This window comes from Salvelinus fontinalis, chromosome 5, assembly GCF_029448725.1.
Source record: "Salvelinus fontinalis isolate EN_2023a chromosome 5, ASM2944872v1, whole genome shotgun sequence".
In the NCBI taxonomy this organism is placed as follows: domain Eukaryota; kingdom Metazoa; phylum Chordata; class Actinopteri; order Salmoniformes; family Salmonidae; genus Salvelinus; species Salvelinus fontinalis.
Window position 1 is genome coordinate 30,722,623 of NC_074669.1, and position 288,358 is coordinate 31,010,980.

The 288,358-nt window shown below is 42.7% G+C and overlaps 3 protein-coding genes across 25 annotated transcripts in view; all 3 read left to right on the forward strand.

Moving 5' to 3' along the window:
- The window catches only part of ptprfa (protein tyrosine phosphatase receptor type Fa), a gene marked incomplete in the record, with an annotated part of 430,527 nt that extends 353,872 nt beyond the window's left edge, over positions 1-76,655 (forward strand). For 7 of the 12 annotated variants that reach the window (XM_055923142.1, XM_055923138.1, XM_055923143.1 and 4 more), the window contains 23 exon segments: positions 14,877-14,994; positions 17,003-17,444; positions 17,613-17,752; positions 18,995-19,092; positions 22,926-23,182; positions 30,115-30,196; positions 31,882-32,088; positions 38,224-38,387; positions 43,472-43,483; positions 48,921-49,033; positions 53,934-53,966; positions 55,883-55,980; positions 63,865-63,988; positions 64,693-64,868; positions 67,005-67,124; positions 67,344-67,498; positions 68,250-68,535; positions 70,338-70,516; positions 73,902-74,028; positions 74,163-74,288; positions 74,668-74,822; positions 74,976-75,111; positions 75,705-76,655. In XM_055923142.1, coding sequence (XP_055779117.1) covers positions 14,877-14,994; positions 17,003-17,444; positions 17,613-17,752; positions 18,995-19,092; positions 22,926-23,182; positions 30,115-30,196; positions 31,882-32,088; positions 38,224-38,387; positions 43,472-43,483; positions 48,921-49,033; positions 53,934-53,966; positions 55,883-55,980; positions 63,865-63,988; positions 64,693-64,868; positions 67,005-67,124; positions 67,344-67,498; positions 68,250-68,535; positions 70,338-70,516; positions 73,902-74,028; positions 74,163-74,288; positions 74,668-74,822; positions 74,976-75,111; positions 75,705-75,773 — 3,417 coding nt within the window. 12 annotated transcript variants of the gene reach the window in all.
- Positions 76,656-80,249: 3,594 nt separating this feature from the next.
- Positions 80,250-140,059, forward strand: LOC129855463 (lysine-specific demethylase 4A-like). Of its 6 annotated transcripts, none has more exons than XM_055923151.1 (23): positions 80,250-80,383; positions 84,080-84,183; positions 87,048-87,206; positions 87,322-87,497; positions 91,634-91,748; positions 92,356-92,549; positions 92,874-92,923; positions 93,021-93,124; positions 95,998-96,135; positions 96,383-96,633; positions 106,631-106,782; positions 109,782-110,191; positions 110,374-110,470; positions 110,817-110,998; positions 119,424-119,649; positions 131,824-131,900; positions 132,167-132,222; positions 132,457-132,565; positions 134,656-134,844; positions 135,639-135,809; positions 136,610-136,729; positions 136,941-137,033; positions 137,235-140,059. In XM_055923151.1, exons 3-23 carry the CDS (start codon positions 87,066-87,068, stop codon positions 137,373-137,375), a joined length of 3,192 nt encoding a protein of 1,063 aa, XP_055779126.1. In that variant the 5' UTR covers positions 80,250-80,383; positions 84,080-84,183; positions 87,048-87,065; the 3' UTR covers positions 137,376-140,059. The 6 variants fall into 6 exon arrangements, with proteins under 6 accessions (XP_055779126.1, XP_055779132.1, XP_055779127.1 ...); XM_055923152.1 differs by lacking the exon at positions 80,250-80,383 and adding an exon at positions 80,827-80,972; XM_055923153.1 differs by lacking the exon at positions 80,250-80,383 and adding an exon at positions 81,556-81,574.
- A 1,937-nt stretch (positions 140,060-141,996) lies between these two features.
- LOC129855464 (CMP-N-acetylneuraminate-beta-1,4-galactoside alpha-2,3-sialyltransferase-like) lies at positions 141,997-226,601 on the forward strand. Of its 7 annotated transcripts, XM_055923164.1 has the most exons (12): positions 142,001-142,280; positions 145,506-145,632; positions 155,157-155,204; positions 157,111-157,153; positions 173,096-173,188; positions 190,867-190,961; positions 197,260-197,323; positions 197,891-197,986; positions 198,247-198,433; positions 205,548-205,694; positions 208,409-208,555; positions 220,944-226,601. In XM_055923164.1, the coding sequence occupies exons 2-12, from the start codon at positions 145,515-145,517 to the stop codon at positions 221,046-221,048; spliced, it is 1,143 nt and encodes a 380-aa protein (XP_055779139.1). In that variant the 5' UTR covers positions 142,001-142,280; positions 145,506-145,514; the 3' UTR covers positions 221,049-226,601. The 7 variants fall into 7 exon arrangements, 6 of the variants coding, with proteins under 6 accessions (XP_055779135.1, XP_055779139.1, XP_055779134.1 ...); XR_008759514.1 differs by lacking the exons at positions 155,157-155,204; positions 220,944-226,601 and adding an exon at positions 207,722-207,876 and having other exon boundaries at positions 141,997-142,280; positions 208,409-208,499; XM_055923160.1 differs by lacking the exons at positions 155,157-155,204; positions 220,944-226,601 and adding an exon at positions 213,941-214,783 and having other exon boundaries at positions 141,999-142,280.
- The last annotated feature ends 61,757 nt before the right edge of the window (positions 226,602-288,358 follow it).

Here is a 288,358-nt window from a genome sequence, read left to right on the forward strand (position 1 = left end):
ACTGGTGCACTTCACAAAATAGATGGCATCATGAGGGAGAAAAATCATGTGGATATATTGAAGCAACATCTCAAGACATCAGTCAGGAAGTTAAAGCTTGGTCGCAAATGGATAACAACCCCAAGCATACTTCCAAAGTTGTGGCAAAATGGCTTAAGGATAACAAAGTCAAGGTATTGGAGTGGCCATCACAAAGCCCTGACCTCAGTCCTATAGAAAATTTGTGGGCAGAACTGAAAACGTGTGTGCGAGCAAGGAGGCCAACAAACCTGACTCAGTTACACCAGCTCTGTCAGGAGGAATGGACCAAACTTCACCCAACTTTTTGTGGGAAGCTTGTGGAAGGCTACCCGAAATGTTTGTCCCAAGTTAAGCAATTTAAAGGCAATGCTCCTAATCACGAATTGAGTGTATGTAAACTTCTGACCCACTGGGAATGTGATGAAAGAAATAAAAGCTGAAATAAATCATTCTCTCTACCATTATTCTGACATTTCACATTCTTAAAATAAAGTGGTGATCCTAACTGACCTAAGACAGGGAATTTTTAATAAGATTAAATGTCAGGAATTGTCAAACTGAGTTTAAATGTATTTGGCGAATATGTATGTAAACTTTCGACTTCAACTGAATATACAGTACCAGTCGAAAGTTTGGACACACCTAATAATTCAAGGGTTTTTCTTTAATTTGACTATTTTCTAAATTGTAGAATAATAGTGAAGACATCAAAACTATGAAATAACACATATGGAATCATGTAGTAACCAAAAAATTGATTCTTAAACGTGTCCACCCTTTGCATTGATTAGAGCTTTGGACTACCAGCTTCACTTCGAAAACTTTTCCAACAGTCTTGAAGGAGTTCCCACATATGCTGAGTACTTGTTGGCTGCTTTCCTTCACTTTGTGGGTCAACTTATCTGAAACCATCTCAATTGGGTTAAGGTCAGGTGATTGTGAGGCCAGGTCATCTGATGCAGCCCTCCGTCACTCTCCTTCTTGGTCAAATAGCCCTTACACAGCCTGGAGGTGTGTTGAGTCATTGTTCTGTTGAAAAACGCAAACAAAATGGGATGGCATATCACCACAGAATGCTGTGGTAGCCATGCTGGTTAAGTGTGCCTTGAATTCTTAATAAGTCACAGACAGTGTCACCAGCAAAGCACCGCACAACATCACGGCTCCTCCTCCATGCTTCACGGTGGGAACTACACATCTGGAGATTATCTGTTCACTTACTCTGTGGTTGGAATCCAAAATCTCTCATTTGCACTCATCATACCAAAGGACAGTTTTTCTAATGTCCATTGGTCATGTTTCTTGGCCCAAGCAAGTCTCTTCTTCTCATTGGTGTCCTTTAGTAGTGGTTTCTTTTCAGCAATTTGACTATGAAGGCCGGATTCATGCAGTCTTCTCTAAACATTTGATGTTGACATGTGTCTGTTTCTTGTACTCTGTGAAGCATTTATTTGGGCTGCAATCTGAGGTGCAGTTAAGTCTAATGAACTTATCCTCTGGAGCAGAGGTAACTCTGGGTCTTCCATTCCTGTGGCGGTCCTCATGAGAGCCAGTTTCATCATAGCACTTGATGGTTTTTGCTATCGCACTTGAAGAAACTTTCAAAGTTCTTGAAATTTTCTGGATTGACTGACCTTCATATCTTAAAGTAATGATGGACTGTTGTTTCTCTTTGCTTATTTGAGCTGTTCTTGCCATAATATGGACTTGGTCTTTTACCAAATAGGGCTATCTCTTTATACCACCCCTACCTTGTCACAACACAACTGATTGGCTCAAACACATTAAGAAGGAAGGAAATTCCACAAATTAACAAGTCACACCTGTTATTTGAAATGCATTCCAGTTGACTACCTCATGAAGCTGGTTGAGAGAATGCCAAGAGTGTGCAAAGCTGTCATCAAGGCAAAGGGCGGCTACTTTGAAGAATGCCAAATATAACATTTGTTTTATTTAACACTTTTTGGTTACTACATGACTCCTTTGATGTCTTCACCATTATTCTACAATGTAGAAAAATAGTAAAAATAAAGAAAAACCCTTAGGTGTGTCCAAACTTTTGACTGGTAGGGTTGCCTTTTTTTGCATGTTATTTTGGGATATAACATATCAGTTTACAAACAATGTATAATTATAATCATTGAGTTAAAGCTGCATACAAACATGTTTTTTTTTTTCTTAAGGCAGCTCCAAAATGTAGGTCTTTCAGCCTAGCTTGGTGCTTTCTGTGGTAGTGTGGGGGCAGCCGGTGGAAAATACAGAGCACAGGGGTTGGTAATGTTCTCTTGTTGCGCCGTGATTGGCTTAGTGTTCTGTCACTCATGGCGACACTATGTTACTGCCAAAATCTATGTGTAGAGCTTGAAAATTCAAACCCCTTGGGTGCTAACATAGGGTTACATTAGAAGTGCCCATCTAAGAAGGCTCAAGGTTATTGATAAAATGACGTCAAATCACGATATATCTATAGTAGCTTTGATTAAACTGATCATGTGAACATCATACTTTCAAAATCTTAGTTAGCAGTTATCATCATGAATCAAGTCGACAATATACTGGCAAATCCTTTTTAATCCGTGTCCTATGAACAGAAATAATGAAGAGAAATTATAGATAAAATGTATCGGTGCTCTTCGGCCATTGGACATAAACATAAGACAACAAGTTGGAAATCGCAAATTCAACATTGAGTGGTTTGGAAGGAATCAGTGGCTAACTGCAAGCATTGCAAAGCAATCACTACCCTGCTATTCAATGGAGTGGGTGTGTGGTCCCATTTATGGCATTAAGGGTGGTCTCTTTTCCAAGCTTAACCTGTCTAGGATCAGCGTGGCGCTAGCGGCACACCCCCCCCCCCCCCCACTGAAAAACCAGTGCCGCGAAATTCAAAAAAAATATTTTTTTAAAATATTTAACTTTCACACATTAAAGTCCAATACAGCTAATGAAAGACACAGATCTTATGAATCCAGTCAACATTTCCGATTTTTAAAATGTTTTACAGGGAAGACACAATATGTAAAGATGTACATCTATTACCTAAAAACACATTAGCATAATCCACCATCTTTTATTTGTCCACCAACACCAGTAGCCATCACCAATTCGGCTAAACTAAGATATTTATAGCCCCTAACCAACAAAAAAACTCATTAGATGACAGTCTGATAACATATTTATGGTATGGGATAGGTTTTGTTAGAAAAAAGTGCATATTTCAGGTATATGGCATAGTTTACAATTGCACCCACCATCACAAATGGACTAGAATAATTACAATGAGCAACGTGTTTACCTAACTACTAATCATCAAACATTTCGTAAAAATACACAGCATACACGAATCGAAAGACACAGATCCTGTGAATACAGACAATATTTCAGATTTTCTAAGTGTCTTACAGCGAAAACACAATAAATCGTTATATTAGCTTAGCACATAGCAATTAGCAGCCCAGCATTGATTCTAGCCAAAGTGAGCGATAAAAGTCAACATCGCCAAAAGATATTAATTTTTTCACTAACCTTCTCAGAATTCTTCCGATGACACTCCTGTAACATCACATTACAACATGCATATACAGTTTGATCGAAAATGTTTATATTTAGCCACCAAAATCATGGTTAGACAATGTGAAATGTAACTCAGCTGGTCAGAATTTGTCCTTGCGCCACTTAGACAGTGATCTACTCTTATACATAAATACTCATAAACGTGACAAAAAAATATAGGGTGGACAGGGATTGATAGACAATTTAATTCTTAATACAATTGCGTTATTACATTTTTTAATTTATCCTTACTTTTCAATACAGTTTGCGCCAAGCGAAGCTACGTCAAAAAACATGGCGTCCTAAGCCACTAAAATGTTTCGACAGAAACACGATTTATCATAATAAAAATGTCCTACCTTGAGCTGTTCTTCCATCAGTATCTTGGGCAAAGGATCCTTTCTTGGGAGAAATCGTCTTTTGGTGGAAAGCTGTCCTCTTGCCATGTGGAAATGTCAACTGCGTTCGGGATGAACTGAAAAGCGTGCCCAACTTTTCACATCGTTGCAAAAATAAATGTCCCAAAATCGCACTAAACGGATATAAATTGCTATAAAACGCTTTAAATTAACTACTTTATGATGTTTGTAACTCCTATAACGAGTGAAAAGATGACCGGAGAAATATAACAGGCTAAACTAACGCTTGGAACAGGAGAGGGTCGGTGTCTTCCACGCGCGTTACGCAGCTCCCAAAGAATGACTAGCTTCAGAGTTTTTTCATTTGTAGGGCCTGTGAACGCGCAATCGAGCCCGTTGGAATCGTCATCACGTAAAGGCATCCAGGGGAAGACGTAAGAAGTGTCCGTATAGTCATAGCAACGACAGTGCCCTTTTAACTGACTTCAGAAAAGTGGCCAACATTTCTCAAATCTGACTCCATGTCAGGGAAATTGCTGTAGAATGGGCTCTGTTCCACTTAGAGACAAAATTTCAACTCCTATAGAAACTATAGACTGTTTTCTATCCAATAATAATAATAATATGCATATTGTACGATCAAGGATTTTGTGGGAAGCCGTTTAAAAAATTAGCCACATTAGCATAAATAGTCTAAACAGCGCCCCCATCCCCAACAGGTTAAATGACAAATATTCAACATTGGCCATGTTGTCAATCTAGCATAATATCTGCCGTTCTCAAAACAACTGTTTAACTTGGAACTGGGAAATCTGACTTCAGTGAGTTCAAGACAACTGGGATTTTGGGAATGAACGAGCTCCGACTGGGAAAATACATTTTGAAGGTCATCCAACTCGGAACTCCAAGCCGGGAACTCTGGCCTCTTACTAGAGCTGTGACCTGGAGGCCACTGACGTCATCATGATTCAACCTTGTTTTTTCCGAGTTCCCAGTTGTCTTGAAAGCACCATAAATCCAGAAAATGCTAGACTTTGATGACAAAGTTTGATGACAAAATTTGCCCACGAAGAACTCCCGCGCCACCTTCCTGTTCAAATGAGCACAGCACAACAAGGTGAGTCCAAAAATGTATTGTACACAACTACATAAATGATGTAATATTCCAGTGAGATACCTATACTGTAGCTAAGAAGTAATACGAAGTGTATGTTGTGTATTAAACTGTTAGTAGCCTATGTGCCTCACCCTAATCATTTGCTCCCTTTTCCCCTCATAACTTAGACTACTGTTCTGACTTGGTGGTGCACATGTAACCTATAACCTGTTTAGATAAATGTCATCTTTGAATATTGTAAGAGCTTTCATTGTCTGCTTTTATGCCCACTTTATTTTTCCTGTGGTTCTGACTTGGTGTACAGGGAGATCACTGTAAGAATGGCCCATGTTCTGAATTCTGTCGCTGTACATTTAAAAAGTGCTTAACAAATATTTACATTGACTACGGCCGTCCTAGCTCACTCATTAATGTCTTAATCGAAATTATGGATTGCCTTTTATCTGCTTGTCGTCCTCTTAGGCCATAGTTTGTTCATCTCAATTGTCAGTAAAAACCACATTTGTTTAACTTTTACCGCCTCAGAAACCCGGATCCGGGATCACCCCCCACCCCCCCACACTGATTAGCATCACTAGCATAGCGTCACATTTAAATAGTAGCATCTAAATATCATTAAATCACAAGTCCAAGACACCAAATGAAAGATACAGATCTTGTGAATAAAGTCACCATTTCAGATTTTTTAAATGTTTTACAGGGAAGACAAAATATGTAAATCTATTAGCTAACCATGTTAGCAAAAGACACCCTTTTTCTTTGTCCACCATTTTTTCTCAACACCAGTAGCTATCACTAATTCGGCTAAACTAAGATATTGATAGCCACTAACCAAGAAAAAACCTCATCAGATGACAGTCTGATAACATATTTATGGTATAGGATAGGTTTTGTTAGAAAAATGTGCATATTTCAGGTATAAATCATAGTTTGCCATTGCAGCCAGCATCACAAATCTCACCAAAGCTCCTAGAATTACTACAGACAGCAACGTGTATTACCAATTTACTCATCATAAAACATTTCTTAAAAATACACAGCACATAGCAATGGAAAGACACAGATCTTGTGAATTCAGACAACATTTCAGATTTTCTAAGTGTTTTACGGCGAAAACACAATGAATCGTTATATTAGCATACCACATATGCAAACGTTACCAGAGCATTGATTCTAGCCAAAGAGAGCGATAACTCAACATCGCCAAAATATATAAATTATTTCACTAACCTTCTCAGAATTCTTCAGATGACACTCCTGTAACATCATATTACACAATCCATATAGACTTTGATCGAAAATGTGCATATTTAGCGGCACAAATCGTGCTTACAAAATGGAAATAGTGTTCAACTACTCAAGCAATCTGGCCGGCGCCATTTTGAAAATACAAATATTTTTATCAAAAACTATTCATAAACTTGACAAAAAAAATACAGGTTGGACATGAAATGAAAGATGTATTAGTTATTAATGCAACCGCAGAGTTAGATTTTTAAAATTAACGTTACTAGACATACAGTGTGCGTTACAGCCAGACTAGTGACGCAATAACGGCGTCACTATTCACCATTATTGAGTTTACATTTTTCCACATAAAAACGGAATAACATCATAAATAGCTCTTACTTTTCGACGAGCTTCCATCAGAATCTTGCCATGGTGGTTCTTTGTCCAAAATAATCGTTGCTTGGTTGTAAAACGTTGCATTCAACTTCTGATATAGCAGCTAACACTAGCTAGCCATAGCTATTTTGCACCAACGTGTCCAAATCCTCAAGGCGCAATACTGTTGAAATTCCGAAAAATAGCAATATACTCGCATAATCTGATATAACTCGGTTTAAAATAGCTTCGTTATGATGCTTCTAACACCTATGTCTAATTAAATTACAGATGGATACATCTAACGTTTAAAATTGAGCGTTTGAAAATGGCATCCTGAGGTCCACTTCGCGCAATGTTCAGCGTCGAAAGGAAGGCTCCTCTCGCTCCTTGGCCTTTTATAACCTCTGAGAGCTACGCAGCAAGCCCATTCCACTTCTCATTGGTTACTGACATCCAGGGGAAGGCGGGTGCAGTTCATGTCGTTCCATAGGATATTCACAGACTTTCAAAACTGATCTGAAATCAGAGCTTCGCTCTCAGACCGTCGCAGTACCTGTCATGGATTTCGCTGTAGAAAGAGTTCTGGGTCACCCACAGACAAAATTCCAACGGCTATAGAAACTAGAAAGTGTTTTCTATCCAATAGAATTAATAATATGCATATTGTCCGATCAAGAATTGAGCACGAGGCAGTTTAATTTGGTGACACCCAGAAATAAAAAATGCTAATTGCGCCACCTATTGGCAAAAGGTTTAAGCAAGTCAGCCATTTTAGCTATGCTTTTTTTTAAAGCAGTAAATGAGCTTGAATTAGCTGTTTTGTTGCCAGACGAGGCTCTGCTGATATCCAGGTGTAGCAGTGGTAAGGTTTTGGGACAGCTTTATGTAGGCCCTGACATTTTGTGGGCACAGTTTGTCACTGTTATAGTGCAATTAATGAATTGCTTAGTGTTGTGTTGTGTAGTGGCTTTGCTGGCATGCGTTTTTGCCACCAAGATTTACGTGCTAAAATCGCCACTGGCAACGAATAAACATGTTTTGATGTTTACAATCCAAACACTGTGACGTGTTTTTATTGAAATGATAAATGCCTTGACGTGTTTAAAAAGTGTTGCAGAAAAGTGTTTAGGTATGTGTTCAGATCCTAAACACTTGGATTTCACAGTGTAGGAACCCCTGGTGATTTAGGATGGAGGTTTAGAAGAAGGAGGACGGTGGAATAGGTAAGTGGAAGGAGGAGGTGGAATAGAGGGGTGGAAGAAGTAGGTGGAGTGGACCAGAGCGTTTGATCTGGAGTCTACTGGAACTGGAAGTCATGATAACTTGATTGGCTTCAGTTAAACAAGCCAGGACAGAGTTCCCTTGGATGCAGAATGGAATCTTTCATCATGTCTTGGGTCTGCGTCCCAAATGGCACCATATTCCCTTTATAGTGCACTACTTTTGACCAGACCCCTATATAGGGCTCTGGTCAAAAGGGGAATCGGGTGCCATTTGGGATGCAGTCTGTCTTAATGTTAAATGTTTTATCTATTCGCTCCTTGGGAATCCATCCCTACATTCCCAGAGAACCCGATATTCCTCCCTCCCCTCCTCCTCCCCCCATCCCTCTGCATTTGAATAAGAGAGAAGAGCCTGATTAGATTTTTTATTCCAAATGAAAGAGAGAAACCACTCCAGCGCCAAAACTAAAAAAGGAATCCTGTACGATAAAAATAATGAGGCTTTTAAAAGAAAATTAATAGCTTCAGATGACTTGTATTCCCTCTCATCTTGAACCCCCCCCCCCCCCCCGGAAGATGAGATGGCTGCTTCTTAAACCCTAAGTGGGCGATCTTTGCTCAAAATAGCCTACTACGCCAGCCTGCTCTGCTCAGTAGCATGTCTGTGATTACATGGCTGCATCATAATTATCAGAAAGGGAAGAGCCTTCTTTTTTATGATTATCATGCAATAAAGATGTGAGAGGCTATAGCCATGAAATCATAATTAAAGATTTGTTTGGGCTCTGGGAAGCGGAGCTGGCCATGTCATTCCTGTGGTTGCTAGCTGCAGTTTCTTGGTCTGTTATCTCATCTGCTCTCGGAGGGCTGTGCTGAGCTCCATGCCCCAGGCACTTACAAGCTGGCGCCATGGGTGGTAGGCTGATGGGCGAATGAGATGGAGGGATAGAGGGATGGGTGGATGAGTCTCTCTGGGTGTTCTCAGTTGGAAGCCCAGCTCCTGTCTCTGACTTTCACTCTTCCGTCTGAAGCTCATTCATCACAAATGACACACTATTCCCTTGATATTGCACTACTTGCATGCCTGTGTCACTATGGGCCTGGGTCAAAAGCATGCCTGTGTCCCTATGGGCCCTGGTCAAAAGTACACTCTAATAAAAAAAAGGTGCTGTGTAGAAACATATAGGATTCTTCAGTTTGTCCCCATAGGGGAATCCTTTTTTTGTGCTGGGTATAACCCTTTGCAGAGGGTTCTGACTAGAACTCTTTATTTAGGGTTCTTCAAAGAATCCCCTCTATATGGTTTTACCTAGAACTCTCTATGGAGGGTTCTGCCAAGAACCCTTTTGAAGGGTTCTACAGTGAACCCTTTTACCTTTGGAGGGTTCTTCGAACCTTTTATGAATAGTTCCACCAGCCTTATTAGCCTTTAAAATATACATATTTATGACAATACATACTGTAAATAATAAAGCCTTTCTTTGAGGACCTTGTTATACCCTAACACAGTGATGTTAGGAATCTCCTGGTTTACAGGCCACATCAGGCCTGTAAGTCACATTATGCTGGCTTGCAAAGTGATGTGTGATTCCTATTGGAATCCAGCCAGAGATATCCAACAAGTGTAATTGTTAGTTACCCATAACCTGCATTCAGAATGACTGCCAGAGAAGAGGAGATTGAATACTGAGACTACCTCAAGAACAACTATCTCAGTAACAAGCGCAAAAAATTCTAACAGATTGAATTAGTTTAGAAAACTGTATGTTATTTATATTTTTTGTGTAGCATGAAATTAATCAACCAATCAGTGTACATGCAAAAATATATTACAGTATATCAAACAATTACAGTACCAGTCAAAGGTTTTTGCACCTACAAATTCAAGGGTTTTTCTTTATTTTTACTGTCATCTACGTTGTAGAATAATAGAGAAGACATCAACATTGTGATATAACACATATGGAATCATGTAGTAACCAAAAAAGTGTTAAAGAAATCAAAATATATTTTATATTGAGATTCTTAAAAGTATCCAATCCTTTGCCTTGATTACAGCTTTGGAAAACCAGCTTCACTTGGACAACTTTTCAAACAACCTTGAAGGAGTTCCCACATATGCTGAGCACTTGTTAGCTGCTTTTCCTTCACTCTGCAGTCCAACTCATCCCAAACCATCTCAATTGGGTTCAGGTCGGGTAGTTGTGGAGGCCAGGTCATCTGATGCAGCACTCCATCACTCTCCTTCTTGGTCAAATAGCGCTTACACAGCCTGGAGGTGTGTTGGGTCATTGTCCTGTTGAAAAACAAATTATAGTACCACTAAGCGCCAACCAGAAGGGATGGAATATCGCTGCACAATGCCATGGTAGCCATGCTGGTAAAGAGTGCCTTGAAATCTAAATAAATCACTGATAGTGTCACCAGCAAAGCACCCCCACACCATCATACCTCCTACTCCATGGTTCATGTTGGAAACCACACGTGGAGACATTTTATTTGTCACATGCACCGAATACAAGAGGTGTAGTAGGCCTTAAAGTGAAATGCTTACTTACAAGCCCTTAACCAACAATGCAGTTAAGAAAATACCTACCAAAAAAAGTAATAGATAAGAGTAACAAATCATGAAAGAGCAGCAGTAAATAACAATAGCAGGGCTATATACAGGTGGTACCGGTACAGAGTCAATGTGCGGGGGCACCGGTGTCCTACTCTGTGTCTCACAAAGACACAACGGTTGGAACCAAATATCTCAAATTTGGACTCATCCGACCAAAGGACAAACTTCCACCAGTATAATGTCCATTGCTTGTGTTTCTTGGCCCAAGAAATATCTTTGCAGAAATTTGACCATGAAGGCTTTATTCACACAGTCTCCTCTGAACAGTTGATGTTGAGATGTGTTTCTTACTTGAACTCTGTGAAGCATTTATTTGGGCTGCAATTTCTGAGGCTGGTAACTAATGAACTTATCCTCTGCATCAGAGGTAACTCTGGGTCTTCCTTTCCTGTGGCGGTCCTCACGAGAGCTAGTTTCATCAACGCGCTTGATGGTTATTGCGACTGCACTTGCAAAAACTTTCAAAGTTCTTGACATTTTCCAGATTAACTGACCTGGTCTCAAAGTTTTTATTTTATTTATTTTTTATTTCACCAGGTAGGCTAGTTGAGAACAAGTTCTCATTTGCAACTGCGACCTGGCCAAGATAAAGCATAGCAATTCGACACATACAACAACACAGATTTACACATAGAAGAAACAAAACATAGTCAATAATACAGTAGAACAAAAGAAAACAAAAAGTCTATATACCGTGAGTGCAAATGAGGTTAAGATAAGGGAGTTAAGGCAATAAATAGGCCATGGTGGCGAAGTAATTACAATATAGCAATTACACACTGGAATGGTAGATGTGCAGAAGATGAATGTGCAAGTAGAGATACTGGGGTGCAAAGGAGCAAGATAAATAAATAAATACTGTATGGGGATGAGGTAGGTAGATAGATGGGCTGTTTACAGATGGGCTATGACAGGTGCAGTGATCTGTGAGCTGCTCTGACAGCTGGCGCTTAAAGCTAGTGAGGGAGATATGAGTCTCCAGCTTCAGAGAATTTTGCAGTTCGTTCCAGTCATTGGCAGCAGAGAACTGGAAGGAAATACGACCAAAGGAGGAATTGGCTTTGGGGGTGACCAATGAGATATACTTTCTGGAGCGCGTGCTACGAGTGGGTGCTGCTATGGTGACCAGTGAGCTGAGATAATGCGGGGCTTTACCTAGCAGAGACTTGTTGATAACCTGTAGCCAGTGGGTTTGGCGACGAGTATGAAGCAAAGGCCAACCAACGAGAGCGTACAGATCGCAATGGTGGGTAGTGTATGGGGCTTTGGTGACAAAACGGATGACACTGTGATAGACTGCATCCAGTTTGTTGAGTAGAGTGTTGGAGGCTATTTTATAGATGACATCACCGAAGTCGAGGATCAGTAGGATGGTCAGTTTTACTAGGGTATGTTTGGCAGCATGAGTGAAGGATGCTTTGTTGAGAAATTGGAAGCCGATTCTAGATTTAATTTTGGATTGGAGATGCTTAATATGAGTCTGGGAGAGTTTACAGTCTAACCAGACACCTAGGTATTTGTAGTTGTCCACGTATTCTAAGTCAGAGCCGTCCAGAGTAGTGATGCTGGACGGGCGAGCAGGTGCAGGCAGTGATCGGTTGAATAGCATGCATTTAGTTTTACTTGCATTTAAGAGCAGTTGGAGGCCACGGAAGGACAGTTGTATGGCATTGAAGCTCGTCTGGAGGTTAGTTAACACAGTGTCCAAAGAGGGGCCAGAAGTATACAGAATGGTGTCGTCTGCGTAGAGGTGTATCAGAGAATCACCAGCAGCAAGAGCAACATCATTGATGTATACAGAGAAGAGAGTTGGCCCGAGGATTGAACCCTGTGGCACCCCTTTAGAGACTGCCAGAGGTCCGGACAACAGGCCCTCCGATTTGACACACTGAACTCTGTCTGAGAAGTAGTTGGTAAACCAGGCGAGGCAATCATTTGAGAAACCAAGGCTGTCGAGTCTGCCAATAAGAATGTGTTGATTGACAGAGTTGAAAGCCTTGGCCAGGTCAATGAATACGGCTGCACAGTAATGTCTCTTATCGAATTTGTAACAGTGCTATACAGCTACCCAGCCTAAAACCCCAAAGATCAAGCAATGCAGATGTAGAAGGAAAAACTCCCAAGAAAGGCAGGAACCTAGGCAGTAACCTATTACATACCTCTGATCTTAACTGACTCCCCTCCTCCCCACCGCTCTCTCGCTCATCTCATGGATCCCTGCTCAGTCAGAGGAGAAAAAACCTCTCCAAGTCTTTTATGGGCTTATGTGTCGACGATTTAATGACTTCCTTTTGAAATGGAGAAACAACATGTGCACTTAGATGTAGATGTGTGTGAGGGGGGTCTGTGAGAGAGAGAGAGATCTACATTTTTTATTTGTGTCGTGTACTGTATGTTTGTGTGGTTTGTGTATGTGTGCTTGGGTTTTATGTATGATGTGCTCAGTGTTGACTTTTTATTGGTTTGCTTGTTATAGCCTACAATTTACAGTTAGATACAAACTGCTTTAAAGCCTTTGGTTCTGCCCAGTCAGAGAGAGAGAGGGAAAACCTTGGAACAATTTGACTTACCTTCAAGAGTGTCTGACTAGTTATGTGTCCCAAATGGCTCCCTGTTCCCTAGTGCACTACTTTTGACCAGAGCCATATGGGTACCTGGTCAAAAGTAGTGCACTGTATAGGGTGCCATTTGCAAGACGCTGTGATCAAAGCTGTGACAACTGTATTTGTTTTTCGGTTGTGTAATTCCACACTGGTCAATGGGTTTTTATTTCTGGATTGTATACCTAAAAATCATGAAGAATGAGGAGATATTTAGAAAATGACTCAGACACAGTACTGAGACACAGTAACCGCATGAGTGATGAGTACTATCCAACTCTAAAATGTCTGTTATGGCAACAGTACTTTTTCCTTCACACAGACAATATCTCTTTCAGCAACCTTGTTTGGGGTAAGTTGTAAAATACAGCAATGACCCTACCATCAGACAATACAACCAAATGTCAATGTTTCTGCAACTGAGGGACAGACACATAGTAGCTAAAGTGAATCATATTGAATATGCATCTCTTCATCACGTAGAACAAGTAGAGGCGGCATCTTGAGTACAGCCAATCTTGAGGACAGATATCGATGAGGACAGATCAATTTTAAGTACCAAGCTGACCCCTCTTACAATCATCCAATGAACACAGTTAGTATATACACTCAGTGGCCAGTATATAGGTACACCCATCTTGTACCGGGTCGGAACCCCCTTAGCCTCCAGAACAGGCTGAATTATTTGGGGCATGGAGACATTGCTCAATTGGTATCAACAGACCTAACATATGCCAGGAAAACATTTCCCACACCATTGCCACCAGCCTGTACTGTTGACACCAGGCAGGATGGGGCCATGCTGCTTACGCCAAATCTTCACTCTGCCATCAGCATGACGTAACAGTAACCAGGATTCGTCGGACAATTCATGTTTTTCCACTCCTCAATTGTCCAGTGTTGGTGATTGCGTGCCCACTGAAGCCACTTCTTCTTGTTTTTAGCTGATAGGAGTGGAACCCGGTGTGGTCGTCTGCTGCAATAGCCCATCTGTGACAAGGACAGACGAGTTGTGTGTTCCGAGATGCCGTTCTACACACCACCATTGTACTGGGCCACCTGTTTGTGGCCAGCCTTTTAGCTTGCATGATTCTTGCAATTCTCCTTCGACCTCTTATGAAGGAGCTGTTTTCGCCCACAGGACTGCCGCTGAATGTATGTTTTTTGTTTGTCGCACCGTTCTCGGTAAACCCTAGAAACTGTCATGCGTGAAAAGCCCAGGAAGCTGGCCATATCTGAGATACCGGAAACGACGTGCCTGGCATTGCCGATCATACCATGCTCAAAGTTGCTTAGGTCACTCTTTTGCCCATTCTAACGTTCAATCGAACAGTAACTGAATGCCTCAATGCCTGTCTGCCTGCTTTATATAGCAAGCCTCAGCCACGTGACTCACTTCTAGGAGCGAACCATGTGGTGGTGTACCTTATAAACTGGCCACTGAGTGTACATGGTTTAATCTCAGTTCTTATATCACCACAGCAACATGGGAGTACCAAAATTGTTCTCTATTTATTTTCAATCCATTTGAGCTTTGTTTGTTCCTTTACCTTCTCTGCAACCATTTCTCAGAAAGAAATGCAATGCTTTGGGAGTATTTCAAATGCTACACTGACGTATGGTGTGTGTGCGTGTGCGTGCGCGCTTGACTGCCTAACCCTACCAGAGTGGACTGAACACAGTACAGTGGATGAAGGCTGGGCCATTGTGTTAGGCATCATCTCATCATAGCATTAGTCTAACATGGGCTGTTTGTGCATTTCTCTCCACCAGGAGACTGTCATAACAGGCCTGCTCCCTGAGACCACCTACTCTGTCACTGTGGCAGCCTATACCACCAAGGGGGATGGGGCACGCAGTAAGGCCAAGGTGGTCACCACAACAGGAGCAGGTGTGTAGAGCTGCACACAAACACAAACACACACACACAGGAGCAAGTGTGTACAGCTAAATCATTGCTCCTTCTTGACCAGGTGATTATTGTGAAAGAGAATGTTTTCTTCCAAAATGGCACGGTAGTACAAATATCAGTGTCAATATAATGAAAAATCAAATCTAAAATAACAAGTAGAAGAAAGTAGTATGCAGTGCATTCGGAAAGTATTCAGACCCCTTCCCTTTTTCCACATTTTGTTACAGCCTTATTATAAAATTGATGAAATTAATTATTTTCCTCATCAATCTACACACAATACCCCATAATGACAAAGCGAAAACAGGTTTATGTACATTTTTGCAAAAAAAAATTGTGTATCCTCTTTCCATTGATCATCCTTGAGCTGTTTCTAGAACTTGTTTGGAGATCTGCTGTGGTAAATTCAGTTGATTGGACATGATTTGGAAAGGCACATACCTGTCTGTATAAGGTCCCACAGTTGACAGTGCATGTCAAAGCAAAAAACCAAGCCATGAGGTCAAAGGAATTGTTCGTAGAGCTCAGAGACAGGATTGTGTCGAGGCACAGATCTGGGGAAGGGTAACCAAACATTTCTGCAGCATTGAAGGTCCCCAAGGACACAGTGGCCTCCATCACTCTTAAATGGAAGAGGTTTGGAACCACCAAGACTCTTCCTACAGCTGTCCGTCTGGCCTAACTGAGCAATCTGGGGACAAGGGCCTTGGTCAAGGAGGTGACCAAGAACCCGATGGTCACTCTGACAGAGCTCCAGAGTTCCTCTGTAGAGATGGGAGAACCTTCCAGAAGGACAATCATCTCTGCAACACTCCACCGATCAGGGTTTTATGTTAGAGTGGCCAGACGGAAGCCACAACTCAGTAAAAGGCACATGACAGCCCCTTGGAGGTGGCCAAAAGGCACCAAAGGGACTCTCAGTCCATGAGAAACAAGATTCTCTGGCCTGATGAAACCAAAATTGAACTATTTGGCCTGAATGCCAGGTGCCACATCTGGAGAAAACCTGGCAACATCCCTATGGTGAAGCATGGTGGTGGCAGCATCATGCTATGGGGATGTTTTTCAGCGGTAGGGACTGGGACACTAGTCAGGATCGAGGCAAAGATGAACAGAGCAAAGTACATAGAGATCCTTTATGAAAACCGTCTCCAGAGCGCTCAGGACCTCAGAATGGGGCGAAAGTTCACCTTTCAACAGGACAATTACCCTAAGCATACAGCCAAGACAACACAGGAGTGGCTTTGGGACAAGTCCCTGAATGTCCTTGAGTGGCCCAGCTAGACTCCGGATTTGAACCTCGATTGAAAATCTCTGGAGAGATTTTCTCCCCTAAATAAAAAAATAAAATAAAAAAAAATAAAAAAAAAATCTCTGGAGAGACCTCCCCATCCAACCTGACAGAGCTTGAGAGGATCTGCAGAGAAGGATGGGAGAAACTCCCCAAATACAGGTGTGCCAAGCTTGTAGTGTCATGCCCAAGAAGACTCAAGGCTGTAATCGCTGCCAAAGGTGCTTCAACAAAGTTCTGAGTAAAGGGTCTGAATACTTATGCAATTTCAGTTTATTTCTTATACATATAAACTAGAAAAAAAATCAAAAAAACTGTTTTTGCTTTGTCATTATGGGGTATTGTGTGTAGATTGATGGGGGGGAACATCTTTTTATTCCATTTTAGAATAAGGCTGTAACGTAACAAAATGTGGAAAAGGTCAAGGTGTCTGAATCTTTCCAAATGCACTGTATGTACACAATAGGATGTACAGTATAAATGGTGAATGTGCAGTAGTACTCACTCTGACTGGCTTGACCTGAAACTGCCCTTATACTCTGACTGCTCAGAATGGTTGCCTCCCAAATGGTACCATGTTCCCCATATAGTGCACTACTTTCGACCAGGGCCCATTAGGTGTGTTCTATGTCATTTTTAAGTGTTTTTTTTTATGTCATCATCCTAATGATCCTAATCCCTCTCTTTACCCATTAGTCCCAGGCAGGCCCACTATGATGATCAGCACCACCATCGGTAACACAGCCCTCATCCAGTGGCAACCTCCGAAGGAGATGGTGGGAGAGCACATGGGCTACCAGCTGCAGTACAAACGTATGGAGGAGTCGTCGTTCACCGTAAAAGACTTCAAGAAGATAGAAGACCACTTTACCGTCACCGGACTGCACAAGGGCGCCACCTACGTCTTCAAGCTCTGTGCCAAAAACCGGGTGGGCAACGGGGAGGAGTACACGAAGGAGATTACCACGCCGGACGATGTGCCCAGTAGCTATCCCCAGAATCTGAGCGTTGTGGGTCTGACCACCACCACCACCAAGCTGGCCTGGGAGCCTCCGGTGCTGGCTGAGAGGAACGGGAAGATTGTCCAGTACGTTGTGGTGTACAGAGATATCAACAGCCAGCAGAACCACACCAACAGGTATTATTCAATACCAATGTAAATAATGTTTTTTAAACACCTTCTGAGACATTGATAAAACACTTAACACAGAAAGTCTTCACTTTATCTCAATGAAGTCAATCTTGGATAGTCCATTGTCCTAAAACAGAGGCATCTTATCTTCTCTTATCTTATCTGCCTCAACAGCACGACAGAGTCCCAGATGACCATCATGGGGCTGCAGCCTGATACAACCTATGATATCAGAATCAGGGCATTCACCAGCAAGGGAGGGGGACCAATCAGTCCTAGTATACAGAGCAGGACCATGTCTACCGCCATGCCAGGTGAGAATGTGGTGGACAAACGCAATGCAGGTGTACACACAAACCCGAGTGTGCGCATGCGAACACACACACACGCTCGCACACACACACACACACACACACTGAGAGCATGATCGTGTCGACCTCCATGCCTTATGAGCTCTGCTGATCTGTATAAATAGTCTCACACAGATGCAGACAACACCAGACCCACATGCACACAGGCATGCAAGCAAGCAGACACACACACAACCCCCCCCCCCCCCCCCCCCCCCACACACAGATATACATCCACAGTCTCTCTGGCACAGACAGAGCAGATGGTATGGGAGAGGAACAGATGCGTAGCTGTGTGTGTGGAAGCTGGTGGCAACTGGACTAGAGTGGCAGAACCAGTCCAGCGTAACCAGTACAGCAGCACCATGGAACACTCCTTTCATGTTCATATTAGGGCACATATGGCTCATGTGGAAATATATGCTAAGCTTCCTGCTACTAGCTATTCATAGTCAAATCTAATGCACAGAGGCCTAGGAGGCAGCTACCAGATACTGGGATTCAGATCCCACCGTTTTACACCCCACCAGTTACAGTAAAGTTTAATGTAGAAGAAAGCTCATGTGAGTAGTTCCCCTGATGTTTTATCATGCATATATTTATGTTAAAGTGTAAATGCAATAACATCTCTTAATGTTACCGTTAAAAAGTATGGGTCACTGAACATTAGTGAACTATTATGAACTAGATATCTCTTCAGAGACTCGTATCATAATCTGTTTATCTGCTCTCTATCTGCTTTGTGTCCCTTTCTATTTTATCTCCCAAGATGCTCTATGGTTCCCCTAGCTCGATCATGTTACAGCAAGTACAGATGACAGTGCTCTTGTATAATTTACCCTCTGTGTGTTTCCTCTGTCTCCGTCACCTCTGTTTCACCCCTCTCTCCCCCACCTAACCTCTGTCTCTTCACTCTCTCCCCACCTCACCCTCTGTCTCCCCCAACTCACCCTCTGTCTCACCCCTCTCTCACCAACTCCTCCTCTGTCTCACCCCTCTCTCCTCCACCTCACCCTGTCTGCCCCAAATCACCCTCTGTCTCACCCCTCTCTCACCAACTCCTCCTCTGTCTCACCCCTCTCTCCTCCACCTCACCCTGTCTGCCCCACCTCACCCTCTGTCTCCCTCGTCTCTCCCTCAATCTCACCCCTCTCTCTTCCGCCTCACCCTCTTTCTCCCCCAACCCCCCCCCCCCCCCCACCCCAGAGTTCACCAAAAACTTTGGTGTGAAAGCCGTGATGAAGACGTCAGTGCTGCTGACTTGGGAAGTGCCAGAAACATACAAGTCTCAAGTGCCTTTCAAAGTAAGTAAAGACAACTCCATCCTGATAGCGTGCCTTTCGCCTACACAGATTGAGGGAATTGCATTGTGCGTGAGTGACGCCACTTTTGTCAGTGGACAATGGAAAGAAGGCTCACACAACACAATGGAGGGGATAGGATTGAAATATGTATTGAAATATCATGGGAATGAGGAAAGATATGGCCAAGCTTGAAATAATTGGTTACGCTTTATATTCCATCACACGTGGTCCATAACTGTCCTGAGGTTCATATAGAAAACAAAACAAGGAAGAAGGGAGAATATAATCATAGTGCACTCTAAAAAATGCTGGGTTGTTTGGTTGACCCAACTGCTTTGTTGCAGGTGTTGTGTTACTTACTTGGGTTGTTTTCTTAAAAACTGCTGGGTTATTGAGATATGACCCAGCGGGTCAGAGCAGGAAGACTGGAGGCGTGGTTAAGTAGGGGCGTGGCTTTCAGATCTTTTTTCATTTGACACCCATGAGAGTAAATGTCATTTCTGTTCACTGGTTCTGTTGTATAGTTATCACACAAGGGTAAACTTTGACATTTGTAGGTGTAATGATACTTACAGAAGTGTATGAGTTTCCTTAAAGCCTTTGTAAATCCAGTGTTTGGATTTACAAATATTTAATAAGTTAAAATGTTACTTTTTAGTTTTTTCTTCTTTGTTGGGGTTTTATGGTGGCGTGCCAACCAATGTTAGATGCAATACCCCCACCTAGTGATTGGGAAACTAAACTAAGCTTTCTGAAGCATTGAGCATTGCCAGTTAATTGTGTCAAAAATAGGTTCATGAGGCTTTGATCAACACAGTGTACAGTAGTGGCACCTGCTGGTCAAAATAATTTAAAACAGACAAATTATTATAGATGACGTCCTACACGTTGTAGCAGGTGCGCAGGGTAGCCTTTTTGCCTTCTACCGAAACCAATACCAAACCAATCAGGTGGTTGTTTGACAAAATGAAGCTTTGCACATCATTGATCACGTGCTTCTAATAAAGTAATACAAGCATCGGCACACTGCTTCAAAGTAAACTGCTTCACGATTTCGGCGTATGCCTCGGAGCTCCGTTATCAAACGTATCATCATTGTAACATCACTACCTCCTCCTCCACCTCTGATCATCTTGAAAATCCTTTGTGGCTATTGAGGATTGAAACCAGTGGGTGGAGTATAAATAAATGCCTTCCTTTTCCCCCTTCTGTCCATTATTTTTGCCATTTGTCTGTGATTTTGATCAGTAACTTGGTTCCAATGTCAAAATCTGAAATTATGTCGATGTAGTGCTCCTTTGGTCACTGCCATCTCGTTCTCAGCCACCCCCACATTAGGGATTGGCATTTTACCTTTTTTGACTGTTCAAGTACTGGCATGACTTATTTTGTGTACTGGAGTACTCAAATAAAAATATAAAAAATGTTTAGTACAAGGGCAGCACTGGCAAAAAAAATTGTATATATATATATATACTGCTCAAAAAAATAAAGGGAACACTTAAACAACACAATGTAACTCCAAGTCAATCACACTTCTGTGAAATCAAACTGTCCAATTAGGAAGCAACACTGATTGACAATAAATTTCACATGCTGTTGTGCAAATGGAATAGACAAAAGGTGGAAATTATAGGCAATTAGCAAGACACCCCCAAAAAAGGAGTGATTCTGCAGGTGGTGACCACAGACAACTTCTCAGTTCCTATGCTTCCTGGCTGATGTTTTGGTCACTTTTGAATGGTGGCGGTGCTCTCACTCTAGTGGTAGCATAAGACGGAGTCTACAACCCACACAAGTGGCTCAGGTAGTGCAGTTCATCCAGGATGGCACATCAATGCGAGTTGTGGCAAAAAGGTTTGCTGTGTCTGTCAGCGTAGTGTCCAGAGCATGGAGGCGCTACCAGGAGACAGGCCAGTACATCAGGAGACGTGGAGGAGGGCAACAACCCAGCAGCAGGACCGCTACCTCCTTCTTTGTGCAAGGAGGTGCACTGCCAGTGCCCTGCAAAATGACCTCCAGCAGGCCACAACCCAAACAGATATCTGCCATGTTGTGTAGTCAACAGAAGTCAGAAATAGCATTTAAATAGTCACTTACCTTTGATGATCTTCATCAGAATGCACTCCCAAGAATCCCAGTTCCACAATAAATGTTTGTTTTGTTCGATGAAGTCCATAATTTATGTCCAAATACCTCATTTTTGTTTGCGCATTTAGCACAGTAATCAAAATTCATGACGTGCGATCACTAGGTGCAGACAAAAAGTCTGAAAGTTCCGTTACAGTCCGTAGAAACATGTCAAACAATGAATAGAATCAATCTTTAGGATGTTTTGAACATAAATCTTCAATAATGTTCCAACTGGAGAATTCCTTTGTCTTCAGAAATGCAATGAACGCAAAACTGTTGACATCTAGTGGAAGCCTTAGGAAGTGCAATATGACCACATTCTCACTGTATCTTGGATAAGCAAAGAGTTGAAAAACTACAAACCTCAGATTTCCCACTTCCTGGTTGGATTTTTTCTCAGGTTTTTGCCTGCCGTATGAGTTCTGTTATACTCACAGACATCATTCAAACAGTTTAAGAAACTTCAGAGTGTTTTCTATCCAAATCTACTAATACTATGCATATCCTAGCATCTTGGCCTGAGTAGCAGGCAGTTTACACTGGGCGCGCTTTTCATCCGGACGTGAAAATACTGCCCCCTACCCAAGAGAGATTAAAAATAAATTTTTGGAGTGGTTGAAAACTAGTTTTTATTAATGACTCCAACCTAAGTGTATGTAAACTTCCGACTTCAACTACATATATATATATTCAGTCAATAAAAAAACAAATGCCATTTAAGATTAATGTATTAATACTCTAATATCAACTGGTTATATTATATCGTGGAACATACTCTTCAAAAAGGGAGTAACCTCAGCCGTATGGCACTTGCTTGTAGAAGCCTATGGCTGTGCAATGGCATAGCATTGTTTTGTACATTTAGCAGACGAGATGCACTTATTTCCCGAGCACTTATCACAGTCTGTGATTCGCATCTCATGTGATTCGCATCTCACGTCCGCAACAGTTATTCTTAAAGAGTGATCATTTGAAACAAGGCTCGATTCGGTAAGTTGAATGGCACATTTTTCAGGTTCCAAATCAAAATCTGTGTTCTTTTCAATATAGTTTATTATGCCTGAGGGGAGGACGGCTCACAATAATGGCTGAAACAGAACGAATGCAATGGCATTAAACCATGTGTTTGATGTGTTTGATACCATTCCACTGATTCAGGTCCAGCCATTACCACAAGCCTGTCCTCCCCAATTAAGGTGCCACCAACCTCCTGTGACATGTACAAATGAACATTGTCTTCGAGACAACATTTTGACCAAATAGTTTTGCAGTATTTGAAAAAAGAAGAAGAAGAAGTTTTGATGTCAGTTCATGTACTTGAGGACACGATTTACTCATGCTAATCCCTAACCCACGTGAGCGGGGACCCAAAGAAAATGAACTGTTGGTATTGAATCAAATATAAAATATATTTAGTTTTTTTAAACACTTTTTTGGTTACTACATGATTCCATATGTGTTATTTCATAGTTTTGATGTCTTCACTATTATTCTACAATGTAGAAAACAGTCAAATAAAGACAAACCCCGGAATAAGTAGTGGTGTACAAACATTTGACCGGTACTGTATGTGTGTTTGTGTACGTGTGTGTGTTTGTGTACGTGTGTATGTGTATATATATATATATATATATATATATATATATATATATATATATATATATATTTAACTAAGCACTCCTCCCCGTGTCTCTATCTAGATCCTGTATAACCAGCAGAGTGTGGAGGTGCAGGGGAACCTGAAGAGGAAGCTGATCACGAGGCTGCAGCCAGACACAGACTACAGCTTTGTGTTGATGTCTAGAGGGAACAGTGCTGGGGGTTTACAGCAACAGGTCTCCATCAGGACCGCCCCCAACCTGCTCAAGACCAAACCCATCCAATACCAACACCACCCAGAGGAGGGGGGCAAGCTCACCATCACCCTACCCAGAGTCCCCACCACCGCCCCGGTCAGGTCTGTCCCGTAAACACTGTGGCGGTTACTGTCACTATCACCATCACCCTCACTGCTAAAACTAGGGCTATAACCAACTTCCGTCCTGTTCAGTGCTGGTGTGTCTGCATTGTGGCATGGTTATAAATCTGTTACTCCTGTTGTGTCACTATACCTCTAACTGGGGACCTGGGGGCGATTGTTCCTAAGTCGGGGGATCTCTATCTGAGCCCACTGTATACAAGAAGGCTATCTAAATCCCTATACCTATTAGTAATATGTATTATTGCCACTACTTGTATTATCCACCGCATCCTGTGCTTACTATAGTGGTATGCAACAAGTCAACATGAATCCTCCAACATCAAATGTCCCAACTATGTCCTTAAGAAGATAGGGGCGGCAGGTAGCCTAGTGGTTAGAGCGTTGGACTAGTAACCAAAAGGTTGCAAGAATCCCCGAGCTGACAAGGTAAAAATCTGTCGTTCTGCCCCTGAACAAGGCAGTTAACCCACTGTACCTAGGCCATGTGGTGGTTCATTTCTTTACTATCAAATGAGGAGAGACAAACTTATCACACAAGTCAGAGATATACATAAACTAAATCTTTAAATAGTGAGAGCTTTGCAATAGCAATGGCTGGTCAATCCATCACCATCTCTGATGATCCGTTGAGAGCGGCGAGACAAAAGTACAAAGATCTTTTCTAGCCAAGATACACCCATTTCAACCTACATGACGAACAACAGATATATAGAATGGGTCACAAGGTTAAGATTTGTATGAAAGATACCTATAATACATAGCAGACAGTATCTGCTGTGTCAACAGTTTTCGTTTTATAGACCAGTGTCAGTCCCTCCTGCTCCAAGCTGGAACCATCTCTCCCTGGTACGGTATAGAACAGAAACATTAACTCATGCTCTGGAATGGTCTTTAGGTTTTATCACCCAAAAGGCATCGTAAATCTCCTGTCAGTGTTATCTCCCAGAGGCCCATCCTCAGTAGAACACACACACACACACACACACACACAATAGTTAACAATACTCTATTCTGTTGAAATAAAACAACCATTTGATGCAATTAAAGTATTATAACATAATCTTGCAATTTTGCCACCATAGCCGTCATTGAAAATAAGAATTTGTTCTTAACTGACTTGCCTACTTAAAAACAGGTAAAAAAAAAGAACAGGAGAGGATAGAGAATGAGAATGGTTAGAGGATAAAGAATGAGTTGTCAAGTGTTGCAACTGTATGTTGTCAGGGTGCTACTTCATCTGTTCATCTATTTGGCTGGAGGCCAGAGCTATACTGTTAAAAGTAACACCCAGCACTTAAAGGAGCTGAGAGATGATTTGGACAGAGAGAAGATGACGCACAAGAGAGGCTAAAGAGGCTGAGCTCGCTGTAATTTAGGTCCAGAAGGCCTTCCTCACCAGACACACAGAAAAAAAACATGGCTTTCCATGCTAATGCTAAATCAATAGCCTCAGATGAGCACGAGGACGGTGAAAGATTTATGGAGGATGAGGATCTGCACGCACGCACGCATACACACAAGCTGTGTCCTCCAGGGCCGCCTGGTTGGAGAACAACTCCAGTGCCTTTATATACTTCCCGCTATTCTACACACCAACATGAATAAATACTATAGTATTCTACACTACGGCATAAATACTATAGTGTTTTTGTATTGTAGTGTTTTTGCAGACTTTACTGTAGTATTTACTGTAGTTTTTTTTGCAAACTTCACTGTAGTATTAACTATAGTGTTTTTGACTACATTAATGCAGTATTTACTATAGTGTTTCTTCTTCAAGAAACCTACTGGAGAAATACTAAGATCACATTTTCAATAACCGGTCAGTCTGAACAGATAGTTCAAAGTTTATGCTATTTTCTATAACCTGTAGGGAACACAATATACTGTGTGTTCTATACCTGGCATTTAGGTGTTTCACTTATGGGTGGCACAAATTGCGATATATGGAATGGAATGGGCAGGGTATATGCATATTGAATACTGTAGAATTTACTAGTTAAAAGTGTGGTGTTTTTGCAGACTTTACTGTAGTACTGTACTACAGTGTTTTTTTGTGAATAATACTGTAGTATTCACTATAATATTCTACAGGATACTACAACATTCTATAGTAAGTACTACACATGATCGAGGGATAATACAGTGTGTAATATTTGTATTCTACAGTATATTACATTTGACTACTTAATTCTATAGGAAGTACTGTAGTTTTCTATAGTCAACTGTAGTATTTTTTTGTGTGAGCAGTTCATAACCGCCTTGGTATTTTCACATTTATTTTCAGTGGTAGAGCAGTAGAGAGAGCACTATTAGGGATAAATCTGGCTTTGTCCCAGGCCAGCCTGCTGTCCTGCAATCATTACTAGTAAAAACCTTAAAAAATAGGCTCTATCTAAAAAATCTGTGCTAGTAAGACACATATTTAAAACTGACGCTATTGGAGAACGGGCTGCCGTTTTATCGGCTCTTAACCAACCATGCTATTTTGTTAGTTTTTTTGCGTTGTTCATAACTTGTTTTGTACATATTGTTGCTGCTACCGTCTCTTATGACCAAAAAGAGCTTCTGGACATCAAAACTGGGATTACTCACCTCAGATTGGACGAAGAGTTCTTCTTCAATGAGTCGGACAGGAGGGATATACTAATACAGACACCCGACCAAGCCCAGATCCCCGTGATTCGCTGGAAAAGGAAACGGAGGTTTCGCAGAAAGAGATCAGGGTGCCTTGTGAGGATCAGGCGACCAGTGGCTAATCTGCACTTGCCTTCCATCCTGCTAGCTGACGTTCAATCGCTGGAAAATAAATGGGAAGAATTGTAAGCACGCATATTCTACCAACAGGACATTAAAAACTGTAATATCTTATGTTTCAACGAGTCATGGCTGAACGACGACATTAAGAACATACAGCTGGCGGGTTATACACTCTATCGGCAGGACAGAAAAGTAAGCCTCTGGTAAGACATGGGGCGGGGGCCTATGCATAATTTGTAAACAACAGCTGGTGCATGATATCTAAGGAAGTCTCAAGGTTTTGCTCGCCTGAGGTTGAGTATCTCATGATAAGCTGTAGAACACACAATCGACCTAGAGTTTTCATCTGTATTTTTCATAGCTGTCTACATACCACCACAGACCGATGCTGGCACTAAAACCGCACTCAATGAGCTGTATTCCGACATAAGCAAACAGGAAAACACTCATCCAGTGGTGGCGCTCCTAGTGGCCGGGGACTTTAATGCAGGGAAACTTAAATCAGTTTTACCTCATTTCTATCAGCATGTTAAATGTGCAACCAGAGGGAAAAAAATTCTAGACCACCTTTACTCCACACACAAAGCTCTCCCTCGCCATCCATTTGGCAAATCTGACCATAACTATCCTCCTGATTCCTGCTTACAAGCTACATTTAAATAAAGAAGCGCCAGTGATTTGGTCTATAAAAAAGTGGTCAGATAAAGCAGATGCTAAAATACATGACTGTTTTGCTAGCACAGACTGGAATATGTTCCGGGATTCATTAGATGGCACACCACATCAGTCACTGGCTTTATCAATAAGTGCATCAAAGACGTCATCCCCACAGTGACTATATGTACATACCCCAACCAGAAGGATGGCATGGATTACAGGCAACATTCGCACTGAGATTCGCACTGAGCTAAAGGGTAGAGCTGCCGCTTTCAAGGAGAAGGACTCTAACCCGGAAGCTTATAAGAAATCCCGGTATGCCCTCCGCTGAACCATCAAACAGGCAAAGTGTCAATACAGGACTAAGATCGAATCATACTACACCCGCTCTGATGCTCGAAGGACGTGGCAGGGCTTGCAAACTATTACAGAATACAAAGGGATGCACAGCCGAGAGCTGGCCAGTTACACGAGCCTCCCAGATGAGCTAAATCACTTCTATTCCCGCTTTGAGGGAAATAACACTGAAACATGAATGAGAGCATTAGCTGTTCCGGACGACTGTGTGATCACGCTCTCCGCAGCCGATGTAAGTAAGACCTTAAAACAGGTCAACATTCACAAGGCCGCTGGGCCAGAAGGATTACCTGGATGTTTACGCCGAGCATGCGCTGACCAACCGGCAAGTGTCTTCACTGACATTTTCAACCTCTCCCTGTCTGTCTGTAATACCAACATGTTTCAAGCAGACCATCATAGTCCCTGTGCCCAAGAACACTAAAGTAACCTGCCTAAATGGCAAACGACCCATAACACTCACGTCTGTAGACATGAAGGGCTTTGAAAAGCTGGTCATGGTTCACATCAACACCATCATCCCAGAAACCCTAGACCCAATCCAATTTGCATACCGCACCAACAGATCCACATATGATGCAATCTCTATTGCTCTCCACACTGCCCTTTCCCACCTTGACAAAAGGAACACCTATGTGAGAATGCTATTCATTGACTACAGCTCAGCGTTCAACACCATAGTGGCCTCAAAGCTCATCACTAAGCTAAGGACCCTGGGACTAAACACCTCCCTATTCAACTGGATCCTGGACTTCCTGACGGGCCGCCCCCAGGTGGTAAGGGTAGGTAACAACACATGCGCCACTCTGATCCTCAACACGTGGGCCCCGCAAGGGTGCGTGTTCAGTCCCCTCCTGTACTCCCTGTTCACTCATGACTGCAAGGCCAGGCACGACTCCAACACCATTAAGTTTGCAGATGGCACAACATGGTAGGCCTGATCACCGACAACGATGAGACAGCCTATAGGGAGGACGTCAGAGACCTGACCGTGTGGTGCAAGGACAACAACCTCTCCCCCAACGTGATCAAGAAAAAGGAGATGATTGTGGACTACAGGAAAAGGAGGACCGAACATGCCCCCATTCTCATCGATGGGGCTTTAGTGGAGCAGGTTGAGAGCTTCAAGTTCCTTAGCGTCCACATCACCAACACACTAACATGGTGCAAGCACACCAAGACAGTCGTGAAGGGGGTACAACTAAACCTATTCCCCCTCAGGAGACTGAAAAGACTTGGCATTGGTCCTCAGATCCTCAAAAGGTTCTACAGCTGCACCATAGAGAGCATCCTGACTGGTTGCATCAGTGCCTGGTATGGCAACTGCTCGGCCTCCGACCACAAGGCAATACAGAGGGTAGTGCGTACGGTAGTGCATACGGCCCAGTACATCACCGGGGCCAAGCTTCCTGCCATCCTGGACCTCTATACCAGGCAGTGTCAGAGGAAGGCCCTAAAAATTGTCAAAGACTCTAGCCACCCTAGTCATAGACTGTTCTCTCTGCTACCACATGGCAATCGGTACCGGAGCGCCTAGTCTAGGTCCAAGAGGCTTCTAAACATACCCCCCCCCCCCCCCAAGCCATAAGACTTGTTAACAGCTACCGGTAATCAAAAGGCTACCCAGACTATTTGCATTACTATCTTCTATGCTGCTGCTACTCTCTTTTTTTTTATCTATGCATAGTCACTTTAATATCCCTACCTACATGTACATATTATCTCAATTACCATGAAACTGGTGCCCCCGCACATTGACTCTGTACCGGTACCCTCTGTCTATAGCCCCGCTATTGTTATTTACTGCTGCTCTTTAATTATTTGTTTTTCTTATAACTTACTTTTTGGGGGGGTATTTTCTTAAAACTGTGTTGTTGGTTAAGGGCTTGTAAGTAAGCATTTCACTGTAAGGTTGTACCTGTTGTATTCGGCACATGTGACAAATACAATTTGATTGGATTGATTGGATTTACTGTAGCTCTATGCTACTCTCCCATTAGAGCAGAAAGCAATTTCTTCAAGAGTTCACTTCAAATGTTAACTCATAAAAAAAGCAGGGGCCCAATGCAGAACCTGCAATTTCAGAAAAGGTACCTTTTTTTTTTACCCCTACTACTCAGGCAGACTTGTGAATTACTTGGACTCAAGTGTTTGTTTCTAAAATAGAAACTGTGAACATCTAAGCCGTAATAAGCAGCGCCAGCATGAGTGGTAAAAAAACAAAAAAAAAACGAATTTAGCAATACAATCAGTATCTTAATGCCCTGGCCAGACCTTTTCATCACACTCTGGATTAGAGCCAGACACACACACACACACAAGAGCCAGAGTAAACATCAGAGCCAAAGCCAAACTTATCCTACTATTCCTCTGGTGACAGACGTTAACTACATAGGTTTAACAGGGTAAAGATGTTGACGCATAAGAGAGGGGATGTGTGTGCATAGCATACGTGTGTTCGCTCATCAGGGGATTCATTATTTGGTATGAGAGACTACATATCTATGTTTGAGTATGGATGGAATGAGGCCTTAGCAGAGCCTGAATGTTATGACAATACAGATATCTGAGATATGCTCAGGCTTACCCAAAGGGACAGCGTGTTACACACACATGCATGCACCCATGCACGCACACACACTAATGCTCACTCCATCGCACACACACATTGGTTTTACTATCCAAGTGGGGACCAAAACATCTATTCTCATTCTAAATCTTATCTTCCCTAAACCTAACCTTAACCAAGCCCTAACCTTAACCCCTAACCCCTAGCCCCTAGCTCCTCAGCCTAATTCTAACCCTAAGTGTTATCCTAACCCTAAACCTAACACCTAAACCTAAAATAGCATTTTTCTTTTGGGGGACCGGTTGAAATGTCCCCACTATTCAAATGTTCCTTGTTTTACAATCCAATGTAAGGACTTTTGGAACCCAAAAGGATAGTAAAGTTAGACCACACGCACACACACACACACACACACACACACACACACACACACACACACACACACACACACACACACACACACACACACACACACACACACACACACACACACACACACACACACACACACACACACACACACACACCCTGGTCGTGCTCAACCTGCCTGTCTCTCCCTCTTCAGATGGTACTACATAGTGGTGGTTCCTGTCACACCAGCCACACTACGTAGGTGGGAGAACCCTGAAGATATGGACCTGGATGAGGTGCGTGTGTGTGTGTGCGTGCGTCAACAGCACTTCCTCTGGGCACAGACCAAAAAAATCTTTCTTCCATAGCACCAAGCCCATTAAATATGAAGAATCTTTAAATCTCCTCATATATTTTGTCTCTAACCCCCCCCCCCCCCCCCCCCAAAAAAACAGAACAAGACGATATCGACAGATCATGCTGTGAATTGCTGATTACAGAATTCTCAGCTTTCACTACACGTGTAAATTGCCCTTTTTGCCCTTAACAGTTTGTCTTTGCTGTGCAAGATGGTGATTTCCATTTAAAAAATATAAGCTTTTTATTTTTCATTTCAAGTTTTGCTTCTCCTGAGTGTTTGAGGCACTTAAAACACTCCTAAATAGCTGCTCTTAGCATTTCTGTTGCTTTGTTTTATTAATGTGGACCTTTTGGGCTTCAATATCTTTCTCGTGAGTTTGCTTTCTCTCAATCTACTGTCGTCTGCAGAAAAAGTGCAGCCCCTTGAATATCAAAGAAAACCATAGAGCGCGTTAAGTAAATATGCCTGCATCCAAAGCATCTTTGAGACAGCAAGATCTGCTTTCTCACTGTCAAAGCCTTTTCTTTCTCTGCAATCTAAATCATTGCTATTGCTGCAGTTTTATAGACTAGAGAAACTGTATTTTCTGCATGAAATGGGTTGGTTAAAGTTGTATTGAAGAGCGGAGAAGAGGAACAAGGTTATAGGGGTGGTTCACATAAAAATGTAATGTTGACTTTTTAGGAACCAGTAGAACTGTAGAATACTTCAGACTTTCTCTTTGAATACTGTTTGTCTGGTTATTGTACTACCTTGACCGATAAGTGCTTGCAATGCGGTAGACCCTGCTAGAGTTGAGATTGAAGCAGACCAACAGATATAGACAGATAGACAGAGTAAGATGCTCACTGAAGAGGCAGGTGGAGAAGAAATTAGTCAAACGATCTACAAAGACACACATCTACCTACCCCCTCTTTCCATCAGAGGGAGTGAATGAATGATACCTCATACACACAGACGGGAACACACACACACACGCACACAGGAACAATCTCACACACACACACACATATACACACACACACACACACACACACACACACACACACACACACACACACACACACACACACACACACACACACACACACACACACACACACACACACACACACACACACACACACACAGGGACACACTCCTGAGACTGTCTAATAAAGCTATGACCTCTCACCACAGCTGTAGGTCAGAAAGAGGTGCGAGTGGCGAGAGAGACAAGAGAGGAGCAGCCCACTGTGGACAAGTGTGAAACCTCGCTGCAGGACCAAGATGTTATAAAACTTGAATTACTCTATGCATCATTTGCTGTATAAGATTTTAACCCACCTGTTAGCACAATTCATTGTAGCCTATGGGCACAGTTTATGAACAAATATTTATTTGATGTGAACAGTATGTGTGTTCTATATTACTGACTATGTCGTTTCTACACAATAAAAACAAAACCCCAAACTGGACAGATAGACAATAAAGTTAAGTGCCTTGCTCAAAGCCACAATGGTAGGAGATGTGTATCTGTGAGCCTTCGCTCCAATTGGCACCCTATTTCCCACATAGTGCACATACAGAATGGCGCTGTTTGCGATGCAGATAAGTATTTCTCTCTGATGTCATGTCAGCTCCTGGAGGCTAGTTCTGACCAGAGCCTGAAGAGGAGACAGACCCAAGAGTTCCTCAGACCCTACATCGCTGCCAAGATGGACGCTCTGCCAGACACCTTCCCTCTAGGAGACGAGAAGCAGTACAACGGCTTCTACAACAAGCCTCTACCGGGCCAGCAGCAGTACCTCTGTTTCGTCCTGGCTGCCCTCAAGGACCACGGATCTGTAAGTGAAACAACCACTTCTCCCTATCCATAGATACTGTAGTCCTGTCACATAACACAACTTCCATACAGCATTACCATCCCCGAGATACATGTACATCCAATGTAGAATCAAATTTAAAAGACTAGCACTGTTAATACAACAGTAAGGATATGTCATATACTGTAAATGCACCTTGAGTCTACATTGCATATTCTACACAGTGCAGCCTGCCAATTATTATATTTTAGTACAATCTTTTTTTGTGTGTGTGATATTCCTCTCGTCTCTCAGTGACATAGCTATGTAACAGATGAGCCAAGACTTACGCTGGTGTCGCCATGCCACAAGCTGCACGAAGCAGCAGCACTGTATGACTCACGTCTGTGTAGTGAGTCATGGTTACGTGTGCTGCACGTGTCACAGGGAAACTGTGAACCCATGTCGTCAGAGTTCACTCAGTGTGATCGTAATTGGTTTCCTCTTTAGAAGATGCACTCGCTGGTGTCCTTGGTCTTCACTGCAGAAGTTCAGAGAGCTCCTCAGCCTTAAAACATGTCTCCCCTATCTATTTACTGTACATACAGTGCACTTGGAAAGTATTCAGAACCCTTGACTTTTTCCACGTTTTGTTACATTCCAGACTTATTCTAAAAATAGATTTAATTGTTGTTTTTTTCTCATCAATCTACACACAATATCCCATAATGACAAAGCAAAAAATGTTTTTTTTTTAATGTTTGCAAAAAAATAAAATTATGAAATATCACCTACAGAAGTATTCAGACCCTTTACTCAGTATTTTGTTGAAGCACCGTTGGCAGTGTTTACAGCCTCGAGTCTTCTTGAGTATGACTCTTCAAGCTTGGCTCACCTGTATTTGGGGAGTTTCTCCCATTTTTCTCTGCAGATCCTCTCAAGCTCTGTCAGATTGACAGTGTCGCTGCACAGCTGCCTTTCCAAATCATGTCCAATCAATTGAATTTACCACAGGTGGACTCCAATTAAGTTGTAGGAACATCGCAAGGATGATCCATGGAAACAGGATGCACCTGAGCTCAATTTCGAGTCTCGTAGCAAAGGGTCTGAATACTTATGTCAATAAGGTATTTTTTTTTTTATGTATATGCAAAAATGTCTAAAAACCTGTTTTCGCTTTGTCATTATGGGGTATTGTGTGTAGATTGATGAGGAACAAAAATGTATGCAATCAATTTTCGAATAAGAGTATAACGTAACAAAATGTGGAAAACGTCAAGGGTTCCGAATACTTTCTGAATGCACTGTATACTGCATGAGGAAATAATGGCATGGTTGATAAAAAAAAAAAACATTCATTGATTTTACAACCATTGGACCACCAACTCTCGACAGTGCCAGCCCATTGCTATGTCTTTCTTCATCTTCTGGTTAGCAATACAGTGTGGAGAGAAAGTGGAGTTGGCATTGTGTTTTTGTTAAGCTAGAACACAGTTATTTCTCTTTAGCAGAGTGACAGACAGACACATAACAGATCTGTGACCCAGTAAAGTGAATTATTATTGAATCTAAGTCATGCCTGGGCAGAAAAAAATAGCAGGCTAATCACATTCATGGGAAAACAGGGAAGTGAGCTCAGCTTTATAGTTATGGCAGGGTTGATGGCAGGATGGAGGAAGGAGGAGGAGGGAGGCGGGAGACTGGAGCAAAAGGGCACTGCAGCTTTATGTGGCTCCCTTGGCTGGTAAATATGCCTGGAAGTGTGAAATTGGATAAAAGAAACAAGCCATATAAACAGTGCGATCACTTACAGCAGGGAAGAGAGGGAGATATGGAGAGAGGGAGGAGAGGAGGGAGCATTAGAGAGAAAAGGTGTCAGTTTCATCTGAGGGGACTGGAGAGAACCGAATGGGAGTGATGGAGGGGTGAAAAGAGTGAGGGGTACAGAGAGAGAGATAAGTCTGATGGAGGAATGGAGAGTGGTAGAGGGAGCCTTGGGGAAATAATATACAGTACTAAGAGAAGAGGAATGCAGTAAAGGTTTTATGGATGAGATTTTCTTTTTTTATGGGAGATTTTATGGATGAAAAAGAGAGTTGTTTAAATGACACAGAGGGAGGCAGAGAGACAGAGACACAGTGGAAATAGGGAGATGGACAGAGACAAATAGAGGAAGAGACAGATTGAAAGAACGAGAGAGAGAGACAGGACGAAAGAGAGAGGCCGAGACACAGACAGAGAGAGGTCGTAGCCTGGGGATTAAGGGAGGGGGGAGTGGGGGGTCCTGGAGCTCTGCCCTCACCTCAGACACACCCAGAGGGGACCGTTGTCAATATGTTCAATAATCATCTTAGTGTTTAATGTTGCACTGATCTCCACTCATTGCCAATGACTTTTTAGGACCTATCTGCAAAATTATGATTCTGAGATAAATGGCTTCAAAGTTCCAAACCCTCAATTATTGAATCTAAGAATTTATCAACATGAACTGGGTTATTTAGAGTACTTTATACCGCAGAGTTGGTGAATACTCGTTTCTGATTGGCCAGAAGGGCATTCTAAAATAGCGATCATGACGCAATAAGCGCCTACACACACAGACCATACTTGCTACAGAGTTACATAAAGCTCAACCAACAACCGCACAAACCGAAATTGAAGACATTCTAAACACAGATCCAAAGAGGAAAAACTTAGCTAGCTAGCATTTATTTGTTTTTGCAGAGACATATTTTATTGGAGCATCTGATGACCTAACGTGGTGAGTGATGAACATGAATGTCTTTGGTCCGTACTGATGCAGTCATGACGCAAGTGGTGCTATGTCACTAACAAGGCTGTGTCAATAACTACAGTTTGACAAAAATGCAGATAGAAACTTATAGTCCCAAGCTCTTGAAAATGTGTCACTTATTACTTCCAATGTGCTGTTGTGAGAATGATTATTGAGAGACCTCTTAACCTTTTACTGCAGTGGGCTGAATCAGGGTCACACAGAGTGTTTCTTGGTAGTCTTAAACAAATCTACTTTGAAACAAAAGTATACGCATCACACACATTTAGGTGACGACTAAACCAAAAACCAGACCTGATTCTTCCATTGGAATTTGGTGGCGCTTTTAGGTGGTTGAAAGCAGAGTGATTGCACGTTGGGAATTCAACAAACCTCTGGCTGTCTTTTTGAGTGCGTGAATATACACACTGTAGATTGAAATCTCATTGATCCACATCTCAACCAAATATTACCCAAATGTTCATGTTTCAATGATGTGTTGTGCCCAGAGGGAAGCCTGATTGTGGGAGAAACAATGGAAAAAATAAGACTATTCGCCCTATGCACTCCTCAGTCTTCTCTCCTTCCCTTCCCTTCCCCGCTTCAGCTCTGCTTTTCACTCAATTTATTATCTCTCCAATACACAGCATTCCCATGCTGCATTTGTAAATGTAGAGGCGCTGGCAGTACATTATTCACTCACTCTATGGGCTGCGTTTCTATCAGATAGGGCTTCTCAAATTGATCACTCCCAAAGTTTCCCCCCTCTCTGAGAATATCTAAATGTCCTCTTTTGTTTGGGCTTCCATCCACTGTGTCTAAGAGGCGTGACTGCTGCCATTTTTCAAATAAAGTTTTGTGCTGCACTTTGCCAAAAGTATAAGAATGAGCTACGGAGAAGAGGGAGAGAAGAGGAGCCTGGGAGAGAGAGAATAGAGAGACCGAGACAGAAGAGGGAGAGACGAGGAGCCTGGGAGAGAGAGAATAGAGAGACCGAGACAGAAGAGGGAGAGAAGAGGAGCCTGGGAGAGAGAGAATAGAGAGACCGAGACAGAAGAGGGAGAGACGAGGAGCCTGGGAGAGAGAGAATAGAGAGACAGAAGAGGGAGAGACGAGCCTGGAAGAGAGAGAATAGAGAGACCGAGACAGAAGAGGGAGAGAAGAGGAGCCTGGAAGAGAGAGAATAGAGAGACCGAGACCGAAGAGGGAGAGACGAGCCTGGAAGAGAGAGAATAGAGAGACCGAGACAGAAGAGGGAGAGACGAGCCTGGAAGAGAGAGAATAGAGAGACCGAGACAGAAGAGGGAGAGAAGAGGAGCCTGGAAGAGAGAGAATAGAGAGACCGAGACAGAAGAGGGAGAGAAGAGGAGCCTGGAAGAGAGAGAATAGAGAGACCGAGACCGAAGAGGGAGAGACGAGCCTGGAAGAGAGAGAATAGAGAGACCGAGACCGAAGAGGGAGAGACGAGCCTGGAAGCGATGGAGAGAGAAAGAGGAAACAGAGAAATGAGCAGAGAAATGAACATGAACAGTTCTCAGAGATGTCAGGCTATTCATGGCTGTTTCTGTCATTGAGTCGATCAAGATCCCAGGTCTTTCTCAGCAGGTATCAGAATATGGGATGCACCATGACCTTTTGACCTTGAACCTTTGTGCAAAGGCTTTTGGCCCATATGAGTCCTTCATTTATGCAGGATATAACTGCAACCATCTGCATCAATATCAGATGCATATTTTCAATATTTCCTTTGAAGACGTCAATTTATGCTGTGGTGAAACATTCAGAAGACTCGACAGTAACTCTTGTTTTGAGTACTCCTCAACTGGGCCTGACAAGTGCTAGCCACATGTAAACCCGGTGGCATGGCCTCAGTGAAAGGTGTTGGGATTGCCACTGCCAGTTATTAAGCAATCATTTTAGCAACACGTCTTAGACAGCGAAGGGGTTGCAAATGGGACAGAGAGAGCGGTAAGAGCGAGAGGTAGAGAGACGGGTAGAGAGAGAGAGAGAGAGATCTTGATGGAGGATTAGACTCAGTCATTGTGTGTCGTCCCTGCTGTGTCCGGGGAGGGTGACTAGTGCATGGGAGGATGCGCATCAGCGGCCTCTGAGAACAAATCCGATAAAGGTGACAACTTTTATCACGCCCTCTGGAAGCCAGCAGAGAACTCGGGGCCAACCCTGTCTCACTGGCGTCATTACGCTACAGTATATCACAGTCTCACTAATTGACATGGCAGGGTTAGAGGAGGGGAAGAGTAGGAGAAGAGAGAGAATAGAAGAGAATCGAAGAGAGCAACAGAGGCTGAAAATAACTCAGGGTCAGGGGCAGAGAGGAGCGAGGGGAAGGGGACAGACTTAACTACCAGGGAGCAGTTGTGAGTGGGCGATTGCTGATACAGGGGCAGGATCTGGAGTTTGTTTATCTGCTCGCAGCATATGTGTACTACTCCCTGGGTGTATTTAGTAGTAGCTTCATCTGCATCAGCACTTAGGCTACAATAAGCCTATACCTCTCTCCCGGCTTGCGTCTGTGCCACCACAGTAAGCGGCATATGTAGTGACTGCAGTGCTCTGTGTGTTTCTACGGCAACTGGAATGAACTTCTTTGTCAGCACCAGTTAATGTTTTTATCAGTTAAAAAGGCTATTAAAACCCCATTAAAAAGGGAGTTCTGTCATAAATTTCCAAAACAGGCAACAACTACTTCCTCTCTTTTTCTCTCTCTGTGTGTGTGTGTGTGTGTGTGTGTGTGTGTGTGTGTGTGTGTGTGTGTGTGTGTGTGTGTGTGTGTGTGTGTGTGTGTGTGTGTGTGTGTGTGTGTGTGTGTGTCTACCACAGATCCCCTTTTCATCTTCTAGTTTTTTGCATAGAGGCTGGGTACATGGATATGGCTTGGCATGATGCTGGCGTCACATAATAAAGTTAAATGGATCAATTTGCAAGGCGTAATTCGCTTAAAGTAACTGCGCTTGTTGTCACTTTGTGTTCTGGCTGACAGGTTGGGGAAGTTTCACTCTATTAAAGAATGGAGCTAGCTACAAATACACCTCTCTCTCCTTCAACAGATGCCTGGCTGATGTTAGTCTCCATCAGACACAGCGTTAGATAGGGGCCAAGGCAGCGCTATAAAGAACTCTGTATAGGGCTAAGGTAGCATCACGTTGATCAAGCACCGTGTTTCCAGACGCCTAACTGATGTCAGCCACTGACTTTCAATCAGGCACTGGGTTAGACAAGGGATAAGACATAAGAGCATAGAGCTCTAAAGTACTCCAACACACTTGAGACTACACAGGTCTCAAGGTTAATAGAGCAGTGTTCAGCCTCAACCAAATGATAAAGCCTCTCCATTCTGAACAGGGGTTGTTGTGTGGTGTCCTCCTCCTTCTTTCCTCCTGCAGCAGAAGACGTTTGCGGCCAGCCCGTACTCGGACCCCATCACAGTGAAGCTCCACAGCGGTATGGCTCGCCATGCTGAGGACCCAGAGATGCTGTGGGTCATGGGCCCTGTCCTGGCCGTCGTACTCATCATCGTCATCGTCATCGCCATCCTGCTCTTCAAGAGGTAAATACACCGCCACGCCAACTATTCTGATCTGCTAATAGGCATGAATTGTGGGCTAAAATGTTAGGTAGTGACATGGCATTGGCAGAACAATTGCTGCAATGAATGTGCGTCATGGCACTCTAGTGTTTGATGTGGATCGTTTTTCACAAGTGCCCGCAACTGTACATGTATGCTTGTCTTCTCAAAAAAGTGACATTACTGCTAAAGGCAGTTAGGACACAACTGATAACTACAAACTTTGATAGTATGTGAAATTTCGAAAATCGAGTGTGCTTTAAATGCCAGGATGACGTACTCATTTTGGCTTTTAATCTAGTAGAATTCGCTACACAATTGTGAGGAGAATTGTCTCTCCAGACTCACCTGTGTAGAGCAGACAGTGTCAAAAGAGGTGGTTAACTTGCATCGGCATGACAGTTGGCACAAATGCACATATACACTACATGACCAAAAGTATGTGGACACCTGCTCGTCGAACATCTCATTCCAAAATCCTGGGTGTTAATATGGAGTTTGCTGCTATAAAAGCCTCCATTCTTCTGGGAAGGCTTTCCACTAGATGTTGGAACATTGCTGCTGGGACTTGCTTCCACTAGGACTTTAGTGAGGTCGGGCACTGATGTTGGGCGATTAGGCCTGGCTCACGGTCTGCATTCCAATTCAACCCAAAGGTGTTCGATGGGATTGTGGTCAGGGCTCTGAGCAGGCCAGTCAAGTTCTTCCACATCGATCTTGACAAACCATTTCTGTGCATGAGGGCATTGTCATGCGGAAACAGGAAACTGTTGCCACAAAGTTGGAAGCACAGAATCATCTAGTATGATATAGCATTAAGATTTCCATTCACTGGAACTAAGGGGCCTAGCCCGAACCGTGAAAAACTGCATTGCATTGTTGTGCCGAGAAGTTTCCACTTCACAATAACAGCACTTACAGTTGACCGGAGCAGTTCTAGCAGGGCAGACATTTGGCGAACTGACTTCTTGGAACGGTTGCATCTTATGATGGTGCCACATTGAAAGGCTCTGCTCGATTTTATACACCTGTCAGCAACAGCTCTGGCTGAAATAGCCTAATCCCCTCATTTGAAGCGGTGTCCACATACTTTTGTATAGTGTATTTGACCACATCCCAAAATATGCTAATGAGCCCCACCAGTACATTGCCCCCACCTATGAATGATGATCGTACTTCATATTCTAAATGTTGGGTAGAAACATGTCTGATTATACTTACAAGGTACCGAACTGTACCATGTGAGTTCATATGTGTACCTGTGAAGTGTACCTTTCCCTTTTTTGCACCCCAGGGAACAACACTGTATCCTAACCATACCCCATTTCTTCAGTGTGTTAATACATGTTCCAAGCGATAATCATGAACCTGATGGCACTGCAGAAATATTGACGCACTCAACCAAGTGTGGTCACGGTACAAAATATAAAACTAATTGAAATCAGAAAACAGCAGTATACTGTCATTTTATAGAAATAACACCTTCAAGTTGTTGTATGTACTTAAAGCAAAGTGCAAACATGTATTCTTGGCACTATACACCATACAGTGCATTCTGAAAGTATTCAGACCCCTTGAATATTTTCACATTTTGTTACAGCCTTATTCTAAAACAACCTTACTGTTTTTTTCCCCTCATCAATCTACACACAACACCCCATAATGACACAGCAAAGACAGGATTTTAGAAATGTTTGATAATTTATAAAAAATAAGAAACTGAAATATAACATTTACATAAGTATTCAGACCCATTACTTAGTACTTTGTTGAAGCACTTTTGGCAGCGATTACGGGCTCACATTCGCTTCGGTATAACACTACAAGCTTGGCACACCTGTATTTGGGGAGTTTATCCCATTTTTCTTTGTCAAGCTGGATGGGGAGTGTCGCTGCACAGCTATTTTTAGGTCTCTCCACAGATGTTTGATCGGTTTCAAGTCTGGGCTCTGGCTGGGCCATTCAAGGACATTCAGAGTCTTGTCCCGAAGCCACTCCTGCTTTGACTTGGCTGTGTGCTTAGGGTCGTTTTCCTGTTGGAAGGTGAACCTTCACCCCAGTCTAAGGTCCTGAGTGCTCTGGAGCAGGTTTTCATCAAAGATCTCTCTGTACTTTGGCCTGTTTATCTTTCCCTCGATCCTGACGAGTCTCCCATTACCTGCCATTGAAAAACATCCCCCCAGCATGTTGCTGTCACCACCATGCTTCACAGTATGGATGTTGCCAGCTTTCCTCCAGACGTGACTCTTGGCATTCAGGCCAAAGAGTTCAGTCTTAGTTTCATCATGCCAGAGAATCTTGTTTATCATGGTCTGAGAGTCTTTAGGTGCCTTTTGGCAAACTCCAAGCAGGCTGTCATGTGCCTTTTACCTGAGGAGTGGCTTCAGTCTGGCCACTCTACAATAAAAGCCTGATTGGTGGAGTGCTGCAGAGATGGTTGCCCTTCTGGAAGGTTCTCCCATGTCCAAAGAGGAACTCTAGAGCTCTGTTAGAGTGACCATCGGGTTCTTGGGCACCTCCCTGACCAAGGCCCTTCTCCCCCGATTGCTCAGTTTGGCAGGGCGGCCAACTCTAGGAAGAGTCTTGGTGGTTCAAAACTATTTCCATTTTAGAATGATGGAGTCCACTCTGTTTTTGGGGACCGTCAATGCTACAGACATTTTTTGGTACCGTTCCCCAGATCTGTGCCTCAAAACAATCCTGTCTCTGAGCTCTACGGACTATTCCTTTAACTTAATGGCTTGGTGTTTGCAGTGACATGCCCTGTCAAATGTGGGACCTTATATAGACAGGTCTGTGCCTTTCCAAATCATGACCAATCAATTGAATTGACCACATGTGGACTCCAATGAAGCTGTAGAAACATCTCCATGATGATCAATAGAAGCAGGATGCGCCTGATATTAATTTCGAGTCTCATTGCAAAGGGTCTGAATAAAGAAAAAATCTTCTGTCCTCGGTTGCAACAATAATGAGTTCCAAACTGCCTCTGGAAGCAAAGTCAGCACAAGTACTGTTTGTCGGGAGCTTCATGAAATGGGTTTCCATGGCCGAGCGGCCGCACACAAGCCTAAGATCACCATGCACAATGCCAAGCGTCAGCTGGAGTGATGTAAAGCTCACCACCAATGGACTCTGAAGCAGTGGGAATGTGTTCGCTGGAATGTTGAATCACGTTTCACCATCTTCCAGTCCGATGGATGAACCTGGGTTTGGCGGATGCCAGGAGAATGCTACCTGCCCAAATGCATAGTGCCAACTGTAAAGTTTGGTGGAGGAAGAATAATGGTCTGGGGCTGTTTTTCATGGTTCAGGCTAGGACCCTTAGTTCCAGTGAAGGGAAATCTTAATGCCATATCATACAATTACATTCTAGATGCTTCTGTGCTTCCAACTTTGTGGCAACAGTTTGGGGAAGACCCTTTCCTATGACAATACCCCCATGCACAAAGCAGAAATGGTTTGTTGAGATTGGTGTGGAAGAACTTGACTGGCCTGCATTCGTTGGATTTGTGTGGTTGCTCCATCAAGACAGATAGACATTCATCTAGCCTCAGCCTGAAGTCCTATAGGCTCTGTGAGACGCTCTCCTTGGAGTGGGCATTGATATGGGAGGTCTCTCAGTCAGGTAGCCTGTGGCCCTGCTCTCCCAGAGTTGGCCCAGCCATGTTTTCTCTGCTCTCTTTGAATGTAGCTGTCCTTAGAGCTTCTAACTGAGCTAGCGTAAGAGAGAGAGGGAAGAACAGGGGATCCATATGCTTCTTCCACTAATAATGACATCTCAGCTAGATAGCACACTGCTGGGATGGGACGAGCTGGTCCTCCTTTCTCTGTCTTCTTCTATCTGTTCAACTTTCTTCTCCTCTTTTGTCACCCTTCTCTCTTACTGTTTGTTCAGTCTTTGAGTTGCTGGGGTTGTGGTAGTGTAGCTCTCCTTACTTCTCAGACGCTTCAGCCCTGCTTGAACAAACAAGAGAATCAGGTGCTTGACTTGATAATTAGAAAGGACAATCATTTAAAAAAGCATTCCAAAATGCTTGGTCTCACCTTAATTCTCCTCACTCTGGCAATCAGAAGGAGCCAGGCCTCAACTCGCTCTTACACATCAACCCAGGAAAGTAATGAGCTGAACTCAGCTGAACTAGTAATTCAAAGTATTTCTCTGTGGATAAGTCCAGACAAGGCTGACTTAGATGGCAGGAGGGTGGAGAATTTCTTCACAGCAAATGAGAAGAAATATTTTGAAGTGCCCCAATTTAACATGCCTATTTGACTGCATAGGCCTATAGCTCTCTGATGTCCATGCCAGGACACAGAGCAACTTTGTATGACTTGGAAGTCATTTAGCTGGAATGGATTGTAATTCAAATATAAATGAATGTAAACGCTACAAAACACAATACGAGAGGCAGATCTATAGACATGTCAACAGTTGCAAAAGTATATGAGGTGAAACAGCTTATTATATAATAACCCCATCCTCATCTGTCCACACAATGATAACATAGTTGATACCGGGACGTTAGTTGCAGGATGCAGCCTACTGTATTTCCAGTGAGTTAGTATAATATCTACCTCAAGTAACCTGAAGGAGCAGAGTTCACCATCATCAAGCCTGTCCAACTGCAGAGAATATAATTATCTCCTGAATGCCCCACATAGCAGATATGTAGATCCTCCTCTTTTTAGTTTTCCAGCATATGTATCTTAAGAGAATGGGTTGTAAAGGAAAAAAACGGATATTTAAACACTTGTTGAAGATGATCACAGTGACAGGGATTGAGATCTGGGCCCCTGGAGGAAAAACTCATTTTCGAAATGTCAGCGTTATTATCTGAATAAAACCGCAGGGCTGAGAGATTGGAGGAGAGAGGGAGAGAGAGAGGGTGGGAGGGAGGGATGGATGGATGGAAGGAGGGAGGTGTGAAGTAAAGAGCTTGTATTAGCCAGGTGCTGTTCCCCATCCACTGCTTCTATGCTTTAACCCTGTAATTTAATCCTCCTCCCTCTCTCTCACTCTCTGTTTTCTCCCTCGCTCACTTTCCCCCTGCTTTCTGTGGACGCAGCAAACAAGAAAGGTTAGTACTTCTCTCCTGTTTTACACCCTTACACCACTTTCCCCCCTCTCAACCCTGGCTTGGCTGTCAATCTGCAGCACACACTTCCTCTCCCATCCCCCTAAGGCATCAGCATGCTTCAGTTCAGCTGGCTGAACGAGTGTGCTTGCATAGTCCCTTAAAAAAGACCTTCGCTTGAAAAATAATATGTTTTTACATCAAATTAAGACGTTTGGTGCAGTATTTCTAAAGTGAAAAAATGTGCATGAAACCGATTCGTCTCTCGTTGAATGACAAAAAAACACTTCATTGAAGAACCCCTGCTGTTGACCAATCACCGACTAATGGGAGTAGACTTCGGCTACTGACTTCGGCAATGCCTCAAACTTTTTGCTGTTGTGCCCGAACAACCGATAAAACCCTCACTGAGACACAAACTAACAAAAATGTCACAAAATGTAGTCACAATATAGGCTCAAACTGTTCCAAACTGTTACGGCTCGGAAGCATGTGGACGGATGCCTTTACTCCTCTATGAGATGTGCATTCTGGGTCAGGCTGCTCCACTCTGTTCTGTTCTGACTGATGCCTGATGTAGAGAGTCAGAGTGACAGACTGACATGCTCTTTGTTTCTACTACACTGTCAAGATCACACATAGCGAGGTCCAGTACGCGATCGATTCTTTTTTACTACTCTTTCTACTGACTCAAAAGTCATGATTCGTTTTTCTGAGTTGACTCGTTCATTTTAGTCGTTCTTTTGACCTGCGAGCAGCAGGATTGATACACGCTCCTCCTCCTCCTCCGACTCAACGGCTCCGGAGTTGTGCTCTGACCAACAACTGTCTGTCATAATTACGCAAAGGAAAATAGATCATGCTGCAGGCAGCATAGAGAAGATAAATATATGTTAACTGATAATTGATCTCATGGTGCAAGAATGAATGCAATTCATTAATTATTGAATGTTATGATGGAATCGGCTTTGTAGAATCAAAACATGCACAGCCTCTGCTCAACAAACTTGAACTCGAGAACAAATCGTTTGGGGGGGCTGCATTTCGCGAACCATATCGTGCTTATCACCCTCACGGCAGTCGAGCGATGCATTCCTCCAACAGTCGTTCACAATCTAGTCCGGATGTGGCCACAACTAGACCTTGTTTCAAATGTATAAAAACATAATCTTATTTGTATACCTAGCAATCAACAAATGTAGGTCTACATTGTTTAAACAACAAGACTCAGTCACAAATGACAGGTTCAATAAGCACAGCACGGTGAACAACACGTGAACGAGAGGCTTGTAGAATCATGACTCTCAAGTTTTCAGTTCATCGTTCGCTTGTATGGGGTCCTGCGTCTTCTGGCCATTACTGACTCAAATTAACAAAATGAGTCTAAAGAATCGTTCTTTTGATTGAACTTCCCATCACTATCACACATCACACCGTGGTCCTGTTTCTTTGACTGGTGTGTTGTGTTTTTTCACAGGAGACAAGTCTGGCTCTTGACTGTTTGTGTGTCTGTGTGTGTGTGCGTGTGTGTGTGTGTGTGTGTGTGTCCAAAACACACTTTGACTGGTGTGTTTGCGCATGTGAGCATGCAAATGTGTGCATGCGTGTGTGGGCAATGTTTACAGGCAGCTTTGAGAAATTTCTTTGTGATCTCGTTGATCTGTTGAGCTACGTCTCTCTGAGAGATCATAGTCTGTGGTTTCTCCTTCGCCCCGTTCCCTCCACCACCACCCACACACACCTGCAGCCCTGACGCCTTGTAAGCTAAATGCAAAAGTTGGAGTTCAAATTACATGTTGTTTCCTAGGCAATAGTCAGAATAACAAAGCACCCTTTCCCACACTTCCTTATTTCATGCCTCCATGCTTTATTACGATCTCCATTACATTCCTCATCTCGCCATCCGTCTCCATGGCTGTGTCCCAAATGGCATCTTATTTTCTATATAGTGCAGCTCTATTGACCCGAGCCTTAAGGGCTTTCGTCAAAAGTAGTGCACTGCAGTTACAGTTGAAGTCGGAAGTTTACATACACTTAGGTTGGAGTCGTTAAAACTAGTTTTTCAACCTCTCCACGCATTTCTTGTTTACAAACTATAGTTTTGGCAAGTCGGTTAGGACATCTACTTTGTGCATGACACAAGTAATTTTTCCAACAATTGTTTACAGACAGATTATTTCACTTATAATTCACTGTATCACAATTCCAGTGGGTCAGAAGTTTACATACACTAAGTTGACTGTGCCTTTAAACAGCTTGGGAAATTCCAGAAAATTATGGCTTTAGATGCTTATGATAGGCTAATTAATATCATTTGAGTCAATTGGAGGTGTACCTGTGGATGTAATTCAAGGCCTACCTTCAAACTCAGTGCCTGTTTGCTTGGCATCATGGGAAAATCAAAAGAAATCATCCAAGACCTCAGAAAAAAATTGTAGACCTCCACAAGTCTGGTTCATCCTTGGGAGCAATTTCCAAACGCCTGAAGGTACCACGTTCATCTGTTCAAACAATAGTACGCAAGTATAAACACCATGGGACCACGCAGCCGTCATACCGCTCAGGAAGGAGACACGTTCTGTCTCCCAGAGATGAATGTACTTTGGTGCAAAAAGTATAAATCAATCGCCGAACAGCAAAGGACCTTGTGAAGATGCTGGAGGAAACAGGTACAAAAGTATCTATATCCACAGTAAAATGAGTCCTATATCGACATAACCTGAAAGGCCGCTCAGCAAGGAAGAAGCCACTGCTCCAGACCCGCCATAAATAAGCCTGACTACGGTTTTCAACTGCACATGGGGACAAAGATCATACTTTTTGGAGATATGTCCTCTGGTCTGATGAAACAAAAATAGAACTGTTTGGCAATAATGACCATCGTTATGTTTGGAGGAAAAGGGGGATGCTTGCAAGCCGAAGAACACCATTCCAACCGTGAAACACGGGGGTGGCAGCATCATGTTGTGGGGGTGCTTTGCTGCAGGAGGGACTGGTCCACTTCACAAAATAGATGGCATATATATTGAATGTGGATATATTGAAGCAACATATCAAGACATCAGTCAGGAAGTTAAAGCTTGGTCGCAAATGGGTCTTCCAATTGGACAATGACACCAAGCATACTTCCAAAGTTGTGGCAAAATGGCTTAAGGACAACAAAGTCAAGGTATTGGAGTGGCCATCACAAAGCCCTGACCTCAATCCTGTAGAAAATGTGTGGGCAGAACTGAAAAAGCATGTGCGAACAAGGAGGCCTACAAACCTGCTCTGTCAGGAGGAATGGGCCAAAATTCACCCAACTTATTGTGGGAAGTTTGTGGAAGGCTACCCGAAACGTTTGACCCAAGTTAAAAAATTTAAAGGCAATGCTACCAAATACTAATTGAGTGTATGTAAACTGCTGACCCACTGGGAATGTGATGAAAGAAATAAAAGCTTAAATAAATGATTCTCTCTACTATTATTCTGACATTTCACATTCTTAAAATGAAGTGGTGATACTAACTGACCTAAGACAGGGATTTTTTTATAGGATTAAATGTCAGGAATTGTGAAAAACTGAGTATAAATGTATTTGGCTAAGGTGTATATAAACTTCCGACTTCAACTGTAAGTTTAGGGCTAGTAACATGACTGACACCTCTCATAGACAGCTATGATAGCATGGCATCACTAATAGCTGCCCCTGAGAGAGAGTTAGGTGAGCGCAGCAGCACTCAGCGATGGAGGCTGCTGCACATGACATGTTAGCGTAATGTTAGCGCTACCCAGAGAAACGAACGCAGGCTTTAATGCATTTGCTTGGCAGCAGCTGTAACATGTCAACACTTAAGACCTCAGTTATCATGCTAGCGCTAGGAGACGTGTGTGGTGCATTGGGAATGGAAGAGATGTGCTCTCTCTGTTTCTCTCTCTCCCCTCTTCCTACTTTCCTCCCTCCTCTCCTCTCCTTCTCTTTCTTTCTCTCCTCTCTCTACTCCATCCCCCTTTCCCCTTCCCCAAGTCCCTCCCTCTCCCACTCCACCCTTCCCTCTCTCCTTCCTTCCTTCCTTCCTTCCTTCCTTCCTTCCCTCCCTCCTTCTCTCTTTCTCTCCATCTCTGTAATTAGCCAGCCTTGCTAGTCTGTCACTGCAACTGATCCGTTAATTGCTCAGCCTGTTTGTTTTCACACATTCATATGGGGGAAATTAGAGGTTTTAATGAGCGTAAACCTAAAACTGTGTCACCACTTCCCCCCCAGCTGTGTAGACAGTAAATTGGGCCCTCCACACATAAACGGCCTCATCTGGGGAACCAACGAACACAGCAGACAGTGTTATTTAACAGCAGCATACTCAAATTGCACCCTATTCCCTATATAGTGCATTACCTTTGATCAGAGCTGAGGGCTGTGGCTATGGTCAAAAGTAGTGCATTATATAGCGGGGATGGTGCAGTTTGGGACATAAAACAAATGTACTTATGTGTACTGTATTTATATTTTGTATTCTGTATGTTGACTTTGTGTCTTGTCTGTCTTGTACATTTTCTATTACTGGAAGCGCCTATTCATTAAGTCAATTTCCGGGTATGTGTCGAGCCAGCAGCATACCACCCTGTATACCACTACTGGCTTGCTTCTGAAGCTAAGCAGGGTTGGTCCTGGTCAGTCCCTGGATGGGAGACCAGATGCTGCTGGAAGTGGTGTTGGAGGGCCAGTAGGAGGCACTCTTTCCTCTGGTCTAAAACATATCCCAATGCCCCAGGGTGGTGATTGGGGACACTGCCCTGTGTAGGGTGCCGTCTTTCGGATGGGACGTTAAACGGGTGTCCTGACTCTCTGAGGTCATTAAAGATCCCATGGCACTTATCGTAAGAGTAGGGGTGTTAACCCCGTTGTCCTGGCTAAATTCCCAATCTGGCCCTCAAACCATCATGGTCACCTAATAATCCCCAGTTTACAATTGGCTCTTTCATCCCCCTCCTCTCCCCTGTAACTATTCCCCAGGTCGTTGCTGCAAATGAGAACGTGTTCTCAGTCAACTTACCTGGTAAAATAACGGTAAATAAATAATAAATAAATAAATGTGATTCTGGGATTCTGATCTGACTCTGAAGAGTAGATGTGTGCCTCTGCTTCAGGAAGTTACAAATCTCAACAGAACTTTTAACTACCTGCAAATTGAGCATCGTCTTGGTATCCGGTATCTTCCACATCATTTCAGAAAAAAACAGATGTCAGTCTTTGGGTTGGGTTCTGATGGGTAATCTGTATATGGGGTTGACCATCCCAAGGCAGCTGTATGGTTACATTCCAATGTCTAAAGGCCTTTTAGCATGCCACTTAGAATACATGCCAAATACATTACATTCTAAATAGTAGTGTGAATTTTGGAACAGAGTATATACTGTGTTTACAGCTCCTCTCATGGCCTCTCCTCCCTGCCTCTCTCCCCAGGAAACGAGCATCTCCCTCTGCCAAGGATGAACACTCTGCTGGGGTGAAGGACTCTCTGCTGGCCCACTCCTCTGACCCTGTGGAGATGAGACGACTTAACTACCAGACACAAGGTATAGACACACACAAACTCACCCACCCAGACACACTAGCAGACCAGACTGATCACTAAGACAAACACTGTGAATTCGGACGTTTGAAAAGGTCCTAAGAACGTCGATAGGCCTTTCTCGGCACTCACCCATAAAACACCGGGAGCAAACTCATGATTCTCGGAGTCGGAGCACGCTTCTTAGATCACTGCGCTACCTCAGTTCACAATGTTCTAGCAAGCCGCGAGAATACTGTGAATACTGATAATACCTGATGGTAATAGTGCGTCGTTTTTCATTATTTTTGTTTTAAGCCTTCCTTAATAAACCATAGTCCTAACCTTAACCACTCGGAATGAACACAAAGTTAACCCTTTGAGTTATTTCTGTTTTACCCCTGTAACCACACGGAGTTAACCCTGTGACCATGCAGAATGAATGGGTCAAAAATAGACGTTCATCCATAATACGTTGAATTTCGAAGGGAAACTTTGAGATCTCATTGAGCAGACTAACAACCCACACAGGCGCACTTAAATTTAGCAACCATGGCCATACTTTCCACTTTGCCTACAGACAAATCTCTAACAAGGTTGCTTATAAAACCTGGCCTCTAGCCACCTCCACTGGTAACACTCCTACGCTTTGATAAATTCTGGTAAATGTGTAGATTTTTGTAACCACTTGGATAGGAGAAGCAATGTAGTGCAGCTCACAGGACAGCTTTGGAAGATGTAGTAGGAAAACCATCTGAGTTCTCGGTTTATATGAAGCTAAATTTGATTCAGCTAAATTAGAACAATATCAGATGCTGGTTATCTCAAATTAAAGATAGTCAGAAAATAATTGAATGTCGACAATCATCGGTGGAATGTACCTGCTTTACTGTACAGCACATTCTCCAGTGTAAAAAAAAAGATTAAATAAACACAGTATTAAATCAACACTGAAAGTATTGAGTTTGTGGACCCATATAGACATTGGGAACAGTGTTAAATTAACACTGCTTAGTTTAAACCCTTATTTAAATATTTCCCAGAGTGCCTTATCTTTCAAATAAAAAAACACCCATGACTGAATTTGTTAGTGACAGAGATATCCTTGTTGCATTCATCCATTTCAGCCCTCCTGACTTCACCAAGTGATAAAAAATGTGTATTATATAACACAATACCTTACATATTTCATAAGGCCTTATTTTGAGGGCCTAGTATTACCCTAATAGAGTGACCTGAAACTCATATACATCGCTTTGAACCAAAACCACACCCATCATTATTATATTTCCCAGCATGCTCTATTGCAGGTTGGTTTTTGGAATTGTTTGTTTCAGTATCTATGTTTGTGCATGTGCATTGATGCATTGTGGGGTCCCGAATGGTGCAGTGGTCTAAGACACTGCATCTCAGTGCTAGAGGTGTCACTACAGAGCCTGGTTCAATACAAGGCTGTATCACAACCGGTCATGACTGGGAGTCCCATAGGACGGGGCACAATTGGCCCAGCGTTGTCCGGGTTAGGGTTTGGCCGGGGTAAGCCGTCATTGTAAATAAGATTTTGTTCTTAACTGACTTGCCTAGAAAAATAAAGATGGCATTTTTGGGGGGGGTTAGTTCCATTTTTTGCACCCGTTACTGAAAAGTTTGGTCCAGTTTAAATGTCTTAGGTAGTCACCGCACAATGTTCCTAATCCTGGAAGTCATTCCGAATGCAGATGAATACAAACGCCAAATGCTGGATATCCTAAATCTGTCTCGATTCCAAAGGAATTACACATCACTTTGTAAACTGGCATAAAGTGACTTGCAGGTAGAATTGGAAAATAATGATACATTTCCCAGGTTTTCCAGAAGTCCTGGTTGGAAGTTTCCTGGAAATGGAAGAGGGAAATCTGAAATCATTCAACCAGTCAATTTTGATAACCCTACTTCCTTCCTGGCCTGAGGTATGAACTGGGGTACAATAATGCACTTAAAAAGGTACAAAGGATGACCTTACAGAGTAACACTACAGTTACAAGTGTTTGTACCCCTTTAGGCACAAATCTAAACCTTTTGTTGTGTGTAATACAATGGGCTGAAACTTGTGGTTTACAGGCCACATAGGGCCTGCATGTCACATTATGGTAACTTACAAGGTGATATGTATGTTCTATTGGAATCCAGCCAGTGTAGGGATATACAACTTTTGGAACCTGTTTTCAGAATGGGTTGGGAAGACTATGCTATGAGACTACCTAAAGCAGGGCTTTCCAACCCAGTTCCTGGAAAGCTACCATCCTATAGGTTTCCACACCAGCCCTAATCTAGCATACCTGATTCTAATAATTAGCTGGTTGATAAACTAAACCAGGTTAGTTACAACTGGGGTTGGTTCAAAAACATACAGGAGGGTAGCTCTCCGGAAATGAGGTGGGCGAGACCTGAGCTAAAGCATCTAAACTGGATCAGCCATTTCAGTAACAGGTGCAATAATTCAAAGTAACATGTTGGATCAGTTTAGAAAATATTTGTAATTTTTATGTGAGTGGATAATATTAATGAATTAATCCATGTACATGCACAAACAGATAATGAAACAAACCTTTTTGAAAAATCAAACTACAATAGAGCATACTGGGAAACATGTTAATGATTGTCATGGTTTTGGTTCTAAGTGATGTGTATGAGTTCCAGGCTCCTGTATTAGGGTAAAACTCGGCACTCAAAATAAAGCCTTATAAAATATGTATGGCATTGTGCTAAAGTGGCACTCCAGTCTCCTTTTCACATGATTTAACATCTGATTTACTTAACAAAAGGCACATCTCAATAGGTGGTACAGGTAAGTCATGACATAGCACAAATGGGGTGGGTGGGCGCTTTCTCTTTTGTTCTCTATTGCTCTCTATTGTTCCTCACGCAAGGGGGGAGGCGGATGACATCACAATCCCATCAGACCAACTCCTTGAATGTGCTACTCCTTGAAGTTTTCAGTTGTGTCTAAAAAAATATATTTTGCCTAAAACATAATTGCTGTACCCTTTCGTGTGAAGACATTACAGTATTTTATACTTGGGATATCTCTTTTCAACAGGAGAAGTTCAAAAATCACTGGAGGATGTCTTTAAAGATTTTCTTTAATAACGTATTCAATTAGGATCTCACTTGGTGAAGTCCATGGGACCAAAAATGGATAAATGCAGCAGTGATGTCTCTGTCAAAAACAAACATAGTCATGGGCGGTAACTACAATTTACTCGAAAGCTAAGGTATTCTGGGAAATACACTAAGCAGTGTGTTAATTTCACACTTTCTCTGTGTTATTTGCTTTTGTTTTTAACACTGGAGAATTTTCTGTGTGGATGTCATCATCTTGTCTTTGTTATATTGAAGGATTGAGGATGAGAAGGATTGTAAGTTAACAAGGCCTAATGTATAGGATCATATCAATCTTGTAGTATTTGTAGTACTTGGGTTGAGGTGAAGTTGGTATACTCTATGCAAAGAGAGATACTGTAGTTGAGGATTGAAGGTACTATCTGTCGATCAACAACTCAAAGCGCTGGTTTTAGTCTGAGAGTCGAGATGTCCTCTCCCTCTAAACCTCAATTTATGACCTTGAGAAGCCTAAATGGTCTCTTATCATGCCGTAAAACTTCAATTAAACGCTGTCTCAAATAGCCGCTGTCCTTTTTAATAGCTGGGCAAATAAACGTATGTTTTAAATAAATCCTGGGTCTAAATTAATTGTTTGAGGTTGTCATTAAATAATTAAGTAATGACTCGAAGAAAGGATGGCAGTTTTTTATCTCCAGTAAGAAATAGCTAGCCACCGGCTGCTAAAAGCTGAGAACTGCTAGATAACTGGCAAGCAGGGTCCTGGTCAAATGTCGTGCACTATATAGGGAATAGGGTGCCATTTGGGACACAGCCTCTGTGTCTCTTCTAATGGGCTGCAATGACCCAGCTTGCTAATTAACCGTTGGAAGCAGCGTTGAACTCAAATTAAGCCCACATAATCACTCTCCCTTTCTTTCTGTGTTTCCTCCTCTCCTCTCTCTCTAGCACTTTCTTCCTGTGCGCTCTCTCGCCCTCTGTCTCGCTTTCTCACTCTGTCTTTTGCTGTCGCTCTTTCTTACTCTATGCCATTGCTCCCTCTCTCTCTCTCTCTAACCCTTCATCTCATCTCTCTCCCCCCCATTCCTCTTTTCATCTCTTTCAAACCATCCCTCTACCCTCCATCCCTCCACGCTGGGGTGTTTTGAAGCTAGATCCTTCACAGGGATCCTCTTTAGTATTTGTTCTAGTAATGTGCTATTAGATGGCAGCCTGTGGTTCTCTAGCAGTGGGGGACCTGTCTGATGTTGTTTACACAAACAGAGGCAGGTGTGTTGTTGACTAGGTTGCCTCGTACCTTGTGTGTCCTTCGTGAGCAACAACGAAGAACGGTGCGAGACAGCAGGCGTGTCCTAATAGCTCAGGCCTTTACTAGTGATGCCTCTGTTGCATACTTAAGCACTCTATGCTACTTTAATATAGGGTGGTAGTACATACAGTATCGTCTAGGTCGTATGTCTAAGACAGTTATGTGTCAGGGTACGTTTGGACTGTCACGGTAGCCCGGAACCAATATCACGAGGTGAAATCGAACAGTTCAACTTGGATCCAGGCTATTGTCCCGGATGGAGAACGCCTGGAATTCTAGCATTCCTCTCAGTTTCAGCCTAACAAACGGACTCTCTTCAGATGTACAGACATTTACGCAACCAGGCTTTCTGAAAACCTTGGTGCTCTTTCTCTATCCCCCTTTATCTCTCTCCTAATCCTTCTTTACCCTCTTCTCCCGTCCTTTTCCTCTCTTCCCCCTTTAACATGAGCGATCCCTCTGGTATTGGCTGTTGAGTATGACACACCGACCTCCCCCCATCTTCTCCCCACAGGTTCCAGTGCCCTCAGTTGTCCGAACACTCCAAGTTAGTTTTCATTCCTCCTGTGTTTTCTACCTATTTAAGCATATGCTCTTTCTCTCTCTCTCTCTCTCTCTCTGATCTCTCTCTCTCTCTGATCTCGCTCTCTCTCTGATCTCTCTCTCTCTCTCTCTCTGATCTCTGAGTCACTCTGCATCAGTTCTCTCAGTAGCACAATCACAGCTCAGACTGTGCTTCAGGGGGAGTTGGGATATGCAAAAAGAACACATTTCCAATTCACACATGTACATGTGTGGATTATATGTATGTGTAAATTGGAAATGTGATTTTTTTTTTTGCATATCTCAACTCCCCCCGAGGCACAGTCTGAGCTGTAATAGGACAAATATAACTACCCATCAATGACTTATTAGTGTTAGAACTGATCCTGATCTGTATATACAGTAGTTAGTTTATGTAGTCAGTGACTGTTGCACCAAAACTGACAGCAAGTGTTGTGATGGTGCTACTTTGGGAGCTGAGGTGGAACACCCCCCTCCCCCTCCTCCAAGAACACCCACCTCCACCCTCTCTATTCATCCTCCAATACTGATTTCTGTATGTCACCCACTAAGGCCATCTCATCTCGGCTCCATGCTAGCTGCACCTTCTCTGTGAACGTCTGATTTGTAGCTCAGTCGGCAGGATCCTCCCACCCCCTTCCACTGCACTCCCACCCCCCTCATCCCCACTAGCTGTGTCACTTCCTTTCCACAGGCTGGCCTCAGAACTGCTACCTGTCACCGCTGGCTGAGAACTATCCACAGTGTTTGATTGGATGATTGGATGGCGGTTTGTGGGAGGTCAGGGGTTATAGGAGAGAGTCAGGGTTTAGAGGTCAGAGCTTAGGGTCTTTAATAATAAGCCAATGAGATAAAAATGCAGTTATATACATAGAGCCTCTATTGACAATGTTATCATTCATTTATTATTTGAATCAATATGATATGTTTGAGACATTTGTGTCTGTGTTTGTTGTTTATTGGTGTCTATGTCTCGGTCTGTCCTGTCATTTTGGAGGATAATCCATTCGGTATTGCTTTGAGGACAAGCCGAGATGAAAGATTGTTCCTGCATCAATAGCTATATATCACCTGGCAGCAAATGTATATGGTATATTTTCTAAAGTATTGTTTTGCTTTGCGACAATATCATTACTAATGTATTAAGATGTTGGTCTTATGTAGCTATAGCAAGGGATAGGTTTCACCTACCACTTCATGGAAAAATGGAGTGACCTGTTGTTAAAGCATGATGCTCTGAACATCCTCCTGATTTCTCTCTCTCTCTCTCTCTCTCTCTCTCTCTCTCTCTCTCTCTCTCTCTCTCTCTCTCTCTCTCTCTCTCTCTCTCTCTCTCTCTCTCTCTCTCTCTCTCTCTCTCTCTCTCTCTCTCTCTCTCTCTGTCTACACTTCTTTCCATATCACCACTCTCAATGAGCTCTGTGCTTTGTCATCACACTTGCATCAGTTCACTGGTTGCATATCTCACATTCAGTGTGTGTATGTCTGTTGTGTGCATGCATGTGTGCAGGTTAGCTTTTTCGTCATGAATCTTGTTCTGGAGGCAGCTCTGCAGAACGGTCACTAGCTTGCACAGCCACAAAGTCATAACATCTGATTTTAAACATAACACTAACCTTAATCTTAACCACACTGCTAACCCTAACCTTAAATTAAGAACAAAAAGCACATTTTGTTTTCATAAATGTTTACAATATAGCCAATTTTGACATTGCAGCTGGCACATCTAGCAGAAATCGCTCAGTTCTGCCTCCAGGACCACTCTCATCCCAATAAACGTCAACCTGCTGCAAGTGTGTGTGCGTCCATATATTACAGTGTGTTTTACGTTTCATCCATAGCTGAAGGAACGTTGTATGTACTGCTGTAAATAGGTAACATTCTTCCTCTCTCCTTCAGGGATGATGGAGCACCCTCTCATCTCCACAGCTGATCTGTCTGACCACATTGAGCGACTCAAGGCCAACGACGGACTCCGCTTCTCACAGGAGTATGAGGTAACTACCCCTGCTCTGCTCTGCCCTGCTGACCACCACTGGCTGTCTACAACTCAGTTCGCTCATATACTGGAGTCTCTGTAGTCTCTAGATCTATAGTCTCTCTCAAAAGATTAGCTTGACACTTTGATTAGGGCTCACACACTGCCCTGCAACCACTGGCTGTCTTTATCACTACACTCTTAGAAAAAAAAAGGTGCTATTTAGAAACTAAAAGGGTTCTTCGGCTGTCCCCATAACCCTTTGAAGAACATTTTTTGGTTCCAGGTAGACCCCTTTCGTGGTCAATGACACAGACGATGACGTGGCACACAACCATTGGTTGATGCATAGAATGTCTCGGTAGGGGAACGCAACGCAACCATTGGGTGGATTCTATTATGCCAGTGAGATACCAGTGAGATGTTTTGCTCAATAAGCAGACCTGAGTGGGCCTTCCCCAATCAGAAAAGATTTAGGGGTGTCTCTGGGATGTCTTTATGTCTCTGCCTCGAATTGCTTCACTCTTGTTAGCTAGTGATAGCTAAGATTATCTATTATATTGACAAGATGTTCAAGTAACCACTCTAACAATGAAAATACATGTCCTCAAACATGGAAGGCAGGCAGCAGGAGACGAGATCAGGTGGGACTATTCTAGCCAGTGAGAGAGCAGATACGTGTGTGAACAACAGGCACAACTAGTTGCAGAAGGGCACGTGTGTCCACTTATAAGAGTGCATTTGTAACAACCTAGACATTATGCTATTTGATCAAATAAGCGTCATGTAATTTGACACTCTCATAGACTTCCATGCAAAAAGATCTGCTTATCTGGCAGGGGCAGATTTTGGACAGAGGTTATCCTCTCGCTTCACCTCTTCCTCTCTGGTGATAGCTAGGGATAGTGATGCACAAGCTAGGTCTATTTGAAACATTGCTCATCTACACACACACACTTTGTTCTGCCATTTGGAATAGAGCGTGAGTCTGTGATTGGCCTCTAACACACACATTTGTATAATTCTAATACAGTCATGACCACTCAAAGTGTAGTAGTCGTCAGAGTACCGTGAGTGTCTTTAATAGGTTATGCATACTGTTTAAATGATGTTTCAGTGGTGAGGGTTGGGATAGAAGCCCAGACTATGTCAACTGTTGTCATTTTAAAGGGTGAACTAAGCAATTAGGTAGAATTATGCAAATAGCTAGTAAAAAGTCTGAGCTAAAATTCTCACTCTGGTTTGTATGGGCAACACATACACCTTTTTTCTTAATTGCCTACGATTAGTGATTCATGATCACTGCCAGCTACTGAGTGGTGAGTGCTGCCTTGCGCCAGCCCAAGTCTCTCCCTGCCTGCGCTGTATTCAGACAGGTGAAAATAATGGCAGTTGTTAGTTGATTGTGCCTTACTCTGTTTGGCACATGCTGTCCAACTCAAACGTTTCCTCAGTAGTGGGGACTGATGCCTTTTGCTGACACAGAGGAAGGAAGCAACACCATATGTTCAGGGAGCGTCGATTCACGCAGAGATGACACATTTAGGATTGGGAATTTGCAAACAATTTATGAGAGGGCTTGGATGGTAATGTACGCTGTGGAGTGACAACAGGTATTAATCAGGCTGTTCACCAGACACAATCACCTCCTAATGTGCCTCGCTAGATTAGGATATCATCGGGAAAAGAATGGGAGACGCTTTTTGAATACCACTGCTGCTGCATCATTCAGTTATAGCAAATGATAGGTCTGCTTAACATGTCTTGTGCGTTCGATTCACTGCATTGCCTGTGTGGCTGTTTTTCCCTCGGTGGATCTGTAGACAGGTTCCATTAACAACAACAAGTGCACACAACCATGCGTACACACGCACACTGTAAGACTTTTCTGTAATTTCAACAGTAAAACACTGTAGAATGCACCGTAAAATACCTTAAATGTATTTTACAGATTTAATGATTGTGCATTGTGGGAAAATGTTGTGGGCTGGGAAAGAGTCTATGGCTTATTAACATATTTTAAGACTTGCATTTGAGGCTCTATTTGTTGCACCCTTGAGTGAGAATGCTGTATCCACACAAAATACAGAAATATTCTGTACTTTAGGAAGCTTGAACCCCCCCTTCTCCCACTTTGTTATTATGTAGAATTAAGTAGAATTATGCAAATAGCTAGTAAAAAGTCTGAGCTAAAATTCTCACTCTGGTTAATATGGGCAACACATACACACACACGCACACGCACACGCACACACACACACACACACACACACACACACACACACACACACACACACACACACACACACACACACACACACACACACACACACACACACACACACACACACACACACACCTTTCTTCATACGCCTACGATGAGTGATTAATGATCACTGCCTGCTACTGAGTGGTGAGTGCTGCCTTGCACTAGTCCAAGACTCTCACTAAGGAATCCTTCATTCTCCTCGCCTGAGCTGTATTCAGACAGGTGAAAACAATTACAGTTGTTAGTTGATTGTGCCTTACTCTGTTTGGCACATGCTGTCCAACTCAAACGTTTCCTCAGTAGTGGGGACTGATGCCTTTTGCTGACACAGAGGAAGGAAGCAACACCATATGTTCAGGGAGCGTCGATTCACGCAGAGATGACACATTTAGGATTGGGAATTTGCAAACAATTTATGAGAGGGCTTGGCTGGTAATGTACGCTGGGGAGTGACAACAGGTATTAATCAGGCTGTTCACCAGACACAATAACCTCCTAATGTGCCTCGCTAGATTAGGATATCATCTGAAAAAGAATGGGAAATGCTTTTTTTTCAGTTCTGGCAAAAGATAGGTCTGTTTAACATGTCTAGTGCGTTCGATCTACTGCATAGCCCATGCGTCTGTTTTTCCTTCGGTGGATGTGTAGACAGCTGACATAAATTACAATACGCTTACGCACTGACACACACACACACACACACACACACACACACACACACACACACACACACACACACACACACACACACACACACACACACACACACACACACACACACACACACACACACACATACACACACACACACACACACTATGGCTGACAGTGTCTGGCCCAGTGGCTGAAAGACATTGTTTGCTGTATTTAGCATACTTATGTAATTTCAACAGTAAATTACTGTAGAATACACAGTAAAATACTTTTTTTTTTTACAGCACACTAAGACTTTTCTTTAATTTCAACAGTAAAACACTGTAGAATGCATAGTAAAATACCTTAAACGTGTATTACAGAATTAATGATGGTGTATTGTGGGAAAATGTTGTGGGCTGCGCAAGAGTCTCTGGGACATTAACATATTTTAAGGCGTGCCTTGTAAGAGGCTATATTTGGTGCACCAGTGAGTGAGAATGCTGTAACCGCACAGAATACACCTAATATATACCCTATTTCAAGAATTTTAGAAACCTTGTCCTGAAAATCTACAGTATATTACTGGCCAAATGTTGCCAGAAATTTTACTGTAATTCAGAGTATAGTACCATACTGCATTTTTGGAGCGCCAAAAGTGTTTTAAAACATGTGTGGGAGTATGATATTGTTTCTGACTCATTAACATATTTTGAGATTTGTCTTGTAAGAGACTATATATGTGTTGCACCCGTTAGGGAGAATGCTGTACAAAATTAACTGATAGGTGGTAGTAGTTCTGTAAGAACTTAATTTATCTAGGGAACAGATCAGAGTGGGAGCAAGTCTCAAACCCTTAATGGTTGAGTGGCTAGCCATGTCATTTTCATCTGTTTTGCCATGTAATCACTATGAGTTTAGTAGTGATGGGAAACCGAGGCTTTCTGATGGCTTCGGTGCTTTCATCAAATTGTGCAAAAAAACGGTTAAATACTCTGAGATTCATTATCTGTTCACATTGCACATTAGTGACATCTGGTCAGAAATAAATAGCAGTGTGCGATTATCACAGGTATTTTTTCTCTGTTTCCATCATAATATCATGGTAAAGCGAGCGGTAAGTCGTTGGCTTTAGTAGCCTATAATCAGTTGGAATACCAGGTTTGCATCTTACATCATGCTTCCATTTTTTTGCCTTCAAGTTGCCTCTTTTTCAAAAACTGAATCTATTGCATTATTTAGGATGCTTAATACAGAAGCTTATACTAAATAATGCAAATTCTTTTAACAAAAAATGCAATTTTCTAAATAGTGTGCCTTCAACAGGACTCAAACGCATTCCCCCACATCAGTGAATGTTCCATTGTTCCCTACTCTACCTGCTAAGCTACCGGTCAGGTGAAAAATATTTTGTACAAAATCATAACTATATGTAAGTATAGTGTCCAGTCAGTGTTTGAAAGCAGTTTGGAATCTAAAAAAACACCGGAACCAGGGTGAAATCAGTGGGATCTCGCATTTTGCAACACATGGTTTGAAAAAGTACGTGATCAAACTAAGCTTCGTACGTCATTGATGACGCACTTCTGATAAAGTGATACACGCATCGGCACACTGCTTCGAAGTTAGCTTCTTAGCGATTTCAACTCATGCCTCAGAGCTCTGGTATCAAGCATAACATCACTACAGGTTGGAATCCTTTGTTAACAGTTACAGAAACATTTTTACTTGCTGTAATGACAAGAGCACCCGCTAAATGACCAAAATGTACATGTTTAAATGAAAACTTGCAAAGAACACTGGGTAATATGTCACTGGGTATTTACAGTAATATGCTGTAATTGTAATTGGTACTGTTAATTAAATTACAGTAACATTTTTGGTTCCATAAAAAGGTTTACCGTACCTGTACTGTAAAATTAATTACAGTAACTTACTGGCCAATTGCTGCCAGTAAGTTTCTGTACATTTTACAATAAATGTTTGACAAAAATAACATCACATCCAGGCCCTCAGGGAATCAGAGGCGTATTCTGGAGTCGGGAGACAGGTGCATCTCTCTCAGGTTGCGTCTCAAATGGTACCTTATTGTGGGCCATGGTCCAAAAATGTGCACTGAATATGGAATAGGGTCCCATTTGTGGTGCATGCTCTGTTGTGTCTATGATAAATACAGCGAACAATGTCTTTCAGCCACTCGGCCAAACACTGTCAGCCATAGTGTGTGTGTGTGTGTGTGTGTGTGTGTGTGTGTGTGTGTGTGTGTGTGTGTGTGTGTGTGTGTGTGTGTGTGTGTGTGTGTGTGTGTGTGTGTGTGTGTGCGCCACGACTTCTCCTCTCCTTGTTCGGGCGGCGTTCAGCGGTCGACGTCACCGGCTTTCTAGCCACCGCCGCTCCATTTTTCATGTATCCATTTGTTTTGTCTTGTTCCCTGCACACCTGGTTTTCATTCCCCAATCAATTAATATGTATTTATTCCTCTGTTCACCATCATGTCTTTGTGTAGGATTGTTTGTGTTACGTGTATTTTGATATTGTGGATATTGTTATGCGCATTACTTTATGTCTATGTTCCCTGTTTTGGGCACATTTTATGTTACTTTGTGCTGTTATTTGACCAGAATAAAAAGTGCGCCTGTAAACTACACTCTGCTCTCCTGCACCTGACTTCGCCTCCAATACCCACTCCTAACAGTGTGTGTGTGTGTGTGTGTGTGTGTGTGTGTGTGTGTGTGTGTGTGTGTGTGTGTGTGTGTGTGTGTGTGTGTGTGTGTGTGTGTGTGTGTGTGTGTGTGTGTGTGTGTGTGTGTTTGTGTAAGCATGTTTGTACTGTATCGGTGCACGTGTGGGTGGTGTGTTTGTGCATGTTAGAAGGGAAATAGCTAATTATGATCCTGCAATATATTATCACCCTCCTTAGAGAAGCTGTTAAAATAAAACATGTATTTGTTATGTACACAGAATAGTACACCTTGCTACCTGTGTAGCTAACTGAAGCAGCAATATAGAAGTATGTTAAGCATCACAAAAGACACCATATAAGTAGTACCCTATTCATTATGTAGTGCACTACTTTTGACCAGGGTCCGTAGTGCTCTAGTCAAAGCTAGTGCACTATATATGGAATAATATTGTGCCATTTGGGCCACAGTCAGTTACTGTATGAAGTGTCTTGACAGGATTTGATATCAGCTGAAATACAGGAGCTATTCTTGAAGCATCACCGTGCAGCTTGTGGAACACACACACACACACACACACACACACACACACACACACACACACACACACACACACACACACACACACACACACACACACACATACAGCTAGTGGAAAACAAGTTAAGGGCTCTTCAAATGTCAAAGTCAATTTTCCTCGCCTATGTAAATTCAGCCTCTTGTGCCAAACGTTAGCATGGTATCTCTGCCTCACGGAGGTACACATGGTGGCGGCCCTCTGGGCTTTTGTCTTTTTATCGTTCTGTTTTGTGGGTGCCTGTTTTTGTTTCTGAGAGGGATGGAAATGCGGCGGTGTCGGCAAGAGAGCGTGATTGCAGTGGCATCCACGGTAACTGATATTCACATCCACTGTGCGCATTAGCAATAATGTGTGTTGTTTGTCAGAGCAACGCAGCAAAAGCTTTACCTAACAGGCTGTTAAATAAGATGTGCGCTCAACCTCTCTCACAATTGTCATTGATATGAGCAGACAGACGGGGCCCACATGCCTTCTCAGCCAGCCAATCAGTCAGGAGGAAACAACCAGAATGTGCAGCCTTTTTCTTTCTTTGTGTGTGTGTGTGTGTGTGTGTGTGTGTGTGTGTGTGTGTGTGTGTGTGTGTGTGTGTGTGTGTGTGTGTGTGTGTGTGTGTGTGTGTGTGTGTGTGTGTGTGTGTGTGTGTGTGTGTGTGTGTGTGTGTGTGTGAGCGAGGAAGAGAGAGACAGAGAGAGGGAGCGGGAGAGGAGGGAGAGTAGAGGGAGAAAGAGGGGAAGACGGAGAGGGAAAAATAGAGAGACAGAGAAGGCGAAAGAGAGAGGCGAGACAGTGAAGTGGTTGAGGGAGAGAGTATGTATTTGTTTTTCAGTATGATGTGAGATCAGTGATCAGAACAGAATGGTCAATAATGAATAACAATGTAGTGTCTGTCATTATTTAGTTGGACCAGATCCATTGTCCAGTGCCAGGGATCGATACAGGGCTCATATGAATCATCAACCTGCGCCGCCGTGGCTAACCTATGCCCTGCCTGCCATATGTTCCGCTCTCCCTCACTGTGTCACATACTGTAGTATAGACTATTTGTACTGTACTCTATACTACATTGTTCCACCAGTAAACATTGTTTCAACTTCTTTCAATGGTCTCTGGACAGCCTCCTCGTTTTCGTCTTCCTTATTTGAGGATACAGTAGTAATATCTGATTTGTACTAGCTTGTTATAGCGTATATATTTCCTATTTCCTAGGTTTGGGGTTCGGCCACAGTATTTTAATTCATCCTGAGTGTTCTCCCCTCTCTGTGGAAGGGCTTGGAGGTTGTGACCTCAGGTTGGGTAGATTCAGGAACGCTGACAGAGGTTGTTTCTGCTCTGTTCACCTCCATGACTTCTTGATTTCATCAGCACAGCTCTCCTTGGCCATTAGGCGGCCCAGAGATGGTAAAGCCACGACCGAGAGGTGATTTTATGACTACAAACAGCCCGGGGGGGAAGGCAGAGTGCTGTGAGATCACATAGGGCTGCTTTTATTACAGAACAGACATTGAAAAGGATGGGGAATGATTTCTGGTGCCTCCATCATCTCTTAGAATTAAACATACTTTCCTCACAAAACACTGCAAGGCTATTGAGTTTTGAGAAATATGACAGGAAAAATTACAATACGTCTCTTCTTCCTCCTCAATCTCTCTCTCCTTCCCCCTATCCTTCTTTCTCCCCTTCTCTCTCTCTTTCCCTTCTTCTCTCTCCCTTGCACTCTCTCACTCCACCCCCCTTCATCAGTCTGTAGACCCTGGCCAGCAGTTCACGTGGGAACACTCTAACCTGGAAGTTAACAAGCCAAAGAACCGCTATGCAAATGTCATCGCCTACGACCACTCCAGGGTCATCCTCACCTCCATCGACGGTATGTTTGGTGGATTTGTTGTTGTTGTGAAGTGTTTGAGATTTATTTCGCTTTTTAATAACTGGATGTGGGGAGGTAATGTGTTATGAAATAAGTGAGCACCTCTCAATAAAGTTTTTTTTAGGTGATGTTTTGCTTTTTAGGGAGGGGTGGTGGGAGGTATTGTGACGGTATTAACTAAGTGAGGCTGTCTCAAAGAATATCCAAAGCCAAGTATGTAGACAGTAAGCTCCTACCCACTGCAAAGACATGTCACAACAATATATCTCTCAACCCAATCCCCAGGTGTGACAATACTTCTCCCTCACTTACTGTCCGTCTGTCTCAGTTTGGAGTCAGTCAGTGATATAAATGTCATTGCATCCTACGGGTTGTGGATGTGTCTTTCTTCTCTAATGTGTCGTGCTGTGTGGGGCTGTTTCATGCTGTGGAGGGGGTGTTGATGCTGTGTTGAAAACCTGCCAGCCTGCTAGGTGACATCCCAAATAGCACCCTATCCCCTATTTATAGCACACTACTTTTGACCAGAGCCCTATGGGTCCTGGTGAAAAGTAGTGCACTATAGGACATAGTGTGCCATTTGGGAAGAAGTGATGGAGTGCCATTGCGCTATGGGCGGGGGTCAAAATAAGTGCACTTTATAGGGAGCCATTTGGGACGCAGCCCAATGTTTCCTAACACTGCCTTCCTTCACCGTGCTACAGGAGTGCCAGGTAGCGACTACATCAACGCTAACTACATAGACGGCTACAGGAAGCAGAACGACTACATCGCTACACAGGGCCCACTTCCTGAAACCCTGAGTGACTTCTGGAGGATGGTGTGGGAGCAGAGAACCAACACTATCGTCATGATGACCAGACTGGAGGAGAAGTCACGGGTGAGTGACTGAACACGCACACACTGTCTCAGCATTACATTTTAGTCATTTAGGAGACGCTTTTATTCCGAGCAATTAGGGTTAAGTGCCTTGCTCAAGGGTATATCAACAGATTTTTCACCTTGTCGTCTCTGGGAATCGAACCAGCGACCTACCGGTTACTGGCCCAACATTCTGAAACGCCAGGCTACCTGCTGACACACGCGCTCACACACACACACACACAATGTCTCAGGACACACACACACACACACAATCCATCCCCCCCTCCACACACGTCCTGAACATTGATTCACCCTCTGCTGTCATTGACCCTGCACTCACAGACTGTAACCGTCCCAGTAGTCTCACCCTGGCTCTCTAATGGACAGAAGGTGTGAGCGTCGACTGTTAGGTGGCAAAACCCTAATCGAGGTTTTTGAATAGACTTTGTAAATAACTGACACTTTGACTGCATGATGGCAGCAAGACAGATGGAAGGGTGTCACGCACACACACACTCACACACTCACACCAACACACACCTACTTTCTCTAGCAGGATTAATAACTCTGTACCTAAAGGTCATCCCATAGTGTCACAGCTTCCTGCCAAACTTAACATCACACCTGTCTCTCTGGCCCCATGAAGGGTCAACTCATCATTCAATTAACTTTCCCCTTTGAATCTTGGCCCCTGTGTGTCATCGTCATCACAGCAAGGTGTCTGCTGGTAATATACCAACCCCACCGCTGTGTCCTCTGATAACCTCCATTTTCACCGGTTTTGTCTAGAAGGAATACAGCTTTTGTCAAAATTGACTTTCGTAGCAGATTTAGGAGAATTTATGCAGCAGGTTAGGAGAATGAACGTAGCAGGTTAGGAGAATTAGGTTAAGATTAGGAAAAGGTTTAGGCTTACCTATAATGCTAAATAATTAAACGTTTTACATCAATTTAACAAAAGCTGTAGCCATCTATACATGACAATGTTCACCCCTTACTATCAGTCTCACTAGAGAGGAAATGAACGGGAGGGGAGGACCTGAAAGAGAACACACCACAGGAATTTATGTGACTGTCCGTAGCGACTGACATGGGGATGGCCGGGACACAGTGACACCCCCTTCACTATGAACAAACAGAGCACAGTACCAACCTCCAGTAATTTTAGGGACAGCAGCCATTTCCAACTGGCACTAGTCTGGGTGGATGTTGGGAAATGTTCCTGTAAAACAGATCAACATAAAACACCAATACAATGAAAAAATTATATTATTATCAGTGTACATGGTCTGTGTTTGTAAGAAATGTACCAGTTAGCTCTTGACTGTGTGTGTTTGGGATGTTCATTGGAATGTATCCAGGGGGTGACCCTACTGGCCACCAGACTGTCCAATCAAAATGCCCCCTCACAATGCCCTGACCAATGACCCTGGAGCACCAGGCTGCTGTACAATCACAAAGCCCTGACCAATGGCCCTTTGGCATAGAGGTCTGGAGGAGAAGAGAGGCACCAGTCATGCTGGCTAGGGTCCCTGGGCCTAGATTCCCCTAGAGATGAGCCCCTGAACCCCAGCTGGCAATCTCTCTCTGCTTTCACTCTCTCCCCTTTTTCTCTCTCCTCTCCCTCTATCCCTCCCTCTCCCTCCAGGACATGGATGACACAGTGGAGCAGAAGCAGTTCAAGCTGTCATCCTTCGCTTAGCCTCAGTCCCTCTCCCATAACACTAACCCTCTCAGTCCCTGTCCTATAATACTGACCCTCTCAGTCCCTGTCCCATTTCACCAAAACACTAGGCCCCTTAGGCAGCTTTAGTCCCTGTCCTATCAACCCACTGTAACTCTGTGTCAATGCTCTTAGCCTAAAGCTATGCTTAGAGATATTCATTGTTCAGTGTGTGCGAGTGGAAGTCTCTCCTCTCTTCCTCTATCCCTCTCATCCTCCAGGACAGGGGAAAATTAAACAGTGGAGCAGAAGCAGCTCAAGCTGTTCTCTTTAGATCACCCCCAGTCCCTTACTGTCCCATTTCCCGAACACTAGCCCCTTCTCTCACCCCTAGTCCTTAACACTGTCCCTTTACTGTAACCGCAGTGGCAGTAACACTATTCTACACTAAGGCTGAACTTCATTGTTCTTTGCCTGTGTGTGTAACAGGTGAAGTGTGACCAGTACTGGCCCAGCCGGGGTACAGAGACCTATGGGATGATCCAGGTGACCATGTTGGACACTGTGGAGCTGGCTACCTATAGCGTACGCACCTTCACCCTCTATAAGGTAAGAGCCATACATGTAGAGGTATAGTATGCATGGTAGCCCAAGAGTGACCAGCTCTTGACCACCTGAAGGTCAATGATCCCGGAATGTTTTCTCAAACTTTTATCAAAGCTCTTGCTAGCTAACTCGGTGTTGTAAATATAAATGTTTGTCATAGAGACTGCCCAGAATGTGGCCACCAGTGTGCGTTTGTGGTGTTCTGATACGTTGCTCTACCAGAATGGCTCCAGTGAGAAGAGAGAGGTTCGTCAGTTCCAGTTCATGGCCTGGCCGGACCATGGAGTGCCTGAGTACCCTACTCCCACCCTGGCCTTTCTGCGCAGGGTCAAGGCCTGCAACCCCACAGATGCAGGGCCCATGGTGGTCCACTGCAGGTAACCCCCATCTCAGACACATCTCCTTCACTGCAAACATCTGGAATGAAGTCAATAAAACTGCCCGGAACAGGGTTCACTGAAGTTGCGCTGTTGAGGCTCTTTCCACTGGTGGAAATAAGCCTAAGCCAGAACCATCTCACAGATATGTGACTTTTCCCACACAAAAGCCCCACACATTCACATGCACACAACCACACACACGCATACCGACACAACACAAACATACACATTACACACAAACACACTTTTACACACATAATTTCCCTTGCTGTTATTTATTTTACTCTTATTATTATATATCCCGATGCCTACTTTACCCTTCCTTCATTTACATATCTACCTCAAATACCTTGTACCTCTGCACATTGATCTGGTACTGGCACTCCCTGTATACTGCATAGCTCCATTCTTGTGTATGTATTTCGTTCCTCGTCTTACTATTTGATTTGTATTATTATTTTCATGATTTTGAAACTCTGCATCGTTGGGAAGGGATCATAAGCGAGCAGTTCACCGTAAAGTCTACACCAGTTGTATTCGGCGAATGTGACATATTCTTTTTTATTTCATCTGTTCCTGTCAGTGTACTGTACATGGCTCTATAGTTACAGTTTCCTGTCAGTGTACTGTACATGGCTCTATAGTTACAGTTTCCTGTCAGTGTACTATACATGGCTCTATAGTTACAGTTTCCTGTCTGTGTACTATACATGGCTCTATAGTTACAGTGCTCTGTCCGTCCCCACAGTGCTGGTGTAGGGCGGACCGGTTGCTTCATCGTGATCGAAGCCATGCTGGAGCGTATGAAGCATGAGAAGTCTGTGGATATCTACGGTCATGTGACGTGTATGAGAGCTCAGAGGAACTACATGGTGCAGACGGAGGACCAGTACATCTTCATCCACGAGGCCCTGCTAGAGGCAGCCACCTGCGGTAACACAGAGGTCCCTGCACGCAACCTGTACGCACACATCCAGAAACTCACCCAGGTCACGCCCGGAGGCACCGTTTCCACCATGGAGCTAGAGTTCAAGGTAGAGTAACAAGACATGGAGTTTGAGAATGAGGTAACAGCCCTGCTTTGTAGCCTGGTCCCAGATGGAAACAATGACCATCGCAGTTGGAAGGACAGCGCAAACAGTGTGGTAACAGCCGGTCTCCTTGTACATTACAGTTCACTTCTATGTTATGAACTTAACTTGAAGATTGTTGGAGTGCAGCCTTGAAATCAGACTCGAATGCTAGGGACTTGGGAATTGACTGGTTATGCTTGAGTTTAAGTGACATGACTACAAAATTGGTACGGTTACTAACTGGGGCATTTAGTTAGGAAACAACAGCAGAGTTGTTGTTGTTTCACTGGGTACGATGCAGCGGGGGCAGGAAGTTAATGTCTTAGTGTGTTTGGGAACACGGAGGAGGAGAAGAAAAGGAGGAGGCGGATGAGGAGGAGGAACTTTCCTCACCCTCAAACTAACTCTTAGGAGGGGTGTTCTGTTTCAGAGGCTAATCTTCTGGACTGGGGATGAGAGACTGAGAATGAGGAAGGGAGGAAGAGAAGAGAGAGGCTCGGGGGATGGAGAGACAGAGAGAAAGAGAGTGATCTAGTCAGGGAGGAGTGTTGGGGCAGGCTGACCGGCTGACAGCCTGTAGATAAAGCCTCAGTGGGTTGGAGAGCTGATGCATCCTGGGATTGGGCTGGGGCCTATACCACTGGGCTCCAATGACTGTATTGGTCCCCCTCAGATACTCACTGTCTGCATCCCAAATGGTACCCTATTCCCTATATAGTGCACTACTTTTGACCAGGGCCCATAGGACACTGAGTAGTGCACTATGTAGGGATTAGGGTGCCATTTGGGGTGCATGCACTCACAGCCTCCCGCCGTAGGAAAACAAAACTGCTCTAACCAGCCTCCTTCTGGGGGACTCACCACCACAACCGAAATTATGTGGGTCAAACTTGTTCAGCAAGCAGGATGATTGTAAATCCGCAGCGAGTATAATTAGGTTTTAATGCTCAGTACCACTTGCAAATTTGTTTCGCAAGCAAGCAAGGTCTGAAATTTACACTTAGCTTTTTAACTACTGACAGAGAATCACATTAAGAGGACCCTGTCAGCAAAGCCAGCAAAAATATAAAAACTCTATCCCCCTCTCATCTGGGAGAACATGCTTTTACATTTTAAAAGTTTGGTTTGGTTTTGGATTGGATTGCTATTCCATAGCTTTGACAAGGATATACTGTAGGCCTGTGCATCTCTCTTAACAGCCGTCTCAAATGTTGTGTGAGTAGTTGTTTTCGACTCCCTGGCGTCTCCGTATGTGGCTGTGGCGTCAACACTTAGGATGAGTTTAAAGGAGAGCGAGAGCTCGGCGTTGCCAGTGTCAGCAGGCAGTTATTTGAAGATGGAGAACAAAGGGGCTTGACTCAAAGCTCATCATTTTCATGCATCAATAATAGTGTTAGCCCCTATGCCCTCCAAAATCCCCACCCATACACAGCAGCGCTAGGCTGGCTGGGATCCCCGGCTTTACAACTTTGAAGGAAGGAAAGTGAGCGTCAGGGAAAAGCTGTGGCAAGAGTCGTCGTCGGGTTAGAGGCAATTTGACTGCACCCCATGGGTGTACTCGATTCCAGTAATTATAAGGGTAAGGGTTGGTGATTCTCTACAGTAGCACAGAGTTCTTTAATCTGAGCCATGTTTTTAATCCATGCATCCATCCATGCATCCCTCAACAGTATACCAAAACAAGTGGTGGGGCTGCCATTTTGCCAAAAAACATCCCAGATTGTATCTTAAATCTGCCCATTCCTCTTCCCTTCCTTCTCCAGAAACTGTCTAACTCTAAAGCACATACCTCAAGATTCATCAGTGCCAACCTCCCCTGCAACAAGTTCAAGAACCGGCTGGTGAATATCATGCCTTTTGAGTCCACCCGCGTGTATCTGCAGCCTATCAGAGGTGTGGAGGGCTCCGACTACATTAACGCCAGCTTCATCGATGGATACAGGTGAGAGAGAGGGAGATGAGGAGAGAAGGAGGGACGAGGAGAGAGGAGAGGAGGAGAGGGGGGAGAGCAGAGGAGAGAAGGAGGGGGGGAGGGCAGAGGAGGGGGGGGGGCAGAGGAGAGGAGGAGGGGGGGGGGGCAGAGGAGGGGGGGGGGCAGAGGAGAGGAGGAGAGGGGGGAGAGCAGAGGAGAGGAGGAGGGGGGAGGGCAGAGGAGGGGGGGGGCAGAGAAAGAGAGGAGATTCAAACTGTGAAAATGAGACATGAAATATTCTGCAGACTAGAATAAGTGAGATGGGGGACGGTGAGAATAGAGGAGATGAAATAGAAATGGAGAAGACCGAATCCATCCTGCAGACACAGCTCCTCTAATGAGCAAGGAGGTGGACCTTTCCTGCAGCGGCTGACAGCAGTGGATTATGGTGTGACATGGAGACCAGTGTTTTCCTGTCTCTCTTCCTTGTTGTGTCAGTTGTCAGGGCAAATTGGTCATAGTGGCAGTACTGTCCATTCCTTGCCACATTTCTCCTGTGGTAAATAAATAGTCTGTTTGTGACAGGTGACAAACTACTCCTGGAAGAGGAATAAAGTTATTACTTATTGTGGTGACTATGTTCTTGTCTGCTGATTCCCACATCCCGTTACTGTATGGGAAACACTCTTTTAAAGACATTTGTTGATATTTGGAAAAAGAACAGTGAAATGAAGCACCTGTTGTTCTTACTGAGATGGATGGGAAGGTTTTGAGAATTCTGTAATATACAGCTGGGTGTGTGCGTGCAAGTGAGCATTAATGTGTGCGCAGAGATGGGCAGTATTTCTGTGGAATGTATTTGAAATACGTATTTTGTATTTACAATTTTATTTGCCTGAACTACAATCCAATGTTTTTTGTAACGAGATACTTTCGAGAGCTGTAATTGGTATTTTCAAAATACAAAAATACTTTTCAATACCATTCTTTTTTATAACGGTTCACAACTTTGTGGCCCCCTTTCAGCTTGCATTGGTATCAGAAGTCTGATGGCACTATGGTGTGATAAGCATGTCTGTTAAATGACCAAATTGTAAATGTAGATATAAAAATGAACACTTGCAAAGCATGCTAAGTATTATTCTAATGAGCTCTGCACCTGAAAGAAGTCCAATAAAAAATCCAGTGTGCTTTGCAGTTGTTCATTTCACATTTACATATTCAGTTTGGTCATTTAGCACAGGGTTTCCCAAACTTGGTCCTAAAACCATAACGCGCAAACAGGGGGACCCTAGGAGACGCTCTTATGTAGAGAGTCTTACAGGCAGTGCATTCAACTAAGGTAAAATAAAAACACATATCGCAGTCATAGCAAGTAAAAAGTCTCTGTAACCATTACTAAGAGTGATGTTGTTTTTAAGGGGTCGACTTGCTAATGTATTTTAGTATTTTAAAAGAAATACAATGCTTTGCAAACGTATGTTGTAATTTCTTTTGATATGTTGGTCTTTAGGGTATTTTGTAATTGTTCTTTGTGATTTTTGCCAATTCCTGTGTGTGCGTGTGTGTATGCTTGAGTGTGAAAGTGTGTGTGAGGTGCTTGGGGGCTTCTGTTCAGGTATTGTCCCATATCAAATGAATACCTAATCAGAGTGGTCCCATAGAGAGTCTCCTTTATGGAAGTGTAAACACTGTAATTGGCAATAATCCACAATGCTACGACACACTAATGAGTGAATGTCTGAATTAATAGGAGCTTTCCTCCTTTTTGGAGGATTTGTTGAGGGTTTTCTGTTTGGATGTCCTTATCCACACCTCTCATCACACACACACACACACACACACACACACACACACACACACACACACACACACACACACACACACACACACACACACACACACACACACACACACACACACACACACACACACACACACACACACACACACACACACACACACACACACACACACACACACACACATTAGCAAGCAAGCAAGCAAGCAAACACACACACACACACACCTCCTCTGTGCCTAATAAAGTCCCTGGGGCTGCCCCACCTGAGGGAGAGAAGGGAAAGAAAAGAGGAGGAGGGAGAGAAGGAAGGTGGATGTAATTCCTCTTTAATTCATGTAGAGGTAATTAAGAGTAAATTTAGACATAGAGAGATGTTAGCTTGTGTTCTAAATGGCACCCTATTCCATACATAGTGCACTTTTGATCAAAAGTAGAGCACTGTATAGGGAATCGGGTGCCATTTGGGACTCATTTGAGGTGTTAGTATTATATTTCGCGGGAGGCAGGCAGGCATCACATCTTTAAAGTTCCAGAGGGGATTAGAATGACTTAGGTGAAGAAGGGGAGGATAATGATGATGATGCAATGATGATGATGCCATTCTGGTTAAGTTTCTGATATCCTGGGGTGGTAATTCAAACTATCTAGTCTCTTGCCAGCTATGCCACTGACATAATGATGTAAGTCACTGAAGTTGTGCACACCAGACATTACATACATAACAAGCACTGTCTTGGTAGAGCAAGGATCTCTATGCATGCCTGTTAATTTCTTTATTGCTATTGCTATGTCAGAACACTCAGAATCCAATAATTCAGCTGAAGAAACTGAATATCCTTGTGTCAGTCAAACCTATCAGACGTTAGAGACCCTTTGAACATTGTGCTGAGGCTGGTGTTAGTTATTACTCAGAAAAGTAAGGGCAAAGATAGGTAGAACTCACAATTCCAGCAGCACCTTAGCTAGATAGAACTCACAATTCCAGCAGCACCTTAGATAGATAGAACTCATAATGCCAGCAGCACCTTATACTGTACTTCATGCCTTATATAGAATGCACTGTCTGTCTCTGTATGGTTGTATAAGCAATGATGTATGGCTATACTGTATCCTGCTGTAGCCTATAACATAGAGGAGCAGACCATATAGCTGCTTTAATCTCACGGTCACTCATTTCCTGCAGTGTGTGTGTGTGTCTGGCCGTACGAATGTATGCGTCTTGGGCTGACTCTCACATGTTTGTCGGGATTCCTGACAAAAACGTAATCACATTAACGCCACTACTCCCACAGCTTCACACTGCCCTCTACTGTTGATCTAGTGGAACTGGACCCCAGCTGCAACGCTGCGGGTCTCACTGCCTTGAAGAGCATAGGAACTTAATTTGTCAGCAACATAACATAATGAAAATACACCGAGCCCAGACCCCATTATCAGCACAAGGGCCTCTCAGATCACAGTAGGACCACACAGGGCTCAGCGTGGATACTCTAGGTCTATGGGGATGTATTGAAGTGTACCTTATATCCTTTGTAGTTATGATGCTATCCGGACTCCCTGTGTCATGGCCTTTGCTGTATCCTGACGTAACTCATGTCTCGTGTCTCTCAGGCAACAGAAGGCCTACATAGCCACCCAGGGCCCGCTAGCAGAGACCACAGAGGACTTCTGGAGGATGCTGTGGGAACACAACTCTACCATCGTCGTCATGCTCACCAAACTCAGAGAGATGGGACGGGTGAGTGGCATAGATACTGTACATACACTGTTAATACACGCACACACAAACACGCGCATTCATGGACACACACACACACACTAATGGGTGGTATTGTTGATATGACAGTTCTGTCATTGTTGTCTGTTTCTTAGGAAAAGTGCCATCAGTACTGGCCTGCTGAACGCTCTGCTAGGTACCAGTACTTTGTAGTGGACCCCATGGCTGAGTACAACATGCCCCAGTACATCCTCCGAGAGTTCAAGGTCACAGACGCCAGGGTAAGTCCATCTCTCCATCCATCCTCCCTCTTCTCCCTAGTGACGTACATCACTCTCTGCTCTATGCACAGGGCTAATTATTGTACATAGCTGTACGCTAAGCATATTTTCCCAGTGAATTGTTTGAACACGTGTAATTATCTCTGCACTGTGGTTATGTTCTGATGTTCTGTGTATAGAAATAGATTCTGCACGTTACAGCAAAGACATTAGTAGCTTGAGAACACACTAAAACATTACTAGTAACATTACTCAAAGTCAGTGGGTATAATGCTTTATGTAGTGGTATAAGCATGTACGAGCCTTTATAATGTCTAATAATAAGGCTTAAAGAAAATACTCACTTTATGCCCATCATCCATTCCTCACCACCTCTAAGGATGGCCAGTCTAGGACCATTCGGCAGTTCCAGTTCACTGATTGGCCAGAACAAGGGGTGCCAAAAACTGGAGAGGGCTTTATCGACTTCATTGGCCAAGTGCATAAAACCAAGGAACAGTTCGGACAGGATGGACCCATCTCTGTGCACTGCAGGTAAGGGAAACCAATGACAATTACCATTGTGTGTGTGTGTTTATGCGTGTGTGCGCTAGTGTGCCTGCCTGCCTATGTGTATGTGTGTGTGTGTGCGCGTGTGCATGTGCGCACATATCTACTGTGTATAACCCTCTCTTTGCTCCCCCACAGTGCTGGTGTTGGGCGGACTGGCGTGTTCATCACCCTGAGTATCGTGCTGGAGAGGATGAGGTACGAGGGGGTGGTGGACATCTTCCATACCGCCAAAACACTGAGGACCCAGAGACCTGCCATGGTGCAGACAGAGGTACAATGCAGTCACAACGCTACAATATATTGGGATAGACTGGTTAGAGAGGGGATCGGACTATATAGAAGCTCTTGGATAGAGGCAGGTGACTAAGCAAATAAGGATTCAGTTGTAACAATCGGTTTTTTTTTTACAAATCAGATTTATATTGTGTGATGTCCTGTCGTGATACTGTGCCATAATGTTAGAGGAAGGTAGGCGGATATCGGGAGGAAACTGGGATGTGGGGTTAGATTAATAAAGTGTAGTTATTTCAACATATTGTTACAAATACTCTCCTAGGCAGAACTATTAAATTAATGCAAATGTTATTTGTCACATGCGCCGAATACAACAGGTCCTTAACCAAGAATGCAGTTCAAGAAATAGAGTTAAGAAAATATTTACTAAATAAACTCATATAAAAAGTAACACAATAAAATAACAATAACGAGGCTATATACAGGGGGTACTGGTACCGAGTCAATGTGCGGTGGTACAGGTTAGTCGAGGTAATTTGTACATGTAGGTCGGGGTATAGTGGCTCTATTCGTTATTGTAGATCACTCTCTTGACCGACACTGCTCTGCCCCTCTTTGTTTCCCTCCCAGGACCAGTACCAGCTGTGCTACAGGGCAGCTCTGGAGTACCTTGGCAGCTTTGACCACTATGCAACATAATCACTCTCAGAATGCACTGGGACTCCTGGGGTTCCGGAGCGCCGCCAGTGTCCCTTCTGAGCCATATACACCCTGCTGACAAAGTCCAGAAACTGCCTGAGGGGAGAAGGGAGGGGGGAGGGGTGAGGAGGAGAGGGAGAGAGCACACGTCTGACTGGGCGACCTTCAATCAGGTGGAGCAGTACTCCTGGACTGACTGGCATAATAAACCTGCTTTAAAACCCTCCACTACTAAAATCTACCCCCCAAGAAATGATCTAAATGCTTCAGTGTGCTTCATTCTGACGTCTCTATACGTAATGCTCACACCATAAAATCACTATTTCTGCCTCCTACTGCTGATATAGAAACGGTTATTTTTCTGCTTTTATTATGCATCAACATCAATATTATTACCCATTATGTGATTATTATTATTTTGAATTTATTTTCTAATCATTTATACTCTGGTTATTTTATGTCAAACGTGTCTTATTTTAAATTAATTACTTGTCTTTTTTTGCACAAGGGACATTAATTTTTAACATGCTCCGAGTTATTCTTAATACTGGAGACATATGCACACTCAGAGCTGCTAATAATAATTTTATTTTTTACCATAATTATAATATTCTAAAGTTCGCTATTCTCTGGTCGTATTCAGTGGTATATGGGGGACAATCTTTTATATGCCTTTCCACTTCCTGGTACTTTACAAAACGACTAGCCATCTCCACAAAAAGAGATAAAACACATACACCAGAGTTAGTGGACTACTATAAAATAAACCTATATACAGTGCATTTGGAAAGTTCAGACCACTTGACTTTTTTCACATTTTGTTACGTTACACCCCTATTCTAGAATGGAATAAATTCCCCCCCCCCCCCCCCCCCCCCCCCCCCCCCCATCAGTCTACACACAATACCCCATAATGACAAAGCAAAAACAGGTTTGTAGAAATGTTTGCAAATGTATATAAAAAAAAACAGAAACAGACCATTTAAATAAGTATTCAGACCCTTTACTAAGTACTTTGTTGAAGCACCTTTGGCAGCAATTACAGCCTTGAGTCTTCTTGGGTATGACGCTACAAGCTTGGCGCACCTGTATTTGGGGTGTTTCTCCCAATCTTCTCTGCAGATTCAAGGACATTCAGAGACTTGTTCCGAAGCCACTCCTGCGTTGTCTTTACTGTTTGCTGAAAGTCGCTGTCCTGTTGGAAGGTGAAGCTTCGCCCCAGTCTCAGGTCTTCATCAAGGATCTCTCTGTACTTTGCTCCGTTCATCTTTCGCTCGATCCTGACAAGTCTCCCAGTCCCTGCCGCTGAAAAGCATCTCCACAGCATGATGCTGCCACCACGCATCACCGTGGGGATGGTACCAGGTTTCCTCCAGATGTGACACTTGGCATTCAGGCCTAAGAGTTCAATCTTGGTTTCATCTTGTCTGATGAAAGATGAACGGAGCAAAGTATAGAGAGATCCTTGATGAAGACCTGAGACTGGGGCGAAGCTTCACCTTCCAACAGGACGACTTGTCAAGGCTTGATGAATCTTGTTTCTCATGGTCTGAGAGTCCCTTAGGTGTCTTTTGGCAAACTCCAAGCAGGCTGTCATGTGCCTTTTACTGAGGAGTAGCTTCCATCTGACCACTCTACCATAAAGGCCTGATTGGCGGAATCCCGTAGAGATGATTTTCCTTCTGAAAGGTTCTCCCATCTTCACAGAGGAACTCTGGAGCTCTGTCAGGGTGACCATTGGCTTCTTGGTCACCTCCCTGACTAAGGCCCTTCTCTGAAACAGAGCCGTGCGGGGGAGGGGGGCCATAATCAACATCAAGGTCTTCAGAGCCCGGGGAACAGTGTGCTAACTGCCTTGTTCAGGGGCAGAACAACAGATTTTTCCTTGTCAGCTCGGGGATTCGATCCAGCAACCTTTTGGTTACCGGCCCAACACTGTAACCACTAGGCTACTTGCCAAATGATGGAGGCCACTGTGTTCTTGGGAACCTTCAATGCTGCAGATATTTGTTGGTACCCTTCCCCAGATCTATGCCTCAACACAATCCTGTCTCGGAGCTCTATGGACAATTCCTTCGACCTCATGTCTTGGTTTTTGCTCTGACATGCACTTTCAACTGTGGGACCTTATATGGACAGGTGTGTGCCTTTCCAAATCATGTCCAATCAATTGAATTTACCACAGGTGGAGTCCAATCAAGTTGTAGAAATATCTCAAGGATGATCAATGGAAACAGGATGCAGCTGAGCTCAATGTTGGTCTCAGACTGTAGGAACGGGTCTGAATACTTATGTAAATAAGGTATTTCTGTTTTTTAAACAGAATACATTTGCAAAAAATTCAAAAAATCTGTTTTCGCTTTGTTATTATGGGGTATTGTGTGTAGATTGATTAAATTATTTATTTATTTTTTAATTGATTTGAGAATAAGGCTGTAACATAACAAAATGTGAAAAAATCTGAATACTCTCTGAGTCTGAATACTTTCCAAATGCACTGTATGGTTAAAAAACTGAATAGGCTAATCTTGATGACGTTTGAAAAATCTGCCATGTACAGATTCCCAATAACTGTTAACTGTGATTTTCTCAATGCCTGTCGCTCAAAGAGCTCCGGTTCAAACTCTAGACACAGCGAAAGAAATACAGAAAACTACCTGTACATGGAAAAGTTGTTTGTTCTGTAACAGCACCCTTAGCTGTTACATCCAGGTAGGTCGAGCCTGGCCTGAGGTCGACTGAACCAAACCATCACTCCCGAAAGTCACAGAGGAACTGGGACCCTGGCTCTGGTCTGATCTGACAAGCTATACCTAGTTTGGAGAAGCAGACATACAGAGCTCCACATCACAGACTAATGTACAGCCCCAACAATAACCATCCTATGAGAAGTGTTGAAGTGTCCAGACAGACAGTTATTCATCCATGTATTTCTGATTACCCTTCTGATTCTGATTCTGAACTATGAACTGCATATGTCCATCTGCAAACGACTGGTCCTTCTCCCAATGACTGGCCAGCTCTGTAGATACAGTAACTGACAACAACCCAGATGAACGTCTCTTCTGACTGTCACTGACTTTACATCCATGGTATAACTGCTGTACTATACTGTATTATCTCCTCACTGTGGTACAGAAGGAAATTATCCTGTAACACAAAGAAGCAGCATCAATGTACAGTGGATGATCTCTACCTTATAGTCAAGCTTTTCTTTCTTAAGTGGTACTATAGAATTGCAAAATGAGGTGAATTTGGATTTAGTGGGACCGGAAAAATGGACTACAAAACAGTATTCATTTCACTTTGTCTTCGAATAGTGTCGTAGGGGTTCAATCTTTTTTCTATTTGTTAATAAAAGGAGAGGAAAAAAATGTTGCAAAAACCTTGATGTTAATAAAGTTGAATAATTTGGTTTTTTATAATGTGGTGGTTGTATGGCTCTTTTTTGTCTATGTTGTGGACTTTCCATGTACTGTCCTGTGTTGAGATTTGCCCGTACCCTGAACACACATGCACTCACGCGTACAAACATGCAGTCAAAACTCACACACACACACACACACACACACACACACACACACACACACACACACACACACACACACACACACACACACACACACACACACACACACACACACACACACACACACACACACACACACACACAGTACCCCTCTCTTCCCACCCCCATCCGTCCATGGACCTGCTCCCCCTTTATCCATCCCCTTGCCAGTACAACAGATTGTGGTGGATACCCTTCCAGCCACTGCCTGTGCTGTGTCCATGGACTGCCTGGACACTGCTATACAGCCACTCTGTCCTGACAGAACCCGTGGAATATTATGGTCACAAAATGGCATACAATGAATTGTGGTTTACAGTAGTCAGTAGGTACCAGCATTGTGACTAGGAGGATGTTGAGAATTGTTCAGATCTACAGTAACAGTTCGACATGTCAAATCATGTCGCCAAATACAACAGGTGTAGACCTTACAGTGAAATGCTTACTTACAGACTCCAACCAACAGTGCAATTTCTAAAAAAAAATATTTTAAAAAAGGTATTAGGTGAACAATGTTAGGTGACATGTTAGGTAAACTCCAGGTTCCAAAGAGGAATACTCACTGTGTTGAACATAAAGATAATACAATTCACATGATTGATTCTTCAGCACTCATAAACCAGATTTAGTTGCTAAATAATATTTTAAATTGTGGAATAAACAGATCACGGAAAGACTACAGTTTTAGGATTTGGTATTTTTACAGAGAAATTAGATGTCCTCATATGACTGAGACTTAATCATTTTTCTTTACATCATCCAACTTTTGAATCATTTATACCATATTAATAGGCTACGATTTGCAGGGCCTGAGTAATATAACAAGGCGGAGTCATAGCAAAATAGTGCATTTTGATTAGTCTCGGTTGAGCGTTGGATACGCCCTCATTAATCGTTGTGCACAAACACGCACTGAGCATGCGTGCGACACTGGGTAACTTAATGGAGGACAATCTTTCCTGCCCATGGTGAATTGTGAACAAATAATCTTCTGCTTTTGGAGATTTTGAAGTAGCAATCACTCATTACTTGGTCGTCAAGCGTAAGTTAGTATTTTAAACAAAAAAATGTGTTTGCTTTTAAGTAGCTAACTACTGATAAGTAATGTTGATGAAAATGGTCTGCGCTCTTAGTCAAAGCTACGTTAGCGTAACGTACTAACTAACTAACGTTACTTGCTTTTCAAAGTTGTAACGTTATCAGTTGTTGCGTTATCCTTGACATGTTTGTCAGTATGACATGATACGATACAACTAGTATTACTTTGTCTTTGCTATAGTTGAAATACATTATTAAGTAAACAATTATTAATTTGGCTAGGTTTGTAAGGCATCTTGCTAACGTTCTTTTCTGGGGGTTAGGTGACAACACTGGGCCCGTCGTTAAATGACTTGGCATTCAACCAATCACAAATGTAGGAATTCATTTAATCAGGATTTCGTCCAATCTGCAAGTGGCCAGTAAATTCGCAAATTCCTGACGTTAGCTGTCTTGAGGAATATTAGCGTGCTAGCTTTCTTATGTTGTAGGAAGGAAAAGTTAAGACAACACCACAACGTTAGCATCATACGAAGCTTGCCACTATCTCACGGAGGAGATCAGCATTTAGTAAAATACTGGCTTACTGCGAGGTAACGTTGGCTAGCTAATTTTAGCTAACTGTCTCGTTTTTAAATTTGAGTTTTGTTGTTGATATTAACGTTAGGCGTTTGTCAGTACCTAGTTACTACAGCCACAAAGTCAAAATGACTGTATCGTAACAAGTCATTAAAACAAACATTTGCTTTTTGGTCTTAATTGAAGGTTAGGCATAAGGTTCACAGTTGGTAAGGTTCGGTTTAAAATAAAATGTTAAGAAGATACATTTTAGAAATAGGCGGGGTTCATGACTGTGGCTGTGGTAACTAGTGACGACCGGCATCTAGCTAGTTAACTAGCTAGTATGCCAAGAGCTAACTTTAACTAGCTAACGTGTCGTTAGCATTCTGAACTGAAGTAATTTCACGACGTTATCTACCTGGCCCCACAATATGTATATTTCTTCTGTGTTTTTGTGTGATGATAGTATACACTTCTGTAGTTGCCATAGTAGTAACGTTAGCCTAAGCAGAGAGCTCCTGTAAATATGTACATGTACGTTTTTTTAATCAGCAGTTTTGTTTTTGATAACATTGAGTTTTTTTTTGCATATTTCTGGTAGTTTTGACCCACAGATGTGCAGATGGACTGGCAGGTAAAGTCATTATGGCTCAGCTAGCTACTTTACCTGGTTAATTGTTTCTGTTCAATGATGCATCTGGACACTGTAGCAGCTTTTTTTTTTTTTACCTGGCTGCTGGTTCCTGATCTTTTGAAAATATCAATTGAAGAGTCACCTGGAGCTTGAGAGGAATGGAAGCTGCAGCAAAGCAGTGGTCACCAAACTTTTCTGAGTCAATATCACTTTCTTAGTCAAAGTGCAAGCCGAGATCCACCGCTTATATTTTTGTGGAACATTACTTAAAAGTAATCCTATGCAACATTAAGCTATTAAAAACAGTACTGTAGCAATGAGGTTTGTGTAGTTGGCTATAGGCCCAATATGTTATCACTGCATATTGGCTTTGCTCGAATTGTCCTGCCAATGCATTTTTCGTTTATATTAAAACATTTAAGGTAGGATATATGATCTCAGTTGTTGTTGCATTATGAGGCACAGCGGAGTGAGCACAGTTAAATAATTTGCTTTATTTTACTGGGCTGATGGTGCCTGCATCTGATGGACAGTCTCAGCTGAGGGAGAGAGCAGCAGACAGATGAGGGTCCGCCGCTCTCCCTTTCCTCTTCTGACACTTACCAAAAATGGACACTGTGTTCCAGCTGATGGCGAAACTTAGTTGCACTGTGTTATTTCTGCCTCATGAACAAATTCATGCTGTTACTCCTATGAACAGAGAAATTGAAATGTTCCTTGATATTAAAAAAGTTGCTAATAAAAATGAAATCCTATTGATGCACATTTCTACTCGTTCATTAGATGCAATGCTGGTTGTAGCACGATGAACGCACATTTTATGGCTTATAAAATTATTGATGGTGCAGACTAAGAACTTAAACATGAACTCACTCAAACAGCTGTTCTTTGAGTCTCTCCCTAGTCTAGGGCTGACCCCATTTAGTCAACTGGCCGGTCGATGGGCTGTATTTAAAAAATATATTTTTGCCATTATTTAACTAGGCAAGTCAGTTAAGAAAGTTTTTTTTTACATTGATGGCCTAGGAACAGTGGGTTAACTGCTTTGTTCAGGGACAGAACAACAGATTTTTACCTTGTCTGCTCTGGGATTTGATCTTGCAACCTTTCAGTTACAAGTCCACCGCTCTAACCACTTGGCTACCTGCTGCCCTAGGTTGAGGGGCTGTTTGTCGACCAATATTTACTGCCTTGTTTAGGGACAGAACAACAGATTTTTACCTTGTCTGCTCAGGGATTTGATCTTACAACCTTTCGGTTACAAGTACAACACTCTAACCACTAGGCTACCTGCTGCCCCAGGTGGATGAGCTGTTGGTCGACCAATATTTTTTAGTTGCAAAAAAAGATATTTATTTTATGGCAGCTCTTGATTGATGACTGTCCCAGTGGACTAATCCATTGCGGAGGCCGTGGGATGGCACATGAATATCAACAGTAGTACATTTACCGTTAATTCCCATTTGCAGAGTTGTCAATTTTATTAATTGTGTTTGGTTTGGTGCGCTTCTTTCAATATTGAGTAAGGACGGGACCTGTTTACGCATAGAAGTAGGCCTAGGCTACCTGGCCTGCGCGCAAATGTAGGCTTATAAATGTCCCCTTTTGGAGATCTGAACTAACCACCACTAATGAGCTTCTCAAAGTAATCTTTTCTTCACCTCAAAACGGCAAGTAAACAGCCTGTTTTTACATCCATTGAGAATGACAGTAGTTCTTCAATGTAGCCTATTTGAATAATCTTTCCAGCTAGCTTCCTTTCCTATCAGTGTGAAAAGTGAAGAAGAAAAAACGTCATCCTCTGATCCGGTGGAGACATCATAATAGGCCTACCTGATTGACTTTTTATCCCTTGCGCAAATAGCCTACAGCTGTGTCTGTCTGGAGCTCACTGGCCTGGGAAACTCTGAGGGCCCAGGATATACAATGTTGCAAGTTTGTTAGCACATTTTAGGCTGATACAATGTTTAAAGTTCCTTGCAGACAGGCCATGATATTTATTTGTATTAGTATGTTTTCTACCTGCAGGCTGCTATGTTTTTATTTGTTGGCATTATGTAGGCAATTTTCTTTACATAGTTGGCAATAGTTTTTTTTTTTCTTGATTTTTCTTAATCTCTGACTCGAGTCATTTGTGTGTCTTAAGCTCAATAGTTGATTTTATTAAAACGTGGAAAAATACACATTTATAAATTGACAAGTAGGTTGGTCGAAACAACAGACAACTTTAAATTTGTCGGGGACAGCCCCTACTCTAATCATGGTTTAGAAATCTCTTTGCTGTAGCTTTCTTTTACACCTGCTTCATTACTGTAGACACGGAAATCTGAGCTATCCGATTGGCAGAGTTTGTACCTTCAGACACACAAAATGGTTCAAAATCGGAACACTTCCCCTACTCGGCGCTCAGGGCAGCTGATTGGGTGCACCTACCACCAACTACGATAATTTGTAAAAAAATAAAATAATTAAAGGCTTTATTGTTTTTTTGTGTTTTTTTTACAGAAATGTTTGGCGATCGATTAGAAATGCCTTGGAGATAGACCAGTCTATTGCGATTGACCGGTTGGTGACCACTGGAGGAAAGGAATGCAGTACTGAGACAGAAGGTTCGTAGTGAGGACAACTGACTACTACTCTGAACTGTATGTGGTGAGCTTTCCGGCGCCCAGAGCTGCTGAGGCATCACCTAAGTGGGTGCCATACATTGTGAAGGAGGAGGTCCAGTAGCTACACGACTCAGGCTGGTTCCCAGAGTAGCCCTCTACATCAGTGTTTCCCAACCGGGGTACGTGGGCAGTCCCCAGTGGGTACGTGGGAAGATAAAAAATTAAATGTTTTTTTTTTAAATTGCAAATAAAAAAAATAGTGAAATTTACCTACATCTTAATTGGTAGGAAAACATTTACTGAGGTGTGAAATTAATGGGTATTTTATATTTATAGGCCTACTTTCTTTACTTAAGTTTCGCTGCGTGTGCATTGCTCTATCTGGCCTCTGCCCTCCCGCCTGTTGGCTCAATGGTTGATGCTCTGCTCGCGCCAAGTGCAGGTGATCCTTTGTTCCGTGCGCTAGAGTGCCTGCTGCTGTTTATCCTCACAGAAACTATGATTTGATAAAACAGCAGCTGATGCACTGAAGACTGTACCATTGTCAAATAACAGTGTGCCGGAGGATCGATTACATGGGCGTTGATATTGTTGATCAAGTGGTAGACAAAATAAATCCGCTCCATTTTCTCTGCATTTGGACGAATTGACTTATGTCAGTGGAAGCTCAGTTGATTGCGTTTGTGCGATACAGAAACATTTTGGAAATGAATGAGCACATTCTGTTCTGCAAGACCGGGAGAACTGCAGGTGTGGATGGTTTTCACGTTGTTGATGTTTTGAGTGACGCAGTGAAAGTGATTAACTTTATCCAGTCCAGGCCTCTGAATTACAGACTGTTTGAAAGGCTCTGTGATGACAGTGGGAATGAGCACCAGCAGCTACTGCTTCACACTGACGTCCGTTAACTATCCAGAGGGAAAATGCTAGAGGCTTTTTGAGCTGCGCCACAAAGGAAGTGATTTTCTGTCTGAGCACTCACACCCCATTGTGGCTGTGTTCGAGGACACCCGCCTTGCCTATCTTGCTGATGTGTTCAGCACACTGAACAACCTGAGTCTTATTCTGCAAGGTAAAGACACACACATTCTAAACATGTATGACAGTGTGTGGATTCATGAAGAAAATCAAACTCTAGGAAAGGAAATGTGAAGATGGGGATATAGGTTGTTTCCAGCAGCTTGACCCCTGCCTTTCTACAGGTGATGTTGACAGAGCTCCTATGGTGCAAATGGTAAGCTCACATTTATCCAAACTCAGTGAGTTCAACTCTTACTTCCCTGACATTGAAAACAAGTCTCCCAAACCTGACTGAATTTTTTTTTTTTTTGTAAAACGTACGCCTAATCTATGAATCACGTCGGTCGCACGGGCGTGAGGGGGGTACTTCAGGCAGGTCAGTGTTTTTATGATGTACCTGTATTGCTTGTTTGTTTTTTGCGTTTGAAGCGATTTGAGGTTAAACGCGCTATAGATTTCTATTTATTATTATATAACGTTAGGGGGTGAAGCTATTGCAAGTGCTAATAAAGTGTAACTGTTAAATGCTGAGATTGCATTATTAGATCATTAGCTAGTTAGTTTCCTTGGTAGGATGCACTTTGTGGGTGTGTGTGAAACTTACTCCTCAGCCTGAAGTGTCCCCACTTTTACCAACTCGACGTCAAATTCTCACAGGGCACCCAGCTCTCCGCCCCCTGTATTTCCGTATTTTCTTCTCAGAGAAGTAGTATATCCTTCGCGTCGGACTCATTAAAGAAAAAAATATTCATCCAGTTCGAAGTGAGCAATCGCCTTTATATATATTTTTTTAGCTTTTATTTAACTAGGCAAGTCAGTTAAGAAGAAATTCTTATTTACAATGACGGCCTAGGAACAGTGGGTTACCTTGTCAGCTCGGGGATTCAATCTTGCAACCTTTCGGTTACTAGTCCAAAGCTCTAACCACTAGGCTACCTGCCGCTGTTGTGATGTTCAGAAGTTATTTCTGTCATAAGAGACAGTAGTAGCAGCAACATTATGTACAAAATAAGTTAGGCAATTTTGTCATTGTTTTCCTCATTGTTTATTTCGTTTGGAGCCCATAAAACAGCATTCATCCTCTCCGGCGCCATTCTTTTGACATCAAGAAGTGAATGTGAGACTATAGGGCGCATGAATTTCGTATAGCTTTGGAATCGTGACATTACGTACTTTCGAGGAAAATAGGCAAATTTTAGACACTGACTTTGAGAAGGGATTGTGTGAAGATTAGCTTAGCAACCGCGTGACGCAGCATGACAAGGTGAACGCGATTGGTTGACAGTCTGCTGGGTGGGTTGTTAGGAATCCAATGAATGAAGGAATGTATATCTCCTTTCTATAATATCGCTGACTGCGGCACCATGCAATGCACCCTGGACTAAAGAGGCAGGCAAATAGGAAAAATGTGCTAGACCCTCTGTTAAATTACACATTTCTTGAGGTAGGAATATCGCAAAAATATCAATGGCCCTTTCGAGAGAAGACGCCCTCCCGAGTTTTGACATCGGCCAATATTGAAATGTGAAATGTATGATGATTTCGCGATATAAGTCTTATTCCTATTAACTTTTATTGTAGTGAGAGCGACTGTTATGCATACCGGCTGGATTTCTGCCTGCTTGAACGCCAATATCTAAGATAAACATGAAATGACCCAGGGAATCGGTAGGACATCACTTAGAGATACACAAGAACAATATAACATTCAAAATGGGTGAACATTTCCTTTAACACAAAATGATAAGTCAGAGGTGAAGCAATGGCTATCAAAATGTGATGCAATTAACACAGACATCAGATCAACACTGAAAACACATGTTCTCTCTTGCTCTGATCTGCAGACACTGGACAACTCCAGGATGGCATCAGACACTGCATCCCTGCAGACTCCTGGCTCCAAGATCATGACCTTTCACCCTTCCATGGAGGAATTTAAGGACTTCAGCCGTTACATCGCCTACATGGAGTCACAAGGAGCTCACCGAGCTGGAATGGCTAAGGTTAGTGTGTGTTAGTGTGTGTTTCTGAAGATCATATGCATAAGCATTCATCATTCTATAAAGAATACACTCTGCATAAATTAAGACAATGCTATGTTTTGTCTGTGTGTTGCAGGTTATTTCACCCAAAGACTGGAAGCCCAGACGTACCTATGATGACATAGATGACCTGGTGATCCCTGCTCCTATACAGCAAGTGGTGACTGGCCAGTCCGGTCTCTTCACACAGTACAACATCCAAAAGAAACCCATGACCGTCCGAGAGTTCCGCAAGACTGCCAACACAGACAAGTGAGCTTTCACACTGTTAAATACAGTACTCATTTTTAACATAGTTATACAGGTGGTTGTAATATAGTACTTACATTGTTAACATAGTTCTACACATGGTACATGTTATAGGACACATGATGCATAGTTATAGGCTACACATGGTTGTAATATTGATTTTATTTCTCAAAACACTGTTTGAGCCATGGATCACAGGCAACAGCCACACTGAGCTAAAGGCTAGAGCGGGACACTAATCCGTATGCTTATAAGAAATCCTGCTGAACCGTCAATACAGGACTGAGATTGAATCCTACTATACTGGCTCTGACGCTCGTCGGCTGTGGCATGGCTTGCGAACTATTACGGACTACAAAGGAAAACACAACCGCGAGCTGCCTAGTGACGTGAGCCTACCAGGCGGGCTGAATGCCTTTTATCCTTGCTTCGAGGCAAGCACCACTGAAGCATGCATGAGAGCACCAGCTGTTTCGGATGACTGTGTGATCACGCTCTCCGTAGCCGATGTGAGCAAGACCTTTTAAACAGGTCAACATTCAAAAGGCTGCGGGGCCAGAAGTGTACTCCAAGCATTCGTGGAACAACTGGCAAGTGTCTTCACTGACATTTTCAACCTTTCCCTGACTGAGTCTGTAATACCTACATGTTTCAAGCAGACCAACATAGTCCCTGTGCCCAAGAAAGTGAAGGTAGCCTGCCTAAATGACGACTACCCCGTAGTACTCGCGTTGGTAGCCATGAGGTGCTTTGAAAGGCTGGTCATGGCTCACATCTACACCATCATCCCAGAAACCCTTGACCCGCTCCAATTCGCATACCGCCCCAACAGATGATGCAATCTCAATCCTACTCCACACTGCCTTTTCCCACCTGGACAAAGGAACGCCTACGGAAAGTATTCAGACCCTGGACTTTTTCTACATTTTGTTACATTACAGCCTTATTCTAAAATTTATTCAATAGTTTTTTTCTCCCTTAATCTACACATTTGTTTGCTAACTGATATTGCATTTACATAGGAATTCAGACCCTTTACTCAGTACTTTGTTGACGCACCTTTGTCAGTGATTACGGCATTGATTCTTCTTGGGTATGACGGTATTGTGTTATTGACTGTACGTTTGTTTATGTGTAAGTCTGTTGTTTAGTTGCACTGCTTTGCTTTATCTTGGACAGGTCAGTTGTAAATGAGAACTTGTTCTCAACTGGCCTACCTGGTTAGATAAAGGTGAAATAAAAAAAAACATGCTGGCCCAACTATATTTGGGGAGTTTCTCCCAATCCTCTCAAGCTCGGTCAGGTTGGATGGGGAGCGTTGTTGCACAGCTATTTTAAAGGTTTCTCCAGAGATGTTTGATTGGGTTCAAGTCTGGGCTCTGGCTGGGCCACTCGAGGACATTCAGAGACTTGTCCCGAAGATTCTCCTGCATTGTCTTGGCTGTGTGCTTAGGGTCGTTGTCCTGTTGGAAGGTGAACCTTCGCCCCAGTCTGAGGTCCTGAGCGCTCTGGAGCAGATTTTCATCAAGGATCTCTCTGTACTTTGCTCCGTTCATCTTTCCTTCGATCCTGACCAGTCTCCCAGTCCCTGCCGCTGAAAAACATCCCCACAGCATGATGCTGCCACCCATGCTTCAGCATAGGGATGGTGCCAAGTTTCCTCCAGATGTGATGCTTGGCATTCATGCCAAAGAGTTCAATCTTGGTTTCATCAGGCCAGAGAATCTTGTTTCTTGTGTCCTGTAGGTGGCTTTTGTCAAACTCCAAGCAGGCTGTCATTTGCCTTTTACTGAGGAGTGGCTTCCTTCTGGCCACTCTACCGTACAGGCCTGATTTGGTGGAGTACTGCAGAGATGGTTGTCCTTCTGGAAGGTTCTCCGATATCCACAGAAGTCTGGAGCTCTGTCAGTGACCTTCGGGTTCTTGGTCACATCCCTGACCATGGCCCTTCTCCCCAAATTGCTCAGTTTGGCTGGGCGGCCAGCTCTAGCAAGAGTCTTGGTGGTTCCAAATGTCTTCCGTTTTAAGAATGATGGAGGCCACTGTGTTCTTGGGGACCTTCAATGCTGCAGACATTTGTTTTGGTACCTTCACTAGATGTGTGCTGACACAATCCTGTCTCGGAGATCTTCGGACAATTCCTTCGACCTCATGGCTTGGTTTTTGCTCCAACATACAATTGTGGGACAATATGTAGACGGGCGTGTGCCTTTCCAAATCATGTCCAATCAATTGGATTTACCACCGGTGGACTCCGATCAAATTGATCATCCATGAGATGTTTCTACAATGGAAACAGTATGCACCTGAGCTCAATTTCGAGTCGCATAGCAAAGGGTCTGAATACTTACGTAAATAAGGTATGTTTTTAGTAAATTAGGACATATATTGTTTGTTCTTGCTTTATCATTATGGGGTGTTGTGTTTGAGGACTTTTTCTTCTATCCATTTTAGAAAAAATATTTAACGTAACAAAATGTGGAAAAGTCTAGGTGTATGAATAATTTCTGAATGAAGTGTGTGTTTTTATTTTATTTGTAAATTATAAATATTGATACATTACTAGCTCAAACACAATCTGCAAAGATGAGTTAATTGCATATCAGTTAATGGCTCAGCACTGCTACATAGTACATACACCAAAGTATGCTCGGGCCATATCCAGATTTTCATATCGTCATACCGTCCTCCTCATCCCTGGATTTACGGTATTACCGGCATGGACCACAAGGGGCGGCAAAGTTAGAGCATCCGACTGGGCCTCTACCAGTATGCTAACAAAATTAGCACAAACTAATAGTAACATTACATAGACAGCGTTTAGCTAAACGGTAACGAGCGAAAGCGAACATAACTGATTGCAAAGCCAGCTCAAAGTTATGCAAGCATAGCTAGTAGCTACTGAATGTCATTTTTGGTGAGTTAGGACATTTCCAAGCAAAAGTGAGCGAGGGGACAAAATGTGCAAATCAACAAAGTTGTGATGAATGCTCTTCTGTGTACACAGAGCAGAGGGTGAGAATGGAGGAGGAAAAACCGCTAGTAGGTAGCAAAGGGGGGGAAAATGGCAACTGTACGCATCTCCTCCAGAGCTTTTTTTTAACTTCTGGCAGAAATCCATTATCTTATGGCAAACATTTAGCTATTGAATTTCATACAAGTGTAACTTCATCACCTCCTGTGCGTCGCACAACAGAGACTTGCCGATAGTTATAGAACGCTATGGACTCACCAGCTCCTGCTTTCTCCCGTTATGCTATTTACAAACAAACACGTGACTGGCTCAACTGCTCTGGGGAACTTCGTAATGTCATAGGTGAAATTAAGAACACAATCTGCTTTTTCTCTGTTGGGTTCTGAGAATATGAAATAAAAGTATTAATGTCACTGAGGGAGAGAGGGTAATGTTTACTTTGTCAGGATTTGTTGTTAGCCATCAGGGATTTTCTGGGAGAAGAGACAGTCTGGTACCAGTCTCCATGACAGCCGTGAGTTGGAGGAGTGAGCACTTTGGAGCAGAGGTCAGGTCAAATGAAGTGAGGAAGAACAGGTATCACTAAAGTTCCTTCTAGCAACAGAGATGGCTGTTCAGATGTGTAGGAGGAGACTCCGCATTGGAGAAAGGGTTAAATATCAGTGCTTGTGTGAATATGTCGTCTGTTCAGCTGTTTGATCCTTTGAGAAGAATAAACTTGGTTTGAGCTTTCATAGTGTCTTGAGTTCTTACTGATAATTAGAACCTAACATCTAAGTATTGCAGAAGTTGACTGCAGGTATTAACTTAAAGTAGCTACAAATATTAAAATGTATTGGAAAAACTTCCAAGAAATGGTGTTGACAATATTGAAAAACCATCCTACACCGTTTTATGATATACCACCCAAGTTTACACCATAAACCTACAGTCACACAAGCTCAATCAGCAGATTTGAATTTAAAATGGAAAATTAATGTTTATGCAGCAAATGTTAGTGCATCGAACCGAATTGCGTCGATTCGTTCTTTAATCAAACCGAGTCGCACCAAATCGTTCCTTTATTGGAGCCCATGGCATGTATCTAGATCAGTATCGAATCGTCTTGAAAAGGAAATATATACAGCCCTACTTGTTTAGATATCTTCTGTTACCTTTGTTGTAGGTTCTGTAACCCCCGATATGTGGATTTTGATGAGCTGGAGAGAAAGTTTTGGAAGAACCTGACTTTTAACCCCCCTCTCTATGGAGCGGATGTCAACGGAACACTCTATGATCCAGTGAGTGATTCCATCTCATTCCATGACCATTTCATGTTCTAATTCTATTTCAATAGACCATTCACTGTCATTAAACAAGCTTTTACTTTACCAATGTATTCTCCAAACATCAGCCCTCCATTTGGCTCCACTTCGGATTTGAACCCACAGCCTTTTGTTTAAATATCAATGTCCTCACCCTTAAAGTTCCAGAACAGACGTTTTTGTCTCAATATCAAATCATTTCTGGGTAACAATTAAGTATCTTGTGACTGTACAACTGATTGTTTTCTTGTGACCATTTTAATTGTAAACAAATAGCTTCTCAGCAAAGAGCAATTTCTCAAGCAAGAATTCTTCTAGGATTGTCTGGGAGTGGTCTGAGTGGGGAGCGAAACTGAAAACTGCTGTTATTGGATTGGAACTCTTTTAGGTCTATTAACAAATTTAACGCCAGGTGATGTCACCAGCAGGCCAAAACTCCATCCCACCACAACAGGCTTACATTTCAGGCTGCCTTTTCAAACAGCTCTTACACAAACAGCTCTTATCATCATTTTCACAGTATTTTTCCAACCTCAACCACGCTGGGCCTTTAACAACATTGTCTCTGCTCTATCTCCCCTAGGACGTGACAGAGTGGAACATTGGTCATCTGAACACTATCCTGGACACTGTTGAGAGGGAGAGTGGGATCAAGATCAAAGGGGTAAACACTCCTTACCTGTATTTTGGCATGTGGAAGAGTACCTTCGCCTGGCACACTGAAGACATGGATCTCTACAGCATCAACTACCTTCACTTTGGAGAGCCCAAGTCCTGGTAAAGTTTATTTTATTTATTTTGCATAGTTAGAAAAACAAACAGAAGGTTCAGTACAGTGAAGTGATACCAGTAGATATTTACTGGATGTCGATTTTACAGTTTACAAATGAAACTTGTGTGTGGGTTGTTATTATACGTAACACCCAACACTAGCGTCCTGGCCAGGAGGTGTATTTGTACATCAAGCTGCTTCATACTACAGCAAAAAGAGATCGGCTCCTACCCTATGGGCCGCTCTGGCTAGGACAAAACGTATTATTTACTTACCTAACACATAGCATCTTGACTACCACTTACATCGTTGCTCTTATCTCTCTACAGGTATGTTGTTCCCCCTGAACATGGCAAGAGATTGGAGCGTCTCGCTAAAGGTACTTGAAAAGGAATTTCCTTATTGTGTATCAATATGTTCTATGTCCAGAGAGTAGTCAGCAGAATTCTTAACATAATTGACTTCTTCTCATGTAGGGTTTTTCCCTGGGAGTGCTCAGAGCTGTGAAGCTTTCCTGCGGCACAAGATGACTCTAATCTCACCCTCCATCCTGAAGAAATACGGCATACCATTTGAGAAGGTGACCTCTCTTTCAATGGCATAATATAATCAGCTTTACTGACCTAACATTATTTGGGTATACTGTAGGTTGTTAGTGGGATGATTTGACTGTTTAGGCAGTAGGAGTAAAAGTAATATTGTTTTCAATAGTAGTATTGTATGTGTGTCCATTTGGGCTGGGCGATTATTACGATAGTATTGGATATCGAAGATACTTGACAGCCGTTGTTGTTGGTGATGACATTGTGACGTGACAGACAGCGTATAGCCTATTTCAACTTGATTGGCGCCACGCAGAAAAGCGCTGACTGAGCAGCCCACAGCAGGACCATGCCGTGGCCTATTCTTTTGCTGTAGGCTGCGTAACCTATTTCAATAAATGTTATAAAAAATGTACAGAATGTAGACAGAGCGATTTTCATCAAAGCAGCGCAAAATGGCTGGTTAGGATTTTTATTTTTCTCTCTCAATGTTTGATTATCTGGTCCGTATAGCCTGACACTCCGGTGATATTAAGTCATATTTTGCATTTCTCTCCATTTTATATGAATATTACTTTTTGTGCATGCTGGCTTTCTCCTGCCACACTACTTCATGATCAAACAATGAATTAATCTAACAGAGTTCTAGGCTCAAAGTTTTATGATGTTTTTTGAATAATCTAAAAACAAGATGGGTCTAAGGTAATAATGATAGAGGTAAAACGAACAATAGCAAAATCAAACAAGTAGTTTTAAATTAGCCTTACAGTTGAGCCAAGCTTAGTCTATTATACAATAAATGATGCATGCATCACTCCTCCTTGCCATTGTGAACCAAACAGTCAAATCCTAGTAATTAAAATAGCCTATCAAAATCATTAAGACAAGTTAAACTTGAGGGTTTCCCAAATAAGCTATTATAATTATGTTTACATGTGCTAAAGCTGCAGTTTTAAAAGGGGAACAATTGTGAAATCTATAGGCGATTATCTATCACAGCTTTATTTTGAATGACAGTGTCTTCAGAAAGTTTTCATACCCCTTATTCCAATTTTTTTTGCTAATGTATTGAAAATGAAATGCAGAAATCTAATTTACATAAGTATTCACCCCATGAGTCAATACTTTGTAGAAGCACCTTTGGCGGCGATTACAGCTTTGAGTTCTCTTAGGTATGCCTGTATCAGCTTTGCACATCTGTGTTTAAGTCTTTCGGCAGATTTTCAATGAGATTCAAGTCTGGGCTATGGTTGGGCCACTCAAGGACATTCACACTCCATTTCAGCATGGCTTAGGGTCATTGTCCTGTTGGAATGTAAATCTTTGCCCCAGTCTAAGGTTGTTTGTACTCTGAAGCAGGTTCTCATTAAAGATTTGGCTCCATTCATTGTTCCCTCTATCTTTACCAGTCACCCGGTCCCTCTCGCTGAAAAGCATCTCCATAGCATGATGCTGCCATCACCATGCTTCACGGTAGGGATGGTGTTAGATTGGTGATGAGCTATGCCTGGTTTTCACCAGCCATAGCGATTTGCATTCAGGCCAAAGAGTAATCTTTGTCTCACCAGACTACAAAATATTTTGCCTAATGCTCCGTCTTTCACGTGTGTTTTTACAAACTCCAGGCGTGCTATCATGTTCCATTTTCTCAGGAGTGGCTTCTGTCTGACCACTCTCCAATAAAGCCCAGATTGGTGAAGTGCTATAGAGACTGTTGTCCTTCTGGCAGGTTCTCCAGTCTTAGCCAATAAACTCTGTAATTCTGTCAGTGGTTATTGGGTTCTTGGTCACCTACCTAACCAATGTCCTTACCCGGTTTCTCAGTTTGGTCGGACGGCCAGCTCTATAGGCAGTTCCATATTTTTTTCATTTCCCAAACTTTCATCACTCTAGAAATGTTTTCTACCCGTCGCCAGATATATGCCTCATCACAATTCTATCTCTGAGATGTACGGACAGTTCTTTGGACTTTGCACTGTCGACTGTGGGACCTTAAATAGACAGGTGTGTTTCTTTCAAAATCATGTCCAAACAATTGAATTGTCCACAGGCGTACTCCAATCAAACTGTAGAAACATCTCACGAATGATCAAAGGAAAGTGGATGCACCTGAGCTCAATTTGGAGTGTCATAGCAAAGGGGTGTGAATACTTAAGTAAATGGATCTTCTGTATTTAATTTTCAATAAATTTGCAAAAATGTCTAAACAAGTTTTCACTTTGTCATATGGGGTATAGTGTGTAGATGGGTGTGATGGTTTATTTATTTAATCCATTTTGAATTCAGGTTGTAACAACATGGAATAAGTTAAAGGGTATGAATGCTTTCTGAAGGCACTGTATGTAGGAAAAAATAAGTAAAATTGAGCAAACGGTATCAAGATAGAAGAATCGCATGAGAAGTCAAAAGAAAACGTATAGCTCAGCAAAGCTTATTAAAGAAACGCTGCGTTGAGTAGGCCTATTTCCATAGCCTATTATTGGCAATGTAGGCTACAGCCTACCTACAACGTATAGAAGCCTAGGCCTAATAAAGAGAACATTTAATAAAATGTGAATCATTGAACATTCATCAAATTCTGGGGACAGCAGAGTTGGGTGCTCTGCAGTTGAGGCTCCTTGACTGTCACTTGCGTGTGGGCACAACTTTCTCGCCACGGCTCGAACATGGAGGAATAGGCTACTTTAAAAAGATTTGGCTCTAAAATACCTTTGTCAGGATTCTGCTTGTTCACCCTGAAGCATGCGAGCTCGCGCTAGCGGTTCTTTTTGGGGGGGTTGGCCAATAGGGGCCGATACCATCGTATATCCCTGTTTGTGTGCACTTAATCACTATAGGACAAAGATTGACATCACCCAACCCTAGTGTCCACCTCTTTAGACCAGTGGTCTGACTTGTTGTGTGTGTTTAGATCACCCAGGAGGCAGGCCAGTTCATAGTGACCTTCCCTTTTGGCTACCATGCTGGTTTCAACCACGGCTTCAACTGTGCAGAGTCCACTAACTTTGCCACACAGCGATGGATCGATTATGGCAAAATAGCCACACTGGTATGTACAGCTAAATGAATTAACACTTTGAATGTGTGATTCCAGGTCATATGGTTGTGTGTGATGTGTGGTTGGTAAAAGCATGGCACTAGCAAAGTCAAGGTTATGGGTTTAACTCCAGCAAGGATCACATACAAAAAAATCCATGCATTCACTCACTTACTGTAAGTTGCCTTGGCTAAGAGTCTGGTAAGTGGCATTTATTGTATTATATTCTCATGACCAATCCCTGTCCTATCTCTCCAAGTGCTCATGCCGTAAAGACATGGTGAAGATCTCCATGGATGTGTTTGTGAGGAAGTTCCAACCAGATCGCTACAAGGCATGGAAGGCAGGGAAGGACAACATTCCTATTGACCACTCCAAGCCCACGCCAGAGGCTGCTGAGTTCCTGACGGGAGAGAAGACAGGGGAGCCTGGAAAGGAGGGTCCAAGCCCCAGCGAGGCCCCTGACCAGGAGGAGGATACCACAGGCACCACTGCTCAGGAGGAGACGAGGTCTGTACTTTACTGTTCTCACTTACCCTGTCATGTTTGTTATTTCCAGATGGTATAGCTTAAACCCCTAGAGTTGCGAAACCCCAGCGAAAATACAATGTGCATTTAAAAAATAAAAAAAAGTTTGTGGGGGAAAGGGTGTGTGTCCCATAACTTGCTAGGTAGTAAAGATGTTAGGGACAATATAGGATGATTCACAATAATTGTTCGCTAAAATAATAATTGCTTGCCAAAATGTAAATGTTGTAATGGCAATGCAGGTAAGAGGTAGCAATCCTTTGCATGAACTACCTACATTATTACAAATATTAATTGTTAATTATGGAAATTAAAGTGAGAAGGATTTTTTTATACATCTTTTTTTAATAGTTATATAATACAAATCGAGGTGAGAGCGATGGAAATGCTTTTGGCGGCTGATCTGCTTCTGTTCTGTGGGTGGCACTGTGTGTTCTTTTCGAAGGATGGGTCCTGGTCTCTCGGGGGCGATGGGATCTGGGGGGTCGGGGTTGGTGTGCCAGTCACTGGGATGACAACCCAGTTACTTAGTAGCAATGCACATATCATGGTATAGCTACATGGACACTCAATCACTATGGTACTTTTTAATGATGAGTTTACAAATATGTATATGATGATAAATAGATTTGAAACTTGTATTTCATTATGGTAAATGGTGAAATAAGTATTAGCCAGTTATAATTGTAATGGCTTAGCAGATAAGAAAAGACGATCAGTATTTACCTGGCTAAAAGAGAAGGAATATAATTTCTATTGTTTACAGGAAACTCATTCAACAATTTTAGGTGAAGTTGTGTGGAAAAAGGACTGGGGGATGAAATATTTTTTCTGTGGGCAAAGAAATTCAAAAGGTGTGATAATATTAATAAACAGTAATGTTGATCCAAATGTACAAATTGTCCAAACAGATCCTCAAGGTAGATGGATGATTTTAAAATGTCATTGGACCATAAACAGATATGGCCTATTAACCTATACGTTTCAAATAATGATGATGATCCACGCTTCTTTGAAAATATAGTATTACTATATACAAGTATACTTTTTTCCCTTAAAGTTAGGGGTCAAAATTATTGGCACCTAAAGATACTTATAAATAAAGTAGTCAAAAGCTTAGTATTTGGTCCCATATTCCTAGCACGCAATGACTATATCAAGCTTGTGATCCTACACACTTGTTGGATGCATTGGCAGTTCATTTCAGTTGTTTTGATAATTTTGTTCCCAGTAGAAATTAATGGTAAATAATGCTTTGTCATTTTGGAGTCACTTTTATTGTAAAAAATGATTACGAATAATCCTGAATGATTTGTGAGAAAGTTAGATGGTCAAAGATAACACATGTTAACAGGGTGGGAATCATTTTTTGGTCCACCAGCCACTATGGGAGGTAGATTATTTTTTTTAATAATGTTTTTTTAAATGTACCAGCCACTCCAATTTTTTACCAACAAGTATTTTTTTTCTCCATAATTACACCCCAAAATCACAAAAACAGATGAGCATGCTTTCTATTGTTTCAAAAACAAAAAACGTATTAATAATAAGTAAAGGGGTATATTGCTTAATTTCATTTTATTTTTGAGAACCGCGTCTATTAAGACAATTTACACTGAACAAAAATATAAACGCATCATGTGAGAAGAGATCCCAGAAATGTTCCATACACAAAGTTTATTTCTTTCAAATTGTGAGCACCAATTTGTTTACATCCCTGTTAGGGAGCATTTTTCCTTTGCCAAGATGATCCTTCCACCTGCCAGGTTTGGCATATCAAGAAGCGGATTAAACATTATGATCATTACACAGGTGCACCTTGTGCTGGGTACAAAAGGCCACTAAGATGTGCAGCTTTGTCACACAACACAATGCCACATGCAATTGGAATGCTCACCACAGCATTGCATATTCATTTTGTTACCATAAGCCGCCTCCAACGTTGTTTTCAAGAATTTAGCAGTACGTCCAACCAGCTTCACAACCGCAGACCACGTGTAACTAAGCCAGCCCAGTACCTCCACATCCGTCTTCTTCAAGTTTTGGATCGTCTGAGACCAGACACCTGGACAGCTGATGAAACTGAGGAGTATTTCTGTCTGTAATAAAGCCCTTTTGTGGGGAAAAACTAATTCTGATTGGCTGGGCCTGGCACCACAGTGGGTGGGCCTGGCTCCCAAGATTAGGGGCCTAATTTATTTATTTCAATTGACTGATTTCCTTATGAATTGTAACTCAGTAAAATTGTTGCATGTTGCTTTTATATTTTTGTTCGGTATAGATCCAATAATACAAACGGATGAACATCAAGAATCAAGAAAGTGCCTTCCCTGCCACAAAATGCTCAGTGATACGGCCTATTTATTATTATAGTTCAGGGCTCTACGCTAACATTTTTTACAAGGAGTACATGATGTGCTTCTAAGTAGAAATGTAGAAGCACACAAATAAATTTAGGAGAGACGGTGACTAAAAGTTAATGAATACAATTTTTGGAGAGTGTGCTTGATTGACTATGCAGCAATCATTAGATGAGACAGAGGTTCAGCTGGCCCGGGACGTGCTGTTTCAGTGGTAACTTGGGCACTTTGCAGCAAACTCAAATTACCATTGAAAAACAAAATAGCATGTGAAAGAAATATTTAAATGGCCAAGAAACATGAGGAGAAAGTCATACTTAAGTTTCCTTTCTTGTCAATTCGACAGGTGGGCTTTTGTTCCCAAATACTGTGTGGCCACCTGCCAATGTGGCTGGTGAAGTATACATTCTTACCCACCAATGACAAAATCTACCCTCATTTGGCAGGTGTTAATCACCAACCCTGCATGCTAACCCCCTCTGTTATTGGTACTGGTGAGGGGTTAGCATGTCTTGGGGGTATGCCCTTTGACCCTCTAACTTTTTCAGTCATTATTCACAAGTCATTTAGGATTCTCTGTGATCAGGGTAGCATCCACATTAATGTAGAAGTGAGCCAGATGTCTCGCCGGATGTATATACAGTGCCTTTGGAAAGTATTCCGATGCCTTGACTTTTTCTACATTTTGTTACTTTGCAGCCTGATTCTAAACTAGATTAAATAAAACAATTTCCTCATCAATCTACACACAATACCCCATAATGACAAAGCTAAAATAAAAATAAAAACAGCAATACCTTATTTACGTAAGTATTCATACTCTTCGCAATGAGACTCGATTGAGCTCAGATGCATCCTGTTTCCATTGATCATCCTTGATGTTTCTACAACTAGAGTACACTTGTGGTAAATTCAATTGATTGGACATGATTTGGAAAGACACAGACCTGTCTATAAGGTCCCACAGTTGACAGTGCATGTCAGAGCGAAAACCAAGCCATGAGGTCGAAGGAATTGTCCGTAGAGCTCCGAGACAAGATTGTATCGAGGCACAAGATTCTCTGGTCTGATGAAACCAAGATTGAACTCTTTGGCCTTAATGCCAAGCGTCACGTCTGGAGGAAACCTGGCACCATCCCTACGATGAAGCATGGTGGTGGCAGCATCATGCTATGGTAATGTTTTTCAGTGGCAGGGACTGGGAGATTAGTCAGGATCGAGGAAAAGATGAACGGAGCAAAGTACAGTGCCTTGCAAAAGTATTCATCCCCCTTGCTGTTTTTCCTATTTTGCTGCATTACAACCTGTAATTTAACTGGATTTTAATTTGGATGTCATGTAATCGACATATATAAAATAGTTCAAATTGGTGAAATGAAAAAATAACTTATTTCAAAAAATATAAAACGGAAAGTGGTGTGTGCATATCAATCACATGTATTTATAAAGCTTTTCTTACATCATCTGATGTCACAAAGTGCTGTACAGAAACCCAGCCTAAAACAGTAAGCAATGCAAGTGTAAAAGCACGGTGGCTAGGAAAAACTCCCTAGAAAGGCCAGAACCTAGGAAGAAACCTAGAGAGGAACCAGGCTATGAGGGCTGGCCAGTCCTCTTCTGGCTGTGCCGGGTGGAGATTTGAACATCTTGGCCATGTTCTGTTATAATGTTCATAGATGACCAGCAGGGTCAAATAATAATAATGACAGTGGTTGTCGAGGGTGCAACAGGTCAGCACCTCAGGAGTAAATGTCAGTTGGCTTTTCATAGCCGATCATTCAGAGTATCTCTATTGCTCCTGCTGTCTTTAGAGAGTTGAAAACAGCAGGTCTGGGACAGGTAGCACGTCCGGTGAACAGGTCAGGGTTCCATAGCCGCAGGCAGAACAGTTGGAACTGGAGCAGCAGCACGGCCAGGTGAACTGGGGAAACAAGTCGTCAGGCCAGGTAGTCCTGAGGCATGGTCCTACGGCTCAGATCCTCCTCCGAGAGAGAGAGAGAGAGGGAGCATACTTACATTCACACAGGACACCGGATAAGACAGGAGAAATACGCCAGATATAAGACTGACCCTAGCCCCCCGGCACATAAATTACTGCAGTATAAATACTGGAGGCTGAGACAGGAGGGGTCGGGAGACACTGTGGCCCCGTTCGACAATACCCCGGACAGGGCCAAACAGGCAGGATATAACCCCACCCACTTTGCAAAAGCACCGCCCCCACACCACTAGAGGGATACCTTCAACCACCAACTTACCATCCTGAGACAAGGCCGACTATAGCCCACAAAGATCTCCGCCACGGCACAACCCAAGGGGGGGCGCCAACCCGGACAGGAAGATCACGTCAGTGACTCAACCCACTCAAGTGACGCACCCCTCCTAGGAAGGCATGGAAGAGCACCAGGAGGCCAGTGACTCAGCCCCTGTAATAGGGTTAGAGGCAGAGAATCCCAGTGAAGAGGGGGGAACCGGCCAGGCAGGGACAGCAAGGGTGGTTCGTTACTCCATTGCCTTTCTGTTCACCTTCACACTCCTGGGCCAGACTACACGCAATCATAGGACCTACTGAAGAGATGAGTCTTCAATAAAGACTTAAAGGTCGAGACAGAGTCTGCGTCTCTCACATGGGTAGGCAGACCATTCCATAAAAATGGAGCTCTATAAGAGAAAGCCCTGCCTCCAGCTGTTTGCTTAGAAATGCTAGTGACAGTAAGGAGGCCTGCGTCTTGTGACCGTAGCGTACGTGTAGGTATGTACGGCAGGACCAAATTGTAAAGATGGGAAGAGCAAGCCCATGTAATGCTTTGTAGGTTAGCAGCAAAACCAGCCCTTGCCTTAACAGGAAGCCAGTGGAGAGAGGCTAGCACTGGAGTAATATGATAAAATTGTTTAGTTCTAGTCAAGATTCTAGCAGCCGTGTTTAGCACTAACTGAAGTTTATTTAGTGATTTATCCGGGTAGCCGGAAAGTAGAGCATTGCAGTAGTCTAACCTAGAAAAAGCATGGATAAATGTTTCTGCATAATTTTTGGACTAAGTTAATGATTTTTGCAATGTTACGCAGATGGAAAAAAGCTGTCCTTGAAACAGTCTTGATGTGTTTGTTAAAAAAGAGATCAGGGTCCAGAGTAATGCTGAGGTCCTTCAGTTTTTATTTGAGATGACAGTACAACCATCAAGATTAATTGTCAGATTCAACAGAAGATATCTTTGTTTCTTGGGACCTAGAACAAGCATCTCTGTTTTGTCCGAGTTTAAAAGTAGAACATTTGCAGTTATCCACTTCCTTATGTCTGAAAGACAGGCTTCCAAGGATGATTCGTTTTAAGTATAATACTGCGGGTAATGGAGTCGCCAATGACTAGGGTTTTCAATTTGTCAGAGCTAATGGTGGGAGGCTTCAGCGTCTTAGACCTTGTAATGGCAGGAGTAGAGACCAGAGAAGGCTCGGACTCCGACTCGCTGCTTAATGAGGAGAACCGGTTGTAAGTTTCTGTCGGCTGAATGAGCAACGCCGGTTGAGCATTCCTACAGCATTTCCTTTCAGAAGCCATGAGAAAGTTGTCCGGCTGCGGGGACTGTGCGAGGGGATTTATACTACTATCTGTACTTACTGGTGGCACAGATGCGGTTTCATTCTTTCCTACACTTAAATTACCCTTGCCTAACGATTGCGTCTGAAGCTGGGCTAGCAGCACAGCTATCCTTGCTGTAAGGCGATCGTTCTCCTGTATATTATGAGTACAGCGACTGCAATTAGAAGGCATCATGTTAATGTTATTACTTAGCTTCGGCTGGTGGAGGTCCTGACGAACCACGTCCAGATAAAGTGGTCGGGGTGAAAAAGTTGAAAGAAAAAAGTCGAGCGAGGGGGAAAAACTAAAAATATAAATGGTAATTAAAAAGTAAAAACCGTAAAGTTGGCAGGTAGCAAAGTAAGGTTGGAAACAAAATGCACAGCAGCACGTAAACAAGTCTACCAGTCTAAATATGTATTCACCCACTTTGCTATTAGGCCTCTAAATAATATATGGTGCAACCAATTACCTCCAGAAGTCACATAATTAGTTAGATTGCACACAGGTTGACTTTATTTAAGTGTCACATGATCTGTTCTGAAAGGCCCCAGAGTCTGCAACACCACTAAGCAAGGGGCACGACAAATCAAGCAGCACCATGAAGACCAAGAAACTCTCCAAACAGGTCAGCGACAAAGTTGTGAAGTACAGATCAGGGTTGGGTTCTAAAAAAATATCAGAAACTTTGAACATCCCACGGAGCACCATTAAATCCATTATTACAAAATTTTAAGAATATGGCACCACAACTAACCTGCCAACAGAGGGCCGCCCACCAAAACGTACGGACCAGGCAAGGAGGGCATTTAATCAGAGAGGCAACAAAGAGATAAAAGATAACCCTGAATGAGCTGCAAAGCTCCACAGCGGAGATTGGAGTATCTGTCCTAGGGACCACTTTAAGCCGTACACTCCAGAGCTGGGCTTTATGGAAGAGTGGCCAGAAAAAAAGCCATTGCTTAAAGAAAAAATAAACAAACACGTTTGGTGTTCACCAAAAGGCATGTGGGAGAGACCCCCAAACATATCGAAGAACGTACTCTGGTCAGATGAGACTAAAATTGAGCCTTTTGGCCATTGAAGAAAACGCTATGTCTGGTGCAAACCCAACACCTCTCATCACCCTGAGAACACCATCCCCAGTGAAGCATGGGGGTGGCAGCATCATGCTGTGGGTATGTTTTTCATCTGTAGGAACTGGGAAACTGGCCAGTATTGAAGGAATGATGGATGGCACTAAATATAGGGAAATTCTTGAGGGAAACCTGTTTGTCTTCCAGAGATTTGAGACTGGGGCGGAGGTTCACCTTCCAGCAGGACAATGACCCTAAACATACTGCTAAAGCAACACTCGAGTGGTTTAAGGGGAAACATTTAAATGTCTTGGAATGGCCTAGTCAAATTCCAGATCTCAATCCAAATGAGAATCTGTGGTATGACTTAAAGATTGCTGTAAACCAGCGGAACCCATCCAACTTGAAGGAGCTGGATCAGTTTTGCCTTGAAGAATGGGAAAAAATCCCAGTACCTAGATGTGCCAAGCTTATAGAGACATACCACAAGAGACTTGTAGTTGTAATTGCTGCAAAAGGTGACTCTACAAAGTTTTGACTTTGGGGGGTGAATAGTTAGACACACTCAAGTGTTTTTTCTTTCTTATTCTTCACAATAAAAAATATTTTGCATCTTAAAAGTGGTAGGCATGTTGTGTAAATCAAATGATACGAACCCCCCAAAATCCATTTTAATTCCAGGTTGTAAGGCAACAAAGTAGGAAAAATGCCAAAGGGGGGAATACTTTCGCAAGTCACTGTATAGACAGATCCTTGATGATGATAGGTTCTTATTTTTCAGAGTAACTCACACTAGAGAAGCTTGACCAAGTTTTGTTCTTCTCACAGCTGTATTTAGACAAACAGTTTCTCACCATCACAAGTGTGTGTGTGTGTGTGTGTGTGTGTGTGTGTGTGTGTGTGTGTATATATTTATACCCCACTTTGGACACTCCTCCTTTTCTCAAATCCTTACATCTTAGATGTAAGAGGGTAACAGGATATTCCACAGATGTCCTCTCGTATCACCTATCGCACTCCTGTGACTCTCCCGTCCACCCAGCACATTCCACAGCCACTCTGTTTTTCTACAGATCTCACTCCTTTATATACTATGCATCTGGTCTATCATGTCTTTAATCTCAATGTTCAAAGTTTAGCCCGAATCCAACAATGAAAACCTGCTCCAGAGCGATCAGGACCTCAGACTGGGGCGAAGGTTCACCTTCCAACAGGACAAGGACCCCGAGCACACAGCCAGAACAACACGAGTGGCTTCGGGGCAAGTCTCTGAATGTCCTTGTGGCCGAGCCAAATCCCGGACTTAAACCTGATCGAACATCTCTGGAGAGACCTGAAAGTAGCTGTGCAGCAACGCTCCTCATCCAACCTGACAGAGTTTGAGAGGATCTGTAGAAAATAATGTGAGAAACTCCCCAAATACTGGTGTGCCAAGCTTATAGCGTCATACCCAAGAAGAGTCGAGGCTGTAATCACTGCCAAAGGTGCTTCAACAAAGTACTGAGTAAAGGGTCTGAATACTTATGTGGATGTAATATTTCAGTCTTTATTTTAAATAATTAGCAAACATTTATTTAAAAATGTTGCTTTGTTATTATGGGGTATTGTGTGTAGATTGATGAGGGGGGAAAAAACTATAATACATTTTTAATAAGGCTGTAATCTAACAAAATGTGGAAAAAGTCCAGGGGTCTGATTGCTTTCTGAAGGCACTGTATCTGAAGCATCCGTTTAGAACTTCCAACCACCATGAGAGGATGTCCAGTGGCGGGAAATGGGTGAAGATGGCGGTTGATGAAACTTGGCTGACTTTCTGCAAATTTTCTCATTGTTGAAAGAGTCGATCTCGATACAGTTTTCTGTACCCAAAACTAGAATCCGTTACGAACAGAGGGCACTAAGTTTTGTGGACTTGACCCTTTTCTAAAAATTGCAGTGTTTAGAAGGGTTGAATTTAGTTATTGCACACTTCGGAGTAGTGTGCAATAACTAGTGTCTTGTATCTACTGTGCATACTTTGCATGTGCAGCAAATACATGCTAGAACACCCCCTTTTCCCACGTCCTTGCTTGTTCTACCCACTATGCTTCATTTGCTCCCACTGGAAACATGTAAAGATCGTTGTCAGATTCCTCCTCCTCGGATGAGGAGGAGCATGGTTCGAACCAAAACGCAGCGGGTGTTGAATACATAATGATTTATTAGACACGACGAAACATTGACACGAACTATACTTGATAAACTACAAAACAATAAAACGAAAACGTAGACAGACCTGAACTATACGAACTTACATATAACACGAAGAACGCACGAACAGGGAAAAATAGACTACACAAAAAGAACGATGTACAAACAAACCGAACAGTCCCGTATGGTGCGACAAACACTGACACAGGAGACAATCACCCACAAACAAACAGTGTGAACACACCTACCTTAATATGACTCTCAATCAGAGGAAATGAAAAACACCTGCCTCTAATTGAGAGCCATATCAGGTCACCCAAAACCAACATAGAAACAGAAAACATAGACTGCCCACCCACACTCACGTCCTGACCAACTAACACATACAAAACTAACAGAAACCAGGTCAGGAACGTGACAAAACAACACCAGGGGTGTATCTTGGGTTAGTTACCAGCATCTTGGATTATAATGTGGGGAGGTCATAATAATGAAAAAACATTTTAAAATGTTGATTACACTGGGCAAGAAAAGGTTAAACTTCTGATTTTAAACTATACTTGTGATATCATGGATGGTCAGTCCTTGCATCCAAAGCTCTGTCTATGAATTTGTTACATTTCCCCAACGCTTTTTGTTGTTTCTACTGCATATTCTACCCTTTTTTTAAATGATCAAATAGAATAATTTATTCATTCTTTGGTCACCACTTTGAGCTAGTGTCTCAAGAGACTTATAAGAAAACATTCACAGTTCCCCTCTGTCCTGTGCCACAGCAAGCTGAAGGTTGGGAAAAAGCGCCAGCGGGAAGCAGTCGTGGAGGCAGAGGAGGATGAAGACACTGAGCAAGCTAAGGAGGAAGGAGAGGTAGCGCAAAAGAAAGTCAAGCTGGATCAGTGGAGTGGAGGACACACCCCAGCACACAAAGGTACCTCAATTAGGTGACCCCGCGATGAACGCTATGCAAGAATTCTACAAAAAAAATCCAATAAAACAAATCCTAATAATTTTCTCGTAATGTAAATGTGGGCATCAAAATACATAAATTATTTTCAAACATGAATATGGAAGTTGTTAACCATGTCTAAAAATCAAATATGTATGTTGTGATATTTATGCGATATGAGCCCAAATTTAAAGCACATGCTGTGCTTAGAACATTTATTTCTGTGGGACAGCCCTTCTGAAATCCAGTGTGTTCATATTGGCTCTTTGCGAATGGTATTCCTCACTCTACCAGAGTAAGATCGATTTGACATTGTATTGCCAACAAGTATTGGAAAGTCCCAAGGGTGTTTTACGGTCATCAGATGTTCTCGTTGATACAAAAATAGTATAGCAGGTTACAAAGTTAAGCTTCGTAGCTACGTTTTTGTATGAGTTGTCAGGGATTGGTCCAAATTCGCCAATCGCATTTCCATGCTTGCTAGCTGTTTGGGAGTGCCTGATGCTGTTCGCTAAGGCAACGAGCCGGGCGAGAGGCCGCGATGCTGTATTGTGCCAACAGTGATTTTTATTTTTTTGTTGTGATTGATGATTTTAAAACAACAATTTATTGGCTGCAGTCCTACAATTGATGATATGTAAAATGTGTCCCATCTTGGTGTGCCGCTGGCTAACAGGCAGCTCTGTCTTTTCTGAGACTAGGCTAATTATTTCCTGGAAACGGTGCAGTTTATTCTCAACACCAAAAATAACATTACAATGTAACCCAACTCCAATGTAGAGGCCTACCTTTTAGAATTCAGCTATGTTATTAGACTAGTAGCCTTCTGAGTTACAGTTCAGACTTAGTGAGGTGTGTGTGTGTGTGTGTGTGTGTGGGGATGCAGGTGGCACAGAGTTGGGTGTATTATTTGGCGCACTGGGTCTAATCAGTTGGCCTACTGAATACAACATAACTGTGATTGTACACTGAGTATAACAAACATTAGGAACACCTTCCTAATATTGAGTTGCACCCCCCGCTTTTGCCCTCAGAACAGCCTCAATTTGTTGGGGCATGGACTCTACAAGGTGTCGAAAGCATTCCACAGGGATGCTGGCCTATGTTGACTTCAATGCTTCCCACAGTTGACATGTTGGCTGGATTTCCTTTGGGTGGTGGACCATTCTTGATACACACTGGAAACTGTTGAGTGTCATCTACACTGATTTGAAGTGGATGTAACAAGTGACATCAATAAGGGATCATAGCTTTCACATGGTCAGTCTGCCATGGAAGGAGCAGATTTTCTTAATGTTTTGTATATTCAGTGTACAGTATACAGCTTAACAGTTACTAATTGGTAAATAGTAACCTTGCTTTTTTTGTTCATGATTATGTATTCCCCCCATGTGTTTGTGTGAAAATGTGTGTGTGCGGGCTCCACCTTATTCCTCTGTGTAAACTCCTAGTTCTGTATAAAACATCAATATATGTTAACAATATGACCACATTACTTTAAATGAACAGACAAATTCGCATATTAAGTATTATATTTGCATAATGTAGTATTAGAAGTTGTATTCTAATTTCATAAATTGTTTGTCTCTCCGTTTTTCATAAAGCATTAAGATTTGTCAATAATATGACCACCCTACTTTAAATGATTGGCCTTAAATTACTGGAATGTTGTTTTCTGTACTGCTACATTTGCATATTAAATGCATCATTTGCATAACAGTTTATATTTTTTCCCAGAACAGTATGGCCAACCTATCTTTAGTTATTGGACAAAAGAAGTGTTGAATTTAAGAAGCCAGACATGTGATTTGGTGCCTCATTGACTAGGGATTAACATTGACCTGTCTGTGACCTTTTTGAACTTTTCAGGTCACTTTAAAATAAGATATCTCATAAAATAAGATCAATTGTGTTCATCGGAAGCTTCTCATAAACATGAAATACAAAGTGTAACACCAGAACCACCGTTTCATTTTGTCCCTTAAGGGGCATCAGGTAGCCTAGTGGTTAGAGCTTTGGGCCAGTAACCGAAAGGTTGCTGGATCGAATCCTCGAGCTGACAAGGTCAAATTCTGTTCTGCCCCTGAACAAGGCTGTTCCCTGGTAGGCCATCATTGTAAATAAGAATTTGTTCTTCACTGAAAAAAAAATAATTAAACACTGAATCTGGTAATCTATATATAAATACTGTATATGGACTGAGGTACAAAGATAAGGAACCTCAGTTAATCTTTGACTATGCTACCAAACAATTAAACAGGGACTGACGCTAGTCTACTGCAGATTGACTTGAGGGAGATCATTTAGACTAGCGATTCTCAACTGGTGGGTCGCAACCCCAATTTGGGTCATGGGAGGTTTTGAATGGTTCTCAGGTGTCTGAATAAAAACATTCAATAAATACTCCAGTCTGAACTTAACTTATTTGGGATCGGTGTCCCGTCTACGGGATGGTTGAGCTAACGTTGGCTAATGCGATTAGCATGAGGTTGTAAGTAACAAGAATATTTCCCAGGACATAGACATCTGATAGTGGCAGAAAGCTTACATTTTTCTTAATCTAACTGCACTGTCCAATTTACAGTGAAATAATACCATAATACCATATGCTATTGTTTGAGGAGAGTGCACAATTTTGAACATGAAAAGTTATTAATAAACATATTAGGCACATTTGGGCAGTCGTGAAACAACATTTTGAACAGAAATACAATGGTTCATTGGATCAGTCAAAAACTTTGCACATACACTGCTGCCATCTAATGGACAAAATCTAAATTGCACATGGGCTGGAATAATACATTTTGGCCTTTCTCTTGCATTTCAAAGATTATGGTAAAACTGTATTTTGGCTGTGAATATTGGGTCTAGACAGACTACCTGATTTTAATTTGTGTCCCGAGGCAAAACTAGTTGAGAACCACTGAGTTAGACATTGCCTTGTGCCTCCAGTTTTTCATGTTGTTTGTTGTTTATTTCAGAGCCAAAGCCAGAGGACGTTAAAAATGAGCTAACAAAGCTACCACCCAACGCAAAGACCAACCGAAACACAAACGCCAGCCGAAAGCTAGCACTTCAGATGAAAGCCAATAACTCTATTAAATCCACTCTAATTAAGTCTCAGCCACAGACTAACAGTCAGTCAACCCAACCAGCAGTACCAGGCCCCTCCTCCCAAAGCTCAGAGAAGGCCGGCCCCAGTGAGGTTGTGAAGCCTCCAGCACCAGCCAACAGCCCCAGCCCTGCTCACCGACTCTTCCAGAGGACCCTGAGCCCGGCAGACGTGCTGCATGTCCACAGCTACGCCAAGGGAGACTACAGCGAGGGAGAGAGCAAGGAGATGAGGAGCGATAGTAGTGATAGTGAAGGAGAGGAACAGGACGACAGCAAGGTGAGAGGGTTGGAGGAGCAGAGACGCAGGAGAAGAGGAGTAGTGTCCAAACATCACGTCACTTAACCTCTGTCTGTAGGATTGGCTTTATAATGTTTTTTTCTGAGGTCAGCTATATACTGTACATGTTCAATGAATCAGTGCTATAATGATTCTGTTGTTAACCCCTTTTATTCCACCAGGGGGCAGAAGAGGGAGCGGAGGATGAAGGTGTGCAAAGCAAACTGGGGAAGCTGCCTCGCCATCACCCTCTGATGAAGGACAGCATGAGTGACGAGGGTGAATATAAATATTACTTTTTCATTCACATAGTTCAGCCCCAGTTAGGCTTCCTTTTCCTAAATATTGGATAAGACCTAAGGAAAAGCAGTGTCAGGTATGTTCTGGCATTGAATAGAAAAGAGCATCATTCACTCATATCGATGTTTGCATACTCGATGAGATGATAGTAGTTTGTCTGTGTGTTTTTAGAACTGTCTGTGGTTCCAATAACTCAGGGGATTTGAGCATATAGCATGGTGGATTTGATTTCCTTCATGGACCACTGTCAATGTCAACAGTTCTGTAAGTCGCTTTGGATATGGCTTGTGCTAAGGCTAAACAATCTTTGTTTTGTTGTTTTTAGAGCTGCCAGAGCAGCCCCCAGTAGAGGAGGATGGGTTAGAGGGAGAGCTGTGGGCCAAGCCCTTCGTCCACCTGTGGCAGAACAGACCCCCCAGCCTGAAGAGAGAGAAGGAGTACAACCGTCGCATGGGCCTCCAGGCCCCATACTGCTCCGTATGCTCATTGTTCCAGACCTACCAGCGGGTGAGGAAGGAGGAAAGGAGAGTAGAGGAGAGTGCTCACCACCCCACTAAGTACTCTTGAACAGCGAATTTGGTATTTCATGTTTTCTATGCCTAGTCTGAGTTTAGCTCTATTGCTGTGTCTCTCCATGGCCATACCGAGTGCACAGATGAAAGCATACGCAAACTTTACTTTTTGAATTATACCCTTTTTATTAATCGCTTTGGTACTATTTTCACAAGTATAGTATGTGGTGAATTTTCTAAACTCTTGTCACAAAACGCAAATGGTAAAGCTTGTAACGCAGCCTTACATTCAGAACCTTTAATTTCACATTTAATTTGACTGTAAACTTCTTTCACCACACAACCATTGATCCAAAATATGTTTACTGTGAAATATACTGAAAAATATATATAAAATGCAACATACATCTTTTAAAGATTTTACTGAGTTCATATAAGGAAATCAGTCAACTGAAACTATTTAAATAGACCCTAATCTATGGATTTCACATAATTTACCAGGGGGTGCAGCCATGGGTGGGCCTGGGAGGGCAGCCAATCAGAATGAGTTTTTCCCCAGAAAAAGGCTTTATTACAGACAGAAGTACTCCTTAGCCCCCCACCACCCCTCAGATGATCTCACAGGTGACGAAGCTGGATGTGGAGGTCTTGGGCTGGCGTGGTTACACATGATCTGTGGTTGTGAGGCAGGTTTGACGTACTGCCAAATGATCTGAAACGACGTTTTAGGCAGTTTATTGTAGAGATATTAACATTTCTCTGGCAACAATTCTGGTGGACATTTCTACAGTCAGCGTGCCAATTGCTCGCTCCCTCAACTTGAGACATATGTGGCATTGTGTTCTGTGACAAAACTGCACATCTTAAAGTGGCCTTTTATTGTTGGGGCGGCAGGTAGCCTAGTGGTTAGACTTGTAACCAAAAGGTTGCAAGATCGAATCCCAAAGCTGACAAGGTACACATCTGTCATTCTGCCCCTGAACAAGGCAGTTAACCCACTGTTCCTAGGCCGTCATTGAAAATAAGAATTTGTTCTTAACTGACTTGCCTAGTAAAATAATTGTCCAGCACAAGGTAATTATCAAGCTGTTTAATTAGCTTCTTGATATGCCACATCTGTCAGGTGGATAGATTATCTTGGCAAAGGAGAAATGCTAAGTAACAGGGATCTAAACAAGTTTGTGCACACAATTTGAGAAAAATACGTTTTTTGTGCGTATGAAAAATGTCTGGGATTTTGTTTTTTTCAGCTCATGAAACATTGGACCAACACTTAACATGTTTATATTTTTGTTCAGTGTATAATGAGTGCATTGGTTTAATCAGCAAAACACAACATATCTTCTGATATATTCTAAATGATTTTAAAAATCACTTAATCCAATAGCAAAACATGTATGATGCTACATTAAATGACAATACTGTTTTCACATTAGGCAATACTCTTGCGCTACCCATTTAAAATTGACTGAACATCAAATGTGCGATAATTGGGGACATCTTTCACAATGTAATCAAAGAAATTCAAGAAACAATGTTTAGTAGGCACTAGTTTGCATCAAGCCTGTCTAGCAACACCAGAGTTGAGGATTGGTCACATACCAAAATGTGTGGACTCTTGTCACTTTGGATAAGTGTCTGCTACGTAAATGGCATATATTACGGTATTACAGTACTGTATTGGCCAATGCAATTTTAGTAATGCAGTGTGAACTCTATCCCCCCCCCCCCCCATCAAAAATACCCCAGTAACTGATTGTGGATACACGTTTACTGTATAGGGGATGCATTTATTTTTTGTTTTGGACTTTCTGGATTATTTGCGTGTTGTATTGATATATAAAAAAAAAAAAAAAAAAAAAAATAAAACTTTATTTTATCAGGGAGTCATACTTAGACAAATGTCTATTTTACAGATGAGCCCTGAATTACAGAGAATACACACCAACATATAAATACAAAATGCAAGCAGAAAGAAAAACACGGTCATAAAAAAAACACATTCATCAGTAATAAGGACCTCAATCAGCTTTCTGAATTGCCCTAGAGGCATCAGAACATCACATTTTAAGAAAATGTTGGAAGATTGTTCCACAAATAAGGTGCAAGAAAACTAAAAGCTGAATTACCTAACTCTGTAGAGACCTAATTAATTTCCAGAGTTAGCCATCCCTGATACCGGGTGTGGTAACTCCTATGTCTAAAGTTTAGTAATGATGTTAGGTACAGTGGGACTTTTTGTTCTAGAGAATAACATATACTTAGTTTTACCTGCATTCAGTGCTAATTTCTGGTGAATTAAGCTACGTAGTACATTGAAAGTAGACTGTAGTTCAGAGAGCCTGGTCAACCGTGGGTGCAATAGCATACACAAGTCTCATCGGTAGATTATAATTTTTTTACAGACAAGTCAATATTGTTAATGTAAACAATCTAAATACACAACCCAGAATCGACCCCTGCGGGACACCTTTTGTAATATCCAGGAAACCTGATTCAACACCATCAGCAGATATACATTCAGTTCTATCTCCTGAGTGGCGCAATTGGTCCAGCGTCATGTGGGTTTGGCTGGGGTAGGCCATCATTGTAAATAAGAATTTGTTCTTAACTGACTTGCCTAGTTGAATAAAATAAATCTGTCATTTAGTTTCTAAACCAGTTACATGCAGTCTGGTCTAGGCCAATTGAGGAAAGCCTCTCAATTAGCAGTGAGTGATCAACCGTATCGGAAGACTTTGGCAGGTCAATGAAGGTGACCTGCCAAAGAGGGCAGCACAATGCTGCCTTTTATCCATACAGTTAACCACGTCATTTATAACTAGAGATGCAGCAGAGATTCAAGATTCAAACGATCTCAATTTCAAATCAAATCAAATTGTATTTGTCCCATACACATGGTTAGCAGATGTTAATGCGAGTGTAGCGAAATGTTTGTGCTTCTAGTTCCGACAATGCAATAATAACCAACAAGTAATCTAACCTAACAATTCCACAACTACTACCTTATACACACAAGTGTAAAGGAATAAAGAATATGTACATAAAGATATATGAATGAGTGATGGTACAGAACGGCATAGGCAAGATGCAGTAGATGGTATAGAGTACAGTATATACATATGAGATGAGTAATGTAGGGTATGTAAACAATAAAGTGGCATAGTTTAAAGTGGCTAGTGATACATGTATTACATAAAGATGGCAAGATGCAGTAGATGATATAGAGTACAGTATATACATATACATATGAGATGAGTAATGTAGGGTATGTAAACATTATATTAAGTGGCATTGTTTAAAGTGGCTAGTGGTACATTTTTACATAATTTCCATCAATTCCCATTATTAAAGTGGCTGGAGTTGAGTCAGTATGTTGGCAGCGGCCGCTAAATGTTAGTGGTGGCTGTTTAACAGTCTGATGGCCTTGAGATAGAAGCTGTTTTTCAGTCTCTCTGTCCCTGCTTTGATGCACCTGTACTGACCTCGCCTACCTCGCCTTCTGGATGATAGCGGGGTGAACAGGCAGTGGCTTGGGTGGTTGTTGTCCTTGATGATCTTTATGGTGTGACATCGGGTGGTGTAGGTGTCCTGGAGGGTAGGTAGTTTGCCCCCGGTGATGCGTTGTACAGACCTCACTACCCTCTGGAGAGCCTTACGGTTGTGGGCGGAGCAGTTGCCATACCAGGCGGTGATACAGCCCAACAGGATGCTCTCGATTGTGCATCTGTAGAAGTTTGAGTGCTTTTAGTGACAAGCCAAATTTCTTCAGCCTCCTGAGGTTGAAGAGGCGCTGCTGCGCCTTCTTCACAACGCTGTCTGTGTGGGTGGACCAATTCAGTTTGTCCGTGATGTGTACATCGAGGAACTTAAAACTTTCCACCTTCTCCACTACTGTCCCGTCGATGTGGATAGGGGGGTGCTCCCTCTGCTGTTTCCTGAAGTCCACAATCATCTCCTTTGTTTTGTTGACGTTGAGTGTGAGGTTATTTTCCTGACACCACACTCCGAGGGCCCTCACCTCCTCCCTGTAGGCCGTCTCGTCGTTGTTGGTAATCAAGCCTACCACTGTAGTGTCATCCGCAAACTTGATGATTGAGTTGGAGGCGTGCATGGCCACGCAGTTGTGGGTGAACAGGGAGTACAGGAGAGGGCTCAGAACGCACCCTTGTGGGGCCCCAGTGTTGAGGATCAGCGGGGTGGAGATGTTGTTACCTACCCTCACCACCTGTGGGCGGCCTGTCAGGAAGTCCAGGACCCAGTTGCACAGGGCGGGGTCGAGACCCAGGGTCTCGAGCTTGATGACGAGTTTGGAGGGTACTATGGTGTTAAATGCTGAGCTGTAGTCGATGAACAGCATTCTCACATAGGTATTCCTCTTGTCCAGATGGGCTAGGGAAGTGTGCAGTGTGGTTGCGATTGCGTCATCTGTGGACCTATTGGGGCGGTAAGCAAATTGGAGTGGGTCTAGGGTGTCAGGTAGGGTGGAGGTGATATGGTCCTTGACTAGTCTCTCAACGCACTTCATGATGACGGAAGTGAGTGCTACGGGCGGTAGTCGTTTAGCTCAGTTACCTTAGCTTTCTTGGGAACAGGAACAATGGTGGCCCTCTTGAAGCATGTGGGAACAGCCGACTGGGATAAGGATTGATTGAATATGTCCGTAAACACACCAGCCAGCTGGTCTGCGCATGCTCTGAGGACGCGGCTGGGGACGCCGTCTGGGCCTGCAGCCTTGCGAGGGTTAACACGTTTAAATGTTTTACTCACGTCGGCTGCAGTGAAGGAGAGTCCGCAGGTTTTGTTAGCGGGCCGTGTCAGTGGCACTGTATTGTCCTCAAAGCGAGCAAAGAAGTTATTTAGTCTGTCTGGGAGCAAGACATCCTGGTCCGCGATGGGGCTGGTTTTCTTTTTGTAATCCGTGATTGACTGTAGACCCTGCCACATACCTCTTGTGTCTGAGCCGTTGAATTGCAACTTTACTTTGTCTCTATACTGAAGCTTAGCTTGTTTGATTGCCTTGCGGAGGGAATAGCTACACTGTTTGTATTCGGTCATGTTTCCGGTCACCTTGCCCTGGTTAAAAGTAGTGGTTCGCGCTTTCAGTTTCGCGCGAATGCTGCCATCAATCCACGGTTTCTGGTTTGGAAATGTTTTAATAGTTGTTCTGGGTACGACATCGCTGATGCACTTTCTAATGAACTCGCTCACCGAATCAGCGTATTCGTCAATGTTGTTGTTGGACGCAATGCAGAACATATCCCGATCCACGTGATCGAAGCAGTCTTGAAGCGTGGAATCAGATTGGTCGGACCAGCGTTGAACAGACCTGAGCGAGGGAGCTTGTGTCGTGGAAAATCGGTTCAAATACAACACTTACAAGAACTTGTGAAATCAATTATGCTTTTAATACAGAGTATATCAAAGCCTGGAATGGCCCGCGGAACACACACCGCTTCCCAGCCCCAGCTCCAGTCTTTATACACATATAGCATATGGGCTCAAATAAGCATACCTCCCCTAATCCTTCCTGCCACCATTATCTTTTTAGTTCAGGCTTCCTGCTTGTTCACGCCTACTAACGCCCATATCTGCTTTCAGTTAGATTATAATAGTGGCCAGACCCGTGCTTGTCCTAAAAATAATATATGTCCATCTATCCTATAGGCCTATGCCTTAGCCCTGTATTTAGCTCAGTGCCTCAGTATGTTCTCTGGTATGTGTGCCCTTATTGGAATCGGCAGACTATGTGTCTCTTCTCTTCATGTGGTCTGTTTTTTAATGTTCAGCTGTCCTATGCCTTTATGTTATCTATGTGTCTCATTTACTTCTACACTTGTTGTTTTAGTTTCTGTTTGTAGGCTGGAAGCAACAAAATGTAGTCGTGGTCAGCTTTTCCGAAAGGAGGGCGGGGGAGGGCCTTATATGCGTCGCGGAAGTTAGTATAACAATGATCCAAGGTTTTACCAGCCCTGGTAGCACAATCGATATGCTGATAGAATTTAGGGAGTTTTGTTTTCAGATTAGCCTCGTTAAAATCCCCAGCTACGATGAATGCAGCCTCAGGGTGTGTGGTTTCCAGTTTACAAAGAGTCAGATAAAGTTCGTTCAGGGCCATCGATGTGTCTGCTTGGGGGGGAATATATACGGCTGTGATTATAATCGAAGAGAATTCCCTTGGTAGATAATGCGGTCGACATTTGATTGTGAGGAATTCTAGATCAGGTGAACAGAATGACTTGAGTTTCTGTATGTTATGATCACACCACGTCTCGTTAATCATAAGGCATACACCCCCGCCCCTCTTCTTACCAGAAAGATGTATGTTTCTGTCGGCGCGATGCGTGAAAAAACCAGCTGGCTGCACCGACTCCGTTAGCGTCTCTTGAGTCAGCCATGTTTCCGTGAAGCAGAGAACGTTACAATCTCTGATGTCTCTCTGGAATGTTACCCTTGCTCGGATTTCATCAACCTTATTGTCAAGAGACTGGACATTGGCGAGTAGTATGCTAGGGAGTGGAGCGCGATGTGCCCGTCTCCGAAGCCTGAACAGGAGACCGCTACGTTTGCCCCTTTTACGGCGTCGCATAGGGTCGCCGGCTGGGATCAGATACATTGTATTGGGTGGAAGGCAAAACACTGGATCCGTTTCGGGAAAGTCATATTCCTGGTCGTAACGATGGTGAGTTGACGTTGCTCTTATATTCAGTAGTTCCTCCCGACTGTATGTAATGAAACCTAAGATTACCTGGGGTACCAATGTAAAGAATAACACATAAAAAAACAAAATACTGCATATTTTCCAAGGAACGCGAAGCTGGGCGGCCATCTCGGTCGGCGCCGGAAGTAAGAAGAGTAAGACTTTTTGATTAACAAGTCATAAAATAAGTTGCAGTGTTTTGTTTTTTTATGTGTTTGGTAGAGGTCAGGGGATTGTGGATGCCAGGTCAACTGATGCAGCACTCCATCACTCTCCTTCTTGGTCAAATAGCCGTTACACAGCCTGGAAGTGTGTTTGGTCATTGTCCTGTTGAAAAACAAATGATAGTCCCACTAAGCCCAAATCAGATGGGATGGCATATCGCTGCAGAATGCTGTGGTAGCCATGCTGGTTAAGTATGCCTTCAATTCTACATTTCTTGGCCCAAGCAAGTCTCCTCCTTATTGGTGTCCTTTTATTAGTGTTTTTTTCCCCAGCAGCAATTTGACCATGAAGGCCTGATACACAGTCTCATCTGAACAGTTGATGTTGAGATGTGTCTGTTACTTGAACTCTGAAGCATTTATTTGGGCTGCAATTTCTGAGGCTGGTAACTCTAATGAACGTATCATCTGCAGCAGAGGTAACTCTGGGTCTTGCGGTCCTCATGAGAGCCAGTTTCATCATAGCGCTTGATGGTTTTTGCGACTGCACTCGAAGAAACTTTCAAAAGTAATGGAAACTTTTTAAAATTTCCGTATTGACTGATCTTCATGCCTTAAAGTAATGGACTGTCGTTTCTCTTTGCTTATTTGAGCTGTTATTGCCATTTTATATGGACTTGGTCTTTTACCAAATAATGATATCTTTTGTATACCATCCTACCTAGTCACAAAACATCTGATTGGCTTAAACGCATTAGGAAGGAAATAAATTCCACAAATTAACTTTTATGAAGGCACACCTGTTATTTGAAATGCATTCCTCATGAAGCTGGTTGAGACAATTCCAATAGTGTGCAAAGCTGTCATCAAGGGAAAATGTGTCTATTTGAAGAATCTCAAATATATTTAGATTTGCTTAACACTTTTTTGGTTACTACATGATTCCATGTGTTTTTTCATAGTTTTGATTTCTTCACTATTATTCTACAATGTGGAAAATAGTAACACTAAAGAAAAACCCTTGAATGAGGTGTTCTAAAACGTTTGACCGGTAGTGTATATCATACTTTTTATGTTTCTACTTTACAGACAATGTACATTTTCATGATGTAGTTCTCAATCTGTAGTAGACAAACCAGTTTTCATGTAAAATCTATTGTTTTACCAAACATTTAGGGATCATCAATTAACAGTTGGATTAAGTAAATGAAATGTATTTTTGCAGAAGAGAATCATATCAAAAGTAATGTGAGCAGTGCATTGTGACAGGCGATTACTTTATATGAACATGTATTGCAATGCGAAATATGTATTTCTAGATGACACTGATTAAGTATGGTGAAAAAAGGACTGATTTTGTGTTGTACTTGGTCAATTGAAAATGTGGTTTTGAAACGACTGCCTTTTTGATGTTTTGAGTTTAACTAAGAGCTGTGAAAATTGCACCAAAGCGATTTAAAAATAAAAAAAACTGTAAAAATATGTTTTTTAAATGATCCTCCATTGTCCTTCCAAGTGGTGCTAAATATGATTATTATTATTTTTTTAATCTCCAGACGGAGTGTGCTGATGACTGTAAGAACACTCCAGTGGTGTTGCCTGGAGGCAGACTGAGGACTAAGCCTCTGATTGCTGAGATGTGTTTCACTACCACCACCGAGCCAGAGGAGGGTGCTGAGGAGCAGGCGCTTGGAGCCCTGGCGCCCACCACCCCTCACCTGGAGCCAGACGGCACCAGCCTGCTCATCAGCTGCTCCCACTGCAGTGTCCGCATACACACCAGTCAGTACTACTTACTAACTAACTACACACCAGTCAGTACTCGCAACATAACATACTCTCATTATCTTTTTGCAGACCTTCAAACCTTGTTTATACCCCACGTATGTATGCATGGATGAACTACAAGTAGCAATGCAAAATGGCTGTTGCGTAGCAAAACTATGCAGAGGTGTGCAACTGCGTTTTGTACGTAGGGTAATAACTAGCCTTCAGAAAGCTTCTGGTCGGCAGGTTTACCTACAGCTATAGTTGGAGAGATTGTGGGCTGTACTGTACCCTTAATTGTAATACCAGGGTTAACAGCTATACTCTACTCTAGCAAGCTGTTTGGACAGACTTGATTTAGAGGAGTTAACTACAGGCTGTTTCAGGCCTAGAATTTTTATTTTTTATTACTCTGACACATTTGATATACACCAGAAAGGAAGAGGCAATGCGAGAGTTTTCTAAAATTAGCCCAGTGCGTTTCTATGGGCTTACTTTGGACTTTGGACTCAAATCACATTTTATTTGTCACATACTTTGTGACTAACAGTAAAATGTTTACTGTCTGATCCTTTTCCAACAATTTGACATACTGACACGAGGAATAAAAAAGTGAATAACAATGAGTAAAAATAACATGGCTCTATACAGGGAGTACCAGTACTGGGTCGATTTTCAGGGGTACGAGGTAGCTATGAACATGTAGGTAGGTAAATTGACTAGGCAACAGGATAGATAAGACATTAGCTGTGTGTGTATCAGTATGCATGTGTGGATGTGCTTTGTTGGTGTGAAAGTGAGTGTGTGGGTAGAGTCCAGTGTGTGCATAGTCATTGCAAAAAAGGATCAACATAGGTAGAATGGCTAGCCATTTATTAGCTTTTTACCAGTATCATGGCTTGAGGGTAGAAGCTTCAGGGTCCTGTTGGTTCCAGACTTGGTGTACTGGTACCGCTTGAGGTGCGGTAGGAGTGAACAGTCTATGGCTTGGGTGGCTAGAGTCTTTGACAATGCCGTACTCAACCCCCTTGTGTAGTGCCTTGCAGTTGCCATACCAAGTGGTGATGCAGCCAGTCAATATGTTCTCAATGGAGCAGCTTTAGAACTTTGAGGGTCTGAGGGCCCATGCCGAATCTTTTCAGCCTCCTGGATGGGGAGTAAGCCCTATCATGCACTCTTTACAGCTGTGTGTGTGGACCATGTTAATTCTTTAGTGATGTGGACACGGAGGAACTTGAAGCTCTCGACCTGCTGCACTACAGTCCCGTGGATGGGGCCGTGCCCACCCCTCCATTTTCTCTAGTCCACAATCAGCTCTTTTGTCTTGCTGACTTTGAGGAAGAGGTTGTTGTCCTGGCACCAGACTGCCAGGTCTCTAAACTCCTCCCTATAGGCTGCATCATCGTTGTCGGTGATAAGTACTACCACCATTGTGTGAGACCACGCAGTCGTAGGTGAACAGGGAATACAGGAGGGGACTAAGCACACACCCCTGTGGGACCCCCGCGTTGATTGTCTGTGTGGCGGATGTGTTGTTGCTTTTCCTTAGCGCCTGGCGGTGGCCTGTCAGGAAGTCCAGCATCCAGTTGCAGAGAGAGTAGTTCAGTCCCAGGGTCCTGTGCTTGGTGATAAGCTTGGAGGGGGCTATGGTGTTGAATGCTGAGCTATACTCAAGGAACAGCATTCTTTTTTTTTTTGTTCTTTAAAAAAAAAAATGTTATCCCCTTTTCTCCCCAATTTTCGTGGTATCCACCAATCGCTAGTAATTACTATCTTGTCTCATCGCTACAACTCCCGTCCGGGCTCGGGAGAGACGAAGGTCGAAAGCCATGCGTCCTCCGAGGCACAACCTAACCAAGCCGCACTGCTTCTTTAACACAGCGCGCCTCCAACCCGGAAGCCAGCCGCACCAATGTGTCGGAGGAAACACCGTGCACCTGGCCCCCTTGGTTAGCGCGCACTGCGCCCAGCCCGCCACAGGAGTCGCTGGAGCGCGATGAGACAAGGAGACAATTGTGCGTCGCCAGACGGACCTCCCGGTCGCGGCCGGCTGCGACAGAGCCTGGGGGCGAACCCAGAGACTCTGGTGGCGCAGTTAGCACTGCGATGCAGTGCTCTAGACCACTGCGCCACCCGGGAGGCCCGGAACAGCATTCTTATAGGTATTCCTTTTGTCCAGTGAGGGCAATAGAAATTGCCTCTGTATCTGTTGGGGCAGGAGCGAATTGGAGTGGGTCTAGGATGTCTGGGATCATGGTATTGATGTGAGCCATGACCAGCATTTCATGGCTATGGACGTGTGTTACAGGGAAATAGTCATTTAGTTAGGTTACCTTGGCATTATTGGGCAAGGGGACTATGGTGGTCTGCTTGAAACAAGTTGGTATTACAGAGCGCGTCAGGGATATGTTGAAAATGTCAGTGAAGACACTTGCCAGCTGGTCAGCCCATGCTCAGAGTAAATGTCCTGGTATTCCATCTGGCCCTGCGGTTTTGTGAATGTTAACCTGTTTAAAAGTCCTACTCAGATTGGCTATTGAGAGCAAGATCACACAGTCGCCCGGAACAGCTGGTGCTTTCATGCATGGTTCCGTGTGGTCTGCCTCGACGTGTTTAGCTAGTCTGGTAGGCTCGTGTCGCTAGGCAGCTCGCGGCTCGGTTTCCCTCTGTGATCTGTAATAGTTTGTGAGCCCTGCCACATCTGTTGCGCGTCAGAGCCGGCGTAGTAGGATTCAATCTTAGTCCTGTATTGACGCTTTGCCTGTTTCGAAGTCATAGCCGGTCGTAACAGGATTTCTTATAAGCGTTCGGATTAGTGTCCCGCTCCTTGAAAGAGGCAGCTTTAGCCTTTAGTTTAATGTGGATGTTACATTTAATCCATGGCTTCTGGTTGGGGTATGTTCGTATGGTCACTGTGGGGACGATGTCATCGATGCACTTATTAAAGGGAATTGAAACACTTTAGGAAGTAAAGCTAAGCAAAGAGATCAATTAATAGTAAACGTGCAAATAACATAAAAATCCTAAAAATAGAGATGTTTCTATCTTTAACCTTTGATTATTAGAGGTATTATTATAGGCCATAGTAATGGCTGATGCCAATGCGTCATTGGCAGGCTTGAGCGAATTGTGTGTTTTGGCTCGGGGACTGAAAGTGAATGCTGCCACCGAGAGGGAACTTGAAGGTTCCTCACATCTTTTCCACTGCTCTGTTATTGAGATCAGGACAACAAAATTAAGGTAAGAAACTCTATACAATTAGTTTTTATGTTGGTATGTTGTAATATTTACAGATGAGTCTGTGAAGTGACCTTTTAATAACAAGCCGAGTAGACGGTCATCAAAACGAGGCAAGGTAGCCTACTTAATTTAGCGATGTTCTTGACTTTTTTATGTTAATGTTTTCTTTTGATAGCTGTACGACCCAACATGCTCATTTTGAAGAGCATTTGTCATTAGGTATTATTCAGAGCTAAAACGAACTGGCTTGTGATTCGATATGTGACTAGCCAGCCAGAAACCTGCTGCAGTCATGCTTTTTGATTGGAAGGTAACTGTCAATGTACCCCCCCCCCCCCCCCATTGCCCTCAGAACTGCCTCAATTCGTCAGGGCATGGACTCTATATGGTGTCGAAAGTATTCCACAGGGATGCTGGCCCATGATGTCATCTATGCTTCCCACAGTTGTCAAGTTGGCTGTATGTCCTTTGGGTAGTCGACCATTTTTGATACACATGGGAAACTGTTGAGCGTGAAAAACCCAGCAGCGTTACAGTTCTTGACTCAAACCAGTGCACCTTGCACCTACTACCATACCCCGTTCAAAGTCTTGCCCATTCACCCTCTGAATGGCACACATACACAATCCATGTCTCAATTGTCTAAAGACTTAACAATCATTCATTAACTTGTCTCCTCCCCTTCAGCTTCACTGATTTGAAGAGCATTTAAAACTTCTCATGGCTTGGGGGCAGTATTTCAATGTCTGGATGAGAAGCGTGCCCAAAGTAAACTGCCTGTTACTCAGGCCCAGAAGCTAGGATATGCAAATAATTGGTAGATTTGGATAGAAAACACTCTAAAGTTTGCAAAACTGTTAAAATGTCTGAGTATAACAGAACTGATATGGCAGGCGAAAACCTGAGGAAAATCCCACTTCCTGGATGGATTTTTTTTGATGTGGGTATTTTCAATTGAATGCCTATACAGTATCTAATGGGTTAGGACCCAGATTGCAGTTCCTATGGCTTCCACTAGATGTCAAGTCTTTAGATAATTGTTTCAGGCTTGTTTTCTGAAAAATGAAGAAGAATGAGACCTTTTTGTAAGTGGGTTGAGGAAGAATGCAGAGCTGGTTTGCGCACGTGACTGATTGTGCGCCCTTCGTTGTTTTTCCTTTCTATTGAATACGCTACTGTCCGGTTTAAATATTATCAATTATTTAGACAATTGAATACCTGAGGATTAATTCTATACATCGTTTGACATGTTTCGACAAACTTTACCGGTACTATTAAGATGTATTCGTCTGCATGTTTTGACAACCTTGGAGCCAGTGGATTACTGAACAAAACGCGCCAACAAAACTGAGTTTTTTGGATATAAAGAGGGACTTTATCGAACAAAACAAACATTTATTGTGTAGCTGGGACTGTTGTGACTGCACCATATGAAGATCTTCAAAAGTAAGTGATTAATAAGTGATAAATTGTATTGTTATTTCTGACTTATGTAATTCCTTTACTTGGTTGTAAAAATTTTGTATGCTTTTGTAAGCGGGGCGCTGTCCTCAGATAATCGCATGGTATGCTTCCGCCGTAAAGCCTTTTTGAAATCTGACAAAGCGGCTGGATTAACAAGAAGTTCATCTTTAAGCCGATGTATAACACTTGTATTTTTTTTATGAATGTTTATTATGACTATTTCTGTATTTTGAATTTGGCGCTCTGCAATTTCACCGGATGTTGTCGAGGTGGGTCGCTAGCGGAACTCCTGCGCCAGAAAGGTTAACAAGTGACATCAATAAGGGATCATAGCTTTCACATGGATTCACCTGGTCAGTCTGTCATGGAGCAGGTGTTCTTGCATAAACATGACAAGGTGTCGGAAATGTTCCATAGGGATGTTGGTTCATGCTGATGCGATGGCATCACGCAGTTGCTGCAAATTGGACGGCGGTACATTGATACTGCAAACATCCCGTTCAGGGCCCAAAATTGACACCGGCCAAATGCAGGTAGATTTTGGTATTGGTGGGTAAGATGTCTATTTCACCAGCCACGTTGGCGGGTGGTCAGGGCTCCACAGTGTGAGCATTTCACTCGCATTTGTGAATAGAAATAGTAAAGTATGATCACATTTTGTTTTAATATTTCATAGCTCGTAAATTAGTCACACTAAGTCAAAGCAATACGAATTCTACAGTCGTGGCCAAAAGGTTTGAGAATGACACAAATATACATTTTCACAAAGTCTGCTGCCTCAGTTTGTATGTTGGCAATTTGCATATAATCTAGAATGTAATGAAGAGTGATCAGATGAATTGCAATTAATTGCAAAGTCCCTCTTTGCCATGCAAATTAACTGAATCCCCCAAAAAACATTTCCACTGCATTTCAGCCCTGCCACAAAAGGACCAGCTGACATGTCAGTGATTCTCTCGTTAACACAGGTGTTAGTGTTGACGAGGACAAGGCTGGAGATCACTGTCACGCTGATTTGAGTTTGAATACCAGACTGGAAGCTTCAAAAGGAGGGTGGTGCTTGGAATCATTGTTCTTCCTATGTCAACCACGGTTATCTGCAAGGAAACACGTGCCGTCATCATTGCTTTGCACAAAAAGGGCTTCACAGGCAAGGATATTGCTGCCAGTAAGATTGCACCTAAATCAACCATTTATCGGATCATCAAGAACGTCAAGGAGAGCGGTTCAATTGTTGTGAAGAAGGCTTCAGGGTGCCCAAGAAAGTCCAGCAAGCACCAGGACCGTCTCCTAAAGTTGATTCAGCTGCGGGATTGGGGCACCACCAGTACAGAGCTTGCTCAGGAATGGCAGCAGGCAGGTGTGAGTGCATTTGCACTCAAGAAGGGCAGCAAAGAAGGGCAGCAAAGAAGCCACTTCTCTCCAGGAAAAACATATCAGACTGCTATTCTGCAAAAGGTACAGGGATTGGACTGCTGAGGACTGGGGTAAAGTAATTTTCTCTGAATCCCCTTTCCAATTGTTTGGGGCATCTGGAAAAAAGCTTGTCCAGAGAAGACAAGGTGAGTGCTAACATCAGTCCTGTGTCATGCCAACAGTAAAGCATCCTGAGACCATTCATGTGTGGGGTTGCTTCTCAGCCAAGGGAGTGGGCTCACTCACAATTTTGCCTAAGAACATCCTCCGAGAGCAACTTCTCCCAACCATCCAGGAACAGTTTGATGACGAACACTGCCTTTTCCAGCATGACGGAGCACCTTGCCATGAGGCAAAAGTGATAACTAAGTGGCTCGGGGAACAAAACGTAGATATTTTGGGTCCATGGCCAGGAAACTCCCCAGACCTTAATCCCATTGAACTTGTGGTCAATCCTCAAGATGCGGGTGGACAAACAAACAACCCACATTCTGACAAACTCCAAGCATTGATTATGCAAGAATGGGCTGCCATCAGTCAGGATGTGGCCCAGAAGTTAATTGACAGCATGCCAAGGGCGGATTGCAGAGGTCTTGAAAAAGAAGGGTCAACACTGCAATTATTGACTCTTTGCATCAACTTCCTGTAATTGTCAATACAAGCCTTTAACACTTATGAAATGCTTGTAATTATACTTCAGTATTCCATAGTAACATCTGACAAAAATATCTAAAGTAACTGAGGCTGCAGTCTTCGTGAAAATTAATATATGTGTCATTCTCAAAACTTTTGGCCAGGACTGTATATAGCCTATTCCAACTCACACTGCAACACTGCCTGGCTGTGCGCACCTGAAGAGCTTAGTGAAAGAGATTTTTTTGAAGCGCTGCACACAGGCATAACATTTGGTCTAATTTACTTGAAATGAAAGTGTTCTGAGGTCACATTTTGTCCTTGGCTATTTACGTTGTTAGGTTCACAAGCAAGGTGGTTTTTCTATGTTTGAGTTTCAACACCTAGGGACAAGAAGACCGCTTTTACTAGTCAGACTCAATCTCAAAAGCATGACTTGAGTCACGCTACCACAGTAACCTCCTGCCCTTAAAGGGGCAGATTAACATTTTTGTCTCATCTGTGAAGTTCTAAAAAGACTCTGGTCACAAACAATCTAATTTAAACAATATGTAATTTTAGTTACTTATACTAGTAATACATGTATTGTTTTAGAAATTTCTTATCTACCTGCCACAGTGGCTGGTGGACCAAAAAGTTTGTGAATTTTATGCCCTTAGCACGTTCCATCTCATCCCAAAGATGCTCTTTTGGGTTGAGGCTTGGGAACTACGCATGCCACTCAAGTAAACTGGACTTGTTCAGACAATGTTTTTCCACTCGTCAATTGTCCAGTGTTGGTGATTATGTGCCCACTGGATCCACTTCTTCGTGTTTTTATCTGCAATAGCCAATCCTTGACAAGGTTCAATGAGTTGTGAGTTCTGAGATACCGTTCAGCACACCACTGTTGTACTGTGCTGTTATGTCTTTTTGTGGGCCGCCTGTTACCTTGCAGTAAGACCTTTAAACAGGTCAACATTCACAAGGCCGTGGGGCTAGAGGGACTACCAGGACGTGTGCTCCGGGCATGTGCTGACCAACTGGCAGGTGTCTTCACTGACATTTTCAACCGGATGTTTTTTTTGTTTGTCGCACCATTCTTTCACAGGACACGCCTTCACAGCCTAGGTGAACGTCAATGTACTGGAGGACTACTCTAGAAATAGTTTGCTTTGTTACAGGAAATATGGAAAGGAGAATATGACGCAGTTTGTTTGTGTAGCACCTGAATCTGCAAGCAGTTATGCATCGTAAGGGAACAAAGTAGTTTTAGGTTGTGACACTCCAGTGAGTGTGACTCATTGCAGACATAGGCACTAGTAAAGGGACTCCTAGTCTTCACCCAGGAACTCAATTGTCACTGGTCATTTTGCCTCTCTTGAATGCTTTTAATTCAAGGCCTAGTGGAATGTATTACATAATACATTGAAGTTGTAAAAGCCAATTATTGTTATATGCGCCTTTATTATATTTTGTAAATCCAGTTCAATTTTGATGACAATATCCCTGTGTTATTGTGTTGGTTATGATAGCGATGTAACTTGCACTTTGTTTTCAGTTTTGAATGACAATGTATTCCCCTAACCTTATTATTTCAATAAAGTACATTTTTTGTTAATATTATATAACTTGTATGTCTTTCCTTATATGTAAGACTAAATGCCATTTGTAATATGTTTTGGTGAATATATATATATGCGCCTTTGACAGTGAGGGCGTTTGTTTTTTGCTGAGTTTATTTTGAAAGCTGAGAAATAGCCCTTTCAAATTATATTAAATATAATAGCGCCACATCATTGAATATACTATTCAGATAAGTGTTTGATCACGGAACATCCGTAGAATTATAGAAAAATACCAGTGATAACTAAAACAGCTGTAACTCATTCACAGTAGAAGTTACTTTAGGCTATTACTATTCTGATTTCAGATTTTCATCCGTTACAAAATAAGGAAGACTCAATATGCTCAAAGTTTTTCCTCTATCTTCATTAGGAAGTTTTGTAAATGGCAGTTTGGGGGGGAAAGGGTTGATTTTCCATGTATATGATTTTCACAGGTGTTTTTTATTGACTGAATGATGTGGCGCTATTGTATTTCATATAATTTGAAAGGGCTATTTCTCAGCTTTCAAAATAAACTCAGCAAAAAACAAACGCCCTCACTGTCAACTGCGTTTATATTCAGCAAACTTAACATGTGTAAATATTTGTATGAACATAAGATTCAACAACTGGGACATAAACTAAACAAGTTCCAAAGACATGTGACTAACAGAAATGGAATAATGTGTCCCTGAACAAAGGGGGGGGGGGGATCAAAAGTAGTCAGTATTTGGTGTGGCCACGAGCGGCATTAAGTACTGCAGTGCATCTCCTCATGGACTGTACCAGATTTGCCAGTTCTTGCTGTGAGATGTTACCCCACTCTTCCACCAAGGCACTTGCAAGTTCCCGGACATTTCTGGGGGGAATGGCCCTAGCCCTCACGCTCCGATCCAACAGGTCCCAGACGTGCTCAATGGGATTGAGATCTGGGCTCTTCGCTGGCCATGGCAGAACACTGACATTCCTGTCTTGCAGGAAATCACGCACAGAACGAGCAGTATGGCTGGTGGCATTGTCATGCTGGAGGGTTATGTCAGGATGAGCCTGCAGGAAGGGTACCACATGAAGGAGGAGGATGTCTTCCCTGTAGCGCACAGCATTGAGATTGCCTGCAAGGACAACAAGTTAAGTCCGATGACGCTGTGACACACCGACCATGACGGACCCTCCACCTCGATCCCGCTCCAGAGTACAGGCCTCGGTGTAACGCTCATTCCTTCGATGATAAACGCGAATCCGACCATCACCCCTGGTGTAGACAAAACCGCGACTTGTTAGTGAAGAGCACTTTTTGCCAGTCCTGTCTGGTCCAGCGACGGGTTTGTGCCCATAGGCGACAATGTTGCCGGTGATGTCTGGTGAGGACCGGCCTTACAACAGGCCTACAAGCCCTCAGTCCAGTGTTTCTCAGCCTATTGTTGACAGTCTGAGCACTGATGGAGGGATTGTGCGTTCCTGGTGTAACTCGGGCAGTTGTTGTTGCCATCCTGAAACTGTCCTGCAGGTGTGATGTTCGGATGTACCGATCCTGTGCTGGTGTTATACGTGATCTGCCACTGAAAGGACGTTCAGCTGTCTGTCGTGTCTCCCTGTAGCGCTGTCTTAGGCGTCTCACTATACGGACATTGCAATTTATTGCCCTGGCCACATCTGCAGTCCTCATGCCTCATTGCAGCATGCCTAAGGCACGTTCACGCAGATGAGCAGGGACCCTGGGCATCTTTCTTTTTGGTGTTTTTCAGAGTCAGTAGAAAGGCCTCTTTAGTGTCCAAACTGTGACCTTAATTGCCTACTGTCTGTAAGCTGTTAGTAACAGCAACCGTTCCACAGGTGCATGTTCATTAATTGTTTATGGTTCATTGAACAAGCATGGGAAACAGTGTTTAAAGTTATTTGGATTTGTACAAATTATCTTTGAAAGACAGGGTCCTGAAAGGGGGATGTTTATTTTTTTTTCTGAGTTTACTTATATGGTTTGAAACCAGGAAATGATGCTCAATAATGCACGCAGAGGTCATGGTCTCAGTAAATTCACGAATTCCAAAACTCTCCTGCCAGTGATGCAACAATACCAATATGGCGATAGTCCCAGTCGGTATTAGATAGAATGCCGCCTGTGGGGTAAACAACCGGTGTTATCTAGGTTACCCCATTGGCTCACAACAAAAACTTGACCTTTTTCAAAATGCTATTTTCTTGTTTTTAGTCAATTATAAATCTACATTCAAGAAAAGTACAACATGTCTAAAGATTTCTCTTCAACATTGCCTTCTTCAGAGCTTTCTCGCTTGTTAGAAAAACATGATATTGTAGGGTTTCCCTCTTGCCTCTTTTCATGACTGTGCTAGCAGCCACTTGAGTGCTAGCTAGCTACTGACCGGAACATTAAGCTAGCCAAGACCAACAACACAAACAAATGGGCTATACAGCTACAAGTAGTGAGTGGAGTTACAAATGGACTATACTAATCAAGTTAAATATCTTACCTGTGATTAAATGTTTTCCATACACATAGCTACACTACCGGTCTCAAGGTTTAGAACACCTACTCATTCAATTGTAGAATAATAGTGAAGACATCAAAACTATGAAATAACAGATATAGAATCATGTAATAACCAAAAAGTGTTAAACAAATCAAAATGTTTTATATTTGAGATTCTTCAAATAACCACCATTTGCCTTGCAGACAGCGTTGCACACTCTTGGCATTCTCTCAACCAGCTTCACCTGGAATGCTTTTCCAACAGTCTTGGAAGGAATTCACGCAATATGCTGAGCACTTGTTGGCTTCTTTTGCTTCACTATGCCGTCTGACTCATCCCAAGCCATCTCAGTTTGGTTGAGGTCGGGGGATTGTGGAAGCCAGGTCATCTGATGCAGTACTCCATCACGCTCCTTCCTGGTTAAATAGGCCTTACACAGCTTGGAGGTGTGTTGGGTCATTGTCCTGTTAAAAAACAAATGATAGTCCCACTAAGCCCAAACCAGATGAGATGGCGTGTATCTGCAGAATGCTGTGGTAGCCATGCTGGTTAAGTGTGCCTTGAATTCTAAATAAATCAGACTGTGTCACTAGCAAAGTACCCCCACGCCATAACATCTCCTCCATGCTTTACGGTGGGAAATACACATGCAGAGATCATCCGTTCACCCACAACACGTATCACAAAGACACGGCAGTTGGAAGCAAAAATCTCCAAATTGGAGTCTAGAGGACATATTTCCACTGGTCTAATGTCCATTGCTCGTGTTTCTTGGCTCAAGCAAGTCTGTTCTTATTGGTCCTTTACTAGTGGTTTCTTTGCAGCAATTCGACTGATGGCCTGATTCAGTCTCCCCCGATCAGTTGATGTTGAGATGTCTGTTAGTTGAACTCTGAAGCATTTATTTGGGCTGCAATCTGAGGTGCAGTTAACTCTAATGAACTTATCCTCTAGCAGAGAGAACTCTGGGTCTTCCATTCCTGTGGCGGTCCTCATGAGAGCCAGTTTCATCATAGCGCTTGATGGTTTTTGCAACTGCACTTGAAGAAATGTTCAAAGTTGTTGAAGTTTTCCGTATTGACTGACCTTCATGTCTTAAAGTAATGGACTGTCATTTCTCTTTGCTTATTTGAGCTGTTCTTGCCATTAATATGGACTTGGTCATTTAACAAATAGGGCTATCTTCTGTATACCACCCCTACCTTGTCATCACACAACTGATTGGCTCAAACGCATTAAGAAGGAAATACTTAAGACTTCATCAATGCCTGTCTGCCAATCGTCCTCCCAAACTAGCTCTTGGTGTATGCTCTGTTAATTTTGTCCCCTGACCTGGTGTTTGTTTGGTTGTGTGTTACCAGGCTGTTATGGCGTGGATCCAAACATTGTTACTAAGGACTGGAAGTGTGCTCGCTGTAAGGCCAACGCCATGACTGAGGTTAGTGTCTCTACAACAGCTCAGAGTGGCCCTTCTCTATGTATGGCTCACCTCACCTAGTTGGCCCAAGTCTCTGTTGCTGTCACTGTCAATAGTGTTTGCAAACTTTGCAGTACTCTAAACAGTCATTAGATCTGGCAGTAGTGTTTGCAGTAGTCTCCTAATGATATGTGACTAACTGTTACTGGTCATCAGGTAGCAGGTACCACATCTATGTTTAGATGACTTGGATGATGATGGTTGACAATTTGCTCTGCTGTTTGCAGAGTTGCTGTTTGTGTTCGCTGAGGGGTGGAGCCTTGCAGAAAGCCAACAACAACAAGTAAGTTTGTGTGCCAGTCAAATTTCCTTAGATTAGGGAGGGGTCCTGTCTAACAATCAGTAATCACACATTGAACATTTACTCTGCAACTCTAATCAACAGTATATTGATTGATGTACACTTATGTTCACATATTTAGACGTTCTATTGAAAGATATCTACTAGGATTTAGTTTAGTTTATAAGCTACTAACGATGGTGTGTGTGTATTGCCATGTTTTTGTGTGTGTTGTAGGTGGGTCCATGTGCTGTGTGCAGTAGCAGTGTTGGAGGCTCGCTTTGTGAACATCACTGAGAGAAGCCCTGTGGATCTGAGTGGGATTCCTCTACAGAGGTTTAAACTGGTGAGTTAAACACAGTAAATGTCAATCAATCAAATATCTTTATAAAGCCCTTTTTACATCATCCGATGTCACAGAGTGCTATACAGAAACCCAGCCTAAAACAGCAAGCAATGCAGATGTAGAAGCATGGTGGCTAGGAAAAACTCCCTAGAAAGGCAGGAACCTAGGAAGAAACCTAGAGAGGAACCAGGCTCTGAGGGGTGGTCAGTCCTCTTCTGGCTGTGCCGGGTGGAGATTATAACGGTACATGGCCAAGATGTTCAAACGTTCATAGATGACCAGCAGGGTCAAATAATAATAATCACAGTGGTTGTAGAGGGTGCAACAGGTCATCACCTCAGGAGGAAATGTCAGTTGGCTTTTCATAGCCGATCATCCAGCGTTAGACAGCAGGTGCGGTAGAGAGAGAGAGTCAAAAACAGCAGGTCTGGGACAAGGTAGCACGTCCGGTGAACAGGTCAGAGTTCCATAGCCACAGGCAGAACAGTTGGAACTGGAGCAGCAGCACGACCAGGTGTACTGGGGACAGCAAGGAATCATCAGGCCAGGTAGTCCTGAGGCATGGTCCTAGGGCTCAGGTCCTCTGAGAGAAAGAGAGACAGAATTCGAGGGAGCATACTTACATTCACACAGGACACCGGATAAGACAGGAGAAATACTCCAGATATAACAGACTGACCCTAGCTCCCCGACAAAAACTATCGCAGCATAATTACGGGAGGCTGAGACAGGAGGGGTCGGGAGACACTGTGGCCCCGTTTGACTATATCCCGGGACAGGGCCAACCAGGCAGGATATAACCCCACCCACTTTGCCAAAGCACAGCCCCCACACCACTTGAGGGATATCTTCAACCACCAACGTACTACCCTGAGACAAGGCCGAGTAAAGCCCACAAAGATCTCCCTCACGGCACAAACCCGAGGGGGGCAGCTGTTTGCTTAAGTAAGGAGACCTGCGTCTTGTGACCATAGCGTATGTGTAGGTATGTACGGCAGTACCAAATCGGTTTGGCCGTACATACCTACGGTCACAAGACGCAGTCCTCCTTATTGTCCCTAGAATTTCTAAGCAAACAGCTGGAGACTCTGTTTTGTCAGAGTTTAAATGTAAAATATTTGCCGCCATCCACTTCCTTATGTCTGAAAGACAGGCTTCCAGGGAGGGCAATTTTGGGGTTTCATCGAAATGTACAGCTGTGTATCGTCCGCATAGCAGTGAAAGTTAACATTATGTTTTCGAATGACATCACCAAGAGGTCAAATATATATATATATATATATATATATATATATATATATATATATATATATATATATATATATATATATATATATATATAGTGAAAACAGAGGTCTTAAAACGGAGCCTTGAGGAACACCGAAATTTACAGTTGATTTGTCAGAGGACAAACCATCATGTTATTACGTGCTAGGGATAGGAACTCTCACAACCTCACTCTCCAACCAAGGTGCATGGAGAGGAGCAAACTGAAAAGAGTGGAGTGGCGGAATATCTTCTTCAGCATATTATGTCAAAGTAATATGTTATTTGCATTACAAAACCTGAGAATGTTTGGCACATCCGCCTCTATACTAGTCACTCAATTATCCCATGTCAGCAAAAAAAATGTTTAGAGTGCCAAGTTATTTTAGCGGCCAGCTATCTAAACTGACCGGGGGACCTCACTGAGATATCATATTCAAATCTGTAATCATTTCTCTCCACCCTATCGCAAAATGTGTAGAAGTGCAGGAAATTAGCTGTGGCCCCCACCCCCATCAAAGTTGCCCATCCTTGGACTAGAGATTAGGCTATTTAGAGGATGTCATGTGAGTTTGGGATTCAAGACCAGTCAGTCAGAACTTCTGACATGTCATATCAGGGGGGATATGAAATGACATCTCTTTCTGCAAAGCCTTATTTCCGAATTTAGCCCTTTCACAGGAATCATGACAGTAATTGTATTTCTAGAGAATGTAGCATGCTACTGTATACTGTTTGACCGGACATACAGGCCTAGTTTTCCCTGTCAGACTTCCCTTTCCTGTCTCTCTGAGCATGTTCTTATGCTTATCTGTGCTGTGCAGAAATGTTACTACTGTAAGAAGCGGATGAAGAAGACGTCCGGGTGCTGTGTGCAGTGTTCCCATGGCCGCTGTTCTACGGCCTACCACCCTACCTGTGCCCAGGCCGCTGGGGTCCTCATGCAGCCAGACGAGTGGCCTTTCGTGGTCTACGTCACCTGCTGCCGGCACAAGGGCCCTATTCAGACAGAGGTATACATCAGTTGTACTTTACTTGGTGTTTAGGATTGTCTTTCAGAAAGAGGAAGCTATACACCAGACAGGGAAATCTGAAGGCCTCTGTTTTGGGAATTAGTTGGGAACGTTCTTCTGATACTTTGCCTTATAGTTTCTAAACCTTCTATATACACTGAGTATAGCAAACATTAGGAACACTTTCCTAATATTGAGTTGCACTCCCCTTTGGCCTCAGAACAGTCTCAATTCGTCGGGGCATGGACTCTACAAGGTGTCGAAAGTGTTCGACAGGGATGTTGACTCCAATGCTTCCAACAGTTGTGTCAAGTTGGCTGGATGTCCTTTGGGTGGTGGACCATTCTTGATACACACGGGAAACTGTTGTGTGGAAAAAACAGAAGCGTTGCAGTTCTTGGCACAAACCGCTGCGCCTGGCACCTACTGCCATACCCCGTTCAAAGAAACTTAAATCTTTTGTCTTGCCCAATTACCCTCTGAATGGGACACATACCCAGTCCATGTTTCAATTGTCTCGAGGCTTAAAAATCCTTCTTTAATCTGTCTCCTCCCTTTCATCTACACTGATTTGAACTGGATTTATCTGGATGTTTTGTATACTCAGTGTATTCAGGACTGTGCTCACCACATTGTATTGCATAAACATGACTAGGTTTTAGATTTTGAGTGAAAACTCCCACAAGTATGCCCATGTGCTTCCAGTCCAAAGAGGTTGATAGTTCTTATTTCATGCTAATCCTGTTGATGACCGTTTAATCATCACTGATCTCTCTCTCTCTCTCCTCTCTCAGCGTAACAAAGCAGCAATGCATGAGCTCACCGTGGGACAGAGGGTGATCTGTAAGCACAAAAATGGCCGCTACTATCAGTGTGACGTGGTGCAGCTTTCCAAGGAGACGTTCTATGAGGTCAACTTTGATGACGGTTCCTTCAGCGACAACCTCTTTCCCGAGGACATCGTGGTAAGGAGACTTACGGTTCAGTAGTTCATATGCTGTTCATTATTAGTTTATAGATTGCTTCGAGAGCTAGGCGAAATGGGCTAGAAGTCCATAAAATGTACCCGTTTTTTTGTTTTTGCGATAAAGATAAATCAGCAATAAATAATGGTCAATTTTTTGGGGGTGGAGGTGCTAGAGCTGGGCGATATGGACAAACAGTAATATTGTGATGAATGTAACTATTTTGCTTGCTAACAATAATTAATTCATTAATGGACAGTTACTTTAAATTAGCGGCAAAAAAAGTAAGCTATTTCATGTAACATATCCAGTTGTAAAGGGGTGCCATGAACTCAATATTAAGAGGTGAGAAATATAGTAGTGGCTTTGAAAAACAGTAGTCTTTTTCTCTGCAATTGCATTTTGAGCAACGCTAATATGCTTGTGCTTCTCAGAATGCATCTTTCCCTCCTCCGTGCGCACAGTGGGGAGAGGGAGTGAGAGTGGCTCGCTCACACAGCAGCCGACAGTGAAACGGACAGGCAGATACTTTCATAGCAGGAATCAACATGATGCATAGGCTATTACTGTTGACCAAATAATGGTTTTAGAACAATCTACAGGAATGTTGTCTACCACATTGTTTATTACAGACGTACACAAAATGCTTCGGTAAGAGGAAGGCCATGTCAATGTCGGTAACTTTCGGTTTATCATCCCAGCTCTATACCACACATTGGTTGAAATTGTGTGATGGCTTTTTGGTGCTTGCTAAATAGTATGTTCGTAGGATTGTATCTAATGTTGTTTTCTGTTGTCAGAGCCGGAATTGTGCCCAGCTAGGCCCCCCACCGCAGGGGGAGGTGGTGCAGGTCCGGTGGACAGATGGTCTAGTATACGGGGCCAAGTTTGTGGCTGCTCACGTCATCCAAATGTACCAGGTACTGCAACAGTATTCATACTCACCCGTAGCAACAATATACCTTATGCAGAAAGAGATTACAGTCTTTTATATGAAAGACTGCTTTGCTGTCTAATTGCTGTCTAACTCATAGCAAGCAATACATAAAAAATCTGTGATGAAACCATTGTTTTATTTGCTATGAGAGACATCAAATGTGGTTATTTTGGCATTGATGGTGTTTGATGTAGGTGGAGTTTGAAGACGGGTCACAACTAACAGCCAAGAGAGATGATGTCTATACCCTGGATGAGGAGCTGCCCAAGAGAGTCAAGTCAAGACTGGTGAGTGTACTGTGAGCTATCCAATATCCTGAATCCAAAGTTGCTAGCCTTTGTACATTGTATATCTACTTCGAACTTGTTCACTCTACTGTAGTAGTCTACTGTATTTATTCTCCAGCATGTTTGTTAATTAATGAGTCTTCTCCCTGTGACAATGGACCATGAAGTAATCCTCATCTTCTGTGTGTACCCTGTCCCCAGTCCAAGGCGTCAGACATGCGTTTCGATGGTATATTTGAGGACAAGGAGGCCATCCAGCAGTCGAAGAGGCAGAGAGTGATCAACTCACGGTACAGAGGAGACTACATTGAACCTGTGATCTACAGAGCCATCATGGAGTAGCCTGCCGACTACAGCATGGAGTAGCCTACTCTACCAACAAATCACCAGCACTGATATTCCTTATCCAGACTTCTGCTCACTTTACCTTAATTTATCCACTGAGTGAGTAAGTGTAGCTCTGACTAAAGGACTGAAAATAACTGTCCAACCCCTAGTTTAGACTATTTGTCTTTTTCTTCAATTCATCCCTTCATCATTCCAGCATTAGGCACTGGTTTCCCAGACACTGTTTAAGCCTTGTCCTGGACCAAAAATATCTTTCCAGAACTAGACTTGATCTGTGTCTAGGAAACCTGTCCCTATGGTTACTACCATCCATGTCACGTTTTATGCTACTCTGCCAGTGCCCAGTAGCAGTAATTTGTGTATTGAATGAAGTGATATTGGCCCTTGATTTTTGCTCCCAAACAAGATTTAGCTTTCTAATAATAATAACAATTCACTCAATATAATTCATTGGTAGGAAGGGTTTCCTCAAGGGAGTGAAGCAGACACAAAAGTTATTGCCACTCATCCTCATAAACACTGACTCAATATTTGACAGAATGTTGCCAGTTGTTATTTTAAGTACATATGTATATATTTTCCTATGTATGCTGAACAAAAATATTAACACAACATGCAACAAGTTCAATGAGTTACAGTTCATATAAGGAAATCAGTCAATTTAAATAAATAAAATCGTCCCTAATCTATGGATTTCACATGACTAGGCAGGGGTGCAGCCATGGGTGGGCCTGGGAGGACATAAGCTCACCCACTTGGGAGCTAGGCCCAGCCAATCAGAATGAAATTTTCCCCAAAAAAGGTCTTTATTACAGACAGAAATACTCCTCACTTTCATCAGCTGTCCGGGTGTCTGGTCTCAGACGATCCTGCAGGTGAAAAAGCCGGATGTGGAGGTCCTGGGCTGGCGTGGTTACACATGGTCTGCGGTTGTGAGGCCAGTTGGATGTACTGCCAAATTCTCTAAAATGACGGAAGCGGCTTATGGTAGAGAAATTAACATTACATTTTCTGGCAACAGCTCTGGTGGATATTCCTGCAGTCAGCATGCCAATTGCATGCTCCCTCAAAACTTGATACATCTGTGACATTGTGTTGTGTGACAAAACTGCACATTCTATAGTGGCCTTTTATTATCCCCCGCACAAGGTACACCTGTGTGATTATAGTGGCGTTTAATCAGCTTCTTGATATGCCACACCTGTAAGGTGGATGGATTATCTTAGCAAATGAGAAATGCTCACTAACAGGGATGTAAACTAATTTGTGCATAAATTGAGAGAAATAAGCTTTTTGTGCGTATTGAACATTTCTGGGAATCTTTTATTTCAGCTCATGAAACATGGGACTAACACTTTGTGTTTTATATTTTTGTTCAGTATAGTTTTTATGGTGCTACTTGCACCTAGGTTTGATTTCAAGGAGGTGCAATGCCATTTTAGTAACTAATACTGCCTCCTCTTAGCAGATTCACACTGTTGACTGCAATCCTATACATTGTATTTTGTAGGAATGCGTTGAATATAGCTTTTTCCATTTTGAGTTGTTTTTTTTGCCAGCATATTTATTATATGGTGCTTGGAGAAAGTAAAAGTAACCTCTGCAATACAGACAGTTTGTCAGTTGCAATGCTGGAGAGGTTTCAAACCGATTATGATGTATGTTCTATTTTTGCTATAGCGATGAATTGGAAATAGCCTGTTCAGAATTGCTGTGGGCTCTCCATTTATTTCCAAGTTGGTTCTTTACTCATTTAATGAAAGTTGTGCGTTGCACTTTTATTTAAGTCCAGTTTGAGAGGACATTTTAATAGTTGTGTGCTGTCATTTGCTATTTTTGTGAGGGGGGGGGCATGTTTGAAAATATTATTGTTCATTCTACATCTATGAGATGGTCTTACGGAGTGTGTCTACTACTACCCATCTCCACTCGGCCAAGATCATCAACCATGATGCACTTATTAGGATAGGATATAGGATAAGGTGGCTTTCAGATTGTCTTCATTGTTTGTCTGTAAACTGCTGTTGACTTGAGTGTAGGGTTGGAACGTTTTCCCACGTTTTCCAGAAATCCCGGTCGGAATATGCCTGGAATCAGGAGGGAATAAGCAGGAAATCTAGGTATACCTAATCTGGGATTTCTGAAAAATTTGGGAATTTTGAGAAAGTGCCCATCATTTTGCGACCCTAATTGAGTGTGTGAGTCACAGAACTGACGGTATTGGTTACAGTTAGTTATAGAGGCCCACATTCACAGCAGTACCACTGAGCAAAAGATTTATATCATCATCATTCAATAGTATGGAAAGACTTATGACTTATAATACATGGAAGAAAATTACTTTTCTATCAAAAATAACTGTATTGCTTTGTTTTATAATGATACATGTTCTATATTCACAGCCAGGAAGACACTGAGATGTAATTATTATAATAAGTAGTTTATTGAAAGATATAAACTGTTGACTCTAGGGATCTTGGCAGCATCCCAAATGGAACCCTATTCCCTATATAGGGAGTAGGGCACCATTGGGACCGTTCCCTGGCCTGTTCATGTTTGACTTTTTGAACGTTGACCTCTTTCCTGTGTCTGTGATAAATGAACGCTGGACTTCTTCCATTTTATCATTCATGCATTTTGTAAACAATTTTTGTTTCAGTAAATTTTTGGCTTGCTTATGTCCTGTATTGGTATTATTTGTTGGTGGTTCCATAACTATTTAATTACACTGGTTAACGATGTTTGACATGCTTATGACAATTATGACTACAATTTGCAGTATATGTAATCACACTTTCGGATACTTTGAGAGCTTTAGAAGATAATACTTCATACCATTAAATCACAGTAGTGATACATTTACCTCCCATATGGAGTAAAATGGTCAACTGAATTATTCCTGTCCTAGGAGAAGACTCTCCCAGTGTTTGTACCAGCAAACCTCACAGGTTAGCCCAAAACAGGATTTACACAGAACGTTTGAGATTAAGTTCAAGGAACCTGTCATTGCTTGAATTCACAAGACAATTTTTACAGAACTGTATACGATTTTGAAGGTCATACAGTGCATTTGAAAAATTCAGACCCTTTGACTTGTCACATTTTGTTACGGTTACAGCCTCATTCTAAAATGGATTAAATTGTTTTTTTCCCCCCTCATCACACCATTGCAGCAGCGCAAAAGATTCGGGGCTGACCCAAACAGTCAGCTCCTGGTAAAGTCCATGCTGTACACCACCATGGTCGCCAATACCCCATAATGACAAAGCTAAAACAGGTTTCTAGATTTTTTCATCTAATTTATAAAAAAATAAAACAACTACCTTATATACATGTATTTAAGACCCTTTGCTATGAGACTCAAAATTGAGCTCAGGTGCATCCTATTTCTAAAATTTTATTGGAGTCCACCTGTGGTAAATTAAATTGATTGGACATGATTTGGAAAGGCACACAGCTGTCTATATAAGGTCCCACAGTTGACAGAGCAAAAACCAAGCCATAAGTATAGCTCTGCGACAGGATTGTGTCGAGGCACAGATCTGGGGAAGGATACCAAAACATTTCTGCAGCATTGAAGGCCCCCAAGAACACAGTGGGCTCCATGGAGTTTGCCAAAGGGCACCTAAAGGACTCTCAGACCATGAGAAACAAGATTCTCTGGTTTGATGAAACCAAGATTCAATGATTTGGCCTGAATGCCTAGCGTCATGTCTGGAGGAAACCTGGCACCATCCCTACAGTGAAGCATGGTGGTGGCAGCATCATGCGGTGAGGATGTTTTTCAGTGGCAGGGACTGGGAGACAAGTCAGGATCGAGGGAAAGATGAACAGAGAAAAGTATAGAGAGATCCTTGATGAAAACCTGCTCCAGAGCGCTCAGGACCTCAGACTGGGGTGAACGTTCCCCTTCCAACAGGACAGCAACCCTAAGCTCACAGCCAAGACAACGCAGGAGTGGCTTTTTTTTCTCAATGTTCTTGAGTGGCCCAGCCAGAGCCCGGACTTGAACCTGATTGAACATCTCTGGAGAGACCTGAAAATAGCTGTGCAGCAACGCTTCACACCCAACCTGACAGATCTGCAGAGAAGAATAGGTGAAACTCCCTAAATACAGGTTTGCCAAGCTTGTAGCGTCATACCTAAGATGACTTGAGGATGTAATCACTGCCAAAGGTGCTTCAACAAAGTACTCAGTAAAGGGTCTGAATACTTATGTAAATGTGATACTTTTTTTTTTTTTTTTTTACGTGTTTTGGCTTTGTCATTATGTGATATTGTGTGTAGATTGATGAGGGGGGAAAAACAATTTAGAATAAGGCTGTAATGTAACAAAATGTGGGGAAAGTCAATGGGTCTGAATACTTTACAGTACAGTAGCCCAGCCTTTACAAAAATAACAGTTGTAAATTGTTCTGTTTATGGTTTGCACCAGCTCTCACACAGGTTGAATGTCATTTGTGTTTAGCCAGCATTGCTCATTGTTTTTGAATGTAGACAAAGTGCTAAACAGTGCTGAATGTTTCCTGTCATTATGAATGTATGATTATCTTTCCTATTTCTGCTTTTCTATTTGAATCCAATGCACTGACATTCACGTCGCAACAACGTGACTTCTTTCCACCCACACAACTAGCGACATTGTAGCAGTGTGCGACAAGTTTTGGCGTTTCAGAGATGTTCCCTCCCACTGTCAATGTTGGGTCTACTGTGTTGTGTGTGCTGATGGTGCAACTGTACAGTGACCGCTATTTACCTTTTGAGGAGGGTTACACATACACTCGCTGTTGGATATCAATTTGACATTGACGCCGGAGATGGACAGCTAGCTCGCATATAAAGACGAAATGTGTATCTTAGCTATCGGTCACTTCTGGGACACGCATCATCAAAGAAACGGTAAGGACACAAAAGGTGACAGTTAGCATAGCGCTAGCTAGCTTCTGCACTGTGACCAGCCATGCTTCATTGCTTAAATAGTAACGTTAGAATGTAAAGTAGATACACGTATTTAACATATCGACAAGCCTGTGCAATACATTTTTGGTCTTGCGCTTTGTTTCTGTTCACTGTATGCAATGCTGTTCGTTTAGCTAGCTAGCTGGCTTAGCTGTCCCTCCATGTCCAGATATACCTGACAGCCACCTAGGTCACTGAGCTATAATAAGAACGACCTAGCTGGGCTGGCGACCATGGTGGTGCACAGCATGGACGTCACCAGGACCTGGCTTTCTGGGCTGATTTTGGGGCAGCCCCGAATCTTTTGCGCTGCTGCAATGGTGTAAAAAAAAATGTAGTCAACTGAATGCGCCACTTACTTCATAGAGCTGTGGTTACGTGAAATTCCCGAAGTCATCCAACTGTTATAATCAGGGGTATAGTGCTGCTGGTGCGCAGCAGAGCGACGCTTCGCCAAGATCACTTAATTATTAATTAGTATTTTCCATAAACGTAATGATAATATCAGACTACTATTATACCAAAAACACCATGTAATTTAGGATAAAATGTTGAATTGTTTTTCTCATTCGATGGCAGAGTTTAATAACTCCATCGGCTCTAAAATTCGATTAGTTCGGCCGGTTAGCCACACTTACATCAACATCATTCAAGATCACCTGTAAAACGTGAAGAATTATCGTTCACGATTGACAGCGATGATGGCCTAATTTATAATAAAGTAGGCCTAATTTGGGGTTTTAGGATAAAAAAAACTACTTTTCCCTTTAGCCACTTACAGTATGTGTCGGCATAGGCAATCATGCAAATAGGCTGGTACATTGTATGCATATTCTAAAATTATTTTATACATAGGCTCCATGTCGGTACCAAATTTCATTCAGAAATTATGGCTAATAACGTTTTTTTGAATGGTTATATCTATATAAAAAAATAGTACTGCACCACTGGTTATAATAAATGTAAAGCAATTGCCATGTGTGGTCAACTGATAATTCCAGCACCATTTTGATTGGGAGAGCGTCATTTCACTTATTTGAGACAATCATGGGAACTCATCTCGATAAATAAAAAAATAAAAATAGATATGGATAAATCAATCAATGTCCGATTTTTGTTTAAACTAAATCTCCGTTTGGATATTTGGTCACAATTAGGCTGGGAAATGTTAGCTAAATCGAGGTGAGTGCTGATGATCATTAGTCTAGCGATTGAAAGCGATTTTGTCCACACACACACACACACACATTACCTGATGAGCATCCCTGATGTTTCCCTGAACTTTCCAATACTTTTGTGATGCATTTCAGTCGCTTAGCCTACTGATGCAAATACACATTTGTACACTTTTCACATAGGCTATTCAAGTCATTTGACATATGTTTGTATTGTTTAAAATGTTAATGAGGCCTACATCGTTTCCATAACAATGTAGCTGAAACCACTATTGGCTTCATTGACTTACTGAATTTATTCTCTTGTAATTGTAAGCGAGGCTACTTGCTGATATATTATTTTAAATATTATTGTAAAGGTAAGCCAACCGACACAGTAACCCATGTTATGTGGTTACTGACCACAATCGATTGAATGAATAATAAGTGTTGATTATTTGGCATTGGGGAGAGCATCGCTCATGGAAGAAAACAACGATGAAGGAAGGGGTGCTGGATTTGCCAAATTATAATTACTCCTGACTCTATAAAAAATAAATGAATTGAAAATACTACACCAGCATATTTTAGCCAGAGAGGATCGATATATATATATATATATATATTTAAATAGCTGTAAATTATGTTTTGTCACATTATGAGCGCATAGGTGTAACCGATGTGAAATGGCTATGTTACACAAGCCTAGTCTACTGTTGGGAATGCATCAATTGGGCAGCCCGCACAGCAAATATAAAACAGTTGATTGTTGATGTGTGGCTTTCAATGAACAGCAGGCAGGCAGCAGCTAGAAGGTATTTCGCAATATTTCAAAATAACATTGCGGGGGGGGGGGGGGATCTGTTTGAACAGGTTAGTGCCACTGGAAAATTGGTGGACTATAATTTCCTCCTCATATTATAGGCCTAAAATCTGTGTAGGCCTATCCACTATTTTCATTGCCCTATGCTATTGGTTGCATTTAAGACATTTGTTTTATTGATCTCAGTATGTACATGTCAGAGTAGCTTGTCATTTTGATAATTTGTGTGGTATAAAAAAAACAACATATTATTATAATGTCTCCATTCATGTAAAATTACAGGAAATTATTTTAGAAACGTCACTTTTTTTCCTAGGACCCACCAGCCCCTTAGCCCTGGTCTTTAGGACTGAGCCCCGATTGTTATGACATTCTGGCGACGGCCCTGGCGCACAGGCCAGGTGGTGCCAAGGCAGGGGGTGCGGTAGCGGAGGAACGCTCAACTCCGTTCTCTTAAATCGAGGCCGAGTTGAGTTTTGATAAGTGGTCGAGCGATTTGCTAGCAACAACATTAAGTCATCAGTCGATACTTTTAAAAATGCCAATTCAGAAAACGCTTACCTGCAACTGCGGCCCATCATACTTTTAATAAAATATTTTATGGAATACAACCAGCGACTTTTTCCTAATTTGTGTTGCTCAACTGGAGATGTCTTGACTTGTCTTGACCTTTGCGCTGAATTGAAAACACAAATTATGAAAAGGTCGGTGGTTGTAATTTATTCGATTTAAAAAAAAAAAAAAAAGTAAAGTATGAATATGATCACTATGTGGAAGGACCATTGTTGTACAGGATAAACATAGGTACAGATAAGAGTTTTCAGAATTGACATTTTTACAAGTATCAACTGATTGTTGTTGCTAGCACATCCGCAACCAGTTATCAAAACTCAAGCCCCGCCTCGATATTAGAGAACAGAATGTTCCTCAATTAGGGGTGCAGTTGAAGTTCTGCGCAATCAATGAACCAAACCTGCTGCTATTCTATCCTGTTATATTCTATTATTTTGACACTATTCTATAAAAAATGCATTTTAATTCCATATATTGGATTGTATCATATTCTATGCTATTATATTCTATACTACTCTTTCCTATTCCCAAAAAATATCCATGCATTTTGAAATTGAATTTATCCTGATAACAATCAATCCCCTTCACCTACAATGTGGATGGTGCCATGTACAGTAGGAGGTGATGAGAATCATGAAGCCAACCCGTCACCTACTCCTGGTGCTTTGTCCCATGGTGGTCCTGGGCTTCCTCTACTACTCCTCTGGGAGACTGCACCCCTGGGGCTGGGGACATAAATCACGTAAGTACAGTATAGCAACTACCCATGTCCTAGACTGAGTGCCAGTCTGTTTGTGCTATCATGCCAAATCATTGTTACTCATTGTCATGCCAAACATGTTTATAATAAGTATGATGCACCAAGCTTTGCCCCCAACCCCACTCAGCATAATGTTTCCTGACATTGTAGCAGCATGTTTTGTGTATACTACTTCTTACCAGAAGGGGGAGCTAAGAGACTAAGGCAACTAAGGAAACATGGAACTGAAAGATGTACTGTACATTCAGTAAATTCAGAAATCACGTAACTAAACTAAACAAAATAAACTACACTATAGAACAAAGAAATTATATAAAACAAGATAGTAAAAAGCTTAAAGTACCTTAAATTAAATTCTAGGCAAAAAAAGCGAAAAAGCTTCATCCTTCATTGAGGTAGATGGCTTGTTCGTAACAAAACCCTTTGATATTGCCATCCACCTGAATATCATTTTTTTGGACAAGATTTGCAAACTAAGGCATGACATGTCAGCAACAAATGCTCAGCCTTTTTATTTATGCATAACGGACCAAATAATGAAAGACAACGACTGTAGTTTTGAGTTCTGCAAAGTTGGTGTGGGAGAGGTGAAAATATTGTTGCTATCTCTAAATAAGGATACACCACCTGGTACCGACAACCTGGATGGTAAATTGCTGAAGTTGGTAGCGGGATACATTGTGACTCCTGTTTGCCACATCTTTAATTTAGGCCTAGAAGATAGTGTGTGTCATCAGACATGGAGGGAGGCAAAGGTCTCTCCACTATCCAAGAATACCAAAGCACCCGTAATGGTTCAGACAGCCGACCAATCAGCCTGTTACCAATGCTTAGCAAACTTTTGGGAAAAATCGTGTTTGACCAAATACAGTGATATTTTACAGAAAACAAATAAAAAACAGACTTTCAGCATGCTTATAGGGAAGGGCACTCAACATGCTCGGCACTGACACAAATTCCTGATGATTGGCTGAAAGAAAAATGATAAGAAGATTGTGGGAACTGTTTTGTTAGTATTCAGTGCAGCTTTTGATGTCATCGATCATAACCTCTTGATGAAAAAACGTAGGCGTTATGGATTTACATCCTCTGCCTTATCATGGATTGACAGTTACCCGAGTGTGGTGAACCACAAGGCCAGCTGGCTTGGGTAATTATTGTTTTCTGTTTTTACTAATGACCTTTCACTGACCTTGAATAAAGCCTGTGTGTCTATGTACTCTGACAATTCAACCGTATACACGTAAGTTAAGACAGTAAAATAAGTAACTGACACCCTTAACATAGAGCTCCAGTCAGTTTTAGAATGGGTAACTAGCAATAGGCTGGTGCTAAATATCCAAAAAACTAAAAGCATAGTTTTCGGGACAAATCACTCACTCAACCCTAAACCTCATCTAGATCTATTACTTAATAATGTGACGATTGAGCAAGTTGAGGAGAATAAACTGCTAGGTGTAACCCTAGATAGCAAGCTGTCATGGTCAAAACATATAGACTCAATGGTTGCTAAAATGGGAAGAGGTCTGTCCATGATAAGGCATTGTTCTGCTTTCTTGGCATCTAAATCAACCAGGCAGGTCCTACAGGCTTTAGTTTTATCGTGGTATGCATGTCAATCTCTCCTCAGAGTTGAGGCGAGATTGACTGCATCACTATTGGTCTTTGTGCAAGGTGTTGATGGGTTAACGGTACTGAATTGTCTGTTCAAGCAGTTGTCACACAGTTCGGACACTCATCGGTACGACGCAAGACATGCAGCCAGAGTCTCTTCACAGTCCCCAGGTCCAGAACAGAGGCTGGGAGACACACAGTATTAAATAGAGCCATGAATACATGGAACTCTCTGCCACCCCAGGTAACTCTAGCAATAAAAACAGATTAAAAAAAACAGATAAAAGAACACATTACGGCACAATGGGGACTGTGAAGAGACACAGACATTTTTATACATTTTGTATTGTATTTTGCATTGTATTGTCTTATGTTGTTATGTACACTGAGTGTACAAAACATTAGGAACACCTTCCTAATGTTGAGTTGCACCCCCTTTGCCCTCAGAACAGCCTCAGTTCATTGGGGCATGGACTCTACAAGGTGTCAAAAGTGTTCCACAGGGATGCTGGCCCATGTTGACTACAATGCTTCCCACAATTGTGTCAAGTTGGCTAGATGTCCTTTGGGTGGTGAACCATTCTTGATACACACGGGAAACTGTTGAGCATGAAAAACCCAGAAGCGTTGCAGTTCTTGACACAAACCGGTGCGTCTGGCACCGACTACCATACCCCGCTCATTGCGTTCGGAAAGTAATCAGACCCCTTTACTTTTTCCACATTTTGTTTTGTTACAGCCTTTTTCCTCATCAATCTACACACAAAACCCCATAATGACATAGCAAAAACAAGTTTTTAGAAAATTTAACAAATGTATTAAAAATACAAAACAGAAATATCACATTTACATAAGTGTTCAGACCCTTTACTCAGTAATTTGTTGAAGCACCATTGGCAGCGGTTACAGCCTTGAGTCTTCTTGGGTATAATGCTTCAAGCTTGGCACACCTGTATTTGAGGAATTTCTCCCATTCTTCTCTGCAGATCCTCTCAAGCTCTGTCAGGTTGGAGGGGGAGCATCGCTGCACAGCTATTCTGAGGTCTCTCCAAAGATGTTCCATTGGGTTCAAGTCCATTAGCTGGGCAACTAAAGGACAATGAGACTTGTCCCAAAGTCACGCCTGCATTGTCTTGACTGTGTGCTTAGAGTCATTGTCCTGTTGGAAGGTGAACCTTCACCCCAGTCTGAGGTCCTGAGCCATCTGTAGCAGGTTTTCATCAAGGTTCTCTCTGTACTTTGCTCCATTCATTTTTCCCTCGATCCTGACTAGTCTCCCAGTCCCTGCCGCTGAAAAACATCCCCACAACATGATGCTGCCTCCACCATGCTTCACCGTAGGGATGGTGCCAAGTCTCCTCCAGACGTGATGCTTGGCATTCATGCCAAAGAGTCGAATTTTGGTTTCATCAGACCAGATAATCTTGTTTCTCATGGTCTGAGAGTCCTTTAGGTGCCTTTTGGCAAACTCCAAGTGGGCTGTCATGTGCTTTTTACTGAGGACTGGCTTCCGTCTGGCCACTCTACTATAAAGGCCTGATTGGTAGAGTGCTGCAGAGATTGTTGTCCGTCTGGAAGGTTTTCCCATCTCCACAGAGGAACTCTGGAGCTCTGTCAGAGTGACCATCGGGTTCTTGGTCACCTCCCTAAACAAGGCCCTTCTCCCTGATTGCTCAGTTTGGCCGGGCGGCCAGCTATAGGAAGAGTCTTGGTGGTTCAAAAATCCTTCCATTTAAGAATCTTGGAGACCTTCAATGCTGCAGACATTTTTTGTACTCTTCCCCAGATCTGTGCCTCGACACAATCCTGTCTCGGAGCTCTACGAGCAAATCCTTTGACCTCATGGCTTGGTTTTTGCTCTGACATTCACTGTCAACTGTGGGACCTTATATAGACAGGTGTGTGCCTTTCCAAATCATGTCCAATCAATTGAATTTACCACAGGTGGACTCCAATAAAGTTGTAGAAACATCTCAAGGATGATCAATGGAAACAGAATTTACCTGAGCTCAATTTCGAGTCTCATAGGAAAGGGTCTGAATACTTGTGCAAATAGGGTATCTGTTTTTTATTTTTAATATATTTGCAAACACCTGTTTTCACTTTGTCATTATGGGGTTTTGTCTGTAGATGCTGGACGGGCAGGCAGGTGCGGGCAGCGATCGGATGAAGAGCATGCATTTAGTTTTACTTGCATTTAAGATCCGTTCGGAGGCCACGGAAGGACAGTTGTATGGCATTGAAGCTCGTCTGGTGGTTAGTTAACACAGTGTCCAAAGAAGGGCCAGAAGTATACCAAATGGTGTGATCTGCGTAGAGGTGGATCAGAGAATCACCAGCAGCAAGAGCGACATCATTGATGTATACAGGGAAAAGAGTCGGCCCGAGGATTGAACCCTGTGGCACCCCCATAGAGATTGGCAGAGGTCCGGACAAAAGGCCCTCCGATTTGACACACTGAACTCTGTCTGAGAAGTAGTTGGTGAACCAGGCGAGGCAGTCATTTGAGAAACCAAGGCTGTTGAGTTTGCCTGATAAGAGAGTGGGGATTGACAGAGTCGAAAGCCTTGGCCAGGTCGATGAATACAGCTGCACAGTATTGTGTCTTATCGATGGTGGTTACGATATCGTTTAGGACCTTGAGCGTGACTGAGGTGCACCCATGACCAGCTTGGAAACCAGATTGCATAGCGGAGAAGGTACGATGGGATTCGAAATGATCGGTGATCTGTTTGTTAACTTGGCTTTCGAAGACCTTAGAAAGGCAGGTTAGGATAGATATAGGTCTGTAGCAGTTTGGGTCTAGAGTGTCTCCCCCTTTGAAGGGGGGGATGACCGCGGCAGCTTTCCAATCTTTGGGAATCTCAGACGATACGAAAGATAGGTTGAACAGGCTAGTAATAGGGGTTGCAACAATTTTGGCGGATCATTATAGAAAGAGAGGGTCCAGATTGTCTAGCCCGGCTGATTTGTAGGGGTCCAGATTTTGCAGCTCTTTCAGAACATCAGCTATCTGGATTTGGGTGAAGGAAAAATGGGGGTGGCTTGGGCAAGTTGCTGTGGGGGGTGCAGGGCTGTTGACCGGGGTAGGGGTAGCCAGGTGGAAAGCATGGCCAGCCGTATTGAAATGCTTATTGAAATTCTCAATTATCTTGGATTTATCGGTGGTGACAGTGTTTCCTAGCCTCAGTGCAGTTGGCAGCTGGGAGGAGGTGCTCTTATTCTCCATGGACTTTACAGTGTCCCATAACTTTGGGAGTTTGTGCTACAAGATGCACATTTCTGTTTGAAAAAGCTAGCCTTTGCTTTCCTAACTGCCTGTGTATATTGGTTCCTAACTTCCCTGAAAAGTTGCATATCGCGGGGGCTACTCGATGCTAATGCAGTACGCCACAGGATGTTTTTGTGCTGGTCAAGGATAGTCAGGTCTGGAGTGAACCAAGGGCTATATCTGTTCCTGGTTCAACATTTTTTGAAGGGGGCATGCTTATTTAAGATGGTGAGGAAAGCACTTTTAAAGAATGACCAGGCATCCTCTGCTAACGGAATGGGGTCAATATTCTTCCAGGATATCCGGGCCAGGTCGGTAAGAAAGGCCTGCTAGCGGAAGTGTTTTGGGGAGCGTTTGACAGTGTTGAGGGGTGATCATTTGATCGCAGACCCATTACGGATGCAGGCAATGAGGCAGTGATTGCTGAGATCCTGGTTGAAGAGAGTATTTGGAGGGCAGGTTGGTTCGGATGATATCTATGAGGGTGCCCGTGTTTACAGATTTGGGGTTGTACCTGGTAGGTTCATTGATAATTTGTGTGAGATTGAGGGCATCAAGCTTAGATTGTAGGATGGCCGGGGTGTTAAGCATGTCCCAGTTTAGGTCACCTAACAGCACGAGCACTGAAGATAGATGGGGCCAATCAATTCACATAAGGTGTCCAGGGCACAGCTGGGGCCAGAAGGTGGTTTATAGCAAGCGGCAACAGTGAGAGACTTGCTTCTGGAAAGGTTGATTTTCGGCAACAGTGAGAGACTTACTTCTGGAAAGGTTGATTTTTAAAAGTAGAATCTCAAATTGTTTGGGAACAGTCCTGGATATTAAGACAGAACTCTGCAGGCTATCTCTGCAGTAGATTGCAACTCCGCCCCCTTTGGCAGTTCTGTCTTGTCGGAAAACATTATAGTTAGGGATGGAAATTTCAGGGGTTTTGGTGGTCTTCCTAAGCCAGGATTCAGACACGGCTAGGACATCCGGGCTTGCAGAGTGTGGTAAAGAAGTGAATAAAACAAACTTAGGGAGGAGGCTTCTAATGTTAACATGCATGAAACCAAGGCTTTTACGGTTACAGAAGTCAACAAATGAGAGCGCCTGTGGAATGGGAGTGGAGCTAAGCACTGCAGGGCCTGGATCTACATCACCAGAGGAACAGAGGATGAGTAGGATAAGGGTACGGCTAAAGGCTATAAGAACTGGTCGTCTAGTACATTCGGAACAGAGAGTTAGAGGAGCAGGTTTCTTGGCACGGTAGAATAGATTCAAGACATAATGTACAGACAAAGGTATGGTAGGATGTGAATACAGTGGAGAAAACCTAGGCATTGAGTGACGATGAGAGAGATATTGTCTCTAGAAACATCATTTATATCAGGTGAGGTCACCGCATGTGTGGGAGGTGGAACTAAAGGGTTAGCTAAGGCATATTGAGCAGGGCTAGAGGCTCTACGGCGAGATAAGACAATAACCACTAACCAAAACAGCAATGGACAAGGCATATTGACATTAGGAGAGGCATGCGTAGCCGAGTGATCATAGGGGTCCAGTGAGTAGCTAGGCGGGCTGGAGACACGGCAATTCAGACAGCTAGCGGGCCAGGGCTAGCAAGCTAGCAGGGGGGCCTCAGAGGGACATCGCGGTGGAAGAAGTCTGTTGTAGCCCCCTCGTGCAGTTATGTTGGCAGACCAGTCGTGATGGATCAGCAAGGCTCCGTGTAGTAAAAGGGTCCAGGCCAATTGGCAAAATAGGTATAGTGTCCAAAGAAATTGGCCGATGTGCCTCTTCAGCTAACAGTCCGATATGCTCTAGACAGCTAGCGGGCCGCGGCTAGTAGGCTAGCAGATGGGCATTCAGGGGACGTCGCGATGGAGGAGCATATTGAAAAAAAACCTTGGGCAGATTACGTCAGTAGTCCAGTCGTGATGGATTGGCGGGGCTCCGTATCGGCAGTATAAGGGGTCCAGGCCAATTGGCAAGATGGGTATTTTAGCCCAAGGAGTGGCTGATGGACCTCTTCAGCTAGCCGGAAGATGGGCCTAGCATAGGCTAGCTCCAGGATAATTGGTGCTTGCTTCAGGACAGAGACGTTAGCCAGTAGTGGCCACTCAGCTAGCTAGCTACGATGATCCAGGTGAAAAGGTTCAGAGTTTGCGGTAGGAATCCGGAGCTATGGAGAAAAATAAGTCCGATATGCTCTGGTTTGAATCACGCTATGCAGACTGGCAAGAGTTGTCTGGGCTAAATGTTAGCTGATGGCTGCTAGTAGTGGCTAGCTGACTACTAGCTAGTAGCTAATTAGCTGGCTAGCTTCTGTTGGGGGTTCCGGTTGTAAATTAAAGAAAATAGCAGATCCATACCACATTGGGTGAGGCGGATTGCAGGAGAGTATGTTGAAGTTGAGGTTAAGAAAAATATTAAAAAAATATGCGAAGAAAAAATATATTAAAAGATATATACACGGGACACGACAAGACAAAGACAGAGACGTCTGACTGCTATGTCATCTTGGATTTTTGTTTTGCAGTTAATCTGTAGTTCATTTGTACCATCACATTCTCCAGTAAAAACATTCTGGGGGGTTATTGTACACAAACCTGTTGATGCATCACCTGTCTCAGTAAACACACAAATGACTGTGCATCCCAAATGGTACCCTATTCCATATGTAATGCTATATAGTGCACTACTTTTGCCCAGGGTCCTGGTCAAAAGTAGTTCACTATGTAGGGAATAAGTTACCATTTTGGTCATCAACGAGATGTTATGAGATATTAGTGCTAACTGACAAAGACAGCAGAGGCGGTTGGGCTTTTAACTAACAGCTTGTTGTAATGGACTAGATATTTGTGTCGAATAACACCAAGGTGTCTGTTTTTTTTTAGAATCATGTTTTTGGCAAGGAGACTTTTGTTTTCGAAATCTCCTTGGCAAGGCTCTTTTTCAAATAATTATTATACTATTTCAGCCTGAGCTTTTCTCGGCGTCATAACAAAATGGTTTAACTTTATTCCTATGCAATTACCGGAATAGGCTAACTAAAGTTATATGTAACAACGTACAGTAGGCCTACAACGTAACCACACAGCTATCTAGCATTACACGACTTTGTCGTGTTTATTTTGTAAAGTTATACATCCATGATGGTTTTTAAAGTTACATGTTTAGGTTAAATGTCTAACTCAGGAGAAACAAGAACAACAGTACTCTTCTCTTTCATTCTCTTATGTCCTTCCTCTCATTCTGTCAACTAGCACCCAGGGTCTGTGAAAATACACGTATTTCAAAGCAGAAAATGATTCCTGTACCTCAGGCATATCAGCATTTGTTAGCAATTTGGGAGAGATGTTTGTTCACCGCTCTCCACAGATGCAGGTTGCGTTCCAAGTTCAGAAAAGGGATGGAGGAGCGAGCCAAGCATGATGCCGTAGGGCTTCTTGTTCTCTGACAACCTGAGTCCAGGCTTGATTTGAAAATAGCCCATTATGTAAAAACCAAGTAAATGTTTGGAGATTAGTACATTTAACTTTACTCTGAGTGTTTAAGCTTTTTGGCAGATGAGCCAAAGAAAGAAATCTGAGCAGGCTAAACAGGTGTCCTCAAACAATAGATCTTATTAGAGCAACTCAACAACCTCAACAACCCTGTCCTGATTTTCCGGTACATTTATGTCAACTGCTGTGTCACTGTGGGGTGTGTTGAACTTTCTTTTATGTGGTTTGAAAGGTGTATCTCTTTAAATGGTCCTCATCCCTGATTTGAGGCTGCATCCCTATTCTCTACATAGTTCACTATATTTGACCAGAGCGCTATGGGCCCTGGTCCAAAGTAGTACACTACATAGGGAATAGGGTGCCATTTGGGACACAACCCTTATCTAACAGCTTGTTCTACAACAATAGCTTGTTCTCCTATGAACCCACTATCAAGCAATGCACCTCTCGGGAAGTTGTTTGGACTAGGCAGACTGTGTATTATTCACTTGTTTGGAATCCTGAATGTCCAATGACGTGCAAACTAAACCCTTCAACTGTGTAATCTTGATTGAATGACTTCTCTTTTGAATCATCCTGTCATCTGCTTCTCCTACTCTGGACAACAAACAGTGTTGATCTAAGCCCTTTTTTCAGCTTGAATTTGTTTATTTTCAATAGAGTTATTGCTTGATTTCATGATTTGCAATATCGTCCAACACTTTGTTCAAATGGCAGGCTGAGACGTTTTGAGCTTTGACCCAGTTTTGCCGACAGTGAATGATGATGTTGGTGGTAGAGCCTAGCTGCCTAGGAGCAACAGAACGGGAGATGGATGTGCTCTTCTGAGAGAGGGTGCTGGTAGTGTTAGTGGAAATGATGAGGGTAGTGGTTAATATGGCTTCTTGTTTATGTCACACCCTATGACTAACACCACTCAATCAACCACCTGTTTTCACACTGTGTTTTCCACATAGAAATAACATTTCTACAGCGAACATTCCCATTCAAGGCATTGTTCTGTGATGGATGGGCCCATGGCAAGTAATTATATTTCTGTGGTTTTCCCTTGGATAGGAGGGCGTTTCCAGTGATATCTAACTGAACACTTACTACCCTGGGGCTTAACTCGTTACTTAACTCTTGTGTTTCAGAGAAAGACCTGGATAGTTTTGTCTCCGTGGGACAATTATTTCACTCAGGTAGTATAGATTAAGGTTTAGAGTTAAGCCAACCCTGCCACATATAAACCAGGCATCCATGTTGGGAGGTTTTGTAGATCTTAGGAACTCATATGCATTTTAAAAAGCCTGGCTTTCTCATAGTACTCACTTAGGTGTGCTTACATTTGATTAACAAACATCTAGAATTGAGTGCAACTGCTGTAAATAGTGTATCTTTCATATCAGATGATAATAGTGGTCATTCGCTGTGTTATTGAAACTATGTATTTCATTTATTGAAATCCATCACCTCCCACCATTGTAAAACATTTCCTTCCAAACTGGTCAGTCTTCTATGGCATGTCCACATGTTGAAAAACAGTATATCTTTCAAAGACAATTATCTTCTATCTAGATGTGTTAATTTTATAGGAAAAGAATGGCTGGAAATGTACAATTTCATTCAGTGTTTCTCTTTTGGATGCGTATATAAGACTTCACCTTTAACGTTTTAATGATTCACTGTACATTGAGAACCAGCCTTCTTTAGAATTTCATAACCAAATGTGGATCATTCAACCTCATTAATGACCTTGACATAGGAAATGAAAACGTGCCATAGAAACCCCCATAGTTGACCAAAATCCACCCTGCAGTGAAGAGAAATATCTTTGTAAGAGCAGGACCCATGGGCTCCCCTGATTTCCAGACCCCGGAATCTAGAGCCCAGAGGTAGCTGGCTAGAGGCTAGAAGCACCTATTTATCTCCTCCCCAACTAACCCACCACGTTTTACAACAAACCTCTCAATCCCATCAGCCCTCCATGAACCTGTCACCACAGCACTCCTCACACACACACACACACACACACACACACACACACACACACTGTGGTCTAGTCTCACACAGCCAGATGGTATTAGATCAACTTACAGCTTTATCTTCATCTTGTTCTTGAAGATCTCCAACTGGCTGTCTTCTCTTTTTATTTGTGCTTCATTTCCTTTTAAGAAGCAGGGTGCACGGCGTCATTTGCTTTAGCAGACAGATAGCAGCACCATGAAAGAGCTGGATATCTTGAGTAACTAATGAGAGGCCACAGATCTGGCTACTCCAGTGTCAATTTAATTGAACTCTGCCGGGCAAATGTTAAAGATCTGTACTTTCTTGTTGTTGTTGACTGAAGGTACTGTTTTGAAAGTGGGTGAACAGTGCTCTGCTGCTTTTTCAAATGCAAGTGTGACCTCTGTTTACTTTTGTTTGAACAGGAAACGTTGGATTCAAAAGTATCATTTGTTTTTCTTGTTTTAAACAGGGTATTTTGAATGAAGGAAGCTGAGATGAAGTTGTCCTGACCTCAGTAAATCAGTTAAACTACACCGCATCATTTATCTAGACACATTTGTGACACATTTGTGTTGCTGTTCCATTCCCATAAGGACATGAGGTCATGTACCAGGCCTGCAAATAAAGGGCAGAGAGGGCACAGTCATTACCAGTTTAAAGAACAGCTCCAGTGACCTCTGATATGATGAATATAATATAAGGATTGCAGGCAGACATGTTTTTATGAAGTTGAAAATGTACCCGTGTCGTAAGAGATTCATATGTGTCCATGTCGTAAGTAGAAATAGCTACTGCCTCATGATCCATGACGTTTCCTATAACCCAGGCTCCAACAGAAATGTACCAAAAAATGTAATTTTCTCTCATTGCTTTCCACTAGTTGTTCTTTTAAGCTTCATGGCACCTATGGATCTTAGACCTTGTCTAGAGATGATCCACAGCTAAATTATTATGAAAGAAAGTAAACATTGATTACTACACTTTTTGATTTAGTTTGTATTCATCAGTTTTGCAATGTTTCGTTTTGTTCCTTGTTCTCTAGCCATCAACATTATACTTAATCTCGCTCTGTCTCTCTCTTTCTGGCTCTCGTTCTAGTGTATGACAAACAGGGATTCTTGCTGAAGTTGGATGGTAATCTGTAAGTATTCCCTTAATACATTCTCTTTTCCAGTGTGTTGTGGTTTACCCCTTCACCTTGCTTTGTGTGTTTTCGGTAGCCTCGACAGTCATCAAACTCTTTAGACTGTTACTGCTTCGGCTCCTTATCGCAAGTATTCCTAGTTATTTCACAAGATCATTCTTTTTGTGTGTTAGTGTGTGTTTGTTAATGATTAAATCGATTAGTTATACGTACGAGCATGATACTAGCAACGTCAAGGTTGTGGGTTCCCTTCTCACAGGGGGGGCGTTCATTTCATTTCAGCAAGTCATGACACCCAGATTGTTCTGAAATCGTTTCTGTAGTTAGAAAAAAATAAGCATTCCGGAATCATTATTTTGTTGAAATCTTATTTGATCTCTGAGAAGTTAAGCTAATTGATTTCACCCATATTAGCCATTTTATTTTATAGGATTCATATAATATTCAATAATTATAGTACCTAGCATCTTATTTGAACCAAACTTTTTTCTAACAATGAGTTAGACATGAGGAATCCAAAGAAATGGTCCAGAGACTTGCATTGATTTGTGACACAGGTGCAAAAAAAGTTAGCATTTGAAACAGTGGCCAGGTAAACAAAACCAAAGCATGGGTTGATGTCATACCAGCTCCCCAGCGGACTGCCGTGCAGAAGAAATATCAGCCTGCGCAGAGAAGTACGAGATTGAACTCAACTTTCTAGAGTTTTCTCATTTAGTTAACACTATCAACGTTTTGCTTTACCCTGGGAATTGTGCTCAAATCAGCACAATATTAGCCACTTTCAATGTAACATACCGAAACAAAACAACTATGCAAGACTTAGTATGCAGAACTAACTGCAATAGATGTTATTGTAGGCAGAGTGCATTGGAGTAGGATTCAATTGCATTGACAGGCACGACTCAGCCCGCACTCTAGATAGACCGATATGCCATAACCAGTCAGATTGACAGGTTAATGTCAAGCCCGGCATGTTTTTTTCAAAAGTCTCACGGAATGTAGACCTACATTTAACGCCACCCATTTGCTGCTACTGTGGGCTGAATGATAGAACAGCTGTTTCCATGTTAATGTTATGAGATGCATTTTTCTCCATTATTTTTTTTATGGTAGGCCATTCTGATCAAATAGCCACGGTTACTTACTTGGCCACTGTTTAAAACGAACTTAAAGCAGGTACAGCCTCAGTGTTCACAGTAAACGCGCGCCGGAAGTTTGCGTTCAGAAGACGTGAAGTTTTCTCAGTGCTGAAAATAAGAGGGAACATTGCCAACGAAGCAAGCTAGATCTACTCAGGGTTTTCTAAAGCTAACCAGCTTCAGTTAGCTTCACATTTCAGCTCAGTCTTCATCCGTACTACGGCGGTGGATATTGCTTGTCCCCCTGCCACTAATTCTAGCAGGCATGCAACTGTGCATGCATGTCACACATGGCTAGTCGAGTGCCAAACTCTTCATTGAGACAATGCTGAAACATCAATCCATGGGCGAGTCAGTGTCACATTTTAATTTGTGCCAAAGTCTAAATGAAAGAAAAGTTCTTGCAAATGCAGCAGGCTATGGTGTGAAATAGGCTTTTAGTAGTGCTGTCTTTTATTTGATTACTAATCGTTAATGCCGACTTTGATGTGCTTTTGTGTGCTTATGAATGCACAAGCACCCTTTTCCCCCACTCCTATCGATAAAATCATGTTATTAAGTCATACAAAAGTGTTACTGTGCTTGAAGTCTAAAATGCATTCTGTCATTGCTAAATGTTCAATGCAGGGATGGGCAACTTTGATGGGGGTGTGGGAGTCAACAACAAAAAAACAGTCATCAAGGGGGGCCGCAGTGGCTCGTGGGTCTGCGTACCCACATCCATACCACATGCAGTCAGAGTCTTTTGGGGGCCCCAAGCAACATTTTTTTTGTTAATTTCCTGCAATTCTACACGTTTTACCATGGGGTGGAGAGAAATGTTTGCAGTTTTTATTATGATATCTGACTGAGAGTGACTAACAAAATCAATGGGGGACGCCCGGTCGGAAATTAGACCATGATTACTGCAAGTTTAGATTGCTGACCGCAAGACTAACTTCCAATCTAAAATATTTTAGCTGATGGCTTATTGAGTGACTTTCAGTGATGAACGGTTATCCCAATTTGAGCCCAGAGTTGACCAAAGTTACCTCACTAACTCCTCAAACCTGCTTCGTAGGATACTCCTCTGGTCCATAGACTGCTTACAGTTTTTCTGCTTAAGAAAACCAATGTAATTTGAGTGAACTCTCCCTTTAACAATGGGTGGGGCGGAGTCAGGTTGTAGGACGGGACAAACCCAACAACTTCAATGACAAATGTCTCTGAACAGGGGGGGAAAAATCTCACCAATTCACTGAGAATACTGTACATTACATAGGATGATGAAACAGTACTCAGAGCCGCCGCTCCATACTACTTGTTAAATATAGAAAACTGATATTATATACACATTGTTAGTTTAGTTAGGTACTATATTTATTCAATATTATATGGATCTTATGAATTAAAATGGCCAATTTGGGTGCAATCAATTAGGTTAATTAAATTATATTTCAACAAAATAATGTTGAAGGAATGCTAATCTTATCTGTTTCTAATATTTCAGAACAATGGATCAGGGATCACAGGGATCACATTCATAAAATGCATGCACTCAAACGTGTCTGCAAAGTGGAATAGATTAGTAGTACAATGCTATGGTGTTGTGTCCTACTTTTCCCCACTTGATGTAGTTCCTCTGGCTTGTCTGTTTATTAGACTAAGCTATGGACTGAACAGGTTATTCAAGATGAGGTTAAAAGCTGCTGTTCAGAGCAGTAATTAATATCAATGTGTGTGGTTTTCAGAATATGGGCCTGGCGCTCTGGCTTGCGTCCCAAATGGCACCCTATGCCCTTCATAATGTCTACTTTTGACAAGGGCCTATAGGGCTCTGGTCACAAGTAGTGCACTATGAAGGGAATAGGTTTGACTGTCTGTGAGGGCAACCGTTTTCTCTTTACTTAATTGATCTGTTGACAACTGGTGCCCCATCCAACGACCAGCCCCAACTCGACTAGAAACCATTTTCCTAATAATTTTAGGGGCCTCTTGGGGATATATTTAGCTTGCTGGAAACAGAGGGACACTGTAATTCCCGGGGTACTTCCTGATTTAGTTCCTCGTTTTAGATTTGGTTCAGTAAGAAATGATAGCAGCCGTGACTGAATTAAAACGTGAGTTGGTTTAGGGGTGTGGTTTGATGTGGGTGTCTCGTGTGTTCGTAGGTGGTAAGAGTTAAACAAATGATTAGCCAATTAGCTTCAGCCGGCTGGTGCGTGACCGTGGCAAAGTTGGTTTGACTTTGGATAAACTCGTCCCAAGGCTTGAATTGCTGGCGCATAGAGCCTGGTAACAGTGTGGGACTGTTTGGAATTCAGGGGTTGTGGATTTACTGAGTGACATGTTAATCAATTCAAATTCTGTTAAGAGGTGCGGCTCTAAATCGAGGCGGGAGAGGGTTGTCACTAATTAACACAGCCACAAAGTCATAAACCTTGCCTATTTCTAAAATGCCTCTTCTTAAAATCTGATTTTAAAGCTAACACTAACCACACTGCTAACCTTATGCCTAACCCTAACCTTAAATTATGACCAAAAAGCACATTTTTGTAGTCCATTTTTACTTTGTGGCTGTGGAAGCTAGTGGAAAACAAGATGTTCTATCACATGAACCATATTATTTTGGGGAAGCACAATTGAGTTGGGCATATAAAGTTTATATGTAAAAACTATTTCTAAGATGCGTACTTTCAGATTTTCGAACTCACTTCCTTAAATCACTTGCGCTGCTTGAACTTTGAAGTCCACAATGTAGGGGGGAGGTTCTAAGGGTTGCACTAGATGGTGATGGACAGAGATTAGCCAATTAAAACTGGCGGCTGTTTGACGCTCCTGCCATAAGTGCTCATTTGAGTGGATGAAAATAGACTAAGTCGAGGAGTGAAGTTGGGGGAGGTGCATCTGACAGCCAAGTCTGACACTGGTCTGGTTTTCTAACAGCAAGGCTAAGTGCAACATGGCAGCATTGCCATTCTTTATAAAAGGTTGTTCTCCAGCCACCATATCACACACTTAAACTGAGAATGTATGTGTGTACATTGTACAATAAATTGGTGAAAGAGAACCTAAAATATCACATTCATTTGTACATTTCTATTGTATACATGAATTGTGGCAAAGTTGGTTCCTGTTTCAGTCACGTCTTTGGTCACGTTCGCGTGGGTCAAACAAAAGCACCCTAATGATTGGTTGACAAAAGAGCCTCCCACAATGCAGGCGATGACTGCAGGATAAAGTTGGTGAAGAGCCTGACAACTGCAGAGTCGGAACTTGTATCCCCATAATGCAACACACCAACCATGGTCACCAACTTGACAAAAGGGATCCGCTCCGAACGCACCCATAGACTCCCATTCAAGTTCCATTCTGAGGCGCTGTAAAACCAGACATGCAACTTGTTACGTTCCCCAGCAAGAAAACCAAAAATGATTCCCAAACACAAGGGGGAACTGACAGTCACTGACCAACAACCAAAACAGGTGGGGATTTAGGAGGCGTTCTGAAAGACACTCATGGGGTTGTCTCCTGAAAGTTGACTAGCAACAACAACTGGAACCTAAAAGACACCCACCATGAGCATCCAGTAAATTTGCCCAAGAAGAGGCAAACAAAATAAAATCCCACTAGAGTTAAACAAAATTAGACAAAGGAACCTTTTTCTAGAAATCAAATAGGGAGCGCCAACTAAAGGTCTCTCAAAAGCTAGCCACTTTCAGTATCTCAGCAAAAAGAGGGACGAGGGAAACATCTTTACTCTGGTCTGCAATCAGCTGCTTCAAGTGTCAACTGTAGGAACCCTCTATTCCTTCAGCGATCCTAGAAGATACTTGCTCACCTTTGGGGTTTTATAAGGAGAGGTCAACTCAGGGGGTTTAGCAAAATCCAGATCACCCATAAATGTCTCGGACAGATCGACCAGGGTGGAATCGCTCCCTTAACACTAGACTTGGTCCCGGCGACTTTCTTAGACATAGTATGTGTAACGGCAGACACTAGGAACACTCTAGGGCACTTTTCTGATAACCCATCAGCTTTCTGTACTCTGGGTTCCTTACAAACGACAGGATCTGGAACGACCTTCCCTCCCGCCAAATTGTTTCCCAAAATGAATGAGACCCCCTTCACCGGTAGGCTAGGCCTCACTCCAATGATAACGTAACTTGTTCAGACTTAAGTTCAGACTTGAGTTCCATATTATACAAAGGAACTTCCATGCAATCCATCTCCCATGTCTTGTACTAACACACTGTAACCAGTTGCTGAAGTGTCAGATAAAGGCAAAACACACTCCAAAATGAAGGCCTGGGATGCCCCAATTAGAGGTCGACCGATTATGATTTTTCAACGCCAATACCGATTATTGGAGGACCAAAAAAAGCCGATACCGCTTAAATCGGCCGATTCTTTTTTTTTTTTTTTTTGTAATAATGACAATTACAACAATATTAAATTAACACTTATTTTAACTTAATATAATACATCAATCAAATCAATTTAGCCTCAAATAAATAATGAAACATGTTCAATTTGGTTTAAATAATGCAAAAACAAAGTGTTGGAGAAGAAAGTAAAAGTGCAATATGTGCCATGTAAGAATGCTAATGTTTAAGTTCCTTGCTCAGAACATGAGAACATATGAAAGCTGGTGGTTCCTTTTAACATGAGTCTTCAATATTCCCAGGTAAGAAGTTTTAGGTTGTAGTTATTATAGGAATTATAGGACTATTTCTCTCATTACGATTTGTATTTCATATATCTTTGACTATTGGATGTTCTTATAGGCACTTTAGTATTGCCAGTGTAACAGTATAGCTTCCATCCCTCTCCTCGCCGCTACCTGGGCTCGAACCAGGAACACATCGACAACAGCCACCCTCGAATCAGCGTTACATTACATTACATTTAAGTCATTTAGCAGACGCTCTTAGCCAGAGCGACTTACAAATTAGCCCTCACCCTCCGATCCAACAGGTCCCAGACGTGCTCAATGGGATTGAGATCCGGGCTCTTCGCTGGCCATGACAGAACACTGACATTCCTGTCTTGCAGGAAATCAAGCACAGAATGAGCAGTATGGCTGGTGGCATTGTCATGCTGAAGGGTCATGTCAGGATGAACCTGCAGGAAAGGTACCACATGAGGGAGGAGGATGTCTTCCCTGTAACGCACAGCGTTGAGATTGCCTGCAATGACAACAAGCTCAGTCCGATGATGCTGTGACACACCGCCCCAGACCACGATGGACCCTCCACCTCCAAATCGATCCCGCTCCAGAGTACAGGCCTCGGTGTAACGCACATTTCTTTGACGATAAACGTGAATCCGACCATCACCCCTGGTGAGACAAAACCGCGACTCTTCAGTGAAGAGCACTTTTTGCTAGTCCTGTCTGGTCCAGCGACGGTGGGTTTGTGCCCATAGCACACGTTGTTGCCGGTGATGTCTGGTGAGGACCTGCCTTACAGCAGGCCTACAAGCCCTGTCCAGCCTCTCTCAGACTATTGCGAACAGTCTGAGCACTGATGGAGGGATTGTGCATTCTTGGTTTAACTCGGGCAGTTGTTGTTGCCATCCTGTACCTGTCCCACAGGTGTGATGTTCAGATGTACCAATCCTGTGTCGGTGTTGTTACACGTGGTCTGCCACTGCGAGGACGATCAGCTGTCTGTCGTGTCTCCCTGTAGCGCTGTCTTAGGCGTCTCACAGTACGGACATTGCAATTTATTGCCCTGGCCACATCTGCAGTCCGTATGCCTCCTTGCAGCATACCTATGGCACGTTCACGCAGATGAGCAGGGACCCTGGGCATCTTTCTTTTGGTGTTTTTCAGACTCAGTAGAAAGGCCTCTTTTTAGTGCCCTAAGTTTTCATAACTGTGACCTTAATTGTCTACTGTCTGTAAAGCTGTTAGTGTCTTATCAACCGTTCCACAGGTGCATGTTCATTAATTGTTCATGGTTCATTGAACAAGCATGGGAAACAGTGTTTATTAAACCCTTTACAATGAAGATCTGTGAAGTTATTTGGATTTTTACGAATTATCTTTGAGAGACAAGGTGCTGAAAAATGGACGTTTCTTTTTTGATGGAGTTTATTTGTTTAACACTTTTTTGTTTACTTCATGATTCCATATGTGTTATTTCATAGTTTGGTTGTCTTCACTATGAGTCTACAATGTATAAAATAGTAAAAATAAAGAAAAACCCTTGAATGAGTAGGTGTGTCCAAACTTTTGACTGGTACTGTATATTTAATCAATTTTAGAATAAGGCTGTAACGTAACTGTCACGATCGTCGTTACGTGAATGTGTGGACCAAGGCGCAGCGTGATATGAATACATCTTCTTTTAATATAACGAAGACGAAAACAGAAGAACACTGACAAACTTATACAAAAAACAACAAACGATCGTGAAGCTATACAAACTACGTGCACACATGCAACATAGACATAGACAATTACCCACAACCTGTCTAATGCCTATGGCTGCCTTAAATATGGCTCCCAATCAGAGACAACGATAGACAGCTGTCTCTGATTGAGAACCACTCAGGCAACCATAGACATACCTAAACACCTACACTGAACACAACCCCATAAACTCTACCAAAACCCCCTAGACACTACAAACACCCTCGACTAGACAAAAACACACAAACATCCCCCATGTCACACCCTGACCTAACTAAAATAATAAAGAAAACAAAGATAACTAAGGCCAGGGCGTGACAGTAACAAAATGTGGAAAAAATCAAGGGGTCTGAATATTTTCCGAAGGCACTGTATATATATATATACTGTCGTGTCTCTGACTGATTAAAATATATGACATGCAATTTTATCAAATCGATTACCTAACGTTTAATTGATTACGTGATTGAATTAAACCATGCAACAATTAATCCATTAATAACCTGGGGCACCACGGAAGCATTAATTTATATAGAGCGGATATCTCCCGAATCCACTCTCTTAAAGATCTGAAGATCTTTTATATCAATTACAGTCAATTATTAATTGTCACCTCAAGCGGTCTCATTCTGATTGTCGTAAGTACTTGGTTATCTGCACGAACCCTAGCTAATAAGTTGAATCAGCAATACACAAATTTACTTAATTATTTATTTAATAAATACCTAAATAATCACACAGAATGACATATATACACAGGATAGATCACACATCGATTACTAATCATGTCATGAAAAGCCCCTAGTGGGCTAACCCGATATGACGGCTGGTTAGACAAAGGAAGGGGGTTGGATTTGAATGAAAGAGCGGGTCGACTGAGGGACAAAGCGATTTAATCTATATCGGACCTTGGAAATCAATGCTACAGTAAATACAGAATCTAATGCATTCTAATAACCACCCATTCGGAAGAGGAAAATGAAAGATATATATTTACTCTGAGCTGCGCTTCGATAGATGGGTCAAAGATGGAAGACTTATTTATCCAGCAGAGATCGCCATTGTCTTTTGAATAATCTTTCTGGTCGTAGTGTTGTAGAGCTGATACGTTAAAGTACCGTGTCGTTCTTCTGACATTGTCTATCCTTTCCTAGGCCACGTACGTTTACAGCTGCAGCTGATAACTCGACGTTGTCACGTTCCTGACCTGTTTTCTGTTTGGTATGTGTTTAATTGGTCAGGGGGTGAGTTTGGGTGGGTAGTCTATGTTATGTGTTTTCTATGTTGGGTTAATGGGTTGCCTGGTATGGCTCTCAATTAGAGGCAGGTGTTTGGCGTTTCCTCTGATTGAGAATCATATTAAGGTAGGTTGTTCTCACTGTTTGTTTGTGGGTGATTGGTCCTGTGTCAGTGTATTCCACATGGGACTGTTTCGTTTGTCCGTTCGTTTAAGGTAGTCTGTTCCTGTTCTTGCGTCCTTCGTCTATATGTAAGTTTGTTTGTTTCAGGTCTGTTGCCTTCGTTTATTGTTTTGTAGTTTGTTCTAGTGTTTTGTCAGTGTTTCGTCTGTTTGTAATAAAGTCAGTATGTATTCGTCACCCGCTGCGCCTTGGTCCGTTAATACACCACCAGACGAACGTGACAGACGTCTAGGAGGTCTCACTTCTTCTTTAGTGAATAATTGTTCAAAGTTCATACCAAGTTGCCATAATCAGCTCGTGCTGTATTCTGGCTGGACTAGTCGAAATTCACCATTCTATGGTGATCGTCACCTCCATGTTGAAATTTGCCCTTTTAAACGTTAGGCAGCAGTCCTAAAATTTCTGGAACGAAATGTTAATTTGTTAAGTTGTAGTTGATATTAGCCCTTTTAAACGTATGGACACCAGTCCTCACGTCATCGGGAACTATGATTGACTTCCGTCAACGGGATTTTGTAGTGGGGAAGAGAAGGGCGTGTTTCATAGTTCTCAACCAATGTCTGTTCACTTGGGCGTGACCACTGAGTAGTCCTATGTTTTACTGTGAAACAATTCTCTTATTTAAGAGGCTAAAATTACATTTAATATTTTCATAAATAGTTTCATATTTAAACATTTCAATTACCTAACAATTCCATGTGAATCTGATAACTAGAATGTGTAGACTTTCCTAGATACAATTTATGCCGTCCTATCATCAGATATAATGTCCCAGACAACAACTGATATGACACCATATTCTTTAAGTACCAACAGACACTTTCAAATGGTTGAGAAAGGGAAATATTGTTCCATTCCCCAACCTTTTGATGGTACCATACTTTCTCTGTGGTAACACAGGGCTTTCCAAGAGTCCCTTCTGTAGAGTGGAGAGAAAAGGGGGTAAGGTATTTATGGGATGGGGGGTGTAATAAACCTCACCCAACAGAGCAACGTAATGACAATACAGTAGCAAGAAAAAGTATGTGAACCCTTTGGAATTACCTGGATTTTCATCTAATTCACAACAATAGACAAACATAGTGTGCTTACACAAATAACACACAAATTATTATATTTTCATTTTCTATGTTGAATACATAATTTAAACATTCACAGTAAGTTGGAAAAAGTATGTGAATCCCTAGGATAATGACTTCTATGAAGCTAATTTTAGTCAGGAGTCAGCTTAACTGGAGTCCAATCAAGGAGACGAGATTGGAGATGTTTGTTAGAGCTGCCTTGCCCTATAAAAAACACGGACAAAATGTGAGTTTGCTATTCACAAGAAGCATTGCCTGATGTGAACCATGCCTCGAAACAGAAGAGATCTCAGAAGACCTAAGATTAAGAATTGTTGACTTGCATAAATATGGAAAGTGTTACAAAATTATCTCTAAAAGCCTTGATGTTTATCAGTCCACGGTAAGACAAATTGTCTATAAATGGAGAAAGTTCAGCACTGTTGCTACTCTCCTTAGGTGTGGCCATCCTGCAAAGATGACTCCAAGAGCACGGCGCAGAATGCTCAATGAGGTTAAGAAGAATCCTAGTGTCAGCTAAAGACTTACAGAAATCTCTGGAACATGCTAACATCTCTGGTGACGAGTCTACGATGCGTAAAACACGAAACAAGAATGGTGTTCATGGGAGGACACCACGGAAGAAGCCACTGCTGTCCAAAAAAAACATTAATGCACGTCTGAAGTTTGCAAAAGTGCACCTGTTCCACAGTGCTACTGGCAAAATATTCTGTGGACAGATGAAACTACAGTTGAGTTGTTTGGAAGGAACACACAACACTATGTGTAGAGAAAAAAAGGCAAATCACACTAACATCAAAACCTCATCACAATTGTAAAGTATGGTGGAGGGAGCATCATGGTTTGGGGCTGCTTTGCTGCCTCAGGCCCTGGACAGCTTGCTATCAGCGATGGAAAAATGAATTCCCAAGTTTATCAAGACATTTTGCAGGTTAGGCTATCTATCCGCCAATTGAAGCTCAACAGAAGTCGGGTGATGTAACAGGACAATGACCCAAAACACAGAAGTAAATCAACAATAGAATGGTTTCAACAGAAGAAAATACGGCTTCTGGAGTGGCCCAGTCAGACTCCTGACCTCAACCCGATTTGAGATGCTGTGGCATGACCTCAAGAGAGCAGTTTACACCAGACATCCCAAGGATATTGCTGAACTGAAACAGTTTTGTAAAGAGGAATGGTCCAAAATTCCTCCTGACCGTTGTGCAACTCTGATCCACAACTACAGAAAACGTTTGGTTGAGGTTATTGCTACCAAAGGAGGGTCACCCAGTTTTTAAATCCAAGGGTTCACATACTTTTCCCTCCCTGCACTGTGAATATTTACACGGTGTGTTCAATAAAGAAATGAAAACATTTAATTGTTTGTGTTATTAGTTTAAGCAGACTGTGTTTGTCTATTGTTGTGACCTAGATGAAGATCAGATCAAATTTTATGACAAATTTATGCAGCAATTCAGGTATTTCAAAAGGGTTCACATACTTTGAGTTTCTTACAATTGAAGTAAGGGCCCATGGACTCTTGATCTAATGGTATGGAAGGCTACATAAATTCGGTATTTAACTTGTCATGGTCTCAACTCACTGGTCTCAACTCACTGGGTTGACTACTTTTAAATGGCAATGTCAATACTAAAACAAGTTAAATGCCAAAACAAGTTAATGGCAAAATGAAGATATGTAAAGTGATATTTTAAACATCTAACATAATTAATTAGATGCATAAGTAATTCAATCAAGTTTCAGATTCATATAATGAACCTTTTACTGAGTAAAATAGAGATTTTCTCAATTCAATTTAAAGGTTTTGAAAATGAGGTAAAACATGAATGTTTTTACTATTTTAATTTGATATGCAAATAAAATGTCAACAATTCATCTTTAAGTTTAATCAAAATGATGAAAATCAAAATGATCACTACTGTGCATGATTCATCCTTTATCACTGAATCATTGGATTGAGGTGAGAGTTAAATAAATGACGTCACGGAGAGGCTGCCCTCCCTTTTCGGTGAAAAGATTCAGAGTTTTTACCAACTAGCCCCTTACTAAAGCTGCTACACTACAGCTGCTCCAGTCAGAACGGTTTCCGGGTATGTGAGGCTAAACCGTTTTAGGAGGGTATAATGCTCTTATGCATTAAATAAATGAAAATTTATGTTTACAGTATAAATTGAGGATCTTTAAAGTAGAGCCATCAAATTTTCACCTAAATCTATTCTTTGCAATCTTATTAGGGATTCAAAGGTTCAATGATTTGTTTGTTCTTAACAGTTACACTTACAGTGTACTCCTGGTTCTTGTTTAAGGCTTATGCACCTTTTTAGGCTGTTAGATTCTGTTTTTTCAAGTTTTATTAGTCGTATGTACAGGATACACCAGGGGTACTCAAGTACTTTTTGGGCTCGCGAATGGCGCAGCGGTCTAAGGCACTGCATCTCAGTGCTAGAGGCATCACTACAGACCCTGGTTCAATTCCAGGCTGTATCACAACCGGCCGGGTTTGGGAGTCCCATAGAGCGACGCACAATTGGCCCAGCATCATCTGGGTTACGTTTTGGCTGGGGTAGGCCGTCATTGTAAATAACTGACTTGCCTAGTTAAATAAAGGTTAAATAAATAAAAGAAGGTCCTGTCACACAAATTTCCTAGGTTGCAAAGGTCCAGATGGATATTGTCATTTATCGGCGTAGTAACAAACCTCCACCCCGCAAACCATGCGACCCCAAACTGTTCACACCCCTCTTGTTAGTGGAGAGAACATTTTGTCATTTTAATGCAAAATTCCTGCAATTCTACACATTTTTCCATGTCTAATTTGTGTTTATATGACACCAGGGGTTGAAACCCGACCAAGTTCCCAAAATAAAAAATGTAATAAAAAATTGTAGTCGGGACCCACAGTCCATATTGACCCTGTTCTGGGTCCATATCCGGACCACAGTCCGCCAATTGAGTATGGGGGGTATACACTGTCCAACAAAATGCTTACTTGCATGTTCTTAATTGACAATTGTTGATGGAATTTATATGTTTAAATGAATGATTAGAATATTCCACCCTGAAACTATATAATTGTATGTAATTGATTAAAATCAATGAAATACATTACAATCATCAAATTATTATTAATGATGTGTGTAGTCTTAGTCAGTAAAATTATAATAAATCATATGTGTAGTTTTAGTCAAAATTAGGGTAAAACAATATAATCTGTACAATATGTCTCTATAGTATCTTTAGTATCTTAAACACAGACTGTCTGAGCAAGAGTCGGTGCCAACCTTGGCTAGGGGCCACTGAGAGATTTGGGAAAGGACAGGGAGTGCTTCTCACGGTCCCTAATCTTTGTCGGCTGGATTGTAACGGCAGTCCAAGTCGTCCTCCTCAGACGAGGAGAGCCGAGAAGGATCAGAGGACCAATACGCAGCGTGGTAATTTTCCATAGTGAATTTAATCAACACAAAACAATACACTATACAAAATAACAAAAGAACATACCGTCACAGTCCTAGCTGGTGCAGAACACAAACACAGAGACAGGAAACAACCACCCACAATCCCCAACACAAAACAAGCCACCTTTATATGATTCTCAATCAGGGACAACGATTGACAGCTGTCTCTGATTGAGAACCATATTAGGCTGAACACAGAAACAGACGAACTAGACACACAACATAGAATACCCACCCCAACTCACGCCCTGACCAACTAAACACAACCAAAACAACAGAAAACAGGTCAGGAACGTGACATGGATATTGATACAGTATGTGCGTAGGATACCTACTGTTTGTGTGCAAATGTATGTGCGTATGAATTCTATTTGTGTGCAAAAGTATATGCATAAGGAGCTAGTATAAAATGAATGGTTTTGTACAACAAACTAGCGCTCTCGTAAATAAACTTTCTGAATATTGTAGCTGGGCCTCCGTCTGTTTCATTCAACCAGTTTCTTACAGATTCTGGGTTGCAGACTGAGTAGTTTAATTGAATTGGGTTATGAACACTGAGAACATAATTCTCGTGACAATTTGGTCCTTCGAGAGCCGGATTCCAATACCTGTCCCTGCCGTCCGAAGGTACCATGCCGAAAACCGTGCACGGACGTGTCATTGACCCGTAAATTAAAGACCTGTCCCCTGACATTGGGGTTCTATAACAGGCCGGTATATATCTAAGGTCGGCAGAGACGGTGACGGAATCTAAACCACATTGCTTTTCCCAGTCTTCAAGACGAAGGTCAGTAATCTTTATTCACGAATGGGGGGGATGATTTAAGATTTGATGTTCTAAAATATTTTGAATTTAGCAACAATAGAAGCTTAATCATTCTAAACAGATTCACCAAGCGTTACTTTGTGTACGACGATAGTTAACTAATTGTGCAGGTCCGAATTGACCTGAGGTAAGGTGCGCTACCATAAATAAAGATAGCTTAATAGATCTGTCCGACTTTGTGACGGCATGCAGGGTTTGTTAAAGCCGGGATTTAAATAGGTGTTGTGAGATAGGACGGGGATTTTATACAAAAATTATAACTTAAATGGTTAATTAACATGTAGTAAATTAGCCATAGATCAAATTCAAAAGACATACCTAAATAAAGTCCTCATGAAACTGGTTGATAAACAGCGAGGATATAAACTGGGTTTTGTCTTTGTGAAATAGACGGTAATTCTATGCGAACAGGATAACCCAACCAATTCAAAAGACAATACTGAAATAGGTTCCAGAAAGAAGGGAAGCCTAATATAGCGGAGTAAGATACGAGATATTATCTTTAAAAGTCCTTTGACACAACAGAAAAGAGGTTGTTCACTGGGACTTTAAGACCCCTGGGAAATATCTTATAGTTGTACGTGTAAGATTTAATGTCCAGTAATGCACCTCTATAGATAAGGTTTCCAGAAAGGAAAAACACACATAGATTAAGAGATTTAAAGAGACCAAACACATAGCCAGGCAGGAGAGCAACTATAGTAATTGGATAACGGTAAAAAGCACATACATAGATCATAGAAATGCATACACATAGATTTTGAGAATAAGCATAGTAACTACAAGGTTTACTAACAATGGGGGGTAAATCCTCAAAGGAGGTTCCGGAATTAACCGGAGATAAGCCGTATATGCATTTAAAAGATAAAAGTTTGAAATGTCTACTTCTGTTTAAAGTGGAGGAAGGAGTATGAATTTGATGGACGTTTAGACGTAGAAAAGTTTGAACTAATGATAAGACAGATACACAGGGCATGTGGGGACAATACAGATAAACAGCAAGCTGGGAGATAGGGATAGACAGAAAAGGGACCGTAGGCGAATGAGAGACAACGAGAGACTGGGAGTGAGGAGCAGGAGACCTGGAGCATTACGAAGGTTAGAATCTCATAATAAGCCAGGATGGAGAGAAGATAGAAGAGACACGGAATGGGTAGATAACAGTTACTGGGCGGAGACAAAAGGGGAATGAAAGCTTAGTTGGTTTCAAGAACTAAGGTGTTAGACACTGAACCATTGCCTAGCAACAACAATAAGAAATAATAAAAGATAAGAATATGAGCATGAAGTAAATGGCCTTTCCTCTAGCCTAGCGGTTAAGAGCATTGGAACAGTAACTGAAAAGTTACTGGTTCAAATCCCAGAGCTGGCAAGGTGGAAAAAACCTGCCGTTCTGCCCTTGATCAAGACAGTTAACCCCCAACAACTGCTCCCCATGCACCAATAATGTTGATTAAGGCAGCCCCCTGCACCTCTCTGATTCAGAGGGGTTGTGGTAAATGTGGAAGACACATTTCAGTTGTACGCATTCAGTTTTTACTAGGTATCCCCTTCCCTTTCTTCTCCTTGCGTGACCTCCTCTGTCTCTGACGACTTTACTCTTTGTTCCACAGGCCTTTGGAGCTGATGTACAAGTATGGCAATCTCAGCGAGGGAGTCTGCAAACCTGGCTATGCAGCTGCCAAGATGACTGCCATTTATCCAAAGTAAGCGAAAGCTTTTAAAGGGCATGTGTTATCATCTGATCTGTTTTTCAGTTTTTATAATTTGGTTTCTGATGCATCGTTATGATTCAGCACCCCGTAAATATTTCCTCTCCCATTTAAGTAAAGTGTTTTACTTCCGGTTGAGATGATGATGGCGCTAATTTGACGGCCTTATTGAAAGGTTTTAGTTCACTCTCTGACCACACCTTTCCATCTCATTAACATTCAGTTGTACTTTCTAATCATCAGTGTCCTACTGTATTGTATATGCCACTTCATGGATTCTCAGCAAGATCACAATAAACCCACAGATTATCGTCAGCTCCATCTCAGATACTATATGAGTCGCTTCCTCCATCCAGAAAAAAACCTTACTCATAGAACCATTTCCTTGTCTGCTGGCAGGCTACTGGCACATTGTCCGGCCCTCCGCTACTAGCTAGAGACAGCCATGGAGAGTCATAGGTGACGTGACTCAGATGATCCTCTCATTGGACAGCTCATGGGTTAATGGTCAGGGCACCCTCAGTGACTCCCAGTGAACATGATGACCTTCCTGTGGATTCATCTCAATGAAACATTCATTTGTAATGACCCAGTATGAACATGTGTTTCCCTAGCGTTGTGGATGGTAGGATATCAGTGACCTTTCACCAGGCAGAGGCAAAGCGTCTATCTCAATTGTTATTTCCTTGATTCCTTGTGTCCTCTCTCTTTGCCATCTCAAAAAATATTGGTGTAGAAGATCTGAGAGAGAGGACCTCGGATGTTCTCCTCCAATGTGTTTTCAGAAGGAGGCGAGGAGAGAGGGCACAAGGAATCAAGGAAATAAAAATTGAGATAGACCCTTGGCTAGCAATCTAGCCAACGTTAGCCAGTTAGCTTGGGTGCTTGACTGCCGAGGTCAGAATGCTCGGATCAACCCTACTCCTCGGCCAGAGCATCCAGTGTGTGCTCTGAACGCACCGAGAACGAAACACATTGAATTTAAGAATGGACACTCTTGATTTTGGAACGCCCAGAGCGCACTCTGGCACTCCAGATTGAATTTACGAACAGACCCGAAATCGTAAAATGTCTAGCTAGTAATTTGTTATGCTAACAAGCTAGCGAGAGGTTGCATTGCAACAGCAGCAACTTCCGTTAGACAGGCAAAGCCCTAGTACGCTCAACTGAAACGATACCGTTTGTTTACATGATACTAAAATGAACTAATAGTATGTAGTATATACTCATTAGGTATGTAGTATACAGTATGTTAGTATGGGTATTCGAACACAGCTCAGGTCTTTTATTCTCTGCACCACCAGGGAAGCGCTCTTCCATATAATGTTTTCAGTTTATAGCCATGTCAGTATGGTTAATCAGCAATTCCACGCTTTCTTTCAAACCTTCTTAAACATAACTAACCCAGGGAAATACTGGTATCACCTTACCCATCCTATTTACATTTTAGTCATTTAGCAGACACTCTTATCCAGAGCAATTTACAGTTAGTTTACAGGACAACCACATATCACAGTCATAGTAAGCTACTTTGAAGAAACATGTACTATCAGCAAAGTCAGAGCTAGTAAGGCAGAAAAAGTCAAGTGTGAGTGTTAGTTCGGGGGGTGATGTGGGATTATTTAAGATACTCTTGGAAGAAGTAGGGTTTGAAATGTTTTCTGAAGATGGGCATGGACTCTGCTGTTCTAACTTCAGGGGGAAGCTGGTTCCACCATTGGGAGCTGCACACCCATAGGTGTGGGAGGGCCAAGAGACCAGATGTGGCAGAGTGTCAAGAGACCAGATGTGGCAGTTTGGGGTGTAGGATTTTAGCATATTCTGAAGGTAGGGAGGGGCAGTTCCTCTTGCTGCTCCGTAGGCAAGTACCATGGTTTTGTAGTGTGTGCGAGCTTCGACTAGAAGCCAGTGGAGTGTGCAGAGGAGCGGGGTTACATGGGAGAAATTGGGAAGGTTGAACACCAGGCGGGCTGCAGCGTCTCAGCAAAGCTCTGCGTGCTCGTCGTCCTCACCAGGGTCTTGACCTGACTGCAGTTCGGCATCGTAACTGACTTCAGTGGGTAAATGCTCACCGTGAAGAGATCATGAGGCCCATTTTTGTACCATTCATCCGCCACCATCACCCCATGTTTCAGAAGCATGATAGTGCATGGCCCCACGTCACAAGGATCTGTAAACAATTACTGGAAGCTTGAAAATGTCCTAGTCCTTTTTTAAGGTACTGTATCTATGACAAACATATTCATATACGTATTCCCAGTTGTGTGAAATCCATAGATTAGGACCTAATGAATGTATTTAAATTGACTGATTTCCTTATATGAACTGTAACTCAGTAAAACCTTTGGAATTCTTTCATGTTGCATTTATATTTTTGTTCAATGTTCAATGTATCCAAGACTATGAGTGCTGATCTAGGATCACTTTGCAGATCATGAAAAATAAGACAGGGGAGAACATATCATTTTCTAGTCTAAATTATGCATTTCTGTGCATTTCTGACTGGATTTATAAATGTAATCTAAATCTAATATGAGTAGAGGGACTTTTGTCAGAGGTTGCTTGTTGTGAGTGCTGAGGGAACTTTATGCACTTGGCCAGATGATTCTGTATCTTTGTTGCATTCTTCACATATGATTTGGCACAGTATTTGCAAATGTACACAGCTTTTCCTTCTACATTTGTGGCAGTGAAATGTCTCCACACAGCAGATAGTGCCCGTGGCATTTTCCTGAAAAGATGAGAAAAAAATGAGTAGAAAAAAAACAAATACAATTCCATGAACTGATAAATACTTAAGTAGTTATATTAAACAACTCTGTTGAAAGATAAATGTTTTAAAATGAAACATGTATGGAAACAGGTGAATTAACACTCCTCTGTTAGCAGGCTCAAGCAAGCTAAAACCCACATGGTAGCAAAAACTAACTGACAGAAATTGTTAACAAGTTAGAAATGATTTAAACACACTTTGCTGTAGGCTACTATTTACTAGTAAACAAAGAATCATGTATGTCATATAAAATATATTCACCCCACCCAGTAATGTAATCAAAGCTTACCAGAAAGAATGTAGTCCTTGGCTCAGACAGTGTAGTAGTGTGGGCTCAAATGCATCTCATTAGTGTGCAAGATCTTGAGTATATGTGATGGAAGAGTGCACTGCACATGTGATGGAAGAATGCACTGTGCATGCAGAGGGTTGCAATTCCATTGAATTGAGGATAGTTCAACCAAAATATGCCACAACACCTAGAATTGCCTTAAGTGTATCCCACAAAAAAGGTGCACAGTTATAAGCTAACTTTTTTGATGAATTTAAGCAAAATTCCCAGGCCGGAAAAATCCCGGAAATTTACCAGAAAGTTTCCGACCCTTTGTAACCCTACCTTAGATATTGATTATCAAAGCTGTTCACTTCATGCGTCGATAATTCTGCGAGCCACAATGCACACTTTTTTTGCTCTTTAGATACACACGATATCAACACCATACCACTCCTGGTTACTTTGACTGCATCCACTTTTCCCAATGCCTTCTTCACTATCGTCGTGACTTCAAAAGGGTTTCCCAAATAAACATCATTATCCAAAAAAACGTAGTCCAACAAGAAAATCTATTTATAAAGCCGTTCTTTACATTAGCAGATGTCACAAAGTGCTGTACAGAAACACCGCCTAAAACCCCAAACAGCAAGCAATGCAGATGTAGAAGCAAAGTGGTTAGGAAAAACTCCCTAGAATAGCAGGCACCTAGGAAGAAACCTAGAGAGAAACCAGGCTCTGAGGGGTGGCTAGTCAGGTGGATATTATAAGAGTACATCGCCATTTAAGTCCAGATTGTTCATCGGACTCATTTTCCACAGCAATTTTAGCTCTTTTTGTTCCATTCTTGGACTTCACTGTTGTCCACACATTATTCTCGCTAACTGTACTCGACATGCTTTCAGCCTCAAACGACACTTCTGCTTCCGCCATGTTCCACTTCCTACCAGCATCCGCCTCCTCGTTATAGCTCTTCAATGGATTCTGAATCATTTAGCATGTTTGCAGGCAGAGTAAAACAAAAATAACAAAACAAAGGATGTATCTTTCCGGACCTATACATGCAGTCGGTAGATACACCCAATACAAAAATAAAATTAAACGATCGTGTACTCACTCCTTCCTGCCTGTTATATTGAAATATTTGCTGCAAACAATTCACTGAACCCAGGTAACCAGTCTGTCAATTTCGATTTGTTCCTTAATTTAAGGTTAGGCTAAGGTTAGCAGTGTGATTTTTAAGAAGAGAAAATTTAGAAATCAACAGTGTTTATGACTTTGTGGCTGTGTTAACTAATGATGACCCTACACTTGGACACCTTGCAATGGAGCAAATTAAAATATGTGGTGCAAACTTTTTTACCAGCAAATTATCACAATTCATTGGATAATTTGTAAAGGTTTACTTATTTTTTAGCTAGTCTGCATAAAAAAAGATTACCATTTTATAAATAGTAAAATTGCGTGATATGATTGCATTTTAGAACCCAGCTCCCCCAGTCGCCCCAAGATGAATGGTCTTGACCACTAACGTTTTAGGCAAATTTGTGTTGCATGGCCGGGTGTGCAGGGTTTGCTCATGTTTGACCATTCCATTGATCTCTAAAGAGAAATCTCCATCCACCCGGGACACCAGGGCATGCAAAACGATCTCACCCATTGGTTCAATACATGCTCCAAACTTCAATATTTAGGTTATCCATATTACCTGAGCTCATATTCTTTCTATTTCTATGGCGGATTCAAGGTCACAATTTAGATAGTCATTGATATACAGCTTGCTAGCTTGCTGAAATAAGACAGGAACAAAGAATATCGCTATTTGATAATGTCTGTGTGCATGTCCAAAAATTAACACGGTTTCACTGGAATTATCAAATGGCAAGAGTAAAATGTCAACCCTTAACATGTCAACAGATTGTATAGGCACGGTTTAGCTGAGACAGGTACACTCTTAGAAAAAAATATGCTTTTTCAGTTTGTCCCCATATTGGAACCCTGTTTGGTGCTGGTTAAAAACCTTTGCAGAGGTTCCAGCTAGAACCCTCTGTGTTGAAGAACCCCCTGTATATGGTTCTACCTAGAACCCTCTATGAAGGGTTCTACCAAGAACCATTTTATGATCTAAATGTTCTTCCTAGAACTGTTTATGAACTGTTCTACCCAGAAACCTTTTGTCTTTGGAGGGTTCTTCCTAGAACCCTCTATGAAAGGTTCCATCAGCCTCATTGTCCTTATATTTTGTATTATTTATGTCAATACATTACATTTTATAAGGCCTTTCTGTGAGGGCCTTGTTATTCCCTAACACAGCGGTGTTAGGAATCTCCTGGTTTGGCCTGCAAGTTACATTATGCTGGCTTGCAAAGTGATGTGTAATTCCTATTGGAATCCAGCCAGAGTTAGGATATCCAATAAGTGGAGTTGTTAATCATCCGCAACCTGCATTCATAATGACTGCCAAGATAGGAATGATTGAATACTGAGACTACCTCAATCATCTAAACTGGAACAACCATCTCAGTAACGGGTCCAATAAATCCAACAGACTGGATTGGTTTAGAAAACTGTATGTTATTAATCTTTGTGTAGCATAAAATGTATTAACCAATCAATGTTCATACAAAAACACATATATTACAGTAAAACAAACCATTCCGAAAATCTCCATGCAATAGAGCATGCTGGGAAATATTGGTTCTATGTAGAACTGGTAGTCTTTTTCTGAAATAATGATGTTCACCTGTCTTAACTGAAATGGTGCTCTCATAGCTTTCATTCGCTGGCTTAGGTTAGCATGCTAGCTAGTTACACTGACAGCTGTCAGTCTGTGCCCTATTTGTTGTTATTTCTCTGCTACACGTGGAAATCGCCACAATGTTCCCACCCCAATTCCTGAATATGTATTAGCGGATTGCTTCAGTCTTTGATGTGGAACTTGAGCTGGGCCTTTAACGATCTTCCCCACCCTGATACAAACATTATCTTAATGTCAGCACAACTGGACAGTTTTAGTGTTTTAGGAATTTCTTGTCATATCCCCACAATGTTTCCACAACCGAAATAAACATTCTGGGAACCTTTTTAAAGAGACTAAATGTTTTCTGGGAACGTTCTTGTAACATCAAGTGAAATGTTTTTTGCAGCCTAAAAGACACATTAAAAAATATATATATATATATTTAACTAGGCAAGTCAGTTAAGAATAAATTCTTATTTATAACATGGCCTTGGAACAGTGGGTTAACTGCTTTGTTCAGAACAACAGATTTTGACCTTGTTCAGAACAACAGATTTTGACTTTGTTCAGAACAACAGATTTTGACCTTGTTCAGAACAACAGATTTTGACCTACAATGTTAGTTGAAACACTAAATCAACAAAGACTTGTCAACTATGTAATATGCATTTTACATGCATTGTTGAACATGCACCCTGAAACTCAATCTGACTTCAGATGTATGGGGAAAACTCTATAAAAAAGGAGAATCATCAATTGGAAATGTTGTTTGTCGGAGTCTTACAGTTACTATAAGTCCTGTGGTAGAATGATCCGCTTACTGTGATGATACCCTACTGTGGAAGATACCCTCATCAGATGTATCTGACATATCAGGTGACATGTTGAGGACAGTAACATCTACACTGAGGTCATGCAGAATTTATTTTCATTTGTGCAGGTGGCAGGGCATTATGAAGGAGGTTTCCCGGCCTCTGGGTGAACTGTTGTTGCTCCCTCTCACTGTAAAGACCAATGAGATACAATGCTGTGCAGAATGATAGCTCTTTATCTCACCCTCGCCACCACCATCATATGCCCCTGAATCAGTCAACTACCTGCAACGAGGGGTGGAACTATTGAATGTCACAAAGCATCTGATTTCAATGGATGATGGAACCATTGCTTTTGTGTACTGTCACATACATTCATCACAGGTTTTTCATATTCAATAGGTTTTACCTTTGTGTGGTCTGTCAAGACGATGGGGCTAATCATTCACAGACAGAAGATAGACAGCAGTAAGGTTTGTTTGTCAAAACAACATAGTGGTGATGCTAAAAATGAGTCTTTCTGTCAGTGCATTGGCAACTGTTTGAGACAGACTGGAGAGCAGGAGTTTCCCGTCGAAGCATAACCCCTTGTAGTTATTGTAGTGTTCCCATGCATTCCTGACAGTTGTCCAGACAGCGTTCGCTCAGCTAAGCCTATGTCTTGATCTGTTTTTAGATGCATCTCTGCATTTCCTCTCACGCTATGTTGGATGAAGGATGCTGTCACCTCTCGCTCGCTCTCTCTTTCTCTCTGCCCATCCCTCCCTCCCTCGCCGTACTCTGGGTGCTGATAAAGACAGGGACAGCCAGTAGATGACTTGAAACACAACTCCTGTAATCCTGTAAAGCATGCTGCCTCACATGGGGGTTCTATGTCTGTCTAGTTGGTGTCTGGACTTACAGTGCATTCGGAAAGTGTTCAGACCCCTTCCCTTTTTCCACGTTTTGTTACGTCACAGCCTTATTCTAAGATGTATATTAAAAAAAGTCCTCACACACAATAACTCATAACGACAAAGTGAAAACAGCGTTTTTGAAATGTTTGCAAACGTATTAAAAATAAAAAAAACTGAAATACCTTATTTAAATAAGTATTCAGACCCTTTGCTATGAGACTCGAAATTAAGCTCAGGTGCATCCTGTTTCCATTGATCATCATTGAGATGTTTCTACAACTTGATTTCAGTCCACCTGATTTGACATGATTTGGAATGGCCCACACCTGTTTATATAAGGTCCCACAGTTGAAAGTATATGTCAGAGTAAACACCAAGCAATGAGGTGGAAGGAATTGTCCATAGAGCTCCGAGACAGGATTGCGTCGAGGCACAGATCTGGGGAAGGGTGCAAAAACATTTCTGCAGCATTGAACACGGTGGCCTCCATCATTCTTAAATTGAAGAAGTTTGGAACCACCAAGTTTGAAACCTCTTCCTAGAGCTGGTCGCCCAGCCAAACTGAGCAGTCAGGGGACAAGGGCCTTGGTCAGGGAGGTGACCAAGAACCGGATGGTCATTCTGACACAGCTCCAGAGTTCCTCCATCCCTATGGTGAAGCGTGGTGGTGGCGGCATCATGCTGTGGGGATGTTTTTCAGCAGCAGGGACTGAGAGACTAGTCAGGAACGAAGGAAAGATGAACGGTGCAAAGTACAGAGAAATCCTTGATGACAACCTGCTACAGAGTGCTCAGGACCTCAGACTGGGGCGAAGGTTCACCTTCCAACAGGACAACGACCATAAGCACTGTTGGATTCTGTGTTAAACTTTAAACGTTGCTTTCCTAGAGACTGGTTAATGGTTATCTGTAGGAGCCAGTTGGCTTTGGAATGTGTTGGGTGGACAGGAGGAAGTCACAGGATTGCTATATTGGATATGGATGGACATCTGTGGACATCTGTGGATTAGGCAAATGAGGGGTTGAGGTCAGGTCCCCTTAAGGGCGAAATTATGGTTTATTACCCTATTACTTCATCTTCCTGTCGAACCATAATAGATGTTTATTTTTTTATTTGTTTACCTTTATTTAACTAGTCAGTTAAGAACAAATTCTTATTTTCATTTAACGGCATAGGAACAGTGATGAATCAAATCAAGTTTATTTTATATAGCCCTTCGTACATCAGCTAATATCTCGAAGTGCTGTACAGAAACCCAGCCTAAAACCCCAAACAGCAAGCAATGCAGGTGTAGAAGCACGGTGGCTAGGAAAAACTCCCTAGAAAGGCCAAAACCTAGGAAGAAACCTAGAGAGGAACCAGGCTATGAGGGGTGGCCAGTCCTCTTCTGGCTGTGCCGGGTGGAGATTATAACAGAACATGGCCAAGATGTTCAAAATTTTCATAAATGACAAGCATGGTCAAATAATAATCAGTAATAAATGTCAGTTGGCTTTTCATAGCCGATCATTAAGAGTTGAAAACAGCAGGTCTGGGACAGGTAGGGGTTCCATAACCACAGGCAGAACAGTTGAAACTGGAACAGCAGCAAGGCCAGGTGGACTGGGGACAGCAAGGAGTCATCATGAACTGCCTTGTTCAGGGGCAGAACGACAGATTTGTACCTTGTCAGCTCGGGGATTCAAACTTGCAACCTTTCGGTTACTAGCCCAACGCTCTAACCACTAGGCTACCCTGACGCCCCAATGTAAGGATTGGAGAGGAGGAGTGCCTAAACTGGAGTATTTATACTTGTGGTGGTGGAAACATGTTTTGTCTAATATAGCTGTATTGATCCTCTGGGAAGAATTAAACATAGTTAAGCTTTCATAGTGTCCTTTGAGTTATTTACTCTGAGAATTAGAACCTCAGAGAATTAGAATTAGAACACTTGGCGCTGCAAGTAAGACCCGGGTGGGGTTTGTTCCCTGCTAAACCTGTAACAAGAGGGTGAAAGTCTCAGTCACAGTGGCCGTGAGAGCGCAGCGTGTGAGTGTGTGGGGGTGTGTATGAAGGTTTGAACAAGCTCTATTATAAGGGTTTGAGTCCGCTATTAAAAGGTTTGAGGCCTCTGTTGTTGTGCTAGAAGAGGTGCGTGTCCTCAAAATGGGTTATATAGCAATAAAGAGGGGTTGGTTTTATGCCCTGTTGGGGTGGTGAACCATGAAAGATTATGTGGAAATAGGAAGAGAAGTGTGAATAATTTTGGGGATGTGGGTTATCAACAACAGTGATATTTGAGGCGCAATACTGGAATAAGACATTAAGTCATCCATATTCTCCAGTAATACATTTTCAGATGCTATAGTATAAGTTCTAATACAAGGTATTAAGGGCCATAACCAATTAATAACTATTGATATGGCGACAAACGACCCCGATTCTCCCTGTAATAAGGAGCTAGAGGATTTTAATAAAGCAATGGAGGCTCTGAAAGAAGCGCACAAGCATTCTACCAATTCGGCTCGAATATGGGAACATTTTTGCAAACTGGATAAAATTGGGCAACATTTCCCTGCTGACAGAGAATTCAAATCAAATAAAGAATTCAGGGAGGCAATTATGACTTGGCACAATGACATGAACCAGAATAATCAAAAGCTCAATATACCAGCATTTTGATGTCAGCATTCTATCAACAAAAAATACAAACTGATTAAACTGGAATTAGAATTTGTACTCAGCCACAGAAAGACTGGGTATGGGAGTGCATTGATAGAATTTGTACTCAGCCACAGAAAGACTGGGTATGGGAGTGCATTGATAGAATTTGTACTCAGCCACAGAAAGACTGGGTATGGGAGTGCATTGATAGAATTTGTACTCAGCCACAGAAATACTGGGTATGGGAGTGCATTGATAGAATTTGTACTCAGCCACAGAAAGACTGGGTATGGGAGTGCATTAATAGAATTTGCACTTCTGCTTTGATGGCAGGTTTGAACCCTGTGATCAAAACGATAACTGTGGGGGTCCTTTTTTTGTCCTTTTTTGAGGTTATCATGGAAGGGTATATTAGATCGTGTCTTAATGCATGGTAGGAATAATTTGACCACAAACAGTGTGTGTGAACATCAAAAACCTCCGTAACCGGCTGAAGAAAGCGCGACAAAGGCGCTCAATGCGACAGTGACTTTTAACTCTTCTATCTGAGTCCGAGCCATTCACCTGGGTAAAGGTGGCAGGAGTGCACCAGAGTCCTGAGTCCGCGCATGTTGAGTGAGCGTGGAGAGAGATAAAGGGTCAGGTGATAGACTTGTGTACGTGGGAGAAACGGATGTACAGTTGAAGTCGGAAGTTTACATACACCTTAGCCAAATACATTTAAACTCAGTTTTTTCACAATTCCTGACATTTAATCCAAGTAAAAATTCCCTGTTATAGGTCAGTTAGGATCACCACTTTATTTTAAGAATGTGAAATGTCAGAATAATAGTGGAGAGAATTATTTATTTCAGCTTTTATTTCTTTCATCACATTCCCAGTGGGTCAGAAGTACACTCAATTAGTATTTGTTAGCATTGCCTTTAAATTGTTTAACTTGGGTCAAACATTTCAGGTAGCCTTCCACAAGCTTCCCACAATAAGTTGGGTGAATTTTGGCCCATTTCCTCCTGGAAATTGCTCCTAAGGATGAACCAGACTTGTGGAGGTCTACAATTTTTTTCTGAGGTCTTGGCTGATTTCTTTTGATTTTCCCATGATGTCAAGCAAAGAGGCACTGCGTTTGAAGGAAGGCCTTGAAATACATCCACAGGTACACCTCCAATTGACTCAAATGATGTCAATTAGCCTATCAGAAGCTTCTAAAGACATGACATCATATTCTGGAATTTTCCAAGCTGTTTAAAGGCACAGTCAACTTAGTGTATGTAAACTTCTGACCCACTGAAATTGTGATACAGTGAATTACAAGTGAAATAATCTGTCTGTAAACAATTGTTGGGAAAATTACTTGTGTCATGCACAAAGTAGATGTCCTAACCGACTTGCCAAAACTATAGTTTGTTAACAAGAAATTTGTGGAGTGGTTGAAAAATAAGTTTTAATGACTCCAATCTAAGTGTAAGTAAACTTCCAACTTCAACTGTATGTAAATAAGGTATTTCAGGTATTTCTTTGGATATTGAAATCGGGACATTATCAAGGGTATTAAATGGGACAGGCAAGAGTTACATGTGCTGCTGGGAAGATGAACTGTAAACGATATCTGAAAAAGACACGCTAGAATGATAAGGGGGGGGGGGGTCTACACAGTGCAAACAATTTAGACTAAGTATGATTTGAGATACTTATCTTTCATTACCAGGTCACTTGCAACAGGAAACCAGGGACAAAGGGGTGCTGTAATGAGAAGAGTTATTACCGGCACTAAAAGGTTCCATTTATAAATGTATATCCGGGATGATGTGTGGTAAGTTGAGAAGCTTGAATTTGAGTCATAGAATCAAAGTAAGCACTAAGGACTGTCATTCTGAATTTGGGTTGGATAATTTATCAAATGTTTTAGTTATGATTCGGGTACAGCGAGAGATAGTTACTTTCGAACGGTGAGGGGTGGGGGCGCTGCTTAAATTTATTAGGCCTCCGGAGGCTCCAGAAACCTATCCTCCGACAGTGAGGCTGTTCTAGAACTCACTGGATGATAGCTTGGGTCAACCATTAAGTTTTTTTTTGTTCTCTTTTGTTTTACCATGTCATCAGAATTGTAATGTTAAATCGCATGGATACATAGAGATTGCTGGATGATACGGTACAATGAATTGTATACAAGGCTCATAGTCTGTGCTTTGCGATAACGCACAAGGATGAAAATTTAGGAGAGGGCATGGGACCAGCATAAGATGGGCAGAGAACGTAACGGATGGACGATTCTTTCCCCAGTTTTAGTCGCATCCAGGGTGGTGTGAAGGTATTAAACATGTCATTTTTCTCTCTTTCCTTTTCAAGTCAATATGTTTTTAGGTTTCATGAAACATAAGGGTGTTCATTGTTCCTGTGGAGGGACTGATGTATATTGACAGCGGTAAAGATCGTCATGTCTCTCCTTGGTGGGTGCATAGTTCTCACGTGAAGTGAGGTCCAGCTGCATAATGGGTGAGCTTGAAGACACCATGACAGAGGAAGCAGAGCTAAAGAGAGAGAGAGAGAGAGAGACTTGATTCCACTGTAGACATGCAGATGGGTTGGGTTTGGGAGCTACTTTAAACATCATAGTTGTTTTGGGTTAGCTGCTTTATTGGTTAATGCATCATATGAAAGAGGATAGATGTTGGGGTAATTGTACTCTAAACAACATTTTGAAGACATTGATGTGAAAGCATGTACAGTGCTGAGTTACCTCAAGAGGATGTAGCGTTGATTACGGATATGCACGTGTCTATCAGGTGGCAATGAAGGAGATGGGAAACAAAGTGAAAATGACATGGCTTGGGAACACCTCTCAGAGTCTGGGCGAAAGCATGAGGAGGCTTTTTAGAGCTTTCATTTTTGTGGAATCCAGCAGAAAAGTATCCTGGAGGCATAGAGACAGGTAAAGAGAGAGTGGGAGTTGTCATGGTCTCAGACTTTGGTTTTCATGCATGTATAGTTATGGTCAGCTTACCACATTGTTAATACTGTTATGTTTTGTGTATCTTTTTGTTGCTTTCCAAATCAACTCAAATCAAATTTTATTGGTCACATACACATGGTTAGCAGATGTTAATGTGAGTGTAGCGAAATGCTTGTGCGTCTAGTTTCGACTATGCAGTAATATCTAACAAGTAATCTAACAAATTCACAACAACTACCTTATACACACAAATACACACAAATGTAAAGGGATGAAAATAATATGTACATATAAATATATGGATGAGCGATGGCGTGCGAGATGGGCAAGATGCAGTAGATGGTATAGAATACAGTATATACATATGAGATGAGTAATGAGTAATGTAGGATATGTAAACATTATTAAAGTGCTGTTATTTAAAGTGACTAGTGATACCTTTATTAAGTCAATTTAAGTGGCCAGGGATTTGAGTCTGTATGTTGGCAGCAGCCTCTCTATGTTAGTGATGGCTGTTTAACAGTCTGATGGCCTTGAGATAGAAGCTGTTTTGTGGTCTCTCGGTCCCAGCTTTGATGCACCTGTACTGACCTCGCTTTCTGGATGATAGGGGGGTGAACAGGCAGTGGCTCGAGTGGTTGTTGTCCTTGATGATCTTTTAAGCCATCCTGTGACATCGGGTGAAGTAGGTGTCCTGGAGGGCAAGTAGTTTGCCACTGGTGATTCGTTGTGCAGGCCGCACCACCCTGTGGAGAGCCCTGCGGTTGAGGGCGATGTAATTGCTGTAACCGGGTGGTGATACAGCCCGACAGGATGCTCTCTATTGTGCATCTGTAAAAGTTAGTGAGTGTTTTAGATGACAAGCCAAATTTCTTCAGCCTCCTGAGGTTGAAGAGGTGCTGTTGCGCCTTCTTCACCATGCCGTCTGTGTGGGAGGACCATTTCAGTTTGTCTGTGATGTGTACGCCGAGGAACTTAAAACTTTCCACCTTCTCCACTACTGTCCCGTCGATGTGGATGGGGGGGTGCTTCCTCTGCTGTTTCCTGTAGTCCACGATCACCTCTTTTGTTTTATTGACATTGAGTGAGAGGTTATTTTCCTGACACCACACTCCGAGGGCCCTCACCTCCTCCCTGTAGGCCGTCTCGTCGTCGTTGGTAATCAGGCCTGCCACTGTAGTGTTGTCTGCAAACTTGATGATTGAGTTGGAAGCGTGCATGGCCACGCAGTCATGGGTGAACAGGGAGTACAGGAGAGAGCTAAGAACGCACCCTTGTCGGGCCCCAGTGTTGAGGATCAGCTGGGTGGAGAAGTTGTTTCCTACCTTCACCACCTGGGGGCACCCCGTCAGGAAGTCCAGGATCCAGTTGCACAGGGCGGGGTCGAGACCCAGGGTACTGTGGAGGGTACTATGGGGTTAAATGCTGAGCTGTAGTCAATGAACAGCATTCTTACATAGGTATTCTTCTTGTCCAGATGGGATAGGGCAGTGTGATGGCGATTGCATCATCAGTGTACCTATTGTAACGTTAAGCAAATTGGAGTGGGCCTAGGGTATCAGGTAGGGTGGAGGTGATATGATCCTTAACTAGTCTCTCAAAGCACTTCCTGATGACAGAAGTGAGTGCAATGGGGTGATAGTCATGTAGTTCAGTTACCTTAGCTTTCTTGGGAACAGGAACAATGGTGGCCATCTTGAAGCATGTGGTGACAACAGACTGGGATAGGGATTCGTTGAATATGTCTGTAAACACACCAGCCAGCTGGTCTGCGCATGCTCTGAGGACGCGGCTAGGGATGCCGTCTGGGGAGACTTGCGAGGGTTAACACATTTAAATGTTTTACTCACGTTGGCGGAGGAGAGCCCACAGGCTTTGGTAGCGTGCCTTTTGGCACTGTATTGTTCTTAAAGCGAGCAAAGAAGTAGTTTAATTTGTCTGGGAGCAAGACGTCGATGTCCGCAACCTGGCTGGTTTTCTTTTTGTAATCCGTGATTGACTGTAGACCCTGCCACATACGTCTCGTGTTTGAGCCGTTTAATTGCGACTCTACTTTGTCTCTATACTGATGCTTTGCTTGTTTGATTGCCTTGCGGCGGGAATAGCTGCACTGTTTGTATTCGGTCATGTTTCCGGTCATCTTGACATGATTAAAAGCGGTGGTTCACGCTTTCAGTTTTGCGCGAATGCAGCCATTAATCCACGGTTTCTGATTAGGGAAGGTTATAATAGTCACAGAGGGTACGACATCTCTGATGCACTTGCTAATAAACTCGCTCACCGAGTCAGTGTATACATCAATGTTGTCTGAGGCTATCTGGAACATATTCCAGTACACGTGATTGAAGCAATCTTAAAGCATGGAATCCGATTGGTCAGACCAGCGTTGTATTGACCTGAGCATGGGCGTTTCCTGTTTTAGTTTCTGTCTATAGGCTGGGAGCAACAAAATGGATTCATGGTCAGATTTGCCGAAGGCGGAGCGTGGGAGGACTTTGTATGCATTGCAGAAGTTCGAGTAGCAATGATGAATTCTGCCAGCTCGTGTCGCGCATTCGATATGCTGATAGAATTTAGGGAGTATTGATCTTAGGTTAGCTTTGTTAAAATCCCCAGCTACAATAAATGCAGCCTCCGGATGTATGGTTTCCAGTTTACATAGAGTCCAGTGAAGTTCTTTCAGGGCCGACGAGGTATCTGCTTGGGGTGGATATACACGGCTATGACTATAATCGAAGAGAATTCTCTTGGAAGATAATGCGGTCGGCATTTGATTGTAAGGAATTCTAGGTCAGGTGAACAAAAGGAATTGAGTTTCTGTATGTTGTTGTGATTACACCATCAGTCGTAAATCATAAGGCATACACCCCCGCCCTTCTTCTTACCAGAGAGATGTTTGTTTCTGTCGGCACGTTGCGTGAAGAAACCGGGTGGCTGTACTGACTCTGACAACGTATCCCAAGTGAGCCATGTTTCCGTGAAACAGAGAATGTTACAATCTCTGATGTCTCTCTGGAAGGCAACTCGTGCCCACCTTGTTATCTAGAGATTGGACATTGGAGGGTAATATGCTAGGAAGCAGTGGATGGTGTGCTCGCCTTCTGAGTCTGACCAGTAGGCCACTCCGTCCGTCTCTCCTGAGGCGACCCCGTTGTTTTGGGTCGGCCTCTGGGATAAGATTGCATGTCCAGGGTGGAGGATCGCATGTCCAGGGTGGAGGATCCGCTTCGGGTAAGACGTATTCCTGGTCGTAATGATGGTAAGTCGACTTCGCTTTTATATCCAATAGTTCTTCCCGGCTGTATGTAATAACACCCGAGATTTTTTTGGCTAACAATGTAAGAAATAATGCATAAAATAACAAATAACTGCATAGTTTTCTAAGGACCTGAAGCAAGGCGACCATCTCTGTCAGCGCCATCAAGTCTTATGCTATCACTCTCTTAGGAACCAGAAGGAGAAAGTGGAGAAGCTAAAAGCAAAATTCTGTTTGATGAGAGATGGAAATATGATTGTGCATGGTGTGATCATAGGACAGAGGACAGAAGTCTCTGAGTTTGTAAACCTCACAGTGAATGTTTTGTTATCATTGTTTGTTCATTTAAATGTCATTTCCAAGTGTGTGTAATGTTGAACAGTATGGAGTTCAAATGTTCAAAACGGGGGACTGTTGGATTCTGGGTTAAACTTGGAACATTGCTATCCTAGAGACTGGTTTTTACATCAGACGTTAATGGTTATCTGTAGGAGCCAGATGGCTTTGGGATGTTCTGGGAGGATGGGAGGAAGTCACAGAATTGCTATAGGGGATACGGATGGACATCTGTGGATTAGGCAAATGAGGGGTTGAGGTCAGGTCAGATCCCCTTAAGGGAGAAATTGTGGTTTATTACCCTCTTCCTGTCGAACCATAATAGATTGGAGAGAAGGAGTGCCTAAATTGGAATATATATACTTCTGGTGGTGGAAACATGTTTTGTCTAATGCAGCTGTATTGATCCTCTGGGAAGAATTAAACTTGGTTACGCTTTCATAGTGTCCGTCGAGTTATTTACTCTGAGATTTAGAACCTAACAGCACACCAAGACAATGCAGGAGTGGCCTTGGGTACAAGTTTCTGAATGTCCTTGACTCGCCCAGCCAGAGTCCGGACTTGAATTTGATCGAACATCTCTGGAGAGACCTGAAAATAAATGGGCAGCTACCCTCCCCATCCAACTTGGCAGAGCTTGAGAGGATCTGCAGAGTAGAATGGGAGAAACTCCCCAAATACAGTGTGCCAAGCTTGTAGTGTCATTCCCAAGAAGACTTCAGGCTGTAATCACTGTCAAAGGTGCTTTTTTAATGCATTTGCGAAAATGTCTAAACCTGTGTTTCCTTTGTCATTATGGGATATTGTGTGTAGATTGATGAGGGAAAAAGCTATTTGATCAATTTTAGAATAAGGCTGTAACATAACAACATTTGGAAAAAGTCAAGGGGTCTGAAGGCTTTCCGAATGCACTGTATTTATGGCCTGTTAATTCTCACTAGTCTCACTCTCACTTGTCATATCTTGTGCTCTCTCTGTTTTTCTCTATCTCCAGGTTCACTAAACCAGCCCCCATGTTCCTTGATCCGAATTTTAGACGATTCAACAAAATCAGCAAATTCTTCCCACCTTTTGGAATAAAATTGCAAGGTATGGACCTCCTTTTTAGATCTATTTAATTTTGGATGACAATGAGGATTGGGTAGCCCCTGGGAGAGGACACTGTTGACCACTAGCTCAACTACAGGGAGGGAGGAGGGTGTCTATGCTCTGGGTCACTGCTCAGATGAGGGACAGTACACCATGTCCAAATACTGGCCTTATTGAGAAGAACATCATTGTTTCTCCTAGCTATGCAGGGATCACAGCAAAGCAAAACATTTCTTGCTGCCCCTCGCTTATCCTTTTTAAAACAATGTGATCACCAATTGAACTCGTGTTTAATCTCATCAAATCCCTTGGAAAGCTGATGTTACAGTTAATTTGGTTAATTTGACATAAATATCAATGTTATAGCTGTTTATATATATATCTGTCTAAATGTAATGATGATAATGATGGTGTCAGTGCGCTCAAATTGTGCTAAATGTATAAATATCCCTGGAAGGGTATCAGGAGGATGACTTTGTAGTCTAGCTCTCCATGTTGCATGTGCAGAAAATGCCTTTATGTTCTCGGTATCAGAGGAAGGGTGTTTGCTAACTAGTGTTCTCGTAGAAATCTGTCTGAATCTGATACCTGACTCCATCCATGCCCTGCCCTTTCTCTGTAACACTGAACAGTAACATTGAGCAGCACCAACACACTACAGGACCACTGTCAGATCCTTCTGCCTACCAGTCTCAGGCCCTGATTGGAAAGCCCAGTCTCGCCCCCCACCCAAACACATGTTAGTTGTGGAATGATTAGCTACAGTATGTAGCCAGCCACTACCCTGTCTTCAACACAGCATCATCTAATCAGTTTTATTTCATTTAACCTTTATTTATACAGGTTATTGAAATAATCTATTCTGTAAGAGAGACCTATTAATCAGTAATAATCAGTGAGCTATTTGTGGCCTGACTGCCTGCCCTCATCATCATGGCTGATCAGAACCAGAAAGCCCAACCAACACCCTCTACTCTCCCAACTAACCAACACATTCTGGGCGTTTTCTGTTCTGTGACTCGGTAGTAGGGCAGTTTGAGGGATCCCACTAAACATATGGTTTCCACTTCTGCCTGAACATAGATTATTAAGGTCATACTGTAAGCCTTTGTCTTGTTATTGATTGGTTGGCAGAACTGGAGTCCTTCATTGTCAGTCATTGGGCTGTTTCAGGGGTGTGCCTAGCCTAGGTGCCTCACCCTTGCAGATGGTGCTATGGTAGCCTAGCCCTCATCTGATATCAGCTGTGTGGTTTGGCTGGAAGGAGAGACCATCCTTTCAAATGATTCCCATCCAGCCTGATTGATCTTGTCTGTTTATATCTAGGATATCACCACAGTAGTCAACAACTCTTCTCCCTGGTTGCATCCCAAATTGCAACCTATTGCCTATATAGTGCACTACTTTTAATCAGACCCCTATAAGCCCTGGTCAAAAGTAGTGCACTATATAGGGAGAAGGGTACCATTTATTATGGAGCACTCTCCCTCCCCATCTCTCCAGTGTTGGTCACAATGCAGATATGCAAGTCATTTTGGACAGAGCTGAGCCTGTCTCTACATCAATGCTTTTCACTGCCTCTGAGTGATCCTTAATTATACTATAGTAAGTTGTGTCACTGGATGTGTCATTTCTTCAAAATCATCTGTCATACTGTAGGTCAATGTTTCCTAATCCAGGGTCTGGGGACCCAAAAGGTTGCACATTTTAGTTTTTGCACTGTTCCACTTATCAACTCATCATCAAACTTTTGACTAGTGAAATTGTGGGTTTAGTGCTAGGGCAAAAACTAAAATGTGCACCCGTTGTGTCCCCAGGACCAGCATTAAGAAACACTGCTATAGGCTATATTGTTTTCACAATGGGCTGATTCAAAAAATAATAATAAATGCCTCATGACAAAATTACAGTAATAATTATGTTCAAAAAGTATGGTAACTGAAAAACATATTTTGCTATCTTTGGGTCATGTTTTTTATGATCTCCATTGCATCTGAGGATTGAACAGAAGTGCCTAATAGCAATTAAATGCTCTGGCAATTTAGTTAATCAATAAACATGAATAGCACGCAAGTAGCCTACTTGGCATAGGTCTACAGTATACAGTCAAATCATGTGGACTTTCATCTCGTGACAAATGGTCCAGCGATTCAACTCTCACAATTGTTTAGGCAATTACTGTTAATTTTAACTTGATCTCCTGAATTATAGACCAAGTGTATTTACCCTCGTCAATTGTATAGAAAACATCCGGATCGCAGTCATTCCTTTCTCTACACTTTATATCTTCCTAGAATAACTGGCTATATAAATAGGCCTAGCTAGTGTTGTTGTGCAGACAGGAGCATCTCAGTCTAAAGACTATAGGAAATTGTACTTCATAGTTACTCCCTAGGCCTTGCTAGAATAACTGGCGATGTAAATAGTGGAAATACCCAGGGAAAGTAAGGACTTGGAAAAAGTACTTAAGTTTTTTCCTTCCTATAAAATAAAGTATTCCTACTATAACTGACTAGATAAATAGCAAGAGTTGTTGAACATGCAGACGATGGGCATCTCAGTTTAAGGGAAGCGTACTTCAAAGATGCATAAAGGCCAGCAGTGAGTAAGGACAAGAAACAAAGTGAGGTAGTGAGAGCGTTTGTTTACTGTAGAGTTTACAGAAAGATTTAGGGCCTCTCAGTGCCCATATAAAAAAAATACTATGCTCTACATACTGAAGCATTAATATATTTATATAATATAGTATTCACTGTAATGTTTTTGCTGGAGTATACTATAGTATTCACTGTAGTGTTGTTATGGGCTTTACTGTAGTATACTGTAGTAAAGTTTTACTATAGGTGACTGACCGGCTCAATTCGGTCTTATGTTACAAAATTTGAAATTGTGTTTTTAACCTTGGATAAAAGTTGAGACTCAGAGCTAGAAAATGGTATATCATACACTGCAGTTGAGGAACAATGAGAAAGTTATTATGCTTTGAAAGTTGATGGCCCTTGAATGTTTTGGTAAACCTACTGGAGAGCTCTTTGTCTGCACCCATTCAGCATCGTTCACACCCTGTTAAGTCCTAGCCCCACGCATCTCTTTAAGGATTCACATGTAAGGCCATGTACTAAACAACCCAAGATTTCAAGACTTAAGGCTGGTTTATACTACGGGTGTGTTCGTAAATTCAATCTGGTGTGCCAGAGTGCGCTCTTGGCATTCGTAAACTCAGAGCATTGTCAGATTGTCCGTTCGCATATTCAGAGCTTTTCGCTCTCGGGGCGTTTAGAGCGCACACTGAACACTCTGGCCGAGGAGTAGGGTTGAGCCGAGCATTCTGACCTAACAACAGCAGTCAAGGACCCAAGGTAACTGGCTATCGTTGGCTAGCTTGCTAGCTACCTCCAGACACAAATGAGAGATGAGCTCACTCTGATCATTTTACTCCCCCTAGCAGAGCTGGCAAGGCTGTTTTTATGTTATCCAGAGTGTTGGTGACCGTAACTGTGCTGCTGGCAACAATTTAATGAAACTTTTTTGCCAACGTTTACTGACACCGGCCATATTCAATGGGGGTTGAGCGTTCGAAAATTCATCAGTTATTCTGCACTCTGGCACACTCAGACAAGAGTGCTCTGAAATCAGAGTAGATAGCAAGAGTGAATTTACCAGCTACGTCTATCGACAGTTGTCGCAGTGACATCATTAAGATTCTATTGAAATGGTTACTTTCCTAGTGGAGTCTTTTGTTTAGGCTAACCAACCAGTTTCAATGTTAGCTAGCTAGCTAACATTATGCTAAAACTAGCAATGCAAATGGGTCTGAGATACAAATAATATTACTAAAGTAACACACATTATACACGTAACGTTAGCTAGCAAGCCAGCTAGCTAACATTAGCTAGCTAGCTAACAGTAAGCTTTAAATAAACAACTTTGACAAAATAAACAACTTTGACAAAATTAGAAATGTGTAATATATGAAAATGTACAGTTGAAGTTGGAAGTTTACTTACACTTAGATTGGAGTCATTAAAACTTGTTTTTCAACCACTCCACAAATTTCTTGTTAACAAACTATAGTTTTGGCAAGTCGGTTAGGACATCTACTTTGTGCATGACACAAGTCATTCTTCCAACAATTGTTTACAGACAGATTATTTCACTTATAATTCACTGTATCACAATTCCAGTGGGTCAGACGTTTACATTCACTAAGTTGACTGTGACTTTAACAACTTGGAAAATTCCAGAATATGATGTCATGTCTTTAGAAGCTTCTGATAGGCTAATTGACATCATTTGAGTCAATTGGAGGTGTACCTGTGGATGTATTTCAAAGCCTACCTTCAAACTCAGTGCCTCTTTGCTTGACATCATGAGAAAATCAAAAGAAATCAGCCAAGACCTCAGAAAAAATTGTAGACCTCCACAAGTCTTGTTCATCCTTGGGAGCAATTTCCAAATGCCTGAAGGTACCACGTTCATCTGTACAAACAATAATATGCAAGTATTAACACCATGGGACCACGCAGCCGTCATACCGCTCAGGAAGGAGACGCGTTCTGTCTCCTGGAGATGAATGTACTTTGGTGCAAAAAGTGCAAATCAATCCCAGAACAACACCAAAGGACCGTGTGAAGATGCTGGAGGAAATAGGTACAAAAGTATCTATATCCACAGGAAAAAAAATCCTATATCGACATAACCTAAATGGCCGCTCAGCAAGGAAGAAGCCACTGCTCCAAAACCGCAATAAAAAAGCCAGACTATGGTTTGCAACTTCACATGGGGACAAAGATCATACATTTTGGAGAAATGTTCTCTGGTCTGATGAAACAAAAATAGAACTGTTTGGCCATAATAACCATCGTTATGTTTGGAGGAAAAAGGGGGAGGCTTGCAAGCCGAAGAACACCATCCCAACCTTGAAGCACGGGGGTGGCAGTATCATGTTGTGGGGGTGCTTTGCTGCAGGAGGGCCTGGTGCACTTCACAAAATAGATGGCATCATGAGGGAGGACAATTATGTGGATATATTGAGGCAGCATCGCAAGACATCAGTCAGGAAGTTAAAGCTTGGTCGCAAATGGGTCTGTATTGACAATGACCCCAAGCATACTTCCAAAGTTGTGGCAAAATGGCTTAAGAACAACAAAGTCAAGGTAATGGAGTGGCCATCACAAAGCCCTGACCTCAATCCTATAGAGAATTTGTGGGCAGAACTGAAAAAGCGTGAGCGAGCAAGGACGCCTACAATACTGACTCAGTTACACCAGAATGGGACAAAATTCACCCAACTTATTGTGGGAGGCTTGGGGAAGGCTACCTGAAACATTTGACTCAAGTTAAACAATTGAAAGGCAATTTTACCAAATACTAAATGACTGTATGTAAACTTTTTTTGTGAAAAACTGAGTTTAAATGTTTTTGGCTAAGGTGTATGTTAACTTCTGACTTCCACTGTAGCTAGCTAGACTATCTTACCTGTATACATGGATAGACACTTCTCCCTTTCTGTCACAGATGCCATGGTTGCCCTATATTTGAAGTAGTCCGGAGACAGGTGTTTTATTCAATAGCCTTCTGTGTGTGCTTTTTTCGACTCCCTCTGCATATTTCCAATCAAACGGCAGAATTTTCTCAGTCTCCTTAGCTATCATACTCTAGTTCCACCTGAGAGCAACACTTTTGCTTTTTACAGTTTTACTACGTGATATTGTTAAAAAAAAGATGTGCTAGAAAGGATTATCTACACATACTGACCAGCTCATGTTATAGACAGAAGCGCGCTACATGGCAGACAAATTCGAACTCATCTCTCGGCATGTCCAGCCCGCTCATTAGTTCAGCCAATCTTGACTAGCGGAAAGGTTCCTGCAATTTTCGGTGGCTGAACAAACTAGGCTCGTAATTTAATAATTGTATTCGTATTTACAGATGGCATACAAGTTTGTTATTAAGGCACATGAAATTTCACATGTTCCAGAAGGTATTTCTGCCCCCAAAAATAATTTTGATAAAACAAAAGTTTACATTCAAATGGCTCTCCTGTGAAGTGATGCGCGACATACGCCTAGTTTCCTGAAACGAGTCACAGTATAAATACTGTAGTATTACTTTAGTAAAAACTGTTGTAAATACAGTAGTAATTACTGTAGTGTTTTTGCGGATATTACTTTAGTATTTACTATAGTGTTTTTTGTTTTATTATCTTTGACATAGTGGGGGCATTATCCCTGGGGTCCAAGGTCCAATTGCTGCCTGGAGAATGTGCTTGTTTAAAAATCTTCTCTTCTCTCCTCAGAAAAGATCATAGATAATATTCTGACAGCCACAAAGAGCTATGGTCTGGAAGATGAGCTGGACAGGTATTTCACACGTCTACCGCAGCAACATCAGGGGGCGTCTTGGGGTATTTAAAGGGCCATGCCTGCTTCTCAAAGACATTCAGAAACTAACCTCCAGTATGCAAACTCTCGGCTTACTCAGAAATATTCTAGCCTGGTGCCAAATCTGTTTGTGCTGATTTGCCAATTTATGGTCATTGTCATGCGAAACGACCATATAAGTTGGCTAGACAGCACAAACAGATCTGGGACCAGGCAAGAAATATGTTCTACCAATCCCGAAAACATTGTTGATTTACCAGTGTTCTGTCTTGTTAAGGGCTTGGATCTTTCCGCAACCATTATTTGCCGACCTGATATCATCAACTAAGGAAATTGGGAATGTGTTTAATTTTTCACCTGGAATGTAGAACTCAGACTAAACAGAGGTCACATTCTCTACTACATAATGCTGTCAGGGTACCTGATAGCAATTGCACAACTACACATAATATCAGAATAAATCACTGTGCAGTACTTGTCATTTTCCTCTCTTCACAAACCTCACAGAAATTGTGTTTTTCTGCTGTTCTTTTCCTGCTCTTCTAGTCTGAGTTGTAAAAAGTGCATCATCATGGGAAATGGTGCTATTCTGACCAACAAGTCTATGGGTGCAAGGATTGACGAGTACAACGTGATTGCAAGGTCAGTTTTAAAAGGCACATCAACTCCAGGGTTCTTAAATAATCTTTCCTGGATTCCTTACATCCTCTATCCTCGCCTCCTTCTCAAAAGCACTAGAGGAGAACATCCGAAGTTCTCTGACCTTCTCCAATATGTTTTGAGAAAGAGGCGAAGAGAGAGGATGCGAGGAATTGAGGAAAGACAAATTGAGTAAGAGCCAATGATTGTGAGAACCCTATGTTTATAGATTCCTAATCCCAGTTGACCTGTGTGTGTTGCAGGTTGAACGAGGCTCCAGTGAGTGGCTATGAGAAAGATGTGGGCTCCCGGACCACTATTCGTATCACCTACCCAGAGGGAGCCATCCAGAAGACTGAACGCTACGAACAGGACTCCCTCTTCGTTCTCTCTGCCTTCAAAGCTCTCGACTTCAAATGGCTGCGGTCCATGATCTTTAAAGATAGGCTGGTAAGTGGTAATCCAGCAAAGAGGTACCGTTCCTACAACATTAGGTAAAGTTCCAATTGAGTCCCAATTTATGGAGAAAACGTTGAAGCCATGCCATGAGAACATCAGGGTTGGGGTCAATTCCAATTTAATTTCAAATTCAATTCTGGAATTCAAGTCAGAAGTGGAGAATTTACTTGGAATTCATTTGGAATTGCAGCAATCATAATTTTTTATTGGAATTGAATTGGATTTAAATTGTCTGAATTTGAATTGTAAAAGAAAATCAACTCTGGAATGGATTTGGAATTCAATTGGAATTCAGACTGTCTGAATTGGAATTGAATTGGAAAATAAAAACATAAATGGAATGGAATTGGACTTTATATGGGCAAATTCCTGTTACTGGAATTAATGCATTTAGCATTGAAATTGAATGCAAACTTTCTTTTAAATCAGTTTTCATTGTGAAAATTATCTTCCCCAAACTTGAAACTCAGGCAGTGCTTCTTATGTATGCCAGTTAGGCTCTACACCCTTTGTAAAGCAGATTAATGTGCTTCATTTTAAGAAGTTATTTGGCTACATTAGTTGTTTTTCAAACTTTATCAAAACATATACAGTACCAGTCAAAAGTTTGGACACCTACTCATTCAAGGGTTTTTCTTTATTTTTACTATTTTCTACATTGTCGGGTGATTGTGGAGGCCAGGTCATCTGATGCAGCACTCCATCACTCTCCTACTTGGTAAAATAGCCCGTACACAGCCTGGAGGTGTGTTGGGTCATTGTCCTGTTGAAAAACAAATGATAGTCGCACTAAGCGCAAACCAGATGGGATGGCGTATCGCTGCAGAATGCTGTGGTAGCTATGCTGGTTAAGTGTGCCTTGAATTCTAAATAAATCACCGACAGTGTCACCAGCAAAGCACCATCACACCTCCTTCTCCATGCTTCACGGTGGGAACCACATATGCAGAGATCATCCATTCACCTACTCTTTATCTCACAAAGACACGGCGGTTGGAACCAGAAATCTCAAATTTGGACTCATCAGACCAAAGGACAGTTTTCCACCAGTCTAATGTTGATTGCTCGTGTTTCTCAGCCCAAGCAAGTCTCTTCTTATTATTTGTGTCCTTTAGTAGTGGTTTCTTTGACGCAATTCTACCATGAAGGCCTGATTCACACAGTCTCTTCTGAACAGTTGATGTTGAGATGTGTCTGTTACTTGAACTCTGAAGCATGTATTTGGGCTGCAATTTCTGAGGCTGGTAACTCTAATGAACTTATCCTCTGCAGCAGAGGAAACTCTGTGTCTTCTTTTACTTCTTTTACTTTAAAATTCCCCAAATAATTCATTCAGCAGTATGTATTTTGTTATTATGTTTGAGCAAAAGAACACAGCCTTAGCCATGGCAAATGCATAAAATTGCAGGAAATTAGTGTTAAAACTGCAACATTTTCTCTCAGCTCCATGGCAGAATAGGTAGCAACGCAGGAAATTTGCTTTAAACCTGTAACATTTTCTCTACACCACCAAGATGGGAGCCTCTAAAACGTTCTCTAAAATTCAGCCACGCCAATCGGCCGACCACATCCATTGCCATGCCCCCTTCCACACCCACTAGCTAAGCCACTTTTTGATCCAGAAGAAACCCTGGAATACACTTTCAAGTTTGAGGGAGAGTTTATGTTCCTTGTACCACTCCACCAGGGCCCTCACCTCCTCCCTGTAGGCTGTCTCATCATTGTGGTAATCAAGCCTACCACTGTTGTGTCATCTGCAAACTTGATGATTGAGTTGGAGATGTGCGTAGCCATGCAGTCATGGGTGAACAGAGAGTACAGGAGGGAGCTGAGCACGCACCTATGTTGGACTCCCTGTTGAGCAGCATTCCAATGTTGCTTTTTACTATAGAGGGCTATGACTTTTTAAGGTTGCTTTGTAGAGGGCTGTGACTGACATGGTTTTGGTCTCTGAGAAGAAAAATGTCTAGCTCTGGTTACAGTCACTGTGGTCATTCCTTCATGGTTGAATGGGAATACAACACATTCCTACTTTCAAAATAACAGCATACCTTATTCTCCCTTCCTCTCTTCATCCTCCAATCTTTACAGAAGAATGGGTCAGAGTCAAATCGTATAGTATTGTATCTGATGTGGGCATAAATTGCATGGATATGAACATGTATAGGGGCTCCACAGACAGACTCCCTCCTGTCCTTGTCGATGCTCTGATCCCTTAGAGCAGGAGGTGGGTCAGGGTGTGTGGGGTTCAGAGGGTTGGGGGGGCTGGAGGCTGACAGGCTATGGGATTCAGGGGTCTGATGCACATCAGAGAGCAACAGTATCTCAGATCTGGGCTCACCTGGCCTGCCCAATGCCCATAGACAGACAGTGGATGGATGGATGGATGGATGGATGGATGGATGGATGGATGATAGGCATATCACCGGGGTGGTCCTGTGAGTCTGGATCACTATTCACACAGTGACAGACAGGTGGGTATTTCTATTTATTGTTGGATCCCCTCTCTTCCTGGGTGCAGACACATTAGGCATATCATACAGTAAAATAAAACAGTATATCATATAACATCATTACACCAATGCATACAGTGCATTCGGAAAGTATTCAAACCCATTGACTTTTTCAACATTTTGTTACATTACATCCTTATTGTAAAATGTATTCAATTGTTTTTCCCCCTCATTAATCTACACACAATAGCCCTTAATGACAAAGCGAAAACAGGTTTTTAGAAATGTTTGCAAATTTAATTAAAAAAAAAAAAAAAAAAAAAACTTATTTACATAAGTATTCAGACCCTTTGCTATGCGACTCGAAATTTAGCTCAGGTGCATCCTGTTTCCATTGATCATCCTTATGAAGTTTCTACAACTTGATTGGAGTCGAATCGAATCACTTTATTTGCACCGAATACAGCATGTGTAGACCTTACCGTGAAATGCCTTAACCAACACTGGAGTTCAAGAAAGAGTTACAAAAATATTTACCAAATAAACTAAAGTAAAAAAGAACAAAAAGTAACAATAAAATAACAATAACGAGGCTACATACAGGGGGTACCGGTACCGAGTCAATGTGTGTGGGTACAGGTTAGTTGAGGTAATTTGAACATATATGTAGGGGTGAAGTGACTATGCATAGATAATAAACAGTGAGTAGCAGCAGTGTACAATACAAATGGGGGTGGTGTCAATGTAAATAGTCCAGTGGCCATTTTAATAATTTAGTCTTGTGGTTTGGGGGTAGAAGCTGTTAAGGAGCCTTTTGGTCCTAGACTTGGCGTTCCGATACCGCTTGCTGTGTGGTAGCATGGAAAACAGTCTATGACTTGGGTGACTGGAGTCTTTGCCAATTTTTTGGGCTTTCCTTTGACACCACCTAGTGTAAAGGTCCTGGATTGCAGGAAGCTTGGCCCCAGTGATGTACTGGGCCGTACGCACTACCCTCTGTAGTGCCTTACGGTCAGATGCAGAGCAGTTGCCATACCAGGCGGTGATGCAACCAGTCAGGATGCTCTCGATGTTGCAGCTGTAGAACCTTTTGAGGATCTCAGGAACCATGCCAAATCTTTTTAGTTTCCTGAGGGGGATTAGGCTTTGTCGTGCCCTCTTCACGACTGTCTTGGTGTGTTTGGACCATTCTAGTTTGTTGTTGATGTGGACACCAAGGAACTTGAAGCTCTCAACCTGCTCCACTACAGCCCCGTCGATGAGAATGGGGACGTGCTCGGTGCTCCTTTTCCTGTAGTCCACAATCATCTCCTTAGTCTTGGTTACGTTGAGGGATAGGTTGTTATTCTGGCACCACCTGGCCAGGTCTCTGACCTCCTCCCTATAGGCTGTCTCATCGTTGTCGGTGATCAGGCCTACCACTGTTGTGTCGTCTGCAAACTTAATGATGGTGTTGGAGTCGTGCCTGGCCATGCAGTCGTGGGTGAACAGGCAGTACAGGAGGGGACTGAGCATGCACCACTAGGGAGCTCCAGTGTTGAGGATCAGCATGGCAGATGTGTTGCTACCTACCCTCACCACCTGGGGGCGGCCCATCAGGAAGTCCAGGATCCAGTTGCAGAGGGAGGTGTTTAGTCCCAGGTTCCTTAGCTTAGTGATGAGCTTTGAGGGTAATATGGTGTTGAACACTGAGCTGTAGTCAATGAATAGCATTCTCACATAGGTGTTCCTTTTGTCCAGGTGGGAAAGGGCAGTGTGGAGTGCAATAGAGATTGCATCATCTGTGGATCTGTTTGGGCGGTATGTAAATTGGAATGGGTCTAGGGTTTCTGGGATAATGGTGTTGATGTGAGCCATTACCAGCCTTTCAAAGCACCTCATGGCTAAGGACATGAGTGCTATGGGTCTGTAGTCGTTTAGGCAGGTTGCCTTTGTGTTCTTGGGCACAGGGACTATGGTGGTCTGCTTGAAGCATGTTGGTATTACAGACTCAATCAGGGACATGTTGAAAATGTCAGTGAAGACACCTGCCAGTTGGTCAGCACATGCCCGGAGCACACGTCCTGGTAATCCGTCTGGCCACGGATTACCAGGAGCCTTGTGTATGTTGACCTGTTTAAAGGTCTTACTCACATTGGCTACGGAGAGAGTGATCACACGGTTATCCGGAACAGCTGATGCTCTCGTGCATGCCTCAATGTTGCTTGCCTCGAAGCGAGCGTAGAAGTGATTTAGCTCGTCTGGTAGGCTCGTGTCACTGGGCAGCTCGCGGCTGTGCTTCCCTTTGTAGTCTGTAATAGTTTGCAAGCCCTGCCACATCCGAAGAGCGTCGGAGCTGGTGTAGTATGATTCAATCTTAGCCCTGTATTGACGCTTTGCCTGTTTGATGGTTCATTGCAGGGCATAGCGGGATTTCTTGTAAGCTTCCGGGTTAGAGTCCCGCACCTTGAAAGCGGCAGCTCTACCCTTTTGCTCAATGCGAATGTTGCCTGTAATCCATGGCTTCTGGTTGGGGTATGTACGTACAGTCACTGTGGGGACGATGTCCTCAATGCACTTATTGATAAAGCCAGTGACTGATGTGGTATATTCCTCAATGTCATCAGAAGAATCCCGGAACATGTTCCAGTCTGTGATAGCAAAACGGTCCTGTAGTTTTGCATCTACTTCATCTGACCATTTTTTTATAGGCCGAGTCACTGGTGCTTCCTGCTTTCATTTTTGCTTGTAAGCAGGAATCAGGAGGATAGAGTTGTGGTCGGATTTACCAAATGGAGGGCGAGGAAGAGCTTTGTACGCGTCTCTGTGCGTGGAGTACAGGTGATCTAGAATTGTTTTCCCTCTGGTTGCACATTTAACATGTTGATAGAGAATTTGTAGAACTGATTTAAGTTTCCCTGCATCAAAGTCTTCGGCCAATAGGAGTGCCGCCTCTGGGTGAGTGGTTTCCTGTTTGCTTGTTTCCTTATACAGCTGACTGAGTGCGGTCTTAGTGCCAGCATCTGTTTTTGGTGGTAAATAAACAGCCACGAAAAGTATAGCTGAGAACTCTCTAGGCAAGTAGTGTGGCCTGCAATTTATCACAATATACTCTACTTCAGGCGAGGAAAATCTAGAGACTTCCTTAGATTTTGTGGACCAGCTGTTGTTTACAAATATGCACAGACCGCCCCCCCTCGTCTTACCGAAGTGTGCTGTTCTATCCTGCCGGTGCAGCGTATATCCCGCTAGCTGAATATCCATGTTGTCATTCAGCCACGATTCCGTGAAACATAGGATATTACAGTTTTTGATGTCCCGTTGGTAGGATATTCGTGATCGTACTTCGTCTAGTTTATTGTCCAATGATTGCACATTGGCGAGTAATATTGACGGTAACGGCAGCTTTCCTACTCGCCTTCTGCGGGTCCGGACGAGGCATCCGGCTCTTCGTCCTCTGCGTCGCTTCCTTTTGAGAATAATTGGGATGTCTGCCCTGTGGGGTGTTTGGAGAACATCGTGTGAGTCCTGCTTGTTGTTGTTTAAAAAATATGAGTCTAATCCGAGGTGAGTGATCGCTGTCCTGATATCCAGAAGCTCTTTTCTGCCGTAAGATACGGTTGCAGAAACATTATGTACAAAATAATTTACAAATATCGCGGAAAAAAACACAATAGCACAATTGGTTAGGAGACCGTAAAACAGGGACCATCTCCTCCGGCGCCATCTTGTGTAATAGATGGCAATAGTAGGTGTCATCTTCCATCAGTTTTCACCCCCCGAACAACCAGGTGAAACCTGAGACCATATGTTTTTGGTTTCCCTAGGGTGGGGGGGGACTGTGTCCCTGGGCCTGGTTTTATGTGTCCCTTGCTGTGATGATGTTGCCCCATCAGAATCAGAAAGGCCCTTTATTCAGAACCGGTCTGCCAGAGAGGTGGGTTGTGTCTGGGCTTGTCCTGGGCACACAGCCAAACCACCTCAAAGCCACTTGGCCATATTTTAGTCACTCTTCATTTGGAAATATCAAAGGAATCACTGTGGTGTATTTGTACAGGTGACGTGTGTTAAAATTCACTGACCAACTGCTAAGCATCAGCTCTCACTTTGCCAGTTTCTCAGCTGAAGAGAAGAATGAATGACTAATCATGAGGCAGAAGAACATGAGAAGCAGACCTTGGTTCAAATATGAAACTGAAATCATTTCAAATACATCATCTGTGTTTGATTATGCTTGGCTGACTTAATGAACCAATAGAATAGTCCCCAACTGTAAAATCCTTCCCATCTGGCATTCCAAGCAGGCTAAAGCAAAAGCTTAAAGTATTTTAAATGATTTAAATTAGTTTTTGAACCCAGGTCTGATGAGAAGAGATGTTGAGGTGCGCTGGGTTGGCTGAGCTCCCTTGTAATTGACGGTCAGGTCTAAAAGATGGATGACTTGTGCTGTTGGAGACCACCAACAGAGAGACATCACATTGTTATAGCAAGTGGTAAATGTATTACTGATGTCTTCATTTGTTATTACCATTTGTAATGCTATTATTCAAATGAACCTTTCTTCCACTTTCTCTCTCTCTCTCTCTCTCTCTCTCTCTCTCTCTCTCTCTCTCTCTCTCTCTCTCTCTCTCTCTCTCTCTCTCTCACTTTCACTCTCACTCTCTCTCAAGTAGCATAGTACAGATGGGTTCTGGAAGTCTGTGGCCCATCATGTCCCCAGGGAGCCCAGTGAGATGAGGATCCTCAACCCTTACTTCATCCAGGAGGCTGCCTTCAGGTTCATTGGCCTGCCACACAACAAAGGACAGATGGGGAGAGGGGTGAGAGACTGGGAAACTAACTGATCGAAACACAATGCCATCAACCGCAAGAATCAGGCTCTGGTTTTATACAGCTAACAACTAGTCATTTACATAAATAGCCCACAGAATATGTGTTATCAGGATACTCAAGGTAGTTTAATTACATTCTAAGAAATTAAATATAAAGAAAAAAAACTATTTTCACACTGTATCACACATAAGCATGCGTTAATGGCTGGGCTGGGCTGCACTGGTTCATGTGCTCTCCTTGTCTGTGTGCCTGCTCCTATCAGGACAGGTCAGCCCTGACACACAGCAGACCAGGTCAGCCCTAACATACTACCCTAACACACTGTAGACACACAGCAGACCCTCCAAGTGCCCGATAGTAGTAGCTTTTAGTAACATCCTCGGAACATCAACACCTAGTAGAGAGACGTGGTTGAGGGCCAAGGAGGGAGCAAGGACTTGGGAAGCATGGACCTGGGCTGGAGATGTGGAGGCTGGAGTTGGTTGGCCCTTTTTATCAATCATTATCTTTGCCGTAGCTGCTAAAGAAGATGTGCTTCCCTGTTGCAGCATCCACACCTATAGAGGCATGGCTCCGAGCCATGGAGGGAGCAAGGACAGTTGGCTGGAGAGAGGTGGTTGGCTCTGTCAGAGAGAGCAGACACCTTCAGCACCACAGATAAACCTACAGCAACTGCTCCCTCAGACACCAGAAGCCAGCTGATAAATTCACTTTGTCCTACCTGGGCGTCCAGCTATCTTTAATAGAATTTCAGGCCGAACAGAGAGAGAGCAAAAAAGGGGGAGAGGGAGATGGCGGGGACACACACACTGTGTCATTGACATTGTTTCCTCAATCAAATCAAGTTTTATTGGTCGCTTACACATATTTTGCAGATGTTATCGCAAATTTAGTGAAATGCTTATGTTCCTAGCTCCAACAGTTCAATAATACCTAACAATACAAAATAATACACCCAAATCCCAAAAATAAAAATAAAGGAATTAAGAATGGACAATACTCAATATAAATATACACTGAGTGTACAAAACATTAGGAACACCTTCCTAATATTGTGTTGCACCCCATTTTACCCTCAGAACACCCTTGATTCGTCAAAGACATGGACTACAAGGCATCAAAATCGTTCCACAGGGATGCTGGCCGATGTTGACTCCAATGCTTCCAACAGTTGTGTTTAGTTTGGCTGGATGTCCTTTGGGTGGTGGACCATTCTTGATTCACACGGGAAACTGTTGAGCGTGAAAAATTCAGCAGCGTTGCAGTTCTTGACACACTCAAACTGGTGCCCCTGGTACCTACTACCATACCCCGTTCAAAGGCACTTAAATATTTTGTCTTGCCCATTCACCCTCTGAATGGCACACATGCAAAATCCATGTCTCAATTGTCTCAAGGCTTAGAAAATCCTTCTTTAACCTTTCCTCCCCTTCATCTACACTGAAATGGATTTAACAGGTGACATCAATAAGCTTTCACCCAGATTCAACGCTTAAATGTGTTACTCACATCGTAGAACAAGCGCTCAGTCTCCACTTGCGAATCCACTTTGTCTCTGTAGTGACGATTTGCCGACGGGAGGGAGGGGGCGGGCCTTGTAGCTGTCCCAGAAGGGGGAGTAGCAATGGTCACGAATTCTTAATGAGCCAGTGGCGCAGGCGATGTGTTGATAAAATGTAAGTAGCGTTTTCTTCAGATTTGTTTTATTAAAGTCCCCAGCTACATTAAATGGGGCCTCGGGATATGCGGTTTCCAGTTTGCACAATGTCCAGTGTAGTTCCTTGAGTGCAGTCACAGTGTTGGCTTAAGGGGGAATATAGATGGCTGTGATGATGACCGAAAAGTATTCTATCGGGAGGTAATGTGGTCGCCATTTGATAGTGAGGTATTCCAGATTCCGGGAGAACAAAAGGACTTGAATTCCTGTACATTACCACAATCACACGAGTAGTTAATCATGAAACATACACCTCCGACTTTCCTTTTCCCAGAGAGTTCTTTCTTACTTTTCAAGGGATGTTACGGAGAACCCAGATGGCTGTATGGATGGGGACAGTATATCTGGAGAGAGCCATGATTCCGTGAAACAGATGACTGCCCCTGATGTTTCTATGGAAGGAGATCCTCGTCCTGAGCTTGTCTACTTTATTGTCCATGGACTAAACATTAGTGAGTAATATTCTTGGAGGCGGTGGATGGTATGCAAATTAAAGCCCACTCCGTATTCCTCTTCTGCTTCGAGGGCGTCTTGGAGCAGCCACTGTGATGAGTGGAAATGTCTTGGGAGGTACGAACACAGGAGCCAATTCAGGAAAGTCTAATTCATGGTTGAAATTATAGTGACCGGGCAATCTAATATCCAAAAGTTATTTTTGGCTGTAGGTAATAATGCAAGAAATGTTCTGAGCAAATTATGTAAGAAATAACACGCAAAAAAAAAAATACTGCAAAGTTGGCTCGGAGCTAGGAACTGGACGACCATGTCGGCGCCATCTTTTTGAATCTTGACTCAGCTGTGACTAAAGTCTTTCAAATAGTTCCATTACTTGTGTTTTGGTAACCTTTTTTTAATTTTAATTTTTACATTTTTACATTTATTCTTTGTTACCCCATGTGCTATTAACCTCCAGTAGTTCTAGTAGCCTACTTTACTCACTGTCCTGTTTCAGGGAACATTTTTCTTCTCTTCTGTGTTTTCCAGAATATTCCGACACTGGGGACTGTTGCCATAACAATGGCCCTCCATAACTGTGATGAGGTAGCCGTGGCTGGATTTGGTTATGACATGAGTACCCCCCACGCCCCCCTACACTACTACGAGAAGATCAGGATGGCAGCCATCAAACAGGTACAAGTGACCTGACACTGACAACAGCCATTTGCCCCGTCTACGTATTCTCTGTCGACCCCTTAAAAGGTCACAGTGGGGCCTTGACACACACGCACACATGCACACTTACATACATCATGGAAACATGAAAATAAATATGTAATCTATTTTGTATACAATGCATTCATCTGACCATGAGGTCACACTGACCTACTGTATAGCAGAAGGTTTGTTAAGATTTCTAGCAGTCCTGTTGAAATAATGGAAGCTGAAAGAGGTGTAATATATGTTGTCAGTCTGATAGTTAACTATGGATGATGGTTGTCTCATCCTTACCCAGCAACTCACCTCTCAACTACATGTTCACACACACACACACACGCACACAGTCCACACAGCATCAAAGTGAGAAGAACTGATGGCTTAGTTTGCCAACGAAACCTTGCCAACGTTAAAATAGCTTCATTAGGAAAAACATTTATAAATGTCTTGTTAAACAAGTGGGAAATTAACAGACAAACTGACCTGAATATTTGAACCATAATTGGCACAGTAATTGTAAACTATTTCCAATTAAACCTGAGTCATTCTTTCTAGAGACTTTACTGTGTAGTGAACAGGTGTCTGGTGTATGTTTGGCTATATCTAGAAAACCTCAGATCTGCTTTTCATGCACTCACTCACCCTGCGTAACAAATGGCACCCTATTCCCTATAGTGCCTATATAGTGCACTGCTTTTGACCAGGGTCCATTGGGAATTGGCTGCCAATGAGGACGCAGGTGTTAGTCTCCTAAGTTAGGTTGTGAAAGCCAGGGTTAGGTTAGCCTCGTCGCAAACCAGGCTTTGCTAGTACGGGAAGCCTGGGGAAGTTTCATGTAAGAAATCAGCTAAAGATGGGTGGGAATCCAGTGTAAATCAGTGACGCCTCACAACAAGTCAAACCCATCAAATGCCTTGCTTGGCGGAACTCGAAAGGTGCTCACCAGATTAGTGCTGTAGGAGCAAAAGTGCATGTGGACACAATGTTTTTAACAAACAAGCATTGGTGACAAACATTCTAGAACATTTGCAGCATGCTGGTTTTCACAGCATTTCCCTGTTATTCAAGATGAGCTAAAGCTGCAGCAAGAGGGGAGAAATGGTCTCAAATGCTGGCCATATAAATGTCATTTGGACATTTCTGGAGTGAAATTTGGCTGTGCAGGCTAGCATGAGGGACAAGATGTAGCTAGCTACAATGAGTTTTTGTTTTGAGAAAAGTCAGCTAACCTTGTAAGGTATAACTAGCTAGCTACCATTAGCTACTAGCTAGTTTAATTTCTCTCACCATTATAACAACATTTTAATAAAAACAGCATATTATTGACCTAAAAGCTTAGCTGTGATTAGTATCTCGCTTATACAGGGTGATAGGCCACATAGAGCAACCGTGTACTGTATATCTCCCTCAAACTCAACTCTGGTCCTTTTTTTCATTGTTCCCCTCTAATGAGGGACTGATTTAGACCTGGGACACCAGGTGGATGCAATTAATTACAAGGTAGAACAGAAAATCAGCAGGCTCCGGACCTCGTAGGGTAAGAGCTGAATACCCTTGGTCTATCTGCTACGGAAACAACTACTTCCTTTTTGCAAGCCACATTGCTGAAATTAATAAAATGAACCTCATAATATGTTACCTGTAATGCTCATCTCCTGTAGCCTAATTGTTGTCATCTTCTTTTCATATTGTACCTAAATTACAAGGGTTGAATTTCACTAGACAATTTCATATGTCAGGACTTAACAGGAATGTACCAAATCTGGTATATGGTTTGCCTCATATACATTGTCTACTGGTATCATTTTAAATTGAGAACATATAGCTCAACATGTTAACAATGTGTGAGTTTAGCTGTTCCCTGAGTGCTACAGGACTATGGCTGCATTGGCGATGCATGCCATATGATAAACGACTAAATGGATTCAGATATGCCGAGACAGATTGACAATCAAATAAAACAGATCTTACAACTAGACATAAAGGAAATGTTGATTTGTGAATACAACACAGAAACAGACACATTAGAGACAGAACCACTCTTTATTACAGGATTGTGATTAACCAACATTGACAATAGTTCATTTTGAATAATAGTAAAAAAATATATATAAAAAAAAATAGAAGTTTAAAGGTGCAATATGCAGAAATCGCTCCCCCATTTTCTGGATGCTAAAATTCTAATTTCAGTTTGTGACTAAACAAGCAATATATAGTGAAGAGAATTGTACCACATAAACCGCTGTGAAATATCCTTTCAATAACCAAAAATATTGTATTTTCAGCTGTTTGAAGCTGGTGTACACAACCGAAAGTAAAAGACTCAAATACAAAACCAATGAACGGGAAGCATTGAAATTGTGCACATAGAATACATCTACCGCTTCTATAAGTCACATTTCTATGTGAATTTGGTCGGGTCACCCAAAAAGTTACATATTTCAGCTTTAAACGCTTCTCTTCAATGAATCAACTCTTCATCACTACAAAATGTTGTCACGTTCCTGACCTGTTTTTCCTTTTTCTTGTATTTATTTAGTTGGTCAGGGCGTGAGTTGGGGTGGGTTGTCTATGTGTTATTTTCTATGTTGGGATTTTTGTGTTCGGCCGGGTATGATTCTCAATCAGAGACAGCTGTCAATCGGTGTCCCTAATTGAGAATCATACTTAGGCAGCCTGGGTTTCACGTGTGTTTGTGGGTGTTTGTTCTTGTGTCAGTGTTCCGCCACACAGGACTGTCACGGTAGTTATTTTGTATCGCATATTGTTTTTGTTTATTATTAAATCACTATGGAAACTAACCACTCTGCGTATTGGTCCGATCCGTCTCGCCTCTCCTCGTCCGAGGAGGAGGATTACGACTGCCGTTACAGAAACACCCACCACCAAAGGATCAAGCGGAGTGGTAAAGGGCAGCGACAGCAGCAACAGAGGACACAGGACTCGTGGACTTGGGAGGAGATCCTGGACGGCAAAGGACCCTGGGCTCAGCCAGGGGAATATCGCCGTCCCAAGGCGGAGTTGGAGGCAGCAAAGGCAGAGAGGCGCTGGTATGAGGAGGCAGTGCGGCGACGCGGTTGGGAGCCCGAGAGTCAGACCCAAAAATGTCTTGGGGGGGGGGGGGGGGGGGGGGGGGGGGGGCACACGCGGAGTGTGGCAAAGCCGGGTAGGTTACCTGAGCCAACTCCCCGTGCTTACCGTGGAGTGAGAGGGCGTCGTACTGGTCAGACACCGTGTTATGCGGTAAAGCGCACGGTGTCGACAGTACGCGTGCTTAGCCCAGTGCGGGCTATTCCACCTCGCCGCACTGGTAGGGCTAGGTTGGGCATCGAGCCGTGTGCCATGAAGTATATGGCACCAGCCTTACAGATGGTGTCCCCGGTTCGCCAGCATAGCCCAGTGCAGGCTATTCCACCTCGCCGCACTGGCAGGGCTACGGGGACCATTCAACCTGGTAGGGTCGGGGAGGCTCGGTGCTCAAGAGCGCGTGTCCTCCTTCACGGTCCGGTATACCCGGTGCCACCTCCACGTACCAGTCCTCTGGTGGCAGCCCCCCGCACCAGGCTGTCTCTCCGGGTTCTCTCTCCAGCTGCTTCCACCTGTCCAGCGCTGTCAGAGCCTTCCTCCTCTCCAGCGCAGCCAGTGTCTGAGCTGTCTGCCTGCCCAGCGCTGTATGAACTGTCTGCCTGCCCAGCGCTGTCTGAGCTGTCTGCCTGCCCAGCGTCGTCAGAGCTGTCTGCCTGCCCAGCGCCGTCAGAGCTGTCCGTCTGTCCCGAGCCGCCAGAGCCGTCCAGCCAGGGCCGTCCAGCCAGGACCGGCCAGAGCCGTCCAGCCAGGACCAGCCAGAGCCGTCCAGCCAGGACCAGCCAGAGCCGTCCAGCCAGGAGCAGCCAGAGCCGTCCAGCCAGGAGCAGCCAGAGCCGTCCAGCCAGGACCTGCCAGAGCCGTCCAGCCAGGAGCTGCCAGAGGCGTCCAGCCAGGAGCTGCCAGAGGCGTCCAGCCAGGAGCTGCCAGAGGCGTCCAGCCAGGAGCTGCCAGAGCCGTCCAGCCAGGAGCTGCCAGAGCCGTCCAGCCAGGAGCTGCCAGAGCCGTCCAGCCAGGATCCGCCAGAGCCGTCCAGCCAGGATCCGCCAGAGCCGTCCAGCCAGGATCCGCCAGAGTCAGCCAGCCAGGATCCGCCAGAGCCAGCCAGCCAGGATCCGCCCCTCAGTCCGGTGCTGCCCCTCAGTCCGGTGCTGCCCCTCAGTCCGGTGCTGCCCCTCAGTCCGGTGCTGCCCCTCATTCCGGTGTCCCTGATTGAGAATCATACTTAGGCAGCCTGGGTTTCACGTGTGTTTGTGGGTGTTTGTTCTTGTGTCAGTGTTCCGCCACACAGGAATGTCACTGTAGTTATTTTGTATCGCATATTGTTTTTGTTTATTATTAAATCACTATGGAAACTAACCACTCTGCGTATTGGTCCGATCCGTCTCGCCTCTCCTCGTCCGAGGAGGAGGATTACGACTGCCGTTACAAATGTACAGATAAATTAACTAATATTTAAAGATTAGACATCTAGGTATAAACAACAATAAATAATTGAGTAGTAACAAGTAGGCTATTATTACTAAAGCATAATTTCAGGTGAACAAAAAAGATATATATACCAACGGTGGCAAACCTTGATCCACTGGTCCCTGATCTACTGGGTGAGCAGACTTCTGTTTCAGCCCAGCAATAGCACACTTGATTATTACCTCATTAGGGTTGATAAGGTGAACCCGGTGTGTTATTGCTGAGCTGATGCACACCAAGCAGACCTCCAGCAGGGTTGACCTGCTCCAGTTGTAATAGGTTGATACATTGTGAGTAATATAACGTATATAACAGTAGAACGTGCTAATATAGGTGCTGTGGGCCTACACCTATAACTCATGGCATATAGATAGGCCTATCTACAGTATGTTAGCAAATGTTGCATACAAAAATAATGCTGGTATACACAGTTGCTTTATGTAAAGGTGTTAAAGTTCATAGTTAACCATTGTTCTGTAAACGCAAGATGAAAAGTACCAGCGGCTTAGTTTTGGCCCCAAGGGAGAGCAGGTCTGCCGGACCCATGGCCCAGTGAGACACGGGTGCCGGCCTGCGTAGATGGAAACAGAAAAGTCTGAGCCTTTTGGGTAAAACACTGGGGTAAATCCTGTATGAAAATCTGTCTCTTGGCACATTCATTGGTACCCCTCTCCATCTGCAAACACAGGTTTTCATTGATTTACATATCTGAGGACAGAAAACATCACAAAGAAACAGGCTTCATTATACTCAAATTAGACAGCACTGAATATTATGTTGCTATTATCTCTCTGTCTTTCCCTCTAGAGACTGGAACATGAGAATCTTTTCATAATGTCCTCCCAGAAAGTTACCTACCCTATCCAGTAGCCTACACCCTCCCTTTACTGACAGCTGGAGCTGGAATTTCATCCTCTTCCTAATCAAATAAAATGTTATTGGTCACGTACATATATTTTCCCGATGTTATCGTGGGTGTAGCGAAATGCTTATGTTCTTAGCTAACAATACAATACACGCAAATCCAATTCTTTTATATAGAGGAATTAAGAAATGTAGTAATATTAGAACGAGCAATGTCAGAGTCAGGAATGGAAATATATATCTATATAATTGTGTCTATAGACATCATGGACACTATATGAATAGAAAAGGTGTGTACAGCAGTAGTTATATAGGATGAGCCTTGACTAGAATACAGAATATACATATGAAGTGGGTAAAACAGTATGTAAACATTATTAAAGTGACCAGTGTTCAATGACTACAGTATGTACATAGGGCAGCAGTCTCTAAGGTGCAGGGTTAAGTACCGGGTGGTAGCAGGCTAGTAAAAATGACCAAAGTTCAGGGCAGGCTACTGGGCAGAAACCAGCTAGTGGTGACTAGCTGGCTCGGACCACGACCTGTAGATGTTCTGGAGGGCAGACAGTGTGCCCCCAGTGATGCGTTGGGCTGACCGCACCACCCTCTGGAGAGCCCTACTGTTGCCGTACCAGGCGTTGATACAGTCCGACATGGTAGTCTGATTCTTTCTCTCTTGTCTTTTCCTAGACAACCACTATCCCTTTCACTACTACCAATCAGTCCAATTCCTATCGCTGTGTGTGCCCCTGTCTGTCTTGAATGTGGAATAAAGTGTGTTCTGTACATCTGTCTCCTACTTGTCATTATCTGCCTTCTAACAGAGGACAGTTGTGCCAACATGTTAAACCAGCACCTCTGTTGGAGTCCACCGCCAGTTAGTGCCACTCTTTTTCACTTTAGAATCCCTCAGTCCAGAAGGGTTCCAAAAAGGGTTCCGAAATGCTTCTTTGGCTGTCACCATAGGTGAACCCTTTTGTGGAAAATGTCCTTCCTGAAACCAAAAATGGTTCTTTAAATGGTTCTCCAATGGGGACAGCAGAAGTACCCTTTTAAGTTATAGATAGTACCTTTATTTCTAAGAGTGTTGACAGGGTTAGGTTGTGAAAGGGTTAGTTTATAAAGGGTTAGTTTATGAAAGAGTTCTGACAGGGTTAGGTTCTGAAAGAGTTAGGTTGTGAAAGGGTGAAGTTGTGAAAGGGTTAGCTTATGAAAGCGTTAGGTTGTGAAAGGGTGAAGTTGTGAAAGGGTTAGCTTATGAAAGCGTTAGGTTGTGAAAGGGTGAAGTTGTGAAAGGGTTAGCTTATGAAAGCGTTAGGTTGTGAAAGGGTGAAGTTGTGAAAGGGTTAGCTTATGAAAGCGTTAGGTTGTGAAAGGGTGAAGTTGTGAAAGGGTTAGCTTATGAAAGAGTTAGGTTGATCTGAAAGAGACAAAAAGACAACGTTGCGGGGGATCCCTTTGATGATGAGTCATACAGGTCACTTGACTGTGTTGCTGTGGTATCGGCTGTTCTCTGAACCCTTAGTTACTGGAACATACCAGTAACATCCACCCATCCATCTGCCCACTCAAAGTCCACAGCTATGAACCTTACAGCCAGCCGGTGATTCTATGTTAGCATTCCCTGCTAAGCGTGTGTCCCTGTCTCCCCTGCCCACCGACATCCTGTCTGTTTAGCTTTGATAGTTTACTTCTCCCCAGTGGAAGTTTACACAAACCTTTGTCATTATTTAATACCCTTCTCCAAGAGTCTCGTGGTTACTCTCTTATATTCATCATGTTACTTCCCAGTTCCCACCACCACACGAGAGGCGAGATGTGGAGTAGGATATGAAGTAGGATGTGTAAAGAAAGTCAAGTGTGGGTGCTGAGTTCTAAAGAGGGGACACTACCACAAGCACCACAGCGTATGTGTCCAAAATGGCACCCGATTCCCTTAATAGTGCACAACTTTAGACCATAGTCCTAAAAAAAGGAGTGCACTATAGGGAATAAGGACACAGACAGCCACTAAGGACACAGACAGACACAAGTCCCTGTGTCTACAGGGGCCGTCTGATCTGCTGGTTAAGTACACAGCACTCTGCCTGGTCATAAATCACTCTTTACTGAGGGATGTCAGAGCCCAGAGTGGCTTCTCTGGTCCCTCCATGGCTGACATGCAATCACCTCCAGCACACAAACACACACACAACTCCGCAACTACTAATCCGAACGCTTAAAAGAAATGCCGCGACGCCCTCAGACAATCCATCAAACAGGCAAAGCATCAATTCAGGACTAAGATTGAATCCTTCTACATCGGCTCTGATTCTCGTCGGATGTGGCAGGGCTTGCAAACTATCACAGACTACAAAGGGAAACCCATCTGAGAGCTGCCCAGTGATGGGAGGCTACCAGATGAGCCTAATCCATTCTATGCTCGCTTCGAAGCAAACAATACTAAAGCATGTGTGAGAGCCCCAGCTGTTCAGGATGACTGTATGATCATGCTCTCCGTAACCGTTGTGAGTAAGACCTTTAAACAGGTTAACATTCACAAGGCCACAGGACCAGATGGATTACCAGGACACGTACTCGGAGCATGCGCTGACCAACTGGCATGTGGTGCATGCATCTCGCCTCACGTGTGGTGGTGGGAACTGGGAAATAACATGATGAATATAAGAGAGTAATGACATTTTCAACCTCTCTCTGACCCAGTCTGTAATACACTATATATACAAAAGTATGTGGACATCCCTTTGAATTAGTGGATTCGGCTATTTCAGCCACACCTGTTGCTGACAAGTGTATAAAACCAAGCACATGGTCATGCAATCACCATAGACAAACATTGGCAGTAGAATGGCATTACTGAATAGCTCAGTTAATTTCAATGTGGCACCGTCATAGGATGCCACCTATCCAACAAGTCAGTTCGTCAAATGTCTGCCCTGCTAGAGCTGCCCCAGTCAACTGTAAGTGCTGTTCTTGTGAAGTGGAAGTCTAGGAGCAACAACGGCTCAGCTGTGAAGTGGTATGCCATACAAGCTCACAGAACAGGAGCACCGAGTGCTGAAGCGTGTAGCACGTATAAATGTGTCTGTCCTCGGTTGCAACACTCACTACCGAGTTCCAAACTTCCTCTAGAAGCAAGTCACCACAATAACTTTTCATCGTGAGCTTAATAAAATGGGTTTACATGGCCGAGCAGCCGCACACAAGCCTAAGATCACCATGTGTAATGCCAAGCGTCAGCTGGAGTGGTGTAAAGCTAGCCGCCATTGAACTCTGGAGTAGGGGAAACAGAGGGCACTGCGAACGACCCAGTGTATCACTGAGGCCGAACTCCCTGCCACCCAGGACCTCTATACCAGGCAGTGTCAGAGCAAGGCCCTAAAAATTGTCAAAGACTCCAGCCACTCAAGTAATAGACTGTTCTCTCTGCTACCGCATGGCAAGCGGTACCAGAGTGCTAAGTCTGGGACCAAAAGGTACCTTAACAGCTTCTAACCCCAAGCCATAAGACTGCTGAACAGTTGATCAAATGGCTACCTGGACTATTTACATTGACCCCCTTTATTATGTAATTCTTTATCTTAATTGTTTTGCACTGACACCCCTGCACTGGCTCTATTCATACTCACTAGACTCTAACCGCACATTCCCACTACACTAACACTCCACACACACACACACACCCTCCAACCCACACACACACACACACACACACACACACACACACACATATACTACTGCTAGTCTCTTTATTATATATCCTGATTGCCTAGTCACTTTTACCCCTACCTACATGTACATTACCGTTCAAAAGTTTGGGGTCACTTTGAAATGTCCTTGTTTTTGAAAGAAAAGCACATTTTTTGTCCATTAAAATAATATCAAATTGATCAGAAATACAGTGTAGACATTGTTAATGTTGTAAATGACTATTGTAGCTGGAAACGGCAGATTTTTTATGGAATATCGACATAGGCGTACAGAGTCCCATTATCAGCAACCATCACTCCTGTGTTCCAATGGCACGTTGTGTTAGCTAATCCAAGTTTATAATTTTAAAAGGCTAATTGATCATTAGAAAACCCTTTTGCAATTATGTTAGCACAGCTGAAAACTGTTGTACTGATTAAAGAGGCAATAAAACTGGCCTTCTTTAGACTAGTTGAGTATCTGAAGCATCAGCATTTGTGGGTTCGATTACAGGCTCAAAATGGTCAGAAACAAATAACTTTTTTCTGAAACTCATCAGTCTATTCTTGTTCTGAGAAATTAAGGATATTCCAATGCGTGAAATTGCCAAGAAACTGAAGATCTTGTACAACGCTGTGTACTACTTCCTTCACAGAACAGCGCAAACTGGCTCTAACCAGAATAGAAAGAAGGGTGGGAGCCCCGGTGCACAACTGAACAAGAGGACAAGTACATTAGAGTGTCTAGTTCGAGAAACAGATGCCTCACAAGTCCTCAACTGGCAGCTTCATTAAATAGTCCCCGCAAAACACCAGTCTCAACGTCAGCAGTGAAGAGACGACTCCGGGATGCTGGCCTTCTAGACAGAGTTCCTCTGTCCAGTGTCTGTGTTCTTTTGCGCGTCTTAATCTTTTATTTTCATTGGCCAATCTGAGATATCAAGATCATTTCTTGATATTACCTCAATTAACTCAACTACCTAGTACCCCTGCACATTGACTCGATACTGGTACTTCTTGTATATTACCTCGTTATTGTATTCTGCATTTCCATGTAAAGTCTACACCAGTTAAATTTGGTGAATGTAACCAATACATTTTCATCTGTTTTGAACCAGATGTCAGTGTGCACTCTCCTTGTGTCAACTTGTGTTTTAGTTTGCAGCGGCACAAACCCGTCTCAGCACCACTCCCACCCCCCTGCCATGTATAATTGAGAGCTGTGGTAGTAAAGAATTCTCTCTGTGGGTGACCCAGGGCCCGTGTGGAGCTGTCATTCCAAGATGAACGCTGGGCTTCACACTCAAAGAACTTTGGGTTTGTGCCAGTAGAACAACTCGGTCCAACAGGCTATCCTGCCTCTGAATGGAGCAAACGCACACAGCTATGTACTGAACAGCTAAGACTGTTCAAACACTTATCATATGCTCTTTCTAATGGTACCTAAAGGATTCACTGCACTATTAGAAAAAAGGTAATATCTTGAACCGAAAGGGATTCTTAGGCTGCCCCCATAGGATAACCATTTGAATAACACTTTTTGGTTCCCGGTAGATCCCTTTTGTTTCCAGGTAGAACCCTTTTGGGTTCCATGTAAAACCCTTTCTACAGAGAGTTCTACACGGAACCCAAAAGGGTTGTACCTGGAACCAACAAGGGTTATCCTATGGGAACAGCCAAATAACCTTTTTGGGAAAAAAAAGTGTGAGACGAAATGAGCAAGACACAACAAATATCACTTCCACTGAGAGTACAAAACTTTATGAACACCTGCTCTTTCCATGACAGACTGACCAGGTGAATCCAGGTGGAAGATATGATCCTTTAGTGATGTCACTTCTTCAATCGGATGAAAGAGAAGAGACAAGAGCTTGCGTGGCCTACCACTTCACGGCTGAGCCGTTGTTGCTCCTAGACGTTTCCACTTCACAATAACAGCTCTAGCAGGGCAGACGTTTGACAAACTGGCTTGTTGGGAAGGTCGCATCCCATGACGGTGCCACGTTGAAAGTCACTGAGCTTTTCAGTAAGGCCATTCTGCTGCCAATGTTTGTCTATGGAGATTGTGTGGCTGTGTGCTCGGTTTTTATACACCTGTTAGCAACGGGTGTGGCTGATATTGCAGAATTTTTTTAGCGGTGTCCACATACTTCCGTATATTTCGAGTATCATCCCTTATTGATGTCACCTGCTAAATCTACTTCAATCGGTGTAGATGAAGGGGAGGAAACAGGTTAAAGAAGGATTTTTAAGCCTTCTTGAGACATGGATCGTGTATGTGAACCAACTCTACCTGAGATTACCAGTCTAGCCAACAGTACACACTCTTTTAAACCTGGTTCTGCAGATAGCTTGATTATAAAAAGGAGAACTCCCGTACACCCAATGTTTACTGCTCCACATTGTTTATTATGTCAAATTTTTGATCAGAGACCTGCAGACATCTTCTCCTAAGGAAAATGAAACACTTTTTTTGGCAGTTATATAGAATAGTTATGTAAAGGGTGATGTTTTAGACCAGACACACGATAGCTATTGCCTTTCAACTGTTTGATAACAGCTATTGGTTTCAGTAGAGGCAAGTATGGGATAGGTTGTTCCTGTAAAGGATGTGGTTGATACTAATAAAAGGTATTGAACATGCCTGCAATGACACTAGTTTTCCCATCATCATTTACCGCCATGTACCGGCATCTCCATCAGATCTTTCACTATGGACGTTGCTGTTTTGTGCAGTGAAGTTTTCACGTTTCGCTCGTGAAGCCATAATAATACATCAGTTATCTCTTTCTCGCTCTTATCTTTTGCATCCAACAGCCCACGTTCAAATGGTTTAAGCCACAACGTTTAGTGAACCACATTGTACAGTCATGTGGTATTGTCTCTCTCTCATCCGCTGTATTTAAGGGGCAGCTCCGTAAGTGTAGAAAGCTGCTTTTAAAAAGACACAATAGTGTCCCTGTCAACCTCAATGGTCTCTTTACTTTCGGTCTTCTATTGTGCCTCTCGCCTTTGCCTCCACAGAGAAAATCTCTGTGATCAAAAGTTGAAAGTAAAGTAATAGTATGTGGACGCAACAGCTATGTCATCCTCCCTGCCTCCATTTTCAAAGAATGTTACTTTTTACCTCCATCTCCTGTAAAGTACCTAATTGTTTCCTCTGCATCTCCTGTCCTCTACCCCTCTGTCCTTTCTATCTCTCCATCCTCCCTCTCTCCCCACCTATCCTCTCCTCCCTCCCTGTCTCCTGTTCGCAGTCCTGGACTCATAACATTTCTAAAGAGAAGGAGTTCCTGATTAAGCTGGTGAAGGCCGGGGTTATACAGGACTTGACCCATGGGATCTGTGGCTCAGGGTGCTGATGACAACATCCAGCCAATCCCAGATCACAGAGAGATATGGAGGAGAAACACAGGGGCAGCATTGTGAAGTCCTGCTCTGTTCCCCTCAACCTAACCTTCACCGCTGGCTGAGGCATACTGTTGTCAGGACAGAAGTCTGGTGAAGGGTTCTGAAGCGTTCCTATCTCTGACAGAAGATAAATGTGGTAAATGGCATCTTCACTGGACTTCCTTGGAGAGATAGAACTATACACAACACTTTAGAATACTCTAGAACACAGAGAGCTTGAACTCTGTAGAACACGGAGTTATACTGTTCTATTTTATGATTTGCTGCAGTGTGACAATAGTTTTAAGTTTTATTAGTCATATGTATGGGATATACATGGTATGCACCGTCGAACCCAATGCTTACTTGCAAGTTCCTTCTCGACAATGCAACAACAATAATAAATAATAAATGATAAGAATATGAACATAAAGTAAATGGCTCAGTTGAATAGAATATATTTATTTGTATAAGTATAGTACAGGAAGGCACAATTTATAGTCCAGTATTTACCCATGTGTTTTGGGGATTTGGGGGCAAGTGTTTATATTGTGCAGTATTTAGCAATCGTAATAAGAGTCTGGTAGCAGCATTTGTGGTGTGTGTGTGCGTGAGCGAGTGCGCTAAGGTGACGAGAATCAGAGCAGGTGGTCAGTCAAGTTCAAGTGTTAAGCAGTCTGATGGTTGGTAGATACAAATTGTCACTGAGCCTGTTGGTATCAGACATCATGCTCCGATACCGTCTGCCTGACGGTAAGGGAGTAAACAACTTGTGGCTGGAATGTGTGGGGTCCTTAATGATGACTGGAGCTTTCCTCAGGCACCGTTTCGAGTAGATGTCCTAGATGGGTCGGAGCATGGTCCCAGTGATGTGGTGGGCCGTCTTCACCACTCGCTGGAGGGCCTTGTGGTCGTGAATGGAGCGATTCCTGTACCAGTCCGTAATGCAACCGGTCAGGGCACTCTCGATGGTGCATCGGCAGTATTTGGAGAGGACCCGGAGTGACATGCCAAATTTCTTCAGTCGCCTTAGGAATTACAGACGCTGACGAGTGGTGGTGTTGTTGGTCCATGACAAGTCCTCTGTGATGTGGACACTGAGGAACTTAAAACTGCTGACTCAATACAGTATCATGAAAAGATGGACTGAGAATATCTTTGGAGGAGGAAGAAGTGAATACCTCTGCTCATACAGTATACTTGAATATATTCAGTCACCACATACGCATCTTAGAAACTGTTGTTACTGTTCTTAAACTGTTATTTTCAGATCTCGTAATGGCTGCGGTGCCCTCTTTATCTGGGCTTCGTCATTATGGGATGGTTGACATCGGGGTAGCAAATAATGCGCATACATATTCTGCTTTTACTGTATCAGGAAGCAGAGATGCTCATGACTGTTAGAAGCCCTCCACAACTTCCTTCCTCCCCCCTTTTAAGATGTATTACAATTATTTACCTTTAAAGGTTACTTTGTTCTACTGTCGTTTTTTTCAATGCAAAGAGGAGGACTGAACAATCAATCCCCTCACTGGATAAACATATATTATTTGTAAGAGCCTATATTTTATTTTACTGTTCTCTGTGAGAAACACTGGGCTTTGTGTGATCTTAAGTCCATCAGTGTGGTTCCCAAACACTGAACTGTCCCGGATCACGTTTCACACTGTTACTCTGGTCTTAATGCTGTTATCTTTGCCTGAGTCCCAAATGACACCCTATTACAGGGTTCTCCAACTCTGTTCCTGGGGAGCTACCATTCTGTAGGTTTTCGCTCTAACACTAATCTAGTACACCTGATTCTAATAATTAGCTGGCTGATCAACTGAATCAGGTTAGTTGGAGAGAAAAAACAAACAGGAGGGTGGCTCTCCAGGAACAGGGTTGGAGAGCCATGTCCTATTGCCTATGTACTGTACTACTTTTGGCCAGGAGCCTATACGTCATTAAACAGACAATCTTATCCAGTCCGACTTTCAGGAGCAATTAGGGTTAAGTGCCTTGCTCAAAGGCACAATTTTATCTAGTTGGCTAGGGGATTTGAATCAGCGACTTTAACACTCTTAACTGCTAGGCTACCTGCAGCCCTATAGGGAATAGGGTGTCATTTGGGATGCTTCCTTTATGTCAGGCCTCTGCATGGCCTGCAAACATACTCAGTGTTACTACTGACTACTGTCAGTTGTTGTATAAATGTTATAATTTTCTTTGTTTTTGCCCAAAATAATAGAAATGTTTTAAGTAATAATATGTGTTGTCTTAACCGGCATTCTCTGTTCAACTACATAATGTCTTATTTTCTACATTTTTGGTAGCGTAAAATGCATTACTGTAAAATGGATTACAGAACTTACTGGAAGAAAGTGGCCAATCATTTGCTGTAATTAATTTTACAGTACTGCTACTGTAATCCATTTTACGGTAATGCATTTTACCCTACCAACAATGTTACTGTAATCTAATTTACAGTATATTACTGGAATTACCCATGCAGCAACATATTATGCAGTGTTCTTTGCAAGGTCTCCTTTTGATATTTACCTTTTGGTAATTTAGCGGGTGCTCTTGTCCTTAGCAATTTTCAGTCAAATCAAATGTTATTTGTCACATACTTACAAGCCCTTAACCAACAATGCAGTTAAAGAAATGGAGTTTAAAAAAATATTTACTAAATCAACTTAAGTAAAAAATTATATAAAATGTTACACAATAAAATAACAATAACGGGGTTATATACAGGGGGTATCGGTATGTGCGGAGGTACAGGTTAGTCGAAGTAATTTGTACATGTAGGGGTAAAGTGACTATGCATAGATAATAAACAGCGAGTAGCAGCAGTGTAAAAACAGTCCGTGTGGCCATTTGATTAATTGTTCAGCAGTCTTATGGCTTGGGGGTAGAAGCTGTTAAGGAGCCTTTTGGACCTAGACTTGGCGCTCCGGTACCGCTTCCCATGCAGTAGCAGATTGAACAGTCTATGACATGGGTGGCTGGAATCTTTGACACTTTTTCTCTGACACTGCCTAGTATATAGGTATTGGATGTCAGGAAGCTTGGCCCCAGATGCACTGTAGCGCCTTTTGGTCGGAGCAGTTGCCATACCAGGCGGTGATGCAACCGGTCAGGATGCTCTCAATGGTTCAGCTGTAGAACTTTTTAGGGATCAGGGGACCCATGCCAAATCTTTTCAGTCTCCCGAGGGGGAAAAGGTGTTGGCCAGGGACTGACTGAAACAATAATTCTGGCCGGGAATTTGACTCCATCCCAGGCCACCCTGTTCACGCAAACCATCAGACTGCAAATTTTTAGGCTAACCCTTTTTGTTGAAGTAACGGGTTCCAAACTTGTATTAAATTTGGTCACTATGTTCATCTGGGAAGAAAGTTATCCACATGACAAAATACAAACATTTGGGACTGACCAACAAGTAGCCTATCTGAACACTGAGTTTTCAAGGTATGCTATGGCTATGGGTGCACCCTCAAAAACTCACTAGGAATACACCAATCACAGCACATACAAATGTACAAGGCTAGACGCACAAAACAATTAACCTACACTTGATAAAAAGACAATGAGATATACAGAGTTAGCTCAAATGTTCAAATGGTTATCTTTATATTCAAGCATCAAGCATATCAAAAGTATCAAAAACCATAAGCTACAACAATGTAAGTAAGTATAATACAAAAGTTGAAAAAGCACTCCTCTACAAAAAATGTAGACTACAATGTTCACTCACTGGTGTCCATAAAGCAAACAGCACAAAAATAAACATATCTATCCACTGAGTCAATGAAATTGAACATTAGCTACATAACTGCAAGTATAATACGAAAGTCCAAAAAACAAGCCTCTATACAAAAGCTTTAACTCACAGCAAATTTTCTTTCACCCTTGTCAGCCTGTTAAGGAAGAGTCATATCATAGCTACTTCAGAGTAACCAGTGAGTAATTACAACTAGTAAACCAGTAGGCGGTGCAGTAACTCACTGCTCTCTGCCATCTTGTCAATAATGTCATCTTTGTCAAGTCCCATAAGAATCTCCTTCTCTGTTGCCATCAAAAGGAACGCTTTAAGGTTCTCTTGAGTGAGGGAGGTTCTCATCACTAAGCTAAGGATCCTGGGACTAAACACCTCCCTCTGCAACTGGATCCTGGACTTCCTGATGGGCCACCCCCAGGTGGTGAGGGTAGGTAACAACACATCTGCCACGCTGATCCTCAACACTGGAGCTCCCCAGGGGTGTGTGCTCAGTCCCCTCATGTACTCCCTGTTCACCCACGACTGCATGGCCAGGCACGACTCCAACACCATCATTTGCAGACGACACAACAGTGGTAGGCCTGATCACCGACAATGACGAGACAGCCGATAGGGAGGAGGTCAGAGACCTGGCTGGGTGGTAACAGAATAACAACCTATCCCTCAATGTAACCAAGACTAAGGAAATTATTGTGGACTACAGGAAAAGGAGGACCAAGCAAGCCCCTATTCTCATCGACGGGGCTGTAGTGGAGCAGGTTGAGAGCTTCAAGTTCCTTGGTGTCCACATCAACAACAAACTAGAATGGTCCAAACACACCAAGACTGTCGTGAAGAGGGCACGACAAAGCCTATTCCCCCTCATGAAACAGAAAATAGTTGACATGGGTCCTGAGATTCTCAAAAGGATATACAGCTGCAACATTGAGAGCATCCTGACTGGTTGCATCACTGCCTGGTACGGCAATTGCTCGGCTTCCGACCGCAAGGCACTACAGAGGGTAGTGGGTACGGCCCAGTACATCACTGGGGCTGAGCTGCCTGCCATCCAGGACCTCTACACCAGGCGGTGTCAGAGGAAGACCCTAAAAATTGTCAAAGACCCCAGCCACCCCAGTCATAAACTGTTCTCTCTACTACCGCATGGCAAGCGGTACCGGACTGCCAAGTCTAGGACAAAAAGGCTTCTCAACAGTTTTTACCCCCAAGCCATAAGACTTCTGAACAGGTAATCAAATGGCTCCCTGGACTATTTGCGTTGTGTGCCTCCCCCCCTCTTTTACGCTGCTGCTACTCTCTGTTTATCATATATGCATAGTCACTTTAACTATACATTCATGTACATACTACCTCAATTGGGCCGACCAACCAGTGCTCCCGCACATTGGCTAACCGGGCTATCTGCATTGTGTCCCACCACCCGCCAACCCCTCTATTACGCTTCTGCTACTCTCTGTTCATCATATATGCATAGTCACTTTAACCATATCTACATGTACATACTACCTCAATCAGCCTGACTAACCGGTGTGTGTATGTAGCCTCGCTACTTTTATAACCTCGCTACTGTATATAGCCTCTCTACTGTTATTTTTCACTGTCTTTTTACTGTTGTTTTATTTATTTATTTATTTTATTTCTTTACTTACCTGTTGTTCACCTAATAGCTGTTTTGCACTATTGGTTAGAGACTGTAAGTAATGTTTACTACACCTGTTGTATTCGGCGCACGTGACAAATAAACTTTGATTTGATTTGATATGTGTACTTGGTTAGGAGACTCTCCTGTGAGCGATGCAGAGAAGCCCCTGTGTTGTCCCTGCATGTTAGCTGCTCCGTCTGTTGCATTACCAACACACTGTTTGATATCTATGTCCATCTTCTCAAGGGTCTGTTTCACAAGGTCCACAAATTACTGTCCAGTCGATGACTCACAGTCAATGACCGCAATGAGTCTCTGGTGGACAACGTCAGTGACATATCGCAGAACTACTGCACTCTGGTCTTTGGATGTTAAATCCTGTGTTGTGTCCATTTGTATTGAGAACATCCCTGCCTTTCTCACTTCAACAGCAAGTGTCTGCTGAATCAACATTCTGATGACTTCAATGACTTTATTTGCTGTTGTTTTGGATGTCATAGTTACCAAGGACCCTCTTCCTTTACTTCCCATCTGTTTCTTGCACTTCTCAATGCAATCACTAACATGCTCTTGTAGGCAGACATCATATTTGCTTAGCGTCAATATAAGCTCAAGAAACTTGCCATGATTGACGGCTATGTTTTCCAAGTTATATGCAGCTTCGTGTCTGTGTCGTCTGTAGCTAAGCCCACATTTACCAATAACTTTAACTACATCAATCACACGTTCCATAACCTACCTCCTCTTTCTGACCTGGTCTCGTTGAACTGACATTTGCTTATCACACAGAAGGGTACAGATGTCTGCTTTGCTGGCTCTGAGGAAAAAGGCTTCTGCACTTTCTCTATGGGTCTTGCTTCTGTCATGTTCCTGTACTCTCTGATGAGTATGTTTCCAGGCCCGCATGCCTCCTTTGACAAAGGACTACCACTGGCTGAAGGTTTTGAGAATGCAAGACATGCTGAGCAGAACAAGGAGTGAGTTACTTCATTGTATGTCAGCCATTTTCTGTTTGTGCCATCTTTGGAGGGGAATACATTGGGAATGATTGAGGGGTTTGTTTTGGGTGGTAATGAAAAAAAGTGTCAAAATCCTTGGACTGAGGACGGGCAATATAATCAAATGGATTTTCAGTGCTTTCGATGTCCCTTTCTATTTTCCCTGTACTGGGCTCTGAACCTCTCTCTCTCTCTCTCTCTCTCTCTGCACATCTGGTTGCTCTGCAGAATGAGATTGACATTGTAAATAACCTAAACTTAAACTTGTATTACTTGTGCAGTCATCGATTGTATGCCCCCCGATTACAGTCCTACTGATAATCTCATAAATAAAGCACATATTAATGTAAAATCATAGCCTACATGTTTAGGTGTGTGCTCTTAAATCGTACATTAAGGTTCCTGCTCTGAGTCTGACTCTGAACTGACCACCATCTCCACCAGTTTTGCAGGAGCACTTGAAGCCCTAGTGCTGCTGCTGCTTCCTTCCTTATTACGGTTAAGTTACTGTAGCCTGTTTCGCTGTACAGTGTATGTGCACTTTCCCTAGCTTATGTGGCATGAGTCATGACCGAATGCTGGCATGTCCATAGTCTAGGTTTACTATTTTTTACTAGTTGCCTTCAATGTCATATTATGATCGCTATGTTGCACTCATTGCTATGATATAATTCCTCCACGAAGACGTAAGACGTGCAAACTGTTTAGTCTACCGGCCGTTGTGTCACTATTATTAGCTAGGCAACTTAGCTAGCCATGCTGGGTGTCATGTGGGTGTGTCAGTGTGTGTGTTTAAGCTAGTGTTTTTGACTGACCTGGTCCCTTACTGACGAACATGTCGCTTATTTTGCAGCATTTAGTTGGGTCTGTGGCAAGGACCTTCTTCTTTTGGATTCTCTCCCTCTCTGCTCCACCTTTCCTTTTCTGACAGTCCATTTCGCTGTGCGTCTTGTCTAAAATGTTATCGGTAGAGAAGCAGGTAGACGGTTGCTATGTGCGTCGCGGAGAGACCTGATGTCATTTTTGCCGCCGCACGTTCGCGCGGGGACACTGCAGCGAGAGAGTGAGAGTCGCGCCTGATGCGTGGATTCTCCGTCAACTCATTCCTGCTTGCAATATTATCGCTGGTCAAGTTCCCAGCAGGCCAAAACAACCCTCAAGGCACCAGGAAATGTCCAGGTGCTCCCGACGGCCAGTCTGTCGTTGGGGTTGGCGTGCCCTCTTCAGGACTGTCTCGGTGTGTCTGGACCATGATAGTTTGGTGGTGATGTGGACAGAAAGAACTTAAAACTCTTGACCCGCTCCACTACAGCCCTGTCGATGGTAATGGGGGCATTTTTGTCCCTCCTTTTCCTGTAGTTCACGATCAGCTCCTTTATCTTGCTCACGTTGAGGGAGATGTTGTTTCCTGGCACCACACTGCCAAGTCTCTGACCTCCTCCCTATAGGCTGTCTCATCGTTGCCGTGCTTGGCCATGCAGTCATGGGTGAACAGGGAGTACAGGAGGGGACAGCGTGGCAGATGTGTTGTTGCTGACACTTACTACCTGGGAATGGCCCGTCAGGAAGTCCAGGATCCAGTTGCAGAGGGAGGTATTTAGTGCCAGGGTCCTTAGCTTAGTGATGAGCTTTCTGGGCACTATGGTGTTGAACTCTGAGCTGTAATCAATGAACAGCATTCTCACATAGATGTTCCTTTTGTCCATGTGGGAAAGGGCACTGTGGAGTGTGATTGAGATTGCGTCATCTGTGGATCTGTTGGAGTGGTATGCGAATTGTAATGGGTCTAAGGTTTCTGGCATAATGGTGTTGATGTGAGCCATGCCCAGCCTTTCAAAGCACTTCATGGCTACCGATGTGAGTCCTATGGGGCGGTAGTCATTTAGGCAGGTTACCTGCTCTTTTTTGGGCACAGGGACTATGGTGGTTTGCTTGAAACATGTAGGTATTATAGAGTCGGTCAGGGAGTGGTTGAAAATGTCAGTGAAGACACTTGCCAGTTTCTCCGCGCATGCTCGCAGTACACGTCCTGGTCATCCGTCTGGCCCAACGGCCTTGTGAATTTTGCCCTGTTTAAAGGTCTTGCTCATATCGGTTTCAGAGAGCGTGATCACACAGTCGTCCGGAACAGCTGGTGCTCTCATGCATGCTTCAGTGTTGCTTGCCTCAAAGCGAGCATAAAAGGCATTTAGCTCGTCTGGTAGGCTCGCGTCACTGGGCAGCTCGCAGCTGGGTTTCCCTTTGTAGTCCGTAATAGTTTTCAAGCCCTGCCACATCTGACGAGCGTCAGAGCCAATGTAGTAGGATTGACGCTTTGCCTGTTTGATGGTTCATCTGAGGGCATAGAGGAATTCTTATAAGCGTCCGGATTAGTGTCCCGCTCCTTGAAAGCAGCTCTAGCCTTTAGCTTGGTGCAGAATCCATGACTTCTGGTTGGGATATGTAAGTACAGTCACTGTGGAGACAACGTCATCGATGCTCTTATTGATGACCACTAAGAGGGTATACTCCTCAATGCCATTGGATGAATGAATGGCACCCCGATCTCCGCCCCCTGTATTTACGTCTTTTCTTCACACGAATGACAGGGATTTGGGCCTGGTCTCGGAGAAGCAGTATATCCTTTGCGTCGGACTCATTAAAGAAAAAATCTTTGTCCAATTTGAGGTGATTAACCACTGTTCTGATATCCAGAAGCTCTTTTCGGTCATAAGAGATGGTAGCAGCAACATTATGTACAAAATATGTTACAAACAATGCGAAAAAACACACAAAATAGCACAGTTGGTTAGTAGCCCGTAAAACGGCAGCCATCCCCTCCGGCGCCATTATTCAGTCAGTGCATTCAACCAAGGCTGTTGTAGTTAAGGATACATTGGTCTTCAAAATAATTGTAATTACAAAAATATATTTCTGACTATCTCTGGATAGTGCCAATACAATACTGAGATATTCACAGTAACTTGATGCCAGAGCAATGAAACAGTACAATACAGTAAAAGTGCAGCGTATTAATGAACACCAGGTGTTTTAGATCGCGTACACTTCTAGAGGCTTAAACAAAGGCTTCCAAACAGGCTGTGATTAAAGGGAAAAACAGAGCAAATGGACATGGTTAAACAATTAAAAAACGATTAAAAAGTTTAAGACCCACTACCACTCCAATCTCTTTCCTACAGTATATGCATTTAATTGTTAAGGAATTACTACCAAATATAACTTAAATTACAGGACTAAAGTATGCAGCAAATGTAGGCACTTAAAATGTGTCAATGAGCCAGCAATTCTTTCCTCCCACAATATTTCTCCACAATGCACCATAAGTTATAGTATGCTGCAGTAAATATATAGCAAAACAGAAATACAGTACTTTATTGTTGAATTATATTGAAAAGAAACTCAGCAATTGCTAATAGTGAAAATTGAATGATATATTACAGCATACTAACTGATATTTGGTGATTTTATATAACTTCCCATTTTGAAGCCTTACAAAGGTTCTAAACTGACAGTGACTACAAGGAAAATCAAAGGACATGGCTAGCCACTCAACCATTAAAGGTTTGAGACATGCTGCCACTCTGATCTGTCCCCTACGTACATTTAATTGTTAGGGAACCACTACTTCATATTTTTTGTACATTTTAGTCATTTAGCAGACGCTCTTATCCAGAGCGACTTACAGTAGAGTGCATACATTTTATTACATTTTATTTTTTAAATTTAAAAAAAACAATTTTTTTTTTACATACTGAGACAAGGATATCCCTACCGGCCAAACCCTCCCTAACCTGGACGACGCTATGCCAATTGTGCATCGCCCCACGGACCTCCCGGTTGCGGCCGGCTGCGACAAAACCTGGGCGTGAACCCAGAGACTCTGGTGGCACAGCTAGCACTGCGGTGCAGTGCCCTAGACCACTGCGCCACCCGGGAGGCCGGTACATCACTCTCACTGACAGGTGCAACAAATATAGGCTCTTACAAGACATGCCTCAAAATGTTAGTGAGTGAGAAACAACAATACCACACACCCACTAGTGTTCAAAAGGTTTTTGGCACTCCAAAGATGCAGTATTGGTACTGAATTACAGTTAATTACTGGCCGCAATTAGCTAGTAAGGTACTGTAGAGTTTCAGGACACGGGTTGTAGAATTCCTAAAATACAGTAAATTAACGCATTCTGTGGGGGTACAGCATTCCAACTCACGGGTGCAACAAATACAGTATAGCCTCTTACAAGGCACACCTTAAAATATGTTAAAGAGCCTGAGACTCTTTCCCATCCACAACATTTTCTTCAATGCGCCATAATTAATACTATAAAACACATTTTTCAGCATTTTACTGTGCATTGTACAGTGTTTTACTGTTGAAATGACAGAAAGGTCTTACAGTGTGCTGTAACACAAATATATGGTATTTTACGGTGCATTCTATGATAATCTACTGTATTCAGTTTATACAGTATTATACTGTTGATTAATACAGTAAGTTACTGATAAAATTACAAAAACAGCTAACAGTGTATGCGGAAGCCAAAGCACTTATGTATTATGTATTTCTCATCGCTCATACACAGTCACTACACTATGGATCGTCATGCGTCATGGTTTGACAAAGGAAATAAAACAGATTCTAATAAACTGTATCGCCTGACTCTGTCCCTTGTAATTACCTGAAATGCATACAACTGGAGAGAGATAATGAAATAAGTTTTTTTTATTGTTTCATTTCATATAAAATCTACTGTCTTCCCTAGACAACTTTTTGGGGGGCATTTACAAAGCATCTATTTGATATTGCAAAACAGCAAAGTCTAACAGTGTTGTTTTCTAATGCCATGTTGTTTAGATATAGTATGTTTGTATTTATATGTTCTCCACCCACCCATCCATGTGTTCCAGTAGTGGATACACCTTATCAGAAAGATCATCTCAGCTTTTTCTTGTCCCACTTTTGAGAGCTGTAAACTATTCCCCTTCTCATAGGTGGCATCAACAAACAGTAGATGTTTATCGGAGTGTGCAGGTAAACATGTTCAATGTAACTGATGGATCTGAGTCATCTTCGTGCTTTGAGCTGGGTTCAACTAGTATTCGAAACGGTTCAAAGTCTTTCAGAGTTTGCTCTATCCTGCCTGGAATGACAGGTAGGTGGCTGTTGCAGTTTTGCCTCTTATATTCATTCATTAAGCCAGGCAAGCTCAATCAAGCACAGATAAAGTGTTTGGAATGATTTTGAATAGTGTTTGAACCCAGGTCTGGTGCTTTCCTGGGTGGATTCTAGCAGGATATTTGTGTGGAAAAGGTCAAGAACAAGAAATGTTGTCAGACTGCCAACAACAGAAAAGTATTCTTGGAACAGATTGCTGACCATCATAACTCTATCAGACTGAACACTTGTACGTGCGTGGTTTGTGTTTGTGCATGGACGGAAATAGGTTTTGCCATGGTTACTATTGCATTGTAACTATACCTTTTTTGTAATGAGCCAGAAGTGTTGGTGAGCTACCAAAGCTTTTATTGCCTTCAACCAGGAGGGAGAGTCCAACCCAACCATTCCGTCTGCAAGTTAGATCAGATCTGTTGCTCAGACAAGTTAGAGAGCTGTGGCGTTGGCTCAGACTGCATAACACCAGTCCAACCGATATTCTATCTAACCTCTGTAGAGAGAAACAGGAGAAGCCAGGAGATCCTGGAGTCTAATATGAATGTTTTGCTCTTCCACAGGGAATTCGTGTTTCTTTCTGTTGAATTTAGGAGTGCTGCCTGTACGGCTAGAATAATTAACAAGGGCCACCCTTACACAACAATAGGGTTGCATCACCAAATGGCGCCCTAATCCCTATAAGGTGCATTACTTTTTTGCTCTGCTGAAAAGTAGCACACTACGTAGGGAATAGGGTGCCATTTGGGATGCAGACAACTTCAGATTATTACCCAGCCTCATGTGATTTTACCTAATGAAGTCACTAATGAAGTGACTTATCTTCAAAGCTTTTACATGAATAGACACAGCAAGTTCTCCAGAGTCATTTATTTTATTTTATGAATCACGATGGATAGTGTGGAGTCTGTGGACCCATGTACACACCGGAACAGTGTTAATGATCCTGAACAGTCATACTGAAAAGTTAATTTTCTCTCCTGGCTAACTACCAGAAAGCTTGAAAAGACAGACTGAGTGGGCAGGGAGCTAATATTCATGAGCTCGCCTTCACTGGCAGCTCTTTGAAACACTTATGTCAAGCAACTTGGATGCAGTGTTGCAGTAAAATCATCTCAAGCTAATTCGGTGATACACAAAGCAACTCAAACAACATTGAAATTGCATCAGTGATATCAACTTATTTATATTCATCTCCTGTCTGTCACGTCTCTTGTGATGCGATTCAAAGCAACACCGACAGATGTTTTGACTTGATAATTGCATCAGAGTTTTGAACGACCCTTTCCCCCCTTTTGTTCCATGCTGGCTGAAGACCTAGCCAGTAACTAGCTAACACCAGACACAGATGAAATGGGAAACATATAAGTGGATGTGATAGATGAATAGGGTAAACTTTTAAATATATTTTCTGACACACTACAGTAAAAATTTGGCACCAGCAGAGTAGCTATCTAGCTATATAAACCACGCCACTCTGCAAACATGCCTTCTCTGATGTTGGTTACAAGGCAGTACTTATTTAAATTAGGTAAGAGAATATCATGTTCCCATTGGTGTATTAAAATGAGAGTTAAGGTGATGTCATGTTGTTCCCTTAATAATGAATCCAAGTTATTTGACACAGGTGAGGGGACCAGTCATTTTATGATCGAACTTTATCAATGTAGAAGCAACAGTTATTGTTCATACTTTGATCATCATACTTTGATCTGGTCTCATTCAAATATCATCCAATTTTGAAAAACATGATTTTAACTGTTCATGATAATTTTCCTTTTTTTTTTACACAATACCATACATATTTCATAAGTCCTTATTTTGAGGGCCTAGTTTTATCATGATATAGAGTCCTGAAACTCATACACATAACTTTGAACAAAAGTATCATATTTCCCATCATGCTCTATAGCAGGTTGATTTTTAGAATTGTTTATTTCAACATCTATGTTTGTGCATGGTCATTGATTGATTCATTGATTCATTAATTCATCTTATGCTACTCAAATATAAATGACTAAACTAATCCAATATGTTACTTGACTTATTGCACACGTTACTGAAATGGTTGATCCAGTTTAGATGCCTTAAGTAAGAGCTGAGCAATAAGAAATGTAGAGTCATTCCTTAGTCTTCCCAACCCTGGCAGTCATTCTGAATACATGTTGCAGGTGATAAAAAAATTAAAAAGTTGGAAATCCCCACACTGGTTGGATTCCAATAGGAATTACTCAACACCTTGCTAGCCAGCATAATGTGACATACGGGCCTGATGTGGCCTGTAAACCATGAGTTTAAGGCCAAAATATTACACTCAGAAAAAAAGGTTTTGATTTGTTCTTAAAGGGATATAAACACTTGCAGTGCAGTGGTACCCTGTAAGGCCATCCTTTCTACCTTTAGTTATAAGTGCATAATTGTACACCAGTTCATACTTCAGGCCACATCAGGCCTGCAAGTAGGGTTGCAAAATTCTGGTGACTTCCTGGTTGAAGGATTTCGGATTTTCTGCATCCGTTTCCAGGAAAAGTCTAACCAGGATTTCTGGAATACCTGAGAATTTTGGGAAAGTTACTAAGCTAACATATGGAATTGATTGAAATAGTCAAACCATGAATAATTTAGCTATTTTGATTTGGAATTTTAGGACCGATTTAGGTATCCCCCCCCAAAAATAACATGTATTTGGCCTTTACTACTATAGCCCATATACATATATTGAATAACACATTCATAAACGGAAAAATAAGAAACCTCAGGAAATATTTGTGTTATGTTGGCACAAAACTACCTCCATACTTCAGTTCGTTTGTATGTGTTACCTTCAGATGAGTCTCCTGACACTTGTGGTGGTTATTGAGAAAAACGGAGAGTCTCCTCTTTCCATAGAGTGGTCATAATAGTTTGTAGATCGCTACAGATGTTTTCCTGAGAAGACCGATTTTCGTTACTCAAAATGTTCAAGTTGATACAACTCTAATCCAAACCCTTTACAGCAGGGTTATTGTTGCTGTTGTTGCTGTTAGAAATACTAAGGTTCCTAAGACAAACCTATTCTTTATTCGTAAGAGAAATTTTAAGTTTTATTGAGCAGGCTTTCTTTCATGATTTGTTTTATTTTGACTGGAGCAAGATTTAGTTTATTACTGATGTGGAAACTGCCTGGAAATTATTTAATGATGTTTTTTTCCAAATAGTAAACAAACATGCCCCATTCTGCAGGTTCAGAGTTAATGGGTGGGATAATCCATGGTTTTCTTCTGAGCTGTCTTGTATTATTCAAAAACGTAATCTAGCCTGGGCTCAAGCAAGGAAATCATATTCTGATGCTGATTGGCTTCATTTTAGGCAGCTTCGAAAGATGTGTTATTTTCTTCTCAGGATGGCCAAGTCTGAATATTTTATGTCTGTTACCACTGATAACCTGAATGATCCTAGAAAGCTTTGGAAGGCTATTAAGTCTATGTCTGGTAACAGTAATGTTAATGAATTACCGTCATGTGTATTGAAGGACTCTGTTACCGTATATGACAAAACTGAAATGCTGAATTGTTTCAATAAGCACTTTGTATCATCTGGTAGGCTGTTTGAGTATTCACTGTCTCTGTACAACCCTGTGTGGATGAACCAGTGAGAGCTGGTCAAACTTTTAGCTTTTTACCATTCTACAGGAGGTGCATAAAGCCCTGAAATCCTTAGATCAGAGAAAGCCTTCAGGTGCTGATCTTCTTGATCCATGCTTTTTAAAACTGGCAGCTGATTTCTTAGCTGAACCACTTACATATCTGTTCAATTGAACCCTGAAATGTAATGAAATTCCAAAGATCTGGAAATCAGCATTTGTCCTATCACTTTTTAAAGGGGGAGATCCAACACTTTTAAATAATTATAGGCCAATCTCAAGCTGTCACCCCTGGTGTAAATACTTGAAACCCTTGTTAGAGAACAACTAAAATTGTTTTTATATACTAACTCTATTTTATCAATGTACCAATCGGGCTTCAGAAAGAAGCATAGCACAATTACAGCAGCCATGAAGGTTTTAAATGATATCACTGAAGCCCTTGACAAAAACAGCATTGTGTCTCACTTTTTATTGATCTCTCTAAGGCTTTTGATACAGTTGATCATGCTATACTGAGACAGAGATTATTGAGCGTAGGTCTTTCGGAGCATGCAGTTGCATGGTTTGCTATCTGTCTGTCTGATAGACCTCAGTGCACTCAATTTGAAGGACTCATGTCTGTTAAATTGTCTGTCTGTAATCGTGTGCCCCAGGGCTCTGTACTTGGTCCCCTCTTATTCACTATTTGTATAAATAATTTAGACAAAAATGTGCAAAATGCACAACTTTTATGCCAATGATACTGTTATTTATTGTTGTCCCTCGTCTCTCACAAAAGCTTTCCAAAATTTGCAAACTGCTTTTTATACTGTTCAACATACCTCAATTGAGGCTTATCCTCAATACTGACTAAACTAATGGTGTTTTCTAAAGCAAGAAATAGACCTCTTGTTACGCCCGTCGTTTGAAGGAGACCAAGGTGCAGCGTGGTAGGCATACATTTCCTTTAATATAAATGTTCCACCAAAAAACAATAAACAACTCAACGAACATCAAGCTAGGAGTGCAAACACATGCAACACAAAAAGACAAGATCCCACAACAGAAGGTGGGAAAAAGGGCTGCCTATGTATGATCCCCAATCAGTGACAACGATAGACAGCTGCCTCTGATTGGGAACCATACTCGGCCAACAAAGAAATATAAACATAGATTTCCCACCCTAGTCACACCCTGACCTACCAAATAGAGAATTTAAAGGATCTCTAAGGTCAGGGCGTGACACCTCTGAACCTTTCACATACGACTACCTGTCAGGGTAATAAGATTGAGACTGTAACCTCTTATAAATATTTTGGAATTTGAAGTGATGATGGCCTCTCTTTTCAATTGCATATTCAACAACTTACAAAAAAAATGTAAACTGAAGTTGGGATTTTATTTTAGGAATAAGGCCTGTTTTTCTTTTGAAGCCAGAAGGAGGCTAGCATCAGCTACCTTGATGACTATACTGGACTATGGGGGTATTTTAGATATGAATGCTTCCGCTCAGTGTTTGAGATCAATTGACACCCTTTACCATGGAGCATTGAGATTTATTTTAAACTGCAAAATCCTTACACACCCCTGCACTTTATATATCAGGTTTGGCTGGCCTTCTCTAGTCAATCGTAGGCTCAGCCATTGGTATACTTTTATTTACAAAGCCATTTTGGGGTTACCACCATTTTTTGGGGGGCATTTTTATTGATTAGAAATGTGGTGGGTACTCTCTTCTTTCACAGGACTTCATCCTGCTAACTGTTCCAAATGTCTGAACAGAATTTGGTAAAAGGACTTTTATGTACTCGACGCCATCGGCTTGGAACGCCTTACATAATGCTTTTCATCTGGAAGAATTTGTTCTGATTGGTGTTTTTAAATCATTGATGCAGGATTTCGAGGCAGATTCTTTAACCTGTCAATCTTTTTAATTTCCTGTTTTATGATTTTGTTATACGCTTGTGAATTCTTTGTTTTTTACTTGATTACCTGTAGTTTTTCATGTCTGTCTGCTGTAATTGTGTAATGACTTGGTGCTGCCTATCTTGGCCAGGATGTTCTTGAAAAAGAGATTTCAAATCTCAAATTGCCCTTCCTGGTTAAATAAAGGTTAAATAAATTAAAATACATTCAACTCTTACCCTATGAGGTCCGGAGCCTGCTGGTTTTCTATTCTACCTGATAATGAATAGTACCCACCTGGTGTCCCAGGTCTAAATCAGTCCCTGATTAGAGGGGAACAATGAAAAAAATGCAGTGTAACTGGCTATGAGGTCTATAGTTGAGTTTGAGGGAACTACAGGGTCACAGTGACTCTATCGGTTTGAGCAATGACTACAAAATCACTTTAGGTAAGTGTACTCGGATATTTTACAGCACCTTCAGAAAGTGTTCATGCCCTTGACTTATTCCACATTTTGTTGTGTTACAGCCTGAATTCAAAATGGATGAAATTTATTGTATTTCTTTCACCCATCTACACACAATACCCGATAATGACAAAGTGAAACATGTTTCTTTAAACGTTTGCTTATTTATTGAAAATGAAATACAGAAATATCTCATTTACACAGAGTACCAGTCAATGGTTTTGACACACCTGCTCATTCAAGGGTTTTTCTTTATTTTTACTATTTTCTACATTGTAGAATAATAGTGAAGACATCAAAACTATGAAATAACACATATGGAATCAATATATATTTTATTTTTGACATTCTTCAAAGTAGCCACCCTTTGCCTTGATGACAGCTTTGCAGACTTTTGACATTCTCTCAAACAGCTTCACTTGGAATGCTTTTCCAACAGTCTTGAAGGAGTTCCCATATATGCTGAGCACTTGTGGGTTCGATTAGAGGCTCAAAATGGTGAGAAACAAATACATTTCCTTTGAAACTCGTCAGCCTATTCTTGTTCTGAGAAATGAAGGCTATTCCATGCGAGAAATTGCCAAGAAACTGAAGATCTCGTACAACGCTGTGTACTACTCCCTTCACAGAACAGCGCAAACTGGCTCTAACCAGAATAGAAAGAGGAGTGGGAGGTCCCAGTGCACAACTGAGCAAGGGGACAAGTACATTAGAGTGTCTAGTTTGAGAAACAGACGCCTCACAAGTCCTCAACTGGCAGCTTCATTAAATATTACCCGCAAAAAAAACAGTCTCAACGTCAACAGTGAAGAGGCGACTCCGGGATGCTGGCCTTGAATGGTAGTGTATATATGTATATACAAGTACCAGTATGTATGTATGTATGTATGTATATACAGTACCAGTCAAAAGTTTGAACACACCTTCTCATTTAAGGCTTTTTCTTGATTTCTACTATTTTCTACATTGTAGAATAATAGTGAAGACATCAAAACTATGAAATAGCACATATGGAATCATGTAGTAACCAAAAAAGTGTTAAACAAATCAACATTTATTTTATATTCTCCAAAGTAGCCACCCTTTGCCTTGATGACAGCTTTGCATACATAGCCCTTACACAGCCTGGAGGTGTGTTGGGTCATTGTCTTGATAAACAAATGATAGTCCCACTAAGTGCAAACCAGATGGGATGGCGTATCACTTCAGAATGCTGTGGAAGCCATGCTGGTTAAGTGTGCCTTGAATTTGAAATAAATCACTGACAGTGTCACCAGCAAAGCACCACCACACCATCACACCTCCTCCTCCATGCTTCACGGTGGGAACCACACATGCGGAGATCATCCGTTCACCTACTCTGCGTCTCACGTAGACACGGTGGTTGGAACCAAAAATCTCAAATATGGACTCATCAGACCAAAGGACAGTTTTTGACCGGTCTAATGTCCATTACTCGTGTTTCTTGGCCCAAGCAAGTCTCTTCTTATTATTGGTGTCCTTTAGTAGTGGTTTCTTTGCAGCAATTTGACCATGAAGACCTGATTCACGCAGTTTCCTCTGAACAGTTGATGTGTCTGTTACTTGAACTCTGTGAAGCATTTATTTGGGCTGCAATCTGAGGTGCTGTTAACTCTAATGAACTTATTCTCTGCAGCAGAGGTAACTCTGGGTCTTCCATTCCTGTGGCGATCCTCATGAGAGCCAGTTTCATCATAGCGCTTGATGGTTTTTGCGACTGCACTTGAAGAAATGTTCAATGTTCTTGACATTTTCCTCATTGACTGACCTTCATGTCTTAAAGTAATGACTGATCATCATTTCTCTTTGCTTATTTTAGCTGTTCTTGCCACAATATGGACTTGGTCTTTTACCAAATAGGGCTATCTTCTGTATACCACCCCTACCTTGTCACAACACAACTGATTGGCTCAAATACATTAAGAAGGAAATACATTTTAACAAGGCACACCTGTTAATTGAAATGCATTCCAGGTGACTACCTCATGAAGCTGGTTGAGAGAATGCCAAGAGTGTGCAAAGCTGTAATCAAGGCAAAGGGTGGCTACTTTGAGGAATCTCAAACATAAAATACATTTTGATTTGTTTAACACTTTTTAGGTTACTACATGATTCCGTATGTGTTATTTCATAGTTTTGATGCCTTCACTATTATTCTACAATGTAGAAAATAGTAAAAATAAAGAAAAACCCTTGAATGAATTGGTTTGTCCAAACTTTTGACTGGTACTGTATGTAAATTAGATACGTTTCTATTTCATTTTCAATACATTTCTTTTTTTTTATTACTAAAAACATGTTTTCACTTCGTCATTATTGGGTATTGTGTGTCAATGGGTGATAATCATTATCAATTTAATCCATTTTGAATTCAGGCTGTAACACAACAAAATGTGGAATAAGTTGATGGGTATGAATAGTTTCTGAAGGCACTGTAAGTACAATGGGTTTCCTCAAACGTTTGAGTAATGACCACATTGCCATTTATAGTATTGGCTAATATCTAAGGTGATTGAAATAGTAGGAAACAGAGAAAGTCGGGACATATAACTACAACTTTCACGACTGCCCAAAGGTTCAATTTGGTGTGACTGTCATTGTGCAATGCTTTGCATGGTCATCAGTTAGCCTACCCATTTGTCTTCAGTCTCCAAGTTTCATCACTGCAAGTTAAAAGGCCATACAATTTATATTATGCACAAGGTCACAGCATTTTATACTTCACTGTGGGAAAGGGCAGAAATACCTGTCATGTTGATATGCTTTTCTGTTTGCTTACATGACTGGTTTCACATTCGTCCACTGGCGACCCGTCATTCAAGGCAGGTGGAGCAGAACCCACCTGTTTCTAACCCCACCTGTTTAGCTGTTTTGCATGTTATTTTGGCATTAATATGTGTCACATATCAGTTTGCAAGCAATGAAATAGTTCATCTGAGTTAATGAAGCCCATACAAACATGGTCTCTTTTTGCTTTCTTGAGTAAGGCAGCTCCAAAATGCAGGTGTTTCTGCCTAGCTCCATGCTTACTGGTCGGGCAGCCAGCGGGAAAAAATACGAAGTGTAGGGGTTGGTAATGTTCTCTAGTTGCGCCGTGATTGGCTCAGTGTTCTGTCACTCATGGGGACACTACTTCACCGACAATTCTAGCCCCTTGGGTTCTGCCATAGAGTTACATTAGAAGTAGCCATCCAAGAAGGCTCAACATCATTGGCCACAGATAAAATGACGTCAAATCATGTTATATTCAGTTCTCTGCTACCAATGACTGGAACGAACTGCAAAAATCACTGAAGCTGGAGACTCATATCTCCCTCACTAGCTTTAAGCACTAGCTGTCAGAGCAGCTCACAGATCACTGCACCTGTACATGGCCCATCTGTAAATAGCCAAACCAACTACTTTATCCCCATACTGTTATTTATTTCATTTATTTTGCTCCTTTGCACCCCAGTATCTCTACTTGCACATGCATCTTCTGCACATCTATCACTACAGTGTTTAATTGCTATATTGTAAATATTTCACCACTATGGCCTATTTATTGCCTTACCTCTCTTATCCTACCTCATTTGCACACACTGTATATAGCCTTTTTATATTGTATTATTGACTGTATGTTTGTTTATTCCATGTGTAACTTTGTGTTGTTGTTTGTGTCGCACTGCTTTGCTTTATCTTGGCCAGGTCGCAGTTGTAAATGAGAACTTGTTCTCAACTAGCCTACCTGGTTAAATAAAGGTGAAAAAAATATATATATATATTGATTGGACTGATCATGTCAACATCATTCTTTCAAAATCTTAGCTCGCAAGCTAGCATTCATCATCATGAATCAAGTCAACAATCTACTGGCAAAGCCTTTGCAATCCTTGTCAGAATTGATGAAGAGAAATTATAGATAAAGCGTATCAGTGCTCATCGGCCTTTAGACATAAACATCACACAACAAGTTGGAAATCGCAAATTCAACAATGAGTGGTTTGGAAGCAATCACTACTCTGCTATTCCATGGAGTGGGAATAGCCTGATTGCCTGATTCAAAACAAATAGAAACTCGGAACTGAGAAATCTCAGACTTCAGTGAGTTCAAGACAACTGGGAACTCTGAAAAATGTTTTGCTCCGACTGGGAAAATAACTTTTGAAAGGTCATCCAACTCGGAATTCCAAGCCTCTTTTTAAAGCTCCGACCTGAAGATCACTGACATCATGTTTCAACCTTGTTTTTTTTCAGAGTTTCCAATTGTCTTGATAGCACCATAAAACCAGAAAATTCCAGATTTTGATGACAAAGTTTAATGACAAAATTTGTCCACGAAGGACCGCCGCGCCTCCTTCATGTTAAAGTGAGCACAGCACAACAAGTTGAGTCCAAAAATGTATTGTATGCTGCTGCTTAAATTATATAACAGGGAGATATGTATACTGTAGCTAAGAAAGTAATACTAAGTGTATGTTGTGTAGTAAGCTGTTAGCTGTTAGTTGGTGGTGTTAGAGAATTGTCATCATCGAATATTGGAAGATCTTTCATTGTCTGCTTATATGCCCCCTTTATTTATCCTACGGATCTGACTTTGTGTACAGGGAGAATACTGTAAGAAGGCCCATGTTCTGAATTCTGTCAGTGTACATTTCAAAAGTGCTGAACAAATAGGTATATTGACTATGTCCGTCCTACAGTAGCTCGCTCATTAATGTCTTAATCAAAATTACGGATTGCCTCTTATCCGCACGTCATCCCCTTATGCCATAGTTTCAACATCTCAATTGTCCGTAGAAACCACATTTGTTTAAGCAAGTCAGCCATATCAGCTATGTTTTTTAAAAAGGCAGTAAATGAGGCTCAATTAACTGTTTCGCTGTCAGACATGGATCCGCTGAAAGCCAGGTGTAGCAATGGTAAGGATTCACTCATGGTGCTGAAAAGAAAGCTCTGCTGTAGGGACAGCTTTATGTAGCCCCTAACAGTTTGTGGGAAGTGTTTGTCACATTATAGTGCAATTCATATATTGTTTAGTGTTGTGTAGTGGCTTTGCGGGCATGCATGTAAAATATTTTGGGAGACTTTGCCCCACCAAGATGTACATGCAAAAATCTCCACTGCATTCATCTCCAGCAATCAGAATGAAACATAATCTAAAACAATTGCTATTTGAATTTACAATCCCCTTCTCCAAACAGATTACTCATTTACCTAGTAGGCCTAGTTTTTCCACTTGGAATGGACAGGTTCGCTCAACCTTATTCATGGTTTCCTCGCACATAAAGGTGGTGGAAATATGAGGGAATTAAGTCAAGGTCAGAATATGGCATATCTGTAGGCACATCTCTGCCACACCTCCATTTCTGTGATTTCCACCCTAACTGAATACCTGGCTGGCACATGCATTTACCCATGCTTAAGTTCATGGTTAGAATACTTGTAGAGAGAGAAGTGCATAAAAAGGGAATTAAGTTCAATCTATCCATGTGTAACTGAGAGGGCTGGCAGTCCGACCCTCTGTTGGTTTTAATACGCTTGTAGCATCTGCAGTAAATAGTACACACATTTAGAACGTTTGTGAGATCAGAGACAGCTCTGCTATGGACACAACATGCAGGTGAACACTATTTAAAGAGCTGGGTCGTTGACCTGGACATGTTTTGTGTGTGTTTGGTTGCACTATCCTTGTGGGGACCAGATGTCCTCACAAGGATAGTAATACACGGACAATTCGGACAAGTGGGGATATTTTGCTAGTCCACACAAGGAAAAAGACTATTTTAGGCTCAAGGGTGAGGTTTAGAGTTCCAATTAGGGTTAGGAGTTAGGTTTAAGGTTAGGGTTGGGGGGGGGGCTTGGTAGAGTGCACACAGACAGGTGGTCTGGTCTTCTCTACTCTATCTAGGTGGCCTCAGATCTGAGTGACAACATGGATATGGCTGGGAAGGGGACACCAGGGGACAGTTCTCACATAGCACCATCAGCAGAAAAGGCCAGACTGGATTCAGTTGCTGCTCCCAAGTCTTTTGATCTTATTTTTCTTCATCTTCTGTCTGACCTGAAATAGGAGCCCTGGTTCTTGTTGGTGGGTCACATCATTTAGTTTTAATTAAACCCTGAGTGAGACAGGGTTTTGGTCCGCCCATGCACTGTTCTCCAGCAGAGTGTGTCTGTGCAGTCTCAGGTTCCACAACCTATTTCTACTGACTCTGCATCATGGCTGCTACAACGCTGACCTATAAAAAATATTTACTCGAAAACGGAAGACACTTGCAGGTGAAAAACATTTTGCGGTAACACTTGACACCCAGTGTCATAACATGTTATGACATGGTAATAAACATGTCATAATATGTCATAACAGCTGACATAACTTGTCATAACCTGTCATAATATGGTGATAACACTGTCATGACACATATATTTACACCTGTTGTGACATATATTGCGTTATTCTATAGCTGGTCATGACACCTACATAGGAGTGTCAAAACCAATATTTTATTCAAATTGCAAATTATTTTCCCTGCCAATAAGTTTTCTTTCGTTTGAAAATTTGTTTCTTAAATCCTTTGCTGTTGTAATGAATTCTTTGCAGTCATGTTCTTCTCATCACATTTTTAAATAACTTGTAGAAAATACACTTTATGGCACTATCATGAAGCATAATGATCATCCTGTGTCATTTTTTTATCCCCACCACCCTCTTCGGAGAACACATATCTTATTTTGTTTTTACAGCTTTTCAACATAGTTGAACATAAACGCATAGTTTCCTGAAATGGATCACATTTGATATGCATAGTACTTTTATATAAAGCAATCGCATAACAATAATACATTACCAAACATAAACTCTTTAATCCCGCCCATCAGCCACTCTCAGCCCATCCCAACTATCCCCATAGACCACCCTCATTTGGTTTCCAAGTACCATATATTTTTCATTTGTGCTGTGATGTTTTACATACATTCATTATGAATCTTTCTATTCGCATAGTATCCACAGATTGTGAGCTAAAGATGAAAAACTCTCCTACAAGTATTATTATATTATTGATTGACTGACTATGGCTTTCCAAATCACCCAACAGTGCTATTTGCAAGGAGAATTTAAAGTAAATGTGATTTTTTTTTTCAATTTCTGAACCTGTGACTAGAAACAATCTATACCAAAATAAATGATCAAGTGATTCTGTCTCTTCACAGCAAAATCTACAGAGCTGAGAACCTGTGTCACTTTACTTGGACTAAGGAAATACACTTTATGACACCGTCAAGATGCATTTTAACAATCATAATCATGTAAGAAAAGATAAGCATATCATGTACATGCCCTTATATCAGTCCTCAGTCAAAAAGAGGGTGTCTTGTCCTGCTCCTGTAATCTGCTCCTGCATTCATCCCAGTCAGCAGCAACAGAGCACCGGGGTAGGTGCATATCTGATATGAATGTGTGCACGATTACAATGATAATTGAATATGGTCAATTTTTTGTTATTTTTTAAAAACATACTGTTGACATGCAGGCTATGGTGTAATGGAATGTTTTACCACGTGTGGTAGGTTATGTGGGCTTTGAAACTCTTATGTAGGTGTCATAACCAGCCATAAAATAACTACCATGGTGGGTTTTGCTGGTTTTTTACACTTTTATGTAGATGTCATAACCAGCCATAAAATAACGCAATATATGTCACAACAGGTCATGACAGGGACCATATTATATATAACAGGTTATGACAAATTATGTTAGCTGTTATGACACGGTTATGACCGTGTCATAGGGTGTTATGACACTGGGTGTCAAGTAAAGTGTTACCAATGTCGCTCCTTTCTTCTCTCTTTTTCTCCTTTTTTTAGTCCCCCTCTCTATGACGTATCGTTTCACAGCTGGAGTTTTTCATGTCATCTTGGGTCATCTTGTCTCCAGCTCAGCCTAAGAGGATTTGGGCTACTTCTCACTCCCCAGGTATAATGTTAATTGAATAAATGTTATTACACATTTTACTCTGTGAAACAGCATCACCAAAGTCAGCACTCACTCAGCCGTGGTCCAGAGAAGGGTGTGATGTTAGCAAACCTCAGGGGGATTTCAAGAGACCCATGAGCATAGACACACAAACACACACAAGGGGTGCGTCAACTAGGTTTGGCCTCAGGCCCAATTGTTTCTGAGCTAATAGCCGGCGGGCCATTACATAATTAGCAAATAATATGAGCACAATTAATAGGCCTACACTACAAATTGAACAACATGTTTAACACATCTAATTGGTCATCACAGTGAGCCAGTCTCCCAGCCTACCCAGCCATCTGCCCAGGTCAGCGATGCCCTACTGTCCCTTCCAGAGAAGTATGACGGTACTTCATCGAAATGATGTGGCTTCCTACTCCAGTGCTCCCTCTATTTCGCCCATCAGACGGGAGCCCCCACCACCGAGAGGTCCAAGGTTGCCACTGTCATTTCCCTGCTAACCGGGCGGGCGTTGGAGTGGGCTACGGCTGTCTGGGAGAGAAGAGAGGAGGTGGCTCTGGTTCATGGCTCTGTTCAGAGCGGTCTTCAACCATCCTCCAGAGGCCAGAGAGGGAGGTGAGCAACTTCTCCAACTCCAGCAGGGTGCCCAGACTGCTGCAAAGTACACCCTCACCTTTTGTACTGTGGCAGCCTCCAGTGGATGGAATGAGCCTGCGATCCGCACTCTCTTCCAGAGAGAAATGGCATGTCGGGACAGAGGTGGCGTGTCGGGATGACAACCTATCCACTCACCACGATGGCCATTTGTCTGGATATCGTTCTTCGGGAGCCACGGTGCCCACCTCGCCACTCGTCTCCCTTCTTTGGCTGTCCTGAGGCAGAGCCTGAACTCGTGGAGATAGGAGCCACATACATTACATTTACATTTACATTTAAGTCATTTAGCAGACGCTCTTATCCAGAGCGACTTACAAGTACATACATTCATACTTTTTTTGTACTGGTATACCTCTCCCAGGCAGAGCGGCGTCGCCGGAGACTGCTGGGACTCTATCCCTATTGCGGCCACGAGGGGCACCAGCTTAAGTGGTGTCCGGTGCGTCCCTGGAATTTCATCAACCAGGCCCTCACCTCCTCCCTGAACATAACTTTGTACCTCTCCTTTCCTTTTCCGGTGCAAGCCCTGGATAAGCGACCATTGTGATCCGGCACAATCACGCACATCACAGCACCACTCACCCTCACTGTGGTACCCATGCACCAGGAAAACCTTCCCTTCCTCATCATCACTGCACCCGTATACAAAGTCATCCTCGGCTTCCCTTGGCTCCAACGTCATAACCCTACCATCTCCTGGTCGAGGATTAAAATCACCTCCTGAGGTCCATGATGCCGGAAGACCAGCACAACGAAGAAACGACAGGCAGAAGGACCAGGCCGCAGCATTGTCACAGAGGTGATGGAAGATTTCATCAAGCAGCTGAGGGACAACTTCTCCACCAGATTTGAAGACTACAGCATGCCCAAGGACATCATTGTCTTTGTACGTGATCCTCTCACAGTCTGCCCAGGTGGAGAACTCGATACCCTCCCTGGATAAGGCCGCAATTCAAACTGAGCTGATTGAATTCCAGACATTGAGCCAAATCAGGGATGCGCTCAGGAGTGCTGAGTCCTCGTGTGCGTTTTGGGTGGCATGCTCAGCGGAATACAGCACAAATAGGGAAACTTGCATTTTATGTGCTAACAATGTTTGGATCGACTTATGATACTTACGATACTGCGAGTCCTCCTTTTCCTCTATGAATGCGATCAAGACTCATGACAGGAACTGTCTTTCACATAACTCAATTGAGGACTGCCTGCACATCAAAATCAAATCCTTCTCACCCGACATCCACAAGATCGTGAACGAAGGGAAATGCAACTTTTCCCATTAAGTAAGTAACTTATTATTAAATACTAACATTATTGTGAGTGCTTTTTCAGAGATATTTCGGTGTCATGTTGACAGTATTTTCTGTTTATTCTGTCATTACAGGAGCAGGCTATTCCGAGACCACTGATACAGACATTCAGATCACCTTTTTTTCTTTAAATCATTGTTCATGTCGGTTGTTACATTTTTGACCAGTTGCAATTGTGAGTAGGCCTAATTAAAAAAAATCCCACTTCTATTAGACCATATCTTTTTATTGTGAAAGATACTGCTAAGACCCATAGCCTATCTCAGTGTAACGCTCAAAGAGTGAATGGGTGTGGAGTCAGGCGTAGGGAGCAGAGGATACGGGAAAAAAACACGATTTAATGTCCAACCAAAAACGTACAAGAGGTGACGCCGAACACAGGCGTAATACACTCCAACTGAGTACACACTGGTATCTAACCGGACAGCGGAAAACCCACAATAATAAAGAACACCTCTTAATTAACAGAAACAAGCCCGCACAAACACAAGCGGGCTAATCGAACTTAAATAACACCAACCCAACAACCCCAACAAGGAACAGGTGAAAACAATTAGACAAAACCAAACGAAAAGGGAAAAAGGGATCGGTGGCAGCTAGTAGACCGGTGACGAAGACCACCGAGCGCCACCCGAACGGGAAGGGGAGCTACCTTCGGTGATATTCGTGACACTCAGCCAGTTAAGTTATTTTATATAGGCTCGTAAAAAATATACTCCAATTAAGCCCTCTTTTTGTTTGCAAAGTCAAATTAAAATGAAGATTATTGTTAAAATGAGTTACTCATCTGGTGTAGTTTTTCTCCATCTGTTGCTGTGCGCCACTTGCATAAGAGGTTAGCTATATTTGCATCACCAGCTGCTGTTCACCTCCTATGGATTGCGCTGCGCTTGTAGCTTTACGTTTCAGCACCACATAATGGTCCGCTGCCTGCTTTATTAGTTGACTGTCTCCTGCATTCTTTCTCCTCTTGAATTAAGATCAAATGTAACTTTTGCATTATTTAGGCAGGCTAACTTCCTTCTTGGGACATTGCATTTGGGACTTTTTGTATCTTGGTTCCGAGATGTTTTTATAATGAATTTTGTTTTTATGCCAAAAATATTGATCATTCATTTGGTGGGCTATGGGGGGGGGGCAAATAATATTGCTGGCAGGCCAGATTTGGCCCTTGGGCTGCCAGTTGGGGAACCCTGACATACACAGTTCACATCTGCAGTAGGGACAGAAGACAGAGAAACAGGTGGTCTGGTCACTACAAGTTCTCTTTTCCAATTATAATGTTTAATGTATAGCAGACACTGACGGAATAGATTATAGAACATGATGTGCTCTGGAACAAGTTGTAATGTAACGTGGACCAGGTTTCTTCAGCAATCCTCTTTTACAACGCTGATCAACTGCTTGTTTTCTCAGGTCGCCTGATGCTTTAGAGATATCGTCACGTTTAGTATGCTCTCCAGAAATAGCCTGAGTGGTTCACTGTGTTCCTAGCTCAGTGGAGTGCAATCAATACATCTAGTAGTTCCTTACAGGTCCCTCTGGGCCACAGGTGAGTTAGAAAAGAGAAAGAGAGAGGTGCTGACTACAGAACCAGGAGCCTATCCACTGAGACTTTTCTCACTCTCCTCAATCTCTCTCCCTCAATACAGCAATGTAATAGGCATATATTTGTGTATGCTTGCTGTGTTCTGTACTCTACCCCACAGTGTTTTACAAGAGCATTCTGTTATAGTAGAATCAGTGCAGAAACCAGTGTATGATTAACAGGTTCACAACTAGAGATGGCATCAGAATATAAGTCTTCAGTCTGGGTAACAGAGGGCTGTAACGATACCCTGTGCAGACCAGACCAGACCAGTGTTCCCTGGATATAGGCATCCTAAGCCTGGGAGGAATCCTCTGCCACCAACTCATTCACAATATCTGGATGCTGTGAATCAGCAGGAGAGCTGAGGAACCTGGTAGTTTTGAACGGCAGGAGATCCAGGGGGACCATGCCGGGCCATGCAACAACTGTCTGACCCTTGACCTCTAACCCTACATCACCACAGGACCAGTAGACCCCAGGTCGAAAGAGATATCAGATAAATCAACCTTTATCTAATTCTCTAAATCTAGTCCTCCAGTGCCATTGTGAGCCTTACTCAGATGTCAAGATGACGAGTTTCCTCAATGGTCAGAAACCCCATTGGAATAGGTGGGTGGGTGGATGGGTTCACAGGCCAACTACATGCTGTAAGTAATACACCATTATTTCCTCTTGCTTCTAGCCTAGCATTTTATTTCCAATAATGATGGTTTGTATAAACCTTGCCTTCTGCCTGTCCGACCTCGGAAACAATGTTTCACTTTTGAAATGTGATGTTGCCCATGTACAGAGAATGCTTTGCACAGACAACACATCAACTTTTCTGATCCACGCAAAATCATGCAAAAATATGATTATTATGGATAGCTATATCCAATTCAATGTAAATAAAAAAGATATGAAAACGGATGAAAATGGATCATTTGCTACCCTTCCAGCAGTAGAGTTTGTGGCTTCAGTTGGCAGGCTAAGTCAGTAAGTGAGAAGACATTACCCAGCCTGCATAACAACCGTTGTTGTTAGCCACAGCAACCAATACTTTAGCACAGATGAAAGTATATGTTTTTTTTGTCAGGTTTTTGTTCTCAGATAGATGGATGAAATAGTATAAATGTACTTATTAAAATAGTGTGCAGATTGCATCACATCCATCACAAGCATATGCAAATTAAGTGAAAGTGCAGCTTTTGTGATTGGACAGTGAAAATTCTATGAGTTGTTCTTGACCCCGTTTCACACTGGCTATTTTGGCACCGTGTTTCTGGGGCTAGCCCCAAAAAGTCAGTGCTAACCCTGCTCCGTCTCATGGCCAGCTAGCCCTGGGCTAAGGTTTGTGCTAGCCCACTTTAGAATGTGCAAGTGTGAACACTCGCTTAGCCCCAGGCTAAACTCTCCCCTTAGCCCAGGGCTAAGGAGGCTCTTAGGTACAGAGTGAGCATTCCTTATCAGAACGTACATGTGTGGTTTGGCAATGTGGAACGGATTGTATTTCACTTTGCTCTAAACAAACAGTTTCTGCTTTGTGAGAAATATAGCCTACATCTCTGCTGTGTTGCAATACTGTAATTCACTTAAAGGCATAAAAAAGCACTCTGGATCAAGACCGGGAATAAAGTTTTTTTTTAAATAGAAAACTACATCAAATAACTCTCTCCCCATTTAAATACATACCCAGGTTTCGGTTTGTGCACATACTGCTAGCCCGGGATCCGATTTCCCTTCTATTATCCATCCTAACAGTCAATGGCGGTGTCCCAAATGGCAACCTATTCCCTAAATATAGAGAACAGGGTGACATTTGGTACACAGTCAATGAGCTCTCTGTTGTTCCAGCTGAATTCTATATACGACTGAAAACACATCACTCTGACAGAGGCCAAATTGAGTTTAAATGGCTATTTGAAATACAATTATTTCAGTCATCAATTCCTTTTGAAGGGTTCAGCCATCATTCCTGTAGAGAGGGAAGGGAAGTTAATTTTATCCATAGGGAAGTCCACCTGTGCAGCCTGGAAAGCACTGAGAACATTAATTCATGGTCATTGGTCCGTGGTAGAAATACATGTGAATTTAATCAGCCGGTTGCGCTTACAGTAGGAGGCTATAGCAGAGAGAGGCTTGGGGAATATGGTGAGGGAGATCTGAACTTCTGAAAGAGGTGGATGGGAGATGGGCTTGTGGCGGTGGGCTAGCCAAGTGTCTGGAGCTCCAGAGACAGAGCATGTGGGCCCATGTTTGCTTAGCGTCTACACCAGGCCAGAGCAGGGAGGGCCTGTGTGGGCTGGGCAGGACAAGCCTTTCTGCTATGAGTCAGGGACTGGCAGTGTGGTCTCCTGGGTGCCTGTCTGGCTGTGAGGAGTGTGTCATCCCTGCTGGAGGACCTCATTAATATTCTCCCTATGAGCAGAGGTCAACAATGTCCTCATACAGTACCTCTAAACCACTACACAAGAACAGTCCAGGAGGCAACTATGTCCTGATGCTTTTGGACCACAACAGTCTGCTGCCAGGACCTCATACCTGTAGACCACAACACTACTCACAGCCACTGGTCACAGTCCAGGGGTCAACTAGCTCATCATGGCTCTATAGACTACAAAACTAGTCAAAGACTCAAAGTCCAGGGATGCCTGCTGCCCCTGTCTAAACCCTCCACAGTCACCTGTGACTCGTAACCGAAAACACAGTGAGGATACTGAATCCAATTCAGGTTTTATAAATTTTTGGTTGTTGTTGTTTTGGTCCTGCTGATGCTGATGCTGTTCACTGAGTTCATGAATAACGACCTGGCCCCAGAGTCAACAGTGTGACCTGGAGTCACTCCTCAGTGCCACTGTGAGCCCTTCTATCTCCTGCCCCGGTGCCCCAGTCAAGCTCCAGTCAGCCTCCTGTCCTGTCCTGTCTCCCAGCCCTAGCTTCAGGTTTTCTTCCAAAAATGGTCTGTATGTCAAAGGTTATAGAAGCCTTGTGCTGCAAACAGGGTTATTCAGATCAAAGAACCCTTTTGAAACCATTTTTTCAGGAGTGTTTTACTCTATTTAGTGCACTACTTTTGACCAGGGCCCATAGTGCACTGCCATTTGGGAAGTAACCAGGCTCATTACAGAGGTTTGTTTTATCAAGTGTGTGACAGCTGGTTTGAATGGCCTTATCTCAGAAACAACAAGCTTTGGGTCAATTTTGGTCAAATAGAAAAATCGGGGTATTGATTACACATCAAGCAAGTAATTGCCCTGAAAACCACTTGAAATACAACGTCTTTCAATAGAAAGTCCCTTTCTTAAAGCTTTGGGTCAATTGTTGTCAGATAGAAGTCTGGGTATTGATAAGTACTTGCCCTGAAAACCACTTGAAATACAACCTCTTTCAAGTCAATCAAGTACTGATATGTCGAAATATCACAAAGGTCATTCAACAGGCAAAACGAGAAGACAATATAACAATTACACATTTTTATGGGTGGCAAATTATGATTGTTAGAGGTAATTTGGTTCTATAGTTTTTTTTCATGAGATGACACATTATACAAGTACTGCAGTGCAATGTGTAAAGTTAATGCCCTAGGGCTGAGCTCAGCAGCAGCGTGAAAGCATTTAACGCTAATAAAAGGGGCGTAACTCCTATCGGTTGCCTTGAAGCGCTCATTTAACATGCGCAGTTAATAGACACAGCCAGTCGGGCGCGAGCCTTTGGAGACCTACTAATGGAACGCGCCAGACGTTCTAACTGAACCGGGTCAACTTTCGGGTCAAAGAACGACATAAGGAATCAAGTTAATGTTAATGAAGTTACATTAAAAGAAGGAACAAAAATCAGTAAGTAGGCCTTATTATAAGCTTTTGTAGGTTGAGTGTCATGTCACAGAAAGCAACCTGTGTATTGTGAACATGTGATAGATGGTGGAATTTGACACCCCAGGCTTTAAAAAAGCTGAGCCAACTCACATCTGTATTTGGAGCTACAATTTAACACTAACATCTGCAGTTTGCAGTGAAGACCGAAGGAGACGTTTTCTATTCAATGAGAACGATACCCGTGACGCGTTCGGTCCATAACGCATCTCGAGCGCATTTTTGCCCATTGTGGAACATACAGAATCCCAGGTCAAGTGAAGTTTAGAACTCTTATAGCTTGGCTATGTGGACGTTTTTGAGAAAAATGTGGCCGCATATTTTTGGATTGAAACTGTGATTGTGCTACTATGCCATGTTAAGAAGAGAGGTATCCAGAGAGGGCTTTCTTGGGGGTAAAGTGCCATTGCATTTAGATTTTTGTTTTTTTTATAACGTTTAGATTTTTCTGCTCACACACACGTCCATGATTGGGGAGCTTGTCCGTAAAGGTAAGAATAAAAAAAAACACTGTTGTTTTGTGGGATAGTTGTATAATAACCCATGTTTATTCAAATGTATTGTTTGTTTTTGCTTACAACAAAGGTTCATGTTGTAGGTTATATAATGGGCCTACACAAGCAAACAAAGTTAATATAGCCTATACTATATAGAATATGTCAGTAAGTGCAGCTTAGTTATTGCAGTCATGTTCAAACTCCAGCGCGGCTTGAATTGGACTCCTTTCTACCGTGCTCTGTAATGATCCGTTGACTTTATGCCAAACGTGCATGTAATTACATGTAATTCAATGTAACCTATATTCGTTTGTATTGCTATCAGACTTACTCTGAGAAAACCAATGATAGCAGAAATACTAATCCTACTTCTACTTATCATAATAATTGTTATTGATTATATCTTACTATTACTACATCGAATGATTAAGGTGGTCATAATAATGACAATATTAGTAATAGTCTAATAATAATTAAAGCAATAATGATAATAAAGTTATTGATAACAAACAATCAAACTTTAATTCCATTCAATACAAATGTTAGCTGTGTCTTTTCAGTCTGCATATTTGTGTTTTTAAAGCATGTATTCACTTGGGAGCATACAATGAATTAAATATATTTATCTTCTAATTTGAAATGCAGAGAATGTATAACAAGAAAGCAGTGTAAAAGAACGATATGTTAAATACCTGGAAAGTCAAACGTTTTATTTGATTACGCAGTTGGATAGTAGAATGTACATCTCAGCCACACTATGCGTAAATGCGGGTCATGGAGTGATATTTCTTTGAGCGCGAGCGGGACCTACTGGAGCACAGATAAATTGTGATTTCAGGCTGTTTGTTTTTTCCATCATCGGGTGACTGGTCACTTTATTTTCCTGATCACACATATGTCAGTCTGTGTGGTAATATTGAAGTCAACGCCTCTTAAGCGTTCTCCAAAGAGGTCGACAATGCACCTGCTACTTGTGTGATTAAATTGTTTAGCTCCGGACAGTAGCGGTTCATGGATAAAATCACTGGGGAAGCCAAGCCAAACCAGTAAGAAAATCCGTACTACAACCTCCATTATGTTGTAATAATTGCATTGTTTAGTCTATCACCCATTCGTTAATACACCACTGTGATTTACAATAAGGCGGTGACAACAAAAAGACAACAGGCACACAGTGGCTGAAAGATTCAACTACACATATAGCACAAAACATGAGAGCAACATCTTTCCAATGAAGTCCACAAAGCCATTATTGCATGTAACAAGCAGTTATATCACCTGCAGCATGGTCAAGCAAGTTAATGTTTTCAACAATTTAATAAACAGCTACTGATTTAAAACCACGGAGCTACTGCAAGTCAGCACAAAGACAACAGGAGCACTGCCTCCGCTATTTCAGCACCATTTCAACTAAAACATTTAAACATCATAAAATCAACAAGACAATATATGCTTAGTGTAATACACTGAAAACAAACTTAAAGACTCCAACAACGATTTAGTCCAATCAATGTTGCTAAATATAATGTGGCTGTCCATGTTACTGATTTCTGTGTGTGTGCCAAGTAAAACAAATCCCACTAGACTAGCTTAAGTTCCTCACATGGGCAACATTGAACCAGCTAAGTTAGCTAGCTAGCTAGCTTGCTAACGTGAGCCTACAGTCGTGGCCAGAAGCTTTGAGAATGACACAAATATTAATTTTCACAAAGTCCGCTGCCTCCGTTTGTATGATGGCAATTTGCATATACTCCAGAATGTTATGAAGAGTGATCAGATGAATTACAATTAATTGCAAAGTCCCTCTTTGCCATGCAAATGAACTGAATCCCCCAAAAACTTTTCCACTGCATTTCAGCCCTGCCACAAAAGGACCAGCTGACATCATGTCAGTGATTCTCTCATTAACACAGGTGTGAGTGTTGACGAGGACAAGGCTGGAGATCACTCTGTCATGCTGATTGAGTTCGAATAACAGACTGGAAGCTTCAAAAGGAGGGTGGTGCTTGGAATCATTGTTCTTCCTCTGTCAACCATGGTTAACTTCAAATGAAACACGTTCTGTCATCATTGCTTTGTACAAAAGGGCTTCACAGGCAGGGATTTTGCTCCCAGTAAGATTGCACCTAAATCAACCATTTATCGGATCATCAAGAACTTCAAGGAGAGCGGTTCAATTGTTGTGAAGAAGGCTTCAGGGCACCCAAGAAAGTCCAGCAAGTGCCAGGACCATCTCCTAAAGTTGATTCAGCTGCGGGATCGGGGCACCACCAGTACAGAGCTTGCTCGGGAATGGCAGCAGGCAGGTGTGAGTGCATCTGCATGCACAGTGAGGCGAATACTTTTGGAGGATGGCCTGGTGTCAAGAAGGGCAGCAAAGAAGCCACTTCTCTCCAGGAAAAACATCAGAGACAGACTGATATTCTGCAAAAGGTACAGGGATTGGACTGCTGAGGACTGGGGTAAAGTCATTTTCCCTGATGAATCGTCTTTCCGATTGTTTGGGGCATCCGGAAAAAAGCTTGTCCAGAGAAGACAAGGTGAGCGCTACCATCAGTCCTGTGTCATGCCAACAGTAAAGCATCCTGAGACCATTCATGTGTGGGGTTGCTTCTCAGCCAAGGTAGTGGGCTCACTCACAATTTTGCTTAAGAACACAGCCACGAATAAAGAATGGTACCAACACATCCTCCGAGAGCAACTTCTCCCAACCATCCAGGAACAGTTTGGTGACGAACAATGCCTTTTCCAGCATGATGGAGCAACTTGCCATAAGGCAAAAGTGATAACTAAGTGGATCGGGGAACAACACATTGATATTTTGGGTTCATGGCCAGGAAACTCCCCAGACCTTAATCCCATTGAGAACTTGTGGTCAATCCTCAAGAGGCGGGTGGACAAACAAAAACCCACAAATTCTGCAAACTCCAAGCATTGATTATGCAAGAATGTACTGCCGTCAGTCAGGAGGTGGCCCAGAAGTTAATTGACCGCATGCCAGGGCGGATTGCAGAGGTCTTGAAAAAGAAGGGTCAACACTGCAAATATTGACTCTTTGCATCAACTTCATGTAATTGTCAATAAAAGCCTTTGACACTTATGAAATGCTTGTAATTATACTTCAGTGTTCCATAGTAACATCTGACAAAAATATCTAAAGACATTGAAGCAGCAAACTTTGTGAAAATTTATATTTGTGTCATTCTCAAAACTTTTGGTCACGACTGTACTAGGCTACATCTAGGCTACATATTGAACATCAATCGTCTCAGGCCAGTGGCACAAGATATTAATTTATGGTTAGATCAGAATCGGTGTAATAATCATTGGACTGTACAGAGAATTAAGTCAAAACCACAAGTCCAAATCCCCATTTCCATCTGTGGCTTTAAGAATGGGCCGATTTAGCAAGCTAGCTACTGCAGGACATCAACACAAATTGACCAGAAACAGACACGTTTTTCTGAAAATTACATTTTGCATAGGAAGTGATGTAAATGGTCTGAACTCGAATCCAAATTGGCTTCTCTTGGGGGGCGTTTTGCTGCACCAGGACAACCCACAGTTCAGCTCAGCTCAAAGCTGATTGGCAAATTATTTGATAATTTCTTAAGCAAGGGAGGCCAAATTCTGCAGACATCAATCAATCAAATTCTACGGCTGAAACATGTTGTAAGGGCTGTCGTTCTCCTCATCCTCGGACGAGGAGAGGAGAGAAGGATCAGTGGACCAATACGCAGCATTCGGGAAATAAGCCATCTCTTTATTTGCAACGATGGCAACACGAAAACAAACACTTACAAATTTACAAAACAAAAAAACGACGTAGACGAAAACCTGAACATGAACTTACTTAACTACAACGTAAAACTCACGGACAGGAACAGACTACATCAAAATAAACGAACAGCCAAACAGTCCCGTATGGTGCAAACATAACACAGATACGGAAGACAATCACCCACAAACAAACAGTGAGAACACCCTACCTAAATATGACTCTTAATTAGAGGAAAACGCAAACCACCTGCCTCTAATTAAGAGCCATACCAGGCAACCCAAAACCAACATAGAAACAGAAAACATAGACTGCCCACCCAAAACACACGCCCTGACCATAAACACATACAAAAACAACATAAAACAGGTCAGGACCGTTACACATGTTATACTATTTTGTTCTAGACAGCATCAGATACATGGGCTACACATACTGAAACAGAGGGGAGCTGTTATCCTCGCTCAGATTATTTGTCCGGTGAGATTCAGCCATTTGTGAATTGACGGAAAATTATGAAAACACAGAGAGATGAAAGATAAATGATTTCATCATTCTCACTGGTCAAATATTTGGGGAAGCCTGCCTTCCCTTGGCATCCATGAATACACGCCACTGGCTCCGGGCAGTATTTTAGTTCTAAAGAGACAGTTTCATTGGTATGGATGTTCATTGGTGCACCTTTGCAATTTTCATGTTAATCATGTACTACGGTATGGTACTGAAATTGCATTTTTGTCCTCCCCCAGTTTAATCATTGGAATGTGATACAAAACGAGCGCCCGGGTAGGCTGTATGGAGTGTTTATCTGACTGGATAAATAAAAAAATATATAATCATGTCCCCCCCACTTCTATAACCAAAGTTTCGCCCCTGATTTTAATGTTAACTATTTTTCACTTGCCATGTGTACCAAGTTGACAAGTTTGTTTTTCTTCTAACGTGTGTTTAAATATGTGGCTGATAATTGTTTTTTCACTTATTAGTGAAACCAGGCTGAAAATTGCATTAGAAATAATGAAAAGTAACATAAAATAGATGCAGTCAGTGAATGTTATCTACAGTTACTTGAGGCTGGAGCAAATTATCTTGCAGTGCTGTAAAGATCAATGCATTATGGGGGCTCAATGGCATTCGGCTACACTGCTGTAAAATGTTACAATGCAATTTTACAGTAGTGTACTGTATTACTGTGAATTATTGTGCATTGTGGGAAAATGTCGTGGGCGGGAGAAAAACATCTCTGACTCATTGACATATTTCGAAGCATGCCTTGTAAGAGGCTATATTTATTGCACACTCTAGTGATAATGCAATAACCCACAGAATACCGTATCATACCTTGTGTTTGGACTCTTAAAACATTTTCCTGTAAATCTACAGTGATTTAGTGGCTACTGTGCTGCCAGTTTTACTGTCATTTAGTACCACTCCACAGAATACAGTACTTTACCGTATTTTTGGAATGCCAAAAATCTTTTGAACACTAGTGGGTGCATGGTATTGTTTCATTAACATATTTTAAGGCATGCCTTGTAAGAGGCTATATTTGTTGCACCCGTTAGTGAGAGTGCTGTACCAATTTAACTGAAACGTGGTAGTAGTTTCCTAGAAATATAATGTGTGTAGGAGACAGATCAGAGTGGTAGCAAGTCTCAAACCTTTAAGGGTTTAGCAATGTCCCTTTTGCCCCATTAGTCACTGCCAATTTAGAAGCCTTTTTTAAGGCCTCTGCAAGTGATAGAAAACACCAAATATTGGTGAATATGCTTTAATATACAAATACCTAGCAGCCAACCTGCTTGCACCAATCCATTGTTAATATTAAAGTAGTGCACTTGTCACTAGCCCGAGATGGGCAAATATACATCAAGAGGTATCTTGTTACCAATACAAAATACCTTGAAGAACAATGTATCCTTAACTACAACAACATTCTCAGTAATGGTTACAGAAACTTTTTACTTGCTATGATTGATGTGTATTCTTTTTAATCAACCTTAGTTTCACTCACTGAATGTAAGTCACGCTGGACAAGAGCTTCTGCTAAATGACCAAAACGTAAATGTAAAAATGGACTCTTTTAATCATACTGCCGGGTACTATTCTAATGAACTTGGCCCTCAAATTATTCCTTTTTTGACTTACAGTCAGTGCATTAACCTAAGGTAGATAAAGAAAAACAAATCACAGTCATACCGTTACCGAGAATGTTGTTGTAGTTCAGCGGGTACTATCAATTTTATTTTTGTATTAGAGAATACAAAATACATGCATTCTAATTCAACTGTAACAAAATACTGTACATGAATTGTAGTTCATGGCAGTGAAATACAAATGACAAAATAAGCATTGAAACTATTGAAATACCTATATCAGAAACATGTAACAGAAATACTGCCCGTCTTTAGCACTAGTTGCTAGAAATAAAGCATGTTGCTGTAGTCAGGTGTTCCACAAATATGCTGTAAATATGTGTTTCAGTACAGGTCCTGTAAATCTACAGTAATTTACTGGCTTCTGAGCTGCTAGTAATTTACTGTAAGAATGATAGGATTTTTTTACACTGTAGACTCATGGCACAGTTGCAGCCTCACAGCCTCACTATTAGCCCAGCTAAACATCTGCTCCACACAAGTCACGCTCACACGGAAGGAGCATGCTGGGAATGCAAACAGCCTCCACTTAATTTGTAAAAGCCAAATTTATAAAATATCTTCCAGACAGGGACTCATCCATCAAGAGGCTCGGAGTGGGTCCGCCAGGCCGCTGGGTTGTGTGGGCGGGCATTGGCTCTGTTTGCTGCTCCACACACACACACACACACACACACACACACACACACACACACACACACACACACACACACACACACACACACACACACACACACACACACACACACACACACACACACACACACACACACACACACACACACACATACACACACACATGTATGCACCCACCCACGCACGCACACACATACAACTCTTTAAGATATCATAGTAGGCCAGTTAGCCTAGCGGTTAAGAGCATTGAATCCCAGGGTAAAAATCTGTCGATGTGCCCTTGACGATGTGCCCACTTAACCCTATTTGCTCCTGTAAGTTTCTCTGGATAAGAGTGTCTGCTAATTGACTTAAATGTAATACACACCTAAACATACATTTAATCCAAAAATAGTGTTGTTTCGGTAGTGTACTGTTAAAGGGGCCAATCTGCAGTTGAATGGGTGTGGAGAAATGTAACCACTCTCAAATTCGTAGACAGAGCTAATGGCTGCAAGGACTGCCCATCCATGATATCAAATTATAGTTGTAACCATGTTTTGAGGCTAAATAGTATTTGATTATATTTACTTTGTGTATCCACTTGTGGATTTGACAGCTCTAACGCAGTTCCACCTCCGACACCTTCAAAACAACCGCTATATCACTAAAGCGGATCTGATTGAATAGAGCCCTAGCCACAGTAGCTTTGGCTTTCACCTCAGTGGAGAGTTATCTAGATTGTAACCTGCTGTGTATTACTGTTTTCTCATGCTGGATAAATGGATGAAGGTGATTACTCTCTGAAGGGTAAAGGGGATCTGGCTAAAGGCTCTTTTAGTAATAATTTTCCTTCTTTATTACATACTTATATACTGTAGTGTTGATATTAAACTTATTCTCGTGAAACAAGTCACTGTAACCAGGGATATAGGCATCCATCTGTGAACACTTGCTGCATGCTAATTAAATGCCTTAATGAATGCAGGGCTGTCACGCTGAATAAGGCATGATATGCCACCATACCTTCACGTCCTACTATGACACTTGTTTTGCCATAGCTCAAGTAGTGTTGACATGAAAGGGTGGTTTCTGGAACCTTCAGTACCTTCCAGAACCTTCCATCTTGTAGCTTCAGTACAGGAATTAACTGCATGGGTGACTTCTGTATATTGTTCAAAGGTAATGATGCTTATTATGTTAATGTAACTAAATATGCTTCATTTGAAGTAGAAGGGTTTCAGATTTCTAGGATTGTAAATGTATCGTGTAAATACAGCGGTGCCCATGGTAGAATAGTGTGCTTAATATGCTTTAAATCCCGATTGAGCTATAAGCCACTTTAGTTGTTTGGGTGTGTAAAGTATTTGTTGCAGATCTGGTCAACAGGAGTCCTGTCAAACATCATTAGTGTTAGTCAGACTTCCGTTTAGGTTATAGATGACGTGACTGAGTACCCATTGCCTAATGAAGGATTTCACCGTATTTCAAGACTTATTTTAGACAGATTGTAACATGCAAAACAAGTGTTACTGTTTGTGACCATGGCACGTAAACTGAACAGCAACTCATATGGTCAAAAGTAACATCACCTGTCAGCTCTTGGAGGAAAAATCAGGTATGTTTAGTGGTTCTATTTTTCACAGTCTGAAAGGAAACTGGACCTCCATGACGGCTCAGTCCAGGCAGCCAGGCTGTGTCCCTCTTTGGTTGAGTCCCAGGGACCAGGCCTGTTTTGTCACGTCCCCGGGGATCCTGAGTGGCGCAGCAGTCTAAGGCACTGCACCAGTGTCACTACAGATCCAGGTTTGGTCCCGGGTGGTATCACAACCGGCTGTGATGGGGAGTCCCATAGGGCAGCGAACAATTTGCCCAGCATCGTTCGGGTTAGGGGAGAGTTTGGCCGGGGTAGGCCGTCATTGTAAATAATATTTTTTTCTTAACTGACATGCCTAGTTAAATAAAAAAAATAATAAGAATCATCTTTAAATCATATGCTGCCTGATAGTGTTACCATTTTCCTATTCTGAAGAGTGCGTAATATGCGTATACTGCAGGCCTATGCATTCTAGTGACATTTCTAGATATCATTTAACATAGCCCCAAACTGGGGAAGGCTACACAGGTTTTGAACCTATATTGGATCTGGAAAGGATTTGCCTATATTCTTTGTAAACTGAACAAAAATATAAATTCAACATGCAAAGAGTTGGTACCATGTTTCATGAGCTGAAATAAAAGATCCCAGACATAAGAAAGCTTATTCCTCTCAAATTTTGCACACAGATGTGTTTACATCCCTGTTAGTGAGTATTTCTCATTTTCCAAGATAATCCATTCAGCTGACAGGTGTGGAATATCAAGAACCTGATTAGACAGTATGATCATTATACAGGTCCACCTTGTGCTGGGCCCCTCTAAAATGTGCAGTTTTGTCACACAACACAATGCCACATATATCTCAAGTTTTGAAGGAGCGTGCAATTGGCATGCTGACTGCACGAATGTCCACCAGAGTTGTTGCCAGAGAATTTAATATTCACTTCTCTACCATAAGCCACCTCCAAAGTAGTTTTAGAGAATTTTTCAATACGCCCAACTGGCCTCACAAGCGACCACAGGTAACCATGCCAGCCAGAACCGCCACATTCGGCTTCTTCAACTGCTGGATCATCTGAGACCAGCCACCTGGACAGGTGATGAAACTGTGGATTTTCAAAACCAAATAATTTCTGCACAAACTGTCAGGAACTGTCTCAGGGAAGCTCATCTGCATGCTCGTCGTTCTCACCAGGATCTAGACCTGACTGCAGTTTGGCATCGTAACTGACTTCAGTGGGCAAATGCTCACCTTCGACGGCCACTGGCATGCCGGAGAAGTGCGCTCTTCACGGATGAATCCCGGTTTCAACTGTACCAGGCAGACGGCATTATGTGGTGAGCAGTTTGCTGATGTCAATGTTGTGAACAGAGTGCCCCATGGTGGTGGTTGGATTATGGTATGGGCAGGCATAAGCTATGGACAATGAACACAATAGCATTGTATTTTGTGGGATATTGTTTGCGTTTAGTTGCCTGTGTGCACGCCATGACTTCACGTTTCTTTGTTTCTTTATTGTTTTGTTTGTTTCACGGAGATTAAAAATATGTGTAACTATACTCACGCTGCGCCTTGGTCCGCTCATTACGACGATCGTGACAGAATATCCCACCACGCAAGGACCAAGCAGCGTGCCATGGACGAGAAGGTGTTTTGGACATGGGAGGAAATCAGGGGAGGACACGAGACCCTTCCTTGGCGGGAGTCACCAAAAAGCATGGAAGGACAGCGACGACGCCGGGGACCACGGCCACAGAAACCCCAAGATCTTTTTTGGGGGAGGGGGGGGCACGAGGGGTGGCCGGTCGAGCCGGGGGAGTGTCAGAGCCCGCCTGGGAGTCGATGGAACAATGTGAGGAAGGATACCGGAGAGAGGGGTTAGCAAGGAGTAGGCTGCAGCGCAGGCGAGCTAAAGAGCGGGTCATCAGTCCGGTGCCATCTGTGCCGGCTCCATGCACCAGATCTCCAGTGCGCCTCCCCAGCCCGGTATGCCCTGTGCCGGTTCCTCGCACTCGCCATGAGGAGCGTGTCGTCAGTCCGCTGCCAAATAAACCCCAAGATTATTTTGGGAGGCGGCACATGGAGCTGGCGGCTGAGCTGCGGGAAGAGCCAGAGACCGTCAGGGAGGCGATGGAGAAGTTGGGAGAGAGAGAGATGAGAGAAATGTAATGTAGGTGTATTCTGCATGGCATCCGACCTGAAGAGCCTGTCAGCAGTCTGGTGAGTCCTGTGCCAGCTCTCCGTACCCTTCCTGAAGTGCGTGTCACCAGTCCGGTGCAACCTGTGCCGGCTCCACGCTCAGGCCTCCAGTGTGCCTTCCCAGTCGGTACGTCCTGTGTCAACTCCCCGCACTCTCCCTGAAGTGATTGTCATCAGTCCGGTACCACCTGTGCGGGCTCCACGCACCAATCTTCCAGTGCGCCTCCCCAGTCCGGTACGTCCTGTGCCAGCTCCCCGCACTCTCCCTGAAGTGCGTGTCACCAGGTCGGTACCACCTGTGCCGGCTACACGCACCAGGTCTCAAGTGCGCCTCCCCAGTCCGGTATGTCCTGTGCCAGCTGCCCGCACTCGCCCTGAAGTGTGTGTCACCAGTCCGGTACCACCTGTGCAGGCTCCACGCACTAGGCCTCCAGTGCGTCTCCCCAGTCTGGTACATCCTGTGCCAACTCCCCACACTCGCCCTGAAGTGCGTGTCACCAGTCCGGTGCCACCTGTACCGGCTCCGCGCACTAGGCCTGCCGTGCGCATTCACAGTCCAGAGCTTCCGGTGACGGCTCCCAGTCCAGAGCTTCCGGCGACAGTTCCCAGTCCAGAGCTTCTGACGACGGTTCCCAGTCCTGAGCTTCCGGCGACGGTTCCCAGTCCAGAGCTTCCGGCGAAGGTTCCCAGTCCAGAGCTTCCGGCAACGGTTCCCAGTCCAGAGCTTCGGCGACGGTTCCCAGTCCAGAGTTTCCGGCGACGGTTCCCAGTCCAGAGCTTCCGGCGACATTTCACAGTCCGGAACCTCCAGCGATGGTCCACAGTCCGGAACCTCCAGCGACGGTCCACGGTCCGGAACCTCCAGCGACGGTCCACGGTCCGGAACCTCCAGCGACGGTCAACGGTCCGGAACCTGAAAATATCCCAGTTCTTCCATAGCCTGCATACACACCAGACATGTCCCCCATTGAGCATGTTTGGGATGCTCTTGATCGACGTGTACGACAGCGTGTTCTGCATGAGGCAAATGGTGGTCACACCTGATACTGAATGGATTTCTGATCCACAGCCCCACCTTGTTTTAAAGGTATCTGTGACCAACAGATGAAAATCTGTATTCCCAATCATGTGAAATCCAATGATTAGGGCCTAATGAATTTCTTTCAATTGACTGATTTCCTACCTACCATACCATATCAGAAGCATATATTAGTGATGTTTCACTCCCCACACAGGAGAGAGTTCAATTCTATGTGATGTGTATCTGTGGTTGAAACCCATGATGATTAGTCACTAGTCACTCATCATTATAGTCATGATGATAAATAGTGGAGGATGAGTAAAAACAAACTTCCTAGCAGCCTGGTCACAGATCTGTTGGTGCTGTATAGCCACATCCTTCATGTTTGACATGACAATGAACATAGTAATTGACAAGACAGCACAAACAGAAATGTCCTCTTACTGTCAACTGCGTTTTTTTCAGCAAACTTAACATGTGTAAATATTTGTATGAACATAACATGACTCAACAACTGAGACATAAACTGAACAAGTTCCACAGACATGTGACTAACAGAAATTGAATAATGTGTTCCTGAACAAAGGAGGGGTCAAAATCAAAAGTAACAGTCAGTATCTGGTGTGGCCACCAGCTGCATTAAGTACTGCAGTGCATCTCCTCCTCATGGACTGCACCAGATTTGCCAGTTCTTGCTGTGAGATGTTACCCCACTCTTCCCCCAAGGCACCTGCAAGTTCCCAGACATTTCTGGGGGGAATGGCCTTAGCCCTCACCCTCCGATCCAACAGGTCCCAGACGTGCTAAATGGGATTGAGATCCGGGCTCTTCACTGGCCATGGCAGAACAGGAAATGCAGAAAATCATGCACAGAATGAGCAGTATGGCTGGTGGCATTGTCATGCTGGAGGGTCATGTCAGGATGAGCCTGCAGGAAGGGTACCACATGAGGGAGGAGGATGTCTTCCCTGTAACACACAGCATTGAGAATGCCTGCAATGACAACAAGCTCAGTACTATGATGCTGTGACACACCGCCCCAGACCATGACGGCCCCTCCACCTCCAAATCGATCCCACTCCAGAGTACAGAACTCGGTGTAACGCTCATTCCTTCGACGATAAACGCGAATCTGACCATCACCCCTGGTGAGACAAAACCGCGACTCGTCAGTGAAGAGCACTTTTTGCCAGTCCTGTCTGGTCTATCGACGATGGGCTTGTGCCCATAGGCGACGTTGTTGCCGGTGATATCTGATGAGGAGGACCTGCCTTACAACAGGCCTACAAGCCCTCAGTCCAGCCTTTCTCAGCCTATTGCGGACAGTCTGAGCACTGATGGAGGGATTGTGCGTTCCTGGTGTAACTCGGGCAGTTGTTGTTGCTATGCTGTACCTGTCCCGCAGGTGTGATGTTCGGATGTACCGATCCTGTGCAGGTGTTTTTACATGTGGTCTGCCACTGTGAGGACGATCAGTTGTCCGTCCTGTCTTCCTGTAGCGCTGTCTTAGGCATCTCATGGTACGGACATGGCCACATCTGCAGTCCTCATGCCTCCTTGCAGCATGCCTAAGGCACGTTCACGCATATTAGCAGGGACCCTGGGCATCCAATCATTTGGTGTTTTTCAGAGTCAGTAGAAAGACCTTTTTAGTGTCCTAAGTTTTCATAACTGTAACCTTAATTGCCTACCGTCTGTAAGCTGTTAGTGTCTTAATGACCGTTCCACAGATGCATGTTCATTAATTGTTTATGGTTCATTGAACAAGCATGGGAAACAGTGTTTAAACCATTTACAATGAATATCTGTGAAGTTATTTGGATTTTTATGAATTATCTTTGAAAGACAGGGTCTTTTGTTTATATAGTGTATTTTGTCAGTGAAACGATACAAGTTAATTAAGTTAGCTACCTTGTACCTTCAGTAGGGTAAAATATTTTAGCTCTGATTTGAATCATTTTTATTCATTCATTCGATCAATCATTCAGTCAATCATTAATTCCACCATAGTGTGGACACGTTTGGAGATCCAAGCATTCTCTCTCCCAATTCCTCTTAGACAGTTTTTTTCAGGTGGTTGCTAAATTTGTATAATTTGAGCAAAGTAATTTGTATAATTTCACTTTGCCTGTGAGAACTATTAGCACAGGCAAGTGATAGGGTTTAGCCTCTGCCATAGAAACAAACGGAGCATGGCTTTGTGTCCGTGGTTACACATTTGCAATGCAGAAAACTACTATCTCCCCCAAAAATTATAGCATGGATTTGCGGGAAGCTCTTAAAGGGGTACACACACATTTATCATCATGAGTAAGGAACTTATGAAAATAGTTCAAATAAAAGGTATCTCTACAAAGTATTGACTTTGGGGGTGTGAATAGTTATGCACGCTCAAGTTTTCAGTTTTTTTGTCTTATTTCTTGTTTGTTTCATAATACAAATGTTTTGCATCTTCAAAGTGGTAGGCATGTTGTGTAAATCAAATGACACAAACCCCCCAAAAATCCATTTTAATTCGAGGTTGCAAGGCAACTAAATAGGAAAAATGCCAAGGGGGTGAATACTTTTGCAAGCCATTGTATACGAACAAATGGACAGATTTCGGAATAATTTAATTTATCAAGAGGGACAAGACAGGATGCCCATTGTCTAGTTATTTATTTTCTTTAGCCACAGAATCCCTAGCATCAATAATTGGAAATCATGGCTCAATCCAGTATATAGAGATTGTTAGAGATCAACGTGGGATTTCATTGTATGCAGATTAGATTTAACTTCAAACAATGGGTGGGTCTAATCCTGAATGCTGATTGGTTAAAACCGCTTTCCAGTCGGTGTCTTTTTCATAAGTTAACACCAGCTAAACCTATGACATTGAAATGGCTATTTACTCTGTTCCATCTCACTGAGCAATCCACTGTCTCATCAACCCTGCCAGGAAATGTATAAACTTGAGCATCTAGACATTATCTCTCATTTCTTTTAGACTAGCATTTGGTTTTCAACAGTAGAGATTTGTATAAACCTTGCTGTCTGTCTGTCTCTCTGACCTTTTCCTTTTTGTTTCAACATTGAATTGCGATCTCTGCCGTCCCATATAAAGTGAATGTGTCCGAACGAGACAGACAGCAAATTAAGCTCGACTTCGTCTCGGGCCTAACAACACCTGTGCCAATATATCCAACAAACACCGGCTTCTCTGGCATTATCACTTAATTATTTATCTGAACCAGAACATTCTGTCATTTTTGTAACTACAATACACATAAAGTATGGTGTTGTATCAGGATTCAAAGTGAATTGGAAGAACTCTTAAATAAAGCCCATTTGTAATCATGACTTCTCAAGCTTAGAAAGTAAATTTACTGTAAGTGGAAATGGACAAAGACGCATACCTGGGTGTACTGATACCATGCAATCTGGAGGAGGCATGCAAAATCAATTACTCTTTAATAGATAGTATTGAATCTGATGTTCAGAGATGGAGATCTCTCCCTATTTCTATGTTAGGTATGGTCAACATGTCAAAATGAATATATTACCAAGGCTGATGTATTTATTCTAGGTCTTGCCAGTTTCAATTCAATCCAACTTAATAAAATAAATGGCCTGATCTCAAACTTTATTTGGAATGGAAATACCTCAAGGGTCAAATTGACTGTTTTACACTTACCCCATAAATCAAGTAAAATAAAATAAAATGTTATTTGTCACATGCTTCGTAAACAAAAGGTTTGGACTAACAGTGAAGTGCTTACTTACTGGCCTTCCCAACAATGCAGAGAGAAAGAAAATAGAGAATAATAGAAAAGTAAAAAACCTAATAATAAAAGTAGTAATAGCTACACAATGTGTAGCAATAACCTGGATATACTGTATACAAGGGTAGTACCGAGTCGATGTGCAGGGGTACAATGTATTTGACGTGGAGGTCTTGGACTACTTCATACAAAGATCTATTACTGGGCTACACAACTATGTTCACTTAAACAATGGATAGCAGACTATCATTGTGCATGGAGGGGTATTGAAGCCACATGTCACGTTCTGACCCTAGTTCTTTTGTTATTTCTTTGTTTTGGTGTGGTCAGGGCGTGAGTTGGGTGGGTTATCTATGTTTGTTTTTCTATGTTGGTTTTTTCGTTTGGCCTGGTATGATTCGCTGAGCAGGCGAAGCAGGCGGGAGGAGGGTTACAGGAGAATGAAGTTGGCGACATGCACACGGCAGCGCAACAGGCACGAGAGGCAGCCCCAAAAATTTATTGGGGCGGGGCCACACGGGGAGTGTAGCTAAGTCAGGTAGGAGACCTGAGCCAGCTCCCCGTGCTTACCGTGGAGAGAGAGGTACCGGGCAGGCACCGTGTTATGCCGTGAGGCGCATGGTGTCCCCAGTGAGCAGGCATAGCCCGGTGCGGTACATAGCAGCGCCTCATATAGGCCGGGCTAGAGTGGGCATCGAGCCAGGGGCCATGAAGCCGGCTCAACGCATCTGGTCTCCAGTGCTTCTCCTCGGGCCGGGGTACATGGCACCAGCCCTACACATGGTGTCCCCGGTTTGCCAGTACAGCCCAGTGCGGCCTATTCCACCTCGCCGCACTGGCTTGGCTACAGGGAGCATTCAGCCAGGTAGGGTTGGGCAGGCTCGGTGCTCGAGACCTGTAGTGCGCCTTCACGGTCCGGTCTATACGGTGCCACCTCCACGCACCAACCCTCCGGTGGCAGCCAGGCTGTCTCTCCATCTCCGCACTACAGTTGCTCACGCCTGCTCAGCGCTGCCAGAGTCTTCCTCCTGTCCAGCGCCGCCTGAGCCGCCCATCTGTCCAGCGCCGCCTGAGCCACCCGTCTGTCTAGCGCCGCCTGAGCCGCCCGTCTGTCCAGCGCCGCCTGAGCCGCCCGTCTGTCCAGCGCCGCCTGAGCCGCGCGTCTGTCCAGCGCCGCCTGAGCCGCCCGTCTGTCCAGCGCCGTCTGAGCCGCCCGTCTCTCCAGCGCCGTCTGCCCCTCAGTCCGGAGCTGCCCCTTTGTCCGGAGCTGCCCCTCCGTCCAGAGGCGCTCCTCAGTCCAGTGGGGCCCTTTAGTAGGGTTGCCAGTCCAAGGTTGGCGGCGAGGGTTGCCTCGGGGGGGGGGGGGGTGTACTGTCACGTTCTGACCCTAGTTCTTTTGTTATTTCTTTGTTTTAGTGTGGTCAGGGCGTGGGTTGAGTGGGTTATCTATGTTTGTTTTTCTATGTTGGTTTTTTCGTTTGGCCTGGTATGATTCTCAATCAGAGGCAGGTGTCGTTAGTTGTCTCTGATTGAGAATCATACTTAGGTAGCCTTTTTCCACCTGGGTTTCGTGGGGTGGTTGTCTTCCGTGTCTGTGTGTTCCACACGGAACTGTTTCGGTTTTAGTTAGTTCACTTTATTGTTTTGTATTTCAGTGTTCAGTTTTGTTCCATTAAAATATTCATCATGAACACTTACCATGCTGCGCTTTGGTCCTCCTCTCTTTCTCCCAACAAAGATCGTTACACCACAAGTGTAATATCGTATGATCTAAAATAGATCCACTATTTAGGGTCCAAAGCATTGAAAAAAAAACAGACAATCAATGATTCTCAATTCCATTCATATTTGGGAAAATGTACATACATTCATGAGGTGGAAAGAACCAATATCGCCAGGCACCCCTTTTTGGAATAACCCCACTTTACCTCCAACGTTTAATGATAACACCTTTAAGTTCTGGTTCCAAAGTGGCACCATGAATTTTGAACACGTGTACTACAGTATGATGTATCTCTACTATCATTCAATCAATTACAAGAAAGATTTGGAATATCCAAGGCCAATTTCTTTAAAAATTTTAAAACTCAGAAATGTTATTAAATCGCTTCAACAGAATCTGGATTAATTTAAGGCACAGAAAAAATTCTCAAAGAAGCTGCTACGCTAAAGAAGTTGATTACCAAGTCATATCAAGGGTTGACTGAAACACTACCTGATTATTCAGAAACTACAAGAAAAAATATGGCAACAGATCTAAAGGAAGGCATCGAGGAGAACCATTGGTCATAGATATGTGAAAATGTTCATACCTGCTCCTACAACCTAAAACATAAACTACTGCAATTTAAGATAATTCATAGGACTTACTACACTCTTAACAGAATGCATATAATGCACCCAGAAATGTCACATATCTGTTAGAGATGCAAAAAGCACAAAGGAACCGTATTACATATGCTGTGATCTTGTGACAAACTGACACCATTTTGGGATAATATACGTGCCATCATTTCATTGTGCCTAGGAATTTATATCTATCCATCTACACGATTAAAGATGTACTGTATACTGACACTGTGTGAGATTACATTTGACTGAGTTCTATAGAAAAACTATTTTAAAAACGAATTATGAAAAAAAGAAGGAAAAAACGATTGTGAACCAAGAGGTACTCTAAGAGGTAATATCTGTCTGAACGGATTTGAGGTAGACTATACCAAGTGACAGAGTGATGGGCGGATGAGCTACGGATGTGTAAGCAGTAGCAGCTGGAAGTGGAACATTAAAGCCAATCAAATCCATGTGGGTTGTTAAGCATCCCCTTTTGTAGGTGTGTTTTCTTTGTGTGTGTGTGTGTGTGTGTCTGTGTACATTTGTGTGCGTGCAAATGTGTATGTGTGCAAGTCTGCCTGAGTGTGTGCCAGGTTGCATGACTCCCTGCACGCTGGCAAACCTTGACTCTGCAAGATCTCACTGTGTCATGGTTTAGTTTGCCTCTCTCCTTTAACCTCGTGAATTACTGTGATGGATCTGAGGGTGTGAAGCTTTGTTGGGCCACGTTGCAACATTCCAACCCTATCTTGACCTCCGTACAGGGTTATTGTTCTCTACTCTTAATGCCCGTGGGCAGCCACTCAAAGCTCAAGCTGATCAAGGAGCTGGGGCTGCATCCAAAAAGGCTCCCTATTCCCTTTATAGTGCATTATATTTTATAATAATCTATTACATTTGTAAAGTGCTTTTCATTCCAAGCTCATCTCAAAGTGCATAGAGATAGAGAGCGTTGGGCCAGTAACTGCAAGGCTGTTGGTTCGATTCCCCGAACTGACTAGGTTAAAAATCTGTTGATGTGTCCTTGAGCAAGGCACTTATCCCTAGTCGCTCTGGATAAAAGGCTCTGCATGGTCAATTGGCCGTACAGTCATTTACAGCGATAGGGCCTCTGCATAAGTCAGGGCATTCATGCTTCGCTGAGCAGAGCTGTTGTCAAGGAAGTGAGTTTGTGTTTATACAGGGCCTCCCGCCGCCACCTACCATCAACCAATCATGTCAATGCGAAGCTATACGGAGCCCTCCGTATTGTTACAACATTTGGGAGGCGCACTGCATCGCTGTATGAGGCTCGAGTTGGCCTCCGCAAGCACCGCAATTGCGTCACCCTCTGTACGGAGCCTCCGGACCACATTGCCGGATCCAGCATAAATCGGCATTAAGAGCGTCTGCTAAATGACTAAAATGTAAATAGGGCTCATAGGGCTCTGGTCAAAAGTAGTGCACTCTAAAGGGAATAAGGTGCCATTTAGGATGCACACTGGCTTTGGGATGGCTGGCTAGGCTCACGGTGCCCATATGTGGTTGAAGAGCTCTTCTCTCTCTGCTCTCATCAAAGCCTGTGTACATTTTCTTTGGTGTGGAATGCTACAAGCATGTCCTGACGTTGGTACTGTTTGTGGGCAAAGACAATTCACAATGACCTCATGGCTCGTGCATAGACTCAGACGGAGACTCAAAGACATACAAACACAGACACAGACAAACACATGCATTCGCGCACACACACACACACACATGCACCCACACACGTGTAATGCGTGCGTACCTTAAGCTCAATTCAAAGCAAGCATGAAATGTTGCGGATGGAGCCATCCAATTGTCACCTTTTCGGTGGCTCAACCCGTTGGAATGTTGTCAAGGAGGGCGGTCACGTGTGTTGCGAAGCAGAGGATCACTAGTTTAAGCCCAGTATGGGGCAGTCAGTAAGTGGAGGAAGCTAAGCTGTTAGCAGCACAATTACCCCAGTTACACACACACATACACACTTGACTGGTAACCTTCTACTGTTATTAGGCTCACTTTTTAGGCCAGGGTGTTCCAGTCCAACACAACCACCATGATTAAGTATACACAGTGTTACGATGTCTGAAAAGCTTGGCTTTACTCTTAAATAGTGCACTACTTTTGAACAGGGTCAACAGGGTTCTGGTCAAAAGAAGTGCACTATATAGGGAATATGGTGCTATTTGGGACAGATACTTCCTTTTGTTTGTCCCGGGGCTCTATTCAATCAGATCCGACCTCCGTATAGCGGTTGTTTTGGTGGTGTCGGGGGTGGAACTGCGTTAGAGCTGTCAAATCCACAAGCGGCTCCTGGCATTATACCTAAAGCAGTCATTGCTATTCGAGTCACATAAAATAAATCCCATGTAGCCTTGTTTACAAGTTTGAACACTGGAATGTGAGATGTAATCTACACCTCCATTAGGATGATAGAAATCCTAATTGTTTATTTTAATGCTTTTTAAATTTGAATGTAATTATTTCTATGTGGCCTAAACTTTATCGTTCTGAACTTCTAACACGAGATGGTGACAATGATCACAAGATCAGCTGCTCAACGATGTGATGGCTCCAACACAGTTCCACCTCCAACACCGCTAAAACATTCACTATTGCACCTGTCTGGTGTCACCGGTTAACGCTTGGTCTGATTGAATCTAGGCCCTAGTCATGGTTTCCTTCCTCTAGAGCAGGTTTCCCAAACTTGGTCCTTGCGGCACGTTCTGGTTTTTGCCCAAGCACTACACAGCTGATTCAAATACCTCATCATCAAACTATGATTATTTGAATCAGCTGTGTAGCGCTAAGGAAAAAAACGAAACGTGTAACCAGGAGGGCCGCCCCAGGACCGAGTTTGAGAAACCCTGCTCTAGAGAGTCCTTTTCTACTCCATGCTAGTTGGTTGTATCTTGTGGTTGTAATCATGTGGTACATTATTTGTTACTTTTATTTCTTATTCTTATTTTTTATTTATTTTATAGGTATTTTTTTAAACGGCATTGTTGGTTGAGGCTTGTAAGTAAGCATTTCACTGTAAGGTCTACAGCTGCTATATTTGGCGCATGTGACAAATAAAGTTTGATTTGATTTGAATAATAGTATACCAGTTTACTGGGTATAATAGGCCATTGATTACCAGATTCCCTGGGTAAGGTTTGTGGTGGACTGGCTGTCGAGGCTAACTGGTGTTGTGTAATGGGAGCCGGGTCTTCTCCTAACCTTTGTACTACTTCTCATGTCATTCCTGTCATCCAACCTGCAAGCAGGAAGCACTGTGTCAAGGCTTTGTCTGCCAGGGAAGGCCAGCCAGGGATATTTTTAGAAACTTACAGTCATAAAACAGGAATATTAAAAGACTGAGATAAAGCCGATTGGACATTATTGTTGACTTATTTGGTTATTTATATCATCTTTGGAGGAAGAAAGGAGCTCGTTAAGATTCTTTATGGCTGTTACCTTTGTATCCGCCTTTCTGGGATATCACATATAAATTATGTGTTAAGTGTGAACTTTGAGTCTTCATGGTCCAAGTACTGTCTGCAATGTAATGTACAGTACCATATTCTGTTATCAGATTAAAGGACATAAAGTGAGATTGAAATTCAAGTCGGCCTCACCAGTTGTTTGATTGATAAAACACATTGACATTTAAATCAAGGACCCTTTTAAGCCATTATATGGTAAAGCAAGTATTCCTATTTTACAATGTCTGTTGCATTGAGATATAAAGGTAGACTCAACGAAATAACGTTGCCACGAGCAGCACCGCAGATATTGAGATTTGCGACATGCAAGACTTCGCTCTTACATAGTCACACATAATATCTGCACATGTGCACGGGTTCGCATCACGCTGTTAGAGCATTGTAGCCACGGGACCAAAACAGCAGAGAAGTTGAGCCTCGCACTTCAACGCTTTTAGTTGTTGTGGAAATTGACACACTATGCTGTTTACTTTCTGCACCCAAGTCATATTGCTGAGTCTACCTTTAAGAATATTTTTTTGAGTGAGTCCTATCCAGGACCTCATTGTTTTGAACAAAGAGGCTGTATGCAGGAATGACTGTCTGCTCAGAACTTGCTCCAGAAATATCTTGTTCTGAGCAATGAAAGCTAAACAATTAACAAGAGCTCTCTCCCAGACAATAAGAGTTGAGAGAGATGACATTGGACTCGAATGCAGGGTTTATCTGAACCATTTCAAATCAAATCAAATGTTATTAGTCACATGCGCCGAATACAACAGGTGTAGACTTTACCGTGAAATCCTTACTTACGAGCCCTTTCCCAACAATGCAGAGTTAAAGGAAAAATCCACCCAAAATCCTCACATTCCTATAATATGTGAGAACAATATTTTTGGTTGTGGAAATCTTTTGTAGCTCAAGTCAACTACAAAATCCACAATGCAATGCTCTTTCTATGGACTGGCTGGCTATCTAGCTAGCTAGCAAACGTAGCTACACACAATAATACCAAAGTCAATATCACCTGAAGAGTGTTACCACCTGAAGAGTCACCTGAATATCACATGAAATGTTACCTGATGCTTGAGAGGAATGGTAGACGCACGAAAGGAAGGCAGTACTGAGCCAGAAGGTTCGTAGTGAGGACGACTGACTACTATTCTGAACTGTATGTGGTGAGCTTTCCGGCGCCCAGAGCTGCTGAGGCATCACATAAGTGGGTGCCATACATTGTGAAGGAGGAGGTCCAGTAGCTACACGACTCAGGCTGGTTCCCAGTAGTAGACCTTTACATGATTGTCACCAGACTCTTCATCAACCATCTCCCTGACCATCTTCAACTGTCCTTCTCCATCTTTGGAGGATCCATACACTCAAAGACTTGGCCTCTTTTTTGGGGGGGGGGGCATGATAATGATAATGTACCTGTATTGCTTGTTTGTTGTTTGCTTTTGAAATGCTTTGAGATTGTTATGAAAAGCTCTAAAAGATTGTTATATCAGCAATTGAAGTCGCTAGTTAGCTGTAAAATTGGCTAAACAAACTGCACTATCCATTTAGGTGTCTACAATCCCACCACGTTCAACCTGCAGATCGTTGTGCCGCACGGAGTGGAGTCTGACATTCGCAATGGCACCATGCAATGCACCCTGGAAAGGCAGACAAATAGGAGAAATGTGTTAGACCCTCTGTTGAATTACACATTTCTTGAGGTAGGAATATCGCGAAAATATTATCGAGAGAAAATAACTTCCCATGTTAAGTCATCGGGCAGTATTTAAATCTGACATATATGATAGATGTTTTTATCGTAATGCTATGTCATACCGGACGAATGGCAATAGCTCAGATGAAATTACCCAGGGAATCGATAGAACATTGCTCAAAGATGCACAAAAATAATATAACATTTAAAATGGGTGAATCTTTACTTTCAAAAAGTAAAAACTATTTGGAAAAATAGTAACACAATAAAATAACAATAACGAGGCTATATACAATATAAGGAGTACTGGTACCGAGTCAATGTGCAGTGGTACAAGGTAATTGAGGTAATATGTACATGTAGGTAAGGGTAAATGTGACTAGGCAATCAGGATAGATAATAACCAGAGCAGCAGCAGCAGCATATGTGAAGAGAGTGAAAGAGTGTTAAAGTGTGTGTGTGTGTGTGTGTGTGTGTTTGTGTGTGTGTGTGTGTGTGTGTGTGTGTGTGTGTGTGTGTGTGTGTGTGTGTGTGTGTGTGTGTGTGTGTGTGTGTGTGTGTGTGTGTGTGTGTGTGTGTGTGTGTGTGTGTGTGTGTGTGTGTGTGTGTGTGTGTGTTGGAGTGTCAACGTAGCATATGTGAGTGTGTGGGTAGAGTCCAGTGAGTGTGTGGGTAGAGTCCAGTGAGTGTGTGGGTAGAGTCCAGTGAGTGTGTGGGTAGAGTCCAGTGAGTGTGTGGGTAGAGTCCAGTGAGTGTGTGGGTAGAGTCCAGTGAGTGTGTGGGTAGAGTCCAGTGAGTGTGTGGGTAGAGTCCAGTGAGTGTGTGGGTAGAGTCCAGTGAGTGTGTGGGTAGAGTCCAGTGAGTGTGTGGGTAGAGTCCAGTGAGTGTGTGGGTAGAGTCCAGTGAGTGTGTGGGTAGAGTCCAGTGAGTGTGCATAGAGCCAGTGCAAGAGAGCCAGTAAAAAAATAAAAAGGGGGTCAATGCAAATAGTCCGGGTAGAAATTTGATTAACTGTTCAGCATCTTATGGCTTGGGGGTGGAAGCTGTTCAGGAGACTTTTGGTCCCAGACTTGGTGCTCTGATACCGCTTGCCCTGCGGTAGCAGAGACAACAGTCTGACTTGGGTGGCTGTAGTCTTTGACAATTTTTAGGGCCTTCCTCTGACACTGTCTGGTATGGAGGCCCTGGATGGCAGGCAGATCGGTCCCGGGGATGTTATAGGCCGTACGCATTATCCTCTGTAGCGTCAGGATGCTCTCAATGGTGCAGCTGTATAACTTTATGAGGATCGGAGAGAAGAAGCATTATCGTGCCCTCTTCACGACTGTGTTGGTGTGTTTGGACCATGATAGGTCCTTAGTGATGTGGACACTGAGGAACTTGAATCTCTCGACCCGCTCCTCTACAGCTCCATCGATGTGAATGGTGGCGTGCTCGGCCCTCTGTATCCTATTGTCCACTATCAGCTCCTTTGTCTTTACTGACGTTGAAGGAGAGGTTGTTGTCCTGGCAGGTCTCTGACCTCCTCCCTATAGGCTGTCTCGTCATTGTCGGTGATCAGGCCTACCACTGTTATGTCATCGGCAAACTTAATGATGGTGTTGGAGTCATGCCTGGCCGTGCAGTCATGAGTGAACAGGGAGTACAGGAGGGGACTGAGCATGCACCCCTGAGTGGCCCCTGTGTTGAGGATCAGCGTGGCGGATGTGTTGTTACCTACCCTTACTACCGTCAGGAAGTCCAGGATCCAGTTGTAGAGGGAGGTGTTCAGTTCTAGGGTCCTTAGTGATGAGCTTGGAGGGAGCTATGGTGTTGAATGCTGAGCTGTAAATGAACAACATTCTCATGTAGGTGTTTCTTTTATCCAGGTGGTAAAGGGCAGTATGGAGTGCAATAGAGATTGCATCATCTGTGGATCTGAATTGGAGTGGGTCCAGGGTCTGGGATGATGGTGCTGATAAGAGCCATGACCAACCTTTCAAAGCATTTCATTGCTACAGATGTGAGTGCTATTGGGCAATAGTCATTTAGACAGGTTACCTTGGCGTTCTTGGGCACATGAACTATGGTGGTCTGCTTGAAACATGTAGGTATTAGACTGGATCAGGGAGAGGTATAAAATGTTAGTAAATGTACTTGCAAGCTGGTCAGCGCATGCTCTGAGTATGCGTCCTGGTAATCCGTCTGGCCCTGCGGCCTTGTGAATGTTTACCTGTTTATAGGTCTTACATCGGCTACAGAGAGTATGATCACAGTTGTCTAGGACAGCTGGTGTTCTCATGAATGGTTCAGTGTTGCTTTCCTCAAAGCGAGCATAGAAGGCATTTAGCTCATCTGGTAGGCTTGCATCACTTGACAGTTTGAGGCTGGGTTTCCCTTTGTAAACTGTGATAATTTGCAACCCCTGCCACATCGGACGAGTGTCAGAGCCGGTGTAGTAGGATTCAATCTAAGTCCTGTATTGACACATTGCCTGTTTGATGGTTTAGCGGAGGGCTTAGCGCGATTTCTTAGAAAGTCCGGATTAGTGTCCCACTCGTTGAAAGCAGCAGCTTTGGCTGAGTGCTGATGTTGCCTGTAATCCATGGTTTCTGGTTGGGATATGTACATTTGAAGTCGGAAGTTTACATACACTTAGGTTGTCATTAAAACTAGTTTTTCAACCACTCCACAAATTTCTTGTTAACAAACTATAGTTTTGGCAAGTCGGTTGGGACATCTACTTTGTGCATGACACAAGACATTTTCCAACAATTCCAGTGGGTCAGAAGTTTACCTACACTAAGTTGACTGTGCCTTTAAACAGCTTGGAAAATTCCAGAAAATTATGTCATGGCTTTAGACGCTTCTGATAGGCTAATTGACGTCATTTGAGTCCATTGGATGTGTACCTGTGGATGTATTTCAAGGCCTCCCTTCAAACTCAGTGCCTCTTTGCTTGACATCATGTGAAAATCAAAAGAAATCAGCATAGATCTCAGAAAAACCACAAATCTGGTTCATCTTTGGGAGTGATTTCCAAACGCCTGAAGGTACCACGTTCATCTGTACAAACAATAGTACGCAAGTATAAACACCATGGGACCACGTAGCCCTCATACCACTCAGGAAAGAGACGCGTTCTGTCTCCTAGAGATTAACATACTTTCGTGCGAAAAGTGCAAATCAATCCAAATCCCAACAGCAAAGGACTTTGTGAAGATGCTGGAAGAAAAAGGTACAAAAGTATCTATATCCACAGTAAAACGAGACCTATATCAACATTACCTCAAAGGCCGCTCATCAAGGAAGAAGCCACTGCTCCAAAACCGCCATAAAAAAGCCAGACTACGGTTTGCAACTGCACATGGGGACAAAGATCGTACGTTTTGGAGAAATGTTCTCTGGTCTGATGAAACAAAAATAGAACTGTTTGGCCATAATGACCATCGTTATGTTTGGAGGAAAAATGGGGAGGCTTGCAAGCCGAAGAACACCATCCCAACCATGAAGAATGGGGGTGGCAGCATCATGTTGTGGGGGTGCTTTGCTGCAGGAGGGTCTGGTGCCCTTCACAAAATAGATGGCATCATGGGGATGGAAAATTATGTGGCTATATTGAAGCAACATCTCAAGACATCAGTCAGGAAGTTAAAGCTTGGTCACAAATGGGTCTTCCAAATGGACAATGACCCCAAGCATACTTCTAAAGTTGTGGCAAAATGGCTTACGGACAACAAAGTCAAGGTATTGGAGTGGCCATAACAAAGCCCTGACCTCACTCCTATAGAGAATTTGTAGGCAGAACTGAAAAACTGTGTGTGAGCAAGGAGGCCTACAAACCTGACTCAGTTACACCAGCTCTGCCATGAGGAATGGGCCAAAATTCACCCAACTTATTGTGGGAAGCTTGTGGAAGGCTACCTGAAACGTTTGACCCAAGTTAAACAATTTAAAGGCAATGCTACCAAATACTAATTGAGTGTATGTTAACTTCTGACCCACTGGGAATGTGATGAATGAAATAAAAGCTGAAATAAATCATTCTCTCTACAATTATTCTGACATTTCACATTCATAAAATAAAGTGGTGATCCTAACTGAACTAAGACAGGGAATTTTTACTAGGATTAAATGTCAGGAATTGTGAAAAACTGAGTTTAAATGTATTTGGCTAAGGTGTATGTAAACATCAGACTTCAACTGTACGTATGGTCACTGTGGGGACGTCGATGCACTTATTAATGAATCCTGTGACTGATGTGGTTATCTCCACAATGCCATCGGATATTTTAGTTGGTGCTAGCGAGACAGTTCTGTAGCTTAGCATCCGCTTCATTGGGCCACTTCTGTATTAAGCATGTCACTGGTACTTCTTGTTAGAGTTTTTGCTTGTATGCAGGAAGCAGGAGGATAGAGTTATGGTCAGATTTGCCAAATGGAGGGTGAGGGAGAGATTTGTATATGTTTCTGTGTGGAGTAAAGGTGGTCTAGAGTTTTTTCGCCTCTGTTTGCACAGGTAAGATGCTGGTAGAAATGAGGTAAAACAGATTTCAGTTTTCCTGCATTAAAATCACCGGCCACAAGGAGCGCCACCTCAGGCTAAGCATTTTCTTGTTTGCTTATGACCCTCTACAGCTCGTTGAGTGCGTTCTTAGTGCCAGGTGATGTTTGTGGTGGAAAATAGATGGCTACGAAAAATATAGATTGGTAAATAGTATGGTCTACAGCTTATCGTGAGCTATTCTAACTCAGGTAAGCAGAACCTCGAAACTTTCTTAATTTTAGAGATCACTCACCAGGTGTTGTTAAGAAAGATACACACACCACCCCCCTTGAGTTTACCTGATGCTGCAGTTCTGTCCTGCCGGTGTATAGAAAAAACAGATAGATTTATATTTTCCTTGTTCAGCCGCGGCTTGTTTCACTGTCTCAAGCCTCAACCCTCAACCCTCAGTGAGGCGCATCATGTACTGTCTTTATGGTCTAGTTGGATGAGATATAAACCAGTCCAGCCCAGCCCCATGGCATGGTTCCTGCTCCTCTCCTTGACAGACTGTCACAAGTGTGTTGAGGTTGACAGCCGGCCTCTTTTTCACCTCTCATCTGGCAACTCCACCTGACACCTCCTCTCTATCTCTGGCTATGAACCTTGATGCTGTAAAGTGCCTGCAGCATGGGATGAGGTGCTCCTACTAAGGGAAACAAGGAATCCATTAATTCACCACTCTTCACTTCCACACCAATAACCGCTGTTCTTGTTTGCTTCCCAAACAGCACTCTATTCCTTATGTAGTGCACTACTTTTGACCAGGGCCAATAGGGCGCTAGTCAAAAGTAGTCCGCTATATAGGGAATAGGGTGTCATTTGGGACACAGCCCACTTGATGTCATTAACAGAGGAATTAGAGTTATTGAAAGCAAAGCAAGGGGAAAGCTAGCTTATCAACATGCTACTTTAATATGTTGTTTCCCCGTTCATTCTGGATTAAAATCAATACCTGTGAAGTATTTTAAAATAGGTTGTAGTTAGTCTCACGACAGTAAGTCTACAGTACTACGAGGGAGAGGAATGTAGAGAGAAGTATGTAGCGATTGTTCAACAGACACAGTTTCTTTTTTTACAGATGGAAAGATGTGGAGGAGGCAGGAACTGTCAACTGCCCAATACCACCAGAGGAGGAAGGTGAGTTTACCATTATAACAACAACAACAAAAACAAACAAACAACAACACGACACCTTAAAATCTCTACCTTAATTAACGTGTCTAAAACCTCCTCCATTAAATAATGAAAAGCGGGGCAGAGGGTTTGCTTGCTGGCTGGCAGCCGGTTTAGAGTATGGCTGTAAAGGTATATGTTTCAGCCTTGTCAGTTTCCACTACACTGATCTGGGCCTTTGGCTGGCCTAGCAGACATATGCTGCTGCCTCCAGTGAAACTCATTTTATAAGTGCCTCTGAAACATTACCCCCGCTTGGCCCTGGAGGGGTGTCGGCTGTCAATTAAATAATTAAAGAGGCAATGTGTTGGTCACAGCCGGCCCACAGGCCTGTCCAGCAAATACTATTTTAGATATTTTTGAGCTGTTGGTTTAGCCTTCCTGGAGTGCCAGGTGGGCGGGATTTTCACTTTGGGGACATTACAATATGTACCATTGCAACAGGTATGTTCAGTCAAGCACAGCTAAATTCTTTGAAATGATTTCAAATAGTATCTGAACCCAGGTCTGTTCCAGGGGGCCCTGGGCCTGGTTAGAGAGGCCTGACCAGGGAGGGAGTGTCTCTGTGTCAGACTAGGGCCCTGGGCCTGGTTAGAGAGGCCTGACCAGGGAGGGAGTGTCTCTATGTCAGACTAGGGCGCTGGGCCTGGTTAGAGAGGCCTGACCAGGGAGGGAGTGTCTCTATGTCAGACTAGGGCCCTGGGCCTGGTTAGAGAGGCCTGACCAGGGAGGGAGTGTCTCTGTGTCAGACTAGGGCCCTGGGCCTGGTTAGAGAGGCCTGACCAGGGAGGGAGTGTCTCTATGTCAGACTAGGGCCCTGGGCCTGGTTAGAGAGGCCTGACCAGGGAGGGAGTGTCTCTATGTCAGACTAGGGCCCTGGGCCTGGTTAGAGAGGCCTGACCAGGGAGGGAGTGTCTCTATGTCAGACTATGGCGCTGGGCCTGGTTAGAGAGGCCTGACCAGGGAGGGAGTGTCTCTATGTCAGACTAGGGTGCTGGGGGCTGATGGTGATGGGACAGTAAGGATAGGGATCTGGATCACTTTACCTACAACAGCTTGGAGTCCCACAACCTCACAGGGATTATGTAACATACAAGAACCAAATCAAATGCAAATCGACCACAGATAGGGCAGGCCTACAGAGATGTATTCTCTAACCAACTCGATTCAATTCAATAAACTGTATTCATCCCCGAAGGGACAAATATTGCTGGGCATACAAGGAGTCAAGTAAACAACAATATGATACCAGGAGAGATGTGTTCCGTAACCAACCAAGCGCAACACTGTTGTGGGTGTTGCCTGCTGTCATAGAGATAACATTACATTTACATTTGAGTCATTTAGCAGACGCTCTTATCCAGTGCGACTTACAGTTAGTGCATTCACCTTAGGATAGCTAGGTGAGACAGCCACATATCACAGTCGTAGTAAGTACATTTTCCCCCAATAAAGAAGTTATCAGCAGTCACTGCTAGTAGGAAAACACAAGTGCAGTTATTTTTTTTTGTGGGGGGGGGGGGACATGTAGGTGCTCATTAAAAAGTATTTGCATCACTTGCAAGCCAGATAAATCAATATACACAGTATCTATTTCTCGAAATGAGTCTTGCTCTTGCTGTTAGTTGTTTTGCTTATGGTGACATTGCAATTTCACCAGCGGCGGTTGCTACGTCTGTGTCCTATTTTATGTTTTGTAGCCACAGTTTTACGTCTGTTACGACTGTGTTTATGTTTATATGTTTACTTGTGCTACATTTCATTTGTCTGCTCTATGTTTTTTATTTTACAATGTTTATTTATTCAACATAGTTTCTGTGTCATTTCTATATTTCTCTGCCTTTTCTGTGCTTATCAATTCAGTTGTGTTGAGTAGGTTGAAATGGCTGCAGTAACTGTAGTAGTGACATACTGTATCCCTGTCTGTCCTATATTATGCTTTGGATGAATGTTTTGTAATAGGTCTAGTAACTAACTGACTTTAATGGTGTAGTGATATGTACTCTCCACCTGGCCCTCCCAGATGATGCTCTGTGTTGTAATGGGTGTAGTAAACTCTAATGGTGTTGTGACATGTACTCTCCACCTGGCCCTCCCAGAGGATGCTCTGTGTTCTAATGGGTGTAGTAAACTCTAATGGTGTGGTGACATGTACTCTCCACCTGGCCCTCCCAGAGGATGATCTGTGTTGTCATGGGTGTAGTAAACTCTAATGGTGTGGTGACATGTACTCTCCACCTGGCCCTCCCAGAGGATGCTCTGTGTTGTCATGGGTGTAGTAAACTCTAATGGTGTTGTGACATGTACTCTTTTTTCCACTCCCTCCCAGATAGTGCTGTGGGTAGTGGCCTTTCTGCTAAACCTGGTGGAGGGAGTGTTCTCTGAGGAGGACCTCAAGGAGGCCCACACTGAGCGTCTCCGAGCCCAGGAGAGGACCACCGCTGCTGGGGCCTGGCTCCCAGACCACTACCCAGAGGTCCACGAGCTGGGAGAGAACAGGGACGGCCATGGCCAGGCCTCCTGGCCCAGTCTGTTTGGTTAGTACTTCCTCAGAACCTTTCATGACCTCTATACTGGATGCTGTCACATAAACCACATCACATAAAGGCAATGGGTCCTGCTGAAAATAAGTGCACTGTATGGGAATAGTGTGTTATTTGTCATGCAGCCAAAGTATCCCCCAGTTCACCATGGGAAAGCATGTATCGTTACAGTATATCAAGGTTTCTGGCTGCTGCGTGGGAGCCATCTAACAGTACATACCCAGCCTTGCCCTGCATGGTCCGCTGGGTTTTTATTAGAAAGGGAAGGGCGTTCTTGCTCTTATTCCTCATCCTTCCTAATCAGTTTTGGAGCAGTCAAGCTGTCTCTGAGAACAATGATTCATAAATCATAAGATAAAACCCTGATTTGTAATGGCCATAAAATAAGAGACTGTCTGTGTCCCACAGAGTCACCTCTTCCGATACGCAGACTACGTGCTGCTCTTAGGGCCCCGTGGCCGCTAGGGGGCCCCCAACCTCCCTCAAAAATGGAAGTCAGTCGGTGTCTCAACTTACAGTTGAGAGTTAGAAAAGTAGAAGGTGCCATTTCAAAATGTGGTAGTGCCACAGCAGTGTTCCACTTCTTATGTGTCAGTCAGTTAATTAACCCACGTCAGCTAAAATGTTTTTGATTACTAGGTAAGGTAGTCTAGCCAGCTATCTAAATTTTGTAGTAGGCCTAATCATCACCAAATTACCGACAGGGGGCCCCGATTGATTTTGTTAGTCACTCTCACACAGATACAGTATAATATGAACATGGCATGACAAAATGTGTAGAATTGAAGAAAATTGTCGTTAAAACTGCAACATTTTCTCCACCCCATGGCAAAATTTGAAAGATTGCACTAAAACATTTTGACTGCGATGTGGGCGGGGCCCCCGACCAAATCTCATTTAGAGCACCCAAAACTCTAAAAGGCGGCGCTGGTGTCCCATATGGCAGGAGTTCCTAAAGTGGGGTCCATGGAGGTACTGCATGGGGTCTGTAGACAGATCTCAAAATGAAAAACTGTTTTAAAAATCTATTTCTTTATTTTTACATCATTTTTTTATGACCATTGCTAGCAACAACAGATTAAACGGATTTTGGACAAGGGATTTGTGTAAAAGGTTGAGAGGATGCAATATTACTCATCCACAATTGACGTTCATAACTCTTCATGGTAAATCAGACTTCTACAGTGGCTGTACAGCATTTACTGCGATACAGCCTTAGCAGAAGTTAGGCATTTATACTTATTGCGCTGTTGTGAAGGAAGTTGTCAAGGAAGTGAGTTTGTGTTATACTGGATCTCCCTGGATCTGACCCCTTACCATCAACCAATCGTGTCAATGGGGAGCTATACAGTACGGCGCCCTCCGCATTGTTACAACATTTGGGAGGCGCACAGAGATTTTCTCTCAGCCCCATGGCAAAATATGTAGAATTGTATGAAATGAGCAATAAAACTGAAACATTTTCTCTCTGCCCCAAAATGTGTAGAATTGCAGAAAAATAGATTTAAAAATGCTAAATGTTCCCTCTGATGCCAAGAGTGGGGCCTTTAAAATGTACCTTTTCCCAGGGCCCGAGACTTGATTAGTCCGGCCATGCACTGCAGAAGTCATAGTAAAACTGATTGTATGCTATTTTTATTGCACTCTAAAGTAGGTGTTGTGTTCTGATATTATGAGGGGGTCCCTGATGTATTTTCTATCACAAAAGGGGTCTCTGAAACAAAAAAGTTTGGGAATCTCTTTCATATGGCACCCGATTACCTATATAGTGCACTACTTTTGACCAGAGCCCTATGGGACTCGCTATGGACCCTGGTCAAAAATAGTGCACTACATAAATGAATAGGGTGCACTACTCTTATGACTCATAGAACTTCTGGAAGTATGCCTGGTAGTTTTCATCGCAACAGCAGGACACGGTCTTGGTCAGTGGAGCAATAGAGTGTGCTCTCCCACATACTACAGGGATAAAAATTAATCACTCTGATGTACTCCGTGTCATGCTGTCATGTTGCTGTATATATTATGTCCTGGGGCTGGGTGGGTGGATCTCCACTGACCTCTGTTGAGAACATACAGGAGTAACTCAGACACCAAGATAGTTTCAAGATATATGTGTACATATCTTTTGTTTACATTGTTCTTACCTCTTTACCGACTGCACAATTACAATAATTGTATCTTTCTCCCCCTAAACAAAATGTACTAGTGAAGACAATTTTTCTTTTGTCTTTGCAGCAACACTGTGTCAGAAGTGATTCCCTAAACCTTGTGGAATACTTCTATAATTGTATGACATTTTTAAAAACACTTGTAGCATGTTTTAACATGGCTAGATGTGGAATGATTTGACTACCAACTCCCTTGTTCTTGTTTTGCCTGAGGAACATTTTTGTTTTCTTAAACAACAAGACATAAACTAACCATGGCCGGTGTTATGAGCGGGCCTTAGGGGGCCTGGCCCGCCCTACCGTATCTCCTTGCCCGTCCAAATAAAATATAGAAATATTGATAATTTATTTGTCCGAGATGCACGCCAACAGAAAGACGCATCAATCTCAGATAAAGCAAGAGAAACAGTGCCCCTCTGTCTCTGTATGTATAGACCATGTATCTGATTCTCTCTGGACCAAACGAGTATGGCATGTCATACTATTTCTGTCCAGACAGCATCAGATACATGGGCTTCATATAGTAAGACAGAGGGGTGCTGTTCTGCTTTCTCCAGTGAGAGAGTTTTAGCAGTGAGGAAGAGGCGAAGCGAGAGGGCTAACTCTCACCAAAATCTGCCCAGAATAAGCCCAATGCATTTCTATGGGCATAATATGCAGACCTAAACGTATCTCTTTTCTTCCCGCCTTTGGGACACTGACTCCCATTGTAAGGGCGGAGACATGAGCATCTCGTCATTATATACAAATCTCTGGTTTCAACCTCTTGCAAATTGGAAAGCA

Coding starts and splice junctions, on each gene's coding strand:
- LOC129855463 (XM_055923151.1), top strand. CDS start 87,066: ATGGCATCAGACACTGCATCCCTGCAGACTCCTGGCTCCAAGATCATG. Junction 110,192..110,373: donor AGGAACAGGACGACAGCAAG/GTGAGAGGGTTG, acceptor TTATTCCACCAG/GGGGCAGAAGAGGGAGCGGA. Junction 131,901..132,166: donor AGGCCAACGCCATGACTGAG/GTTAGTGTCTCT, acceptor TGCTGTTTGCAG/AGTTGCTGTTTGTGTTCGCT.
- LOC129855464 (XM_055923164.1), top strand. CDS start 145,515: ATGAGAATCATGAAGCCAACCCGTCACCTACTCCTGGTGCTTTGTCCC. Junction 173,189..190,866: donor ATGACTGCCATTTATCCAAA/GTAAGCGAAAGC, acceptor CTCTATCTCCAG/GTTCACTAAACCAGCCCCCA. Junction 208,556..220,943: donor GGATGGCAGCCATCAAACAG/GTACAAGTGACC, acceptor TCCTGTTCGCAG/TCCTGGACTCATAACATTTC.